Raw genomic sequence first — 242656 nt, 5'->3', positions numbered from 1 at the left:
CTCTGCAGGAACAATGAAGATCTCCATTTTTTTTTCTCTTTCCCGCATTTGCAGTGGGGAGGTGCAATCTGTCAGCCTATCAGCAGCGCACACACGGAGCGAAGTGCTTTTTTTCACACAAGCAAGGGCATGTGTGATTGGCAGTGTATGTCACATGTCCTTGCCCTATAAGACCAAGCCATTTTCCCCGTCGCCACCATTTTCTCACTGCTGCAGCTGCGTGTTAGACGGCACCGCTGTTGCTGTGTGCGCTATACCTTGTTAATTTCAAGCCAATTTTCGCACAAATATACAGATAGCTTGGGAGTAGGGAATAGTTGTGATTGCAGTCCTTTTAAGGACTAGGTTACAGCATTTCCTACGACTTTTATCAGGCAGGTCTGTGCTCTTAAATAGATAGATTGTGGGAGTAAAGACTAATTGTAATTGGAGTCCTTTTCAGGACTAGGTTACATCAGTTCCTATCAGTTTTTGCCAGGCAGGTCTGTGCCAGTGCTGTGCAAGTTTTTTTCACAGCATTTGGCTGAATCTAGCAAAGCTAATCCTTTTTGGCCTATGGCAGAGTGTGTTAGTCAGTGGAGTAGCCTATCTGTGTTGCAAGATATACCACCTGTGTATAGAATACCAATTTTTTTACTGCACCTAGTGAAGTAAAATCTTTTGGGCATAGCATCATTCTATTAGTCCATCTATACTGACCTCCATCAGGTTGCAAACTGAATATAATTTTTTTCTGCATCTAGCTCTGAAAAAATATTTGGGCTTCTAGCGGTGTGTGGGACTTGGTCTATTAGTCCATCTATACTGACCTCCATCAGGTTGCAAATTAAAAATAATTTTTTTCTGCATCTAGCTCTGAAAAAATATTTGGGCTTCTAGCAGTGTGTGGGACTTGGTCTATTAGTCCATCTATACTGACCTCCATCAGGTTGCAAATTAAAAATAATTTTTTTCTTCATTTATCTCTGAAAAAATATTTGGGCTTCTAGCAGCATGTGGGACTTGTTCTATTAGTCCATCTATACTGACCTCCATCAGGTTGCAAATTAAAAATAATTTTTTTCTGCATCTAGCTCTGAAAAAATATTTGGGCTTCTAGCAGTGTGTGGGACTTGGTCTATTAGTCCATCTATACTGACCTCCATCAGGTTGCAAATTAAAAATAATTTTTTTCTGCATCTAGCTCTGAAAAAATATTTGGGCTTCTAGCAGTGTGTGGGACTTGGTCTATTAGTCCATCTATACTGACCTCCATCAGGTTGCAAATTAAAAATAATTTTTTTCTTCATTTATCTCTGAAAAAATATTTGGGCTTCTAGCAGCGTGTGGGACTTGTTCTATTAGTCCATCTATACTGACCTCCATCAGGTTGCAAATTAAAAATAATTTTTTTCTGCATGTAGCTCTGAAAAAATATTTGGGCTTCTAGCAGTGTGTGGGACTTGGTCTATTAGTCCATCTATACTGACCTCCATCAGGTTGCAAATTAAAAATAATTTTTTTCTGCATCTAGCTCTGAAAAAATATTTGGGCTTCTAGCAGTGTGTGGGACTTGGTCTATTAGTCCATCTATACTGACCTCCATCAGGTTGCAAATTGAATAAAAAAATTTTCTGCATCTAGCTCTGAAAAAATATTTGGACTTCTAGCAATGTGTGGGACTTGGTCTATTAGTCCATCTATACTGACCTCCATCAGGTTGCAAATTGAATAAAAAAAATTTCTGCATCTAGCTCTGAAAAAATATTTGGGCTTCTAGCGGTGTGTGGGACTTGGTCTATTAGTCCATCTATACTGACCTCCATCAGGTTGCAAATTAAAAATAATTTTTTTCTGCATCTAGCTCTGAAAAAATATTTGGGCTTCTAGCAGTGTGTGGGACTTGGTCTATTAGTCCATCTATACTGACCTCCATCAGGTTGCAAATTAAAAATAATTTTTTTCTGCATCTAGCTCTGAAAAAATATTTGGGCTTCTAGCAGTGTGTGGGACTTGGTCTATTAGTCCATCTATACTGACCTCCATCAGGTTGCAAATTAAAAATAATTTTTTTCTTCATTTATCTCTGAAAAAATATTTGGGCTTCTAGCAGCGTGTGGGACTTGTTCTATTAGTCCATCTATACTGACCTCCATCAGGTTGCAAATTAAAAATAATTTTTTTCTGCATCTAGCTCTGAAAAAATATTTGGGCTTCTAGCAGTGTGTGGGACTTGGTCTATTAGTCCACCTATACTGACCTCCATCAGGTTGCAAATTAAAAATAATTTTTTTCTGCATCTAGCTCTGAAAAAATATTTGGGCTTCTAGCGGTGTGTGGGACTTGGTCTATTAGTCCATCTATACTGACCTCCATCAGGTTGCAAATTAAAAATAATTTTTTTCTGCATCTAGCTCTGAAAAAATATTTGGGCTTCTAGCAGTGTGTGGGACTTGGTCTATTAGTCCATCTATACTGACCTCCATCAGGTTGCAAATTAAAAATAATTTTTTTCTGCATCTAGCTCTGAAAAAATATTTGGGCTTCTAGCAGTGTGTGGGACTTGGTCTATTAGTCCATCTATACTGACCTCCATCAGGTTGCAAATTAAAAATAATTTTTTTCTTCATTTATCTCTGAAAAAATATTTGGGCTTCTAGCAGCGTGTGGGACTTGTTCTATTAGTCCATCTATACTGACCTCCATCAGGTTGCAAATTAAAAATAATTTTTTTCTGCATCTAGCCCAGCCAATAGTTTTGGCCTAATACCACAGTTTGGCCACTCAGCTCTGCTCGGTTACCATCCATTGTTTTTTTGTGCAAACAACTCCAGAGTTGTGAATTAGTTAACCACCAAAATGAGTGGAAAAAGGCCTGCTGCTGGTGGAAAGGGGAATAGGCCTGTTGGGAAGGGGAAAAAAGGTTGTGTCCGTGGGGTAGGTGCAGAAGAAAGACCATCTTCCAGCCAAACTAAAATGTCTACTTCTTTTAGCGGACAATGTGATAAGATCCCTTTCTTACGGCCACGCCAATCGCTACAAATTCCAGATGAGGCACAAAAACAGCAGGTGCTTCAACGGATATCAAGTGCTCCTTTAAGTGGGCTCTCCTCCACATCAACTTCAACATCACAAATACTCCAGTCCTCAAAGGTGTCACCCAAATCGCACTTGCTTCCTCACAGCTCCCAAATCTCCAGCTGCCCGTCTGAGTATGAGGTAGAACAGATGGTTGAGTCTGCAGAGCTGTTTACTCATACTATAGCCTGGGAATCAGAGGTCGACTCCAGCGCTTCTGTGAATCCAGACGAGGAAATGATCTGCATTGATGCCCAGAATCTTTATGAGTCGGATCCAGGACCAGACGCAGAAGGTTCTGACCATAATGTAGACCCTCATTCCCAAACTGTAACTCCTGTTGGTGGAGACAATGAGGAAGACGATGATAAGACTCAAATACCTGATTGGAGCGACAACTTTAGTTTTTTGTCAGGGCAGGAACAGGTTGGCTCTGAGGACGACGGGTGTGATAACGCACAGGGTGATGATGATGAGGTCGGAGATCCCACTTACTGTCAACCCACAGTCAGCCAAGAGATGAGGTCAGCAGAGGAGGTGGAGGAAGATGCTAGTGACGACGAGGTCAGGTTGCGCCTTCCTGGACAGAGACGTAGTACTGGAAGCACGTCAACAACTGCATCCTCAAACACAACTCTGCCTCTCACCACAAGTCGTGGTGGCTCTTCAGGTCGCATGGGTGCTAAGCCTTGCATAGCCTGGGCATTTTTTCAGATCGATAAAGATGACCCAACTCGTGTTATCTGTAACATTTGTCAGCAAAAGCTAAGTAGAGGCCAAAAAATACATAGTTTGAGTACTTCATGCATGAACCGGCACATGGACATGAAGCATAAGTTGCAGTGGGAAGCTCAGTGTGCTACAATGCGGCCTAGCCGGCCGGGCCAATCACCGTCTGCCATATCTTGTGCATCCGCGGCCTCTTCATCCTCTGTGACTGGGGGGACAGCAGTCACACCTGTTTTGGGGCGCAGACCTGCCACCTCTTTACCCGCAACAGCCAGCGTGATTGGCAGGTCATCATTTTCTTTGGAGGTGGTAACACCAGCTGGTGTTGAGCGCTGTCCGACATCAATAGCACCACCTTTGGATCAAGGCAACCTAACATGTCCGCCTGCATCTTCCTCACAGACCGGCAGTTTGCCGGGGACACCCTTATCAACCCCGTCTAAGCACAATAGCCAGCCCTCGGTCCCTCAGATGTGGACAAGTAAAAGACCATTTCCTCCTAGCCATGAGAAAGCTAAGAGGTTGAATTTCACCATCTGCAAGTTCTTGGCTACAGAAATGCTGCCTTTCCGCCTGGTGGACACAGAGGATTTTCGAGACCTTATGTCCGTCGCAGTGCCCCAGTACCAGATGCCCAGTCGGCACTACTTCTCAAAGAAAGGTGTGCCTGCGCTCCACCAACATGTCGCACACAACATCACCGCTTCTTTGAGAAACTCTGTGTGTGACAGGGTGCATTTCACCACAGACACTTGGACGAGTAGGCATGGACAGGGGCGTTACATGTCGCTGACTGGGCACTGGGTAACTATGGTGACAGCAGGACAAGGGGCTGCTGTCCAAGTCTTGCCGTCCCCACGAGTTGTGCGTCAATCCTCTTTATGTCAAAGTTCCTCCACTGCTTCTGCCTCCTCAGCCTCCTCTCGGTCTTCCACCTGCACCCAAAGCCTGTCTGGTCATGCCACAAGCTTTCTAACTGCGCAGAAGGGATCCTGCACACCTCCTTACTATGCTGGCAGTAGGGCTCAACGTCATCAGGCGGTTTTTACATTGAAATGTCTGGGAAATGTGAGTCACACAGCTGAGGAGTTGTGGTCAGCTCTGGAGAACCAATTTCATGAATGGTTGTCTCCACTGGACCTGAAACCAGGGAAGGCCGTGTGCGACAATGCTGCAAACCTGGGTGCGGCCCTTCGCCGGGGCAATGTCACACACGTGCCTTGTATGGCTCACGTGTTGAACCTGGTTGTCCAGCAATTTTTAGCCCACTATCCCAGACTAGATGGCCTTCTGCAGAGGGCACGGTCGCTGTGTGCTCACTTCCGCCGTTCGCATCCCGCAGCTCAGCGACTTACATCTCTACAGAAGTCGTTGTTCCTGCCACTTCACCGGCTAAAATGCGATGTGCCTACCCGGTGGAATTCAACTCTGCACATGTTGCAGCGACTGTGGCAGCACCGACAAGCCCTGGTGCAATACGTTCTGACGTATAGCCTGGGCCAACGAGATTCAGAGGTGGGGCAAATCACGCTGGAGGAGTGGTCTCAGATCAGGAACCTATGCACCCTTCTGCACAGTTTTGAAATGGCGACGAAGATGTTTAGTGCTGACGATGCCATTATCAGCATGACTATTCCGGTGATTTACATGCTGGAGCACATGTTAAACAGAATTCGGAGTCAGGTGGTGGCACAAGAGGAGGTGGAGGAAGTAGAGGAGGAGGAGTTGTATGCGGAAGGGCTAACATCTGCAAGGTCCAGACGGTCGGCAGCACCAAGGCGGCAGGCATGTGAGGGTGGGGGAGATGGTTTTACCAGGGCGCATGGTAGCAGCCAAACTAGTGAGGAAGGTGCAGGAGCCCAGGAAGAAGTGGAGGACGAACTGATGGAAGACTCATCAGATGAGGGAGACCTTGATCACATTTCTGTTTTGCGAGGTTGGGGGGAGAGGACAGAGGAAGGAAGCATGATTGTTACCTCGCCACCAACGCAACAGGGACTTGGTGCTCCTGGATGCGCAACACACATGAGTGCCTTCTTGCTGCACTACCTGCAACATGACCCTCGAATTGTGAGAATTAGAAATAATCCTGACTACTGGGTTGCCACACTGTTAGATCCCCGGTACAAAAGTAAATTTGCAGAAATTATTCCTGCCATAGAAAGGGATGCACGCATGCAGGAGTATCAGCAGAGACTGTTGCAGAATCTTACATGTGCTTTTCCACAAAATACCAGTGGTGCACGTAGTGAATCTCACAGTTCCAACTTGCCAACCGTGGGACCGTCAAGTGTTCAGCACTCAAACCGTAACAGAACCACAGTATCTGCTGGTAACATCAATTTTGCGGAATCATTTCACCACTTTTTTAGCCCATCCTTTGCAAGGCCACAGGAGACAAGAAGTCTGACACATAGTCAACGCCTAGAGACGATGGTACAGGAGTATCTCCAAGTAAACATTGAAGCCACGACTGTGTCACTGGACCCTTGCTCTTTTTGGGCTTCTAATCTGGATAAATGGCCGGAGCTAGCCACTTACGCCTTGGAGATCTTGTCATGCCCCGCAGCCAGCGTTCTGTCTGAACGTGTGTTCAGCGCTGCTGGTGGTGTGCGGACAGATAAGCGCACGCGTCTCTTCACTGATAATGTAGACAGACTCACGTTCATAAAGATGAACAAATCATGGATCCGAAACGACTTTTCTACCCCTGTGTCATCCTGGGGAGAGTAAAAGCTTGATGATTGGTTAAAATCACCCTACCAACCGTTTTAAGCTTTCAAATTACTAATCATGTTTATCTGTATCTTGACTGGAAAATAATTTGGGCTTTGTAGCAGTGTGCAGCACTGATCCTATTAGGCCATCTATAATAAGCTTCACCAGATTTAAAATTAAAGTAATTTTTTGCTGCATCTAGCCCGGAAAATAATTTTGGGGCTCCGAGATGCGCAAGACACATAAGTGCCTTCTTGCTGCACTACCTGCAGCATGACCCTCATATTGTCAGAATTCGAAGTAATCATGACTACTGGGTTGCCACACTCTTAGATCCCCCAAACTTTTCGATCAACCTTTTCATTTTAATAAAGACCAAAAAAATGGTCATTTTTGAAATTATAAGCATTAGCAGGTTGTTAGAAACTGAAATCAAACAGTTTTCAACTCAAAACTTTATTCTAGGTGATGTTACATTTTCACATAGGACCCCTTGTTCGAAAGGAGCTTCTGAACTCTCTCGTCCATTGAATTTGTCAGGTTTTGGATGGTTTCTGCTTCAATTGTTTTGCATGAGGACAGAATACCCTCCCAGAGCTGTTGCTTAGATGTGAACTGCCTCCCGCCATCATAGACACTCCTTTTAATGATGCTCCAAAGGTTCTGAATGGGGTAGAGGTCAGGGGAGCATGGGGGTCACACCATAAGTTTGTCCCCTTTTATGCCCATATCAGCCAGAGATGCAGATGTTTTATGTGCAGCATGAGATGGTGCATTATCATGCAGAAAAATGATCTTGCTGTGAAATACACGGTTCTTCTTCTTGAACCATGGCAGGAAGTGCTGTTTGAGAAAATTCACATACATTATGGAGTTCATCTTTAGCGCCTTCAGGGATCCTAAAGGGGCCGACAATCTCTCTCCCCATGATTCCAGCCCAAAACATTACTCCACCTCCTCCTTGTTGGCGCTGTAGCCGTGTTTGCGTGGGGTGTCCATCAACCAGCCATCCTCCACTCCATTCATCTGGACCATCGAGCGCTGCACGGCACTCATCCGTGAACAAAACAGTTTTGAAATCAGTCTTCATGTAATGTTTGGCCCACTGGAGCCGTTTCTGCTTGTGTGAAGTGGATAGAGGAGGTCGACAGGATGGCATATGCACAGCTGCAAACCTCTGAAGGACCCTGCATCTTGTTGTTCGGGGGACGTTGGAGGCACAAGCAGCTTCAAAAACTTGTCTGCTGCTATGACAAGGCTTTTTTGCCGCTGCTGTTTCAACCTGACGTAATTGCCTGTAGGAAAGAGTCCTCAATTTGCCCTTATCAGCACGCACACGTGTGTACTGTGAATCAGCTACATACTTCTTGATTGCCAAGACACTTCATCCTGATCATCGCACAATGTTGATTGTAGTCATGCCTTGACCTAAACACTCCACAATTTGTTGCTTCTCAGCAGCCGACACATCCTTTTTCTTTCCCATTTTGGCAGAAAATGTAGGCTGCTTAATAATGTGAGAGAGCCTTCTTAAGTAGTCTTGCCTTTCATTGGACACACCTGCCAAACTAATTAGCACAGGTGTCTGCAATTGCTTACAGTGATATAAAGAGCCCTGACACACATCACCATCAATGAGTTTAACTGACAAACAAACAAATTCTTCCCTTATCACTCCTAAACACTTTTTGCATAATAATTTGGAACGCGGTGTACATGTGCTTTTCCACAAAACACCAGTGGTTCACGTAGTGAATCTTACAGTTCTAACTTGCCAACCGTGGTCTGTATGGAATTGTTCAATAAAGGGCCCAAAATTAAGATAACATAGATGGGAGAGGTCTCTATGAATAGGAATTCCTAAGTATTTGATACCCTGTGAGGGCCAGGCAAAGGGAAAGTTGGACTGGATGGAATCCTATATGGATTTAGGGAGGGAGACATCGAGGGCCTCAGACTTCGCTGCATTGATTTTAAAATTTTACCATGTAACAAAGTGATCTATTTCAGCCATAACAGCAGGGATGGATATATGTGATTGAGTGATATATACTAGGACATCATCAGCAAATAGAGAGCACTTGTACTCGGTGCCTCCCACCTCAATCCACCTAATATTGGGGTTATGGCGAATTGATGAGAGCAGGTGCTCCGTCACTAGGATGTATAAGAGAGGGGACAGAGGACATCCCTGCCTTGTCCCATTGGTGGTTGTGAAAGGTGATGAAAATGTTCTGACGCACCCCCTGGGCCTTGGGACACCCGGAGCCGGACACTTTTTGGTGGATGCTGGTGGTTGTAATCTTCGTGGCGGCGATCCGGTTCCGTGGCTCAGGGCGGTCAAACCAGTGGCGGAACTATTTATGTGGTTTTGATGTTTAAGTGTCCGACTACGCCACCCGTGGATTGCGGTCAGAGTGAACCGCCGCTACAGGGCAGACCGCTAAGGCTGGTGTTGTGGGTGCAGCAGAGCGTAGCATAACTCCCCACGGGAGGAGTATAGCCTCAGGGCAGTGTATGCGGAGGATGGGGGTGATGGTGCAGGGCAGCAGCAGTAACGACACGGAGTCAGTGATGCAGTTCAGGGCCTTTACTCACAGTTCTTATTATCCAGACCACGTCTGCAGGTAACGGCTGCCCACGTCGTACTGTGCTCACCAGGTGAGGGGCTCAGACAACTCCCAGATAACTTTGGAGCGCTTCACAGGACCCCCTTTGTGTGTCCTTTGTCTGGCCTTTCTTACCAACACTTCTGTCCGGCTGCCTCGGGCCTCCTCTTGGTAAACTTGGCGCCAGTTTCCCTGACCCTATGTGGTGCCTTCCTAGCGGGTGGAGCAAGGGGCTGCGCCACATAAAATGTCAGAGCCTCCGGTTTCTAGCTGAGGGTCGTTTCCTGCCTCCACTAGTTCGGGGACCGGTCTCCCCCTTTGGCCTGACCCCTCCACGCAGGTGGATTCGGGCGTGCGGTGGCGACTCGCCCGTCCGCACCCCTGGGATCCCTTCATTCCTCGTTCCTGGAGCCTTCTCCGCTCCTCTTCCTTCCTTCTCCCTCTTGCAGGCCTGGGCCTCTGTTACTAGGCCCGCCTCCGGAGCAGAGCTCATGCAGAGCCCCTGCTCCCTGCCACTTCTGCTCAGACTTCTCTGCACTGAACTAAGATGGTGCCCACCTTTTATACTCCCTTCTCAATGCACCCAGGAACTGCTTCCTCCCTGCTCCTGCACTGCAGGGTTCCCCTTCCTCAGTGTTCCCTCCCCCCACTCCAGCCAGGGTCAGGGACTGTCGTGCCCATCTCAGGGGCATATTGGTCGCCCTGCCCCACGGCAATGTGGTGTAATGCATGCAGGTGTCGGGTCCTGATCCACACTCCATCCTTATCTGAGAGTGAGATATCACACCTCTGGGTGAGGTGCAATACGTCTGTAGCAACCGAGCCCTCGGTGCTACAGTTCCATTTATCTTCAGCCTAGGTGACGTATTGTGATACAGGGCCGTGATTTTGGCTATAAAAGGGTCCCCTAGACCCCTACCCCAAGCTTTTTAAGAGAATCATATATGGCGTGCCAGGAGACTCTATGGAATGCTTTCTCAGCATCCAACGAGAGTATCTACTTACAAATTTTTAACTGCATCTAGCCCAGGAAATACTTTGTGCCTAGTAGCAGTGTCTGCTAGTCAGCGGATTATCCCGGCTGTTAAGCAAGCTACACCACCTGTAGTTTGGACACTTAATTTTTTCAAAGGAAATGCTTCGGGACCACGGGATACTTAGTGAAGAGCATCAGGAGGCACCCCAAGGCATAGGGGCTGGGACTGGCACTAGGATGCCTTGCGGTGGACAGCCGAGCTCGATCCTTATAAAAGCTTTTTAACTGCAGCAGCTTTAGTGGACGCTACTGGAGCTGGAATTACGCGGCTGCTGGCATGAGACTTGCCCTCCAATAGATCCTTGTAAATGGATTTAAAGTGTATTCATTCAAATTAGAGGGACAATTTAAATTAAAAAGCTTAGAGCTGCCTCCACCACAGGGGGGCTCTCTCGACCCACCAGCGGACAGGCACCAGTATTGGGAGAGGGGGCTGGCCGTCAGGGTTCACCGCGGCTCTGGCACAAACCCGGTGACACGGAGGTGGCACGGGCAGGAGCGGACTGGCCGTCTCGGCTTCTCACTTTTTGGATTTTAGAAGGGCATGACATGCCTATATCTGTGTCTCCCCCTCCTTTTACTCCTCCACCTCTTTTCTTTTCGCATGACTATATGTACTTGTCACTTTTCCATGTGTTAGTTGTGTCTTCTGAGCAGTTTGTCAGCTTTTGGACACCTTTGAAGGTGTTTTCTATGTGTTTCTATGTGTTTTTGTTTGCCTGCCATTGGTTTTAACGGTGTTCGAAGGTGTTCGACGAACAGTTCGACGAACAGTTCGGCGAACACACGGGTGTTCGACGAACCGAACCGAACTCGAACACTACGGGGGTGGCTCAACACTAGTTATATAATGATGTGAATTCATGTTATGGTAAGCCGTGACTAATATTCATTTAATATGTATAATTATACTTCCCTATATCTAAATTGAAGCAATCGCGGGTTCAATCGTCATCATCTGATGTCATCGGGTCGTCGTCTCGTCTTCTTCTTGGTTCTTTTATAACAGTCTTTAGATGAAAACTCCTTTGAAATAAATTACAGCATGTAGATATTGTACAGTCCATAATTGTGTTCATTATTGTTCAGTCCATAAACTGTACTCTTTATTAGAAAGATCACGAGTGTCAGTTGATAAGAAAACAAAGTCCATGGATGAAATGTAGCTTTAATATCTGTGCAGTGTCACCTGGACTTACGTTGGATCGTCTTTGGAAACTTCCGTGTGTCCGCACCGGTCTCGTGTCACTTTTGGAACAGATGTGACGTCTTTGGTCAGTAAAGCAAGGGTTAACTTGCCACTTTCCTGCTTTATATAGCACCATAACCAGTACTCAGTCCTTTATATACAGGACACATATGCCAGGTATTACCTGTTCACCAGCTTTCATTGAAGCGTTGCAGGTGATAAGAAACCACTGGAACGTGATGAAACTTAAACACAACACAGTACATATAGGATTATCGTCCTCTGCCGTCCTGGTGATCAGTGGTGTGAATTGTATTGTATGTAATGGACACAGTCTATTATAACACTCAGCATTCACACCTGTTACCTTCTGAGACGTCCGGATATCAGTTGCTTCTTCTTGTAACTTTTGAGAATCTCTTTGATTTATAAAAATTAAAAGTCTTTATTAAGATAGAATTCATAATTGCGATGTCTTGATTGAAGTCTTCATTCCCTAATCTGATACCAAATCTGGCAGTTTTTCCTAACCTATAATATGACAGCGTACCATAGCAATCAGTAATATCCATGTAATTATTATCAAAATATTAAAATAAATTATGTTTGGAATAATAAACAATAATAGATAATAATTCATTATCAATCAAGTTCTCCATATGATAGAACATTTTTATGTCATAGGTGTAATTACCTTTTCCAACCCATAGGTGTCAGTGTATTTTTAAAAAACAAGTTTTTATATCTTTATTAAACCAATAATATCAAAGAATGTATACTCCTGAACCAAAATGAATAAATATATGAATGTATGAATGAATGAATGAATGAATGAATAAATGAATGAATGAATTGTTGTGTTTACTCAGAAAATGTAAACATTTTTTTCCTTAGCAATATATATTTAATGAAGCAATACTCTTGTATTAGACATTACTTTATTAAATATTAATGTGTTTTCTCAATTGAGATATTGAACTCAAATAAAATCAAATGAGAATTAAAAAATGAAAAAATAGAAAAATAAGAAGTATAAAGTAAGAATAAAATTTTAAAAATGAAAAATAAAATTAAGAGTAAAAATAAGAATAAAAATAAAAATAAGGCCTTTAAATTTTAATGACAAATGCAGAGTAATTATATTCTCCATAAAAAATACCCTTATATCTCCATTATCTGGATGATTTCATATTTGTCATAACCTTGTACCACCAAAAAATATTAAATTATGCAACTTTGCATGTAATACCCTTCTTAATTATACCATAGTACCTTATTATTATTTCTTCTTTATTAAAATGTGTGGAAAATAAGTATTGATCAAAAGTGATTATGTAATCAGGATCAAAAACACATTTTCCCCCTTAATACCAAAAATATTATTTTATAAAATTTATGTATATATCAGAACCAAATTAAAAATAATTATTCTTCTAGAAATATTGTGCATAAATTTCATATCAATGATTAGCATAGATTTGACTAAAGAGAGGTGTGTACCTATTTAGGTAACCATTAAAAAAAATATTATAGTTATTCAAGAATATTATCATGTGGAAAATTATTCTAAATATAAATTTGCTTTGTAAACCATTTTGATGTGTGGTTACCCTTATCCACTATTAGTTAAATCAAGAAATAATAATTATTAAAGAAATATAGAAATATATATATGTAGATACAGTAATACCTAATCATGTATTATAATTTCCTCAGAATTAAATATATTTTTGTACCTTCACATAAAGAAACATTTTTTTTTCAAACATACAAACATACGAGGCCTCTGTCACATCAATCACACTTAGCAGCTGCTGATTTACTCATCTGTCACCTTCACTCTGACATTCACAGATCTGTTCAACTCAAACATTCCACATATGAAGTTTTATATATATATATATATATATATATATATATATATATATATATTTAACCCAAAATTGTTGTATCCCAATTTATTAATGCGCATTGCCATATCAATTGAATATCTTTATATTTCTTTGAATATTCCCCAAGTACATATTATATAATATGAGAGTAAGTCACTGGAATTTCAGACACTTGAAAAAACTCTTGTCTTAGATTCTTTTATCACTGGCTGCCCGGTCTTAAGTTACATCAGTTGAAAATAGAATGAATGGGATCCTATACTATTAGCTCAAAGTTCAAAGGCCGCAGCTGTCACACATCATGCTGTAAAGCTACTTTAATTTGCACGAACACTTCATGCACAGAAAATATTAGCAACACAAAAGAATTAATAAGTATTACATATATATTATAGTTCAACTAGATATATTGTTATTATTTTAAAATGTTATACACATAAAATCATGCAATTTTTTCTCTTCCTGTGTGAATAAAGAAATAAATCCATTTTAGAGTTCTTTGATCAAATCCTGCTTTGGAATGAAAACTCTAAGGAAATATAAGAAAATAAAATTAAATATCAAATTCATACAGAAACAGAATTATTTAAATATCTTATACATATATTGGTTGGTTCTAATGTAATTCAAAATATTGCTACTTAAATTTATATATATGAAGTTCTAATTTATTAATTAATATATATATATATATTTTATAAACGTATATATAAATACAATTATATGCAATCTCTACTTAGACAAGTGTATATATATATATATATATATATATATTTATATATACATATATATATATATATATATATGAACTATTAGAAACTATGTAACTACAATTTTACTGTATAAGATTATATATAAATATTGAGACATTGTATTACATTTTGATACAACATTATAATTGCAGTTTTTCCTTAGCCACTCCCTAAACCAAATCTTCTGTCTCTCTCAAATATCCCCAGGAACGCCCTATTTAGGAAAGACATTTTTCTATCCTTCAAAACCTCAGAGAACTGCCTGTTCTTCTGTCCACATTCCATGACGTCACTGTGAGTTGGTCGTCTCACCTGTCTCTGTCCATCAGTTTCAGCCATTTTCCTTTTTAGAGAATCACAGTTCTGACTGAGAATTAACTCATTCTGTGGAGAGATGGATCTTTGCACTGGCTGATATGGCTTATAACATATATGAAATCTTCTGCGTATTTGATAGAGTTCACTATGGGGATGACTCAGTCTAGGAGAGTTTGATATTGGCTTTTGGTAAGATTTTACCTTTCCTGGTTTTATAAATTTAGCTTGATTTATTTTCTTTTCACGATTCTCATGTTTTCTAACAAAATCCAGCATCTGCGCACATTCAAATAATGAATTTTTTTGTGATGCCATAACTTGGGAAACTGAATTTAGGAATTTGAATTTTTGTACAAAAGTTGTTATCATATGTTGTACTTTTCCATTTTTGATGAGAGCTTTGTACAACCGTTCAAATATGGACATGAATGTATATGTACATTCCTTCCTACCAATCCTTAGTTTCTGCAGATCTTCTATGTTGGGAAAATCCTTTGTGACACAATAAATCAAATATCTTAATCTGTCCGAATCATTTTCCCATGCATTAGGAGAGTCATTTTCACAGGGCATTAAATGTAAACGTCTGGACAATGTCACAGGAATCCATATTTTAAATAATTGATTCCTCTCCTCATTGGATAAATCAAACTTATCAGAGAAGCTCTCAAATGTCTCTGAATTTCTACAGGCATGGATTTTGACATCATATTTTGGCATGATTTTGTATAATTTCAGCAAATTTTTCCTCATTTTAATTTGGAGTTGAGCCTGGGTAATTCCAGAATTCTCTGATATTTTTAGTGGCTCTTGTACGTCCGTTCCTCCTACGTCACTCACGTCTCCTCCCACATCACCTAGTATGTCGGTTTCTCGTATGTCAGTCATGTCTCCTCCCATGTCAGGTTTCTGTATGTCCGTCTCTTGGTCAGACCCAAGGTCACCTTCAGTTACAGACACGTGTCTTACTTCTTGTTCATTTTCCACATTACAGTCAGAATCAGTATCACCGTCTGACACTTCTACACTATTTTCCTGCTTAGAAATCTCTAACACAAGACTATGAAAAAAATCTACCAAATGTAGAATATTTCTCAATTTCTGTTTGTCTCTATTTACCAATTTAGAAGTTAACTGTAAATTCTGCAATTCACATTCTTTGTATAAACTGAGCCACAAAACTTCTATGTCATCTTCTACATTAACTTTGAAATTAATATTACTTTGTTTAGCAAAAGAAGAAATTATATCCATATTTTGCTTACCTTAAGATTCCTTGGCTTCTCTTTATCAGCACGTCCTGTCTTCAGTTCGTCTGATTCTTTTCCTGTGTGATTCTGTTCCTTGTTAGTACCTCTGCTTCCTGTCTTTCCTCAGTCTGTAGGTCCTTTCTGCTTCTCGTGACAAACTAGTGAATTTACTGACACGTGAACAACAGCTGTTCAGCTCGTCAGGACTCCCCCCTTGTTCACGGAAGAAATTCACTTACTTAATTTAAAAAACAAAAAAACAGGACTGGCTGGCTCACCATTGTAAAATAATACTCTTCCTGTATTATTTTTTTCTACTGAGGACTTCTCAAAGTATCAATATCACGATATTTTTATAAAAAATGTATCTATTTATTCTTGGATTGTCCATTAAAAAGAATCAGATTGCAGCAGGTACATACAATAATTAGTTATAAAGTAATTGTCCATTTGTCCATAATTTGCTTAATTGTTGAGATTCACCCATCTTTCCTTGGATCCTGGCTGGTAAATCATGTCTTTGTCCAGCATGTGTCCAGGCCTACATGTCATCTGCTTCTCAGCATGAAGATTCTGTGTCTTGTGGGGTGGGCAGAGTAAGAGAGCCCCCCCTTTCTGTACCATGGGCTTTTATAGCCAGTCATATGGACACCTGTTCTACATATGGTAGTGAACCAAAAATACACACACAAATAGCGCATGTCAACTAGATACGATGGCTGAGGCATAGAACTCAGAAAAATGATTATCGATTAACATTCCAAATGAATTTCCATAATTAACCATTTAACATTTCCCCCTTTTTTGAGAATAAAAGGACTTTAACTGAAAATTCTCAAAAGAAGATACATTCATCAATCATTTTTTCTTTCCTTCTACCTTGGCAATATCATTAAATTTCCATAATAATAATAATAATAGTAATAATAGTATCAATATCGGATTATTGTTATATAATGATGTGAATTCATGTTATGGTAAGCCGTGACTAATATTCATTTAATATGTATAATTATACTTCCCTATATCTAAATTGAAGCAATCGCGGGTTCAATCGTCATCATCTGATGTCATCGGGTCGTCGTCTCGTCTTCTTCTTGGTTCTTTTATAACACAGTCTTTAGGTGAAAACTCCTTTGAAATAAATTACAGCATGTAGATATTGTACAGTCCATAATTGTGTTCATTATTGTTCAGTCCATAAACTGTACTCTTTATTAGAAAGATCATGTGTGTCAGTTGATAAGAAAACAAAGTCCATGGATCAAATGAAGCTTTAATATCTGTGCAGTGTCACCTGGACTTACGTTGGATCGTCTTTGGAATCTTCCGTGTGTCCGCACTGGTCTCGTGTCACTTTTGGAACAGATGTGACGTCTTTGGTCAGTAAAGCAAGGGTTAACTTGACACTTTCCTGCTTTATATAGCACCATAACCAGTACTCAGTCCTTTATATACAGGACACATATGCCAGGTATTACCTGTTCACCAGCTTTCATTGAAGCGTTGCAGGTGATAAGAAACCACTGGTACGTGATGAAACTTAAACACAACACAGTACATATAGGATCATCGTCCTCTGCCGTCCTGGTGATCAGTGGTGTGAATTGTATTGTATGTAATGGACACAGTCTATTATAACACTCAGCATTCACACCTGTTACCTTCTGAGACGTCCGGATATCAGTTGCTTCTTCTTGTAACTTTTGAGAATCTCTTTGATTTATAAAAATTAAAAGTCTTTTTTAAGATAGAATTCATAATTGCGATGTCTTGATTGAAGTCTTCATTCCCTAATCTGATACCAAATCTGGCAGTTTTTCCTAACCTATAATATGACAGCGTACCATAGCAATCAGTAATACCATCTAATTATTATCAAAATATTAAAATAAATTATGTTTGGAATAATAAACAATTATAGATAATAATTCATTATCAATCAAGTTCTCCATATGATAGAACATTTTTATGTCATAGGTGTAATTACCTTTTCCAACCAATAGGTGTCAGTGTATTTTAAAAAAACAAGTTTTTATATCTTTATTAAACCAATAATATCAAAGAATGTATACTCCTGAACCAAAATGAATAAATATATGAATGTATGAATGAATGAATGAATAAATGAATGAATGAATTGTTGTGTTTACTCAGAAAATGTAAACATTTTTTTCCTTAGCAATATATATTTAATGAAGCAATACTCTTGTATTAGACATTACTTTATTAAATATTAATGTGTTTTCTCAATTGAGATATTGAACTCAAATAAAATCAAATGAGAATTAAAAAATGAAAAAATAGAAAAATAAGAAGTATAAAGTAAGAATAAAATTTTAAAAATGGAAAATAAAATTAAGAGTAAAAATAAGAATAAAAATAAAAATAAGGCCTTTAAATTTTAATGACAAATGCAGAGTAATTATATTCTCCATAAAAAATACCCTTATATCTCCATTATCTGGATGATTTCATATTTGTCCTAACCTTGTACCACCAAAAAATATTAAATTATGCAACTTTGCATGTAATACCCTTCTTAATTATACCATAGTACCTTATTATTATTTCTTCTTTATTAAAATGTGTGGAAAATAAGTATTGATCAAAAGTGATTATGTAATCAGGATCAAAAACACATTTTCCCCCTTAATACCAAAAATATTATTTTATAAAATTTATGTATATATCAGAACCAAATTAAAAATAATTATTCTTCTAGAAATATTGTGCATAAATTTCATATCGATGAGTAGCATAGATTTGACTAAAGAGAGGTGTGTACCTATTTAGGTAACCATTAAAAATAATATTATAGTTATTCAAGAATATTATCATGTGGAAAATTATTCTAAATATAAATTTGCTTTGTAAACCATTTTGATGTGTGGTTGCCCTTATCCACTATTAGTTAAATCAAGAAATAATAATTATTAAAGAAATATAGAAATATATATATATGTAGATACTGTAATATCTAATTATCTATTATAATTTCCTCAGAATTAAATATATTTTTGTACCTTCATATAAAGAAACATTTTTTTTTTTCAAACATACAAACATACGAGGCTTCTGTCACATCAATCACACTTAGCAGCTGCTGATTTACTCATCTGTCACCTTCACTCTGACATTCACAGATCTGTTCAACTCAATCATTCCACATATGAAGTTTTATATACATATATATATATATATATATATTTAACCCAAAATTGTTGTATCCCAATTTATTAATGCGCATTGCCATATCAATTGAATATCTTTATATTTCTTTGAATATTCCCCAAGTACATATTATATAATATGAGAGTAAGTCACTGGAATTTCAGACACTTGAAAAAACTCTTGTCTTAGATTCTTTTTTCACTGGCTGCCCGGTCTTAAGTTACATCAGTTGAAAATAGAATGAATGGGATCCTATACTATTAGCTCAAAGTTCAAAGGCCGCAGCTGTCACACTGTAAGCTGTCATGCTGTAAAGCTACTTTAATTTGCACGAACACTTCATGCACAGAAAATATTAGCAACACAAAAGAATTAATAAGTATTACATATATATTATAGTTCAACTAGATATATTGTTATTATTTTAAAATGTTATACACATAAAATCATGCAATTTTTTCACTTCCTGTGTGAATAAAGAAATAAATCCATTTTTAGAGTTCTTTGATCAAATCCTGCTTTGGAATGAAAACTCTAAGGAAATATAAGAAAATAAAATTAAATATCAAATTCATACAGAAACAGAATTATTTAAATATCTTATACATATATTGGTTGGTTCTAATGTAATTAAAAATATTGCTACTTAAATTTATATATATGAAGTTCTAATTTATTAATTAATATATATATATATATTATAAACGTATATATAAATACAATTATACGCAATCTCTACTTAGACAAGTGTATATATATATATATATATATATATATATGAACTATTAGAAACTATGTAACTACAATTTTACTGTATAAGATTATAAATAAATATTGAGACATTGTATTACATTTTGATACAACATTATAATTACAGTTTTTCCTTAGCCACTCCCTAAACCAAATCTTCTGTCTCTCTCAAATATCTCCAGGAACGCCCTATTTAGGAAAGACATTTTTCTATCCTTCAAAACCTCAGAGAACTGCCTGTTCTTCTGTCCACATTCCATGACGTCACTGTGAGTTGGTCGTCTCACCTGTCTCTGTCCATCAGTTTCAGCCATTTTCCTTTTTAGAGAATCACAGTTCTGACTGAGAATTAACTCATTCTGTGGAGAGATGGATCTTTGCACTGGCTGATATGGCTTATAACATATATGAAATCTTCTGCGTATTTGATAGAGTTCACTATGGGGATGACTCAGTCTAGGAGAGTTTGATATTGGCTTTTGGTAAGATTTTACCTTTCCTGGTTTTATAAATTTAGCTTGATTTATTTTCTTTTCACGATTCTCATGTTTTCTAACAAAATCCAGCATCTGCGGACATTCAAATAATGAATTTTTTTGTGATGCCATAACTTGGGAAACTGAATTTAGGAATTTGAATTTTTGTACAAAAGTTGTTATCATATGTTGTACTTTTCCATTTTTGATGAGAGCTTTGTACAATCGTTCAAATATGGAAATGAATGTATATGTACATTCCTTCCTACCAATCCTTAGTTTCTGAAGATCTTCTATGTTAGGAAAATCCTTTGTGACACAATAAATCAAATATCTTAATCTGTCCGAATCATTTTCCCATCCATTAGGAGAGTCATTTTCACAGGGCATTAAATGTAAACGTCTGGACATTGTCACAGGAATCCATATTTTAAATAATTGATTCCTCTCCTCATTGGATAAATCAAACTTATCAGAGAAGCTCTCAAATGTCTCTGAATTTCTACAGGCATGGATTTTGACATCATATTTTGGCATGATTTTGTATAATTTCAGCAAATTTTTCCTCATTTTAATTTGGAGTTGAGCCTGGGTAATTCCAGAATTCTCTGATATTTTTAGTGGCTCTTGTACGTCCGTTCCTCCTACGTCACTCACGTCTCCTCCCACATCACCTAGTATGTCGGTTTCTCGTATGTCAGTCATGTCTCCTCCCATGTCAGGTTTCTGTATGTCCGTCTCTTGGTCAGACCCAAGGTCACCTTCAGTTACAGACACGTGTCTTACTTCTTGTTCATTTTCCACATTACAGTCAGAATCAGTATCACCGTCTGACACTTCTACACTATTTTCCTGCTTAGAAATCTCTAACACAAGACTATGAAAAAAATCTACCAAATGTAGAATATTTCTCAATTTCTGTTTGTCTCTTTTTACCAATTTAGAAGTTAACTGTAAATTCTGCAATTCACATTCTTTGTATAAACTGAGCCACAAAACTTCTATGTCATCTCCTACATTAACTTTGAAATTAATATTACTTTGTTTAGCAAAAGAAGAAATTATATCCATATTTTGCTTACCTTAAGATTCCTTGGCTTCTCTTTATCAGCACGTCCTGTCTTCAGTTCGTCTGATTCTTTTCCTGTGTGATTCTGTTCCTTGTTAGTACCTCTGCTTCCTGTCTTTCCTCAGTCTGTAGGTCCTTTCTGCTTCTCGTGACAAACTAGTGAATTTACTGACACGTGAACAACAGCTGTTCAGCTCGTCAGGACTCCCCCCTTGTTCACGGAAGAAATTCACTTACTTAATTTAAAAAACAAAAAAACAGGACTGGCTGGCTCACCATTGTAAAATAATACTCTTCCTGTATTATTTTTTTCTACTGAGGACTTCTCAAAGTATCAATATCACGATATTCTTATAAAAAAATGTATCTGTTTATTCTTGGATTGTCCATTAAAAAGAATCAGATTGCAGCAGGTACATACAATAATTAGTTATAAAGTAATTGTCCATTTGTCCATAATTAGCTTAATTGTTGAGATTCACCCATCTTTCCTTGTATCCTGGCTGGTAAATCATGTCTTTGTCCAGCATGTGTCCAGGCCTACATGTCATCTGCTTCTCAGCATGAAGATTCTGTGTCTTGTGGGGTGGGCAGAGCAAGAGAGCCCCCCCTTTCTGTACCATGGGCTTTTATAGCCAGTCGTATGGACACCTGTTCTACATATGGTAGTGAACCAAAAATACACACACAAATAGCGCATGTCAACTAGACACGATGGCTGAGGCATAGAACTCAGAAAAATGATTATCGATTAACATTCCAAATAAATTTCCATAATTAACCATTTAACAGAGACCGCCTGGGAATGCCAGGTGCTGTAGGCTTTTGCTTTTTCCTTCCTTCCACCAGCAGGGGGCACTCTCTTCTATGCCTTTTTTCCATTCCTTTTCACAAGTGCACACATTCATTCTCTTTTCTTTTTTTCATTTGCTTTCTCTCTTGCGCTATTTCATCTCTGCAAAATACCAGCATCCTTCTGATCACCGTGGGCCTCCAGCATTGTTGCTTCTTTACTTTTAATACTAGGCTCCTTTTCACCAGGACCAGCGTCTCTCGCGTGGCTGGAGGCAACCACCGGTAACCCCAAGCAGAAGACCTTTGCAGGCAACACGACCCTCCCCCTGAAGAGCAGCTCCAAGTCATTGGCAACCATCTCACCCTCTTCCTTCATTCACCCCTGGACGTCTCGCTCCGTCCCCAAGTTACAAGTCCAGCTTGCTCTTTCTGTCACATTACCGCGATGAAGGGTTTAGCCTGCAGGAGACCCTGCGCCGAGCCATTTTTGAAGACACCTGATGCGCGCGGGTGAATCACTGCTAAACAAACCACACCTGTAGGGATGGCACAGACTTTGCATGGACCCTTCGGAAACCGCCCCATCACGGCCAGATTGCTCGCCACCAAGAGATCCTGAGAAAGGCTGGCCGGGCGATGGATCGAGCAGCATCTACTGGCCATACCAGCTTGGATATGCCCGATCTCGTCTGATCTCGGAAGAAAAGCAGGGCTGGGCTCAGACAGTACTTGGATTGGAGACCTCCTGGGAACACCGGGTGCTGTAGACCATTTTGATGACGTTTTGCCCTACTGCCCAGCTCGGCTAGCATGGAACGGCGCCTTGCTTGACACCGACCTTAAGTAACTTAGATAATGGAAGCCACAAGGCCTCTGAGCCAGTTGGCAGCTAAGTACGCTACCACGCACGCCTGACAACGAGCTCCTTGCCACGGCTAGGAGTGCTTATTGACTCCGCAGCTCGCAGTGTGGAAATGATGGTGTTAAAAGCGCCCGGGGCTGTGAAGGGGCCAGGCTTTCAGCAGGTGCCAAGGGAAGGTTTTGGATGCCGGCCGCCTAGCGAGGACCTGCAGAAGTAACATGTTTCTCTGCAAAGAAGCTTGTGCAACCAAGCCAGACGGCTGACAAAGAGCTAACCTCAGTGCAAGGAAGGTGCGGAAGGAATTGGGGAGGGGGGGGTGATTGCTGCTAGGGCCCTGAAATCATAAAACAGGCAGGAGAGTCTGACGCATGGTGACGGAGAGGTTGTAGGGGCAGATAGGGGGTGTTGTCACGTGTGAGCACGTGTGCATGCTGGCTTGTGTGTGAGAGTGCGCTTCCTAGGTGTGGCACGCTGCAGACAGTCAAAGGGATTGTTCCCTTTCATTAAAAGTTAATCCCCGGCTGCAGGCTATTAGAAAGTAACTAACCACGCTCTACTCACCCTACCCGGGTCTACTGGTGAGTCTCGCCTCTGCTCCCGGCCTGTGGCATTGGCCGTGAAGCTGACGTTCCGTCGACAGTGCTGCAGCCGATCAGTGAACTCAGGGGCTCTGAGTGGGGCGTGCTGTCTACAAGACCTTTTAAGGAAGCCAGCAAAAAAATTGAAGAGAAGGGAAAGCACAAAATTACCTGGTCTTGCTGAGCAGTGGAAAGGGCAGCCGGCAGCCAGACTTCAAAGTAGAAAAGCAGCAAGTGAGAGGCTTGTCTCTGCCTACGGCCACACCACCCTCAACATGCCTGATCTTGTCTGATCTTGGCAGCTAAGCAGTGTCAGGTCTGGTTAGTACTTGGATGGGAGACTGCCTGGGACTACCAGGTGCTGAAGGCTTTTGCTTTTTCTTTCCTTCCACCAGTAGGGGGCACTCTCTTCTGTGCCTTTTCTCTATTCCTTTTCACAAGTGCACACATTCATTCTCTTTTCTTTTTTTCATTTGCTTTCTCTCTTGCGCTATTTCATCTCTGCAAAATACCAGCATCCTTCTGATCACCGTGGGTCTCCAGCATTGTTGCTTCTTTACTTTTAATACTAGGCTCCTTTTCACCAGGACCAGCGTCTCCCACGTGGCTGGAGGCAACCACCGGTAACCCCAAGCAGAAGACCTTTGCAGGCAACACGACCCTCCCCCCTGAAGAGCAGCTCAAAGTCACTGGCAACCATCTCACCCTCTTCCTTCATTCACCCCTGGACATCTCGCTCCGCCCCCAAGTTACGGGTCCAGCTTGCTCTTTCTGTCACATTACCGCGATGAAGGGTTTAGCCTGCAGGAGACCCTGCGCCGAGACATTTTTGAAGACACCTGATGCGGCGGGTGAATCACTGCTAAACAAACCACACCTGTAGGGACGGCACAGCCTTTGCATGGACCCTTCGGAGCCCGCCCCGTCACGGCCAGATTGCTCGCCACCAAGCGATCCTGAGAAAGGCTGGCCGGGCGATGGATCGAGCAGCGTCTACTGGCCATACCACCTTGGATACGCCCGATCTCGTCTGATCTTGGAAGCAAAGCAGGGCTGGGCTCGGTCAGTACATGGATGGGAGACTGCCTGGGAACACCGGGTGCTGTAGACCATTTTGATGACGTTTTGCCCCACTGCCCAGCTCGGCTAGCATGGAACGGCGCCTTGCCGGACACCGACCTTAAGTAACTTAGATGATGGAAGCCCCAAGGCCTCTGAGCCAGTTGGCAGCTAAGTACGCTACCCCGCTGCCTTCACGCAGGTCTGACACCGAGATCCTTGCCACGGCTAGGAGTGCTTATTGACTCCGCAGCTCGCCGTGTGGAAATGATGGCGTTAAAAGCACTCTGGGCCGTGAAGAGGCCAGGCTTTCAGCAGGTGCCTAGGGAAGGTTTTGGATGCCGGCCGCCTAGCGAGGGCCAGCAGAAGTAACATGTTTCTCTGCAAAGAAGCTTGTGTAACCAAGCCAGACGGCTGCCAAAGAGCTAACCTCAGTGCAAGGAAGGCAAGGAAGGTGCGGAAGGAATTGGGGAGGGGGGGGTGATTCCTGCTAGGGCCCTGAAATCATAAAACAGGCAGGAGAGTTTGACGCATGGTGACGGAGAGGTTGTAGGGGCAGATAGGGGGTGTTGTCACGTGTGAGCACGTGTGCATGCTGGCTTGTGTGTGAGAGTGCGCTTCCTAGGTGTGGCGCGCTGCAGACAGTCAAAGGGATTGTTCCCTTTCATTAAAAGTTAATCCCCGGCTGCAGGCTATTAGAAAGCAACTAACCGCGCTCTACTCACCCTACCCGGGTCTATCGGTGAGTCTCGCCTCTGCTCCCGGCCTGTGGCATTGGCCGTGAAGCTGACGTTCCGTCGACAGCGCTGCAGCCGATCAGTGAGCTCAGCGGCTCTGAGTGGGGCATTGTGTCTACAAGACCTTTTAAGGAAGCCAGCAAAAAAATTGAAGAGAAGGGAAAGCACAAAAGGACCTGGTCTTGCTGAACACTGGAAAGGGCAGCTGGCAGCCAGACGTCAAAGTAGAAAAGCAGCAAGTGAGAGACCTGTCTCAGGCTGCGCCCACACCACCCTGAACATGCCCGATCTCGTCTGATATCAGAAGCTAAGCAGGGCTGGGCCTGGTTAGTACTTGGTTGGGAGACTGCCTGGGAATACCAGGTGCTATAGGCTTTTGCTTTTTCCTTCCTTCTACCAGCAGGGGGCACTCTCTTCTATGCCTTTTTTCCATTCCCTTTCACAAGTGCACACATTCATTCTCTTTTCTTTTTTTCATTTGCTATCTCTCTTGCGCTATTTCATCTCTGCAAAATACCAGCATCCTTCTGATCACCGTGGGCCTCCAGCATTGTTGCTTCTTTACTTTTAATACTAGGACCAGCGTCTCCCGCATGGCTGGAGGCAACCACCGGTAACCCCAAGCAGAAGACCTTTGCAGGCAACACGACCCTCCCCCCTGAAGAGCAGCTCAAAGTCACTGGCAACCATCTCACCCTCTTCCTTCATTCACCCCTGGACGTCTTGCTCCGCCCCCAAGTTACGGGTCCAGCTTGCTCTTTCTGTCACATTACCGCGATGAAGGGTTTAGCCTGCAGGAGACCCTGCGCCGAGACATTTTTGAAGACACCTGATGCGGTGGGTGAATCACTGCTAAACAAACCACACCTGTAGGGACGGCACAGCCTTTGCATGGACCCTTCGGAGCCCGCCCCGTCACGGCCAGATTGCTCGCCACCAAGCGATCCTGAGAAAGGATGGCCGGGCGATGGATTGAGCAGCGTTTACTGGTCATACCACCTTGGATACGCCCGATCTCGTTTGATCTCGGAAGCAAAGCAGGGCTGGGCTCAGACAGTACTTGGATGGGAGACCTCCTGGGAACACCAGATGCTGTAGACCATTTTGATGACGTTTTGCCTAGTGCCCAGCTCGGCTAGCATGGAACGGCACCTTGCCGGACACAGACCTTAAGTAACTTAGATGATGGAAGCCCCAAGGCCTCTGAGCCAGTTGGCAGCTAAGTACGCTACTACGCAGGCCTGACACCGAGCTCCTTGCCACGGCTAGGAGTGCCCATTGACACCGCAGCTCGCCGTGTGGAAATGATGGCGTTAAAAGCACCCAGGGCCGTGAAGGGGTCAGGCTTGCAGCAGGTGCCCAAGGAAGGTTTTGGATGCCGGCCGCCTAGGGAGGGCCAGCAGAAGTAACATGTTTCTCTGCAAAGAAGCTTGTGTAAGCAAGCCAGACGGCTGACAAAGAGCTAACCTCAGTGCAAGGAAGGCAAGGAAGGTGTGGAAGGAATTGGGGAGGGGGGGTGATTCCTGCTAGGGCCCTGAAATCATAAAACAGGCAGGAGAGTCTGACGCATGGTGACGGAGAGGTTGTAGGGGCAGATAGGGGGTGTTGTCACGTGCGAGCACGTGTGCATGCTGGCTTGTGTGTGAGAGTGCGCTTCCTAGGTGTGGCGTGCTGCAGACAGTCAAAGGGATTGTTCCCTTTCATTAAAAGTTAATCCCCGGCTGCAGCCTATTATAAAGCAACTAACCGTGCTCTACTCACCCTACCCGGGTCTACCGGTGAGTCTCGCCTCTGCTCCCGGCCTGTGGCATTGGCCGTGAAGCTGACGTTCCGTCGACAGCGCTGCAGCCGATCAGTGAGCTCAGCGGCTCTGAGTGGGGCGTTGAGTCTACAAGACCTTTTAAGGAAGCCAGCAAAAAAATTGAAGAAAAGGGAAAGCACAAAAGGACCTGGTCTTGCTGAGCACTGGAAAGGGCAGCCGGCAGCCAGACGTCAAAGTAGAAAAGCAGCAAGTGAGAGGCTTGTTTCTGCCTACGGCCACACCACCCTGAACACGACCGATCTTGTCTGATCTTGGAAGCTAAGCTTGGTTGGGCCTGGTTAGTACTTGGATGGGAGATATCCTGGGAATACCAGGTGCTGTAGGCTTTTGCTTTTTCCTTCCTTCCACTAGCAGGGGGCACTCTCTTCTATGCCTTTTTTCCATTCCCTTTCACAAGTGCACAAATCCATTCTCTTTTCTTTTTTTCATTTGCTTTCTCTCTTGCGCTATTTCATCTCTGCAAAATACCAGCATCCTTCTGATCACAGTGGGTCTCCAGCATTGTTGCTTCTTTACTTTTAATACTAGGCTCCTTTTCACCAGGACAAGCGTCTCCCGGGTGGCTGGAGGCAACCACCGGTAACCCCAAGCAGAAGACCTTTGCAGGCAACACGACCCTCCCCCCTGAAGAGCAGCTCAAAGTCACTGGCAACCATCTCACCCTCTTCCTTCATTCACCCCTGGACGTCTCGCTCCGCCCCCAAGTTACGGGTCCAGCTTGCTCTTTCTGTCACATTACCGTGATGAAGGGTTTAGCCTGCAGGAGACCCTGCGCCGAGACATTTTTGAAGACACCTGATGCGGCAGGTGAATCACTGCTAAACAAACCACACCTGTAGGGACGGCACAGACTTTGCATGGACCCTTCGGAGCCCGCCCCGTCACGGCCAGATTGCTCGCCACCAAGCGATCCTGAGAAAGGCTGGCCGGGCGATGGATCGAGCAGCGTCTACTGGCCATACCACCTTGGATACGCCCGATCTCGTCTGATCTCGGGAGCAAAGCAGGGCTGGGCTCAGACAGTACTTGGATGGCAGACCTCCTGGGAACACCGGGTGCTGTAGACCATTTTGATGACGTTTTGCCCTATGCCCAGCTCGGCTAGCATGGAACGCCGCCTTGCCGGACACCGACCTTAAGTAACTTAGATGATGGAAGCCCCAAGGCCTCTGAGCCAGTTGGCAGCTAAGTATGCTACCCCGCCGCCTTCACGCAGGCCTGACACCGAGCTCCTTGTCACGGCTAGGAGTGCTTATTGACTCCGCAGCTCGCCGTGTTGAAATGATGGCGTTAAAAGCACCCGGGGCCGTGAAGGGGCCAGGCTTTCAGCAGGTGCCCAGGGAAGGTTTTGGATGCCGGCCGCCTAGCGAGGGCCCGCAGAAGTAACATGTATCTCTGCAAAGAAGCTTGTGTAACCAAGCCAGACGGCTGCCAAAGAGCTAACCTCAGTGCAAGGAAGGCAAGGAAGGTGCAGAAGGAATTGGGGAGGGGGGGGGGTGATTCCTGATAGGGCCCTGAAATCATAAAACAGGCAGGAGAGTCTGATGCATATGACTCGCCCCCTGGGCCGTGGGGCACTCGGATCCGGGCAATAGGGAGAAGATGGGGGTAGTAGTGGCGACCCGGTTCCGTGGCTCAGGGTGGTCAGGCCAATGGTAGTCTGCTACGTTCTGCTGATAATGTCCGACTACGCCACCCGTGGATTGCGGTTATTAGGAACCGCTGCTGCATGCAGACCGCTGGGGCTGATGAGGTGTGCAGCTAGGGTAGTGTGACTCCCCACGGGAAGAGTGCGGCCCCAGGGCAGTATAATGGATGGTGGGAGTGATGGTAGTGAGAATCCCAGTGCTGATAGTGCGGGAGGAGCAAGGAGCACACAGACAACAAGTTGCAGTCCAGGGTCTTTACTACAACAGGTAAACTGACCCATAAACAGTCCCGGCTAGGAGGGGACCTGGACGTCTGAGAGCAACGGGGAAATTGGCCCTGGTCAGGGTGAGGGTGTAGGCCTACTGTGCTTTCTGCGCTCCTTCTGGCTATCTCCTCCTGATAGGGTAACAGCCCACGTTTCCGAGCTTTCCGTGTATTCTCGCCTTTATGGCCTGCGACGTGGGTTCCTTTCTGCTCCCAGCCTTGTACGGCTTTACTGGTCCCTTCGGTTGTGGCAGGGCCTCCAGGCTTCTTAGGCCAAGGAATGTACAGTCCCTTGCGGACTGGTTCTCTGCTGGGGGATGTGGAATTCTTCCAGCCTCAGACACCAAAGTCTGGTAAAATTAAGTCTTTTCTCTGCCAAGACAGGCTCTCTTTGCCTCTTGTCTCTGGCTTGTGGCTCTCCTCCTGCCACACTTCCTCTTAGGTGCAATCAACTTTCTGTCCCTGCTCCACTCTGGGACACGTCTCAGAGCTGAGACAGGCAATCCAGTTCTCTCTAACCCTGCCCCCAGCACCAGCTTTTATAGGGGCAGCCTGCTCCCCCTACTGGCCTGAGACAGGAAGCATTGCATGCTAATATTCCCCTGACCAGAGAACCTACCCCTTGCTCTCAGACACAGCTTTAATACATTTTGTGGCATCCAGGCCAGGGTGACACACATGGTGACGGAGAGGTTGTAGGGGCAGCGTGTGCATGCTGGCTTGTGTGTGAGAGTGCGCTTCCTAGGTGTGGCGCGCTGCAGACAGTCAAAGGGATTGTTCCCTTTCATTAAAAGTTAATCCCCGGCTGCAGCCTATTAGAAAGCAACTAACCGCGCTCTACTCACCCTACCCGGGTCTACCGGTGAGTCTCACCTCTGCTCCCGGCCTGTGGCATTGGCCGTGAAGCTGACGTTCCGTCGACAGCGCTGCAGCCGATCAGTGAGCTCAGCGGCTCTGAGTGGGGCCTTCTGTCTACAAGACCTTTTAAGGAAGCCAGCAAAAAAATTGAAGAGAAGGGAAAGCACAAAAAGACCTGGTCTTGCTGAGCACTGGAAAGGGCAGCCGGCAGCCAGACTTCAAAGTAGAAAAGCAGCAAGTGAGAGGCTTGTCTGTGCCTACAAAGTAGAAAAGCAGCAAGTGAGAGGCTTGTCTGCGCCTTCAAAGTAGAAAAGCAGCAAGTGAGAGGCTTGTCTGTGCCTACGGCCAAACCACTCTGTACACGCCTGACCTTGTCTAATCTTGGAAGCCAAGCAGGGTTGGGCCTGGTTAGTACTTGGATGGGAGACCGCCTGGGAATACCAGGTGCTCTAGGCTTTTGCTTTTTCTTTCCTTCCACCAGCAGGGGGCACTCTCTTCTATGCCTTTTTTCCATTCCCTTTCACAAGTGCACACATTCATTCTCTTTTCTTTTTTTCATTTGCTTTCTCTCTTGCGCTATTTCATCTCTGCAAAATACCAGCATCCTTCTGATCACTGTGGGCCTCCAGCATTGTTGCTTATTTACTTTTAATACTAGGCTCCTTTTCACCAGGACCAGCGTCTCCCGCGTGGCTGGAGGCAATCACCGGTATCCCCAAGCAGAAGACCTTAGCAGGCAACACGACCCTCCCCCCTGAAGAGCAGCTCAAAGTCACTGGCAACCATCTCACCCTCTTCCTTCATTCACCTCTGGACGTCTCGCTCAGCCCCCAAGTTACGGGTCCAGCTTGCTCTTTCTGTCACATTACCGCGATGAAGGGTTTAGCCTGCAGGAGACCCTGCGCCGAGACATTTTTGAAGACACCTGATGCGGCGGGTGAATCACTGCAAAACAAACCACACCTGTAGGGACGGCACAGCCTTTGCATGGACCCTTCGGAGCCCGCCCCGTCACGACCAGATTGCTCGCCACCAAGCGTGTTACAACTCTCCTGTTAGTTTTTTTTTAGTTTGCTGGTCACATGACCATTTTGCCTATTTAATCCGGCTCTGCCCTCCTGGCTTTGCTGGACTTCATTTGTATTTACTACTGTTGAGCTAGCTTGTTGCTCTGTTGCCGTTCTCTGTTAGTTTTGCTAGGTCTTCTGACCCCTATGCCTTTTTGTTGTGTGTTTGTCTTTGACTGCTACTATTTCTGCTAGGAGGTGTCCAACTTTTCCCAGTCCCTAGATCTTGTAGGGATCCCTCCCTCACATCTATAGGTCTGCGTTCAGACTAGCCGAGGACTTTAGCGGGTCTGATCGCAGGATCAGGTTCCCCGTTACGTCGTAGGGATCTAGTTTAGTTCTATTGTAGGGATAGATCTCCTTTCTTTCCTTAGTCTCTGTAGCAGATCATAACAGTAATTCCAGCCATAAAAAAAAAAAAAAAAAAAAAATTTCTCTAAGAAAAGACCTCCAGTTTTCCATCATGGTCTCGGTGCAAGATTTGGCTCAACGCTTGCAGGGACTCTCTCTGGAGGTGACCAAGCTCCAACAACACGTGAGTAGCTGTTCTGGAGCGCATTTTGTGGAACCTAAGGTACGTCTGCCTGATCTATTTTTTGGCAAACAACAAGATTTTTTTTCTTTTAAAAATGCTTGTCTATTATATTTTCGTTTGAGACCCGGATCCTCTGGTGATGAATCACAGCGCATAGGGATCATAATGTCACTTTTGCGCAAAGATCTTCAGGGATGGGCCTTCTCTCTCCAACCTAGTGATCCGTGCTTTAGATCAGTGGATAGTTTTTTTTCTGCTTTGGGTTTGTTGTTTGATGATCCTGATCGTGTCTCATCTGCTGAGTCTGAATTAAGACGTTTGAGGCAGGGATCGGGTAATGTGGAAAAATAATAATAATAATAATAATAATAATAGTTTATTTTTATAGCGCCAACATATTCCGCAGCACTTTACAAATTTTAGGGGGGACTTATACAGACAATACAGAATAAGCATATCTCATATCGAACGGAGTGAGGGCCCTGCTCGCGAGCTTACAGTCTATGAGGAAGTGGGGGAGACACAAAAGGTAAAAAGTACATATATTGTATAATGCAGCCTTGATATACTGAATAGGATAAATAATACATGGACTGGTCGCCAGCCAGTATGTGTGCAGTCCTGACAGAGGCTTTTATGTGCATGGTTGGTTTGAACCCGAAGTTGAAGAAGATTTTAATATGGGGGAAAGCTGGGACGGACAGAGTGTGTTTAGGTGATACGCCAGTCTAAAGAAATGTGTTTTTAGGGTTCGCTTGAAACTGTGGGTATTGGGAATTAATCGAACTGTCCTGGGTAGTGCATTCCAGAGAATTGGCGCAGCACGCGAGAAATCTTGGAGACGGGAGTGGGAAGTTCGGATTATGGAGGATTTTAGTTTCAAGTCATTTGCAGAACGGAGGGCACGTGTAGGGTGGTAGACTGAGACAAGGGAGGAGATGTAGGGGGGTACTGAAGCATGGAGCGCTTTGTGGGTAAGCGTGATAAGTTTAAAACGAACTCTATATTGGATGGGCAACCAATGCAATGACTGGCACAGGGAAGAGGCATCTGAGTAGCGGTTGGCGAGGAATATGATCCTGGCTGCTGCGTGCAGGACGGATTGGAGAGGGGAGAGTTTAGTAAGAGGGAGACCGATTAGTAGAGCGTTGCAATAGTCAAGACGAGAATGAATAAGAGCGACAGTAAGAGTTTTTGCCGAGTCAAAGGTGAGAAAAGTCCTGATTCTTGAGATGTTTTTGAGGTGTAGATGACATGAACGAGCGAGTGATTTGATGTGAGGAGTGAAAGAAAGATCTGAATCAAAAATGACCCCAAGACAGCGGGCTTGTAGCTGGGGAGTAATGGTTGAGCCACAAACGGAGATGGCAATATCGGGCACAGGTAGATTAATGGAGGGAGGAAAGACGAGTAGTTCAGTTTTTGACAGATTCAGTTTTAGGTAGAGGGAGGACATAATGTTAGACAGCAGAAAGACAATCACTGGTCTTTTGTAGTAATGCAGGGGTGATGTCCGGAGCAGAGGTGTATAATTGGGTGTCATCAGCATAGAGATGGTACTATTGTTCTCAATTCCGTCGGTGGTCTGCCCAGGTGGGGTGGAACGATTCTGCTTTGAAAAGCTTGTTTCTTGCAGGGCTATGTGAAAGGGTAAAGGATTTACTGATTGCTTATCCCACACCTGGAAACTTGCAGGAGGCAATGCAATTAGCTATACGGGTGGACAGGAGACTGCGTGAAAGGGTTAATGAGAGCAAATCCTCTGCTATGTCAGCTTCGAGTCCTGAGAGGTTCTGTGCTGACAATGGAGAGCCGATGGCACCCCGCTCTCAGGAAAAGACCGCCGACTTTCTGAAGGCTTGTGTTTCTATTGCGGAAATTCTGGTCATTTTATTAAGAGCTGTGTGCTTCGTAAGAAGAAAGAAAAAAAATGGTCAGTCATGCTCGTATTGCCTGTTTAAATTCTAAGGGAGTATTCCTATCTGCCACTACTGCTGCTCAGGATGAATTAATTGAATTTCGGGTATTTGTGGATTGTGGATCTACTCTGAATGTGATTGATGGGGGATTCTTGGAAAAACTTAGATTAGAACCTAAAACTTTGTCATCCTCTATTGCTGTGGTTTCTGTCGATGGCTCTCCCTTGAAGAGTGTTACTCACAAGGTCTGTGAATTTCCCCTCACTATTAATGGTATTCATCAAGAGAATTTGGATTTGGTGGTATTGGATAATTTGCCTTCTCCAGTAATATTGGGGCTACCCTGGTTAAAATTGCACAATCCTGTACTGGATTGGTCTACCAATGAAATTAAGTCCTGGAGCCCTAAGTGTCATGACAAGTGTTGTAACGGGCGCATTGCTGCTGTGGATAGAGGGGAATTGCCTGTACCTATTCAGGATTTTTGGAGAGTTTTTTCTGAGGAGGAGTCGCAGGTTTTGCCTCCCCATAGAGACTATGATTGTACCATTGAATTTGTCCCTGGTGCGACTCTTCCTAAGAGTCGTTTATTTAATCTTACTATTCCTGAAAGAAAGGCTTTGGAAGAATACATACAGACAAGCTTGGCCGCCGGTCACATTAGGCCTTCCAAGTCTCCTGTGGCTGTTGGATTTTTTTTTGTAAAAAAAAAAGATGGCGGTTTACGTCCTTGTCTGGACTTTCGTGAGATTAATAAAATTACTGTATGCAATCCTTACCCACTGCCATTGATTCCTGATTTATTTAACCAGTTAGTGGGGGCCAAGTGGTTCTCTAAAATTGATCTCCGGGTGGCATACAATTTGTTGCGCATGAAGGAGGGTGATGAATGGAAGACTGCTTTTAACACTCCTGTGGGTCATTTTGAGAATCTGGTTATGCCTTTTGGTCTCACCAATGCTCCAGCATTTTTTCAGAATCTTATTAATGATATCCTTAGACCTTTAATCGGCAAAAATGTGGTTGTGTATTTGGATGACATTTTGATTTATTCGCCGGATCTGGAGTCTCATTGGCGAAGCGTACGTGAGGTATTACAGTTATTAATGGACAATTCGCTTTTTGCTAAGCTGGAGAAATGTGAGTTCACTGTACAGAGAAATAGTTTTTTGGGCTACATTATCTCCAGTGAAGGTTTTGAGATGGACCCGGTTAAAGTTCAAGCTGTGCAGGAATGGCCTAGGCCTATTGGTTTGAAATCGATACAGAGGTTTTTGGGTTTCGCCAATTATTACAGAAAATTCATAAAAAAGTTTTCTATTATTGTCAAACCGCTGACCGATCTCACCAGGAAAGGTGCTAATGCGGTTCAGTGGACTTCTGAGGCCATTGAAGCTTTTGTGTTTCTAAAGGAGAGGTTCACCTCTGCTCCCATCCTTATGCAGCCTGATGTGACTAAGCCGTTTTTGGTTGAGGTTGATGCTTCTTCGGTGGGGGTTGGTGCGGTGTTGTCTCAGGAAAACAAGGATGGAGTACATCCCTGTGCCTTTTTTTCAAAAAATTTTTCCGAGACTGAACTTAATTACGATATTGATAATCGGGAATTGCTGGCGATTAAACTCGCATTTGAACACTGGCGTCATCTCTTGGAAGGTGCTGAATTTCCCATTCAGGTTTTCACTGATCATAAAAATCTGATCTATCTTGATGCTGCCAAGCGCTTGAATGCCCGTCAGGCTAGGTGGGCACTTTTTTTCTCGCGGTTTAATTTTTCCGTTACTTACATCCCGGGTACCAAGAATGTTAAAGCGGATGCTTTGTCTCGCAGCTTTTCTCCCATGGTCAGTGTTGAGGAGGAAGAGGAGACCATTTTACAAGAAGGTGTTGTGATTGCTGCTTTGGACTCCATTTTGGAGGATGAGATTCTTAAAGCACAGGAGAATGCCCGATCTAACACTCCCCATGGGAGGTTGTTTGTGCCTAGGACCTTTAGGAGAGATTTGTTTGTTGAGTGTCATGAATCTTGGTTGGCAGGTCATCCAGGAATTTCTGAGACCAAGAGACTTGTGGGTCGCAGTTTTTGGTGGCCTGGATGGCAGAAGGAAGTCATTAAGTGGGTGCGCCAATGTACTGTGTGTGCAAGATCCAAGTCTTCGCATGCTCCTGCTGCGGGGTTGCTTTGCCCTCTGGAGGTTCCTAGTGCACCTTGGACACATCTGGCTATGGACTTTATTACTGACCTTCCTCCCTCTGAAGGTTTCACGGTCATCTGGGTGGTCGTGGACCGTTTTAGCAAGATGTGTCACTTGGTTCCCTTCATCAAACTGCCTTGCGCTAAGACACTCGCTAAGGCCTTTGTCAAGGAGATTATCAGACTACATGGTGTTCCTACTGACATTATTTTTGATAGGGGACCTCAGTTCGTGGCTCGTTTTTGGCGTGCCTTTTGTGACAGGTTGGGAGTTCATTTGTCGTTTTCATCCGGATATCATCCTGAGTCTAATGGCCAGACAGAAAGGAAGAACCAGGATGTTGAGCAGTTCTTGCGTTGTTTTGGGGCAGACAATCAAGAGGGGTGGTCTGAGTTTCTGCCACTTGCTGAATTTGCTCTTAACAACCATACATCCTCTTCTGCTGGGTGTTCGCCTTTTTTTTGTTGTTCTGGGAGACATCCGTCTTTTGTGTCATTTTCCAAATTGGTTTCGGCTGTGCCTGAGGAGGAGAGTTTTTCCGGTGATTTGGAGAGAGTTTGGACGGATGTGCGTGGTAATCTTCAGGAGGCTAACAAAAAATCTAAGAGGTACTTTGATAGGAAACGGCAAGAGATTTTGTTTGCGGTTGGTGACATGGTTTGGTTGTCCTCTAAGAATCTGCGATTGAGGATTCCTTCTAAAAAACTGGGTCCCAAGTTCGTAGGGCCCTTTAAGGTACTTCAGATAGTTAACCAATCTGCTGTTAGGCTGAAGGTTCCTACGTCCTGGAGGATTAATCCGGTGTCTCATGTTTCTCTGTTGAAAAAAGCTGATGTGTCGGATGGTGACGCCTCTGCCACTGTTCCTCCGGTGGTGGAGGACGGGGAATATGAAATTTCCCGCATCCTAAATTCTAGACGGTATAGAGGGAGTTTGCAGTATCTCGTCGCTTGGAAGGGTTTCGGACCTGAGGATAACTCATGGGTGAGAGCGGATTATGTTTCTGCCCCCAGACTTGTCCGAGCGTTTCACAGGAGGTTTCCTGGTAAGCCTGGGCCTAGGGGATCCGGAGGATCCTCTTAGAAGAGGGGGTACTGTTACAACTCTCCTGTTAGGTATTTTTAGTTTGCTGGTCACATGACCATTTTGCCTATTTAATCCCGCTCCGCCCACCTGGCTTTGCTGGACTTCATTTGTATTTACTACTGTTGAGCTAGCTTGTTGCTCTGTTGCCGTTCTCTGTTAGTTTTGCTAGGTCTTCTGACCCCTATGCCTTTTTGTTGTGTGTTTGTCTTTGACTTCTACTATTTCTGCTAGGAGGTGTCCAACTTTTCCCAGTCCCTAGATCTTGTAGGGATCCCTCCCTCACATCTATAGGTCTGCGTTCAGACTAGCCGAGGACTTTAGCGGGTCTGATCGCAGGATCAGGTTCCCCGTTACATCGTAGGGATCTAGCTTAGTTCTATTGTAGGGATAGATCTCCTTTCTTTCCTTAGTCTCTGTAGCAGATCATAACAAAGCGATCCTGAGAAAGGCTGGCCGGGCGATGGATCGAGCAGCGTCTACTGGCCATACCACCATGGATGCGCCTGATCTCGTCTGATCTCGGAAGCAAAGCAGGGCTGGGCTCGAACAGTACTTGGATGGGATACCTCCTGGAAACACCGGGTGCTGTAGAACCCTGGACGTCTCGCTCCGCCCCCAAGTTAAGGGTCCAGCTTGCTCTTTCTGTCACATTACCGCGATGAAGGGTTTAGCCTGCAGGAGACCCTGCGCCGAGACATTTTTGAAGACACCTGATGCGGCGGGTGAATCACTGCTAAACAAACCACACCTGTAGGGACGGCACAGCCTTTGCATGGACCCTTTGGAGCCCGCCCCGTCACGACCAGATTGCTCGCCACCAAGCGATCCTGAGAAAGGCTGGCTGGGCGATGAATTGAGCAGCATCTACTGTCCATACCACCTTGGATACGCCTGATCTCGTCTGATCTCGGAAGCAAAGCAGGGCTGGGCTCGGACAGTACTTGGATGGGATACCTCCTGGGAACACCGGGTTCTGTAGACTATTTTGATGACGTTTTGCCCTACTGCCCAGCTCGGCTAGCATGGAACGGCGCCTTGCCGGACACCGACCTTCCTAGGTGTGGCGCGCTGCAGACAGTCAAAGGGATTGTTCCCTTTCATTAAAAGTTAATCCCCGGCTGCAGGCTATTAGAAAGCAACTAACCGCGCTCTACTCACCCTACCCGGGTCTAACGGTGAGTCTCGCCTCTGCTCCCGGCCTGTGGCATTGGCCGCGAAGCTGACGTTCCGTCGACAGCGCTGCAGCCGATCAGTGAGCTCAGCGGCTCTGAGTGGGGCCTTCTGTCTACAAGACCTTTTAAGGAAGCCAGCAAAAAATTGAAGAGAAGGGAAAGCACAAGGGTCCAGCTTGCTCTTTCTGTCACATTACCGCGATGAAGGGTTTAGCCTGCAGGAGACCCTGCGCCGAGACATTTTTGAAGACACCTGATGCGGCGGGTGAATCACTGCTAAACAAACCACACCTGTAGGGACGGCACAGCCTTTGCATGGACCCTTTGGAGCCCGCCCCGTCACGGCCAGATTGCTCGCCACCAAGCGATCCTGAGAAAGGCTGGCTGGGCGATGAATTGAGCAGCATCTACTGTCCATACCACCTTGGATACGCCTGATCTCGTCTGATCTCGGAAGCAAAGCAGGGCTGGGCTCGGACAGTACTTGGATGGGATACCTCCTGGGAACACCGGGTTCTGTAGACTATTTTGATGACGTTTTGCCCTACTGCCCAGCTCGGCTAGCATGGAACGGCGCCTTGCCGGACACCGACCTTAAGTAACTTAGATGATGGAAGCCCCAAGGCCTCTGAGCCAGTTGGCAGCTAAGTACGCTAGCCCGCCGCCTTCACGCAGGCCTGACACCGAGCTCCTTGCCACGGCTAGGAGTGCTTATTGACTCCGCAGCTCGCCGTGTGGAAATGATGGCGTTAAACGCACCCGGGGCTGTGAAGGGGCCAGGCTTTCAGCAGGTGCCCAGGGAAGGTTTTGGATGCCGGCCTCCTAGCGAGGGCCAGCAGAAGTAACATGTTTCTCTGCAAAGAAGCTTGTGTAACCAAGTCAGACGGCTGACAAAGAGCTAATCTCAATGCAAGGAAGGCAAGGAAGGTGCGGAAGGAATTGGGGAGGGGGGGGGGGTGATTCCTGCTAGGGCCCTGAAATCATAAAACAGGCAGGAGAGTCTGACGCATGGTGACGGAGAGGTTGTAGGGGCAGATAGGGGGTGTTGTCACGTGCGAGCACGTGTGCATGCTGGCTTGTGTGTGAGAGTGCGCTTCCTAGGTGTGGCGCGCTGCAGACAGTCAAAGGGATTGTTCCCTTTCATTAAAATTTAATCCCCGGCTGCAGGCTATTAGAAAGCAACTAACCGCGCTCTACTCACCCTACCCGGGTCTACCGGTGAGTCTCGCCTCTGCTCCCGGCCTGTGGCATTGGTCGTGAAGCCGACGTTCCGTCGACAGCGCTGCAGCCGATCAGTGAGCTCAGCGGCTCTGAGTGGGGTCTTCTGTCTACAAGACCTTTTAAGGAAGCCAGCAAAAAAATTGAAGAGAAGGGAAAGCACAAAAGGACCTGGTCTTGCTGAGCACTGGAAAGGGCAGCCGGCAGCCAGACTTTAAAGTAGAAAAGCAGCAAGTGAGAGGCTTGTCTTTGCCTATGGCCACACCAACCTGAACATGCCCCTGAACATGCCCAATCTGGTCTGATCTCGGAAGCTAAGCAGATTTGGGCCTGGTTAGTACTTGGATGGGAGACCTTCTGGGAACACCGGGTGCTGTAGACCATTTTGATGACGTTTTGCCCTACTGCCCAGCTCGGCTAGCATGGAACGGCGCCTTGCCGGACACCGACCTTAATTAACACTAGAACTACTGATGGAGTCATTTTGACTCCTTTCGTTTTTTATTTCTCTTCTGTGACTACATTTTTCAGAATTCCGGCTTGAAACTCGGTGACTTTTCCTCAAATATGATGTGAAGCAAGATTTTGTGAGAATAAATAATTTTCGTGAAAAATTTGCGCGTTTTTTTCAAAATTTACCAAGAACTACTGAAGGGAGTCATTTTGACTCCCTACTATATTTTGAGGTCCTTTTGTCACTAAATGTTGCTATAAAGTTTTGTGCATAATTTTTTCACTCTGTCTTATTTACCCTGATGTTCATATAGATGTAGTTCAATTTACATGTCAACTTTTCACATTTTCCTTGTGTTTTACCTGCTTGTATTACTGTGTAATGCTGAACAAAATAGCTTGTTTACTCTAGGCTCTTATCTTATGCTAATGAAGGGTGGTGTTTTTCTAAGGTCCTAGCAGGAGACAGTATTCTGGATAGTAACTTTACTTTCAGTTCAGCTGAAGAGACAAAGAGAACAGACGCAGACATACGAGCTCTGAAGACTCATACAGGTATGAATTGTTATGAAATAGTTTAGCTGTCTGTCAACTGATTCAGCCCACCTACTTTTGAAGGTGGCAGAACAGTTATTATTTCTTTTAGTTTTCATTTCATTTCTATTTTTCAGCAGGGAACTATATAGAATTATGGAATTTGTGAGGAATATGGAGAGAAGACGTTTGATAAAGCCTCAGGATATTCTGGCTACTTTGCAATCCATACCGGAGGATGAATCGGAATCCGAATTGCAGGAACATGTATTTGATTCTGACAGTGATGAAGATTTCATTCCTCAGAACATATCAAGTGAATCTGAAGACTCAGAAGGAACAAATCCAGAAGGTAAGTAGTTATGTGTATTTATTTGTTCTTCCACACACTGAGTTAGGGCCTGTGCACACTAGCAGAATTCTGGCTGAATAGCCATCTGGATATTCTTGCCGCAATACAGGCCCTACCTGCCCTCTCATGCCTGAAGCTCCGCTCCGAACCCCGGGCTGGAGCCGCTGTCAGGGACAGAGCAGCGCTTGCTTACGCGCGAGCACGGCTCCGTCCCAGACAGCGGCTCCAGCCCGGGGTTCGGAGCGGAGCTTCAGGTATGAAACTCCGCTCTGTACCTGAGCGGGCAGGTACGGGCCGGATTGTGGTGAGAATATCCGGTCGGATATTCCGCCGCTAATCCAGCCAGTGTGCACGGACCCTTACAATACAAAAATTCTAAATATTCATCAACTTTTTCACAGATATTCCAAGCACATCAACTGGGGATCGGGCTCATGCAGTTATGTTGCCTCGTGACCATCCTCCTGGTCGTGGACAGAAAAAATCAGCAAAACGTCCCAGAAATGAAAGAACAACAGATAACGATGGCGGCGAAGGTAATGCAACAACAAACACCAGAGAAGGCGAATCTGAAGGAATACTAGTTTCAGCGGATGGTATTCAATGGAAACCTGTTGAAATTGGAGAACACTTGCCTGGTAGGCGTGACAGCCAAAATATTCTTCGAGAAGCACCTGGCCCTACAGGATACGCCAGAAGAAATATCATTATCGATAGTCCTTTGAGCGCATGGCATTTATTTTTTGATTCATATATATTGACACATATAAAGAACTGTACGCTTGCAGAAGCATGCAGGAACAATAATTTACAGTTTACTCTATCTGATGAGGAGCTAGATGCATTCATTGCGATATTCTATGCTCGTGGAATATCTGGCACGAACCGTCACTCGATTAGCAGTATTTGGTGTAATGACTGGGGAATACCGTTTTGCAAAGCGACAATGTCTAGGGACCGCTTTGTTGAAATTATGAGGTTTCTCAGATTTGATGAGAAATCTACTCGATCGGAGAGACTGCAAACGGACAAGTTTGCTCTATTTTCTACTGTGTGGGACAGGTTTATTGAAAATTGTATTGCGTGTTACAAACCTGGCCCATACATAACGGTGGATGAGCAACTTTTCCAAAGCAAAACTAGGTGTCCATTCACGCAGTACATGCCTTCCAAACCAGATAAATATGGCCACAAATATTGGTCAGCTGTTGATAAGAGGAGCAAATATCTGGCAAATGGCTTCCCTTATCTAGGCAAAGATGACACACGCCGTGCTGAGGACCGTTTAGCTGACCATGTGGTAATGAAGTTATTGGACCCGTTTTTGAAAAAAGGTCGCAATGTTACAACCGATAATTATTTTACTTCAGTAAAATTAGCTAAACAGCTAAAAAGCAAAGGAACAACCATCGTGGGAACACTGAACAAGATAAGGCGAGAAGTGCCTAAAGAAATAAAATCCGTGAAAGAGGAATTGTACAACACTAAAATGTTTAGAAATGAAGACAATTTTACACTTACAGTAGATCAAGGAAAGCCCAACAAAAATGTTGTCATTTTGAGTTCCATCCATCCAGATGTTGTTGTTGCGTCTGATTCCGCTAAAAAAACTCCAGAAACGGTAAAGTTTTACAATGAAACAAAATATGGAGTAGATGTAGTGGATCAGATGGCACGAAAATATACCACACGAACATGCACAAGGAGATGGCCTGTTCATGCATTTGAAAATGCCTTAGACTTTGCGGGTATAAATGCATGGATAATATTCAAGGAGATTACCCACCAAAAAATGTCACGCAAGGCATTTTTGCAAACGCTTGTGAGAGAGTTGAGTGGTCCTTATGTCACAGATAGGGAAAAGGGTTCCACGTCCCAAGTTTCTACATGCTCAGAAGTGATGGTTCAAACAAAATTTTGCCAGATCAAAGAAAAGTGCAAGAAAAATAGATCTGTCGGAAATTGTAAGACTTGTGGTAAGTCTTTGTGTGGGCAATGTACTGCCATAAATCAAAGGCAATGCCTAAAATGCGAAACACCAAATGTTTAGAAGGTGAATTCTGCGCCATATTTTCATTTTTATGCTCCTCCACCTACATTTTCTCTGCTTTTTGTTCTTCAGTTGTTGTTTATATGTGTGCACTTGAATAAAAAAAAATGTTTGAAAAACGTCTATTATAATTATTGTTATTTTCTGTAGAAAAATAAGAAAAGCAGAAAAAAAACAATCAATTGGATCTCACAATAATAATACATTACAAAAAATATAATTATTAATAAATAACCACAAATGAAACTCTAAAAATAAACGAAAACAAGCAAGGAGTCAAAATGACTACTTTCAGTAGTTCTAGGCGGGGTCACGAGTCAAGTAGTCCTAGTGTTAAGTAACTTAGATGATGGAAGCCCCAAGGCCTCTGAGCCAGTTGGCAGCTAAGTACGCTACCCCGACGCCCTTCACGCAGGCCTGACACAGAACTCCTTGCCACGGCTAGGAGTGCTTATTGACTCCGCAGCTCGCCGTGTGGAAATGATGGCGTTAAAAGCACCCGGGGCCGTGAAGGGGTCAGGCTTTCAGCAGGTGCCCAGGGAAGGTTTTGGATGCCGGCCGCCTAGCGAGGGCCAGCAGAAGTAACATGTTTCTCTGCAAAGAAGCTTGTGTAACCAAGCCAGACGGCTGACAAAGAGCTAACCTCAGTGCAAGGAAGGCAAGGAAGGCAAGGAAGGAATTGGGGAGGGGGGGGGGATTCCTGCTAGGGCCCTGAAATCATAAAACAGGCAGGAGAGTCTGACGCATGGTGACGGAGAGGTTGTAGGGGCAGATAGGGGGTGTTGTCACGTGCGAACACGTGTGCATGCTGGCTTGTGTGTGAGAGTGCGCTTCCTAGGTGTGGCGCGCTGCAGACAGTCAAAGAGATTGTTCCCTTTCATTAAAAGTTAATACCCGGCTGCAGGCTATTAGAAAGCAAATAACCGCGCTCTACTCAACCTACCCGGGTCTACAGGTGAGTCTCGCCTCTGCTCCCGGCCTGTGGCATTGGCCGTGAAGCTGACGTTCCGTTGACAGCGCTGCAGCCGATCAGTGAGCTCAGTGGCTCTGAGTGGGGCATCCTGTCTACAAGACCTTTTAAGGAAGCCAGCAAAAAAATTGAAGAGAAGGGAAAGCACAAAAGGACCTGGTCTTGCTGAACAATGGAAAGGGCATCTGGCAGCCAGACTTCAAAGTAGAAAAGCAGCAAGTGAGAGGCTCATCTGCGCCTACGGCCACACCACCCTGAACACGCCTGATCTCGTCTGATCTCAGAAGCTAAGCAGGGTTGGGCCTGGTTAGTACTTGGATGGGAGACCACCTGGGAATCCCAGGTGCTGTAGGCTTTTTCTTTTTCCTTCCTTCCACCAGCAGGGGGCACTCTCTTCTATGCCTTTTTTCCATTCCCTTTCACAAGTGCACACATTCATTCTCTTTTCTTTTTTTCATTTGCTTTCTCTCTTGCGCTATTTCATCTCTGCAAAATACCAGCATCCTTCTGATCACCGTGGGCCTCCAGCATTGTTGCTTCTTTACTTTTAATACTAGGCTCCTTTTCACCAGGACCAGCATCTCCTGTGTGGCTGGAGGCAACAAACGGTAACCCCAAGCAGAAGACCTTTGCAGGCAACACGACCCTTCCCCCTGAAGAGCAGCTCAAAGTCACTGGCAACCATCTCACCCTCTTCCTTCATTCACCCCTGGACGTCTCGCTCCGCCCCCAAGTTACGGGTCCAGCTTGCTCTTTCTGTCACATTACCGCGATGAAGGGTTTAGCCTGCAGGAGACCCTGCGCCGAGACATTTTTGAAGACACCTGATGCGGCGGGTGAATCACTACTAAACAAACCACACCTGTAGGGACGGCACAGCCTTTGCATGGACCCTTCGGAGCCCGCCCCGTCACGGCCAGATTGCTCGCCATCAAGCGATCCTGAGAAAGGCTGGCCGGGCGATGGATCGAGCAGCGTCCACTGGCCATACCACCTTGGATACGCGCGATCTCGTCTGATCTCGGAAGCAAAGCAGGGCTGGGCTCGGACAGTACTTGGATGGGAGACCACCTGGGAGCACCAGGTGCTGTAGACCATTTTGATGACGTTTTGCCCTACTGCCAGCTCGGCTAGCATGGAACGGCGCCTTGCCGGACACCGACCCTAAGTAACTTAGATGATGGAAGCCCCAAGGCCTCTGAGCCAGTTGGCAGCTAAGTACGCTACCACGCAGGCCTGACACCGAGCTCCTTGCCACGGCTAGGAGTGCTTATTGACACCGCAGCTCGCCGTGTGGAAATGATGGCGTTAAAAGCACCCGGGGCCGTGAAGGGGCCAGGCTTGCAGCAGGTGCCCAGGGAAGGTTTTGGATGCCGGCCGCCTAGCAAGGGCCAGCACAAGTAAGATGTTTCTCTGCAAAGAAGCTTGTGTAACCAAGGCAGACGGCTGACAAATAGCTAACCTCAGTGCAAGGAAGGTGCGGAAGGAATTGGGGTGGGTGGGGGTGATTCCTGCTAGGGCCCTGAAATCATAAAACAGGCAGGAGGGTCTGACGCATGGTGACGTAGAGGTTGTAGGGGCAGATAGGGGGTGTTGTCACGTGCGAGCACGTGTGCATGCTGACTTGTGTGTGAGAGTGCGCTTCCTAGGTGTGGCGCGCTGCAGACAGTCAAAGTGATTGTTCCCGTTCATTAAAAGTTAATCCCCGGCTGCAGGCTATTAGAAAGCAACTAACCGCGCTCTACTCACCCTACCCGGGTCTACCGGTGAGTCTCGCCTCTGCTCCCGGCCTGTGGCATTTTCCGTGAAGCTGACGTTCCGTCGACAGCGCTGCAGCCGATCAGTGAGGTCAGCGGCTCTGAGTGGGGCCTTCTGTCTACAAGACCTTTTAAGGAAGCCAGCAAAAAAATTGAAGAGAAGGGAAAGCACAAAAAGACCTGGTCTTGCTGAGCACTGGAAAGGGCAGCCGGCAGCCAGACTTCAAAGTAGAAAAGCAGCAAGTGAGAGGCTTGTCTTTGCCTATGGCCACACCTCCCTGAGCACGCCCAATTTCATCTGATCTTGGAAGCTAAGCAAGGTTGGCCCTGGTTACTACTTGGATGGGAGACCGCCTGGGAATACCACATGCTGTAGGATTTTGCTTTTTCCTTCCTTCCACCAGCAGGGGGCACTCTCTTCTATGCCTTTTTTCCATTCCCTTTCACAAGTGCACACATTCATTCTCTTTTCTTTTTTTCATTTGCTTTCTCTCTTGCACTATTTCATCTCTGCAAAATACCAGCATACTTCTGATCACCGTGGGCCTCCAGCATTGTTGCTTCTTTACTTTTAATACTAGGCTCCTTTTCACCAGGACCAGCGTCTCCCGCGTGTCTGGAGGCAACCACCGGTAACCCCAAGCAGAAGACCTTTGCAGGCAACACGACCGTCCCCCCTGAAGAGCAGCTAAAAGTCACTGGCAACCATCTCACCCTCTTCCTTCATTCACCCCTGGACGTCTCGCTCCGCCCCCAAGTTACGGGTCCAGCTTGCTCTTTCTGTCACATTACCGCGATGAAGGGTTTAGCCTGCAGCAGACCCTGCGCCGAGACATTTTTGAAGACACCTGATGTGGCGGGTGAATCACTGCTAAACAAACCACACCTGTAGGGACGGCACAGACTTTGCATGGACCCTTCGGAGCCCGCCCCGTCACGGCCAGATTGCTCGCTTTTATGTACACGCCCGGACTGACTGGCGTGTGCGGGAGTAGTGGTTCCACTGGACCATGAACCGGACAGTGCCTGGAGGGGAGTGACTAAGTATCTGGCCGATCCGACCAAGGTGGCACGACGGCATACGACGCCAGTGCACCAAGGAGAAACCGGGCAGAGGGACCAGGTGCTACTCCAGGTCAAACTCCGGACACGGGGGTTGACCCACACAGGGATTACTGGAACAGGCAGGTTAGGCTGGCACAGACTGGTGGATATAAGCGAACACGGCAGGTATGCAGACGGGTGGATACAGGCGAGTATGCAGGCGGCGAGGTACTGGCCGAAAGGACGGGCTGGATTACAGAGAGGAAAAGACCCAGTACAGACTGGGTCACAGAAACAGAACCGCAGATGCGGTAGCCAAACACAGCAGAGAGGGAATGCCCGAAGCGGTGGGCAAGAGCAGAGCAGGACGGGACTGCCGGAGCAGCGAGCGCAAGCAGAGCAGGACAGGACTGCCGGAGCAGCGAGCAGATGCAGAGCAGGACGGGACTGCCGGAGCAGCGAGCAGAAGCAGAGCAGGACAGGACTGCCGGAGCAGCGAGCAGATGCAGAGCAGAAACCGCAGGAGCGGCAAGCAAGGCAAGAGCAGAGTGGAAACCGCAAGAGCGGCAAGCTAAGCAGGAACAGAGCGGAAACCGCAGAGCGGTAAACAAGGCAGGAGCAGAGCGGAAACCGCAGAGCGGTAAACAAGGCAGGAGCAGAGCGGAAACCGCAGAGCGGCTAAGTAGGCAGGAGCAGAGCGGAAACCGCAGAGCGGCAAAAAAGGCAGGAGCAGAGCAGAAACCGCAGAGCGGCAAACAAGTCAGGAGCAGAGCAGAAACCGCAGGAGCGGCAAGCAAGGCAAGAGCAGGGCAGAAGCCGCAAGAGAGGCAAGCTAAGCAGGAGCAGAGCGGAAACCGCAGAGCGGTAAACAAGGCAGGAGCAGAGCGGAAACCGCAGAGCGGTAAACAAGGCAGGAGCAGAGCGGAAACCGCAGAGCGGTAAACAAGGCAGGAGCAGAGCGGAAACTGCAGAGCGGTAAACAAGGCAGGAGCAGAGCGGAAACCGCAGAGCGGCAAACAAAGCAGAGCAGGGGGGACAGGGCTCTGTTCACACGGAACAGACAGGAAGAGAAAGGCAGAGCCATATATCCACAGGGTACTTGCAGTGAAGTAGCGAGTGGACCACAAACTCACAAACGGGAGTCCAGAGACAACAAGCAGGAGTTAGGTACGAGTTCAGACTCTGCAGAAAAAGGAAGGGAACGGACATAGAGGCAAAACAGGTAAAGGATAGGAGAGAGTTCAGACTGGAACTGAGTGTACGGAGGAGACCGACACTGCAGCGGGATACAGGAGCGGGTCTGGGAATACGGCCCCCAGAGAGGCGGGACGAACAGGCAAGGAGCGTGTTCAGACAGGACAGACAAGATACAGGAGCGGGTCTAGGTAATCGGCCCCTAGAAGGCGGGAGGAACAGGCTAGGAGAGTGTACAGACAGGACTGGAAATACAGCCTCCAGGAGAGGCAGCAGGCAAGAGTACACAGACAGGACTCAGTTCAGACACAGGAACTGACACCGCAAGGCAGGAGACATAGACAGGACTCAGTTCAGACACGGGAACTGATACCGCAAGGCAGGAGACAAAGACAGGACTCAGTTCAGACACGGGAACTGACACCGCAAGGCAGGAGACATAGACAGGACTCAGTTCAGACACGGGAACTGATACCGCAAGGCAGGAGACAAAGAACGGGACCTGGCACCTTCAGAGTGCAAGCACACACTGAATGAAACACTATGCTCAGGCAGGGATAGATGGGAGCAGCTGAGCTATATACCAGGTGACAGACAGCAATAGGCTGAGGACGCACAAGGGGTGTGACCCACAGCAGGTACAAAAAGCAGGAAGTGATCGGGCACCGCCCTTAAGCAGCAGTAACAGACACAAACAGACAGCATGGAGGGAAGCCAGAGAGACATTCTGGACAGGAGATCAAGTGCGCGCTCTTGCACAGTGGGAGATGGACCACTATGCAAGGACGCCGCCAGTTATGTTACAGTACCCCCCCCCCTTACGACCCCTCTTCTTCAGGCCTGCCAGAATCTCCCGCAGGGAATTTGAGGGCCAATTCTTCCCTTCGAAGAGATCACTTCCACTGTCCACCGGAAAAACTGGTCTCCTCTGGGTAGCTAGGATGCTACCTCCCATCCAGCCACCCTTAGCAACAGACGAAATGGGTGGAGTACCAGGAACAGCACACAAGGAAGTCTCACTCCACATACTTTCAGGTGGCATCCCAGAGGGTAATGGAGACAACTGGAAGTCCTCCACCGGTTTGGAGGGGGACAGAGACTTGGGGGTAATCTCTGCTTCGAGGTACATCTTGTCAAGCTCACAGGAAGAAATAGACGGGTTATCAGGTACAGGATGAGGAAAAGTCACTGCCTCTTTGTTATCCGGTGGTACCCCGGAGGATTCAGGAAGCAACTGGAGGTCCTCCGCCGGGTCAGAAGAGTGCAGAGGCTCAGAGAAAACATCTGCTTCAGAGTACACAAGGTCGGACTCTCTGGACGAAGCAGGCGAGGTATCGGGTACCGAGTATAGGAAAGTCTCTGTCCATTCACCACCAGGTGGCACCCCGAAGGGTTCTGGAGACAACTGGCGGTCCTCCGCCTGGTCAGAGGGGTGTAGAGACTCACGGGTAACCTCTGCTTCAGAGTACACTAGGTCGGACTCACTGGACGAAGCAAGCGAGGTATCAGATCCAGGATATAGGAAAGTCTCTGTCCATTCACCACCAGGTGGCACCCCGAATGGTTCTGGAGACAACTGGAGGTCCTCTGCCTGGTCAGAGGGGTGTAGAGACTCATGGTTAACCTCTGCTTCGGAGTACACTAGGTTGGACTCACTGGACGAAGCGAGCGAGGCATCAGGTACAGAGTATAGGAGAGTCTCTGTCCTTTCGCTACCAGGTAGCACCCCGAAGGGTTCAGGAGACAACTGGAGGTCCTCCGCCTAGTCGGAGGGGTGTAGAGACTCGGGGGTAACTACCACTTTGGGGTACCCATTGTCAGGCTCACAGGACGAAGCGTACAAAGTATCGAGTACCGGGTGTAGAGAAGTCTCTCTCCATTTGTCATCGAGTGGTATCCCGGAGGATTCAGGAGGCAACAGGGGGTCCTCCACCAGGTAGTAGAGGTGCACAGACTCTGAGGTAACCACAGCTTTGGAGCATCCTTGGACATGCACACCGGTTAAAGTGGGTGAAGCATCTGATGGAGGGTGCAGGAAGTTCTCCTGTGTGGAGTCTGGATGGGCAGAAGTCTCTTCGGGCAGGAGAACTGGTGCACTACCCACGCACATTACCCGTTGGGGCTTCTCCGGGATACAGGGAGATGAAGCTTCAGTAGGGACTTCAAGGTTGGGGTCAGGAGGTCTCAGGGAGGACAGACCCTGGCGTGACGGCTTGCCTCTACGTCTAGCACGTCTGGACTGCCTCTTGAGGTTGGGAGAAGTATTCCGGAAAGCGTAGTCACCCTGTGAGGATTCTGGGTGGGCAGTAGTCTCATTGGGCTGGAGGACTATTGCGCTACCCACACACATTACCCGTCGGGGCTGCTCCGGGATATTGGGAAGTGACGCTTCAGCAGGGGCTTCAGGGTTAGGGTCCTCGAAGACCACACGAAAGGCCACCAGGAAGGCCTGCAGGTCAAGGACGAGAGGATCCCATGCTTCCCATAGGGGGGTGACCCATTTCAAGGCATCACCCGCTAGGTAGTCAATCATAAAGGCCACTTTAGCCCAATCGGAAGGAAAATAGAGAGGGTAGGCCTTAAAGTGTAGCATGCATTGCTCCACAAATGCACGACACTGTCTTGGATCCCCATAGTAACGTGGCGGATCCGCAGGAACGAAAGCTGATAGATCCATCTGGACGGTGCGTAATTCGCCTGGAACTCAGCTAAGGGAAAAAAAAATGTATCTATTTATCTTTAATGCATGTATTCACTAGAAAACGTCTCAGAGAGCGAAGGCCGTGGGGCTCAACGAGAACCATGGCCTGAGCATGCTGTTATGCACACGCCCGGACTGACTGGCGTGTGCGGGAGTAGTGGTTCCACTGGACCATGAACCGGAGAGTGCCTGGAGGGGCATGACTAAGTATCTGGCCGATCCGACCAAGGTGGCACGACGGCATACGACGCCAGTGCACCAAGGAGAAACCGGGCAGAGGGACCAGGTGCTACTCCAGGTCAAGCTCCGGACACGGAGGTTGACCCACACAGGGATTACTGGAACAGGCAGGTTAGGCTGGCACAGACTGGTGGATATAAGCGAACACGGCAGGTATGCAGACGGGTGGATACAGGCGAGTATGCAGGCGGGGAGGTACTGGCCGAAAGGACGGGCTGGAGCACAGAGAGGACAAGACCCAGTACAGACTGGGTCACAGAAACAGAACCGCAGATGCGGTAGCCAAACACAGCAGAGAGGGAATGCCCGAAGCGGTGGGCAAGAGCAGAGCAGGACGGGACTGCCGGAGCAGCGAGCGCAAGCAGAGCAGGACAGGACTGCCGGAGCAGCGAGCAGATGCAGAGCAGGACGGGACTGCCTGAGCAGCGAGCAGAAGCAGAGCAGGACAGGACTGTCGGAGCAGTGAGCAGATGCAGAGCAGAAACCGCAGGAGCGGCAAGCAAGGCAAGAGCAGAGTGGAAACCGCAAGAGCGGCAAGCTAAGCAGGAGCAGAGCAGAAACCGCAGAGCGGTAAACAAGGCAGGAGCAGAGCGGAAACCGCAGAGCGGTAAACAAGGCAGGAGCAGAGCGGAAACCGCAGAGCGGTAAACAAGGCAGGAGCAGAGCGGAAACCGCAGAGCGGCTAGGTAGGCAGGAGCAGAGCGAAAACCGCAGAGCGGAAAACAAGGCAGGAGCAGAGCGGAAACCGCAGAGCGGTAAACAAGGCAGGAGCGGAGCGGAAACCGCAGAGCGGCTAAGTAGGCAGGAGCAGAGCGGAAACCGCAGAGCGGCTAAGTATTCAGGAGCAGAGCGGAAACCGCAGAGCGGCAAACAAGGCAGGAGCAGAGCAGAAACCGCAGGAGCGGCAAGCAAGGCAAGAGCAGGGCAGAAACCGCAAGAGCGGCAAGCTAAGCAGGAGCAGAGCGGAAACCGCAGAGCGGTAAACAAGGCAGGAGCAGAGCGGAAACCGCAGAGCGGTAAACAAGGAATTAGCAGAGCGGAAACCGCAGAGCGGTAAACAAGGCAGGAGCAGAGCGGAAACCGCAGAGCAGCAAACAAAGCAGAGCAGGGGGGACAGGGCTCTGTTCACACGGAACAGACAGGAAGAGAAAGGCAGAGCCAGATACCCACAGGGTACTTGCAGTGAAGTAGCGAGTGGACCACAAACTCACAAACGGGAGTACAGAGACAACAAGCAGGAGTTAGGTACGAGTTCAGACTCTGCAGAAAAAGGAAGGGAACGGACATAGAGGCAAAACAGGTAAAGGATAGGAGAGAGTTCAGACTGGAACTGAGTGTACGGAGGAGACCGACACTGCAGCGGGATACAGGAGCAGGTCTGGGAATACGGCCCCCAGAGAGGCGGGACGAACAGGCAAGGAGCGTGTTCAGACAGGACAGACAAGATACAGGAGCGGGTCTAGGTAATCGGTCCCTAGAAGGCGGGAGGAACAGGCTAGGAGCGTGTTCAGACAGGACTGGAAATACAGCCTCCAGGAGAGGCAGCAGGCAAGAGTACACAGACAGGACTCAGTTCAGACACGGGAACTGATACCGCAAGGCAGGAGACATAGACAGGACTCAGTTCAGACACGGGAACTGATACCGCAAGGCAGGAGACAAAGACAGGACTCAGTTCAGACACGGGAACTGATACCGCAAGGCAGGAGACAAAGACAGGACTCAGTTCAGACACGGGAACTGATACCGCAAGGCAGGAGACAAAGAACGGGACCTGGCACTTTCAGAGTGCAAGCACACACTGAATGAAACACTATGCTCAGGCAGGGATAGATGGGAGCAGCTGAGATATATACCAGGTGACAGACAGCAATAGGCTGAGGACGCACAAGGGGTGTGACCCACAGCAGGTACAAAAAGCAGGAAGTGATCGGGCGCCGCCCTTAAGCAGCAGAAACAGACACAAACAGACAACATGGAGGGAAGCCAGAGAGACATTCTGGACAGGAGATCAAGTGCGCGCTCTTGCACAGTGGGAGATGGACCACTATGCAAGGACGCCGCCAGGTATGTTACACTCGCCACCAAGCGATCCTGAGAAAGGCTGGCCGGGCGATGGATCAAGCAGCGTCTACTGGCAATACCACCTTGGATACGCCCATTCTCGTCTGATCTCGGAAGCAAAGCAGGGCTGGGCTCAGACAGTACTTGGATGGGAGACCTCCTGGGAACACCGGGTGCTGTAGACCATTTTGATAACGTTTTGCCCTACTGCCCAGCTCGGCTAGCATGGAACGGCGCCTTGCCGGACACCGACCTTAAGTAACTTAGATGATGGAAGCCCCAAGGCCTCTGAGCCAGTTGGCAGCTAAGTACGCTACCCCGCCGCCTTCACGCAGGCCTGACACCGAGCTCCTTGTCACGGCTAGGAGTGCTTATTGACTCCGCAGCTCGCCGTGTGGAAATGATGGCATTAAAAGCACCCGGGGCCGTGAAGGGGCCAGGCTTTCAGCAGGTGCCCAGGGAAGGTTTTGGATGCCGGCCGCCTAGCGAGGGCCAGCAGAAGTAACATGTATCTCTGCAAAGAAGCTTGTGTAACCAAGCCAGACGGCTGACAAAGAGCTAACCTCAGTGCAAGGAAGGTGCAGAAGGTGCGGAAGGAATTGGGGAGGGGGGGGTGATTCCTGATAGGGCCCTGAAATCATAAAACAGGCAGGAGTGTCTGACGCATGGTGACGGAGAGGTTGTAGGGGTAGATAGGGGGTGTTGTCACGTGCGAGCACGTGTGCATGCTGGCTTGTGTGTGAGCGTGCGCTTCCTAGGTGTGGCGCGCTGCAGACAGTCAAAGGGATTGTTCCCTTTCATTAAAAGTGAATCCCCGGCTGCAGGCTATTAGAAAGCAAGTAAGCGCGCTCTACTCACCCTACCCGAGTCTACCGTTGAGTCTCGCCTCTGTTCCCGGCCTGTGGCATTGGCCGTGAAGCTGACGTTCCGTCGACAGCGCTGCAGCCGATCAGTGAGCTCAGCGGCTCTGAGTGGGGCGTTCTGTCTACAAGACCTTTTAAGGAAGCCAGCAAAAAAATTGAAGAGAAGGGAAAGCACAAATGGACCTGGTCTTGCTGAGCACTGGAAAGGGCAGCCGGCAGACAGACGTCAAAGTAGAAAAGCAGCAAGTGTGAGTCCTGTCTCTGCCTGCGTCCGCACTGCCCTGAACACGCCTGATCTCATCTGATCTTGGAAGCTAAAAAGGGTTGGGCCTGGTTAGTACTTGGATGGGAGACCGCCTGGGAATACCAGGTGCTGTAGGCTTTTGCTTTTTCCTTCCTTCCACCAGTAGGGGGCACTCTCTTCTATGCCTTTTTTCCATTCCCTTTCACAAGTGCACACATTCATTCTCTTTTCTTTTTTTCATTTGCTTTCTCTCTTGCGCTATTTCATCTCTGCAAAATACCAGCATCCTTCTGATCACCTTGGGCCTCCAGCATTGTTGCTTATTTACTTTTAATACTAGGCTCCTTTTCACCAGGACCAGCGTCTCCCGGGTGGCCGGAGGCAACAACCGGTAACCCCAAGCAGAAGACTTTTGCAGGCAACACGACCCTCCCCCATGAAGAGCAGCTCAAAATCACTGGCAACCATCTCACCCTCTTCCTTCATTCACCCTGGACGTCTCGCTCCGCCACCAAGTTACGGGTCCAGCTTGCTCTTTCTGTCACATTACCGCGATGAAGGGTTTAGCCTGCAGGAGACCCTGCGCTGGGACATTTTTGAAGACACCTGATGCGGCGGGTGAATCACTGCTAAACAAACCACACCTGTCGGGACGGCACAGACTTTGCATGGACCCTTCGGAGCCCACACCGTCACGGCCAGATTGCTCGCCATCAAGCGATCCTGAGAAAGGCTGGCCGGGCAATGGATCGAGCAGCGTCTCCTGGCCATACCACCTTGGATATGCCTGATCTTGGAAGCAAAGCAGGGCTGGGCTTGGACAGTACTTTGATGGGAGACCTCCTGGGTACACCGGGTGCTGTAGACTATTTTGATGACATTTTGCCCTACTGCCCAGCTCGGCTAGCATGGAACGGCGCCTTGCCGGACACTGACCTTAAGCAACTTAGATGATGGAAGCCCCAAGGCCTCTGAGCCAGTTGGCAGCTAAGTACGCCACCACGCAGGCTTGACACCGAGCTCCTTGTCACGGCTAGGAGTGCTTATTGACTCCGCAACTCGCCGGGTGGAAATGATGGCGTTAAAAGCACTCGGGGCCGTGAAGGGGCCAGGCATTCAGCAGGTGCCCAGGGAAGGTTTTGGATGCCGGTCGCCTAGCGAGGGCCAGCAGAAGTAACATGTTTCTCTGCAAAGAAGCTTGTGTTACCAAGCCAGACGGCTGACAAAGAGCTAACCTCAGTGCAAGGAAGGCAAGGAAGGCAAGGAAGGAATTGGGGAGAGGGGGTGTGATTCCTGCTAGGGCCCTGAAATCATAAAACAGGCAGGAGAGTCTGATGCATGGTGACGGAGAGGTTGTAGGGGCAGATAGGGGGTGTTGTCACGTGCGAACACGTGTGCATGCTGGCTTGTGTGTGAGATTGCACTTCCTAGGTGTGGCGCGCTGCAGACAGTCAAAGGGATTGTTCCCTTTCATTAAAAGTTAATCCCCGGCTGCAGCCTATTAGAAAGCAACTAAACGCGCTCTACTCACCCTACCCGGGTCTACCGGTGAGTCTCGCCTCTGCTCCCAGCCTGTGGCATTGGCCGTGAAGCTGACGTTCCGTCGACAGCGCTGCAGCCGATCAGTGAGCTCAGCGGCTCTGAGTGGGGCGTTGTGTCTACAAGACCTTTTAAGGAAGCCAGCAAAAAAATTGAAGAGAAGGGAAAGCACAAAAGGACCTGGTCTTGCTGAGCACTGGAAAGGGCAGCCGGCAGCCAGACTTCAAAGTAGAAAAGCAACAAGTGAGAGGCTTGTCTCTGCCTATGGCCACACCACCCTGAACACGCCCGATCTCATCTGATCTTGGAAGCTAAGCAGGGTCGGGCCTGGTTAGTACTTGGATGGGAGACTGTAAAATAATACTCTTCCTGTATTATTTTTTTCTACTGAGGACTTCTCAAAGTATCAATATCACGATATTCTTATAAAAAAATGTATCTATTTATTCTTGGATTGTCCATTAAAAAGAATCAGATTGCAGCAGGTACATACAATAATTAGTTATAAAGTAATTGTTCATTTGTCTATAATTAGCTTAATTGTTGAGATTCACCCATCTTTCCTTGGATCCTGGCTGGTAAATCATGTTTTTGTCCAGCATGTGTCCAGGCCGACATGTCATCTGCTTCTCAGCATGAAGATTCTGTGTCTTGTGGGGTGGGCAGAGCAAGAGAGCCCCCCCTTTCTGTACCATGGGCTTTTATAGCCAGTCGTATGGACACCTGTTCTACATATGGTAGTGAACCAAAAATACACACACAAATAGCGCATGTCAACTAGACACGATGGCTGAGGCATAGAACTCAGAAAAATGATTATCGATTAACATTCCAAATGAATTTCCATAATTAACCATTTAACATTTCCCCCTTTTTTGAGAATAAAAGGACTTTAACTGAAAATTCTCAAAAGAAGATACATTCATCAATCATTTCTTCTTTCCTTCTTCCATGGCAATATCATTAAATTTCCATAATAATAATAATAGTAATAATAGTATTAATATCGGATTATTGTTATATAATGATGTGAATTCATGTTATGGTAAGCCGTGACTAATATTCATTTAATATGTATAATTATACTTCCCTATATCTAAATTGAAGCAATCGCGGGTTCAATCGTCATCATCTGATGTCATCGGGTCGTCGTCTCGTCTTCTTCTTGGTTCTTTTATAACACAGTCTTTAGATGAAAACTTCTTTGAAATAAATTACAGCATGTAGATATTGTACAGTCCATAATTGTGTTCATTATTGTTTAGTCCATAAGCTGTACTCTTTATTAGAAAGATCATGTGTGTCAGTTGATAAGAAAACAAAGTCCATGGATGAAATGTAGCTTTAATATCTGTGCAGTGTCACCTGGACTTACGTTGGATCGTCTTTGGAATCTTCCGTGTGTCCGCACTGGTCTCGTGTCACTTTTGGAACAGATGTGACGTCTTTGGTCAGTAAAGCAAGGGTTAACTTGACACTTTCCTGCTTTATGTAGCACCATAACCAGTACTCAGTCCTTTATATACAGGACACATATGCCAGGTATTACCTGTTCACCAGCTTTCATTGAAGCGTTGCAGGTGATAAGAAACCAGTGGAACGTGATGAAACTTAAACGCAAAACAGTACATATAGGATCATCGTCCTCTGCCGTCCTGGTGATCAGTGGTGTGAATTGTATTGTATGTAATGGACACAGTCTATTATAACACTCAGCATTCACACCTGTTACCTTCTGAGACGTCCGGATATCAGTTGCTTCTTCTTGTAACTTTTGAGAATCTCTTTGATTTATAAAAATTAAAAGTCTTTATTAAGATAGAATTCATAATTGCGATGTCTTGATTGAAGTCTTCATTCCCTAATCTGATACCAAATCTGGCAGTTATTCCTAACCTATAATATCACAGCGTACCATAGCAATCAGTAATATCCATCTAATTATTATCAAAATATTAAAATAAATTATGTTTGGAATAATAAACAATAATAGATAATAATTCATTATCAATCAAGTTCTCCATATGATAGAACATTTTTATGTCATAGGTGTAATTACCTTTTCCAACCCATAGGTGTCAGTGTATTTTGAAAAAACAAGTTTTTATATCTTTATTAAACCAATAATATCAAAGAATGTATACTCCTGAACCAAAATGAATAAATATATGAATGTATGAATGAATGAATGAATGAATGAATGAATGAATGAATTGTTGTGTTTACTCAGAAAATGTAAACATTTTTTTCCTTAGCAATATATATTTAATGAAGCAATACTCTTGTATTAGACATTACTTTATTAAATATTAATGTGTTTTTCAATTGAGATATTGAACTGAAATAAAATCAAATGAGAATTAAAAAATGAAAAAATAGAAAAATAAGAAGTATAAAGTAAGAATAAAATTTTAAAAATGAAAAATAAAATTAAGAATAAAAATAAGAATAAAAATAAAAATAAGACCTTTAAATTTTAATGACAAATGCAGAGTAATTATATTCTCCATAAAAAATACCCTTATATCTCCATTATCTGGATGATTTCATATTTGTCATAACCTTGTACCACCAAAAAATATTAAATTTTGCAACTTTGCATGTAATACCCTTCTTAATTATACCATAGTACCTTATTATTATTTCTTCTTTATTAAAATGTGTGGAAAATAAGTATTGATCAAAAGTGATTATGTAATCGGGATCAAAAACACATTTTCCCCCTTAATACCAAAAATATTATTTTATAAAATTTATGTATATATCAGAACCAAATTAAAAATAATTATTCTTCTAGAAATATTGTGCATAAATTTCATATCGATGAGTAGCATAGATTTGACTAAAGAGAGGTGTGTACCTATTTAGGTAACCATTAAAAATAATATTATAGTTATTCAAGAATATTATCATGTGGAAAATTATTCTAAATATAAATTTGCTTTGTAAACCATTTTGATGTGTGGTTGCCCTTATCCACTATTAGTTAAATCAAGAAATAATAATTATTAAAGAAATATAGAAATATATATATGTAGATACAGTTCCTACAAGTAGTATTTAACCCCCTGCAGATTTAGCTGGTTTGATAAGATGCAAATAAGTTAGAGCCTTCAAACTGCAAACGAGAGTAGGTTTTATGAACAGAAGCATAAATCTTACAAACCAAAAAGTTATGTTGCTCAGTTGAATTTTATTAAATTTTAAACATAAAAGTGTGTGTCAATTATTATTCAACCCCTATGTTTAATATTTTGTGGAATAACCCTTGTTTGCAATTACAGCTAATAATCGTCTTTTATAAAACCTGATCAGGCCGGCACAGGTCTGTGGAGTTATCTTGGCCCACTCCTCCATGCAGATCTTCTCCAAGTTATCTAGGTTCTTTGGGTGTCTCATGTGGACTTTATTCTTGAGCTCCTTCCACAAGTTTTCAATTGGGTTAAGGCCAAAATCTCCAGGTAGGCCGTGCTATCCATCTTCCCATGGATGCGGACCAGATGGCCAGGCCCCTTGGCAGAGAAACAGCCCCACAGCATGATGCTGCCACCACCATGCTTGACTGTAGGGATGGTATTCTTGGGGTCGTATGCAGTGCCATCCAGTCTCCAAACGTCACGTGTGTGGTTGGCACCAAAGATCTCGATCTTGGTCTCATCAGACCATAGAACCTTGATCCAGTCTGTCTCAGAGTCCTCCAAGTGATCATGAGCAAACTGTAGACGAGCCTTGACATGACGCTTTGAAAGTAAAGGTACCTTACGGGCTCGTCTGGAAAGGAGACCATTGCGGTGGAGTACGTTACTTATGGTATTGACTGAAACCAATGTCCCCACTGCCATGAGATCTTCCCGGAGCTCCTTCCTTGTTGTCCTTGGGTTAGCCTTTGTAACGGGTCTGGGAGGCGGAACCTCTGAGCTACTATACAAGGGGGCGGTCCTTGTAAGGGAGCGGGTGGCGACCAGGCAGGCAGTCACAGCAGGTGACCGGGACAGTCTCTAGAAGAACGGGCAGGAGGTCACGGCAAGTGACCGGGGCAGTCTCTGGATGAACGGGCAGATGGTCACGGCAAGTGACCAGGGCAGTCTCTGGGTGAACGGGCAGATGGTCACGGCAAGTGACCGGGGCAGTCTCTGGGTGAACGGGCAGATGGTCATGGCAAGTGACCAGGGCAGTCTCTGGGTAAAGGGTTGGTACGACCTGTGGCGGCTGATGGTAGACGTGAGCTCCCAGGTGAGCAGGCGAGAGTCTCTGGATAAACGGGTGGTCACAGCATGTGACGGCGGAGCCTCCAGGAAGACCAACAGACAGGCGGCAGATGAGCGCTCCCAGGTGAGCGGGCAGAAGTCTCTGGACAGGCGGGTGGTCACAGCACGTGACGGCGGAGCCTCCAGGTAGGCTAGCAGACAGGCAGCAGATGAGCGCTCCCAGGTGAGCGGGCAGGAGTCACTGGACAGGCAGGTGGTCACAGCACGTGACGGCAGAGCCTCCAGGTAGGCTAGCAGGCAGGTAGCAGATGTGCGCTCCCAGGTGAGCGGGCAAGCTGGTCCATAGACAGACTGACAAGAGTTGGAAGGCAGACCGTCGGACCTCAGGCAAGCAGGCAGGTAGTTGATGTGCGCTCCCAGGTGAGCGGGAAAGCTGGTCCTTAGACAGCCTGACAGGAGTAGTAAGGCAGACCGTCGGACCTCAGGCTAGCAGGCAGGTAGCAGATTATCAGGCAGGAATAAGACAGCAAGCTGGCAGGAATCTGGCAGGTATCTGGCAGGTAACTGGCAACGGGACCTGAGGGCTGAAGCAGAGTAGTGAACAGTGCAACAACATTGCTCGGGCACCTCCATTTTGGAGGAGGTGCCTTATATATGGTGAAGTCCTCCGGCCATTGGCCAGGGACTCCTTAGGACGGCGCGCGCGGCCTCTTTAAGAGGGAGGGAGAGCGCGCGCGCCCTAAGCACAGTGGCCGGGAAGGAGCGCGCGCTGCCAGCAGAGCGGGAGGAGGACGCCGGGCACGGAGCAGAGAGGTGAGGGGAACAGCGTCCCTGCCTAGCAGAGGGCAGGGACGCCGGTGCTACAGTACCCCCCCTTTAGGCCCCCCTTTTTTAGGCCAGACAGAAATTTAGCAAGGATGAGCGGGGCATGGATGTTCTCCCGGGGCTCCCACGTTCTCTCCTCAGGACCAAACCCCTTCCAATCTACTAGAAAAAAGGTCTTTCCTCTTACCCTTTTGGTGGCAAGAATGTTCTCTACCTCAAACTCGTCCTCAGCAGAAACCGGAGCAGGAGGCGTACCTGTAGACTTGGAAAAAGAGTTAAGTACCACAGGTTTGAGGAGAGATACATGGAAGGAGTTAGGGATCCGTAAGTTGGCCGGGAGTTTCAATTTATAGGCCACTGGGTTGATCTGACTGATGACCTCCAGAGGACCGATGAACCGAGGCCCTAACTTGTAAGAAGGTATCTTGAGTCGGACATATTTAGATGAGAGCCAGACTTTATCTAAAGGACGAAATTGTGGAGGATCCAGGCGTTTTTTGTCAGCGTGTCTTTTCATCCGTTCGGACGACTGAAGGAGTGCGGATCGGGTACTCTCCCAAATGGAGGAAAATTTGCTAACGAGAGATTCCGCAGCCGGGTTGTCCACAGAGGTGGAGACAGGAAAAGGAATCCGAGGATGCTGACCGAAGACTACAAAAAACGGGGATTTGGAGGAGGATTCGCTCTCGTGATTGTTATAAGAGAACTCGGCCCATGGTAGGAGATCCACCCAGTCTGAATGATGGGCATTAACGAAGTGCCGGAGGTAACTGGTCAGGTTCTGATTGATCCGCTCCACTTGACCATTGGACTGTGGGTGGTAAGCGGAAGAGAAGTCCAGGGTGACGTCTAGCAGTTTACAAGTGGCTCTCCAGAAGCGTGAGGTGAACTGTACCCCACGATCCGACACGATGTGGAGGGGCAGGCCATGAAGACGAAAGATGTGACGAATAAAGTCTTTAGCTAGCTCGGGTGCAGACGGGAGGCCTGGCAGGGGAACGAAATGAGCCATCTTGGAGAAGCGGTCAGCGACCACCCAAATGACCGTACAACCGGCAGAGACTGGGAGGTCAGTTATAAAGTCCATTGCTATATGCTGCCAGGGGGCAGCAGGTACAGAAAGCGGAAGGAGGCGACCGGCTGGCAGATGTCTCGGAACCTTGTTGCGGGCGCAGGACACACAGGCAGAAACAAAGTCTATTACGTCCTTGTGCAGGCTAGGCCACCAGTGGTGCCGGGTAATAAGCTGGAGGGTCTTTTTCTGACCGGCGTGGCCAGCCAGTTTAGACGAGTGACCCCAGTGAAGGATCTTCTCCCGATCAGGTACTGATACGAACGTCTTTCCGGGAGGGAGACGATTTAGACTCACGGGAGCCACCTGCATTACTCTGGCGGGATCGATGATGTGTTTCGGATCTTCCTCGAGATCAGACACCAGAAACGATCGAGACAAGGCGTCCGCCTTGACGTTTTTGTCAGCCGGGCGAAAATGAAGAACAAAATCAAAGCGAGCAAAAAACAAGAACCACCGGGCTTGGCGCGGGTTAAGTCTCTGGGCATGCTGGAGGTAAGCCAAGTTCTTGTGGTCAGTGTAAATTATTACTGGGTGAAGAGCCCCCTCGAGCAGGTAACGCCACCCCTCCAATGCCAGTTTGATGGCCAATAACTCTCGGTCTCCTATGGAATAATTGCACTCTGAGGAGGAGAAGAGTTTAGAGAAGAAGCCGCAAGTTACCATCCTCCCGGAAGATGATTTTTGAGTAAGTACCGCTCCGGCTCCAGAGGAGGAGGCGTCAACTTCCAGGAAGAACTGCTTGTTGCCGTCCGGGCGATGCAGCACCGGGGCGGAAGAGAAGGCCTGTTTTAAGGAAAGAAAGGCCTCCTCTGCTTCGGGCGGCCACTCTTTGGGATTAGTACCCTTACGGGTGAGCGCGGAAATTGGGGCAGTCCGGGAAGAGAAGTGCGGTATGAAGAGGCGGTAGTAGTTGGCGAAGCCCAGGAACCGCTGAATGGCCTTCAACCCCTCCGGTCGAGGCCATTTCTCGATGGCAGACAGTTTCTCTGGATCCATTCGTAGGCTGGTCTGAGAAATAATGTAGCCCAAAAACGGAAGCGAGGTCTGCTCAAAGAGGCACTTCTCGTATTTAGCGAAGAGGTGATTCTGCCTGAGCCTGAGCAGGACCTGACGAACGTCCCTCCGGTGAGTCTGGAGATCCGGAGAGAAGACCAAGATGTCGTCCAGGTACACCACTACGCAGGAGTAGAGAAGGTCCCGGAAGATGTCATTGACCAACTGTTGAAAGACGGCAGGAGCGTTACAGAGACCAAAGGGCATTACCAGATATTCATAGTGGCCGTCCCGGGTGTTGAATGCCGTCTTCCATTCATCCCCCTGAAGGATACGGACCAGGTTGTACGCCCCACGGAGGTCCAGTTTGGTGAAGATTCTAGCCCCCCTCAGACGATCAAATAACTCCGGAATGAGCGGAAGGGGGTACTTATTCTTCACCGTGATCTGGTTAAGGCCTCTATAGTCTATACAGGGACGGAGAGAGCCGTCCTTCTTTTTGACGAAAAAGAAGCCTGCTCCCGCCGGGGAGGTAGATTTCCGGATGAATCCCCTGGCCAGATTCTCCTCAATATATTCGGACATCGACCGGGTCTCAGCAGCGGATAATGGATAAATACGCCCACAGGGAGGAGTAGTACCAGGTAACAGGTCGATAGGGCAGTCGTATGGTCTATGAGGGGGTAGTGTCTCTGCCTCCTTTTTATTAAAGACATCAGCATAAGACCAATAAGGAATCGGAAGTCCAGGTAGATTAGCTGGGGTAGGAGAAGGACGGACGGGATGGACGGGAACCAGACAGGTCTTATGGCAGTCCTGTCCCCAGCGAAGGACTTCTCCGGTCTGCCAGTCAACCACGGGTGCATGTCTCTGGAGCCAAGGTAGACCTAGCAAGAGGGCGTGAGAGAGTCCAGGCAGAACATGAAAGGAGATACTCTCAGAATGCAGCATTCCCACCTGCAGAGTAATGGATTCGGTGATGAGTTGGATGGGGCGTGGTAAGAGACCCCCATCCACGGCAGCAACAGACAAGGGTACAGCCAGAGGTTTGGTGGGGATGCGGAATTTCTCTACCAGGGACTGTGAAATAAGATTCCCGGCTGCTCCAGAGTCAAGTTGGGCTAGTTCGAAATAACGGTTCTCCCCGCAGACGATTGAGACTGACAGCAGCAGAGATGGAGAGGATTTATTCTTGTCTAGGTCGACCTCTCTGAGCGAACCTAGACACAGGCGTTTCCCGACCTCTCCGGGCAGGCACGGATCCGGTGCTCCTTACTGCCACAGTAGAAGCAGCTCCCCTCGGCACGGCGTAAGTCCTGACTGGTTTTGACCATCTTGGTCTGGTCGACCTGCATAGGCTCAGGAGAGTGTAACTGGGGAGAGACGGATTTTTGAAAAGTAGGAGCTAGACGTGGAAACCTCCTCTCACGGGTGACCTCTTTGGCACGCTCCTGGAACCGTAGGTCAATCCGGGTGGCAAGAGTTATTAGGTCATCGAGAGTGGTAGGAATGTCCCGACCGGCAAGTTCATCTTTAATACGGCCGGACAGACCCTCCCAGAAGACGGATACCAGAGCGTCGTTATCCCAGGCCAGCTCCGAGGCAAGGGTACGGAACCGTATGGCATATTGGCCCACGGTGAGACTTCCCTGACGGAGGCGTAGCAGTGATGATGCGGATGAGGTCTTCCGTCCGGGTTCGTCGAAGACTTTCCGGAAAGCCATGAGAAAGGCAGGCAAGTCGGACACCAGGGGGTCTCCTCTCTCCCATAGAGGATTTAGCCAGGCCAGGGCCTCCTCGGTGAGATGGGACATGATGAAGGCAATTTTGGCCCGGTCGGAGTTAAACTGGTGGGACAGGAGTTCAAAGTGCATGGTGCACTGATTTATGAAGCCCCGAGCCTGGGCGGAGTCGCCTCCGAAGCGAGGAGGTGCAGAAAGCCGGGGTCCGGGGTAGGATACCATGGTATTAGTGGACAGCGGAGCTGCCGGATTCCAAGTCATGGCACTGGCGGAGGTTGCTGGCGGAGCAGTCAGAGTGTCCAGGCGAGAATTGACATTCCGCAGGTGACTCAGGATGGACTCCTATTGGGACCTCTGACGGGACAGTTCATGACACAGGACCGAGAGCGAGGGAGCTTGGGTGCCACCGGGTTCCATGGCCCGAGCAAACTGTAACGGGTCTGGGAGGCGGAACCTCTGAGCTACTATACAAGGGGGCGGTCCTTGTAAGGGAGCGGGTGGCGACCAGGCAGGCAGTTACAGCAGGTGACCGGGACAGTCTCTAGAAGAATGGGCAGGAGGTCACGGCAAGTGACGGGGAAGTCTCTGGATGAACGGGCAGATGGTCACGGCAAGTGACCGGGGCAGTCTCTGGGTGAACGGGCAGATGGTCACGGCAAGTGACCGGGGCAGTCTTTGGGTGAACGGGCAGATGGTCACGGCAAGTGACCGGGGCAGTCTCTGGGTAAAGGGTAGGTACGACCTGTGGCGGCTGATGGTAGATGTGAGCTCCCAGGTGAGCAGGCGAGAGTCTCTGGATAAACAGGTGGTCACAGCATGTGACGGCGGAGCCTCCAGGAAGACCAACAGACAGGCGGCAGATGAGCGCTCCCAGGTGAGCGGGCAGAAGTCTCTGGACAGGCGGGTGGTCACAGCACGTGACGGCAGAGCCTCCAGGTAGGCTAGCAGACAGGCAGCAGATGAGCGCTCCCAGGTGAGCGGGCAGGAGTCACTGGACAGGCAGGTGGTCACAGCACGTGACGGCAGAGCCTCCAGGTAGGCTAGCAGGCAGGTAGCAGATGTGCGCTCCCAGGTGAGCGGGCAAGCTGGTCCATAGACAGACTGACAAGAGTTGGAAGGCAGACCGTCGGACCTCAGGCAAGCAGGCAGGTAGTTGATGTGCGCTCCCAGGTGAGCGGGCAAGCTGGTCCTTAGACAGCCTGACAGGAGTAGTAAGGCAGACCGTCGGACCTCAGGCTAGCAGGCAGGTAGCAGAATGTCAGGCAGGAATAAGACAGCAAGCTGGCAGGAATCTGGCAGGTATCTGGCAGGTAACTGGCAACGGGACCTGAGGGCTGAAGCAGAGTAGTGAACAGTGCAACAACATTGCTCGGGCACCTCCATTTTGGAGGAGGTGCCTTATATATGGTGAAGTCCTCCGGCCATTGGCCGGGGACTCCTTAGGACGGCGCGCGCGGCCCCTTTAAGAGGGAGGGAGAGCGCGCGCGCCCTAAGCACAGTGGCCGGGAAGGAGCGCGCGCTGCCAGCAGAGCGGGAGGAGGACGCCGGGCACGGAGCAGAGAGGTGAGGGGAACAGCGTCCCTGCCTAGCAGAGGGCAGGGACGCCGGCGCTACAGCCTTGACTCTTCGGACAAGCCTGGCCTCGGCACGGGAGGACACTTTCAAAGGCTGTCCAGGCCGTGGAAGGCTAACAGTAGTTCCATAAGCCTTCCACTTACGGATGATGCTCCCAACAGTGGAGACAGGTAGGCCCAACTCCTTGGAAAGGGTTTTGTACCCCTTGCCAGCCTTGTGACCCTCCACGATCTTGTCTCTGATGGCCTTGGCATGCTCTTTTGTCTTTCCCATGTTGACCATGTCTGAGTGCTGTTCACAAGTTTGGGGAGGTTCTTAAATAGTCAGAAAAGGCTGGCAAAAGAGATCTTTAATCCACACATGTGAAGCTCATTATTCTTGGAGCCTGAACTACTTCTTAATACTTTAGGGGGACCAAACAGAATTCTAGTGGTTTGAGGGGTTGAATAATAAATGACACTCTGAATTAACTTTTAACGTTTTAAAAAAACAAAAAAACAAAAAAAAAGTTGCTGCAGTGCATTTCCCACTTCCAGGCTGATCTACAGTACAAATGTCACAATGCCAAGTTAATTCCGCATGTGTCAACCACCTAAATCTGCAGGGGGTTGAATACTACTTGTAGGCACTGTAATACCTAATTATGTATTATAATTTCCTCAGAATTAAATATATTTTTGTACCTTCACATAAAGAAACATTTTTTTTTTTCAAACATACAAACATACGAGGCCTCTGTCACATCAATCACACTTAGCAGCTGCTGATTTACTCATCTGTCACCTTCACTCTGACATTCACAGATCTGTTCAACTCAAACATTCCACATATGAAGTTTTAGATATATATATATATATTTAACCCAAAATTGTTGTATCCCAATTTATTAACGCGCATTGCCATATCAATTGAATATCTTTATATTTCTTTGAATATTCCCCAAGTACATATTATATAATATGAGAGTAAGTCACTGGAATTTCAGACACTTGAAAAAACTCTTGTCTTAGATTCTTTTTTCACTGGCTGCCCGGTCTTAAGTTACATCAGTTGAAAATAGAATGAATGGGATCCTATACTATTAGCTCAAAGTTCAAAGGCCGCAGCTGTCACACGTCATGCTGTAAAGCTACTTTAATTTGCACGAACACTTCATGCACAGAAAATATTAGCAACACAAAAGAATTAATAAGTATTACATATATATTATAGTTCAACTAGATATATTGTTATTATTTTAAAATGTTATACACATAAAATCATGCAGTTTTTTCACTTCCTGTGTGAATAAAGAAATAAATCCATTTTAGAGTTCTTTGATCAAATCCTGCTTTGGAATGAAAACTCTAAGGAAATATAATAAAATAAAATTAAATATCAAATTCATACAGAAACAGAATTATTTAAATATCTTATACATATATTGGTTGGTTCTAATGTAATTCAAAATATTGCTACTTAAATTTATATATATGAAGTTCTAATTTATTAATTAATATATATATATATATTTTATAAACGTATATATAAATACAATTATACGCAATCTCTACTTAGACAATTGTATATATATATATATATATATATATATATATATGAACTATTAGAAACTATGTAACTACAATTTACTGTATGAGATTATAAATAAATATTGAGACATTGTATTACATTTTGATACAACATTATAATTACAGTTTTTCCTTAGCCACTCCCTAAACCAAATCTTCTGTCTCTCTCAAATATCTCCAGGAACGCCCTCTTTAGGAAAGACATTTTTCTATCCTTCAAAACCTCAGAGAACTGCCTGTTCTTCTGTACACATTCCATGACGTCACTGTGAGTTGGTCGTCTCACCTGTCTCTGTCTATCAGTTTCAGCCATTTTCCTTTTTAGAGAATCACAGTTCTGACTGAGAATTAACTCATTCTGTGGAGAGATGGATCTTTGCACTGGCTGATATGGGGACTATGAGGATGACTCAGTCTAGGAGAGTTTGATTTTGGCTTTTGGTAAGATATTACCTTTCCTGGTTTTATAAATTTAGCTTGATTTATTTTCTTTTCACGATTCTCATGTTTTCTAACAGAATCCAGCATCTGCGCACATTCAAATAATTAATTTTTTTGTGATGCCATAACTTGGGAAACTGAATTTAGGAATTTGAATTTTTGTGCAAAAGTTGTTATCATATGTTGTACTTTTCCATTTTTGATGAGAGCTTTGTACAACCGTTCAAATATGGACATGAATGTATATGTACATTCCTTCCTACCAATCCTTAGTTTCTGCAGATCTTCTATGTTGGGAAAATCCTTTGTGACACAATAAATCAAATATCTTAATCTGTCCGAATCATTTTCCCATCCATTAGGAGAGTCATTTTCACAGGGCATTAAATGTAAACGTCTGGACAATGTCACAGGAATCCATATTTAAAATAATTGATTCCTCTCCTCATTGGATAAATCAAACTTATCAGAGAAGCTCTCAAATGTCTCTGAATTTCTACAGGCATGGATTTTGACATCATATTTTGGCATGATTTTGTATAATTTCAGCAAATTTTTCCTCATTTTAATTTGGAGTTGAGCCTGGGTAATTCCAGAATTCTCTGATATTTTTAGTGGCTCTTGTACGTCCGTTCCTCCTACGTCACTCACGTCTCCTCCCACATCACCTAGTATGTCGGTTTCTCGTATGTCAGTCATGTCTCCTCCCATGTCAGGTTTCTGTATGTCCGTCTCCAAGGTCACCTTCAGTTATAGACACGTGTCTTACTTCTTGTTCATTTTCCACATTACAGTCAGAATCAGTATCACCGTCTGACACTTCTACACTATTTTCCTGCTTAGAAATCTCTAACACAAGACTATGAAAAAAATCTACCAAATGTAGAATATTTCTCAATTTCTGTTTGTCTCTATTTACCAATTTAGAAGTTAACTGTAAATTCTGCAATTCACATTCTTTGTATAAACTGAGCCACAAAACTTCTATGTCATCTCCTACATTAACTTTGAAATTAATATTACTTTGTTTAGCAAAAGAAAAAATTATATCCATATTTTGCTTACCTTAAGATTCCTTGGCTTCTCTTTATCAGCACGTCCTGTCTTCAGTTCGTCTGATTCTTTTCCTGTGTGATTCTGTTCCTTGTTAGTACCTCTGCTTCCTGTCTTTCCTCAGTCTGTAGGTCCTTTCTGCTTCTCGTGAAAAACTAGTGAATTTACTGACAAGTGAACAACAGCTGTTCAGCTCATCAGGACTCCCCCCTTGTTCACGGAAGAAATTCACTTACTTAATTTAAAAAGCAAAAAAACAGGACTGGCTGGCTCACCATTGTAAAATAATACTCTTCCTATATTATTTTTTTCTACTGAGGACTTCTCAAAGTATCAATATCACGATATTCTTATAAAAAAATGTATCTATTTATTCTTGGATTGTCCATTAAAAAGAGACAGATTGCAGCAGGTACATACAATAATTAGTTATAAAGTAATTGTCCATTTGTCCATAATTAGCTTAATTGTTGAGATTCACCCATCTTTCCTTGGATCCTGGCTGGTAAATCATGTCTTTGTCCAGCATGTGTCCAGGCCTACATGTCATCTGCTTCTCAGCATGAAGATTCTGTGTCTTGTGGGGTGGGCAGAGCAAGAGAGCCCACCCATTCTGTACCATGGGCTTTTATAGCCAGTCGTATGGACACCTGTTCTACATATGGTAGTGAACCAAAAATACACACACAAATAGCGCATGTCAACTAGACACGATGGCTGAGGCATAGAACTCAGAAAAATGATTATCGATTAACATTCCAAATGAATTTCCATAACTAACCATTTAACAGAGACCGCCTGGGAATGCCAGGTGCTGTAGGCTTTTGCTTTTTCCTTCCTTCCACCAGCAGGGGGCACTCTCTTCTATGCCTTTTTTCCATTCCCTTTCACAAGTGCACACATTCATTCTCTTTTCTTTTTTTCATTTGCTTTCTCTCTTGCGCTATTTCATCTCTGCAAAATACAAGCATCCTTCTGATCACCGTGGGCCTCCAACATTGTTGCTTATTTACTTTTAATACTAGGCTCCTTTTCACCAGGACCAGCATCTCCCGGGTGGCTGGAGGCAACCACCGGTAACCCCAAGCAGAAGAACTTTGCAGGCAACACGACCCTCCCCCCTGAAGAGCAGCTCAAACTCACTGGCAACCATCTCACCCTCTTCCTTCATTCACCCCTGGACGTCTCGCTCCGCCCCCAAGTTACAGGTCCAGCTTGCTCTTTCTGTCACATTACCGCGATGAAGGGTTTAGCCTGCAGGAGACCCTGCGCCGAGCCATTTTTGAAGACACCTGATGCGGCGGGTGAATCACTGCTAAACAAGCCACACCTGTAGGGACGGCACAGAATTTGCATGGACCCTTCGGAGCCCGCCCCGTCACGGCCAGATTGCTCGCCATCAAGCGATCCTGAGAAAGGCTGGCCGGGCGATGGATCCAGCAGCGTCTACTGGCCATACCACCTTGGATACGCCCGATCTCGTCTGATCTCGGAAGCAAAGCAGGGCTGGGCTCGGACAGTACTTGAATGGGAGACCTCCTGGGAACACTGGGTGCTGTAGACCATTTTGATGACGTTTTGCCCTACTGCCCAGCTTGGCTAGCATGGAACGGCGCATTGCCGGACACCAACCTTTAGTAACTTAGATGATGGAAGCCCCAAGGCCTCTGAGCCAGTTGGCAGCTAAGTACGCTAGCCCGCCGCCCTTCACGCAGGCCTGACACAGAGCTCCTTGCCACGGCTAGGAGTGCTTATTGACTCCGCAGCTCGCCGTGTGGAAATGATGGCGTTAAAAGCACCCGGGGCCGTGAAGGGGCTAGGCTTTCAGCAGGTGCCCAGGGAAGGTTTTGGATGCCGGCCGCCTAGCGAGGGCCAGCAGAAGTAACATGTTTCTCTGCAAAGAAGCTTGTGTAACCAAGCCAGACGGCTGCCAAAGAGCTAACCTCAGTGCAAGGAAGGCAAGGAAGGTAAGGAAGGTGCGGAAGGAATTGGGGAGGGGAGGGTGATTCCTGCTAGGGCCCTGAAATCATAAAACAGGCAGGAGAGTCTGACGCATGGTGACGGAGAGGTTGTAGGGGCAGATAGGGGGTGTTGTCACTTGCGAGCACGTGTGCATGCTGGTTTGTGTGTGAGAGTGCGCTTCCTAGGTGTGGCGCGCTGCAGACAGTCAAAGGGATTGTTCCCTTTCATTAAAAGTTAATCCCCGGCTGCAGGCTATTAGAAAGCAACTAACCGTGCTCTACTCACCCTACCCGGGTCTACCGGTGAGTCTAGCCTCTGCTACCGGCCTGTGGCATTGGCCGTGAAGCTGACGTTCCGTCGACAGTGCTGCAGCCGATCAGTGAACTCAGCGGCTCTGAGTGGGGCGTTCTGTCTACAAGACCTTTTAAGGAAGTCAGCAAAAAAATTGAAGAGAAGGGAAAGCACAAAAGGACCTGGTCTTGCTGAGCACTGAAAAGGGCAGCCGGCAGCCAGACTTCAAAGTAGAAAAGCAGCAAGTGAGAGGCTTGTCTCTGCCTACAGCCACACCACCCTGAACACGCCCGATCTTGTCTGATCTTGGAAGCTAAGCAGTGTCAGGCCTGGTTAGTATTTGGATGGGAGACCACCTGGGACTACCAGGTGCTGTAGTCTTTTGCTTTTTCTTTCCTTTCACCAGCAGGGGGCACTCTCTTCTGTGCCTTTTTTCTATTCCCTTTCACAAGTGCACACATTCATTCTCTTTTCTTTTTTTCATTTGCTTTCTCTCTTGCGCTATTTCATCTCTGCAAAATACCAGCATCCTTCTGATCACCGTGGGTCTCCAGCATTGTTGCTTCTTTACTTTTAATACTAGGCTCCTTTTCACCAGGACCAGCGTCTCCCGCGTGGCTGGAGGCAACCACCGGTAACCCCAAGCAGAGGACCTTTGCAGGCAACACGACCCTCCCCCCTGAAGAGCAGCTCAAAGTCACTGGCAACCATCTCACCCTCTTCCTTCATTCACCCCTGGACGTCTCGCTCTGTCCCCAAGTTACGGGTCCAGCTTGCTCTTTCTGTCACATTACCGCGATGAAGGGTTTACCCTGCAGGAGACCCTGTGCCGAGCCATTTTTGAAGACACCTGATGCGGCGGGTGAATCACTGCTAAACAAACCACACCTGTAGGGACGGCACAGCCTTTGCATGGACCCTTCGGAGCCCGCCCCGTCACGGCCAGATTGCTCGCCACCAAGCGATCCTGAGAAAGGCTGGCCGGGCGATGGATTGAGCAGCGTCTACTGGCCATACCACCTTGGATATGCCTGATCTTGTCTGATCTCGGAAGCAAAGCAGGGCTGGGCCTGGACAGTACTTGGATGGGAGACCTCCTGGGAACTTCGTGTGTTGTAGATCATTTTGATGACATTTTGCCCTACTGCCCAGCTCGGCTAGCATGGAACGGCGCCTTGCCGGACACCGACCTTAAGTAACTTAGATGATCGAAGCCCCAAGGCCTCTGAGCCAGTTGGCAGCTAAGTACGCTACCCCGCCGCCTTCACGCAGGCCTGACACCGAGATCCTTGCTACGGCTAGGAGTGCTTTTTGACTCCGCAGCTCGCCGTGTGGAAATGATGGCGTTAAAAGCACCCGGGGCCGTGAAGGGGCCAGGCTTTCAGCAGGTACCCAGGGAAGGTTTTGGATGCCGGCCGCCTAGCGAGGGCCAGCAGAAGTAACATGTTTCTCTGCAAAGAAGCTTGTGTAACCAAGCCAGACGGCTGACAAAGAGCTAACCTCAGTGCAAGGAAGGCAAGGAAGGTGCGGAAGGAATTGGGGAGGGGAGGGGGGTGATTCCTGCTAGGGCCCTAAAATCATAAAACAGACAGGAGAGTCTGACGCATGGTGACGGAGAGGTTGTAGGGGCAGATAGGGGGTGTTGTCACGTGCGAGCACGTGTGCATGCTGGCTTGTGTGTGAGAGTGCGCTTCCTAGGTGTGTCGCGCTGCAGACAGTCAAAGGGATTGTTCCCTTTCATTAAAAGTTAATCCCCGGCTGCAGGCTATTAGAAAGCAACTAACCGCGCTCTGCTCACCCTACCCGGGTCTACCGGTGAGTGGCGCCTCTGCTCCCGGCCTGTGGTATTGGCCGTGAAGCTGACGTTCCGTCGACAGCGCTGCAGCCGATCAGTGAGCTCAGCGGCTCTGAGTGGGGCGTTGTGTCTACAAGACCTTTTAAGGAAGCCAGCAAAAAAATTGAAGAGAAGGGAAAGCACAAAAGGACCTGGTCTTGCTGAGCACTGGAAAGGGCAGCCGGCAGCCAGACGTCAAAGTAGAAAAGCAGCAAATGAGAAGCTTGTCTCTGCCAATGGCCACACCACTCTGAACACGCCTGATCTCAGAAGCTAAGCAGGGTCGGGCCTGGTTAGTACTTGGATAGGAGACCGCCTGGGAATACCAGGTGCTGTAGGCTTTTGCTTTTTCCTTCCTTCCACCAGCAGGGGGCACTCTCTTCTATGCCTTTTTTCCATTCCCTTTCACAAGTGCACACAATTATTTTCTTTTCTTTTTTTCATTTGCTTTCTCTCTTGCTCTATTTCATCTCTGCAAAATTCCAGCATCCTTCTGATTACAGTGGGCCTCCAGCATTGTTGCTTCTTTACTTTTAATACTAGGACCAGCGTCTCCCGCGTGGCTGGAGGCAACCACCAGTAACCCCAAGCAGAAGACCTTTGCAGGCAACACGACCCTCCCCCCTGAAGAGCAGCTCAAAGTCACTGGCAACCATCTCACCCTCTTCCTTCATTCACCCCTGGACGTCTCGCTCTGCCCCCAAGTTACGGGTCCAGCTTGCTCTTTCTGTCACATTACCGCGATGAAGGGTTTAGCCTGCAGGAGACCCTGCGCCGAGACATTTTTGAAGACACCTGATGCGGCGGGTGAATCACTGCTAAACAAACCACACCTGTAGGAACGGCACAGCCTTTGCATGGACCCTTCGGAGCCCGCCCCGTCACGGCCAGATTGCTCGCCACCAAGCGTGTTACAACTCTCCTGTTAGTTTTTTTTTAGTTTGCTGGTCACATGACCATTTTGCCTATTTAATCCGGCTCCGCCCTCCTGGCTTTGCTGGACTTCATTTGTATTTACTACTGTTGAGCTAGCTTGTTGCTCTGTTGCCGTTCTCTGTTAGTTTTGCTAGGTCTTCTGACCCCTATGCCTTTTTGTTGTGTGTTTGTCTTTGACTGCTACTATTTCTGCTAGGAGGTGTCCAACTTTTCCCAGTCCCTAGATCTTGTAGGGATCCCTACCTCACATCTATAGGTCTGCGTTCAGACTAGCCGAGGACTTTAGCGGGTCTGATCGCAGGATCAGGTTCCCCGTTACATCGTAGGGATCTAGTTTAGTTCTATTTTAGGGATAGATCGCCTTTCTTTCCTTAGTCTCTGTAGCAGATCATAACAGTAATTCCAGCCATAAAAAAAAAAAAAAAAAAATATTTCTCTAAGGAAAGACCTCCAGTTTTCCATCATGGTCTCGGTGCAAGATTTGGCTCAACGCTTGCAGGGACTCTCTCTGGAGGTGACCAAGCTCCAACAACACGTGAGTAGCTGTTCTGGACCGCATTTTGTGGAACCTAAGGTACGTCTGCCTGATCTATTTTTTGGCGAACAACAAGATTTTTTTTCTTTTAAAAATGCTTGTCTATTATATTTTCGTTTGAGACCCGGATCCTCTGGTGATGAATCACAGCGCATAGGGATCATAATGTCACTTTTGCGCAAAGATCCTCAGGGATGGGCCTTCTCTCTCCAACCTAGTGATCCGTGCTTTAGATCAGTGGATAGTTTTTTTTCTGCTTTGGGTTTGTTGTACGCTGATCCTGATCGTGTCTCATCTGCTGAGTCTGAATTAAGACGTTTGAGGCAGGGATCAGGTAATCTGGAAAAATATTGTTCTCACTTCCGTCGGTGGTCTGCCCAGGTGGGGTGGAACGATTCTGCTTTGAAAAGCTTGTTTCTTGCAGGGCTATGTGAAAGGCTAAAGGATTTACTGATTGCTTATCCCACACCTGGAAACTTGCAGGAGGCAATGCAATTAGCTATACGGGTGGACAGGAGACTGCGTGAAAGGGTTAATGAGAGCAAATCCTCTGCTATGTCAGCTTCGAGTCCTGAGAGGTTCTGTGCTGACAATGGAGAGCCGATGGAAATTGGGGCGATGGCACCCCGCTCTCAGTAAAAAGACCGCCGACTTTCTGAAGGCTTGTGTTTCTATTGCGGAAATTCTGGTCATTTTATTAAGAGCTGTGTGCTTCGCAAGAAGAAAGAAAAAAAAATGGTCAGTCATGCTTGTATTGACTGTTTAAATTCTAAGGGAGTATTCCTATCTGCCACTACTGCTGCTCAGGATGAATTAATTGAATTTCGGGTATTTGTGGATTGTGGATCTACTCTGAATGTGATTGATGGGGGATTCTTGGAAAAACTTAGATTAGAACCTAAAACTTTGTCATCCCCTATTGCTGTGGTTTCTGTCGATGGCTCTCCCTTGAAGAGTGTTACTCACAAGGTCTGTGAATTTCCCCTCACTATTAATGGTATTCATCAAGAGAATTTGGATTTGGTGGTATTGGATAATTTGCCTTCTCCAGTAATATTGGGGTTACCCTGGTTAAAATTGCACAATCCTGTACTGGATTGGTCTACCAATGAAATTAAGTCCTGGAGCCCTAAGTGTTATGACAAGTGTTGTAACGGGCGCATTGCTGCTGTGGATAGAGGGGAATTTCCTGTACCTATTCAGGATTTTTGGAGAGTTTTTTCTGAGGAGGAGTCGCAGGTTTTGCCTCCCCATAGAGTCTATGATTGTACCATTGAATTTGTCCCTGGCGCGACTCTTCCTAAGAGTCGTTTATTTAATCTTACTATTCCTGAAAGAAAGGCTTTGAAAGAATACATACAGACAAACTTGGCCGCCGGTCACATTAGGCCTTCCAAGTCTCCTGTGGCTGTTGGATTTTTTTTTGTAAAAAAAAAAGATGGCGGTTTACGTCCTTGTCTGGACTTTCGTGAGATTAATAAAATTACTGTACGCAATCCTTACCCACTGCCATTGATTCCTGATTTATTTAACCAGTTAGTGGGGGCCAAGTGGTTCTCTAAAATTGATCTCCGGGGGGCATACAATTTGTTGCGCATGAAGGAGGGTGATGAATGGAAGACTGCTTTTAACACTCCTGTGGGTCATTTTGAGAATCTGGTTATGCCTTTTGGTCTCACCAATGCTCCAGCATTTTTTCAGAATCTTATTAATGATATCCTTAGACCTTTAATCGGCAAAAATGTGGTTGTGTATTTGGATGACATTTTGATTTATTCGCCGGATCTGGAGTCTCATTGGCGGAGCGTACGTGAGGTATTACAGTTATTAATGGACAATTCGCTTTTTGCTAAGCTGGAGAAATGTGAGTTCGCTGTACAGAGAATTAGTTTTTTGGGCTACATTATCTCCAGTGAAGGTTTTGAGATGGACCCGGTTAAAGTTCAAGCTGTGCAGGAATGGCCTAGGCCTATTGGTTTGAAATCGATACAGAGGTTTTTGGGTTTCGCCAATTATTACAGAAAATTCATAAAAAAGTTTTCTATTATTGTCAAACCGCTGACCGATCTCACCAGGAAAGGTGCTAATGCGGTTCAGTGGACTTCTGAGGCCATTGAAGCTTTTGTGTTTCTAAAGGAGAGGTTCACCTCTGCTCCCATCCTTATGCAGCCTGATGTGACTAAGCCGTTTTTGGTTGAGGTTGATGCTTCTTCGGTGGGGGTTGGTGCGGTGTTGTCTCAGGAAAACAAGGATGGAATACATCCCTGTGCCTTTTTTTCAAAAAAATTTTCCGAGACTGAACTTAATTACGATATTGGTAATCGGGAATTGCTGGCGATTAAACTCGCATTTGAACACTGGCGTCATATCTTGGAAGGTGCTGAATTTCCCATTCAGGTTTTCACTGATCATAAAAATCTGATCTATCTTGATGCTGCCAAGCGCTTGAATGCCCGTCAGGCTAGGTGGGCACTTTTTTTCTCGCGGTTTAATTTTTCCGTTACTTACATCCTGGGTACCAAGAATGTTAAAGCGGATGCTTTGTCTCGCAGCTTTTCTCCCATGGTCGGTGTTGAGGAGGAAGAGGAGACCATTTTACAAGAAGGTGTTGTGATTGCTGCTTTGGACTCCGTTTTGGAGGATGAGATTCTTAAAGCACAGGAGAATGACACTCCCCATGGGAGGTTGTTTGTGCCTAGGACCTTTAGGAGAGATTTGGTTGTTGAGTGTCATGAGTCTCGGTTGGCAGGTCATCCAGGAATTTCTGAGACCAAGAGACTTGTGGGTCGCAGTTTTTGGTGGCCTGGATGGCAGAAGGAAGTCATTAAGTGGGTGCGCCAATGTACTGTGTGTGCAAGATCCAAGTCTTCGCATGCTCCTGCTGCGGGGTTGCTTTGCCCTCTGGAGGTTCCTAGTGCACCTTGGACACATCTGGCTATGGACTTTATTACTGACCTTCCTCCCTCTGAAGGTTTCACGGTCATCTGGGTGGTCGTGGACCGTTTTAGCAAGATGTGTCACTTGGTTCCCTTCATCAAACTGCCTTGCGCTAAGACACTCGCTAAGGCCTTTGTCAAGGAGATTGTCAGACTACATGGTGTTCCTACTGACATTGTTTCTGATAGGAGACCTCAGTTCGTGGCTCGTTTTTGGCGTGCCTTTTGTGACAGGTTGGGAGTTCATTTGTCGTTTTCATCCGGATATCATCCTGAGTCTAATGGCCAGACAGAAAGGAAGAACCAGGATGTTGAGCAGTTCTTGCGTTGTTTTGTGGCAGACAATCAAGAGGGGTGGTCTGAGTTTCTGCCACTTGCTGAATTTGCTCTTAACAACCATACATCCTCTTCTGCTGGGTGTTCGCCTTTTTTTTGTTGTTCTGGGAGACATCCGCCTTTTGGGTCATTTTCCAAATTGGTTTCGGCTGTGCCTGAGGAGGAGAGTTTTTCCGGTGATTTGGAGAGAGTTTGGACGGATGTGCGTGGTAATCTTCAGGAGGCTAACAAAAAATCTAAGAGGTACTTTGATAGGAAACGGCAAGAGGTTTTGTTTGCGGTTGGTGACATGGTTTGGTTGTCCTCTAAGAATCTGCGATTGAGGATTCCTTCTAAAAAATTGGGTCCCAAGTTCGTAGGGCCCTTTAAGGTACTTCAGATAGTTAACCAATCTGCTGTTAGGCTGGAGGTTCCTACGTCCTGGAGGATTAATCCGGTGTTTCATGTTTCTCTGTTGAAAAAAGCTGATGTGTCGGATGGTGACGCCTCTGCCACTGTTCCTCCGGTGGTGGAGGACGGGGAATATGAAATTTCCCGCATCCTAAATTCTAGACGGTATAGAGGGAGTTTGCAGTATCTCGTCGCTTGGAAGGGTTTCGGACCTGAGGATAACTCATGGGTGAGAGCGGATTATGTTTCTGCCCCCAGACTTGTCCGAGCGTTTCACAGGAGGTTTCCTGGTAAGCCTGGGCCTAGGGGATCCGGAGGATCCTCTTAGAAGAGGGGGTACTGTTACAACTCTCCTGTTAGGTTTTTTTTAGTTTGCTGGTCACATGACCATTTTGCCTATTTAATCCGGCTCCGCCCTCCTGGCTTTGCTGGACTTCATTTGTATTTACTACTGTTGAGCTAGCTTGTTGCTCTGTTGCCGTTCTCTTTTAGTTTTGCTAGGTCTTCTGACCCCTATGCCTTTTTGTTGTGTGTTTGTCTTTGACTGCTACTATTTCTGCTAGGAGGTGTCCAACTTTTCCCAGTCCCTAGATCTTGTAGGGATCCCTACCTCACATCTATAGGTCTGCGTTCAGACTAGCCGAGGACTTTAGCGGGTCTGATCGCAGGATCAGGTTCCCCGTTACATCGTAGGGATCTAGTTTAGTTCTATTGTAGGGATAGATCTCCTTTCTTTCCATACTCTCTGTAGCAGATCATAACAAAGCGATCCTGAGAAAGGCTGGCCGGGCGATGGATCAAGCAGAGTCTACTGGCCATACCACCTTGGATATGCCCGATATCGTCTGATCTCGAAAACAAAGCAGGGCTGGGCTCGGACAGTACTTGGATGGGAGACCTCCTGGGAACACCGGGTGCTGTAGACCATTTTGATGACATTTTGCCCTACTGCCCAGCTCGGCTAGCATGGAACGGCGCCTTGCCGGACACCGACCTTAAGTAACTTAGATGATGGAAGCCCCAAGGACTCTGAGCCAGTTGGCAGCTAAGTACGCTACCCGGGCCGCCTTCACGCAGGCCTGACACCGAGCTCCTTGTCACGGCTAGGAGTGCTTATTGACTCCGCAGCTCGCCGTGTGGAAATGATGGCGTTAAAAGCACCCGGGGCCGTGAAGGGGCCAGGCTTTCAGCAGGTGCCCAGGGAAGGTTTTGGATGCCGACCGCCTAGCGAGGGCCAGCAGAAGTAACATGTTTCTCTGCAAAGAAGCTTGTGTAACCAAGCCAGACGGCTGACAAAGAGCTAACCTCAGTGCAAGGAAGGCAAGGAAGGAATTGGGGAGGGGGGGGTGATTCCTGCTAGGGCCCTGAAATCATAAAACAGGCAGAAGAGTCTGACGCATGGTGACGGAGAGGTTGTAGGGGCAGATAGGGGGTGTTGTCACGTGTGAGCACGTGTGCATGCTGGCTTGTGTGTGAGAGTGCACTTCCTAGGTGTGGCGCGCTGCAGACAGTCAAAGGGATTGTTCCCTTTCATTAAAAGTTAATCCCCGGCTGCAGGCTATTAGAAAGCAACTAACCGCGCTCTGCTCACCCTACCCGGGTCTACCGGTGAGTCTCGCCTCTGCTCCCGGCCTGTGGTATTGGCCGTGAAGCTGACGTTCCGTCGACAGCGCTGCAGCCGATCAGTGAGCTCAGTGGCTCTGAGTGGGGCGTTCTGTCTACAAGATCTTTTAAGGAAGCCAGCAAAAAAATTGAAGAGAAGGGAAAGAACAAAACCAGGGGAGGAGTCCTGAGGAGATAATTTGCATATTCCCACTGCATTTTGGGGTAAGTGAAGAGTCTCCGCGAGCTCAAAGAACACTGGATTTTGGCTGTTGGAGCTGAAAAGAGGACATCGGTAAACCAGGGGTGGAGTCCTGAGGAGATAATTTGCATATTCCCACTGCATTTTGGGGTAAGAGAAGAGTCTCCGCGAGCTCAAAGAACACTGGATTTTGGCTGTTGGAGCTGAAAAGAGGACATCGGTAAACCAGGGGAGGAGTCCTGAGGAGATAATTTGCATATTCCCACTGCATTTTGGGGTAAGTGAAGAGTCTCCGCGAGCTCAAAGAAAACTGGATTTTGGCTGTTGGAGCTGAAAAGAGGACATCGGTAAACCAGGGGAGGAGTCCTGAGGAGATAATTTGCATATTCCCACTGCATTTTGGGGTAAGTGAAGAGTCTCCGCGAGCTCAAAGAACACTGGATTTTGGCTGTTGGAGCTGAAAAGAGGACATCGGTAAACCGTGCGCCTACTGGCGCGCGCATTTTGAAGCTTTTTTTAAGCTTTTTTCACTGTTTTCAGAACATTAACAATAAGAACATGGAAGAGTCCAGGAGCCATTTGGTGAGCTGCATATCCTGCTACATGTTCACAGACTTGCCAGTGGAAAAGCCAAACTTCACATGCCAGAAATGCAAGCTTGTGTCCCTGTTGGAGGAAAAGTTGCGAAATCTAGAAGAGAGGTTAACTACCTTGAAAATCATTAAGGAAGGTGAAGAGTTCTTAGACAGAGCAGAATTATCTCTTCATGATTCAGAAAGAGAAGAAATTCGAACTGCACCTCACGAAACAGAGGAATGGAAGCATGTGACCCACAGAAGCAGGAGGATCGAGAGGCAGTCAGCACCCATACTGCTCAGGAACCAGTACCAGGCTCTCACGCAGGAGAACCATGAAGAAATACAGCAAAATAAGACTTTGCCAGCAATGAATAACCTTGTAAGCCCTCAGAATCCTCCTGGATGGAGAAAGAAGAATGTTGTGAAGAAAAAACGGAGAGTGGTGGTCATGGGGGATTCCCTGTTAAGAGGAACAGAGGCCGCTATCTGCAGACCAGACATAACCTCAAGAGAAATGTGCTGTCTTCCAGGAGCAAAAATTAAAGATGTGTCTGACAGGATATCAAGACTCTTCAGACCTACAGATCACTACCCATTCCTGCTAATACATGTGGGGACAAATGACACCGCAAGAAAGGACCTGGAAACCATCTGCAGTGACTTTGAAGACTTAGGCAAGAAAGTGAAAGAATTGGGAGCGCAGGTGGTCTTCTCATCCATCCTCCCAGTGGATGGCCATGGAACAATGAGGTGGAATAAGATTCTACAGGTGAACAACTGGCTACGTCGATGGTGCCGTCAACAAGGATTTGGATTTCTGGATCACGGAATGAATTACCTATACGATGGACTACTTGCTAGAGATGGGGTGCACCTTACGAAGACTGGAAAACATGTATTTGGAAGTCGCCTTGCTACACTCATCAGAAGAGCTTTAAACTAGAACAATGTGGGAAGGGAAGCAATAGGCCAGAAAAAGCCATACAGCTGACAAATACTATTGAGATCTCTGCTACTGGAAGTGGAAAGGAAGAACAAAGACAAAACAATTTAAATAATAAAAATATGGGAGGAAGAGAAACCAATCACAAACTAAAATGTTTTTATACAAATGCACAAAGCATGGGCAACAAACAAGGAGAATTGGAACTACTAATGCAGGAAAAGGAATATGATGTCATTGGAATCACTGAAACTTGGTGGGACGATACACATGATTGGAATAAAAGGCTAAAAGGATACAACTTATTTGCAAGAAACAGACTTGATAAATGAGGAGGAGGTGTTGCATTGTATGTTAGAAAAGTGTATATCTGCACAGAGATTGAAGCTTCAGAGAATGGGAGTTCTGTGGAAACTGTTTGGGTAAGAATACAAGGAGAGAACAACGGAAAGGACACCATTGTGGGCATTTACTACAGGCCACCTGGGCAAGCTGAAGATATGGATGAACTCTTTATGTATCAAATGACCAAGTTCTCCAAAAATATGACGTAGTGGTCATGGGAGATTTCAACTATCCAGACATTTGTTGGGAATCTCTCTCAAGTAAAACTAACAGGTCAAGCAAATTCTTATCCTCTCTTGCTGACTACTTTATCTTCCAAAAGGTAGGGGAGAAAACAAGGGGATCTGCTACTTTGGATCTAATCCTTATAAACAGGGAGGAAATGGTTGAGGAGGTAAAGGTGGCTGGGACGCTAGGAGGCAGCGATCATGCTATTATAGAATTTTGGATAACTAGAGGAGGAAGACATGTGAAGACTCAAACTTCAAGGTTAGATTTTAGAAAGGCAGATTTTAAGAGACTCAGAAAGAGAATAGGAGGGATCCAATGGCTGGATGTCCTTAAGGACAAAAATGTCCAGGAAGGATGGGAAATTTTTAAAAATGAGATTCTCAAAGCACAATCGTTAACAATCCCAAAAAGTAGGAAGAATGGGAAGCATTTAAGGAAACCAGGATGGATGAACACAGAACTTAAACACATGCTAAAAAGAAAGAAAGAAATGTTTATTAAATGGAAAGAGGGATGCATATCTAAAGAAGATTATAATGCAGTCTGCAGATCCTGCAGGGCACGTATCAGGTTAGCTAAAGCTGACAATGAATTAAGGCTTGCAAGAGATGTCAAAAGCAATAAAAAAGGATTTTGGGGGTATGTCAAAAGTAAAAGAAAAGTCAAAGATGCTATAGGATTTTTACAGGATGAAAATGGAGAAATGGTAAGAGAGGATGTTGAGAAGGCCGAACTTTTTAATTCCTATTTTGCATCTGTTTTCTCTCAGAAAGAAAATGTAACATTAACTGATCTTCACTGTCCTTTTAAAGGAATAGAGGAATCCAAGTTATCTGTAAACAGAAAGATTGTGAGGGAATATTTAGCTAACATAAATGAGTTCAAGTCTCCAGGTCCAGATGAATTACACCCCAGAGTACTGAAGGAGATCGTAGAAGAAATTTTAGAACCACTCTCCATAATCTTTGAAAATTCTTGGAGAACAGGAGAAGTCCCAGAAGACTGGAGAAGAGCAAATGTTGTTCCTATCTTCAAAAAGGGGAAGAAGGTGGACACAGGGAACTATAGGCCGGTGAGTCTGACTTCCATACCAGGAAAGATCTTTGAACAAATTATTAAACAACATGTATGTAAGTACATGGATAAGAATGAAGTGATTAACCAGAGTCAGCATGGGTTTGTAACTAACAAGTCATGTCAGACTAACTTAATTTCCTTCTATGACAGAATCACTGACTGGGTGGATCAGGGAAATGCTGTAGATATAGTATATCTTGACTTCAGCAAAGCATTTGACAAAGTATCTCACACCATCCTTATTGAAAAAATGACCAAGTATGCAATGGACCAGGCAACTGTTAGGTGGATTCATAACTGGCTTAGTGATCGGACTCAAAGGGTGGTTGTAAATGGCTTCACATCCAGCTGGATGAATGTCGCAAGTGGGGTACCACAGGGCTCCGTCCTGGGACCTGTATTGTTCAACATCTTTATCAATGATTTAGATGAAGGAATTGAGGGTAAACTGATTAAATTTGCTGATGACACAAAGCTAGGAGGGATAGCTAATACTAGAGAAGAGAGAGAGAGGATTCAAAAAGACCTAAATAAACTGGAGCAGTGGGCAGCAACCAACAGAATGGTTTTTAACAGGGAAAAATGCAAAGTACTACATCTGGGCAATAAAAATGAAAAAAGCATATACAGAATGGGAGGAATAGAGCTAAGCAACAGTACATGTGAAAAAAACTTAGGTATACTAATAGATCATAGACTGAACATGAGTCAACAGTGTGATGCAGCAGCAAAAAAGGCAAATACAATTCTGGGATGTATTAACAGAAGCATACAGTCTAGATCACGTGCAGTCATTATCGGTCTTTACTCCTCTTTGGTCAGACCTCATCTGGAATACTGTGTACAGTTTTGGGCACCACATTTTAAAAAAGACATAGACAAACTGGAGCAAGTTCAGAGAAGAGCGACCAGAATGGTGACTGGTCTGCAAACCATGTCCTATGAGGAACGGTTGCAGGATTTGGGAATGTTTAGCTTGCAAAAAAGAAGACTGAGAGGAGACTTAATAGCTGTCTACAAATATGTCAAGGGCTGTCACATTGTAGAAGGATCATCTTTATTCTCATTTGCACAAGGAAAGACTAGAAGCAATGGGATGAAACTAAATGGGAGGAGACACAGATTAGATATTAGAAAAAACTTTTTGACAGTTAGGGTGATTAATGAGTGGAACAGGCTGCCACGAGAGGTGGTGAGTTCCCCTTCAATGGACGTCTTCAAACAGAGGCTGGACAGACATCTGTCTGAGATGATCTAGTGAATCCTGCTTTGAGCAGGGGGTTGGACCAGATGACCCAGGAGGTCCCTTCCAACTTTACCATCCTATGATTCTATGAAAAGGACCTGGTCTTGCTGAGCACTGGAAAGGGCAGCCGGCAGCCAGACGTCAAAGTAGAAAAGCAGCAAGTGAGAGACTTGTCTCTGCCTACGGCCACACCACCCTGAACACACCCGATCTTGTCTGATCTTGGAAGCTAAACAGGGTCAGGCCTGGTTAGTACTTGGATGGGAGACCACCTGGGATTACCAGGTGCTGTAGGCTTTTGCTTTTTCCTTCCTTCCACCAGCAGGGGGCACTCTCTTCTATGCCTTTTTTCCATTCCCTTTCACAAGTGCACACATTCATTCTCTTTTCTTTTTTTCATTTGCTTTCTCTCTTGCGCTATTTCATCTCTGCAAAATACCAGCATCCTTCTGATCACCGTGGGCCTCCAGCATTGTTGCTTCTTTACTTTTAATACTAGGCTCCTTTTCACCAGGACCAGCGTCTCCCGCGTGGCTGGAGGCAACCACCGGTAACCCCAAGCAGAAGACCTTTACAGGCAACACGACCCTCCCCCTTGAAGAACAGCTCAAAGTCACTGGCAACCATCTCACCCTCTTCCTTCATTCACCCCTGGACGTCTCGCTCCGCCCCCAAGTTACGGGTCCAGCTTGCTCTTTCTGTCACATTACCGAGATGAAGGGTTTAGCCTGCAGGAGACCCTGCGCCGAGACATTTTTGAAGACACCTGATGCGGCGGGTGAATCACTGCTAAACAAACCACACCTGTAGGGACGGCATAGCCTTTGCATGGACCCTTCGGAGCCCGCCCGGTCACGGCCAGATTACTCGCCACCAAGCGATCCTGAGAAAGGCTGGCTGGGCGATGGATCGAGCAGCGTCTACTGGCCATACCACCTTGGATATGCCCGATCTTGTCTGATCTCGAAAGCAAAGCAGGGCTGGGCTCGGACAGTACTTGGATGGGAGACCTCCTGGGAACACCAGGTGCTGTAGACCATTTTGATGACGTTTTGCCCTACTGCCCAGCTCGGCTAGCATGGAACGGCGCATTGCCGGACACCGACCTTAAGTAACTTAGATGATGGAAGCCCCAAAGCCTCTGAGCCAGTTGGCAGCTAAGTACGCTACCCCGCCGCCTTCACGCAGGCCTGACACCGAGCTCCTTGCCACGGCTAGGAGTGCTTATTGACTCCGCAGCTCGCCGTGTGGAAATGATGGCATTCAAAGCACCCGGGGCCGTGAAGGGGCCAGGCTTTCAGCAGGTGCCCAGGGAAGGTTTTAGATGACGGCCGCCTAGCAAGGGCCAGCAGAAGTTACATTTTCTCTGCAAAGAAGCTTGTGTAACCAAGCCAGATGGCTGACAAAGAGGTAACCTCAGTGCAAGGAAGGCAAGGAAGGAATTGGGGAGGGGGGGGAGTGATTCCTGCTAGGGCCCTGAAATCATAAAACAGGCAGGAGAGTCTGACGCATGGTGACGGAGAGGTTGTAGGGGCAGATAGGGGGTGTTGTCACGTGCGAGCACGTGTGCATGCTGGCTTGTGTGTGAGAGTGCGCTTCCTAGGTGTGGCGCGCTGCAGACAGTCAAAGGGATTGTTCCCTTTCATTAAAAGTTAATCCCCAGCTGCAGGCTATTAGAAAGCAACTAACCGCGCTCTACTCACCCTACCCGGTTCTACCGGTGAGTCTCGCCTCTGCTCCCGGCCTGTGGCATTGGCCGAGAAGCCGACGTTCCGTCGAAAGCGCTGCAGCCGATCAGTGAGCTCAGCGGCTCTGAGTGGGGCGTTGTGTCTACAAGACCTTTTAAGGAAGCCAGCAAAAAAATTGAAGAGAAGGGAAAGCACAAAAGGACCTGGTCTTGCTGAGCACTGGAAAGGGCAGCCGGCAGCCAGACTTCAAAGTAGAAAAGCAGCAAGTGAGAGGCTTGTCTCTGCCTAAGGCCACACCACGCTGAACATGCCGGATCTTGGAAGCTAAGCAGAGTCAGGCCTGTTTAGTACTTGGATGGGAGACCGCCTGGGAATACAAGGTGCTGTAGGCTTTTGCTTTTTCCTTCCTTCCACCAGCAGGGGGCACTCTCTTCTATGCCTTTTTTCCATTCCCTTTCACAAGTGAACACATTCATTCTCTTTTCTTTTTTTCATTTGCTTTCTCTCTTGCGCTATTTCATCTCTGCAAAATACCAGCATCCTTCTGATCACCGTGGGCCTCCAGCATTGTTGCTTCTTTTCTTTTAATACTAGGCTCCTTTTCACCAGGACCAACGTCTCCCGCGTGACTGGAGGCAACCACCGGTAACCCCAAGCAGAAGACCTTTGCAGGCAACACGACCCTCCCCCCTGAAGAGCAGCTCAAAGTCACTGGCAACCATCTCACCCTCTTCCTTCATTCACCCCTGGACGTCTCGCTCCATCCCCAAGTTTCGGGTCCAGCTTGCTCTTTCTGTCACATTACCGCGATGAAGGGTTTAGCCTGCAGGAGACCCTGCGCCGAGACATTTTTGAAGACACCTGATGCGGCGGGTGAATCACTGCTAAACAAACCACACCTGTAGGGACGGCACAGCCTTTGCATGGACCCTTCGGAGCCCGCCGCGTCACGGCCAGATTGCTCACCACCAAGCGATCCTGAGAAAGGCTGGCCGGGCGATAGATCAAACAGCATCTACTGGCCATACCACCTTGGATATGCCCAATCTCGTCTGATCTCGGAAGCAAAGCAGGGCTGGGCTCGGACAGTACTTGTATGGGAGACCTCCTGGGAACACCGGGTGCTGTAGACCATTTTGATGACGTTTTGCCCTACTGCCCAGCTCGGCTAGCATGTAACGGCGCCTTGCCGGACACCGACCTTAAGTAACTTAGATGATGGAAGCCCCAAGGCCTCTGAGCCAGTTGGCAGCTAAGTACGCTACCCTGCCGCCTTCACGCAGGCCTGACACCGAGCTCCTTGCCACGGCTAGGAGTGCTTATTGACTCCGCAGCTCGCCGTGTGGAAATGATGGCGTTAAAAGCACCCGGGGCCGTGAAGGGGCCAGGCTTTCAGCAGGTGACCAGGGAAGGTTTTGGATGCCGGCCGCCTAGCGAGGGCCAGCAGAAGTAACATGGTTCTCTGCAAAGAAGCTTGTGTAACCAAGCCAGACGGCTGACAAAGAGCTAACCTCAGTGCATATATTACATAGACATAGTTTATAAGGCCGAAAAAAGACAAGCGTCCATCGAGTTCAGCCTATTTCTTGTGCACTGCAGGTATTCCGCAGCGTTGATCCAGGGGAAGGCAAAAAAAAACCCATGCGGTATAGGCCAATTTACATCATTGAGGAAAAATTCACTTCCCGACTCCAATCTGGCAGTCAGATTAAATCCCTGGATTAATTAACTATCACTAAGCATAAGATGTACTTTTATTGTTCTCATGAAAGGCGTCCAGGCCTCTCTTGAACTCATTAAGTGAGTTGGACATCACCACTTCCTCTCCCAGAGAGTTCCAGAGTCTCACGGCTCTGACCGTAAAGAATCCCCTTCTATGCTGGTGCAGGAACCTCCTTTCCTCCAGGCGCATAGTGTGCCCCCTCGTCTTTGTCACCATCCTTGGTATAAACAGGTCATGGGAGAGATCTCTGTACTGCCCCCTGATGTATTTATACATGTTTATGAGGTCTCCCCTAAGCCTTCTCTTTTCCAACGTAAATAGGCCTAATTTTGACAACCTCTCTGGGTATTCTAGTCCCTCCATTCCCTTTATTACCTTAGTCGCCCTCCTTTGTACCCTCTCTAGCTCCAATATGTATTTCCTGAGCACCGGAGCCCAGAACTGTGCACAATTTTCTAAGTGCGGCCTTACCAGCGCTTTATACAGAGGAAGAACAATGTTCTCATCCTATGCCCCTATTCCTCTTCTGATGCATGCCATGACTCTATTTGCCTTCGCAGCTGCTGCCTGACACTGGGCACTCCAATTTAATTTGCTATTAACCAAGACGCCCAGGTCCTTCTCCATGTCAGATTTCCCCAACGGTTTCCCATTTAATATGTATGGGTGACTGCTGTTTTTCTTTCCCATGTGCATGACCTTACATTTATCGGCATTGAACCCCATTTGCCATTTTTTGGCCCAACTCCCCAATTTATCTAAATCCTCCTGTAGCTGTGCCCTATCCTCATCTGTATTAACTACTTTACAAAGTTTAGTATCATCTGCAAATATTGCTATTTTACTATGCAACCCTTCCACTAGATCATTAATAAATATATTAAATAATATAGGGCCCAAGACAGACCCTTGAGGCACCCCGCTAGTAACCCTGACACACCCTGAGCTTACACCATTGATAACCACCCTCTGCTTTCTATCACTCAGCCAGCTATTTACCCACATGCACACATTATCCCCCAGACCAAGCATTCTCATTTTATATACCAACCTTTTGTGTGGCACGGTATCAAACGCTTTGGAGAAGTCAAGGTATACAACATCCACTGACTCTCCCCGGTCCAGCTGTAAGCTCACCTCCTCGTAGAAGGCCATCAGGTTTGTTTGGCAGGAGCGATCCCTCATGAGTCCATGTTGATATGGAGTTAGACAGTTATTATCATTAAGATATTCTACAATAGCATCTCTAAGAAATCCTTCAAACAATTTACCCACAACAGACGTTAAGCTGACTGGTCTATAGTTCCCAGGGTCACTTTTAGACCCCTTTTTGAATATTGGTACCACATTTGCTTGGCGCCAGTCAAGTGGGACAGTCCCTGTCCATAAAGAGTGCTTGAGTGCAAGGAAGGCAAGGAAGGAATTGGGGAGGGGGGGGTGATTCCTGCTAGGGCCCTGAAATCATAAAACAGGCAGGAGAGTCTGACGCATGGTGACGGAGAGGTTGTAGGGGCAGATAGGGGGTGTTGTCACGTGCGAGCACGTGTGCATGCTGGCTTGTGTGTGAGAGTGCGCTTCCTAGGTGTGGCGCGCTGCAGACAGTCAAAGGGATTGTTCCCTTTCATTAAAAGTTAATCCCCGGCTGCAGGCTATTAGAAAGCAAGTAACCGCGCTCTACTCACCCTACCCGGGTCTACTGGTGAGTCTCGCCTCTGCTCCCGGCCTGTGGCATTGGCCGTGAAGCTGACGTTCCGTCGACAGCGCTGCAGCCGATTAGTGAGCTCAGCGGCTCTGAGTGGGGTGTTGTGTCTACAAGACCTTTTAAGGAAGCCAGCAAAAAAATTGAAGAGAAGGGAAAGCACAAAAGGACCTGGTCTTGCTGAACACTGGAAAGGGCAGCCGGCAGCCAGACGTCAAAGTAGAAGAGCAGCAAGTGAGAGGCTTGTCTCTGCCTACGGCCACACCACCCTGAACGCGCCTGATCTCATCTGATCTTGGAAGCTAAGCAGGGTCAGGCCTGGTTAGTACTTGGATGGGAGACTGCCTGGGAATACCATGTGCTGTAGGCTTTTGCTTTTTCTTTCCTTCCAACAGCAGGGGGCACTCTCTTATGTGCCTTTTTTCCATTCCCTTTCAGAGGCCGTTAGTCAGGGCAGGAGTCAGGTAACCAACACTCTCTACTAACTATGTTTCTGTTAGCTCTCACTTTTTCCTCTATAGTCCTCCACTTTCTAATAACCCCTCAAATCCCTACACCAAGTAAGAAACTCTTCATCTCTCCCTCTATTCTCCCCATTCATCTCACCTCCTCCTCCAAATTATTCCTCAACATTCAATCCTGGATCTCCAAACACAGACAGCCACCTCATGCTCTCTCTTCCTCCCACCTGCTAACACTTTCTCTGCTCCTCCTCACTGCTGGAGATATCTCTCCAAATCCTGGTCCTCCTCACCATATCCCCACAGTCACTTCTACCTCCTATCCACGACCTTCCTCAAACTGTCGCAACCCTTCTAACCTCATACCCATCCAACTAATACCCACCTCCTCAGCTATACTAACAGGAGCTCTCTGGAACGCTCGCTCTGTCTGCAACAAACTTTCCTTCATCCACGATCTTTTCATTACAAACAAACTCTCCTTCCTCGCCATCACCGAAACCTGGCTCACCCCCTCTGACACAGCCTCCCCAGCTGCCCTTTCATATGGCGGATTCCACCTTTCCCACACCCCCCGCCCCAATGGCAAACATGGTGGAGGCGTAGGTTTCCTCCTATCAGAACTCTGCGCTTTCACCAAAATCCCACTGCCACCCTCCGTTACACTCCCCTCTTTTGAGGTGCACTGTGTGCGCATCTATTCCCCCTCCAACCACCAACTGGCCGTCGTTTACCGACCTCCAGGGCAAGCCACCACCTTCTTAGACCATTTCACTACCTGGCTGCTTCACTTCCTTTCCACTGACATCCCCACTATCATAATGGGTGATTTCAACATCCCCATTGACACTCCCCACTCGTCTGTCTCTAAGCTCCTATCCCTCACTTCCTCCTTTGGACTCACTCAATGGTCTTCCACACCCACCCACAAAGATGGCCACACACTGGACCTCATCTTCACCCACCTCTGTTCCCTATCTAACCTCTCTAACTCACCACTCCCTCTCTCTGACCATAACCTCCTCACATTCTCTACCCTCTCCTCTCCGGGTGCACAATCCCCACTCCACAAACTCACACACCCTCGCAGAAATCTCAAACACCTTGACCTACACTCTCTCTCTGAATCCCTCCTTCCTCTCACAGACATAAATTCCTTGCACGATGCAGACGTTGCTGCTGCTTCATATAACACCACAATAGCTGCAGCTCTAGACTCGATCGCCCCTCTCACACACACCACACCTCGCACATTCAACAGGCAACCCTGGCACACTAAACTTACCAAAGAACTGCGCCGGGCCTCCAGGGTTGCGGAGCGGAGATGGAAAAGGTCTCACTCCATCGAGCACTTCATCGCATTCAAGCAATCCCTCACTAATTTCAAGTCCGCACTTACTACAGCAAAACAAACCTACTTCTCATCTCTCATATCCTACCTATCTCACAACCCTAAACAGCTATTTAACACTTTCAACTCTCTCCTTTGTCCCCCAGCACCTCCTCCCTCTTCTCTCATCTCAGCCGACGACTTTGCCTCATTCTTCAAACAGAAGATTGACACCATCAGACAAAACTTTGGCCTAAAGTCCACGCAACCCCTCCTCATATCTACTCAACCCTCCTCCTCCAAACCCCACTTCTCCACCATTACAGAAGGTCAAGTCTCCTCTTTACTCTCCAAATCACACCTCACCACCTGCGAACTTGACCCAATCCCATCCCACCTCATCACTAACCTCACCACAGTCTTCATCCCAACCCTAACCCACCTCTTCAATCTATCACTAACAACCGGAGTCTTCCCCTCATGTTTCAAACATGCCGCAATCACACCCATCCTCAAAAAGCCCTCCCTTGACCCTTCCTCTCTGACCAGCTACCGCCCCATATCACTCCTCCCCTTTGCCTCAAAACTTCTAGAACAACATGTCCACCTTGAACTGTCCTCCCACCTCTCCTCCTGCTCCCTCTTCGACCGTCTACAATCTGGCTTCCGACCGCATCACTCGACTGAAACTGCCCTGACCAAAGTCACCAATGACCTACTAAATGCCAAATCCAAGCAACACTACTCCATCCTCCTCCTTCTGGACCTGTCATCTGCCTTTGACACAGTGGACCATTCCCTCTTACTCCAGATTCTCTCATCTCTTGGCATCACGGACTTGGCTCTATCTTGGATCTCCTCATACTTAACAGACAGGACATTCAGCATCTCCCACTCACGCACCACCTCCTCATCTCGCCCCCTATCTGTCGGTGTCCCCCAAGGTTCAGTTCTAGGACCTCTGCTCTTCTCCATCTACACCTTCGGCCTGGGACAGCTCATAGAGTCTCACGGCTTTCAGTATCACCTCTATGCTGACGACACACAGATCTACCTCTCTGGACCCGATATCTCCTCCCTACTAACCAGAATCCCACAATGTCTGTCCGCCATCTCATCCTTCTTCTCCGACAGGTTTCTAAAACTCAACATGGATAAAACAGAGTTCATCATCTTTCCACCCTCTCATTCACATCCCCCATCCGACCTATCCATCAACGTCAATGGCTGTTCACTCTCCCCAGTCCCACAAGCTCGCTGCCTTGGGGTAACCCTGGACTCTGATCTCTCCTTCAAGCCACATATCCAAGCCCTTTCCACCTCCTGCCGACTCCAACTCAAAAACATCTCCCGGATCCGTGCATTCCTCAGCAAAGACTCTGCAAAAACACTAGTGCATGCCCTCATCATATCCCGCCTCGACTACTGCAACCTCCTGCTCCGTGGCATCCCTTCCAACACTCTTGCACCTCTCCAATCTATCCTAAACTCTGCTGCTCGACTAATCCACCTGTCCCCCCGCTATTCAATGGCCTCTCCTCTCTGTCAATCCCTTCACTGGCTCCCCATTGCCCAGAGAATTCAGTTCAAAATTCTAACCATGGCATACAAAGCCATCCACAACCTGTCTCCCCCATACATCTGTGACCTAGTCTCCCGGTACTTACCTGCACGCAACCTCCGATCCTCACAAGATCTCCTGCTCTACTCCCCTCTTATCTCCTCCTCCCACAATCGTATACAAGATTTCTCCCGTGCTTCCCCCCTACTCTGGAACTCTCTACCCCAACATATCAGACTCTCGCCGACCGTGGAAACCTTCAAAAGGAAATTGCAGACCCACCTATTCCGACAAGCCTACAACCTGCAATAAACACCACTGCACGACCAGCTCTACCCTCACCTACTGTATCCTCACCCATTCCTTGTAGACTGTGAGCCCTCACGGGCAGGGTCCTCGCTCCTCCTGTACCAGTCGCTGACTCATTTTGTTAAGATTATGTAAATGCTTTTGTTATGTATATCCCTATCACATGCAAAGCGACATGGAATAAATGGCGCTATAATAATAAATAATAATAATAATAATAAGTGCACACATTCATTCTCTTTTCTTTTTTTCATTTGCTTTCTCTCTTGCGCTATTTCATCTCTGCAAAATACCAGCATCCTTCTGATCACCGTGGGCCTCCAGCATTGTTGCTTCTTTACTTTTAATACTAGGCTCCTTTTCACCAGGACCAGCGTCTCCCGCGTGGCTGGAGGCAACCACCGGTAACCCCAAGCAGAAGACCTTTGCAGGCAACACGACCCTCCCCCCTGAAGAGCAGCTCAAAGTCTCTGGCAACCATCTCACCCTCTTCCTTCATTCACCCCTGGACGTCTCGCTCCGCCCCCAAGTTACGGGTCCAGCTTGCTCTTTCTGTCACATTACCGCGATGAAGGGTTTAGCCTGCAGGAGAACCTGCGCCGAGCCATTTTTAAAGACACCTGATGCGGCGGGTGAATCACTGCTAAAGAAACCACACCTGTAGGGACGGCACAGACTTTGCATGGACCCTTCGGAGCCCGCACCGTCACGGCCAGATTGCTCGCCACCAAGCGATCCTGAGAAAGGCTGGCCGGGCGAAGAATCGAGCAACTTCTACTGGCCATACCACCTTGGATACGCCCGATTTCATCTGATCTTGGAAGCAAAGCAGGGCTGGACTCGGACAGTACTTGGATGGGAGACCTCCTGGGAACACCAGGTGCTGTAGACCATTTTGATAACGTTTTTACCTACTGCACAGCTCGGCTAGAATGGAACGGCGCCTTGCCGGACACCGACCTTAAGTAACTTAGATGATGGAAGCCCCAAGGCCTCTGAGCCAGTTGGCAGCTAAGTACGCTACCCCGCCGCCTTCACGCAGGCCTGACACCGAGCTCCTTGCGACGGCTAGGAGTGCTTATTGACTCCGCAGCTCGCCGTGTTGAAATGATGGCATTAAAAGCACCCAGGGCCGTGAAGGGGCCAGGCTTTCAGCAGGTGCCCAGGGAAGGTTTTGGATGCCGGCCGCCTAGCGAGGGCCAGTAGAAGTAACATGTTTCTCTGCAAAGAAGCTTGTGTAACCAAGCCAGATGGCTGACAAAGAGCTAACCTCAGTGCAAGGAAGGCAAGGAAGGTGCGGAAGGAATTGGGGAGGGGGGGGTGATTCCTGCTAGGGCCCTGAAATCATAAAACAGGCAGGAGAGTCTGACGCATGGTGACGGAGAGGTTGTAGGGGCAGATAGGGGGTGTTGTCACGTGCGAGCACGTGTGCATGCTGGCTTGTGTGTGACAGTGCACTTCCTTGGTGTGGCGCGCTGCAGACAGTCAAAGGGATTGTTCACTTTCATTAAAAGTTAATCCCTGGCTGCAGGCTATTAGAAAGCAACTAACCGCGCTCTACTCACCCTACCCGGGTCTACCGGTGAGTCTCGCCTCTGCTCCCGGCCTGTGGCATTGGCCGTGAAGCTGACGTTCCATCGACAGCGCTGCAGCCGATCAGTGAGCTCAGCGGCTCTGAGTGGGGCGTTGTGTCTACAAGACCTTTTAAGGAAGCCAGCAAAAAAATTGAAGAGAAGGGAAAGCACAAAAGGACCTGGTCTTGCTGAGCACTGGAAAGGGCAGCCGGCAGCCAGACTTCATAGTAGAAAAGCAGCAAGTGAGAGGCTTGTCTCGGCCTACGGCCACACCACCCTGAATACGCCCGATCTCATCTGATCTCGGAAGCTAAGCAGGGTTGGGCCTGGCAAGTACTTGGATGGTAGACTGTAAAACAATACTCTTCCTGTATTATTTTTTTTCTACTGAGGACTTCTCAAAATATCAATATCACGATATTCTTATAAAAAAATGTATCTATTTATTCTTGGATTGTCCATTGAAAAGAATCAGATTGCAGCAGGTGCATACAATAATTAGTTATAAAGTAATTGTCCATTTGTCCATAATTAGCTTAATTGTTGAGATTCACCCATCTTTCCTTGGATACTGGCTGGTAAATCATGTGTTTGTCCAGCATGTGTCCAGGCCTACATGTCATCTGCTTCTCAGCATGAAGATTCTGTGTCTTGTGGGATGGGCAGAGCAAGAGAGCCCCCCCTTTCTGTACCATGGGCTTTTATAGCCAGTCGTATGGACACCTGTTCTACATATGGTAGTGAACCAAAAATACACACACAAATAGCGCATGTCAACTAGACACGATGGCTGAGGCATAGAACTCAGAAAAATGATTATCGATTAACATTCCAAATGAATTTCCATAATTAACCATTTAACATTTCCCCCTTTTTTGAGAATAAAAGGACTTTAACTGAAATTTCTCAAAAGAAGATACATTCATCAATCATTTTTTCTTTCCTTCTTCCTTGGCAATATCATTAAATTTCCATAATAATAATAATAGTAATAATAGTATCAATATCGGATTATTGCTATATAATGATGTGAATTCATGTTATGGTAAGCCGTGACTAATATTCATTTAATATGTATAATTATACTTCCCTATATCTAAATTGAAGCAATCGCGGGTTCAATCGTCATCATCTGTTGTCATCGGGTCGTCGTCTCGTCTTCTTCTTGGTTCTTTTATAACACAGTCTTTAGATGAAAACTCCTTTGAAATAAATTACAGCATGTAGATATTGTACAGTCCATAATTGTGTTCATTATTGTTCAGTCCATAAACTGTACTCTTTATTAGAAAGATCATGTGTGTCAGTTGATAAGAAAACAAAGTCCATGGATGAAATGTAGCTTTAATATCTGTGCAGTGTCACCTGGACTTACGTTGGATCGTCTTTGGAATCTTCCGTGTGTCCGCACTGGTCTCGTGTCACTTTTGGAACAGATGTGACGTCTTTGGTCAGTAAAGCAAGGGTTAACTTGACACTTTCCTGCTTTATATAGCACCATAACCAGTACTCAGTCCTTTATATACAGGACACATATGCCAGGTATTACCTGTTCACCAGCTTTCATTGAAGCGTTGCAGGTGATAAGAAACCACTGGAACGTGATGAAACTTGAACACAACACAGTACATATAGGATCATCGTCCTCTGCTGTCCTGGTGATCAGTGGTGTGAATTGTATTGTATGTAATGGACACAGTCTATTATAACACTCAGCATTCACACCTGTTACCTTCTGAGACGTCGGATATCAGTTGCTTCTTCTTGTAACTTTTGAGAATCTCTTTGATTTATAAAAATTAAAAGTCTTTATTAAGATAGAATTCATAATTGCGATGTCTTGATTGAAGTCTTCATTCCCTAATCTGATACCAAATCTGGCAGTTTTTCCTAACCTATAATATCACAGCGTACCATAGCAATCAGTAATATCCATCTAATTATTATCAAAATATTAAAATAAATTATGTTTGGAATAATAAACAATAATAGATAATAATTCATTATCAATCAAGTTCTCCATATGATAGAACATTTTTATGTCATAGGTGTAATTACCTTTTCCAACCCATAGGTGTCAGTGTATTTTGAAAAAACAAGTTTTTATATCTTTATTAAACCAATAATATCAAAGAATGTATACTCCTGAACCAAAATGAATAAATATATGAATGTATGAATGAATGAATGAATGAATAAATGAATGAATGAATTGTTGTGTTTACTCAGAAAATGTAAACATTTTTTTCCTTAGCAATATATATTTAATGAATCAATACTCTTGTATTAGACATTACTTTATTAAATATTAATGTGTTTTCTCAATTGAGATATTGAACTCAAATAAAATCAAATGAGAATTAAAAAATGAAAAAATAGAAAAATAAGAAGTATAAAGTAAGAATAAAATTTTAAAAATGAAAAATAAAATTAAGAGTCTAAATAAGTATAAAAATAAAAATAAGGCCTTTAAATTTTAATGACAAATGCAGAGTAATTATATTCTCCATAAAAAATACCCTTATATCTCCATTATCTGGATGATTTCATATTTGTCATAACCTTGTACCACCAAAAAATATTAAATTATGCAGCTTTGCATGTAAAACTCTTCTTAATTATACCATAGTACCTTATTATTATTTCTTCTTTATTAAAATGTGTGGAAAATAAGTATTGATCAAAAGTGATTATGTAATCAGGATCAAAAACACATTTTCCCCCTTAATACCAAAAATATTATTTTATAAAATTTATGTATATATCAGAACCAAATTAAAAATAATTATTCTTCTAGAAATATTGTGCATAAATTTCATATCGATGAGTAGCATAGATTTGACTAAAGAGAGGTGTGTACCTATTTAGGTAACCATTAAAGTAATATTATAGTTATTCAAGAATATTATCATGTGGAAAATTATTCTAAATATAAATTTGCTTTGTAAACCATTTTGATGTGTGGTTGCCCTTATCCACTATTAGTTAAATCAAGAAATAATAATTATTAAAGAAATATAGAAATATATATGTAGATAATACCTAATTATGTATTATAATTTCCTCAGAATTAAATATATTTTTGTACCTTCACATAAAGAAACATTTTTTTTTTCAAACATACAAACATACGAGGCCTCTGTCACATCAATCACACTTAGCAGCTGCTGATTTACTCATCTGTCACCTTCACTCTGACATTCACAGATCTGTTCAACTCAAACATTCCACATATGAAGTTTTATATATATATATATATATATATATATATATATATATATATATATATTTATATATTTAACCCAAAATTGTTGTATCCCAATTTATTAATGCGCATTGCCATATCAATTGAATATCTTTATATTTCTTTGAATATTCCCCAAGTACATATTATATAATATGAGAGTAAGTCACTGGAATTTCAGACACTTGAAAAAACTCTTGTCTAAGATTCTTTTTTCACTGGCTGCCCAGTCTTAAGTTACATCAGTTGAAAATAGAATGAATGGGATCCTATACTATTAGCTCAAAGTTCAAAGGCCGCAGCTGTCACACGTCATGTGTGAATAAAGAAATAAATCAATTTTAGAGTTCTTTGATCAAATCCTGCTTTGGAATGAAAACTCCAAGGAAATATAAGAAAATAAAATTAAATATCAAATTCATACAGAAACAGAATTATTTAAATATCTTATACATATATTGTTTGGTTCTAATGTAATTCAAAATATTGCTACTTAAATTTATATATATGAAGTTCTAATTTATTAATTAATATATATATATATATATATATTTTATAAACGTATATATAAATACAATTATGCGCAATCTCTACTTAGACAAGTGTATATATATATATATATATATATATATATATATATATATATATGAACTATTAGAAACTATGTAACTACAATTTTACTGTATAAGATTATAAATAAATATTGAGACATTGTATTACATTTTGATACAACATTATAATTACAGTTTTTCCTTAGCCACTCCCTAAATCAAATCTTCTGTCTCTCTCAAATATCTCCAGGAACGCCCTATTTAGGAAAGACATTTTTCTATCCTACAAAACCTCAGAGAACTGCCTGTTCTTCTGTCCACATTCCATGACGTCACTGTGAGTTGGTCGTCTCACCTGTGTCTGTCCATCAGTTTCAGCCATTTTCCTTTTTAGAGAATCACAGTTCTGACTGAGAATTAACTCATTCTTTGGAGAGATGGATCTTTGCACTGGCTAATATGGCTTATAACATATATGCAATCTTCGGCGTATTTGATAGAGTTCACTATGGGGATGACTCAGTCTAGGAGAGTTTGATATTGGCTTTTGGTAAGATTTTACCTTTCCTGGTTTTATAAATTTAGCTTGATTTATTTTCTTTTCACGATTCTCATGTTTTCTAACAAAATCCAGCATCTGCGCACATTCAAATAATGAATTTTTTTGTGATGCCATAACTTGGGAAACTGAATTTAGGAATTTGAATTTTTGTACAAACGTTGTTATCATATGTTGTACTTTTCCATTTTTGATGAGAGCTTTGTACAACCGCTCAAATATGGACATGAATGTATATGTACATTCCTTCCTACCAATCCTTAGTTTCTGCAGATCTTCTATGTTGGGAAAATCCTTTGTGACACAATAAATCAAATATCTTAATCTGTCCGAATCATTTTCCCATCCATTAGGAGAGTCATTTTCACAGATCATTAAATGTAAACGTCTGGACAATGTCACAGGAATCCATATTTTAAATAATTGATTCCTCTCCTCATTGGTTAAATCAAACTTATCAGAGAAGCTCTCAAATGTCTCTGAATTTCTACAGGCATGGATTTTGACATCATATTTTGGCATGATTTTGTATAATTTCAGCAAATTTTTCCTCATTTTAATTTGGAGTTGAGCCTGGGTAATTCCAGAATTCTCTGATATTTTTAGTGGCTCTTGTACGTCCGTTCCTCCTACGTCACTCACGTCTCCTCCCACATCACCTAGTATGTCGGTTTCTCGTATGTCAGTCATGTCTCCTCCCATGTCAGGTTTCTGTATGTCCGTCTCTTGGTCAGACCCAAGGTCAACTTCAGTTACATACACGTGTCTTACTTTTTGTTCATTTTCCACATTACTGTCAGAATCAGTATCACCGTCTGACACTTCTACACTATTTTCCTGCTTAGAAATCTCTAACACAAGACTATGAAAAAAATCTACCAAATGTAGAATATTTCTCAATTTCTGTTTGTCTCTATTTACCAATTTAGAAGTTAACTGTAAATTCTGCAATTCACATTGTTTGTATGAACTAAGCCACAAAACTTCTATGTCATCTCCTACATTAACTTTGAAATTAATATTACTTTGTTTAACAAAAGAAGAAATTATATCCATATTTTGCTTACCTTAAGATTCCTTGGCTTCTCTTTATCAGCACGTTCTGTCTTCAGTTTGTCTGATTCTTTTCCTGTGTGATTCTGTTCCTTGTTAGTACCTCTGCTTCCTGACTTTCCTCAGTCTGTAGGTCCTTTCTGCTTCTCGTGACAAACTAGTGAATTTACTGACACGTGAACAACAGCTGTTCAGCTCGTCAGGACTCCCCCCTTGTTCACGGAAGAAATTCACTTACTTAATTTAAAAAGCAAAAAAACAGGACTGGCTGGCTCATCATTGTAAAATAATACTCTTCCTGTATTATTTTTTTCTACTGAGGACTTCTCAAAGTATCAATATCACGATATTCTTATAAAAAAATGTATCTATTTATTCTTGGATTGTCCATTAAAAAGAATCAGATTGCAGCAGGCACATACAATAATTAGTTATAAAGTAATTGTCCATTTGTCCATAATTAGCTTAATTGTTGAGATTCACCCATCTTTCCTTGGATCCTGGCTGGTAAATCATGTCTTTTTCCAGCATGTGCCCAGGCCTACATGTCATCTGCTTCTCAGCATGAAGATTCTGTGTCTTGTGGGGTGAGCAGAGCAAGAGAGCACCCCCTTTCTGTAACATGGGCTTTTATAGCCAGTCGTATGGACACCTGTTCTACATATGGTAGTGAACCAAAAAAAACCACACAAATAGCGCATGTCAACTAGACACGATGGCTGAGGCATAGATCTCAGAAAAATGATTATCGATTAACATTCCAAATGAATTTCCATAATTAACCATTTAACAGAGACCGCCTGGGAATGCCAGGTGCTGTAGGCTTTTGCTTTTTCCTTCCTTCCACCAGCAGGGGGCACTCTCTTCTATGCCTTTTTTCCATTCCCTTTCACAAGTGCACACATTCATTCTCTTTTCTTTTTTTCATTTGCTTTCTCTCTTGCGCTATTTCATCTCTGCAAAATACCAGCATCCTTCTGATCACCGTGGGCCTCCAGCATTGTTGCTTATTTGCTTTTAATGCTAGGCTCCTTTTCACCAGGACCAGCGTCTCCCGCGTGGCTGGAGGCAACCACCGGTAAACCCAAGCAGAAGACCTTTGCAGGCAACACGACCCTCCCCCCTGAAGAGCAGCTCAAAGTCACTGGCAACCATCTCACCCTCTTCCTTCATTCACCCCTGGACGTCTCGCTCCGCCCCCAAGTTACGGGTCCAGCTTGCTCTTTCTGTCACATTACCACGATGAAGGGTTTAGCCTGCAGGAGACCCTGCGCCGAGCCATTTTTGAAGACACCTGATGTGGCGGGTGAATCACTGCTAAACAAACCACACCTGTAGGGACGGCACAGACTTTGCATGGACCCTTCGGAGATCGCCCCGTCACGGCCAGATTGCTCGCCACCAAGCGATCCTGAGAAAGGCTGGCCGGGCGATGAGTCAAGCAGCGTCTACTGGCCATACCACCTTGGATACGCCCGATCTCATATGATCTCGGAAGCAAAGCAGGGCTGGGCTCGGACAGTACTTGGATGGGAGACCTCCTGGGAACACCGGGTGCTGTAGACCATTTTGATGACGTTTTTACCTACTGCCCAGCTCGGCTAGCATGGAACGGCGTCTTGCCGGACACCGACCTTAAGTAACTTAGATGATGGAAGCCCCAAGGCCTCTGAGCCAGTTGGCAGCTAAGTACGCTACCCCGCCGCCTTCACGCAGGCCTGACACCGAGCTCCTTGTCACGGCTAGGAGTGCTTATTGACTCCGCAGCTCGCCGTGTGGAAATGATGGCGTTAAAAGCACCCGGGGCCGTGAAGGGGCCAGGCTTTCAGAAGGTGCCCAGGGAAGGTTTTGGATGCCGGCCGCCTAGCGAGGGCCAGCAGAAGTAACATGTTTCTCTGCAAGGAAGCTTTTGTAACCAAGCCAGACGGCTGACAAAGAGCTAACCTCAGTGCAAGGAAGGTGAGGAAGGAATTGGGGAGGGGTGATTCCTGCTAGGGCCCTGAAATCATAAAACAGGCAGGAGAGTCTGACGCATGGTGACGGAGAGGTTGTAGGCGCAGATAGGGGGTGTTGTCACGTGCGAGCACGTGTGCATGCTGGCTTGTGTGTGAGAGTGCGCTTCCTAGGTGTGGCGCGCTGCAGACAGTCAAAGGGATTGTTCCCTTTCATTAAAAGTTAATCCCCGGCTGCAGGCTATTAGAAAGCAACTAACCGCGCTCTACTCACCCTACCCGGGTCTACCGGTGAGTCTCGCCTCTGCTCCCGGCCTGTGGCATTGGCCGTGAAGCTGACGTTTCATCGACAGCGCTGCAGCCGATCAGTGAGCTCAGCGGCTCTGAGTGGGGCGTTGTGTCTACAAGACCTTTTAAGGAAGCCAGCAAAAAAATTGAAGAGAAGGGAAAGCACAAAAGGACCTGGTCTTGCTGAGCACTGGAAAGGGCAGCCGGCAGCCAGACGTCAAAGTAGAAAAGCAGCAAGTGAAAGGCATGTCTCTGCCTACGGCCACACCACCCTGAACACCCCCGATTTCATCTGAACTCGGAAGCTAAGCAGGGTCGGGCCTGGTTAGTACTTGGATGGGAGACTGTAAAATCATACTCTTCCTGTGTTATTTTTTTCTACTGAGGACTTCTCAAAGTATCAATATCACGATATTCTTATAAAAAAATGTATCTATTTATTCTTGGATTCTCCATTAAAAAGAATCAGATTGCAGCAGGTACATACAATAATTAGTTATAAAGTAATTGTCCATTTGTCAATAATTAGCTTAATTGTTTAATTGTTGAGATTCACCCATCTTTCCTTGGATCCTGGCTGGTAAATCATGTCTTTGTCCAGCATGTGTCCAGGCCTACATGTCATCTGCTTCTCAGCATGAAGATTCTGTGTCTTTTGGGGTGGGCAGAGCAAGAGAGACCCCCCTTTCTGTACCATGGGCTTTTATAGCCAGTCGTATGGACACCTGTTCTACATATGGTAGTGAACCAAAAATACACACACAAATAGCGCATGTCAACTAGACACGATGGCTGAGGCATAGAACTCAGAAAAATGATTATCGATTAACATTCCAAATGAATTTCCATAATTAACCATTTAACATTTCCCACTTTTTGAGAATAAAAGGACTTTAACTGAAAATTCTCAAAAGAAGATACATTCATCAATCATTTTTTCTTTCCTTCTTCCTTGGCAATATCATTAAATTTCCATAATAATAATAATAGTAATAATAGTATCAATATCGGATTATTGTTATATAATGATGTGAATTCATGTTATGGTAAGCCGTGACTAATATTCATTTAATATGTATAATTATACTTCCCTATATCTAAATTGAAGCAATCGCGGGTTCAATCGTCATCATCTGATGTCATCGGGTCGTCGTCTCGTCTTCTTCTTGGTTCTTTTATAACACAGTCTTTAGATGAAAACTCCTTTGAAATAAATTACAGCATGTAGATATTGTACAGTCCATAATTGTGCTCATTATTGTTCAGTCCATAAACTGTACTCTTTATTAGAAAGATCATGTGTGTCAGTTGATAAGAAAACAAAGTCCATGGAAGAAATGTAGCTTTAATATCTGTGCAGTGTCACCTGGACTTACGTTGGATCGTCTTTGGAATCTTCCGTGTGTCCGCACTGGTCTCGTGTCACTTTTGGAACAGATGTGACGTCTTTGGTCAGTAAAGCAAGGGTTAACTTGACACTTTCCTGCTTTATATAGCACCATAACCAGTACTCAGTCCTTTATATACAGGACACATATGCCAGGTATTACCTGTTCACCAGCTTTCATTGAAGCGTTGCAGGTGATAAGAAATAGTGTTGAGCCACCCCCGTAGTGTTCGGGTTCGGTTCGGTTCGTCGAACACCGGGATGTTCGAGGAACTGTTCGTCGAACTGTTCGTCGAACACCTTAGAACACCGTCGAACACCGTTAAAACCAATGGCAGGCAAACAAAAACACATAGAAACACATAGAAAACACCTGCAAAGGTGTCCAAAAGCTGACAAACTGCTCAGAAGACACTCTCTTTAAAAAAGCCGGCCGGCAAATTCCGCAGCGGCATACACCGGTACCCGACAATTTAGACAAGAAGGAATAGAGCATCACACATAGATTAGATAGATAGAAACATGTCAGTCACATATATATGAAGTACAGTGACAGTGTTGGTTACTGCACTTGTCATTTAGTGTAAAGGATTTATTAAAAAAAATATTAGTGTTTTCATGCACCGTCTCTTTAAAAAAGCCGGCCGGCAATTCAGCATCTGTACCCGACAATTTAGAACAGAAAGAATAGAGCTTCACATATAGATTAGATAGATAGAAACATGTCAGTCACATATATAATAAGTACAGTGACAGTGTTGCTTACTGTACTTGTCATTTAGTGTAAAGGATTTATTTAAAAAAATAATAGTGTTTTCATGCACTGTCTCTTTAAAAAAGCCGGCCGGCAATTCAGCAGCGGTACCCGACAATTTAGAACAGAAAGATAGAGCATCACACATAGATTAGATAGATAGAAACATGTCAGTCACATTTATAATAAGTACAGTGACAGTGTTGGTTACTGTACTTGTTATTTAGTGTTAAAATAAAGGATTTATTAAAATAAAAATTGGCGTGGGATCCCCCATAATTTTAGGCTCTAGCGGAGGTTAAGCAGACGGCTGGGGCAGATGTTTGAAGCCTCGGAAGGGGGTAATACCCACGGAGCTTACCAGGCTACTAATATCAGCCCCCAGCTGAATACTTAGCCTTTACTAGCTATTAAAATGGGGGACCCCCCCAAAAAAATGACGTGGGGTCCCCCCTATTTTAATAGCTAGCAAAGGCTAGGCAGACAGCTGGGGGCTGATATTAATAGCTCAGGAAGGGTGCCATGAATATTGGCCCCCTCCCAGGCTAGAAACACCAGCCGTCAGCCGCCGCAGAAATGGCGCATCCATAGGATGCGCCAATTCTGGCACTTAGCCTCGCTCTTCCCACTGCCCTGTAGCGGTGGCAGTGGGGTAATAGGGCTGGGGTTGATGTCAGCTTATAATGCCAGCTGACATCAAGGCCAGGTTAGTAATGGAGAGGCGTCTATAAGACACCTCCATTACTAACCCCATAGTCAAAGTTAAAAAAAACACAAACACCCAGAATAAAGTCCTTTAATTGAAATAAACACACAATTCTTTATTGTTCTAAATTAAACCATACTTACCGTCACGCCCATTCCAGCTGAAGCCAACGATCTCCTGTAATAAAAATAAAATAATAAACCAACATCATCCTTACCTTTCCATGGTTCCCAGGACAGCTCCAGCTCTGCTACATCGAGATGACTGGCTGGACCACAGCAGAACGCTGCCATCCAGCCTGTCATCCCGCGGACACTGAGAAGCGCAGGCATGCTTGCGCTCCTCACTGTCTCGCTGTGACGGCATCCAGATGAGCCGAGGTCATGTCCAATGAACTCGGCTCACCTCATGCACGTCACTGACAGCGTGGGAAAATTCTCACGCTGAAGCGCTGAGTGCAGGAGAATTTTCCCACGCTGTCAGTGAGGTGCATGAGGTGAGTTGAGTTCATTGGACATGAGCTCACCTCATGCACATCACTGACAGCGTGGGAGAATTCTCCTGCACTCAGCACTTCAGCGTGAGAATTTTACCACGCTGTCAGTGACGTGCATGAGGTGAGCCGAGTTCATAGGACATGACCTCGGCTCATCTGGATGCCGTCACAGCGAGACAGTGAGGAGCGCAAGCATGCCTGCGCTTCTCAGTGTCCGCGGGATGACAGGCTGGATGGCAGCGTTCTGCTGCGGTCCAGCCAGTCATCTCGATGTAGCAGAGCTGAAGCTGTCGTGGGAACCATGGAAAGGTAAGGATGAGGTTGGTTTATTATTTTTCTTTTATTGCAGGAGATCGTTGGCTTCAGCTGCAATGGGTGTGATGGTAAGTATGGTTTAATTTAGAACAATAAAGAATTGTGTGTTTATTTCAATTAAAGGACTTTATTCTGGGTGTTGTGTTTTTTTTAAATACTTTACTAGAAATTCATGGTGGTCATGTCTAATACTGGCGTGACCCCATGAATTTTGGGCTTGGGGCCAGCTGATAATACCAAGCTGGCCCTAACCCCTTTATTACCCAGTGAGCCACCGGACCAGGGCCCTGGATGAGTTGGGTACAGCGCCAGAAGATGGCGCTTCTATGAACGCGACATTTTCCGGGGTGGCTGCGGACTGCAATTTGCAGCGGGGGGGGCCCAGAAAGCTTGGGCCTCCCTGCGCTGCAGATTGCAGCCCCCAGCTGCCTAGTTGTACCTGGCTGGACACAAAAATAGGGCGAAGCCCCACGTATTTTTTTTTTAATTATTTCATGAAATTCATGAAATAATTAAGAAAAAAAGGCCTTCCCTATATCATAGAATCATAGAATGGTAGAGTTGGAAGGGACCTCCTGGGTCATCTGGTCCAACCCCCTGCTCAAAGCAGGATTCACTAGATCATCTCAGACAGATGTCTGTTCAGCCTCTGTTTGAAGACGTCCATTGAAGGGGAACTCACCACCTCTCGTGGCAGCCTGTTCCACTCATTAATCACCCTAACTGTCAAAAAGTTTTTTCTAATATCTAATCTGTGTCTCCTCCCATTTAGTTTCATCCCATTGCTTCTAGTCTTTCCTTGTGCAAATGAGAATAAAGATGATCCTTCTACAATGTGACAGCCCTTGACATATTTGTAGACAGCTATTAAGTCTCCTCTCAGTCTCCTTTTTTGCAAGCTAAACATTCCCAAATCCTGCAACCGTTCCTCATAGGACATGGTTTGCAGACCAGTCACCATTCTGGTCGCTCTTCTCTGAACTTGCTCCAGTTTGTCGATGTCTTTTTTAAAATGTGGTGCCCAAAACTGTACACAGTATTCCAGATGAGGTCTGACCAAAGAGGAGTAAAGACCGATAATGACTTCACGTGATCTAGACTGTATGCTTCTGTTAATACATCCCAGAAATGTATTTGCCTTTTTTGCTGCTGCATCACACTGTTGACTCATGTTCAGTCTATGATCTATTAGTATACCTAAGTCTTTTTCACATGTACTGTTGCTCAGCTCTATTCCTCCCGTTCTGTATATGCTTTTTTCATTTTTATTGCCCAGATGTAGTACTTTGCATTTTTTCCCTGTTAAAAACCATTCTGTTGGTTGCTGCCCACTGCTCCAGTTTATTTAGGTCTTTTTGAATCCTCTCTCTCTCTTCTCTAGTATTAGCTATCCCTCCTAGCTTTGTGTCATCAGCAAATTTAATCAGTTTACCCTCAATTCCTTCATCTAAATCATTGATAAAGATGTTGAACAATACAGGTCCCAGGACGGAGCCCTGTGGTACCCCACTTGAGACATTCATCCAGCTGGATGTGAAGCCATTTACAACCACCCTTTGAGTCCGATCACTAAGCCAGTTATGAATCCACCTAACAGTTGCCTGGTCCATTGCATACTTGGTCATTTTTTCAATAAGGATGATGTGAGATACTTTGTCAAATGCTTTGCTGAAGTCAAGATATACTATATCTACAGCATTTCCCTGATCCACCCAGTCAGTGATTCTGTCATAGAAGGAAATTAAGTTAGTCTGACATGACTTGTTAGCTACAAACCCATGCTGACTCTGGTTAATCACTTCATTCTTATCCATGTACTTACATACATGTTGTTTAATAATTTGTTCAAAGATCTTTCCTGGTATAGAAGTCAGACTCACCGGCCTATAGTTCCCTGGGTCCACCTTCTTCCCCTTTTTGAAGATAGGAACAACATTTGCTCTTCTCCAGTCTTCTGGGACTTCTCCTGTTCTCCAAGAATTTTCAAAGATTATGGAGAGTGGTTCTAAAATTTCTTCTACAATCTCCTTCAGTACTCTAGGGTGTAATTCATCTGGACCTGGAGACTTGAACTCATTTAAGTTAGCTAAATATTCCCTCACAATCTTTCTGTTTACTGATAACTTGGATTCCTCTATTCCTTTAAAAGGACAGTGAAGATCAGTTGATGTTACATTTTCTTTCTGAGAGAAAACAGATGTAAAATAGGAATTAAAAAGTTCGGCCTTCTCAACATCCTCTCTTACCATTTCTCCATTTTCATCCTGTAAAAATCCTATAGCATCTTTGACTTTTCTTTTACTTTTGACATACCCCCAAAATCCTTTTTTATTGCTTTTGACATCTCTTGCAAGCCTTAATTCATTGTCAGCTGTAGCTAACCTGATACGTGCCCTGCAGGATCTGCAGACTGCATTATAATCTTCTTTAGATATGCCTCCCTCTTTCCATTTAATAAACATTTCTTTCTTTCTTTTTAGCATGTGTTTAAGTTCTGTGTTCATCCATCCTGGTTTCCTTAAATGCTTCCCATTCTTCCTACTTTTCGGGATTGTTAACGATTGTGCTTTGAGAATCTCATTTTTAAAAATTTCCCATCCTTCCTGGACATTTTTGTCCTTAAGGACATCCAGCCATTGGATCCCTCCTATTCTCTTTCTGAGTCTCTTAAAATCTGCCTTTCTAAAATCTAACCTTGAAGTTTGAGTCTTCACATGTCTTCCTTTTGCTCCTGGAAGACAGCACATTTCTCTTGAGGTTATGTCTGGTCTGCAGATAGCGGCCTCTGTTCCTCTTAACAGGGAATCCCCCATGACCACCACTCTCCGTTTTTTCTTCACAACATTCTTCTTTCTCCATCCAGGAGGATTCTGAGGGCTTACAAGGTTATTCATTGCTGGCAAAGTCTTATCTTGCTGTATTTCTTCATGGTTCTCCTGTGTGAGAGCCTGGTACTGGTTCCTGAGCAGTATGGGTGCCGACTGCCTCTCGATCCTCCTGCTTCTGTGGGTCACATGCTTCCATTCCTCTGTTTCGTCAGGTGCAGTTCGAATTTCTTCTCTTTCTGAATCATGAAGAGATAATTCTGCTCTGTCTAAGAACTCTTCACCTTCCTTAATGATTTTCAAGGTAGTTAACCTCTCTTCTAGATTTCGCAACTTTTCCTCCAACAGGGACACAAGCTTGCATTTCTGGCATGTGAAGTCTGGCTTTTCCACTGGCAAGTCTGTGAACATGTAGCAGGATATGCAGCTCACCAAATGGCTCCTGGACTCTTCCATGTTCTTATTGTTAATGTTCTGAAAACAGTGAAAAAAGCTTAAAAAAAAAGCTTCAAAATGCGGCGCGCTGTTTACCGATGTCCTCTTTTCAGCTCCAACAGCCAAAATCCAGTGTTCTTTGAGCTTGCGGAGACTCTTCACTTACCCCAAAATGCAGTGGGAATATGCAAATTATCTCCTCAGGACTCCTCCCCTGGTTTACCGATGTCCTCTTTTCAGCTCCAACAGCCAAAATCCAGTGTTCTTTGAGCTCGCGGAGACTCTTCACTAACCCCAAAATGCAGTGGGAATATGCAAATTATCTCCTCAGTACTCCTCCCCTGGTTGTGTCCGGCCAGGTACAAATAGTCAGCTGGTGGTTGGGGGCAGCCCGTTCCTGCCTGCTGTACCTGGCTGGACACAAATATAGTGCGAAGCCCCACTTCAATTTTTTTTAATTATTTCATGAAATTCATGAAATAATTAAGAAAAAAAGGCCTTCCCTATATTGTTGTGTCCGGCCAGGTACAAATAGGCAGCTGGTGGTTGGGGGCAGCCCGTTCCTGCCTGCTGTACCCGGCTGGACACAAATATAGTGCGAAGCCCCACTTCAATTTTTTTTAATTATTTCATGAAATTCATGAAATAATTAAGAAAAAAAGGCCTTCTCTATATTGTTGTGTCCGGCCAGGTACAAATAGGCAGCTGGTGGTTGGGGGCAGCCCGTTCCTGCCTGCTGTACCTGGCTGGACACAAATATAGTGCGAAGCCCCACTTCAATTTTTTTAAATTATTTCAGGAAATTCATGAAATAATTTAAAAAAAATTGACGTGGGGCTTCGCACTATATTTGTGTCCAGTCAGGTGCAGCAGGCAGGAACGGGCTGCCCCCAACCACCAGCTGCCTATTTGTACCTGGCCGGACACAACAATATAGGGAAGCCCTTTTTTTCTTAATTATTTCATGAAATAATTTAAAGAAAATTGACGTGGGGCTTCGCCCTGTTTTTGTGTCCAGCCAGGTACAACTAGGCAGCTGGGGGCTGGAATCCGCAGCGCAGGGAGGCCCAAGCTTTCTGGGCCACCCCCGCTGCAAATTGCAGTCCGCAGCCACCCCAGAAAATGGCGCGTTCATAGAAGCGCCATCTTCTGGCGCTGTACCCAACTCATCCAGGGCCCTGATGCGGTGGCTCACTGGGTAATAAAGGGGTTAGGGCCAGCTTGGCATTATCAGCTGGCCCTAAGCCCGAAATTCATGGGGTCACGCCAATATTAGACATGACCACCATGAATTTCTAGTAAAGTATTTTAAAAAACACAACATCCAGAAAAAAGTCCTTTAATTGAAATAAACACACAATTCTTTATTGTTCTAAATTAAACCATACTTACCATCACGCCCATTCCAGCTGAAGCCAACGATCTCCTGAAATAAAAGAAAAATAATAAAGCAACATCATCCTTACCTTTCCATGGTTCCCATGACAGCTTCAGCTCTGCTACATCGAGATGACAGGCTGGACCACAGCAGAACGCTGCCATCCAGCCTGTCATCCCGCAGACACTGAGAAGCGCAGGCTTGCTTGCGCTCCACAGTGTCTCTCTGTGAGGGCATCCAGATGAGCCGAGTTAATGTACAATGAACTCGGCTCACCTCATGCACGTCACTGACAGCGTGGGAAAATTCTCATGCACTCAGCGCTTCAGCGTGGGAGAATTCTCACACTGAAGCGCTGAGTGCAGGAGAATTCTCCCACGCTGTCAGTGACGTGCAGGAGGTGAGCTGAGTTCATTGGACATGAGCTCACCTTATGAACGTCACTGACAGCGTGGGAAAATTCTCCTGCACTCAGCGCTTCAGCGTGGGAGAATTCTCACGCTGAAGCGCTGAGTGCAGGAGAATTCTCCCACGCTGTCAGTGACGTGCAGGAGGTGAGCTGAGTTCATTGGACATGAGCTCACCTTATGCACGTCACTGACAGCGTGGGAGAATTCTCCTGCACTCACCGCTTCAGCGTGAGAATGTTCCCACGCTGTCAGTGACGTGCATGAGGTGATCCGAGTTCATTGGACATGAACTCGGCTCATCTGGATGCCGTCACAGAGAGACGCTGAGCAGCGCAAGCAAGCCTGCGCTTCTCAGTGTCTGCAGGATGACAGGCTGGATGGCAGCTTTCTGCTGCGGTCCAGCCTGTCATCTCGATGTAGCAGAGCTGAAGCTGTCGTGGGAACTATGGGAAGGTAAGGATTATGTTGCTTTATTATTTTTCTTTTATTGCAGGGGATCGTTGGCTTCAGCTGGAATGGGCGTGATTGTAAGTATGGTTTAATTTAGAACAATAAAGAATTGTGTCTTTATTTCAATTAAAGGACTTTATTCTGGGTGTTTGTGTTTTTTTTTAACTTTGACTATGGGGTTAGTAATGGGGGTGTCTTATAGACGCCTCTCCATTACTAACCTGGGCTTGATGTCAGCTGGCATTATAAGCTGACATCAACCCCAGCCCTATTACCCCACTGCCACCGCTACAGGGCAGTGGGAAGAGCGAGGCTAAGTGCCAGAATTGGCGCATCCTATGGATGTGCCATTTCTGGGGCGGCTGACGGCTGGTGTTTCTAGCCTGGGAGGGGGCCAATATTCATGGCACCCTTCCTGGGCTATTAATATCAGCCCCCAGCTGTCTGCCTAGCCTTTGCTAGCTATTAAAATAGGGGGGACCCCACGTCAATTTTTTGGGGGGTCCCCCATTTTAATAGCTAGTAAAGGCTAGGCATTCAGCTGGGGGCTGATATTAGTAGCCTGGGAAGCTCCGTGGGTATTACCCCTTCCCAGGCTTCAAACATCTGCCCCAGCCATCTGCTTAACCTCCGCTAGAGACTAAAATTATGGGGGATCCCACGCCAATTTTTTTTTAAATAAATCCTTTATTTTAACACTAAATGACAAGTACAGTAATCAACACTGTCACTGTACTTCATATATATGTGACTGACATGTTTCTATCTATCTAATCTATGTGTGATGCTCTATTGCTTCCATTCTAAATTGTCGGGTACAGATGCTGAATTGCCGGCCGGCTTTTTTAAAGAGACGGTGCATGAAAACACTATTATTTTTTTTAATAAATCCTTTACACTAAATGGCAAGTACAGTAATCAACACTGTCACTGTACTTCTTATATATGTGACTGACATGTTTCTATCTATCTAATCTATGTGTGATTCTCTATTCCTTTTATTCTAAATTGTCGGGTACCGCTGCTGAATTGCCGGCCGGCTTTTTTAAAGAGACGGTGCATGAAAACACTAATATTTTTTTTTATAAATCCTTTACACTAAATGACAAGTACAGTAAGCAACACTGTCACTGTACTTCTTATATATGTGACTGACATGTTTCTATCTATCTAATCTATGTGTGATGCTCTATTCTTTCGGTTCTAAATTGTCGGGTACCGGTGTACCGCTGCTGAATTGCCGGCTTTTCATGTTTCACTGTGAGCACAGTTCCCATCAATTTGGGTAATCACTCTAATGCCACAACCACCATGGCTGTGGCATTACAGTGAGTGGCAAACAATCCCTGCATGATTGGTGCTCTAAATAGCGCCAGACATGCAGGACACGCTTTTGGTGCACGAACAGTTATCGAACATAACCTCGAACAGCCGAATTTTTTGCAAATCGTTCGGGTTCGTCGAACAACTCGAACAACGCCCAAAACAGCTAGAATTTGAGAATGGCGAACAGTTCTAGTCGAACACCGCTCATCTCTAATAAGAAACCACTGGAACGTGATGAAACTTGAACACAACACAGTACATATAGGATCATCGTCCTCTGCCGTCCTGGTGATCAGTGGTGTGAAGTGTATTGTATGTAATGGACACAGTCTATTATAACACTCAGCATTCACACCTGTTACCTTCTGAGACGTCCGGATATCAGTTGCTTCTTCTTGTAACTTTTGAGAATCTCTTTGATTTATAAAAATTAAAAGTCTTTATTAAGATAGAATTCATAATTGCGATGTCTTGATTGAAGTCTTCATTCCCTAATCTGATACCAAATCTGGCAGTTTTTCCTAACCTATAATATCACAGCGTACCATAGCAATCAGTAATATCCATCTAATTATTATCAAAATATTAAATTAAATTATGTTTGGAATAATAAACAATAATAGATAATAATTCATTATCAATCAAGTTCTCCATATGATAGAACATTTTTATGTCATAGGTGTAATTACCTTTTCCAACCCATAGGTGTCAGTGTATTTTGAAAAAACAAGTTTTTATATCTTTATTAAACCAATAATATCAAAGAATGTATACTCCTGAACCAAAATGAATAAATATATGAATGTATGAATGAATGAATGAATGAATGAATGAATAAATGAATGAATGAATTGTTGTGTTTACTCAGAAAATGTAAACATGTTTTTCCTTAGCAATATATATTTAATGAAGCAATACTCTTGTATTAGACATTACTTTATTAAATATTAATGTGTTTTCTCAATTGAGATATTGAACTCAAATAAAATCAAATGAGAATTAAAAAATGAAAAAATAGAAAAATAAGAAGTATAAAGTAAGAATAAAATTTTAAAAATGAAAAATAAAATTAAGAGTAAAAATAAGAATAAAAATAAAAATAAGGCCTTTAAATTTTAATGACAAATGCAGAGTAATTATATTCTCCATAAAAAATACCCTTATATCTCCATTAACTGGATGATTTCATATTTGTCATAACCTTGTACCACCAAAAAATATTAAATTATGCAACTTTGCATGTAATACCCTTCTTAATTATACCATAGTACCTTATTATTATTTCTTCTTTATTAAAATGTGTGGAAAATAAGTATTGATCAAAAGTGATTATGTAATCAGGATCAAAAACACATTTTCCCCCTTAATACCAAAAATATTATTTTATAAAATTTATGTATATATCAGAACCAAATTAAAAATAATTATTCTTCTAGAAATATTGTGCATAAATTTCATATCGATGAGTAGCATAGATTTGACTAAAGAGAGGTGTGTACCTATTTAGGTAACCATTAAAAATAATATTATAGTTATTCAAGAATATTATCATGTGGAAAATTATTCTAAATATAAATTTGCTTTGTAAACCATTTTGATGTGTGGTTGCCCTTATCCACTATTAGTTAAATCAAGAAATAATAATTCTTAAAGAAATATAGAAATATATATATGTAGATAATACCTAATTATGTATTATAATTTCCTCAGAATTAAATATATTTTTGTACCTTCATATAAAGAAACATTTTTATTTTTTCAAACATACAAACATACGAGGCCTCTGTCACATCAATCACACTTAACAGCTGCTGATTTACTCATCTGTCACCTTCACTCTGACATTCACAGATCTGTTCAACTCAAACATTCCACATATGAAGTTTTAGATATATATATATATATATTTAACCCAAAATTGTTGTATCCCAATTTATTAATGCGCATTGCCATATCATTTGAATATCTTTATATTTCTTTGAATATTCCCCAAGTACATATTATATAATATGAGAGTAAGTCACTGGAATTTCAGACACTTGAAAAAACTCTTGTCTTAGATTCTTTTTTCACTGGCTGCCCGGTCTTAAGTTACATCAGTTGAAAATAGAATGAATGGGATCCTATACTATTAGCTCAAAGTTCAAATGCCGCAGCTGTCACACGTCATGCTGTAAAGCTACTTTAATTTGCACGAACACTTCATGCACAGAAAATATTAGCAACACAAAAGAATTAATAAGTATTACATATATATTATAGTTCAACTAGATATATTGTTATTATTTTAAAATGTTATACACATGAAATCATGCAATTTTTTCACTTCCTGTGTGAATAAAGAAATAAATCCATTTTAGAGTTCTTTGATCAAATCCTGCTTTGGAATGAAAACTCTAAGAAAATATAAGAAAATAAAATTAAATATCAAATTCATACAGAAACAGAATTATTTAAATATCTTATACATATATTGGTTGGTTCTAATGTAATTCAAAATATTGCTACTTAAATTTATATATATGAAGTTCTAATTTAATAATTAATATATATATATACAGTACAGACCAAAAGTTTGGACATATCTTCTCATTTAAAGATTTTTCTGTATTTTCATGACTATGATAATTGTACATTCACACTGAAGGCATCAAAACTATGAATTACCACATGTGGAATTATATACTTAACAGAAAAGTGTGAAACAACTGAAAATATGTCTTATATTCTAGGTTCTTCACAGTAGCCACCTTTTGCTTTGATGACTGCTTTGCACACTCTTGGCATTCTCTTGATGAGCTTCAAGAGGTAGTCACCGGAAAAGGTTTTCACTTCACAGGTGTGCCCTGTCGGGTTTAATAAGTGGGATTTCTTGCCTTATAAATGGGGTTGGGACCATCAGTTTTGTTGTGCAGAAGTCTGGTGGATACACAGCTGATAGTCCTACTGAATAGACTGTTAGAATTTGTATTATGGCAAGAAAAAAGCAGCTAAGTATAGAAAAACGAGTGGCCATCATTACTTTAAGAAATGAAGGTCAGTCAGTGCGAAAAATTGGGAAAACTTTGAATGTGTCCCCAAGTGCAGTTGCAAAAACCATCAAGCGCTACAAAGAAACTGGCTCACATGAGGACAGCCCCAGGAAAGGAAGACCAAGAGTCACCTCTGCTTCTGAGGATAAGTTTATCCGAGTCACCAGCCTCAGAAATCGCAGGTTAACAGCAGCTCAGATTAGAGACCAGGTCAATGCCACACAGAGTTCTAGCAGCAGACACATCTCTACAACAACTGTTGAGAGGAGACTTTGTGCAGCAGGCCTTCATGGTAAAATAGCTGCTAGGAAACCACTGCTAAGGACAGGCAACAAGCAGAAGAGACTTGTTTGGGCTAAAGAACACAAGGAATGGACATTAGACCAGTGGAAATCTGTGCTTTGGTCTGATGAGTCCAAATTTGAGATCTTTGGTTCCAACCACCGTGTCTTTGTGCGATGCAGAAAAGGTGAACGGATGGACGCTACATGCCTGGTTCCCACCATGAAGCATGGAGGAGGAGGTGTGATGGTGTGGGGGGCTTTGCTGGTGACACCGTTGGGGATTTATTCAAAATTGAAGGCATACTGAACCAGCATGGCTACCACAGCATCTTGCAGCGGCATGCTATTCCATCCGGTTTGCGTTTAGTTGGACCATCATTTATTTTTCAACAGGACAATGACCCCAAACACACCTCCAGGCTGTGTAAGGGCTATTTGACCAAGAAGGAGAGTGATGGGGGGCTACGCCAGATGACCTTGCCTCCACAGTCACCAGACCTGAACCCAATCGAGATGGTTTGGGGTGAGCTGGACCGCAGAGTGAAGGCAAAAGGGCCAACAAGTGCTAAGCATCTCTGGGAACTCCTTCAAGATTGTTGGAAGACCATTTCTGGTGACTACCTCTTGAAGCTCATCAAGAGAATGCCAAGAGTGTGCAAAGCAGTCATCAAAGCAAAAGGTGGCTACTTTGAAGAACCTAGAATATAAGACATATTTTCAGTTGTTTCACACTTTTTTGTTAAGTATATAATTCCACATGTGGTAATTCATAGTTTTGATGCCTTCAGTGTGAATGTACAATTTTCATAGTCAAGAAAATACAGAAAAATCTTTAAATGAGAAGATGTGTCCAAACTTTTGGTCTGTACTGTATATATATATGTTATAAACGTATATATAAATACAATTATACGCAATCTCTACTTAGACAAGTGTATATATATATATATATATATATGAACTATTAGAAACTATGTAACTACAATTTTACTGTATAAGATTATAAATAAATATTGAGACATTGTATTACATTTTGATACAACATTATAATTACAGTTTTTCCTTAGCCACTCCCTAAACCAAATCTTCTGTCTCTCTCAAATATCTCCAGGAACGCCCTATTTAGGAAAGACATTTTTCTATCCTTCAAAACCTCAGAGAACTGCCTGTTCTTCTGTCCACATTCCATGACATCACTGTGAGTTGGTCGTCTCACCTGTCTCTGTCCATCAGTTTCAGCCATTTTCCTTTTTAGAGAATCACAGTTCTGACTGAGAATTAACTCATTCTGTGGAGAGATGGATCTTTGCACTGGCTGATATGGCTTATAACATATATGAAATCTTCTGCGTATTTGATAGAGTTCACTATGGGGATGACTCAGTCTAGGAGAGTTTGATATTGGCTTTTGATAAGATTTTACCTTTCCTGGTTTTATAAATTTAGCTTGATTTATTTTCTTTTCACGATTCTCATGTTTTCTAACAAAATCCAGCATCTGCGCACATTCAAATAATGAATTTTTTTGTGATGCCATAACTTGGGAAACTGAATTTAGAAATTTGAATTTTTGTACAAAAATTGTTATCATATGTTGTACTTTTCCATTTTTGATGAGAGCTTTGTACAACCGTTCAAATATGGACATGAATGTATATGTACATTCCTTCCTACCAATCCTTAGTTTCTGCAGATCTTCTATGTTGGGAAAATCCTTTGTGACACAATAAATCAAATATCTTAATCTGTCCGAATCATTTTCCCATCCATTAGGAGAGTCATTTTCACAGGGCATTAAATGTAAACGTCTGGACAATGTCACAGGAATCCATATTTTAAATAATTGATTCCTCTCCTCATTGGATAAATCAAACTTATCAGAGAAGCTCTCAAATGTCTCTGAATTTCTACAGGCATGGATTTTGACATCATATTTTGGCATGATTTTGTATAATTTCAGCAAATTTTTCCTCATTTTAATTTGGAGTTGAGCCTGGGTAATTCCAGAATTCTCTGATATTTTTAGTGGCTCTTGTACGTCCGTTCCTCCTACGTCACTCACGTCTCCTCCCACATCACCTAGTATGTCGGTTTCTCGTATGTCAGTCATGTCTCCTCCCATGTCAGGTTTCTGTATGTCCGTCTTGTAATGGGTCTGGGAGGCGGAACCTCTGAGCTACTATACAAGGGGGCAGTCCTTGTAAGGGAGCGGGTGGCGACCAGGGAAGACGGGCAGGAGGTCACAGCAGGTGACCGGGACAGTCTCTGAGTGAACAGGCTGGAGGTCACGGCAAGTGACCGGGGCAGTCTCTGGATGAACGGGCTGATGGTCACGGCAAGTGATCGGGGCAGTCTCTGAATGAACGGGCAGATGGTCGCGGCAAGTGACCGGGGCAGTCTCTGGATGAACGGGCAGATGGTCACGGCAAGTGACCGGGGCAGTCTCTGGATGAACGGGCAGATGGTCACGGCAAGTGACCGGGGCAGTCTCTAGGTAAAGGGTTGGTACGACCTGTGGCGGCTGATGATAGACGTGAGCTCCCAGGTGAGCAGGCGAGAGTCTCTGGATGAACGGGTGGTCACAGCATGTGACGGCGGAGCCTCCAGGAAGACCAACTGACAGGCGGCAGATGAGCGCTCCCAGGTGAGCGGGCAGAAGTCTCTGGACAGGCGGGTGGTCACAGCACGTGACGGCAGAGCCTCCAGGTAGGCTAGCAGACAGGCAGCAGATGAGCGCTCCCAGGTGAGCGAGCAGGAGTCACTGGACAGGCAGGTGGTCACAGCACGTGACGGCGGAGCCTCCAGGTAGACTAGCAGGCAGGTAGCTGGTGTGTGCTCCCAGGTGAGCGGGCAAGCTGGTCCATAGACAGACTGACAGGAGTTAGAAGGCAGACCGTCGGACCTCAGGCAAGCAGGCAGGTGGCTGATGTGCGCTCCCAGGTGAGCGGGCAGGCTGGTCCTTAGACAGACTGACAGGAGTAGTAAGGCAGACCGTCGGACCTCAGACTAGCAGGCAGGTAGCAGATAATCAGGCAGGAATCTGGCAGGTAACTGGCAGGTAACTGGCAACGGGACCTGAGGGCTGAAGCAGAGTAGTGAACAGTGCAACAACATTGCTCGGGCACCTCCATTTTGGAGGAGGTGCCTTATATATGGTGAAGTCCTCCGGCCATTGGCCGGGGACTCCTTAGGACGGCGCGCGCGGCCCCTTTAAGAGGGAGGGAGAGCGCGGGCGCGCGCCCTAAGCACAGTGGCCGGGAAGGAGCGCGCGCTGCCAGCAGAGCGGGAGGAGGACGCCGGGCACGGAGCAGAGAGGTGAGGGGAACAGCGTCCCTGCCTAGCAGAGGGCAAGGACGCCGGCACTACAGTACCCCCCACTTTAGGCCCCCCCTTTTTTAGGCCAGACAGAAATTTAGCTAGGATAAGGGGGGCATGGATGTTCTCCCGGGGCTCCCACGTTCTCTCCTCAGGACCAAACCCCCTCCAATCTACTAGAAAAAAGGTCTTTCCTCTTACCCTTTTGGTGGCAAGAATGTTCTCTACCTCAAACTCGTCCTCAGCAGAAACCGGAGCAGGAGGCGTACCTGTAGACTTGGAAAAAGAGTTAAGTACCACAGGTTTGAGGAGAGATACATCCAAGGAGTTAGGGATCCGTAAGTTGGCCGGGAGTTTTAATTTATAGGCCACTGGGTTGATCTGACTGATGACCTCCAGAGGACCGATGAACCGAGGCCCTAACTTGTAAGAAGGTATCTTGAGTCGGACATATTTAGATGAGAGCCAGACTTTATCTCCAGGACGAAATTGTGGAGGATCCAGGCGTTTTTTGTCAGCGTGTCTTTTCATCCGTTCGGACGACTGAAGGAGTGCGGATCGGGTACTCTCCCAAATGGAGGAAAATTTGCTAACGAGAGATTCCGCAGCCGGGTTGTCCACAGAGGTGGAGACAGGAAAAGGAATCCGAGGATGCTGACCGAAGACTACAAAAAACGGGGATTTGGAGGAGGATTCGCTCTCGTGATTGTTATAGGAGAACTCGGCCCAAGGTAGGAGATCCACCCAGTCAGAATGATGGGCATTAACGAAGTGCCGGAGGTAACTGGTCAGGTTCTGATTGATCCGCTCCACTTGACCATTGGACTGTGGGTGGTAAGGGGAAGAGAAGTCCAGGGTGACGTCTAGCAGTTTACAAGTGGCTCTCCAGAAACGTGAGGTGAACTGTACCCCACCATCCGACACGATGTGGAGGGGCAGGCCATGAAGACGGAAGATGTGGCGGATAAAGTCTTTAGCCAGCTCGGGTGCAGACGGGAGACCAGGCAGGGGAATAAAGTGAGCCATCTTGGAAAAGCGGTCAGCGACCACCCAAATGACCGAACAACCGGCAGAGACGGGGAGATCAGTTATGAAGTCCATAGCAATATGCTGCCAGGGGCCAGCAGGCACAGGAAGCGGAAGAAGGCGACCGGCTGGCAGGTGTCTCGGGACTTTGTTGCGGGCGCAGGACACACAGGCAGAAACAAAGTCTATTACGTCCTTGTGCAGGGTAGGCCACCAGTAGTGCCGGGCAATAAGCTGGAGGGTCTTTTTCTGACCGGCGTGGCCAGCTAGTTTAGACGAGTGACCCCAGTGTAGGATCTTCTCCCGATCAGGTACTGATACGAACGTCTTACCGGGAGGGAGACGATTTAGACTCACGGGAGCCACCTGCATTACTCTGGCGGGATCGATGATATGTTTAGGTTCTTCCTCGAGATCGGACACCAGAAAGGATCGGGACAAGGCATCTGTTTTGACGTTTTTGTCAGCCGGGCGAAAATGAAGAACAAAATCAAAGCGAGCAAAAAACAAGGACCACCGGGCTTGGCGCGGGTTAAGTCTCTGGGCATGCTGGAGGTAAGCCAAGTTCTTGTGGTCAGTGTAAATTATTACCGGGTGAAGAGCCCCCTCGAGTAGGTAACGCCACTCCTCCAATGCCAGTTTGATGACCAATAACTCTCGGTCTCCTATGGAATAGTTGCGCTCAGAAGAGGAGAAGAGTTTGGAGAAGAAGCCACAAGTTACCATTTTCCCGGAAGATGATTTTTGAGTAAGTACCGCTCCGGCTCCAGAGGAGGAGGCGTCAACTTCCAGGAAGAACTGCTTGTTGCCGTCCGGGCGATGCAGCACCGGGGCGGAAGAGAAGGCCTGTTTTAGGGAAAGAAAGGCCTCCTCTGCTTCGGGCGGCCACTCTTTGGGATTAGTACCCTTACGGGTGAGCACGGAAATTGGGGCAGTCCGGGAAGAGAAGTGTGGTATGAAGAGGCGGTAGTAGTTGGCGAAGCCCAGGAATCGCTGAATGGCCTTCAACCCCTCCGGTCGAGGCCATTTCTCGATGGCAGACAGTTTCTCTGGATCCATTCGTAGGCCGGTCTGAGAAATAATGTAGCCCAAAAACGGAAGCGAGGTCTGCTCAAAGAGGCACTTCTCGTATTTAGCGAAGAGGTGATTCTGCCTGAGCCTGAGCAGGACCTGACGAACGTCTCTCCGGTGAGTCTGGAGATCCGGAGAGAAGACCAAGATATCGTCCAGGTACACCACTACGCAGGAGTAGAGAAGGTCCCGGAAGATGTCATTGACCAACTGTTGAAAGACGGCAGGAGCGTTACAGAGACCAAAGGGCATTACCAGATATTCATAGTGGCCGTCCCGGGTGTTGAATGCCGTCTTCCATTCATCCCCCTGACGGATACGAACCAGGTTGTACGCCCCACGGAGGTCCAGTTTGGTGAAGATTTTAGCCCCCCTCAGACGATCAAATAACTCCGGAATGAGCGGAAGGGGGTACTTATTCTTCACCGTGATCTGGTTAAGGCCTCTATAGTCTATACAGGGACGGAGAGAGCCATCCTTCTTTTTGACGAAAAAGATGCCTGCTCCCGCCGGGGAGGTAGATTTCCAGATGAATCCCCTGGCCAGATTCTCCTCAATATATTCGGACATCGACCGGGTCTCAGCAGCGGATAAAGGATAAATACGCCCATGGGGAGGAGTAGTACCAGGTAACAGGTCGATAGGGCAGTCGTATGGTCTATGAGGAGGTAGTGTCTCTGCTTCCTTTTTATTAAAGACATCAGCATAAGACCAATAAGGAATCGGAAGTCCAGGTAGATTAGCTGGGGTAGGAGAAGGACGGACGGGATGGACGGGAACCAGACAGGTCTTATGGCAGTCCTGTCCCCAGCGAAGGACTTCTCCGGTCTGCCAGTCAAGCACGGGTGCATGTCTCTGGAGCCAAGGTAGGCCTAGCAAGAGGGCGTGAGAGAGTCCAGGCAGAACATGAAAGGAGATACTCTCAGAATGCAGCATTCCCACCTGCAGAGTAATGGATTCGGTGATGAGTTGGATGGGGCGTGGTAAGAGGCCCCCATCCACGGCAGCAACAGACAACGGTACAGCCAGAGGTTTGGTGGGGATGCGGTATTTCTCTACCAGGGACTGTGAAATAAGATTCCCGGCTGCTCCAGAGTCAAGTTGGGCTAGTTCGAAATAACGGTTCTCCCCGCAGACGATTGAGACTGACAGCAGCAGAGATGGAGAGGATTTATTCTTGTCTAGGTCGACCTCTCTGAGCGAACCTAGACACAGGCGTTTCCCGACCTCTCCGGGCAGGCAAGGATCCGGTGCTCCTTACTGCCACAGTAGAAGCAGCTCCCCTCGGCACGGCGTAAGTCCTGACGGGTTTTGACCATCTTGGTCTGGTCGACCTGCATAGACTCAGGAGAGTGTACCTGGGTAGAGACGGAGGGAGTGACGGGTTTCTGAAAAGTAGGAGCTAGATGTGGTAACCTCCTCTCACGGGTGACCTCTTTGGCACGCTCCTGGAAACATAGGTCAATCCGGGTGGCAAGAGTTATTAGGTCATCGAGAGTGGTAGGAATGTCCCGACCGGCAAGTTCATCTTTAATACGGCCGGACAGACCCTCCCAGAAGACGGATACCAGAGCATCATTATCCCAGGCCAGCTTCGAGGCAAGGGTATGGAACCGTATGGCATATTGGCCCACGGTGAGACTTCCCTGACGGAGGCGTAGCAGTGATGATGCGGATGAGGTCTTCCGTCCGGGTTCGTCGAAGACTTTCTGGAAAGCCGTGAGAAAAGCAGGCAAGTTGGACACCAGGGGGTCTCCTCTCTCCCATAGAGGATTTAGCCAGGCCAGGGCCTCCCCGGTGAGATGGGACATGATGAATTCAATTTTGGCCCGGTCGGAGTTAAACTGGTGGGACAATAGTTCAAAGTGCAGGGTGCACTGATTTATGAAGCCCTGAGCCTGGGCGGAGTCGCCTCCGAAGCGAGGAGGTGCAGAAAGCCGGGGTTCGGGGTAGGATACCATGGTATTAGTGGGCAGTGGAGCTGCCGGATTGCGAGACATGGCACTGGCGGAGGTTGCTGGTGGAGCAGTCAGAGTGTCCAGGCGAGTATTGACATTCCGCAGGTGACCCAGGATGGACTCCTGTTGGGACCTTTGACGGGACAGTTCATGACACAGGTCCGAGAGCGAGGGAGCTTGGGTGCCACCGGGTTCCATGGCCCGAGCAAACTGTAACGGGTCTGGGAGGCGGAACCTCTGAGCTACTATACAAGGGGGCAGTCCTTGTAAGGGAGCGGGTGGCGACCAGGGAAGACGGGCAGGAGGTCACAGCAGGTGACCGGGACAGTCTCTGAGTGAACATGCTGGAGGTCACGGCAAGTGACCGGGGCAGTCTCTGGATGAACGGGCTGATGGTCACGGCAAGTGACCGGGGCAGTCTCTGAATGAACGGGCAGATGGTCACAGCAAGTGACCGGGGCAGTCTCTGGATGAACGGGCAGATGGTCACGGCAAGTGACCGGGGCAGTCTCTGGATGAACGGGCAGATGGTCACGGCAAGTGACCGGGGCAGTCTCTGGATGAACGGGCAGATGGTCACGGCAAGTGACCGGGGCAGTCTCTAGGTAAAGGGTTGGTACGACCTGTGGTGGCTGATGATAGACGTGAGCTCCCAGGTGAGCAGGCGAGAGTCTCTGGATGAACGGGTGGTCACAGCATGTGACGGCGGAGCCTCCAGGAAGACCAACTGACAGGCGGCAGATGAGCGCTCCCAGGTGAGCGGGCAGAAGTCTCTGGACAGGCGGGTGGTCACAGCACGTGACGGCAGAGCCTCCAGGTAGTCTAGCAGACAGGCAGCAGATGAGCGCTCCCAGGTGAGCGAGCAGGAGTCACTGGACAGGCAGGTGGTCACAGCACGTGACGGCGGAGCCTCCAGGTAGACTAGCAGGCAGGTAGCTGGTGTGTGCTCCTAGGTGAGCGGGCAAGCTGGTCCATAGACAGACTGACAGGAGTTGGAAGGCAGACCGTCGGACCTCAGGCAAGCAGGCAGGTGGCTGATGTGCGCTCCCAGGTGAGCGGGCAGGCTGGTCCTTAGACAGACTGACAGAAGTAGTAAGGCAGACCGTCGGACCTCAGACTAGCAGGCAGGTAGCAGATAATCAGGCAGGAATCTGGCAGGTAACTGGCAGGTAACTGGCAACGGGACCTGAGGGCTGAAGCAGAGTAGTGAACAGTGCAACAACATTGCTCGGGCACCTCCATTTTGGAGGAGGTGCCTTATATATGGTGAAGTCCTCCGGCCATTGGCCGGGGACTCCTTAGGACGGCGCGTGCCGCCCCTTTAAGAGGGAGGGAGAGCGCGCGCGCGCGCCCTAAGCACAGTGGCCGGGAAGGAGCGCGCGCTGCCAGCAGAGCGGGAGGAGGACGCCGGGCACGGAGCAGAGAGGTGAGGGGAACAGCGTCCCTGCCTAGCAGAGGGCAGGGACGCCGGCGCTACACGTCTCTTGGTCAGACCCAAGGTCACCTTCAGTTACAGACACGTGTTTTACTTCTTGTTCATTTTCCACATTACAGTCAGAATCAGTATCACCGTCTGACACTTCTACACTATTTTCCTGCTTAGAAATCTCTAACACAAGACTATGAAAAAAATCTACCAAATGTAGAATATTTCTCAATTTCTGTTTGTCTCTATTTACCAATTTAGAAGTTAACTGTAAATTCTGCAATTCACATTCTTTGTATAAACTGAGCCACAAAACTTCTATGTCATCTCCTACATTAACTTTGCAATTAATATTACTTTGTTTAGCAAAAGAAGAAATTATATCCATATTTTGCTTACCTTAAGATTCCTTGGCTTCTCTTTATCAGCACGTCCTGTCTTCAGTTCATCTGATTCTTTTCCTGTGTGATTCTGTTCCTTGTTAGTACCTCTGCTTCCTGTCTTTCCTCAGTGTGTAGGTCCTTTCTGCTTCTCGTGACAAACTAGTGAATTTACAGACACATGAACAACAGCTGTTCAGCTCGTCAGGACTCGCCCCTTGTTCACGGAAGAAATTCACTTACTTAATTTAAAAAAACAAAAAAACAAGACTGGCTGGCTCACCATTGTAAAATAATACTCTTCCTGTATTATTTTTTTCTACTGAGGACTTCTCAAAGTATCAATATCACGATATTCTTATAAAAAATGTATCTATTTATTCTTGGATTGTCCATTAAAAAGAATCAGATTGCAGCAGGTACATACAATAATTAGTTATAAAGTAATTGTCCATTTGTCCATAATTAGCTTAATTGTTGAGATTCACCCATCTTTCCTTGGATCCTGGCTGATAAATCATGTCTTTGTCCAGCATGTGTCCAGGCCTACATGTCATCTGCTTCTCAGCATGAAGATTCTGTGTCTTGTGGGGTGGGCAGAGCAAGAGAGCCCCCCCTTTCTGTACCATGGGCTTTTATAGCCAGTCGTATGGACACCTGTTCTACATATGGTGGTGAACCAAAAATACACACACAAATAGCGCATGTCAACTAGACACGATGGCTGAGGCATAGAACTCAGAAAAATGATTATCGATTAACATTCCAAATGAATTTCCATAATTAACCATTTAACAGAGACCGCCTGGGAATGCCAGGTGCTGTAGGCTTTTGCTTTTTCCTTCCTTCCACCAGCAGGGGGCACCCTCTTCTATGCCTTTTTTCCATTCCCTTTCACAAGTGCACACATTCATTCTCTTTTCTTTTTTTCATTTGCTTTCTCTCTTGCCCTATTTCATCTCTGCAAAATACCAGCATCCTTCTGATTACCGTGGGCCTCCAGCATTGTTGCTTATTTACTTTTAATACAAGGCTCCTTTTCACCAGTACCAGCGTCTCCCGCGTGGCTGGAGGCAACAACCGGTAACCCCAAGCAGAAGACCTTTGCAGGCAACACGACCCTCCCCCCTGAAGAGCAGCTCAAAGTCACTGGCAACCATCTCACCCTCTTCCTTCATTCACCCCTGGACGTCTCGCTCTGCCCCCAAGTTACGGGTCCAGCTTGCTCTTTCTGTCACATTAACGCGATGAAGGGTTTAGCCTGCAGGAGACCCTGCGCCGAGCCGTTTTTGAAGACAACTGATGCGGCGGGTGAATCACTGCTAAACAAACCACACCTGTAGGGACGGCACAGGTTTTGCATGGACCCTTCGGAGCCCGCCCCGTCACGGCCAGATTGCTCGCCACCAAGCGATCCTGAGAAAGGCTGGCCGGGCGATGGATCAAGCAGCGTCTACTGGCCATATCACCTTGGATGCGCTTGATCTCGTCTGATCTCGTAAGCAAAGCAGGGCTGGGCTCGGAGAGTACTTGGATGTCATACCTCCTGGGAACACCGGGTGCTGTAGACCATTTTGATGATGTTTTGCCCTACTGACCAGCTCGGCTAGCATGGAACGTCGCCTTGCCGGACACCGACCTTAAGTAACTTAGATGATGGAAGCCCCAAGGCCTCTGAGCCAGTTGGCAGATAAGCACGCTACCCCGCTTCCTTCACGCAGGCCTGACACCGAGCTCCTTGCCACGGCTAGGAGTGCTTATTGACTCCGCAGCTCGCCGTGTGGAAATGATGGCGTTAAAAGCACCCGGGGCCGTGAAGGGGCCAGGCTTTCAGCAGGTGCCCAGGGAAGGTTTTGGATGCCGGCCGCCTAGCGAGGGCCAGCAGAAGTAACATGTTTCTCTGCAAAGAAGCTTGTGTAACCAAGCCAGACGGCTGACAAAGAGCTAACCTCAGTGCAAGGAAGACAAGGAAGGTGCGGAAGGAATTGGGGAGGGGGGGGTGATTCCTGCTAGGGCCCTGAAATCATAAAACAGTTAGGAGAGTCTGACGCATGGTGACGGAGAGGTTGTAGGGGCAGATAGGGGGTGTTGTCACGTGCGAGCACGTGTGTATGCTGGCTTGTGTGTGAGAGTGCACTTCCAAGGTGTGGCGCGCTGCAGACAGTCAAAGGGATTGTTCCCTTTCATTAAAAGTTAATCCCCGGCTGCAGGCTATTAGAAAGCAACTAACTGCGCTCTACTCACCCTACCCGGGTCTACCGGTGAGTCTCGCCTCTGCTCCCGGCCTGTGGCATTGGCCGTGAAGCTGACGTTCCGTCGACAGCGCTGCAGCCGATCAGTGAGCTCAGCGGCTCTGAGTGGGGCGTTATGTCTACAAGACCTTTTAAGGAAGCCAGCAAAAAAATTGAAGAGAAGGTAAAGCACAAAAGGACCTGGTCTTGCTGAGCACGGGAAAGGGCAGCCGGCAGCCAGACGTCAAAGTAGAAAAGCAGCAAGTGAGAGGCTTGCCTCTGCCTACGGCCACAACACCCTGAACACACCCGATCTTGTCTGATATTGGAAGCTAAGCAGGGTCAGGCCTGGTTAGTACTTGGATGGGAGACTGCCTGGGAGTACCAGGTGCTGTAGGCTTTTGCTTTTTCATTCCTTCCACCAGCAGGGGGCACTCTCTTCTATGCTTTTTTCCATTCCCTTTCACAAGTGCACACATTCATTCTCTTTTCTTTTTTTCATTTGCTTTCTCTCTTGCGCTATTTCATCTCTGCAAAATACCAGCATCCTTCTGATCACCGTGGACCTCCAGCATTGTTGCTTCTTTACTTTTAATACTAGGCTCCTTTTCACCAGGACCAGCGTCTCCCGCGTGGCTGGAGGCAACCACCGGTAACCCCAAGCAGAAGACCTTTGCAGGCAACACGACCCTCCCCCCTGAAGAACAGCTCAAAGTCACTGGCAACCATCTCACCCTCTTCCTTCATTCACCTCTGGACGTCTCGCTCCGCCCCCAAGTTACGGGTCCAGCTTGCTCTTTCTGTCACATTACCGCGATGAAGGGTTTAACCTGCAGGAGACCCTGCGCCGAGACATTTTTGAAGACACCTGATGCGGCGGGTGAATCACTGCTAAACAAACCACACCTGTAGGGACGGCACAGCCTTTGCATGGACCCTTCGGAGCCCGCCCCGTCACGGCCAGATTGCTCGCCACCAAGCGATCCTCAGAAAGGCTGGCCGGGCCATAGATCGAGCAGCGTCTACTGGCCATACCACCTTGGATACGCCCGATCTTGTCTGATCTCGAAAGCAAAGCAGGGGTGGGCTCAGACAGTACTTGGATGGGAGATCTCCTGGGAACACCTGGTGCTGTAGACCATTTTGATGACGTTTTGCCCTACTGCCCAGCTCGGCTAGCATGGAACGGCGCCTTGCCGTACACCGACCTTAAGTAACTTAGATGATGGAAGCCCCAAGGCCTCTGAGCCAGTTGGCAGCTAAGTACACTACCCCGCCGCCTTCACGCAGGCCTGACACCGAGCTCCTTGCCACGGCTAGGAGGGCTTATTGACTCCGCAGCTCGCTGTGTGGAAATGATGGCGTTAAAATCACCCGGTGCCGTGAAGGGGCCAGGCTTTCAACAGGTGCCCAGGGAAGCTTTTGGATGCCTGCCGCCTAGCGAGGGCCAGCAGAAGTTACATGTTTCTCTGCAAAGAAGCTTGTGTAACCAAGCCAGACAGCTGACAAAGAGATAACCTCAGTGCAAGGAAGGCAAGGAAGGAATTGGGGAGGGGGCGGGGTGATTCCTGCTAGGGCCCTGAAATCATAAAACAGGCAGGAGAGTCTGACGCATGGTGACGGAGAGGTTGTAGGGGCAGATAGGGGGTGTTGTCACGTGCGAGCACGTGTGCATGCTGGCTTGTGTGTGAGAGTGCGCTTCCTAGGTGTGGCGTGCTGCAGACAGTCAAAGGGATTGTTCCATTTCATTAAAAGTTAATCCCCGGTTGCAGGCTATTAGAAAGCAACTAAGCGCGCTCTACTCACCCTACCCTGGTCTACCGGTGAGTCTCGCCTCTGCTCCCGGCCTGTGGCATTGGCCGTGAAGCTGACGTTCCGTCTACAGTGCTGCAGCTAATCAGTGAGCTCAGCGGCTCTGAGTGGGGCGTTGAGTCTACAAGACCTTTTAAGGAAGCCAGCAAAAAAATTGAAGAAAAGGGAAAGCACAAAAGGACCTGGTCTTGCTGAGCACTGGAAAGGGCAGCCGGCAGCCAGACGTCAAAGTAGAAAAGCAGCAAGTGAGAGGCTTGTTTCTGCCTACGGCCACACCACCCTGAACACGCCCGATCTTGTCTGATCTTGGAAGTTAAGCATGGTTGGGCCTGGTTAGTACTTAGATGGGAGATAACCTGGGAATACCAGGTGCTGTAGGCTTTTGCTTTTTCCTTCCTTCCACCAGCAGGGGGCACTCTCTTCTATGCCTTTTTTCCATTCCCTTTCACAAGTGCACACATTCATTCTCTTTTCTTTTTTTCATTTGCTTTCTCTCTTGCGCTATTTCATCTCTGCAAAATACCAGCATCCTTCTGATCATCGTGGGCCTCCAGCATTGTTGCTTCTTTACTTTTAATAGTAGGCTCCTTTCCACCAGGACAAGCGTCTCCCGCGTGGCTGGAGGCAACCACCGGTAACCCCAAGCAGAAGACCTTTGCAGGCAACACGACCCTCCCCCCTGAAGAGCAACTCAAAGTCACTGGCAACCATCTCACCCTCTTCCTTCATTCACCCCTGGACGTCTCGCTCCGCCCCCAAGTTACGGGTCCAGCTTGCTCTTTCTGTCACATTACCGTGATGAAGGGTTTAGCCTGCAGGAGCCCCTGCGCCGAGACATTTTTGAAGACACCTGATGCGGCGGGTGAATCACTGCTAAACAAACCACACCTGTAGGGACGGCACAGACTTTGCATGGAGCCTTCGGAGCCCGCCCCGTTACGGCCAGATTGCTCGCCACCAAGCGATCCTGAGAAAGGCTGGCCGGGCGATGGATCGAGCAGCGTCTACTGGCCATACCACCTTGGATACGCCCGATCTCGTCTGATCTCGGGAGCAAAGCAGGGCTGGGCTCAGACAGTACTTGGATGGGAGACCTCCTGGGAACACCGGGTGCTGTAGACCATTTTGATGACGTTTTGCCCTACTGCCCAGCTCGGCTAGCATGGAACGGCGCCTTGCCGGACACCGACCTTAAGTAACTTAGATGATGGAAGCCCCAAGGCCTCTGAGCCAGTTGGCAGCTAAGTACGCTACCCCGCCGCCTTCACGCAGGCCTGACACCGAGCTCCTTGTCACGGCTAGGAGTGCTTATTGACTCCGCAGCTCGCCGTCTGGAAATGATGGCGTTAAAAGCACCCGGGGCCGTAAAGGGGCCAGGCTTTCAGCAGGTGCCCAGGGAAGGTTTCGGATGCCGGACGCCTAGCGAGGGCCAGCAGAAGTAACATGTATCTCTGCAAAGAAGCTTGTGTAACCAAGCCAGACGGCTGCCAAAGAGCTAACCTCAGTGCAAGGAAGGCAAGGAAGGTGCGGAAGGAATTGGGGAGGGGGAGGGGTGATTCCTGATAGGGCCCTGAAATCAAAAAACAGGCAGGAGAGTCTGATGCATGTGACTCGCTCCCTGGGCCGTGGGGCACTCGGATCCGGGCAATAGGGAGACGATGGGGGTACTAGTGGCGACCCGGTTCCGTGGCTCAAGGTGGTCAGGCCAATGGTAGTCTGCTATGTTCTGCTAATAATGTCCGACTACGCCACCCGTGGATTGCGGTTATTAGGAACCGCTGCTGCATGCAGACCGCTGGGGCTGATGAGGTGTGCAGCTAGGATAGTATGACTCCCCACGGGAAGAGTGCGGCCCCAGGGCAGTATAATGGATGGTGGGAGTGATGGTAGTGAGAATCCCAGTGCTGATAGTGCGGGAGGAGCAAGGAGCACACAGACAACAAGTTGCAGTCCAGGGTCTTTACTACAACAGGTAAACTGACCCATAAACAGTCCCGGCTAGGAGGGGACCTGGACGTCTGAGACCAATGGGGAAATTGGCCCTAGTCAGGGTGAGGGTGTAGGCCTACCGTGCTTTCTGCGCTCCTTCTGGCTATCTCCTCCTGATAGGGTAACAGCCCACGTTTCCGAGCTTTCCGTGTATTCTCGCCTGTATGGCCTGCGACGTGGGTTCCTTTCTGCTCCCAGCCTTGTACGGCTTTACTGGTCCCTTCAGTTGTGGCAGGGCCTCCAGGCTTCTTAGGCCAAGGAATGTACAGTCCCTTGCGGACTGGTTCTCTGCTGGGGGATGTGGAATCCTTCCAGCCTCAGACACCAAAGTCTGGTAAAATTAAGTCTTTTCTCTGCCAAGACAGGCTCTCTTTGCCTCTTGTCTCTGGCTTGTGGCTCTCCTCCTGCCACACTTCCTCTTAGGTGCAATCAACTTTCTGTCCCTGCTCCACTCTGGGACACGTCTCAGAGCTGAGACAGGCAATCCAGTTCTCTCTAACCCTGCCCCCAGCACCAGCTTTTATAGGGGCAGCCTGCTCCCCCTACTGGCCTGAGACAGGAGGCATTGCATGCTAATGTTCCCCTGACCAGAGAACCCCCCCCCTTGCTCTCAGACACAGCTTTAATACATTTTGTGGCATCCAGGCCAGGGTGACACATTTTCCCCTAGTGAAATTTAGTACTCCGGGACTAAACAATAAACAAAGACAATATGCATAACAATAAAACATTAATAGACAGACGACGCACAAATTGAGTTCTTAAGGTCACAGTGTGGCCTGTGACCGGGTGTCCATATCACCAATACAACGGGAGCCTTAACCAGGTGGGGTTCTGTCCTACCCCAAATCCTTCACAGTCTTAGTTCATTCCTGGGTTAGGCTCAGAATGCAGTCCATACAAGGTCCCGGTTATAAAAAGTCCATAACCTGTGAGTCCTTACGGTAGCTGCAAGAAACTGAAACACACTATTAATAAACATGTATTTAACTTGGCAAACATTTCAACATTTGGCAACAGGGTTATTTACAATCTTAGTACACTCTATATTCTCCAGCGAGCGGGTATCTGCCCCTTTGTGCTCCTGGTTGACCTCCTTAACCCACTGTCTGGTGGTGGACCAACCTGGCTTTCCCCACTAGCGTTAGGGGTACAGCTACCAGCTGGGTGTACAGGTAGGGCAGGCAGCTGTCTGCGGGTTCTTTGGCTTACCGCAGGCATGGCAGGCTCACTGTCAGCAGAGGGTTGACTCTCCTGGGCTGCTGGTACAGGCTCTTCTGCCTCTGGAACTGCTGGCTCCTCTTCACCTTCCGGCTCTGGTGTTGGTTGTTGCTGGGCCGGTTGCAGGAAATGCAGGACGGGTACCACTATGGCATCATTTATGCGAGTCCAGGACTGAGGGAACTCTCCGAGAATGGTGCTGATCATTTCTTCCTTGTCCTCTGCGGGTTCAAGGTCACTCTGATCCTCTTCTGCACTACGGAGTTGCTCGGGGCACCTTTTGAGGTGGTCTCTGGAGACGACACTAGTGGTTTCTCCTCCGTCCTTGGTGATTACGCACACCTTTGGGTTGTCGTGGTCAGACTGCAGTACGGTGTAGGGTTCCCTTTCCCACTGGTCGTCCAACTTATGTAGCCTTCTTTTTCACTTTAGGACTTGCTCACCAGGTTCTAGGGGACCAGCAGGGGCGTGTTGATTGAAGAGTCTTTCTTGCTTCTCTCTCACCTGGGCCAGGCTCTTCTCCACACTCTCCTGTACCTTCTTGTACTGCAGTTGCCTTTCCGTATCCCAGTCCGCATCCGGGGAGGTGTCCTCAGGTATTAGGACTCCCATCTCCAGGTCTACGGGCAGCTTACCCAGTCTGGCTCGCATCAGGTAAGCCGGGGTGCAGTTGGTAGCATTCACCGGGATATTGTTGTATAGGTCTATCAGGTCCGGCAGTTTTTCTGGCCACAGGCTGCGTTCCTCCAGGGGCAACGTCTTCAGGAGATCAATGACTATATTGTTTATCTTCTCACACATCCCGTTGGTTTGTGGATGGTAAGGCGTTGTCCGAATTTTCTTACAGCCATAGAGGTTGCAGAACTCCTGGAAGATTTCAGCCTCGAATGCTGGACCCTGGTCTGTCAGGACCTGTTCCGGATACCCGTGTGGACGGCAGAAGTATTGCTGGAAGGCTCTGGCCGCTGTTTGGGCTGTCAAGTCCTTTACCGGGACCACCACTAGAAAACGGGAATAGTGGTCCATGATTGTCAGGGCATAGATGTATCCTGACCGGCTGGGAGCCAATTTGACATGGTCCAGAGCTACCAGCTCAAGAGGCTGCGTGGTGACGATGGGCCTCAAGGGTGTCTTCTGGCTGGTGCGGTCCTTCCTCCTCAGGTGACAAGGGCCACAGTCTCTGCACCATTTTTCTACAGCTCCTCTCATGCCGACCCAAAAGAACCTTCCTCTTTGTAGGAACTCCAGTTTCTTCCAACCGAAGTGTCCCGCTCTGTGATGGAAAGCCCCCATGACCATAGCTGCATCTCGCCTTGGGACCACGACTTGCCAGGTCAGCTCGTGTGTCCGGTGGTTGACAATCCTTTTGCACAACTTGCCTTCGTAGAGGAACAGCTTGCTCTTCTCCTTCCATAGCTGCTTAGCTTCCTCTGGGGCATCTGGATCTAGGCGGGCGTCTTCCCGGGTCAGCAGATCTTTCACCAGGCGGACTGCAGGGTCACTATCTTGGGTCTCGGCCCAGCTGTGGTGAGGTAGGGGATTCATCATCACAGTTGTTAGATCCTCCTCCTTCACGCGGTGAGAGTGTTGAGCGGCTCCATACCGGTGAAACGCGGGGAGTTCTACCTCCTCCAGCTCTTCTGGGTCTTCGTCACCTTCAGGTAAGTGAGGCATTCTTGATAGGGCGTCCGCGTTGGCGTTGGTTTTGCCTGGCCGGTACTTGATCACGAAGTCATAGTTGGAGAGACGGGCCATCCACCGCTGTTTCAGGGCACCCAGTCTTGCATTGTCCAGGTGTGTCAACGGGTTGTTGTCCGTGTACACGGTGAACTTTGCGGAGGCCAGGTAATGCTTGAAGCGTTCCGTCATGGCCCACACCACCGCCAAGAATTCTAGCTTGAAGGAGCTGTAATTCTCCGGGTTCCTCTCGGTGGGCCTCAGCTTCCGACTGGCGTATGCGATCACCCGTTCTCTGCCCTGTTGGTTTTGGGAAAGTACGGCTCCCAGTCCCACATTACTGGCATCTGTGTGGAGAATGAAAGGCTGGCCGTAATCAGGGTAAGCCAGGATCTCATCCCCCATGAGGGCCATCTTTAGCTGGCGGAAGGACTCCTCTTCCGGTTTATCCCACTTGAAGGGTGGCTTTTGACTTCGGGACTTAGACTGTCCGATCAGGAGGTCCTGCATAGGAGGTGCCATCTTAGTGAACCCGGGGATGAACCTTCGGTAGTAGCCTACCAACCCGAGAAACTGTCTCACCTCTTTGATGTTCGAGGGGCTTGGCCAGCTCTTGATTGCCGTGACTTTGTCAGGGTCGGGGGCCACTCCTTCCGCTCTTACCACGTGCCCTAGGTACTGGACCTTTGGTTTCAGCAGGTGACACTTCCATGGTTTCACCTTCAGGCCATAGCCTGCCAGGGCTTCGAACACCTCGGCCAGGTGCTTTAGATGGTCCTCGTAGGTCTTCGAATAGACGATCACGTCGTCCAGGTAAAGGGGGACCGTCTCGAAGTTTCCGTGCCCTAGACAGCATTCCATCAGCCGCTGGAAGGTCCCTGGTGCGTTGCAGAGCCCGAAAGGCATACAGTTGAACTCGCTCAGTCCCATCGGGGTGGTGAAGGCGGTCTTCTCCTTGTCAGCCTCTGCCTCAGGAACCTGCCAGTACCCGCTAGTAAGGTCCAAAGTAGAAAAGAAGTTAGCAGATTTTAGTGCGGCTAAAGACTCCTCTATTCTAGGCAGCGGGTATGCGTCTTTGTGGGTGATACGGTTGATTTGTCTATAGTCCACGCACATTCTCATGGTGCCGTCTTTCTTTTTCACCAGAACCAAGGGGGCTGCCCAGGGGCTACAGCTATCTCTAATGACCCCAGCTTCCTTCATCTCTCTTAGCATGCCCTTGGCGTTCTGATAATGTGCAGGGGGTACAGGCCTGTGTCTCTCTTTTATTGGTGGGTGGCTCCCTGTCGGGATGTGGTGTTCTATCCCCTTTACTCTGCCGAAGTCCAGCGGGTGCTTACTAAAGACTCTCTCGTACTCCTGTACCACCCGGTAGACTCCTTGTTTTTGGTGCAGGGGAGTGGAGCCAGCACCCACATGGAGTTTCTGGCACCAGTCCTCCTTTTGTTTCTGGGAGCCATTACCCTCCGCCTGAGGAGATGGAGGCAAGGGTTCCACGGCCCTGATAGCTTGGTGTTCGACAACAAACAGTTTGGCGAGTGTAGCGTACCTGGGTAAGTGTACTTCCCTCTCCCCAATGTTGAGGATGCGGACGGGCACCCTCCCATGACGGACATCAACCACCCCCCGGGCTGTCAAAATGGTGGGCCTGCTGTCTGAGTACACGGGTTCTACCATGGCTTGGTAGTCTCTACCTCTCAACCCGATTGCAGTCCGACACCAGATCATCATTTCACTTTTGGGAGGCATGGAAATGGGGAATGGGTCACTCAGTCTTACGCTACCGATCTCACCACCAGACAGTTCTACCTGCTGCCGTCTCATCAGGGCTTTTATCTCCTTGTTAAGGACCCTCTGTTGGCTGGAACTAGCATTCACCGCCACCTGTTGTAGAATTACAATTACCTCTGAAAGACAATTTTCAATTATGTTAGTACCCACAGTTATTTTAGGGTGACTTTCATGACGGTCAATGTCCACAATAATCACTCCCTGTGACGGCAGTTCAACTTTACCAATTTTAATGGTCATCTCCTTGAACCCCATCTGCGGCACGGGTAAGCCATTACTGGCGATGATGCTCAAGTTACTGTCTGGATACCGTGTGATATCAGCATCAGTCCAATACTGCTTAAAAAGTACATAAGGGATTGTGGTTACTTGCGACCCAGTATCCAGCAAGGCGCTCATGGGGATACCGTCCAGCACCACGGGTAAAACCGGGTGCCCCCCAACGTACTTATCACGCCAATTATAAGGGCCTGGTGATCTTATGCCTGGGGGTCGGCCCTCTGCCCCAGGTTGGACCCGTTTAAATTACAGTACCTGGAAATGTGTCCGGGCTGGTTGCATCGAAGGCAAATGGGCTGTCCATCCTCTGCGTAGCGGTCTGTGGGCCTCCCTCGGAACGACTGGATCCTCCTCTGTCGACGCCACGGGACATCCTCCGGACTTGAAGCCAGCTCGATGGGTCTTGACGGGTCCACTTGCAACGCCTGGATGGTTCTGGTCAACGCCGCGACGCTCCTGGTTAGCTCCTGGACTTGGTGGTGCAGGCCTTTCGACGGGGCTTGGTTCAGGGCCTGTGCATCAGCCTCCACGGAGTCCATAGAGGAGGGCGCCGCCTCCTGGTGGTAGGTGATAGCAGGGCGCCGGGGGTTTATAGCGCCACTGGTTGCAGATTCACGGAGCACCCTTATGGCCCTGTCCATAAATTGGGCAAAGGTCAGGTCGGGGTTCTGAAAGAACATGAGGCGCAGTTGGGCCCTGTGGGCGCTAGACAGCAGACCTTCTATGAATTATTCTGTTAGCAGCTTATCGGTTTCCTGCACACTGCCAGGGTCAGTTTGTTGAATAGCCCTCAAGGCTTCCTGCAGATTTAGGGCATAGTATCTGATGCTGTCCTGTGCCCGCTGCCTACATCCATAGAACCTCATTTTAATCTCAGCGGAGGTACGTGTATCAAAGCTACCCCGCAGCGGGGCCAGGATACCCTTCACAGTCCTTTTCTCCTCAGTGGGCCATGATTTTACCTCCCTTTGGGCTGCGCCTGTTAACTGCCCTGTCAATATGCTGACCTTCTGCTCCTCTGTCAGGGGGTAAACCTGGAACAAACTGTATAGCCTTTCCTTAAAGTCAGTTAGGGCATGGGGCTCCCCTGAGTATTTGAGCAGCCAGGCCGCTCCAGGGATGTAGGGCAGGGAAAAGGGCATCACTGCTGCTTCAGCTGCGTTGGTGGTAGTGGGCGCCTCTGTGTCTGACATCTTCCTCCCCCCTAGTTAAGCGTGGCCTACCTTCCGGCGATCCTCTTCTGTAGGCCGCGGCTCCGCTGCTGCTGCTATGGACGAGGACCTGGCGTCGCGTCCTGATGACGTCAGCGTCGCTCTCTCTCCCTTCCAGGACCTTGCGCAGCGTCGGAGCGTGGGGCGGAGCTTCGGATCTCGCGCGGTTTTGACGTCCACGCCCCTCTTCTTCCCGCGCGGCGTCCTGAAGATGGCGTCCGATGGCGGGAAGCAGCTGCGGATGGCGGGAAGAAGGCAGAAGACGGCGGGAAACGGTCCAAGATGGCGTCCGATGGCGGGAATCGGCTCCAGATGGCGGGAAACTTCGCCACAGGTAAGTTTACAAAAGTCTTTTTCAGGCACGCAGTACCCGGTGGTTGAGGGCACGAAATCCTGCCGACTACGCCAAAGCTGACTCGCCCCCTGGGCCGTGGGGCACTCGGATCCGGGCAATAGGGAGACGATAGGGGTACTAGTGGCGACCCGGTTCCGTGGCTCAGGGCGGTCAGGCCAATGGTAGTCTGCTACGTTGTCAAGCTGTCTCTGTATACTGGAGGTAGGGGGCCTAAGCTGACCCTAAGCTGGGGCCCTGACTAATCCCTCAACCTGGAGGTACTGCTAAAGGTACAGAGGTCCAGGCCGCCAGCGTAACCCCTACCTCCTGAGGATCCCTGCACCTAAGTAATCTAGTCCTGAGAAGGACCCCGATCACAACAAAAGAGGACAAGTAATAATATGCCCACACACAGTACTTAGACGAACGAGACAGTACAAGGGAAAAACCAAAACCACCTTGCATACAAAAACTACACAACTACAACAGAGGGAACACCAACGGGAAAGGAGATAAATGATAAAGCGAGGAAGGGAAAAAACACTCCAAATACACTTATCTCAGAAACTCCAAATACCACGATCCGCTCTGTAAGTCTGTATGAAATGCTTTCACCGACACTTCCCAAACAGACCAGCAGGCATTTGAAGGAGACTCACTACAGCAGCATTGATTGCAGCTGGGCGAGGCTGGACCTCGTCTAGCACAGAGAGAGAGAGAATTAACTCCCTCACTGCCGAAAACACAAAGCACCAAAAAGTCAGCTGCGAGAAGTCAGGCTGTGTAATCGTGACGATCTTCGTGGCGACACACCCGTGACAGTACCCCCCCTTCTACGAGGGGCCTCCGGACCCTCAGGGCCAGGTTTATCCGGGTGAGTCGTGTGGAAGGCCCGAACTAATCGGTCTGCGTTAATATCCGACGCAGGAACCCACATCCTCTCCTCAGGACCATACCCTTTCCAATGAACCAGGTACTGAAGGGACCGGCGATTAAAACGTGAATCGATGACCCTTGATACCTGGAACTCCAAGTTACCATTGACCACCACTGGAGGGGGAGGTAAAGGTGACTGTACCACCGGCGCCACATACCTCTTAAGCAACGATCTGTGGAACACGTTGTGAATTTTAAACGTAGGGGGGAGGTCAAGACGGAATGCCACCGGATTAATAATAGAACTGATTCTGTACGGCCCGATGAACCTGGGACCCAGTTTCCAGGAGGGAACCTTAAGTTTAATATTCCTGGTAGACAACCATACCCGATCGTTCACACTTAGGTCCGGACCAGACACTCTCCTCCTATCAGCCATACGTTTGTATCGGTTCCCCATAGTATTCAGATTCTTCAGCACCCCTCTCCATACTGAAGTGAGTGATGAGGAAAATCGTTCCTCCTCAGGAACCCCCGAAGAGCCCCCCCTACTGAAAGTACAAAACTGGGGGTGAAAACCATATGCCCCAAAAAACGGGGACTTACCAGTGGACTCGCTCCGCCTATTATTAAGAGCAAACTCTGCCAGAGGTAAGAAAGAAGCCCAGTCCTCCCGGTTCTCTGACACAAAACACCGGAGATATGTCTCCAAGCTCTGGTTCATACGTTCCGTCTGACCATTGGTCTGAGGGTGAAAAGCCGATGAGAATGACAAATGCATCCCCCGCCGTGCACAAAACGCCTTCCAGAACTTGGACACAAACTGAGACCCCCGATCAGACACCACATCGGAGGGTACCCCGTGAAGCCTCACAATCTCCCCAATGAACACCTGCGCAAGAGTTTTAGCATTAGGGAGAGCCGGAATAGCGATAAAATGTGCCATCTTGCTGAACCTGTCCACTACAACGAGTATGACCGTTTTACCCGAAGACGGAGGGAGGTCCGTAATAAAGTCCATAGATAGATGAGTCCAAGGACGCTCCGGGATCTTCAAAGGTAAGAGGGCCCCAGACGGACGGGTATGTGAGGTCTTAGAGCGCGCACAAACCCCACAGGACGCGACAAAAGTTACCACCTCCTTATGTAAGTTAGGCCACCAAAACCGACGCGAGAGGAGATCCACAGTTGCTTTACTCCCCGGGTGTCCTGCCAAAACTGAGTTATGGTGTGCCTCGATCACCTTTTGTCGCAACTGATCTGGAACAAACAGTCTCCCCGGAGGTCCAACAGGGGCGTCCCCCTGAGCCTCCAATACCTCCTCCTCCAGCTCAGAGCATACTGCCGAAACCACCACCCCCTCCTGAAGGATAGAAATCGGGTCGTCCGTATTCCCGGCCCCAGGGAAACTGTGAGATAAGGCATCCGCCTTTACATTTTTTGACCCAGGACGATATGTAACGACAAAATTAAACCTGGTAAAAAACAATGACCACCTAGCTTGTCTGGGATTCAGACGTTTCGCGGACTCCAGATATAGCAGGTTCTTGTGATCGGTGATGACGGTGACCGGATGGACTGCCCCCTCCAAAAAATGGCGCCACTCCTCAAAAGCTAACTTAATGGCCAAGAGTTCCCTATTGCCGACATCGTAATTCCTCTCAGCGGACGACAATTTTTTAGAGAAAAAGGCGCACGGATGCCACTTACCAGGGGACGAACCTTGTGACAATACTGCTCCCACCCCTACCTCGGAAGCGTCTACCTCTACAATGAATGGCTGTGACGCATCAGGTTGAATGAGTATGGGTGCCGAGGCAAAACATTTTTTCAAGCAGGAGAATGCTTGACAAGCCTTGTCAGACCACGTAGAAAAATCCGTCCCCTTTTTAGTCATGTCTGTGAGAGGCTTAACCATGGACGAGAAATTACGAATGAACTTCCGGTAATAATTAGCAAACCCCAGGAAACGTTGTAGTGCCTTAAGATTCACTGGCCGATCCCACTCAAGAACTGCCCGCACTTTCCCAGGGTCCATACGAAAACCGGACGCTGAAACCAGGAAGCCTAAAAACTGGAGTTCCTGTACGGCGAACACACACTTTTCCCATTTGGCATACAGTTTATTATCCCGCAAGATCTGTAACACCTGCCTAACGTGCTCCTGATGAGACACCAGATCCGGCGAGTAAATTAAGATATCATCCAGATATATGACAACAAACTGTCCCACCAGGCGGCGAAAAATGTCATTAACAAAGTGTTGGAACACCGCCGGGGCATTAGTCAGACCGAATGGCATGACAAGGTTCTCATAATGCCCCTCCGGAGTGTTAAACGCCGTCTTCCACTCATCCCCCTCCTTCATCCTAATCAGATTGTACGTCCCCTGAGATCCAACTTAGAGAACCATTTGGCGCCCACGATCTGATTAAAGAGATCGGGAATAAGTGGGATTGGATACGGATCTCGGACCGTAATCCGATTAAGTTCACGGAAATCCAGGCAAGGGCGTAGGCCTCCATCTTTCTTCTTAACAAAGAAGAACCCCGCAGCCACCGGTGAAGATGAAGGTCTAATATGCCCCTTAGCCAGACTTTCTGAAATATAATCCTTCATGGCCTGCCTCTCAGGACCAGAAAGGTTATACAACCTAGCTTTAGGTAACTTGGCCTCAGGGAGCAGTTTTACAGAACAGTCATACTCGCGATGAGGAGGTAGTTCCTGACACCCTTTCTCCGAGAATACATCCTCAAAGTCTGCCAGAAATGGAGGTAAGACCCAAGGAGTAACCGCACCGATGACCGTGTTCATGCAGTTTTTATTACAGAATTTACTCCATTGGCTTATCTCTCTGGTTTGCCAATTAATAACCGGGTTATGCTTAGTTAACCAAGGAAGGCCCAACACTATAGGAGTGGGAAGACCCTCCAACACGTAGCAAGACAACAGTTCTTTATGTATCGCCCCCACTTGAAGTTTTACGTCATGCACAGTTTGCAAAAAACTTCCCTGACTGAGAGGCCTGGCATCGATTGAGAATATGGGGATGGGTTTAGCCAACTCACTCAATCGCATACCTTGAACCCGGGCAAACCGAGCATCAACCAGATTAGCCCCGGCCCCACTATTAAGAAGAACAGATATCCTCTCAGTTCTCGTACCCACCACCACCTCCGCCGGTACGAGAAACTGAGACGAACCTAGGGACGAAATACCTACTCCCAGATTGCCGTCCACCACACAACCTGGGATCAACAGTTTTCCGACGACTCTTCACTCTGCAAGGGACGGGATGGACACCCCCCAATAAAATGTCCCTTTCTCCCGCAGAAGAAACACCTTCCTGTCTTATGGCGCACCACCGGTCCCCTCCCCCGAAATGATGTCCCTCCTAATTGCATAGGCTCCTCTGGACTGACCAGGGGAACCACCATATGAGGGGACCTTGTAGGAGGTGGAGTCATCACAGGGGGTCGAGTTATCCCGCACCTCTCCCGAAGCCGTCTGTCAACGCGAATAGCCAGGGCCATAGCGGCTTCCAGTGACGCGGGAGAGTCATACTGTGCCAACACATCCTGTAATTTGTCGGATAAACCTTGACAAAACTGGCTCCTAAGAGCCGGGTCATTCCACTGGGTGTCCGTGGCCCATCTACGGAACTCCGATCAGAATTCCTCCGCCGGACGATCTCCCTGCTGGATCCTACGTAACTTAGACTCAGCAAGGGAGATCCGATCTGGGTCATCATATACGAGTCCCAGAGCAGCGAAAAACCTATCCACTGACTGGAGAGCCGGGGAGCCCGGGGGAAGAGAGAACGCCCAAGATTGTGGGTCCCCTTGTAGGAGCGAGATGACAATTCCCACCCTTTGTTCTTCACTCCCCGATGACCGAGGCCGCAGCCGAAAGTACAATTTGCATGCCTCCCGGAAAACAAAAAACTTGTCCCGCCCCCCAGTGAACCTGTCAGGGAGAGCTACTTTAGGTTCTGGTCCGGCTTGCTCCTGAGGATGCAAAACCTTGGACCTAACGTCCGCCAGCTCCATGGACAAATTCTGCAACTGCCGAGCTAGACCGGCTACTGGATCCATGGTAGCTGGAGAAAAACTAAGTGGGTCGGTGAAAATGTCAAGCTGTCTCTGTATACTGGAGGTAGGGGGCCTAAGCTGACCCTAAGCTGGGGCCCTGACTAATCCCTCAACCTGGAGGTACTGTTAAAGGTACAGAGGTCCAGGCCGCCAGCGTAACCCCTACCTCCTGAGGATCCCTGCACCTAAGTAATCTAGTCCTGAGAAGGACCCCGATCACAACAAAAGAGGACAAGTAATAATATGCCCACACACAGTACTTAGACGAACGAGACAGTACAAGGGAAAAACCAAAACCACCTTGCATACAAAAACTACACAACTACAACAGAGGGAACACCAACGGGAAAGGAGATAAATGATAAAGCGAGGAAGGGAAAAAACACTCCAAATACACTTATCTCAGAAACTCCAAATACCACGATCCGCTCTGTAAGTCTGTATGAAATGCTTTCACCGACACTTCCCAAACAGACCAGCAGGCATTTGAAGGAGACTCACTACAGCAGCATTGATTGCAGCTGGGCGAGGCTGGACCTCGTCTAGCACAGAGAGAGAGAGAATTAACTCCCTCACTGCCGAAAACACAAAGCACCAAAAAGTCAGCTGCGAGAAGTCAGGCTGTGTAATCGTGACGATCTTCGTGGCGACACACCCGTGACATACGTTCTGCTGAAAATGTCCGACTACGCCACCCGTGGATTGCGGTTATTAGGAACCGCCACTGCATGCAGACCGCTGGGGCTGATGAGGTGTGCAGCTAGGGTAGTGTGACTCCCCACGGGAAGAGTGCGGCCCCAGGGCAGTATAATGGATGGTGGGAGTGATGGTAGTGAGAATCCCAGTGCTGATAGTGCGGGAGGAGCAAGGAGCACACAGACAACAAGTTGCAGTCCAGGGTCTTTACTACAACAGGTAAACTGACCCATAAACAGTCCCGGCTAGGAGGGGACCTGGACGTCTGAGAGCAACGGGGAAATTGGCCCTGGTCAGGGTGAGGGTGTAGGCCTACCGTGCTTTCTGCGCTCCTTCTGGCTATCTCCTCCTGATAGGGTAACAGCCCACGTTTCCGAGCTTTCCGTGTATTCTCGCCTGTATGGCCTGCGACGTGGGTTCCTTTCTGCTCCCAGCCTTGTACGGCTTTACTGGTCCCTTCGGTTGTGGCAGGGCCTCCAGGCTTCTTAGGCCAAGGAATGTACAGTCCCTTGCGGACTGGTTCTCTGCTGGGGGATGTGGAATCCTTCCAGCCTCAGACACCAAAGTCTGGTAAAATTAAGTCTTTTCTCTGCCAAGACAGGCTCTCTTCGCCTCTTGTCTCTGGCTTGTGGCTCTCCTCCTGACACACTTCCTCTTAGGTGCAATCAACTTTCTGTCCCTGCTCCACTCTGGGACACGTCTCAGAGCTGAGACAGGCAATCCAGTTCTCTCAAACCCTGCCCCCAGCACCAGCTTTTATAGGGGCAGCCTGCTCCCCCTACTGGCCTGAGACAGGAGGCATTGCATGCTAATGTTCCCCTGACAAGAGAACCTCCCCCTTGCTCTCAGACACAGCTTTAATACATTTTGTGGCATCCAGGCCAGGGTGACACACATGGTGACGGAGAGGTTGTAGGGGCAGATAGGGGGTGTTGTCACGTGCGAGCACGTGTGCATGCTGGATTGTGTGTTAGAGTGCGCTTCCTGGGTGTGGCGCGCTGCAGACAGTCAAAGGGATTGTTCCCTTTCATTAAAAGTTAATCCCCGGCTGCAGCCCATTAGACAGAAACTAACCGCGCTCTACTCACCCTACCCGGGTCTACCGGTGAGTCTCGCCTCTGCTCCCAGCCTGTGGCATTGGCCGTGAAGCTGACGTTCCGTCGACAGCGCTGCAGCCGATCAGTGAGCTCAGCGGCTCTGAGTGGGGCGTTGTGTCTACAAGACCTTTTAAGGAAACCAGCAAAAAAATTGAAGAGAAGGGAAAGCACAAAAGGACCTGGTCTTGCTGAGCACTGGAAAGGGCAGCCGGCAGCCAGACTTCAAAGTAGAAAAGCAGCAAGTGAGAGGCTTGTCTCTGTCTACGGCCACACCACCCTGAACACACCTGATCTCGGAAGCTAAGCAGGGTCGGGCCTGGTTAGTAAATGGATAGGAGACCGCCTGGGAATACCAGGTGCTGTAGGCTTTTGCTTTTTCCTTCCTTCCACCAGCAGGGGGCACTCTCTTCTATGCCTTTTTTCCATTCCCTTTCCCAAGTGCACACATTCATTCTCTTTTCTTTTTTTCATTTGCTTTCTCTCTTGCGCTATTTCATTTCTGCAAAATACCAGCATCCTTCTGATCACCGTGGGCCTCCAGCATTGTTGCTTCTTTAATTTTAATACTAGGACCAGCGTCTCCCGCGTGGCTGGAGGCAACCACCGGTAACCCCAAGCAGAAGACCTTTACAGGCAACATGACCCTCCACCCTGAAGAGCAGCTCAAAGTCACTGGCAACCATCTCACCCTCTTCCTTCATTCACCCCTGGACGTCTCGCTCCGCCCCCAAGTTACGGGTCCAGCTTGCTCTTTCTGTCACATTACCGCGATGAAGGGTTTAGCCTGCAGGAGACCCTGCGCCGAGACATTTTTGAAGACACCTGATGCGGCGGGTGAATCACTGCTAAACAAACCACACCTGTAGGGACGGCACAGCCTTTGCATGGACCCTTCGGAGCCCGCCCCGTCACGGCCAGATTGCTCGCCACCAAGCGATCCTGAGAAAGGCTGGCCGGGCAATGGATCAAGCAGCGTCTACTGGCCATACCACCTTGGATACGCCCAATCTCATCTGATCTCGGAAGCAAAACAGGGCTGGGCTCAGACAGTACTTGGATGGGAGACCTCCTGGGAACACCGGGTGCTGTAGACCATTTTGATGACGTTTTGCCCTCATGCCCAGCTCGGCTAGCATGGAACGGCGCCTTGCCGGACACTGACCTTAAGTAACTTAGATGATGGAAGCCCCAAGGCCTCTGAGCCAGTTGTCAGCTAAGTACGCTACCCCGCCGCCCTTCACGCAGGCCTGACACCAAGCTCCTTACCACGGCTAGGAGTGCTTATTGACTCCGCAGCTCGCCGTGTGGAAATGATGGCGTTAAAAGCACCCGGGGCCGTGAAGGGGCCAGGCTTTCAGCAGGTGCCCAGGGAAGGTTTTGGATGCCGGCCACCTAGCGAGGGCCAGCAGAAGTAACATGTTTCTCTGCAAAGAAGCTTGTGTAACCAAGCCAGACGGCTGCCAAAGAGCTAACCTCAGTGCAAGGAAGGCAAGGAAGGTGCGGAAGGAATTGGGGAGGGGGGGGTGATTCCTGCTAGGGCCCTGAAATCATAAAACAGGCAGGAGAGTCTGACGCATGGTGACGTAGAGGTTGTAGGGGCAGTTAGGGGGTGTTGTCATGTGCGAGCACGTGTGCATGCTGGCTTGTGTGTGAGAGTGCGCTTCCTAGGTGTGGCGCGCTGCAGACAGTCAAAGGGATTGTTCCCTTTCATTAAAAGTTAATCCCCGGCTGCAGGCTATTAGAAAGCAACTAACCATGCTCTACTCACCCTACCCGGGTCTACCGGTGAGTCTCGTCTCTGCTCCCGGCCTGTGGCATTGGCCGTGAAGCTGACGCTCCGTCGACAGCGCTGCAGCCGATCAGTGAGCTCAGCGGCTCTGAGTGGGGCCTTCTGTCTACAAGACCTTTTAAGGAAGCCAGCAAAAAAATTGAAGAGAAGGGAAAGCACAAAAGGACCTGGTCTTGCTGAGCACTGGAAAGGGCAGCCGGCAGCCACACGTCAAAGTAGAAAAGCAGCAAGTGAGAGGCTTGTCTCTGTCTATGGCCACACCACCCTGAACACGCCTGATCTCATCTGATCTTGGAAGCTAAGCAGGGTTGGGCCTGGTTAGTACTTGAATGGGAGACTGCCTGGGAATACCATGTGCTGTAGGCTTTTGCTTCTTCTTACTTCCTTCCACCAGCAGGGGGCACTCTCTTCTATGCCTTTTTTCCATTCCCTTTCACAAGTGCACACATTCATTCTCTTTTCTTTTTTTCATTTGCTTTCTCTCTTGCGCTATTTCATCTCTGCAAAATACCAGCATCCTTCTGATCACCGTGGGCCTCCAGCATTGTTGCTTCTTTACTTTTAATACTAGGCTCCTTTTCACCAGGACAAGCGTCTCCCGGGTGGCTGGAGGAAACCATCGGTAACCCCAAGCAGAAGACCTTTGCAGGCAACACGACCCTCCCCCATGAAGAGCAGCTTAAAGTCGCTGGCAACCATCTCACCCTCTTGCTTCATTCACCCCTGGACGTCTCGCTCCGCCCCCAAGTTACGGGTCCAGCTTGCTCTTTCTGTCACATTACCGCGATGAAGGGTTTAGCCTGCAGGAGACCCTGCACCGAGCCATTTTTGAAGACACCTGATGCGGCGGGTGAATCACAGCTAAACAAACCACACCTGTAGGGACGGCACAGACTTTGCATGGACCCTTCGGAGCCCACCCCGTCACGGCCAGATTGCTCGCCACCAAGCGGTCCTGAGAAAGGCTGGCCGGGCGATGAATCGAGCAGCTTCTAGTGGCCATACCACCTTGGATACTCCCGATTTCATCTGATCTCGGAAGCAAAGCAGGGCTGGGCTTGGACAGTACTTGTATGGGAGACCTCCTGGGAACACCGGGTGCAGTAGACCATTTTGATAACGTTTTTACCTACTGCCCAGCTCGGCTAGCATGGAACGGCGCCTTGCCGGACACCAACCTTAAGTAACTTAGATGATGGTAGCTCCAAGGCCTCTGAGCCAGTTGGCATCTAAGTACGCTACCCCGCCGCCTTCACGCAGGCTTGACACCGAGCTCCTTGCCACGGCTAGGAGTGCTTATTGACTCCGCAGCTCGCCGTGTGAAAATGATGGCGTTAAAAGCACCCGGGGCCGTGAAGCTGACGTTCTGTCTACAGCGCTGCAGCCGGCAGCCAGACGTCAAAGTAGAAAAGCAGCAAGTGAGAGGCTTGTCTCTGCCTACGGCCACACCACCCTGAACACGCCCGATCTCATCTGATTTTGGAAGCTAAGCAGGGTCGGGCCTGGTTAGTACTTGGATGGGAGACTGTAAAATTATACTCTTCCTATATTATTTTTTTCTACTGAGGACTTCTCAAAGTATCAATATCACGATATTCTTATAAAAAAATGTATCTATTTATTCTTGGATTGTCCATTAAAAAGAATCAGATTGCAGCAGGTACATACAATAATTAGTTATAAAGTAATTGTCCATTTGTCCATAATTAGCTTAATTGTTGAGATTCACCCATCTTTCCTTGGATCCTGGCTGGTAAATCATGTCTTTGTCCAGCATGTGTCCAGGCCTACATGTCATCTGCTACTCAGCATGAAGATTCTGTGTCTTGTGGGGTGGGCAGAGCAAGAGAGCCCCCCCTTTCTGTACCATGGGCTTTTATAGCCAGTCGTATGGACACCTGTTCTACATATGGTAGTGAACCAAAAATACACACACAAATAGCGCATGTCAACTAGACACGATGGCTGAGGCATAGAACTCAGAAAAATGATTATCGATTAACATTCCAAATGAATTTCCATAATTAACCATTTAACATTTCCTTCTTTTTTGAGAATAAAAGGACTTTAACTGAAAATTCTCAAAAGAAGATACATTCATCAATCATTTTTTCTTTCCTTCTTCCTTGGCAATATCATTAAATTTCCATAATAATAATAATAGTAATAATAGTATCAATATCGGATTATTGTTATATAATGATGTGAATTCATGTTATGGTAAGCCGTGACTAATATTCATTTAATATGTATAATTATACTTCCCTATATCTAAATTGAAGCAATCGCGGGTTCAATCGTCATCATCTGATGTCATCGGGTCGTCGTCTCGTCTTCTTCTTGGTTCTTTTATAACAGAGTCTTTAGATGAAAACTCCTTTGAAATAAATTACAGCATGTAGATATTGTACAGTCCATAATTGTGTTCATTATTGTTCAGTCCATAAACTGTACTCTTTATTAGAAAGATCATGTGTGTCAGTTGATAAGAAAACAAAGTCCATGGATGAAATGTAGCTTTAATATCTGTGCAGTGTCACCTGGACTTACGTTGGATCATCTTTGGAATCTTCCGTGTGTCCGCACTGGTCTCGTGTCACTTTTGGAACAGATGTGACGTCTTTGGTCAGTAAAGCAAGGGTTAACTTGACACTTTCCTGCTTTATATAGCACCATAACCAGTACTCAGTCCTTTATATACAGGACACATATGCCAGGTATTACCTGTTCACCAGCTTTCATTGAAGCGTTGCAGGTGATAAGAAACCAGTGGAACGTGATGAAACTTGAACACAACACAGTACATATAGGATCATCGTCCTCTGCCGTCCTGGTGATCAGTGGTGTGAATTGTATTGTATGTAATGGACACAGTCTATTATAACATTCAGCATTCACACCTGTTACCTTCTGAGACGTCCGGATATCAGTTGCTTCTTCTTGTAACTTTTGAGAATCTCTTTGATTTATAAAAATTAAAAGTCTTTATTAAGATAGAATTCATAATTGCGATGTCTTGATTGAAGTCTTCATTCCCTAATCTGATACCAAATCTGGCAGGTTTTCCTAACCTATAATATCACAGCGTACCATAGCAATCAGTAATATCCATCTAATTATTATCAAAATATTAAAATAAATTATGTTTGGAATAATAAACAATAATAGATAATAATTCATTATCAATCAAGTTCTCCATATGATAGAACATTTTTATGTCATAGGTGTAATTACCTTTTCCAACCCATAGGTGTCAGTGTATTTTGAAAAAACAAGTTTTTATATCTTTATTAAACCAATAATATCAAAGAATGTATACTCCTGAACCAAAATGAATAAATATATGAATGTATGAATGAATGAATGAATGAATGAATAAATGAATGAATGAATTGTTGTGTTTACTCAGAAAATGTAAACATTTTTTTCCTTAGCAATATATATTTAATGAAGCAATACTCTTGTATTAGACATTACTTTATTAAATATTAATGTGTTTTCTCAATTGAGATATTGAACTCAAATAAAATCAAATGAGAATTAAAAAATGAAAAAATAGAAAAATAAGAAGTATAAAGTAAGAATAAAATTTTAAAAATGAAAAATAAAATTAAGAGTAAAAATAAGAATAAAAATAAAAATAAGGCCTTTAAATTTTAATGACAAATGCAGAGTAATTATATTCTCCATAAAAAATACCCTTATATCTCCATTATCTGGATGATTTCATATTTGTCATAACCTTGTACCACCAAAAAATATTAAATTATGCAACTTTGCATGTAATACCCTTCTTAATTATACCATAGTACCTTATTATTATTTCTTCTTTATTAAAATGTGTGGAAAATAAGTATTGATCAAAAGTGATTATGTAATCAGGATCAAAAACACATTTTCCCCCTTAATACCAAAAATATTATTTTATAAAATTTATGTATATATCAGAACCAAATTAAAAATAATTATTCTTCTAGAAATATTGTGCATAAATTTCATATCGATGAGTAGCATAGATTTGACTAAAGAGAGGTGTGTACCTATTTAGGTAACCATTAAAAATAATATTGTAGTAATTCAAGAATATTATCATGTGGAAAATTATTCTAAATATAAATTTGCTTTGTAAACCATTTTAGTGTGTGGTTGCCCTTATCCACTATTAGTTAAATCAAGAAATAATAATTATTAAAGAAATATAGAAATATATATATGTAGATAATACCTAATTATGTATTATAATTTCCTCAGAATTAAATATATTTTTGTACCTTCACATAAAGAAACATTTTTTTTTTTCAAACATACAAACATACGAGGCCTCTGTCACATCAATCACACTTAGCAGCTGCTGATTTACTCATCTGTCACCTTCACTCTGACATTCACAGATCTGTTCAACTCAAACATTCCACATATGAAGTTTTATATATATATATATTTATTTAACCCCAAATTGTTGTATCCCAATTTATTAATGCGCATTGCCATATCAATTGAATATCTTTATATTTCTTTGAATATTCCCCAAGTACATATTATATAATATGAGAGTAAGTCACTGGAATTTCAGACACTTGAAAAAACTCTTGTCTTAGATTCTTTTTTCACTGGCTGCCCGGTCTTAAGTTACATCAGTTGAAAATAGAATGAATGGGATCCTATACTATTAGCTCAAAGTTCAAAGGCCGCAGCTGTCACACGTCATGCTGTAAAGCTACTTTAATTTGCACGAACACTTCATGCACAGAAAATATTAGCAACACAAAAGAATTAATAAGTATTACATATATATTATAGTTCAACCAGATATATTGTTATTATTTTAAAATGTTATACACATAAAATCATGCAATTTTTTCACTTCCTGTGTGAATAAAGAAATAAATCCATTTTAGAGTTCTTTGATCAAATCCTGCTTTGGAAAGAAAACTCTAAGGAAATATAAGAAAATAAAATTAAATATCAAATTCATACAGAAACAGATTTATTTTAATATCTTATACATATATTGGTTGGTTCTAATGTAATTCAAAATATTGCTACTTAAATTTATATATATGAAGTTCTAATTTATTAATTAATATATATATATATATTTTATAAACGTATATATAAATACAATTATACGCAATCTCTACTTAGACAAGTGTATATATATATATATATATATGTATATATATATATATATATATATATGAACTATTAGAAACTATGTAACTACAATTTTACTGTATAAGATTATAAATAAATATTGAGACATTGTATTACATTTTGATACAACATTATAATTACAGTTTTTCCTTAGCCACTCCCTAAACCAAATCTATTGTCTCTCTCAAATATCTCCAGGAACGCCCTATTTAGGAAAGACATTTTTCTATCCTTCAAAACCTCAGAGAACTGCCTGTTCTTCTGTCCACATTCCATGACGTCACTGTGAGTTGGTCGTCTCACCTGTCTCTGTCCATCAGTTTCAGCCATTTTCCTTTTTAGAGAATCACAGTTCTGACTGAGAATTAACTCATTCTGTGGAGAGATGGATCTTTGCACTGGCTGATATGGCTTATAACATATATGAAATCTTCTGCGTATTTGATAGAGTTCACTATGGGGATGACTCAGTCTAGGAGAGTTTGATATTGGCTTTTGGTAAGATTTTACCTTTCCTGGTTTTATAAATTTAGCTTGATTTATTTTCTTTTCACGATTCTCATGTTTTCTAACAAAATCCAGCATCTGCGCACATTCAAATAATGAATTTTTTTGTGATGCCATAACTTGGGAAACTGAATTTAGGAATTTGAATTTTTGTACAAAAGTTGTTATCATATGTTGTACTTTTCCATTTTTGATGAGAGCTTTGTACAACCGTTCAAATATGGACATGAATGTATATGTACATTCCTTCCTACCAATCCTTAGTTTCTGCAGATCTTCTATGTTGGGAAAATCCTTTGTGACACAATAAATCAAATATCTTAATCTGTCCGAATCATTTTCCCATCCATTAGGAGAGTCATTTTCACAGGGCATTAAATGTAAACGTCTGGACAATGTCACAGGAATCCATATTTTAAATAATTGATTCCTCTCCTCATTGGATAAATCAAACTTATCAGAGAAGCTCTCAAATGTCTCTGAATTTCTACAGGCATGGATTTTGACATCATATTTTGGCATGATTTTGTATAATTTCAGCAAATTTTTCCTCATTTTAATTTGGAGTTGAGCCTGGGTAATTCCAGAATTCTCTGATATTTTTAGTGGCTCTTGTACGTCCGTTCCTCCTACGTCACTCACGTCTCCTCCCACATCACCTAGTATATCGGTTTCTCGTATGTCAGTCATGTCTCCTCCCATGTCATGTTTCTGTATGTCCCTCTCTTGGTCAGACCCAAGGTCACCTTCAGTTACAGACACGTGTCTTACTTCTTGTTCATTTTCCACATTACAGTCAGAATCAGTATCACCGTCTGACACTTCTACACTATTTTCCTGCTTAGAAATCTCTAACACAAGACTATGAAAAAAATCTACCAAATGTAGAATATTTCTCAATTTCTGTTTGTCTCTATTTACCAATTTAGAAGTTAACTGTACATTCTGCAATTCACATTCTTTGTATAAACTGAGCCACAAAACTTCTATGTCATCTCCTACATTAACTTTGAAATTAATATTACTTTGTTTAGCAAAAGAAGAAATTATATCCATATTTTGCTTACCTTAAGATTCCTTGGCTTCTCTTTATCAGCACGTCCTGTCTTCAGTTCATCTGATTCTTTTCCTGTGTGATTCTGTTCCTTGTTAGTACCTCTGCTTCCTGTCTTTCCTCAGTCTGAAGGTCCTTTCTGCTTCTCGTGACAAACTAGTGAATTTACTGACACGTGAACAACAGCTGTTCAGCTCGTCAGGACTCCCCCCTTGTTCACGGAAGAAATTCACTAACTTAATTTAAAAAACAAAAAAACAGGACTGGCTGGCTCACCATTGTAAAATAATACTCTTCCTGTATTATTTTTTTCTACTGAGGACTTCTCAAAGTATCAATATCACGATATTCTTATAAAAAATGTATCTATTTATTCTTGGAATGTCCATTAAAAAGAATCAGATTGCAGCAGGTACATACAATAATTAGTTATAAAGTAATTGTCCATTTGTCCATAATTAACTTAATTGTTGAGATTCACCCATCTTTCCTTGGATCCTGGCTGGTAAATCATGTCTTTGTCCAGCATGTGTCCAGGCCTACATGTCATCTGCTTCTCAGCATGAAGATTCTGTGTCTTGTGGGGTGGGCAGAGCAAGAGAGCCCCCCCTTTCTGTACCATGGGCTTTTATAGCCAGTCGTATGGACACCTGTTCTACATATGGTAGTGAACCAAAAATACACACACAAATAGCGCATGTCAACTAGACACAATGACTGAGGCATAGAACTCAGAAAAATGATTATCGATTAACACTCCAAATGAATTTCCATAATTAACCATTTAACAGAGACCGCCTGGGAATGCCAGGTGCTGTAGGCTTTTGCTTTTTCCTTCCTTCCACCAGCAGGGGGCACTCTCTTCTATGCCTTTTTTCCATTCCCTTTCCCAAGTGCACACATTCATTCTCTTTTCTTTTTTTCATTTGCTTTCTCTCTTGCGCTATTTCATCTCTGCAAAATTCTAGCATCCTTCTGATCACCGTGGGCCTCCAGCATTGTTGCTTATTTACTTTTAATACTAGGCTCCTTTTCACCAGGAACAGCGTCTCCCAGGTGGCTGGAGGCAACCACCGGTAACCCCAAGCAGAAGACCTTTGCAGGCAACACGACCCTCCCCCCTGAAGAGCATCTCAAAGTCACTGGTAACCATCTCACCCTCTTCCTTCATTCACCCCTGGACGTCTCGCTCCGCCCCCAAGTTACGGGTCCAGCTTGCTCTTTCTGTCACATTACCGCGAAGAAAGGTTTAGCCTGCAGGAGACCCTGCGCCGAGCCATTTTTGAAGACACCTGATGCGGCGGGTGAATCACTGCTAAACAAACCACACCTCTAGGTACGGCACAGCCTTTGCATGGACCCTTCGGAGCCCGCCCCGTCACGGCCAGATTGTTCGCCATCAAGCGATCCTGAGAAAGGCTGGCCGGGCGATGGATCGAGCAACGTCTACTGGCCATACCACCTTGGATATTCCCAATCTCGTCTGATCTTGGAAGCAAAGCAGGGCTGGGCTTGGACAGTACTTGAATGGGAGACCTCCTGGGAACACCAGGTGCTGTAGACCATTTTGATGACGTTTTGCCCTACTGCCCAGCTTGGCTAGCATGGATCGGCGCCTTGGCGGACACCGACCTTAAGTAACTTAGATGATGGAAGCCCCAAGGCCTCTGAGCCAGTTGGCAGCTAAGTACGCTACCCCGCCGCACTTAACGCAGGTCTGACACCGAGCTCCTTACCACGGCTAGGAGTGCTTATTGACTCCGCAGCTCGCCATGTGGAAATGATGGCGTTAAAAGCACCCGGGGCCGTGAAGGGGCCAGGCTTTCAGCAGGTGCCCAGGGAAGGTTTTGGATGCCTGCCGCCTAGCGAGGGCCAGCAGAAGTAACATGTTTCACTGCAAAGAAGCTTGTGTAACCAAGCCAGACGGCTGCCAAAGAGCTAACCTCAGTGCAAGGAAGGTGCGGAAGGTGCGGAAGGAATTGGGGAGGGGGGGGTGATTCCTGCTAGGGCCCTGAAATCATAAAACAGGCAGGAGAGTATGACGCATGGTGACGTAGAGGTTGTTGGGGCAGATAGGGGGTGTTGTCACGTGCGAGCACGTGTGCATGCTGGCTTGTGTGTGAGAGTGCGCTTCCTAGGTGTGGCGCGCTGCAGACAGTCAAAGGGATTGTTCCCTTTCATTAAAAGTTAATCCCCGGCTGCAGGCTATTAGAAAGCAACTAACCACACTCTACTCACAATACCCGGGTCTACCGGTGAGTCTCGCCTCTGCTCCCAGCCTGTGGTATTGGCCGTGAAGCTGACGTTCCGTCGACAGCGCTACAGCCGATCAGTGAGCTCAGCGGCTCTGAGTGGGGCCTTCTGTCTAAAAGACCTTTTAAGGAAGCCAGCAAAAAAAATTGAAGAGAAGGGAAAGCACAAAAAGACCTGGTCTTGCTGAGCACTGGAAAGGAAAGCCGGCAGCCAGACTTCAAAGTAGAAAAGCAGCAAGTGAGAGGCTTGTCTCTGCCTACGGCCACACCACTCTGAACACGCTCGATCTTGTCTGATCTTGGAAGCTAAGCAGGGTCAGGCCTGGTTAGTACTTGGATGGGAGACTGCCTGGGAATACCAGGTGCTGTAGGCTTTTGCTTTTTCCTTCCTTCCACCAGCAGGAGGCACTCTCTTCTATGCCTTTTTTCCATTCCCTTTCACAAGTGCACACATTCATTCTCTTTTCTTTTTTTCATTTGCTTTCTCTCTTGCGCTATTTCATCTCTGCAAAATACCAGCATCCTTCTGATCACCGTGGGCCTCCAGCATTGTTGCTTCTTTACTTTTAATACTAGGCTCCTTTTCACCAGGACCAGCGTCTCCCGCGTGGCTGGAGGCAACCACCGGTAACCCCAAGCAGAAGACCTTTGCAGGCAACATGACCCTCCCCCCTGAAGAGCAGCTCAAAGTCACTGGCAACCATCTCACCCTCTTCCTTCATTCACCCCTGGACGTCTCGCTCCGCCCCCAAGTTACGGGTCCAGCTTGCTCTTTCTGTCACATTACCGCGATGAAGGGTTTAGCCTGCAGGAGACCCTGCGCCGAGACATTTTTGAAGACACCTGATGCGGCGGGTGAATCACTGCTAAAGAAACCACACCTGTAGGGACGGCACAGCCTTTGCATGGACCCTTTGGAGCCCTCCCCGTCACGGCCAGATTGCTCGCCACCAAGCGATCCTGAGAAAGGCTGGCCGGGCGATGGATCGAGCAGCTTCTACTGGCCATACCACCTTGGATACGCCTGATCTCATCTGATCTCGGAAGCAAAGCAGGGCTGGGCTCAGACAGTACTTGGATGGGAGACCTCCTGGGAACACCGGGTGCTGTAGACCATTTTGATGACGTTTTTACCTACTGCCCAGCTCGGCTAGCATGGAACAGCGCCTTGCCGGACACCGACCTTAAGTAACTTAGATGATGGAAGCCCCAAGGCCTCTGAGCCAGTTGGCAGCTAAGTACGCTACCCCGCCGCCTTCACGCAGGCCTGACACCGAGCTCCTTGCCACGGCTAGGAGTGCTTATTGACTCCGCAGCTCGCCGTGTGGAAATGATGGCGTTAAAAGCACCCGGGGCCGTGAAGGGGCCAGGCTTTCAGCAGGTGCCCAGTATTGTTGAGCCGCCCCCGTAGTGTTCGAGTTCAGTTCGGTTCGTCGAACACCCGTGTGTTCGCCGAACTGTTCGTCGAACACCTTCGAACACCGTTAAAACCAATGGCAGGCAAACAAAAACACATAGAAACACATAGTAAACACCTTCAAAGGTGTCCAAAAGCTGACAAACTGCTCAGAAGACACAACTAACACATGGAAAAGTGACAAGTACATATAGTCATGCGAAAAGAAAAGAGGTGGAGGAGTAAAAGGAGGGGAGACACAGATATAGGCATGTCATGCCCTTCTAAAATCCAAAAAGTGAGAAGCCGACACGTTCAGTCCGCTCCTGCCCGTGCCACCTCCGTGTCGCCGGGTTTGTGCCAGAGCCGCGGTGAACCCTGACGGCCAGCCCCCCTCTCCCAATACTGGTGCCTGTCCGCTGGTGGGTCGAGCGAGCCCCCCTGTGGTGGAGGCAGCTCTAAGCTTTTTAATTTAAATTGTCTCTCTAATTTGAATAAATACACTTTAAATCCATTTACAAGGATCTATTGGAGGGCAAGTCTCATGCCAGCAGCCGCGTAATTCCAGCTCCAGTAGCGTCCACTAAAGCTGCTGCAGTTAAAAAGCTTTTATAAGGATTGAGCTCGGCTGTCCACCGCAAGGCATCCTACTGCCAGTCCGAGCCCCTATGCCTTGGGGTGCCTCCTGATGCTCTTCACTGAGTATCCCGTGGTCCCGAAGCATTTCCTTTGAAAAAATGAAGTGTCCAAACTACAGGTGGTGTAGCTTGCTTAACAGCCGGGATAATCCGCTGACTAGCAGACCCTGCTACTAGGCACAAAGTATTTCCTGGGCTAGATGCAGTTAAAAATTTGTAATTAGATACTCTCGTTGGATGCTGAGAAAGCATTCCATAGAATCTCCTGGCACGCCATATATGATTCTCTTAAAAAGCTTGGGGTAGGGGTCTAGGGGACCCTTTTATAGCCAAAATCACGGCCCTGTATCGCAATACGTCACCTAGGCTGAAGATAAATGGAACTGTAGCACCCTGAGGGCTCGGTTGCTACAGAGGTATTGCACCTCACCCAGAGGTGTGATATCTCACTCTCAGGTAAGGATGTAGTGTGGATCAGGACCCGACACCTGCATGCATTACACCACATTGCCGTGGGGCAGGGCGACCAATATGCCCCTGAGATGGGCACGACAGTCCCTGTCCCTGGCTGGAGTGGGGGGAGGGAACACTGAGGAAGGGGAACCCTGTAGTGCAGGAGCAGGGAGGAAGCAGTTCCTGGGTGCATTGAGAAGGGAGTATAAAAGGTGGGCACCATCTTAGTTCAGTGCAGAGAAGTCTGAGCAGAAGTGGCAGGGAGCAGGGGCTCTGCATGAGCTCTGCTCCGGAGGTGGGCCTAGTAACAGAGGCCCAGGCCTGGAAGAGGGAGAAGGAAGGAAGAGGAGCGGAGAAGGCTCCATGAACGAGGAATGAAGGGATCTCAGGGGTGCGGACGGGCGAATCGCCACCGCACGCCCAAATCCACCTGCGTGGAGGGGTCAGGCCAAAGGGGGAGACCGGTCCCCGAAACTAGTGGAGGCAGGAAACGACCCTCAGCTAGAAACAGGAGGCTGTGACATTTTATGTGGCGCAGCCCCTCGCTACACCCGCTAGGAAGGCACCACATAGGGTCAGGGAAACTGGCGCCAAGTTTACCAAGAGGAGGCCCGAGGCAGCCGGACAGAAGGGTTGGTAAGAAAGGCCAGACAAAGGACACACAAAGGGGGTCCTGTGAAGCACTCCAAAGTTATCTGGGAGTTGTCTGAGCCCCTCACCTGGTGAGCACAGTACGACGTGGGCAGCCGTTACCTGCAGACGTGGTCTGGATAATAAGAACTGTGAGTAAAGGCCCTGGACTGCATCACTGACTCCGTGTCATTACTGCTGCTGCCCTGCACCATCACCCCCATCCTCCGCATACACTGCCCTGAGGCTATACTCCTCCCGTGGGGAGTTATGCTACGCTCTGCTGCACCCACAACACCAGCCTCAGCGGTCTGCCCTGGAGCGGCGGTTCACTCTGACCGCAATCCACGGGTGGCGTAGTCGGACATTTAAACATCAAAACCACATAAATAGTTCCGCCACTGGTTTGACCGCCCTGAGCCACGGAACCGGGTTGCCGCCACGGAGACTACAACCACCCGCATCCACCAAAAAGGGTCCGGCTCCGGGTGTCCCAAGGCCCAGGGGGCGCGTCAGAACATTTTCATCACCTTTCACAATCACCAATGTGACAAGGCAGGGATGTGCTCTGTCCCCTCTCTTATTCATCCTAGTGACGGAGCACCTGCTCTCATCAATTCGCCATAACCCCAATATTAGGTGGATTGAGGTGGGAGGCACCGAGTACAAGTGCTCTCTATTTGCTGATGATGTCCTAGTATATATCACTCAATCACATATATCCATCCATGCTGTTATGGCTGAAATAGATCACTTTGTTACATGGTCAAATTTTAAAATCAATGCAGTGAAGTCTGAGGCCCTCGATGTCTCCCTCCCCAAATCCATATAGGATTCCATCCAGTCCAACTTTCCCTTTGCCTGGCCCTCACAGGGTATCAAATACTTAGGAATTCCTATTCATAGAGACCTCTCCCATCTATGTTATCTTAATTTTGGGCCCTTTATTGAACAACTCCATACAGACCACGGTTGGCAAGTTAGAACTGTAAGATTCACTACGTGAACCACTGGTGTTTTGTGGAAAAGCACATGTACACTGTGTTCCAAATTATTATGCAAAAAGTGTTTAGGATTGATAAGGGAAGTATTTGTTTGTTTGTCAGTTAAACTCATTGATGGTGATGTGTGTCAGGGCTCTTTATATCACTGTAAGCAATTGCAGACACCTGTGCTAATTAGTTTGGCAGGTGTGTCCAATGAAAGGCAAGACTACTTAAGAATGCTGTCTCACATTATTAAGCAGCCTACATTTTCTGCCAAAATGGGAAAGAAAAAGGATGTGTCGGCTGCTGAGAAGCAACAAATTGTGGAGTGTTTAGGTCAAGGCATGACTACAATCAACATTGTGCGATGATCAGGATGAAGTGTCTTGGCAATCAAGAAGTATGTAGCTGATTCACAGAACACACGTGTGCGTGCTGATAAGAGCAAATTGAGGACTCTTTCCTACAGGCAATTACGTCAGGTTGAAAGAGCAGCGGCAAAAAAGCCTTGTCATAGCAGCAGACAAGTTTTTGAAGCTGCTTGTGCCTCCAACGTCCCCCGAACAACAAGATGCAGGGTCCTTCAGAGGTTTGCAGCTGTGCATACGCCATCCTGTCGACCTCCTCTATCCACTTCACACAAGCAGAAACGGCTCCAGTGGGCCAAACATTACATGAAGACTGATTTCAAAACTGTTTTGTTTACGGATGAGTGCCGTGCAGCGCTCAATGGTCCAGATGGATGGAGTGGAGGATGGCTGTTTGATGGACACCCCACGCAAACACGGCTAAAGCGCCAACAAGGAGGAGGTGGAGTAATGTTTTGGGCTGGAATCATGGGGAGAGAGATTGTCGGCCCCTTTAGGATCCCTGAAGGCGCTAAAGATGAACTCCATAATGTATGTGGATTTTCTCAAACAGCACTTCCTGCCATGGTTCAAGAAGAAGAACCGTGTATTTCACAGCAAGATCATTTTTCTGCATGATAATGCACCATCTCATGCTGCACATAAAACATCTGCATCTCTGGCTGATATGGGCATAAAAGGGGACAAACTTATGGTGTGACCCCCATGCTCCCCTGACCTCTACCCCATTCAGAACCTTTGGAGCATCATTAAAAGGAGTGTCTATGATGGCGGGAGGCAGTTCACATCTAAGCAACAGCTCTGGGAGGGTATTCTGTCCTCATGCAAAACAATTGAAGCAGAAACCATCCAAAACCTGACAAATTCAATGGACGAGAGAGTTCAGAAGCTCCTTTCGAACAAGGGGTCCTATGTGAAAATGTAACATCACCTAGAATAAAGTTTTGAGTTGAAAACTGTTTGATTTCAGTTTCTAACAACCTGCTAATGCTTATAATTTCAAAAATGACCATTTTTTTGGTCTTTATTAAAATGAAAAGGTTGATCGAAAAGTTTGGGGGATCTAAGAGTGTGGCAACCCAGTAGTCATGATTACTTCGAATTCTGACAATATGAGGGTCATGCTGCAGGTAGTGCAGCAAGAAGGCACTTATGTGTCTTGCGCATCTCGGAGCCCCAAAATTATTTTCCGGGCTAGATGCAGTTAAAATTATTATTAATTTTAAATCTGGTGAAGCTTTAGTATAGATGGCCTAATAGGATCAGTGCTGCACACTGCTACAAAGCCCAAATTATTTTCCAGTCAAGATACAGATATACATGATTAGTAATTTTAAATCTGGTGGAGCTTATTATAGATGGCCTAATAGAATCAGTGCTGCACACTGCTACAAAGCCCAAATTATTTTCCAGCCAAGATACAGATAAACATGATTAGTAATTTGAAAGCTTAAAACGGTTGGTAGGGTGATTTTAACCAATCATCAAGCTTTTACTCTCCCCAGGATGACACAGGGGTAGAAAAGTCGTTTCGGATCCATGATTTGTTCATCTTTATGAACGTGAGTCTGTCTACATTATCAGTGGAGAGCCGCGTGCGCTTATCTGTCAGCACACCACCAGCAGCGCTGAACACACGTTCAGACAGAACGCTGGCTGCGGGGCATGACAAGATCTCCAAGGCGTAAGTGGCTAGCTCCGGCCATTTATCCAGATTGGAAGCCCAAAAAAGAGCAAGGGTCCAGTGACACAGTCGTGGCTTCAATGTTTACTTGGAGATACTCCTGTACCATCGTCTCTAAGCGTCGACTATGTGTCAGACTTCTTGTCTCCTGTGGCCTTGCAAAGGATGGGCTAAAAAAGTGGTGAAATGATTCCGCAAAATTGATGTTACCAGCAGATACTGTGGTTCTGTTACGGTTTGAGTGCTGAACACTTGACGGTCCCACGGTTGGCAAGTTGGAACTGTGAGATTCACTACGTGCACCACTGGTATTTTGTGGAAAAGCACATGTAAGATTCTGCAACAGTCTCTGCTGATACTCCTGCATGCGTGCATCCCTTTCCATGGCAGGAATAATTTCTGCAAATTTACTTTTGTACCGGGGATCTAACAGTGTGGCAACCCAGTAGTCAGGATTATTTCTAATTCTCACAATTCGAGGATCATGTTGCAGGTAGTGCAGCAAGAAGGCACTCATGTGTGTTGCGCATCCAGGAGCACCAAGTCCCTGTTGTGTTGGTGGCGAGGTAACAATCATGCTTCCTTATTCTGTCCTCTCCCTCCAACCTCGCACAACAGAAATGTGATCAAGGTCTCCCTCATCTGATGAGTCTTCCATCAGTTCGTCCTCCACTTCTTCCTGGGCTCCTGCACCTTCCTCACTAGTTTGGCTGCTACCATGCGCCCTGGTAAAACCATCTCCCCCACCCTCACATGCCTGCCGCCTTGGTGCTGCCGACCGTCTGGACCTTGCAGATGTTAGCCCTTCCGCATACAACTCCTCCTCCTCTACTTCCTCCACCTCCTCTTGTGCCACCACCTGACTCCGAATTCTGTTTAACATGTGCTCCAGCATGTAAATCACCGGAATAGTCATGCTGATAATGGCATCGTCAGCACTAAACATCTTCGTCGCCATTTCAAAACTGTGCAGAAGGGTGCATAGGTCCCTGATCTGAGACCACTCCTCCAGCGTGATTTGCCCCACCTCTGGATCTCGTTGGCCCAGGCTATATGTCAGAACGTATTGCACCAGGGCTTGTCGGTGCTGCCACAGTCGCTGCAACATGTGCAGAGTTGAATTCCACCGGGTAGGCACATCGCATTTTAGCCGGTGAAGTGGCAGGCCCAACGACTTCTGTAGAGATGTAAGTCGCTGAGCTGCGGGATGCGAATGGCGAAAGTGAGCACACAGCGACCGTGCCCTCTGCAGAAGGCCATCTAGTCTGGGATAGTGGGCTAAAAATTGCTGGACAACCAGGTTCAACACGTGAGCCATACAAGGCACGTGTGTGACATTGCCCCGGCGAAGGGCCGCACCCAGGTTTGCAGCATTGTCGCACACGGTCTTCCCTGGTTTCAGGTCCAGTGGAGACAACCATTCATTAAATTTGTTCTCCAGAGCTGACCACACCTCCTCAGCTGTGTGACTCACATTTCCCAGACATTTCAATGTAAAAACCGCCTGATGACGTTGAGCCCTACTGCCAGCATAGTAAGGAGGTGTGCAGGATCCCTTCTGCGCAGTTAGAAAGCTTGTGGCATGACCAGACAGGCTTTGGGTGCAGGTGGAAGACCGAGAATAGGTTGAGGAGGCAGAAGCAGTGGAGGAACTTTGACATAAAGAGGATTGAAGCACAACTCGTGGGGACGGCAAGACTTGGACAGCAGCCCCTTGTCCTGCTGTCACCATAGTTACCCAGTGCCCAGTCAGCGACATGTAACGCCCCTGTCCATGCCTACTCGTCCAAGTGTCTGTGGTGAAATGCACCCTGTCACACACAGAGTTTCTCAAAGAAGCGGTGATGTTGTGTGCGACATGCTGGTGGAGCGCAGGCACACCTTTCTTTGAGAAGTAGTGCCGACTGGGCATCTGGTACTGGGGCACTGCGACGGACTTAAGGTCTCGAAAATCCTCTGTGTCCACCAGGCGGAAAGGCAGCATTTCTGTAGCCAAGAACTTGCAGATGGTGAAATTCAACCTCTTAGCTTTCTCATGGCTAGGAGGAAATGGTCTTTTACTTGTCCACATCTGAGGGACCGAGGGCTGGCTATTGTGCTTAGACGGGGTTGATAAGGGTGTCCCCGGCAAACTGCCGGTCTGTGAGGAAGATGCAGGCGGACATGTTAGGTTGCCTTGATCCAAAGGTGGTGCTATCGATGTCGGACAGCGCTCAACACCAGCTGGTGTTACCACCTCCAAAGAAAATGATGACCTGCCAATCACGCTGGCTGTTGCGGGTAAAGAGGTGGCAGGTCTGCGCCCCAAAACAGGTGTGACTGCTGTCCCCCCAGTCACAGAGGATGAAGAGGCCGCGGATGCACAAGATATGGCAGACGGTGGTTGGCCCGGCCGGCTAGGCCGCATTGTAGCACACTGAGCTTCCCACTGCAACTTATGCTTCATGTCCATGTGCCGGTTCATGCATGAAGTACTTAAACTATGTATTTTTTGGCCTCTACTTAGCTTTTGCTGACAAATGTTACAGATAACACGAGTTGAGTCATCTTTATCGATCTGAAAAAATGCCCAGGCTATGCAAGGCTTAGCACCCATGCGACCTGAAGAGCCACCACGACTTGTGGTGAGAGGCAGAGTTGTGTTTGAGGATGCAGTTGTTGACGTGCTTCCAGTACTACGTCTCTGTCCAGGAAGGCGCAACCTGACCTCGTCGTCACTAGCATCTTCCTCCACCTCCTCTGCTGACCTCATCTCTTGGCTGACTGTGGGTTGACAGTAAGTGGGATCTCCAACCTCATCATCGTCACCCTGTGCGTTATCACACCCGTCGTCCTCAGAGCCAACCTGTTCCTGCCCTGACAAAAAACTAAAGTTGTCGCTCCAATCAGGTATTTGAGTCTTATCATCGTCTTCCTCATTGTCTCCACCAACAGGAGTTACAGTTTGGGAATGAGGGTCTACATTATGGTCAGAACCTTCTGCGTCTGGTCCTGGATCCGACTCATAAAGATTCTGGGCATCAGTGCAGATCATTTCCTCGTCTGGATTCACAGAAGCGCTGGAGTCGACCTCTGATTCCCAGGCTATAGTATGAGTAAACAGCTCTGCAGACTCAACCATCTGTTCTACCTCATACTCAGACGGGCAGCTGGAGATTTGGGAGCTGTGAGGAAGCAAGTGCGATTGGGGTGACACCTTTGAGGACTGGAGTATTTGTGATGTTGAAGTTGATGTGGAGGAGAGCCCACTTAAAGGAGCACTTGATATCCGTTGAAGCACCTGCTGTTTTTGTGCCTCATCTGGAATTTGTAGCGATTGGCGTGGCCGTAAGAAAGGGATCTTATCACATTGTCCGCTAAAAGAAGTAGACATTTTAGTTTGGCTGGAAGATGGTCTTTCTTCTGCAGATGTTACTGTTGCTTTAACACCTACCCCACGGGCACAACCGTTTTCCCCTTCCCAACACGCCTATTCCCCTTTCCACCAGCAGCAGGCCTTTTTCCACTCATTTTGGTGGTTAACTAATTAACAACTCTGGAGTTGTTTGCACAAAAAAACAATGGATGGCAACCGAGCAGAGCTGAGTGGCCAAACTGTGGTATTAGGCCAAAACTATTGGCTGGGTTAGATGCAGAAAAAAATTATATTCAATTTGCAACCTGATGGAGGTCAGTATAGATGGACTAATAGAGAAAGTCCCACACACTGCTAGAAGGCCAAATATTTTTTCAGAGCTAGATGCAGATGAAAATTATTTTTAATTTGCAACCTGATGGAGGTCAGTATAGATGGACTAATAGAGAAAGTCCCACACACAGCTAGAAGCCCAATATTTTTTCAGAGGTAGATGCAGAAAAAAATATATTCAGTTTGCAACCTGATGGAGGTCAGTATAGATGGACTAATACAACAAGTCCCACACACAGCAAGAAGCCCAATATTTTTTCAGAGGTAGATGCAGAAAAAAATATATTCAGTTTGCAACCTGATGGAGGTCTGTATAGATGGATTAATAGAACAAGTCCCACACACAGCTAGAAGCCCAATATTTTTTCAGAGGTAGATGCAGAAAAAAATATATTCAGTTTGCAACCTGATGGAGGTCAGTATAGATGGACTAATACAACAAGTCCCACACACAGCTAGAAGCCCAATATTTTTTCAGAGGTAGATGCAGAAAAAAATATATTCAGTTTGCAACCTGATGGAGTTCTGTATAGATGGATTAATAGAACAAGTCCCACACACAGCTAGAAGCCCAATATTTTTTCAGGGGTAGATGCAGAAAAAAATATATTCAGTTTGCAACCTGATGGAGGTCAGTATAGATGGACTAATACAACAAGTCCCACACACAGCTAGAAGCCCAATATTTTTTTAGAGGTAGATGCAGAAAAAAATATATTCAGTTTGCAACCTGATGGAGGTCTGTATAGATGGATTAATAGAACAAGTCCCACACACAGCTAGAAGCCCAATATTTTTTCAGAGGTAGATGCAGAAAAAAATATATTCAGTTTGCAACCTGATGGAGGTCAGTATAGATGGACTAATACAACAAGTCCCACACACAGCTAGAAGCCCAATATTTTTTCAGAGGTAGATGCAGAAAAAAATATATTCAGTTTGCAACCTGATGGAGGTCTGTATAGATGGACTAATACAACAAGTCCCACACACAGCTAGAACCCAATATTTTTTCAGAGGTAGATGCAGAAAAAAATATATTCAGTTTGCAACCTGATGGAGGTCAGTGTAGATGGACTAATACAACAAGTCCCACACACAGCTAGAAGCCCAATATTTTTTCAGAGGTAGATGCAGAAAAAAATATATTCAGTTTGCAACCTGATGGAGGTCTGTATAGATGGATTAATAGAACAAGTCCCACACACAGCTAGAAGCCCAATATTTTTTCAGAGGTAGATGCAGAAAAAAATATATTCAGTTTGCAACCTGATGGAGGTCTGTATAGATGGATTAATAGAACAAGTCCCACACACAGCTAGAAGCCCAATATTTTTTCAGAGGTAGATGCAGAAAAAAATATATTCAGTTTGCAACCTGATGGAGGTCAGTATAGATGGACTAATACAACAAGTCCCACACACAGCTAGAAGCCCAATATTTTTTCAGAGGTAGATGCAGAAAAAAATATATTCAGTTTGCAACCTGATGGAGGTCTGTATAGATGGATTAATAGAACAAGTCCCACACACAGCTAGAAGCCCAATATTTTTTCAGGGGTAGATGCAGAAAAAAATATATTCAGTTTGCAACCTGATGGAGGTCAGTATAGATGGACTAATACAACAAGTCCCACACACAGCTAGAAGCCCAATATTTTTTCAGAGGTAGATGCAGAAAAAAATATATTCAGTTTGCAACCTGATGGAGGTCTGTATAGATGGATTAATAGAACAAGTCCCACACACAGCTAGAAGCCCAATATTTTTTCAGAGGTAGATGCAGAAAAAAATATATTCAGTTTGCAACCTGATGGAGGTCAGTATAGATGGACTAATACAACAAGTCCCACACACAGCTAGAAGCCCAATATTTTTTCAGAGGTAGATGCAGAAAAAAATATATTCAGTTTGCAACCTGATGGAGGTCTGTATAGATGGACTAATACAACAAGTCCCACACACAGCTAGAACCCAATATTTTTTCAGAGGTAGATGCAGAAAAAAATATATTCAATTTGCAACCTGATGGAGGTCAGTATAGATGGACTAATAGAATGATGCTATGCCCATAAGATTTTACTTCACTAGGTGCAGTAAAAAAATTGGTATTCTATACACAGGTGGTATATCTTGCAACACAGATAGGCTACTCCACTGACTAACACACTCTGCAATAGGCCAAAAAGGATTAGCTTTGCTAGATTCAGCCAAATGCTGTGAAAAAAACTTGCACAGCACTGGCACAGACCTGCCTGGCAAAAACTGATAGGAACTGATGTAACCTAGTCCTGAAAAGGACTCCAATTACAATTAGTCTTTACTCCCACAATCTATCTATTTAAGAGCACAGACCTGCCTGATAAAAGTCATAGGAAATGCTGTAACCTAGTCCTTAAAAGGACTGCAATCACAACTATTCCCTACTCCCAAGCTATCTGTAGATTTGTGCGAAAATTGGCTTGAAATTAACAAGGTATAGCGCACACAGCAACAGCGGTGCCGTCTAACACGCAGCTACAGCAGTGAGAAAATGGTGGCGACGGGGAAAATGGCTTGGTCTTATAGGGCAAGGACATGTGACATACACTGCCAATGACACATGCCCTTGCTTGTGTGAAAAAAAGCACTTCGCTCCGTGTGTGCGCTGCTGATAGGCTGACAGATTGCAACTCCCCACTGTAAATGCGGGAAAGAGAAAAAAAAAATGGAGATCTTCATTGTTCCTGCAGAGATCCATCCCCTGCCCCTCCCCCCACCCCGCTGTACACTCAAACTGCGTATTAACATTAATTTTCATCATTACTGAGAAAAAATCCAGTTATGATTTTGGTGCACGAACAGTTATCGAACATAACCTCGAACAGCCGAATTTTTCTCAAATTGTTCGTGTTCGCCGAACGGCTCGAACACCGCCCAAAACAGCTTGAATTTGAGATTGGCGAACAGTTCGATTAGAACAACGCTCATCTCTAGTGCCCAGGGAAGGTTTTGGATGCCGGCCGTCTAGCGAGGGCCAGCAGAAGTGACATGTTTCTCTGCAAAGAAGCTTGTGTAACCAAGCCAGACGGCTGACAAAGAGCTAACCTCAGTGCAAGGAAGGTGCGGAAGGAATTGGGGAGGGGGGGGTGATTCCTGCTAGGGCCCTGAAATCATAAAACAGGTAGGAGAGTCTGACGCATGGTGACGGAGAGGTTGTAGGGGCAGATAGGGGGTGTTGTCACGTGCGAACACGTGTGCATGCTGGCTTGTGTGTGAGAGTGCGCTTCCTAGGTGTGGCGCGCTGCAGACAGTCAAAGGGATTGTTCCCTTTCATTAAAAGTTAATCCCCGGCTGCAGCCTATTAGAAAGCAACTAACTGCGCTCTACTCACCCTACCCGGGTCTACCGGTGAGTTTCGCCTCTGCTCCCGGCCTGTGGCATTGGCTGTGAAGCTGACGTTCCGTCGACAGCACTGCAGCCGATCAGTGAGCGCAGCGGCTCTGAGTGGGGCGTTGTGTCTACACGACCTTTTAAGGAAGCCAGCAAAAAAATTGAAGAGAAGGGAAAGCACAAAAGGACCTGGTCTTGCTGAGCACTGGAAAGGGCAGCCGGCAGCCACACGTCAAAGTAGAAAAGCAGCAAGTGAGAAGCTTGTCTCTGCCTATGGCCACACCACCCTGAACATGCCTGATCTCATCTGATCTCAGAAGCTAAGCAGGGTTGGGCCTGGTTAGTACTTGGATGGGCGACTGCCTGGGAATACCAGGTGCTGTAGGCTTTTGCTTCTTCTTTCCTTCCACCAGCAGGGGGCACTCTCTTCTATGCCTTTTTTCCATTCCCTTTCACAAGTGCACACATTCATTCTCTTTTCTTTTTTTCATTTGCTTTCTCTCTTGCGCTATTTCATCTCTGCAAAATACCAGCATCTTTCTGATCACTGTGGGCCTCCAGCATTGTTGCTTCTTTACTTTTAATACTAGGCTCCATTTCACCAGGACCAGCGTCTCCCGCGTGGCTGGAGGCAACCACCGGTAACCCCAAGCAGAAGACCTTTGCAGGCAACACGACCCTCCCCCCTGAAGAGCAGCTCAAAGTCACTGGCAACCATCTCACCCTCTTCCTTCATTCACCACTGGACTTCTCTCTCCGCCCCCAAGTTACGGGTCCAGCTTGCTCTTTCTGTCACATTACCGCGATGAAGGGTTTAGCCTGCAGTAGACCCTGCGCCGAGCCATTTTTGAAGACACCTGATGCGGCGGGTGAATCACTGCTAAACAAACCACACCTGTAGGGACGGCACAGCCTTTGCATGGACCCTTCGGAGCCCGCCCCATCACGGCCAGATTGCTCGCCACCAAGCGATCCTGAGAAAGGCTGGCCGGTCGATGGATCGAGCAGCGTCTACTGGCCATACCACCTTGGATACGCCTGATCTCATCTGATCTCGGAAGCAAAGCAGGGCTGGGCTCGGACAGTACTTGGATGGGATACCTCCTGGTAACACCGAGTGCTGTAGACCATTTTGATGATGTTTTGCCCTACTGCCCAGCTCGGCTAGCATGGAACGGCGCCTTTCCGGACACCGACCTTAAGTAACTTAGATGATTGAAGCCCAAAGGCCTCTGAGCCAGTTGGCAGCAAAGTACGCTACCCCGCCGCCTTCACGCAGGCCTGACACCGAGCTCCTTGCCATGGCAAAAAGTGCTTATTGACTCCGCAGCTCGCCGTGTGGAAATGATGGCGTTAAAAGCACCCGGGGCCGTGAAGGGGCCAGGCTTTCAGCAGGTGCCCAGGGAAGGTTTTGGATGCCGGCCGCCTAGCGATGGCCAGCAGAAGTAACATGTTTCTCTGCAAAGAAGCTTGTGTAACCAAGCCAGACGGCTGACAAAGAGCTAACCTCAGTGCAAGGAAGGTTATCCTTATCCTCTCTTGCTGACAACTTTATCTTCCAAAAGGTAGGGGAGAAAACAAGGGGATCTGCTACTTTGGATCTAATCCTTATAAACAGGGAGGAAATGGTTGAGGAGGTAAAGGTGGCTGGGACCCTAGGAGGCAGCGATCATGCTATTATAGAATTTTGGATAACTAGAGGAGGAAGACATGTGAAGACTCAAACTTCAAGGTTAGATTTTAGAAAGGCAGATTTTAAGAGACTCAGAAAGATAATAGGAAGGATCCAATGGCTGGATGTCCTTAAGGACAAAAATGTCCAGGAAGGATGGGAAATTTTTAAAAATGAGATTCTCAAAGCACAATCGTTAACAATCCCGAAAAGTAGGAAGAATGGGAAGCATTTAAGGAAACCAGGATGGATGAACACAGAACTTAAACACATGCTAAAAAGAAAGAAAGAAATGTTTATTAAATGGAAAGAGGGAGGCTGTAACATACCTGGCGGCGTCCTTGCATAGTGGTCCATCTCCCACTGTGCAAGAGCGCGCACTTGATCTCCTGTCCAGAATGTCTCTCTGGCTTCCCTCCATGCTGTCTGTTTGTGTCTGTTTCTGCTGCTTAAGGGCGGCGCCCGATCACTTCCTGCTTTTTGTACCTGCTGTGGGTCACACCCCTTGTGCGTCCTCAGCCCATTGATGTCTGTCAACTGGTATATAACCCAGCTGCGGCAATCAACCCCTGCCTGAGCATAGTGTTTCATTCAGTGTGTGCTTGCACTCTGAAGGTGCCAGGTCCCGTTCTTTGTCTCCTGCCTTGCGGTATCAGTTCCCGTGTCTGAACTGAGTCCTGTCTATGTCTCCTGCCTTGCGGTATCAGTTTCCGTGTCTGAACTGAGTCCTGTCTTTGTCTCCTGCCTTGCGGTATCAGTTCCCGTGTCTGAACTGAGTCCTGTCTATGTCTCCTGCCTTGCGGTATCAGTTCCCGTGTCTGTACTGTGTCCTATCTGTGTACCTTAACCTGCAGTCTGTACTCGCTCCTTGCCTGTTCGTTCCGCCTTCCTGGAGGCTGTATTTCCAGGCCAGTCTGAACACGCTCCTTGCCTGTTCGTCCTGCCTCTCTGGGGGCCGTATTCCCAGACCCGCTCCTGTATCCCGCTGCAGTGTCGGTCTCTTCCGTACACTCAGTTCCAGTCTGAACTCTCTCCTATCTTTGACCTGTTTTTTCTCTATGTCCGTTCCATTCCTTTTTCTGCAGAGTCTGAACTCGTACCTAACTCCTGCTCGTTGTCACTGTACTTCCGTTTGTGAGTTTGTGGTCCACTCGCTACTTCTCTGCAAGTACCCTGTGGGTATCTGGTTCTGCCTTTCCCTTCTAGTCTGTTCCGTGTGAACAGAGCCCTGTTCCAACCGCGTCTGCGGTTTTCGCTTTGCTCAGCTCTGTCCGCCGCGTCTGCGGTTTTCGCTTTGCTCAGCTCTGTCCGCCGCGTCTGCGGTTTTCGCTTTGCTCAGCTCTGTCCACCGCGTCTGCGGTTTTCGCTTTGCTCAGCTCTGTCCGCCGCGTCTGCGGTTTTCGCTTTGCTCAGCTCTGTCCGCCGCGTCTGCGGTTTTCGCTTTGCTCAGCTCTGTCCGCCGCGTCTGCGGTTTTCGCTTTGCTCAGCTCTGTCCACCGCGTCTGCGGTTTTCGCTTTGCTCAGCTCTGTCCGCCGCGTCTGCGGTTTTCGCTTTGCTCAGCTCTGTCCGCCCCGCGTCTGCGGTTTTCGCTTTGCTCAGCTCTGTCCGCCGCGTCTGCGGTTTTCGCTTTGCTCAGCTCTGTCCGCCGCGTCTGCGGTTTTCGCTTTGCTCTGCTCTGTCCGCCGCGTCTGCAGTTTTTGCTTTGCTCTGCTCTGTCCGCCCCGCGTCTGCGGTTTTCGCTTTGCTCAGCTCTGTCCGCCGCGTCTGCGGTTTTCGCTTTGCTCAGCTCTGTCCGCCGTTTCTGCGGTTTTCGCTTTGCTCAGCTCTGTCCGCCGCGTCTGCGGTTTTCGCTTTGCTCAGCTCTGTCCGCCGCGTCTGCGGTTTTCGCTTTGCTCAGCTCTGTCCGCCGCGTCTGCGGTTTTCGCTTTGCTCAGCTCTGTCCGCCGCGTCTGCGGTTTTCGCTTTGCTCTGCTCTGTCCGCCGCGTCTGCGGTTTTCGCTTTGCTCTGCTCTGTCCGCCCCGCGTCTGCGGTTTTCGCTTTGCTCAGCTCTGACCGCCGCGTCTGCGGTTTTCGCTTTGCTCAGCTCTGTCCGCCGCGTCTGCGGTTTTCGCTTTGCTCACCTCTGTCCGCCGCGTCTGCGGTTTTCGCTTTGCTCAGCTCTGTCCGCCGCGTCTGCGGTTTTCGCTTTGCTAAGCTCTGTCCGACGCGTCTGCGGTTTTCGCTGTGCTCAGCTTTGTCCGCCGCGTCTGCGGTTTTCGCTTTGCTCAGCTCTGTCCGCCGCGTCTGCGGTTTTCGCTTTGCTCAGCTCTGTCCGCCGCGTCTGCGGTTTTCGCTTTGCTCAGCTCTGTCCACCGCGTCTGCGGTTTTCGCTTTGCTCAGCTCTGTCCGCCGCGTCTGCGGTTTTCGCTTTGCTCAGCTCTGTCCGCCGCGTCTGCGGTTTTCGCTTTGCTCTGCTCTGTCCGCCGCGTCTGCGGTTTTCGCTTTGCTCTGCTCTGTCCGCCCCGCGTCTGCGGTTTTCGCTTTGCTCAGCTCTGTCCGCCCCGCGTCTGCGGTTTTCGCTTTGCTCAGCTCTGTCCGCCGCGTCTGCGGATTTCGCTTTGCTCAGCTCTGTCCGCCGCGTCTGCGGTTTTCGCTTTGCTCAGCTCTGTCCGCCGCGTCTGCGGTTTTCGCTTTGCTCAGCTCTGTCCTCCGCGTCTGCGGTTTTCGCTTTGCTCAGCTCTGTCCGCCGCGTCTGCGGTTTTCGCTTTGCTCAGCTCTGTCCGCCGCGTCTGCGGTTTTCGCTTTGCTCAGCTCTGTCCGCCGCGTCTGCGGTTTTCGCTTTGCTCAGCTCTGTCCGCCGCGTCTGCGGTTTTCGCTTTGCTCTGCTCTGTCTGCCCCGCGCCTGCGGTTTTCGCTTTGCTCAGCTCTGTCCGCCGCGTCTGCGGTTTTCGCTTTGCTCAGCTCTGTCCGCCGCGTCTGCGGTTTTCGCTTTGCTCTGCTCTGTCCGCCGCGTCTGCGGTTTTCGCTTTGCTCTGCTCTGTCCGCCGCGTCTGCGGTTTTCGCTTTGCTCTGCTCTGTCCGCCCCGCGCCTGCGGTTTTCGCTTTGCTCAGCTCTGTCCGCCGCGTCTGCGTTTTTCGCTTTGCTCAGCTCTGTCCGCCGCGTCTGCGGTTTTCGCTTTGCTCAGCTCTGTCCGCCGCGTCTGCGGTTTTCGCTTTGCTCAGCTCTGTCTGCCGCGTCTGCGGTTTTCGCTTTGCTCAGCTCTGTCCGCCGCGTCTGCGGTTTTCGCTTTGCTCTGCTCTGTCCGCCGCGTCTGCGGTTTTCGCTTTGCTCTGCTCTGTCCGCCCCGCGTCTGCGGTTTTCGCTTTGCTCAGCTCTGTCCGCCGCGTCTGCGGTTTTTGCTTTGCTCAGCTCTGTCCGCCGCGTCTGCGGTTTTCGCTTTGCTCAGCTCTGTCCGTCGCGTCTGCGGTTTTCGCTTTGCTCAGCTCTGTCCGTCGCGTCTGCGGTTTTCGCTTTGCTCAGCTCTGTCCGCCGCGTCTGCGGTTTTCGCTTTGCTCTGCTCTGTCCGCCGCGTCTGCGGTTTTCGCTTTGCTCTGCTCTGTCCGCCGCGTCTGCGTTTTTCCCTTTGCTCAGCTCTGTCCGCCGCGTCTGCGGTTTTCGCTTTGCTCAGCTCTGTCCGCCGCGTCTGCGGTTTTCGCTTTGCTCAGCTCTGTCCGCCGCGTCTGCGGTTTTCGCTTTGCTCTGCTCTGTCCGCCGCGTCTGCGGTTTTCGCTTTGCTCTGCTCTGTCCGCCCCGCGCCTGCGGTTTTCGCTTTGCTCAGCTCTGTCCGCCGCGTCTGCGTTTTTCGCTTTGCTCAGCTCTGTCCGCCGCGTCTGCGGTTTTCGCTTTGCTCAGCTCTGTGCGCCGCGTCTGCGGTTTTCGCTTTGCTCAGCTCTTTCCGCCGCGTCTGCGGTTTTCGCTTTGCTCAGGTCTGTCCGTCGCGTCTGCGGTTTTCGCTTTGCTCAGCTCTGTCCGTCGCATCTGCGGTTTTCGCTTTGCTCAGCTCTGTCCGCCGCGTCTGCGGTTTTCGCTTTGCTCAGCTCTGTCCGCCGCGTCTGCGGTTTTCGCTTTGCTCTGCTCTGTCCGCCGCGTCTGCGGTTTTCGCTTTGCTCTGCTCTGTCCGCCCCGCGTCTGCTGTTTTCGCTTTGCTCAGCTCTGTCCGCCGCGTCTGCGGTTTTCGCTTTGCTCAGCTCTGTCCGCCGTGTCTGCGGTTTTCGCTTTGCTCAGCTCTGTCCGCCGCGTCTGCGGTTTTCGCTGTGCTCAGCTCTGTCCGCCTCGTCTGCGGTTTTCGCTTTGCTCAGCTCTGTCCGCCGCGTCTGCGGTTTTCGCTTTGCTCAGCCCTGTCTGCCGCCTCTGCGGTTTTCGCTTTGCTCAGCTCTGTCCGCCGCGTCTGCGGTTTTCGCTTTGCTCAGCTTTGTCCGCCGCATCTGCGGTTTTCGCTTTGCTCAGCTCTGAACGCCGCGTCTGCGGTTTTCGCTTTGCTCAGCTGTGTCCGCCGCGTCTGCGGTTTTCGCTTTGCTCAGCTCTGTCCGCCGCGTCTGCGGTTTTCGCTTTGCTCAGCTCTGTCCGCCGCGTCTGCGGTTTTCACTTTGCTCAGCTCTGTCCGCCGCGTCTGCGGTTTTCGCTTTGCTCAGCTCTGTCCGCCGTGTCTGCGGTTTTCGCTTTGCTCAGCTCTGTCCGCCGCGTCTGCGGTTTTCGCTTTGCTCAGCTCTGTCCGCCGTGTCTGCGGTTTTCGCTTTGCTCTGCTCTGTCCGCCGCGTCTGCGGTTTTCGCTTTGCTCTGCTCTGTACGACCCGCGTCTGCGGTTTTCGCTTTGCTCAGCTCTGTCCGCCGCGTCTGCGGTTTTCGCTTTGCTCAGCTCTGTCCGCCGCGTCTGCGGTTTTTGCTTTGCTCTGCTCTGTCCGCCGCGTCTGCGGTTTTCGCTTTGCTCTGCTCTGTCCGCCCCGCGTCTGCGGTTTTCGCTTTGCTCAGCTCTGTCCGCCGCGTCTGCGGTTTTCGCTTTGCTCAGCTCTGTCCTCCGTGTCTGCGGTTTTCGCTTTGCTCAGCTCTGTCCGCCGCGTCTGCGGTTTTCGCTGTGCTCAGCTCTGTCCGCCTCGTCTGCGGTTTTCGCTTTGCTCAGCTCTGTCCGCCGCGTCTGCGGTTTTCGCTTTGCTCAGCCCTGTCTGCCGCCTCTGCGGTTTTCGCTTTGCTCAGCTCTGTCCGCCGCGTCTGCGGTTTTCGCTTTGCTCAGCTTTGTCCGCCGCATCTGCGGTTTTCGCTTTGCTCAGCTCTGAACGCCGCGTCTGCGGTTTTCGCTTTGCTCAGCTGTGTCCGCCGCGTCTGCGGTTTTCGCTTTGCTCAGCTCTGTCCGCCGCGTCTGCGGTTTTCGCTTTGCTCAGCTCTGTCCGCCGCGTCTGCGGTTTTCACTTTGCTCAGCTCTGTCCGCCGCGTCTGCGGTTTTCGCTTTGCTCAGCTCTGTCCGCCGTGTCTGCGGTTTTCGCTTTGCTCAGCTCTGTCCGCCGCGTCTGCGGTTTTCGCTTTGCTCAGCTCTGTCCGCCGTGTCTGCGGTTTTCGCTTTGCTCTGCTCTGTCCGCCGCGTCTGCGGTTTTCGCTTTGCTCAGCTCTGTACGACCGGCGTCTGCGGTTTTCGCTTTGCTCAGCTCTGTCCGCCGCGTCTGCGGTTTTCGCTTTGCTCAGCTCTGTCCGCCGCGTCTGCGGTTTTTGCTTTGCTCTGCTCTGTCCGCCGCGTCTGCGGTTTTCGCTGTGCTCAGCTCTGTCCGCCTCGTCTGCGGTTTTCGCTTTGCTCAGCTCTGTCCGCCGCGTCTGCGGTTTTCGCTTTGCTCAGCTGTGTCCGCCGCGTCTGCGGTTTTCGCTTTGCTCAGCTCTGTCCGCCGCGTCTGCGGTTTTCGCTTTGCTCAGCTCTGTCCGCCGCGTCTGCGGTTTTCACTTTGCTCAGCTCTGTCCGCCGCGTCTGCGGTTTTCGCTTTGCTCAGCTCTGTCCGCCGTGTCTGCGGTTTTTGCTTTGCTCAGCTCTGTCCGCCGCGTCTGCGGTTTTCGCTTTGCTCAGCTCTGTCCGCCGTGTCTGCGGTTTTCGCTTTGCTCTGCTCTGTCCGCCGCGTCTGCGGTTTTCGCTTTGCTCAGCTCTGTCCGCCGCGTCTGCGGTTTTCGCTTTGCTCTGCTCTGTCCGCCGCGTCTGCGGTTTTCGCTTTGCTCTGCTCTGTCCGCCCCGCGCCTGCGGTTTTCGCTTTGCTCAGCTCTGTCCGCCGCGTCTGCGTTTTTCGCTTTGCTCAGCTCTGTCCGCCGCGTCTGCGGTTTTCGCTTTGCTCAGCTCTGTGCGCCGCGTCTGCGGTTTTCGCTTTGCTCAGCTCTTTCCGCCGCGTCTGCGGTTTTCGCTTTGCTCAGGTCTGTCCGTCGCGTCTGCGGTTTTCGCTTTGCTCAGCTCTGTCCGTCGCATCTGCGGTTTTCGCTTTGCTCAGCTCTGTCCGCCGCGTCTGCGGTTTTCGCTTTGCTCAGGTCTGTCCGCCGCGTCTGCGGTTTTCGCTTTGCTCTGCTCTGTCCGCCGCGTCTGCGGTTTTCGCTTTGCTCTGCTCTGTCCGCCCCGCGTCTGCTGTTTTCGCTTTGCTCAGCTCTGTCCGCCGCGTCTGCGGTTTTCGCTTTGCTCAGCTCTGTCCGCCGTGTCTGCGGTTTTCGCTTTGCTCAGCTCTGTCCGCCGCGTCTGCGGTTTTCGCTGTGCTCAGCTCTGTCCGCCTCGTCTGCGGTTTTCGCTTTGCTCAGCTCTGTCCGCCGCGTCTGCGGTTTTCGCTTTGCTCAGCCCTGTCTGCCGCCTCTGCGGTTTTCGCTTTGCTCAGCTCTGTCCGCCGCGTCTGCGGTTTTCGCTTTGCTCAGCTTTGTCCGCCGCATCTGCGGTTTTCGCTTTGCTCAGCTCTGAACGCCGCGTCTGCGGTTTTCGCTTTGCTCAGCTGTGTCCGCCGCGTCTGCGGTTTTCGCTTTGCTCAGCTCTGTCCGCCTCGTCTGCGGTTTTCGCTTTGCTCAGCTCTGTCCGCCGCGTCTGCGGTTTTCACTTTGCTCAGCTCTGTCCGCCGCGTCTGCGGTTTTCGCTTTGCTCAGCTCTGTCCGCCGTGTCTGCGGTTTTCGCTTTGCTCAGCTCTGTCCGCCGCGTCTGCGGTTTTCGCTTTGCTCAGCTCTGTCCGCCGTGTCTGCGGTTTTCGCTTTGCTCTGCTCTGTCCGCCGCGTCTGCGGTTTTCGCTTTGCTCTGCTCTGTACGACCCGCGTCTGCGGTTTTCGCTTTGCTCAGCTCTGTCCGCCGCGTCTGCGGTTTTCGCTTTGCTCAGCTCTGTCCGCCGCGTCTGCGGTTTTTGCTTTGCTCTGCTCTGTCCGCCGCGTCTGCGGTTTTCGCTTTGCTCTGCTCTGTCCGCCCCGCGTCTGCGGTTTTCGCTTTGCTCAGCTCTGTCCGCCGCGTCTGCGGTTTTCGCTTTGCTCAGCTCTGTCCTCCGTGTCTGCGGTTTTCGCTTTGCTCAGCTCTGTCCGCCGCGTCTGCGGTTTTCGCTGTGCTCAGCTCTGTCCGCCTCGTCTGCGGTTTTCGCTTTGCTCAGCTCTGTCCGCCGCGTCTGCGTTTTTCGCTTTGCTCAGCCCTGTCTGCCGCCTCTGCGGTTTTCGCTTTGCTCAGCTCTGTCCGCCGCGTCTGCGGTTTTCGCTTTGCTCAGCTTTGTCCGCCGCATCTGCGGTTTTCGCTTTGCTCAGCTCTGAACGCCGCGTCTGCGGTTTTCGCTTTGCTCAGCTGTGTCCGCCGCGTCTGCGGTTTTCGCTTTGCTCAGCTCTGTCCGCCGCGTCTGCGGTTTTCGCTTTGCTCAGCTCTGTCCGCCGCGTCTGCGGTTTTCACTTTGCTCAGCTCTGTCCGCCGCGTCTGCGGTTTTCGCTTTGCTCAGCTCTGTCCGCCGTGTCTGCGGTTTTCGCTTTGCTCAGCTCTGTCCGCCGCGTCTGCGGTTTTCGCTTTGCTCAGCTCTGTCCGCCGTGTCTGCGGTTTTCGCTTTGCTCTGCTCTGTCCGCCGCGTCTGCGGTTTTCGCTTTGCTCTGCTCTGTACGACCCGCGTCTGCGGTTTTCGCTTTGCTCAGCTCTGTCCGCCGCGTCTGCGGTTTTCGCTTTGCTCAGCTCTGTCCGCCGCGTCTGCGGTTTTTGCTTTGCTCTGCTCTGTCCGCCGCGTCTGCGGTTTTCGCTTTGCTCTGCTCTGTCCGCCCCGCGTCTGCGGTTTTCGCTTTGCTCAGCTCTGTCCGCCGCGTCTGCGGTTTTCGCTTTGCTCAGCTCTGTCCGCCGCGTCTGCGGTTTTCGCTTTGCTCACCTCTGTCCGCCGCGTCTGCGGTTTTCGCTTTGCTCACCTCTGTCCGCCGCGTCTGCGGTTTTCGCTGTGCTCAGCTCTGTCCGCCTCGTCTGCGGTTTTCGCTTTGCTCAGCTCTGTCCGCCGCGTCTGCGGTTTTCGCTTTGCTCAGCCCTGTCTGCCGCCTCTGCGGTTTTCGCTTTGCTCAGCTCTGTCCGCCGCGTCTGCGGTTTTCGCTTTGCTCAGCTTTGTCCGCCGCGTCTGCGGTTTTCGCTTTGCTCAGCTCTGTCCGCCGCGTCTGCGGTTTTCGCTTTGCTCAGCTGTGTCCGCCGCGTCTGCGGTTTTCGCTTTGCTCAGCTCTGTCCGCCGCGTCTGCGGTTTTCGCTTTGCTCAGCTCTGTCCGCCGCGTCTGCGGTTTTCACTTTGCTCAGCTCTGTCCGCCGCGTCTGCGGTTTTCGCTTTGCTCAGCTCTGTCCGCCGTGTCTGCGGTTTTCGCTTTGCTCAGCTCTGTCCGCCGCGTCTGCGGTTTTCGCTTTGCTCAGCTCTGTCCGCCGTGTCTGCGGTTTTCGCTTTGCTCTGCTCTGTCCGCCGCGTCTGCGGTTTTCGCTTTGCTCTGCTCTGTACGACCCGCGTCTGCGGTTTTCGCTTTGCTCAGCTCTGTCCGCCGCGTCTGCGGTTTTCGCTTTGCTCTGCTCTGTACGACCCGCGTCTGCGGTTTTCGCTTTGCTCAGCTCTGTCCGCCGCGTCTGCGGTTTTCGCTTTGCTCAGCTCTGTCCGCCGCGTCTGCGGTTTTTGCTTTGCTCTGCTCTGTCCGCCGCGTCTGCGGTTTTCGCTTTGCTCTGCTCTGTCCGCCCCGCGTCTGCGGTTTTCGCTTTGCTCAGCTCTGTCCGCCGCGTCTGCGGTTTTCGCTTTGCTCAGCTCTGTCCGCCGTGTCTGCGGTTTTCGCTTTGCTCAGCTCTGTCCGCCGCGTCTGCGGTTTTCGCTGTGCTCAGCTCTGTCCGCCTCGTCTGCGGTTTTCGCTTTGCTCAGCTATGTCCGCCGCGTCTGCGGTTTTCGCTTTGCTCAGCCCTGTCTGCCGCCTCTGCGGTTTTCGCTTTGCTCAGCTCTGTCCGCCGCGTCTGCGGTTTTCGCTTTGCTCAGCTTTGTCCGCCGCATCTGCGGTTTTCGCTTTGCTCAGCTCTGAACGCCGCGTCTGCGGTTTTCGCTTTGCTCAGCTGTGTCCGCCGCGTCTGCGGTTTTCGCTTTGCTCTGCTCTGTACGACCCGCGTCTGCGGTTTTCGCTTTGCTCAGCTCTGTCCGCCGCGTCTGCGGTTTTCGCTTTGCTCTGCTCTGTACGACCCGCGTCTGCGGTTTTCGCTTTGCTCAGCTCTGTCCGCCGCGTCTGCGGTTTTCGCTTTGCTCAGCTCTGTCCGCCGCGTCTGCGGTTTTCACTTTGCTCAGCTCTGTCCGCCGCGTCTGCGGTTTTCGCTTTGCTCAGCTCTGTCCGCCGTGTCTGCGGTTTTCGCTTTGCTCAGCTCTGTCCGCCGCGTCTGCGGTTTTCGCTTTGCTCAGCTCTGTCCGCCGCGTCTGCGGTTTTTGCTTTGCTCTGCTCTGTCCGCCGCGTCTGCGGTTTTCGCTTTGCTCTGCTCTGTCCGCCCCGCGTCTGCGGTTTTCGCTTTGCTCAGCTCTGTCCGCCGCGTCTGCGGTTTTCGCTTTGCTCAGCTCTGTCCGCCGCGTCTGCGGTTTTCGCTTTGCTCACCTCTGTCCGCCGCGTCTGCGGTTTTCGCTTTGCTCACCTCTGTCCGCCGCGTCTGCGGTTTTCGCTGTGCTCAGCTCTGTCCGCCTCGTCTGCGGTTTTCGCTTTGCTCAGCTCTGTCCGCCGTGTCTGCGGTTTTCGCTTTGCTCAGCTCTGTCCGCCGCGTCTGCGGTTTTCGCTTTGCTCAGCTCTGTCCGCCGTGTCTGCGGTTTTCGCTTTGCTCTGCTCTGTCCGCCGCGTCTGCGGTTTTCGCTTTGCTCTGCTCTGTACGACCCGCGTCTGCGGTTTTCGCTTTGCTCAGCTCTGTCCGCCGCGTCTGCGGTTTTCGCTTTGCTCAGCTCTGTCCGCCGCGTCTGCGGTTTTTGCTTTGCTCTGCTCTGTCCGCCGCGTCTGCGGTTTTCGCTTTGCTCTGCTCTGTCCGCCCCGCGTCTGCGGTTTTCGCTTTGCTCAGCTCTGTCCGCCGCGTCTGCGGTTTTCGCTTTGCTCAGCTCTGTCCGCCGTGTCTGCGGTTTTCGCTTTGCTCAGCTCTGTCCGCCGCGTCTGCGGTTTTCGCTGTGCTCAGCTCTGTCCGCCTCGTCTGCGGTTTTCGCTTTGCTCAGCTCTGTCCGCCGCGTCTGCGGTTTTCGCTTTGCTCAGCCCTGTCTGCCGCCTCTGCGGTTTTCGCTTTGCTCAGCTCTGTCCGCCGCGTCTGCGGTTTTCGCTTTGCTCAGCTTTGTCCGCCGCATCTGCGGTTTTCGCTTTGCTCAGCTCTGAACGCCGCGTCTGCGGTTTTCGCTTTGCTCAGCTGTGTCCGCCGCGTCTGCGGTTTTCGCTTTGCTCAGCTCTGTCCGCCGCGTCTGCGGTTTTCGCTTTGCTCAGCTCTGTCCGCCGCGTCTGCGGTTTTCACTTTGCTCAGCTCTGTCCGCCGCGTCTGCGGTTTTCGCTTTGCTCAGCTCTGTCCGCCGTGTCTGCGGTTTTCGCTTTGCTCAGCTCTGTCCGCCGCGTCTGCGGTTTTCGCTTTGCTCAGCTCTGTCCGCCGTGTCTGCGGTTTTCGCTTTGCTCTGCTCTGTCCGCCGCGTCTGCGGTTTTCGCTTTGCTCTGCTCTGTACGACCCGCGTCTGCGGTTTTCGCTTTGCTCAGCTCTGTCCGCCGCGTCTGCGGTTTTCGCTTTGCTCAGCTCTGTCCGCCGCGTCTGCGGTTTTTGCTTTGCTCTGCTCTGTCCGCCGCGTCTGCGGTTTTCGCTTTGCTCTGCTCTGTCCGCCCCGCGTCTGCGGTTTTCGCTTTGCTCAGCTCTGTCCGCCGCGTCTGCGGTTTTCGCTTTGCTCAGCTCTGTCCGCCGCGTCTGCGGTTTTCGCTTTGCTCACCTCTGTCCGCCGCGTCTGCGGTTTTCGCTTTGCTCACCTCTGTCCGCCGCGTCTGCGGTTTTCGCTGTGCTCAGCTCTGTCCGCCTCGTCTGCGGTTTTCGCTTTTCTCAGCTCTGTCCGCCGCGTCTGCGGTTTTCGCTTTGCTCAGCCCTGTCTGCCGCCTCTGCGGTTTTCGCTTTGCTCAGCTCTGTCCGCCGCGTCTGCGGTTTTCGCTTTGCTCAGCTTTGTCCGCCGCGTCTGCGGTTTTCGCTTTGCTCAGCTCTGTCCGCCGCGTCTGCGGTTTTCGCTTTGCTCAGCTGTGTCCGCCGCGTCTGCGGTTTTCGCTTTGCTCAGCTCTGTCCGCCGCGTCTGCGGTTTTCGCTTTGCTCAGCTCTGTCCGCCGCGTCTGCGGTTTTCACTTTGCTCAGCTCTGTCCGCCGCGTCTGCGGTTTTCGCTTTGCTCAGCTCTGTCCGCCGTGTCTGCGGTTTTCGCTTTGCTCAGCTCTGTCCGCCGCGTCTGCGGTTTTCGCTGTGCTCAGCTCTGTCCGCCTCGTCTGCGGTTTTCGCTTTGCTCAGCTCTGTCCGCCGCGTCTGCGGTTTTCGCTTTGCTCAGCCCTGTCTGCCGCCTCTGCGGTTTTCGCTTTGCTCAGCTCTGTCCGCCGCGTCTGCGGTTTTCGCTTTGCTCAGCTTTGTCCGCCGCATCTGCGGTTTTCGCTTTGCTCAGCTCTGAACGCCGCGTCTGCGGTTTTCGCTTTGCTCAGCTGTGTCCGCCGCGTCTGCGGTTTTCGCTTTGCTCAGCTCTGTCCGCCTCGTCTGCGGTTTTCGCTTTGCTCAGCTCTGTCCGCCGCGTCTGCGGTTTTCACTTTGCTCAGCTCTGTCCGCCGCGTCTGCGGTTTTCGCTTTGCTCAGCTCTGTCCGCCGTGTCTGCGGTTTTCGCTTTGCTCAGCTCTGTCCGCCGCGTCTGCGGTTTTCGCTTTGCTCAGCTCTGTCCGCCGCGTCTGCGGTTTTCGCTTTGCTCTGCTCTGTACGCCCCGCGTCTGCGGTTTTCGCTTTGCTCAGCTCTGTCCGCCGCGTCTGCGGTTTTCGCTTTGCTCAGCTCTGTCCGCCGCGTCTGCGGTTTTTGCTTTGCTCTGCTCTGTCCGCCGCGTCTGCGGTTTTCGCTTTGCTCTGCTCTGTCCGCCCCGCGTCTGCGGTTTTTGCTTTGCTCAGCTCTGTCCGCCGCGTCTGCGGTTTTCGCTTTGCTCAGCTCTGTCCGCCGCGTCTGCGGTTTTCGCTTTGCTCAGCTCTGTCCGCCGCGTCTGCGGTTTTCGCTTTGCTCAGCTCTGTCCGCCGCGTCTGCGGTTTTCGCTTTGCTCAGCTCTGTCCGTCGCGTCTGCGGTTTTCGCTTTGCTCAGCTCTGTCCGTCGCGTCTGCGGTTTTCGCTTTGCTCAGCTCTGTCCGCCGCGTCTGCGGTTTTCGCTTTGCTCAGCTGTGTCCGCCGCGTCTGCGGTTTTCGCTTTGCTCAGCTCTGTCCGCCGCGTCTGCGGTTTTCGCTTTGCTCTGCTCTGTCCGCCGCGTCTGCGGTTTTCGCTTTGCTCTGCTCTGTCCGCCCCGCGTCTGCGGTTTTCGCTTTGCTCAGCTCTGTCCGCCGCGTCTGCGGTTTTCGCTTTGCTCAGCTCTGTCCGCCGCGTCTGCGGTTTTCGCTTTGCTCAGCTCTGTCCGTCGCGTCTGCGGTTTTCGCTTTGCTCAGCTCTGTCCGTCGCGTCTGCGGTTTTCGCTTTGCTCAGCTCTGTCCGCCGCGTCTGCGGTTTTCGCTTTGCTCTGCTCTGTCCGCCGCGTCTGCGGTTTTCGCTTTGCTCTGCTCTGTCCGCCCCGCGCCTGCGGTTTTCGCTTTGCTCAGCTCTGTCCGCCGCGTCTGCGTTTTTCCCTTTGCTCAGCTCTGTCCGCCGCGTCTGCGGTTTTCGCTTTGCTCAGCTCTGTCCGCCGCGTCTGCGGTTTTCGCTTTGCTCAGCTCTGTCCGCCGCGTCTGCGGTTTTCGCTTTGCTCTGCTCTGTCCGCCGCGTCTGCGGTTTTCGCTTTGCTCTGCTCTGTCCGCCCCGCGCCTGCGGTTTTCGCTTTGCTCAGCTCTGTCCGCCGCGTCTGCGTTTTTCGCTTTGCTCAGCTCTGTCCTCCGCGTCTGCGGTTTTCGCTTTGCTCAGCTCTGTCCGCCGCGTCTGCGGTTTTCGCTTTGCTCAGCTCTGTCCGCCGCGTCTGCGGTTTTCGCTTTGCTCAGCTCTGTCCGCCGCGTCTGCGGTTTTCGCTTTGCTCAGCTCTGTCCGCCGCGTCTGCGGTTTTCGCTTTGCTCAGCTCTGTCCGCCGCGTCTGCGGTTTTCGCTTTGCTCAGCCCTGTCTGCCGCCTCTGCGGTTTTCGCTTTGCTCAGCTCTGTCCGCCGCGTCTGCGGTTTTCGCTTTGCTCAGCTGTGTCCGCCGCGTCTGCGGTTTTCGCTTTGCTCAGCTCTGTCCGCCGCGTCTGCGGTTTTCGCTTTGCTCAGCTGTGTCCGCCGCGTCTGCGGTTTTCGCTTTGCTCAGCTGTGTCCGCCGCGTCTGCGGTTTTCGCTTTGCTCAGCTCTGTCCGCCGCGTCTGCGGTTTTCGCTTTGCTCAGCTCTGTCCGCCGCGTCTGCGGTTTTCACTTTGCTCAGCTCTGTCCGCCGCGTCTGCGGTTTTCGCTTTGCTCAGCTCTGTCCGCCGTGTCTGCGGTTTTCGCTTTGCTCAGCTCTGTCCGCCGCGTCTGCGGTTTTCGCTTTGCTCAGCTCTGTCCGCCGTGTCTGCGGTTTTCGCTTTGCTCAGCTCTGTCCTCCGCGTCTGCGGTTTTCGCTTTGCTCAGCTCTGTCCGCCGCGTCTGCGGTTTTCGCTTTGCTCAGCTCTGTCCGCCGCGTCTGCGGTTTTCGCTTTGCTCAGCTCTGTCCGCCGCGTCTGCGGTTTTCGCTTTGCTCAGCTCTGTCCGCCGCGTCTGCGGTTTTCGCTTTGCTCAGCTCTGTCCGCCGCGTCTGCGGTTTTCGCTTTGCTCAGCTGTGTCCGCCGCGTCTGCGGTTTTCGCTTTGCTCAGCTCTGTCCGCCGCGTCTGCGGTTTTCGCTTTGCTCAGCTCTGTCCGCCGCGTCTGCGGTTTTCGCTTTGCTCAGCCCTGTCTGCCGCCTCTGCGGTTTTCGCTTTGCTCAGCTTTGTCCGCCGCGTCTGCGGTTTTCGCTTTGCTCAGCTCTGTCCGCCGCGTCTGCGGTTTTCGCTTTGCTCAGCTGTGTCCACCGCGTCTGCGGTTTTCGCTTTGCTCAGCTGTGTCCGCCGCTTCTGCGGTTTTCGCTTTGCTCAGCTCTGTCCGCCGCGTCTGCGGTTTTCACTTTGCTCAGCTCTGTCCGCCGCGTCTGCGGTTTTCGCTTTGCTCAGCTCTGTCCGCCGTGTCTGCAGTTTTCGCTTTGCTCAGCTCTGTCCGCCGCGTCTGCGGTTTTCGTTTTGCTCAGCTCTGTCCGCCGTGTCTGCGGTTTTCGTTTTGCTCTGCTCTGTCCGCCGCGTCTGCGGTTTTCGCTTTACTCTGCTCTGTCCGCCCCGCGTCTGCGGTTTTCGCTTTGCTCAGCTCTGTCCGCCGCGTCTGCGGTTTTCGCTTTGCTCAGCTCTGTCCGCCGCGTCTGCGGTTTTTGCTTTGCTCTGCTCTGTCCGCCGCGTCTGCGGTTTTCGCTTTGCTCTGCTCTGTCCGCCCCGCGTCTGCGGTTTTCGCTTTGCTCAGCTCTGTCCGCCGCGTCTGCGGTTTTCGCTTTGCTCAGCTCTGTCCGCCGCGTCTGCGGTTTTCGCTTTGCTCAGCTCTGTCCGCCGCGTCTGCGGTTTTCGCTTTGCTCAGCTCTGTCCGCCGCGTCTGCCGTTTTCGCTTTGCTCAGCTGTGTCCGCCGCGTCTGCGGTTTTCGCTTTGCTCAGCTCTGTCCGCCTCGTCTGCGGTTTTCGCTTTGCTCAGCTCTGTCCGCCGCGTCTGCGGTTTTCACTTTGCTCAGCTCTGTCCGCCGCGTCTGCGGTTTTCGCTTTGCTCAGCTCTGTCCGCCGTGTCTGCGGTTTTCGCTTTGCTCAGCTCTGTCCGCCGCGTCTGCGGTTTTCGCTTTGCTCAGCTCTGTCCGCCGCGTCTGCGGTTTTCGCTTTGCTCTGCTCTGTACGCCCCGCGTCTGCGGTTTTCGCTTTGCTCAGCTCTGTCCGCCGCGTCTGCGGTTTTCCCTTTGCTCAGCTCTGTCCGCCGCGTCTGCGGTTTTTGCTTTGCTCTGCTCTGTCCGCCGCGTCTGCGGTTTTCGCTTTGCTCTGCTCTGTCCGCCCCGCGTCTGCGGTTTTTGCTTTGCTCAGCTCTGTCCGCCGCGTCTGCGGTTTTCGCTTTGCTCAGCTCTGTCCGCCGCGTCTGCGGTTTTCGCTTTGCTCAGCTCTGTCCGCCGCGTCTGCGGTTTTCGCTTTGCTCAGCTCTGTCCGCCGCGTCTGCGGTTTTCGCTTTGCTCTGCTCTGTCTGCCGCGTCTGCGGTTTTCGCTTTGCTCTGCTCTGTCCGACCCGCATCTGCGGTTTTTGCTTTGCTCAGCTCTGTCCGCCGCGTCTGCGGTTTTCGCTTTGCTCAGCTCTGTCCGCCGCGTCTGCGGTTTTCGCTTTGCTCAGCTCTGTCCGTCGCGTCTGCGGTTTTCGCTTTGCTCAGCTCTGTCCGTCGCGTCTGCGGTTTTCGCTTTGCTCAGCTCTGTCCGCCGCGTCTGCCGTTTTCGCTTTGCTCAGCTGTGTCCGCCGCGTCTGCGGTTTTCGCTTTGCTCAGCTCTGTCCGCCTCGTCTGCGGTTTTCGCTTTGCTCAGCTCTGTCCGCCGCGTCTGCGGTTTTCACTTTGCTCAGCTCTGTCCGCCGCGTCTGCGGTTTTCGCTTTGCTCAGCTCTGTCCGCCGTGTCTGCGGTTTTCGCTTTGCTCAGCTCTGTCCGCCGCGTCTGCGGTTTTCGCTTTGCTCAGCTCTGTCCGCCGCGTCTGCGGTTTTCGCTTTGCTCTGCTCTGTACGCCCCGCGTCTGCGGTTTTCGCTTTGCTCAGCTCTGTCCGCCGCGTCTGCGGTTTTCGCTTTGCTCAGCTCTGTCCGCCGCGTCTGCGGTTTTTGCTTTGCTCTGCTCTGTCCGCCGCGTCTGCGGTTTTCGCTTTGCTCTGCTCTGTCCGCCCCGCGTCTGCGGTTTTTGCTTTGCTCAGCTCTGTCCGCCGCGTCTGCGGTTTTCGCTTTGCTCAGCTCTGTCCGCCGCGTCTGCGGTTTTCGCTTTGCTCAGCTCTGTCCGCCGCGTCTGCGGTTTTCGCTTTGCTCAGCTCTGTCCGCCGCGTCTGCGGTTTTCGCTTTGCTCTGCTCTGTCTGCCGCGTCTGCGGTTTTCGCTTTGCTCTGCTCTGTCCGACCCGCATCTGCGGTTTTTGCTTTGCTCAGCTCTGTCCGCCGCGTCTGCGGTTTTCGCTTTGCTCAGCTCTGTCCGCCGTGTCTGCGGTTTTCGCTTTGCTCAGCTCTGTCCGCCGCGTCTGCGGTTTTCGCTTTGCTCAGCTCTGTCCGCCGCGTCTGCGGTTTTCGCTTTGCTCTGCTCTGTACGCCCCGCGTCTGCGGTTTTCGCTTTGCTCAGCTCTGTCCGCCGCGTCTGCGGTTTTCGCTTTGCTCAGCTCTGTCCGCCGCGTCTGCGGTTTTTGCTTTGCTCTGCTCTGTCCGCCGCGTCTGCGGTTTTCGCTTTGCTCTGCTCTGTCCGCCCCGCGTCTGCGGTTTTTGCTTTGCTCAGCTCTGTCCGCCGCGTCTGCGGTTTTCGCTTTGCTCTGCTCTGTCTGCCGCGTCTGCGGTTTTCGCTTTGCTCTGCTCTGTCCGACCCGCATCTGCGGTTTTTGCTTTGCTCAGCTCTGTCCGCCGCGTCTGCGGTTTTCGCTTTGCTCAGCTCTGTCCGCCGCGTCTGCGGTTTTCGCTTTGCTCAGCTCTGTCCGCCGCGTCTGCGGTTTTCGCTTTGCTCAGCTCTGTCCGTCGCGTGTGCGGTTTTCGCTTTGCTCAGCTCTGTCCGTCGCGTCTGCGGTTTTCGCTTTGCTCAGCTCTGTCCGCCGCGTCTGTGGTTTTCGCTTTGCTCTGCTCTGTCCGCCGCGTCTGCGGTTTTCGCTTTGCTCTGCTCTGTCCGCCCCGCGCCTGCGGTTTTCGCTTTGCTCAGCTCTGTCCGCCGCGTCTGCGTTTTTCCCTTTGCTCAGCTCTGTCCGCCGCGTCTGCGGTTTTCGCTTTGCTCAGCTCTGTCCGCCGCGTCTGCGGTTTTCGCTTTGCTCAGCTCTGTCCGCCGCGTCTGCGGTTTTCGCTTTGCTCTGCTCTGTCCGCCGCGTCTGCGGTTTTCGCTTTGCTCAGCTCTGTCCGCCGCGTCTGCGGTTTTCGCTTTGCTCAGCCCTGTCTGCCGCCTCTGCGGTTTTCGCTTTGCTCAGCTCTGTCCGCCGCGTCTGCGGTTTTCGCTTTGCTCAGCTGTGTCCGCCGCGTCTGCGGTTTTCGCTTTGCTCAGCTGTGTCCGCCGCGTCTGCGGTTTTCGCTTTGCTCAGCTCTGTCCGCCGCGTCTGCGGTTTTCGCTTTGCTCAGCTCTGTCCGCCGCGTCTGCGGTTTTCACTTTGCTCAGCTCTGTCCGCCGCGTCTGCGGTTTTCGCTTTGCTCAGCTCTGTCCGCCGTGTCTGCGGTTTTCGCTTTGCTCAGCTCTGTCCGCCGCGTCTGCGGTTTTCGCTTTGCTCAGCTCTGTCCGCCGTGTCTGCGGTTTTCGCTTTGCTCTGCTCTGTCCGCCGCGTCTGCGGTTTTCGCTTTGCTCTGCTCTGTATGACCCGCGTCTGCGGTTTTCGCTTTGCTCAGCTCTGTCCGCCGCGTCTGCGGTTTTCGCTTTGCTCAGCTCTGTCCGCCGCGTCTGCGGTTTTTGCTTTGCTCTGCTCTGTCCGCCGCGTCTGCGGTTTTCGCTTTGCTCTGCTCTGTCCGCCCCGCGTCTGCGGTTTTTGCTTTGCTCAGCTCTGTCCGCCGCGTCTGCGGTTTTCGCTTTGCTCAGCTCTGTCCGCCGTGTCTGCGGTTTTCGCTTTGCTCACCTCTGTCCGCCGCGTCTGCGGTTTTCGCTTTGCTCAGCTCTGTCCGCCGCGTCTGCGGTTTTCGCTGTGCTCAGCTCTGTCCGCCTCGTCTGCGGTTTTCGCTTTGCTCAGCTCTGTCCGCCGCGTCTGCGGTTTTCGCTTTGCTCAGCCCTGTCTGCCGCCTCTGCGGTTTTCGCTTTGCTCAGCTCTGTCCGCCGCGTCTGCGGTTTTCGCTTTGCTCAGCTTTGTCCGCCGCGTCTGCGGTTTTCGCTTTGCTCAGCTCTGTCCGCCGCGTCTGCGGTTTTCGCTTTGCTCAGCTGTGTCCGCCGCGTCTGCGGTTTTCGCTTTGCTCAGCTCTGTCCGCCGCGTCTGCGGTTTTCGCTTTGCTCAGCTCTGTCCGCCGCGTCTGCGGTTTTCACTTTGCTCAGCTCTGTCCGCCGCGTCTGCGGTTTTCGCTTTGCTCAGCTCTGTCCGCCGTGTCTGCGGTTTTCGCTTTGCTCAGCTCTGTCCGCCGCGTCTGCGGTTTTCGCTGTGCTCAGCTATGTCCGCCTCGTCTGCGGTTTTCGCTTTGCTCAGCTCTGTCCGCCGCGTCCTAGGTTTTCGCTTTGCTCAGCCCTGTCTGCCGCCTCTGCGGTTTTCGCTTTGCTCAGCTCTGTCCGCCGCGTCTGCGGTTTTCGCTTTGCTCAGCTTTGTCCGCCGCATCTGCGGTTTTCGCTTTGCTCAGCTCTGAACGCCGCGTCTGCGGTTTTCGCTTTGCTCAGCTGTGTCCGCCGCGTCTGCGGTTTTCGCTTTGCTCAGCTCTGTCCGCCTCGTCTGCGGTTTTCGCTTTGCTCAGCTCTGTCCGCCGCGTCTGCGGTTTTCACTTTGCTCAGCTCTGTCCGCCGCGTCTGCGGTTTTCGCTTTGCTCAGCTCTGTCCGCCGTGTCTGCGGTTTTCGCTTTGCTCAGCTCTGTCCGCCGCGTCTGCGGTTTTCGCTTTGCTCAGCTCTGTCCGCCGTGTCTGCGGTTTTCGCTTTGCTCTGCTCTGTCCGCCGCGTCTGCGGTTTTCGCTTTGCTCTGCTCTGTACGCCCCGCGTCTGCGGTTTTCGCTTTGCACAGCTCTGTCCGCCGCGTCTGCGGTTTTCGCTTTGCTCAGCTCTGTCCGCCGCGTCTGCGGTTTTTGCTTTGCTCTGCTCTGTCCGCCGCGTCTGCGGTTTTCGCTTTGCTCTGCTCTGTCCGCCCCGCGTCTGCGGTTTTCGCTTTGCTCAGCTCTGTCCGTCGCGTCTGCGGTTTTCGCTTTGCTCAGCTCTGTCCGTCGCGTCTGCGGTTTTCGCTTTGCTCAGCTCTGTCCGCCGCGTCTGCGGTTTTCGCTTTGCTCAGCTGTGTCCGCCGCGTCTGCGGTTTTCGCTTTGCTCAGCTCTGTCCGCCGCGTCTGCGGTTTTCGCTTTGCTCTGCTCTGTCCGCCGCGTCTGCGGTTTTCGCTTTGCTCTGCTCTGTCCGCCCCGCGTCTGCGGTTTTCGCTTTGCTCAGCTCTGTCCGCCGCGTCTGCGGTTTTCGCTTTGCTCAGCTCTGTCCGCCGCGTCTGCGGTTTTCGCTTTGCTCAGCTCTGTCCGTCGCGTCTGCGGTTTTCGCTTTGCTCAGCTCTGTCCGTCGCGTCTGCGGTTTTCGCTTTGCTCAGCTCTGTCCGCCGCGTCTGCGGTTTTCGCTTTGCTCTGCTCTGTCCGCCGCGTCTGCGGTTTTCGCTTTGCTCTGCTCTGTCCGCCCCGCGCCTGCGGTTTTCGCTTTGCTCAGCTCTGTCCGCCGCGTCTGCGTTTTTCCCTTTGCTCAGCTCTGTCCGCCGCGTCTGCGGTTTTCGCTTTGCTCAGCTCTGTCCGCCGCGTCTGCGGTTTTCGCTTTGCTCAGCTCTGTCCGCCGCGTCTGCGGTTTTCGCTTTGCTCTGCACTGTCCGCCGCGTCTGCGGTTTTCGCTTTGCTCTGCTCTGTCCGCCCCGCGCCTGCGGTTTTCGCTTTGCTCAGCTCTGTCCGCCGCGTCTGCGTTTTTCGCTTTGCTCAGCTCTGTCCTCCGCGTCTGCGGTTTTCGCTTTGCTCCGCTCTGTCCGCCGCGTCTGCGGTTTTCGCTTTGCTCAGCTCTGTCCGCCGCGTCTGCGGTTTTCGCTTTGCTCAGCTGTGTCCGCCGCGTCTGCGGTTTTCGCTTTGCTCAGCTCTGTCCGCCGCGTCTGCGGTTTTCGCTTTGCTCAGCTCTGTCCGCCGCGTCTGCGGTTTTCGCTTTGCTCAGCCCTGTCTGCCGCCTCTGCGGTTTTCGCTTTGCTCAGCTTTGTCCGCCGCGTCTGCGGTTTTCGCTTTGCTCAGCTCTGTCCGCCGCGTCTGCGGTTTTCGCTTTGCTCAGCTGTGTCCACCGCGTCTGCGGTTTTCGCTTTGCTCAGCTGTGTCCGCCGCGTCTGCGGTTTTCGCTTTGCTCAGCTCTGTCCGCCGCGTCTGCGGTTTTCACTTTGCTCAGCTCTGTCCGCCGCGTCTGCGGTTTTCGCTTTGCTCAGCTCTGTCCGCCGTGTCTGCAGTTTTCGCTTTGCTCAGCTCTGTCCGCCGCGTCTGCGGTTTTCGTTTTGCTCAGCTCTGTCCGCCGTGTCTGCGGTTTTCGCTTTGCTCTGCTCTGTCCGCCGCGTCTGCGGTTTTCGCTTTACTCTGCTCTGTCCGCCCCGCGTCTGCGGTTTTCGCTTTGCTCAGCTCTGTCCGCCGCGTCTGCGGTTTTCGCTTTGCTCAGCTCTGTCCGCCGCGTCTGCGGTTTTTGCTTTGCTCTGCTCTGTCCGCCGCGTCTGCGGTTTTCGCTTTGCTCTGCTCTGTCCGCCCCGCGTCTGCGGCTTTCGCTTTGCTCAGCTCTGTCCGCCGCGTCTGCGGTTTTCGCTTTGCTCAGCTCTGTCCGCCGCGTCTGCGGTTTTCGCTTTGCTCAGCTCTGTCCGCCGCGTCTGCGGTTTTCGCTTTGCTCAGCTCTGTCCGCCGCGTCTGCGGTTTTCGCTTTGCTCAGCTCTGTCCGCCGCGTCTGCGGTTTTCGCTTTGCTCAGCTCTGTCCGCCGCGTCTGCGGTTTTCGCTTTGCTCAGCTCTGTCCGCCGCGTCTGCGGTTTTCGCTTTGCTCTGCTCTGTCCGCCGCGTCTGCGGTTTTCGCTTTGCTCAGCTCTGTCCGCCGCGTCCGCGGTTTTCGCTTTGCTCAGCCCTGTCTGCCGCCTCTGCGGTTTTCGCTTTGCTCAGCTCTGTCCGCCGCGTCTGCGGTTTTTGCTTTGCTCAGCTTTGTCCGCCCCGCGTCTGCGGTTTTCGCTTTGCTCAGCTCTGTACACCGCGTCTGCGGTTTTCGCTTTGCTCAGCTCTGTCCGCCGCGTCTGCGGTTTTCGCTTTGCTCAGCTCTGTCCGCCGCGTCTGCGGTTTTCGCTTTGCTCAGCTCTGTCCGCCGCGTCTGCGGTTTTCGCTTTGCTCAGCTCTGTCCGCCGCGTCTGCGGTTTTCGCTTTGCTCAGCTCTGTCCGCCGCGTCTGCGGTTTTCGCTTTGCTCTGCTCTGTCCGCCCCGCATCTGCGGTTTTTGCTTTGCTCAGCTCTGTCCGCCGCGTCTGCGGTTTTCGCTTTGCTCAGCCCTGTCTGCCGCCTCTGCGGTTTTCGCTTTGCTCAGCTCTGTCCGCCGCGTCTGCGGTTTTCGCTTTGCTCTGCTCTGTCCGCCCCGCATCTGCGGTTTTTGCTTTGCTCAGCTCTGTCCGCCGCGTCCGCGGTTTTCGCTTTGCTCAGCCCTGTCTGCCGCCTCTGCGGTTTTCGCTTTGCTCAGCTCTGTCCGCCGCGTCTGCGGTTTTTGCTTTGCTCAGCTTTGTCCGCCCCGCGTCTGCGGTTTTCGCTTTGCTCAGCTCTGTCCACCGCGTCTGCGGTTTTCGCTTTGCTCAGCTCTGTCCGCCGCGTCTGCGGTTTTCGCTTTGCTCAGCTCTGTCCGCCGCGTCTGCGGTTTTCGCTTTGCTCAGCTCTGTCCGCCGCGTCTGCGGTTTTCGCTTTGCTCAGCTCTGTCCGCCGCGTCTGCGGTTTTCGCTTTGCTCAGCTCTGTCCGCCGCGTCTGCGGTTTTCGCTTTGCTCAGCTCTGTCCGCCGCGTCTGCGGTTTTCGCTTTGCTCAGCTCTGTCCGCCGCGTCTGCGGTTTTCGCTTTGCTCACCTCTGTCCGCCGCGTCTGCGGTTTTCGCTTTGCTCACCTCTGTCCGCCGCGTCTGCGGTTTTCGCTTCGCTCAGCTCTGTCCGCCGCGTCCGCGGTTTTCGCTGTGCTCAGCTATGTCCGCCGCGTCTGCGGTTTTCGCTTTGCTCAGCTCTGTCCGCCGCGTCCGCGGTTTTCGCTTTGCTCAGCCCTGTCTGCCGCCTCTGCGGTTTTCGCTTTGCTCAGCTCTGTCCGCCGCGTCTGCGGTTTTTGCTTTGCTCAGCTTTGTCCGCCCCGCGTCTGCGGTTTTCGCTTTGCTCAGCTCTGTCCACCGCGTCTGCGGTTTTCGCTTTGCTCAGCTCTGTCCGCCGCGTCTGCGGTTTTCGCTTTGCTCAGCTCTGTCCGCCGCGTCTGCGGTTTTCGCTTTGCTCAGCTCTGTCCGCCGCGTCTGCGGTTTTCGCTTTGCTCAGCTCTGTCCGCCGCGTCTGCGGTTTTCGCTTTGCTCAGCTCTGTCCGCCGCGTCTGCGGTTTTCGCTTTGCTCTGCTCTGTCCGCCCCGCATCTGCGGTTTTTGCTTTGCTCAGCTCTGTCCGCCGCGTCTGCGGTTTTCGCTTTGCTCAGCCCTGTCTGCCGCCTCTGCGGTTTTCGCTTTGCTCAGCTCTGTCCGCCGCGTCTGCGGTTTTCGCTTTGCTCTGCTCTGTCCGCCCCGCATCTGCGGTTTTTGCTTTGCTCAGCTCTGTCCGCCGCGTCCGCGGTTTTCGCTTTGCTCAGCCCTGTCTGCCGCCTCTGCGGTTTTCGCTTTGCTCAGCTCTGTCCGCCGCGTCTGCGGTTTTTGCTTTGCTCAGCTTTGTCCGCCCCGCGTCTGCGGTTTTCGCTTTGCTCAGCTCTGTCCACCGCGTCTGCGGTTTTCGCTTTGCTCAGCTCTGTCCGCCGCGTCTGCGGTTTTCGCTTTGCTCAGCTCTGTCCGCCGCGTCTGCGGTTTTCGCTTTGCTCAGCTCTGTCCGCCGCGTCTGCGGTTTTCGCTTTGCTCACCTCTGTCCGCCGCGTCTGCGGTTTTCGCTTCGCTCAGCTCTGTCCGCCGCGTCTGCGGTTTTCGCTGTGCTCAGCTCTGTCCGCCGCGTCTGCGGTTTTCGCTTTGCTCAGCTCTGTCCGCCGCGTCCGCGGTTTTCGCTTTGCTCAGCCCTGTCTGCCGCCTCTGCGGTTTTCGCTTTGCTCAGCTCTGTCCGCCGCGTCTGCGGTTTTTGCTTTGCTCAGCTTTGTCCGCCCCGCGTCTGCGGTTTTCGCTTTGCTCAGCTCTGTCCACCGCGTCTGCGGTTTTCGCTTTGCTCAGCTCTGTCCGCCGCGTCTGCGTTTTTCGCTTTGCTCAGCTCTGTCCGCCGCGTCTGCGGTTTTCGCTTTGCTCAGCTTTGTCCGCCGCGTCTGCGGTTTTCGCTTTGCTCAGCTCTGTCCGCCGCGTCTGCGGTTTTCGCTTTGCTCAGCTCTGTCCGCCGCGTCTGCGGTTTTCGCTTTGCTCTGCTCTGTCCGCCGCGTCTGCGGTTTTCGCTTTGCTCGGCTCTGTCCGCCCCGCGTATGCGGTTTTCGCTTTGCTCAGCTCTGTCCGCCGCGTCTGCGGTTTTTGCTTTGCTCAGCTTTGTCCGCCCCGCGTCTGCGGTTTTCGCTTTGCTCAGCTCTGTCCACCGCGTCTGCGGTTTTCGCTTTGCTCAGCTCTGTCCACCGCGTCTGCGGTTTTCGCTTTGCTCAGCTCTGTCCGCCGCGTCTGCGGTTTTCGCTTTGCTCAGCTCTGTCCGCCGCGTCTGCGGTTTTCGCTTTGCTCAGCTCTGTCCGCCGCGTCTGCGGTTTTCGCTTTGCTCAGCTCTGTCCGCCGCGTCTGCGGTTTTCGCTTTGCTCAGCTCTGTCCGCCGCGTCTGCGGTTTTCGCTTTGCTCAGCTCTGTCCGCCGCGTCTGCGGTTTTCGCTTTGCTCAGCCCTGTCTGCCGCCTCTGCGGTTTTTGCTTTGCTCAGCTCTGTCCGCCGCGTCTGCGGTTTTCGCTTTGCTCAGCTTTGTCCGCCGCGTCTGCGGTTTTCGCTTTGCTCAGCTCTGTCCGCCGCGTCTGCGGTTTTCGCTTTGCTCAGCTGTGTCCGCCGCGTCTGCGGTTTTCGCTTTGCTCAGCTCTGTCCGCCGCGTCTGCGGTTTTCGCTTTGCTCAGCCCTGTCTGCCGCCTCTGCGGTTTTCGCTTTGCTCAGCTCTGTCCGCCGCGTCTGCGGTTTTCGCTTTGCTCAGCTTTGTCCGCCGCGTCTGCGGTTTTCGCTTTGCTCAGCTCTGTCCGCCGCGTCTGCGGTTTTCGCTTTGCTCAGCTCTGTCCGCCGCGTCTGCGGTTTTCGCTTTGCTCAGCTCTGTCCGCCGCGTCTGCGGTTTTCGCTTTGCTCAGCTCTGTCCGCCGCGTCTGCGGTTTTCGCTTTGCTCTGCTCTGTCCGCCCCGCATCTGCGGTTTTCGCTTTGCTCAGCTCTGTCCGCCGCGTCTGCGGTTTTCGCTTTGCTCTGCTCTGTCCGCCCCGCATCTGCGGTTTTTGCTTTGCTCAGCTCTGTCCGCCGCGTCCGCGGTTTTCGCTTTGCTCAGCCCTGTCTGCCGCCTCTGCGGTTTTCGCTTTGCTCAGCTCTGTCCGCCGCGTCTGCGGTTTTTGCTTTGCTCAGCTTTGTCCGCCCCGCGTCTGCGGTTTTCGCTTTGCTCAGCTCTGTCCACCGCGTCTGCGGTTTTCGCTTTGCTCAGCTCTGTCCGCCGCGTCTGCGGTTTTCGCTTTGCTCAGCTCTGTCCGCCGCGTCTGCGGTTTTCGCTTTGCTCAGCTCTGTCCGCCGCGTCTGCGGTTTTCGCTTTGCTCACCTCTGTCCGCCGCGTCTGCGGTTTTCGCTTCGCTCAGCTCTGTCCGCCGCGTCTGCGGTTTTCGCTGTGCTCAGCTCTGTCCGCCGCGTCTGCGGTTTTCGCTTTGCTCAGCTCTGTCCGCCGCGTCCGCGGTTTTCGCTTTGCTCAGCCCTGTCTGCCGCCTCTGCGGTTTTCGCTTTGCTCAGCTCTGTCCGCCGCGTCTGCGGTTTTTGCTTTGCTCAGCTTTGTCCGCCCCGCGTCTGCGGTTTTCGCTTTGCTCAGCTCTGTCCACCGCGTCTGCGGTTTTCGCTTTGCTCAGCTCTGTCCGCCGCGTCTGCGTTTTTCGCTTTGCTCAGCTCTGTCCGCCGCGTCTGCGGTTTTCGCTTTGCTCAGCTTTGTCCGCCGCGTCTGCGGTTTTCGCTTTGCTCAGCTCTGTCCGCCGCGTCTGCGGTTTTCGCTTTGCTCAGCTCTGTCCGCCGCGTCTGCGGTTTTCGCTTTGCTCTGCTCTGTCCGCCGCGTCTGCGGTTTTCGCTTTGCTCGGCTCTGTCCGCCCCGCGTATGCGGTTTTCGCTTTGCTCAGCTCTGTCCGCCGCGTCTGCGGTTTTTGCTTTGCTCAGCTTTGTCCGCCCCGCGTCTGCGGTTTTCGCTTTGCTCAGCTCTGTCCACCGCGTCTGCGGTTTTCGCTTTGCTCAGCTCTGTCCGCCGCGTCTGCATTTTTCGCTTTGCTCAGCTCTGTCCGCCGCGTCTGCGGTTTTCGCTTTGCTCAGCTTTGTCCGCCGCGTCTGCGGTTTTCGCTTTGCTCAGCTCTGTCCGCCGCGTCTGCGGTTTTCGCTTTGCTCAGCTCTGTCCGCCGCGTCTGCGGTTTTCGCTTTGCTCTGCTCTGTCCGCCGCGTCTGCGGTTTTCGCTTTGCTCGGCTCTGTCCGCCCCGCGTATGCGGTTTTCGCTTTGCTCAGCTCTGTCCGCCGCGTCTGCGGTTTTCGCTTTGCTCAGCTCTGTCCGCCGCGTCTGCGGTTTTCGCTTTGCTCAGCTCTGTCCGCCGCGTCTGCGGTTTTCGCTTTGCTCAGCTCTGTCCGCCGCGTCTGCGGTTTTCGCTTTGCTCAGCTCTGTCCGCCGCGTCTGCGGTTTTCGCTTTGCTCAGCTCTGTCCGCCGCGTCTGCGGTTTTCGCTTTGCTCAGCCCTGTCTGCCGCCTCTGCGGTTTTTGCTTTGCTCAGCTCTGTCCGCCGCGTCTGCGGTTTTCGCTTTGCTCAGCTTTGTCCGCCGCGTCTGCGGTTTTCGCTTTGCTCAGCTCTGTCCGCCGCGTCTGCGGTTTTCGCTTTGCTCAGCTGTGTCCGCCGCGTCTGCGGTTTTCGCTTTGCTCAGCTCTGTCCGCCGCGTCTGCGGTTTTCGCTTTGCTCAGCCCTGTCTGCCGCCTCTGCGGTTTTCGCTTTGCTCAGCTCTGTCCGCCGCGTCTGCGGTTTTCGCTTTGCTCAGCTTTGTCCGCCGCGTCTGCGGTTTTCGCTTTGCTCAGCTCTGTCCGCCGCGTCTGCGGTTTTCGCTTTGCTCAGCTCTGTCCGCCGCGTCTGCGTTTTTCGCTTTGCTCAGCTCTGTCCGCCGCGTCTGCGGTTTTCGCTTTGCTCAGCTTTGTCCGCCGCGTCTGCGGTTTTCGCTTTGCTCAGCTCTGTCCGCCGCGTCTGCGGTTTTCGCTTTGCTCAGCTCTGTCCGCCGCGTCTGCGGTTTTCGCTTTGCTCTGCTCTGTCCGCCGCGTCTGCGGTTTTCGCTTTGCTCGGCTCTGTCCGCCCCGCGTATGCGGTTTTCGCTTTGCTCAGCTCTGTCCGCCGCGTCTGCGGTTTTCGCTTTGCTCAGCTCTGTCCGCCGCGTCTGCGGTTTTCGCTTTGCTCAGCTCTGTCCGCCGCGTCTGCGGTTTTCGCTTTGCTCAGCTCTGTCCGCCGCGTCTGCGGTTTTCGCTTTGCTCAGCTCTGTCCGCCGCGTCTGCGGTTTTCGCTTTGCTCAGCTCTGTCCGCCGCGTCTGCGGTTTTCGCTTTGCTCAGCCCTGTCTGCCGCCTCTGCGGTTTTTGCTTTGCTCAGCTCTGTCCGCCGCGTCTGCGGTTTTCGCTTTGCTCAGCTTTGTCCGCCGCGTCTGCGGTTTTCGCTTTGCTCAGCTCTGTCCGCCGCGTCTGCGGTTTTCGCTTTGCTCAGCTGTGTCCGCCGCGTCTGCGGTTTTCGCTTTGCTCAGCTCTGTCCGCCGCGTCTGCGGTTTTCGCTTTGCTCAGCCCTGTCTGCCGCCTCTGCGGTTTTCGCTTTGCTCAGCTCTGTCCGCCGCGTCTGCGGTTTTCGCTTTGCTCAGCTTTGTCCGCCGCGTCTGCGGTTTTCGCTTTGCTCAGCTCTGTCCGCCGCGTCTGCGGTTTTCGCTTTGCTCAGCTCTGTCCGCCGCGTCTGCGGTTTTCGTTTTGCTCAGCTCTGTCCGCCGTGTCTGCGGTTTTCGCTTTGCTCTGCTCTGTCCGCCGCGTCTGCGGTTTTCGCTTTGCTCAGCTTTGTCCGCCGCGTCTGCGGTTTTCGCTTTGCTCAGCTCTGTCGGCCGTGTCTGCGGTTTTCGCTTTGCTCAGCTCTGTCCGCCGCGTCTGCGGTTTTCGTTTTGCTCAGCTCTGTCCGCCGTGTCTGCGGTTTTCGCTTTGCTCTGCTCTGTCCGCCGCGTCTGCGGTTTTCGCTTTGCTCTGCTCTGTCCGCCCCGCGTCTGCGGTTTTCGCTTTGCTCAGCTCTGTCCGCCGCGTCTGCGGTTTTCGCTTTGCTCAGCTCTGTCCGCCGCGTCTGCGGTTTTTGCTTTGCTCTGCTCTGTCCGCCGCGTCTGCGGTTTTCGCTTTGCTCTGCTCTGTCCGCCCCGCGTCTGCGGTTTTCGCTTTGCTCAGCTCTGTCCGCCGCGTCTGCGGTTTTCGCTTTGCTCAGCTCTGTCCGCCGCGTCTGCGGTTTTCGCTTTGCTCAGCTCTGTCCGCCGCGTCTGCGGTTTTCGCTTTGCTAAGCTCTGTCCGCCGCGTCTGCGGTTTTCGCTTTGCTCAGCTCTGTCCGCCGCGTCTGCGGTTTTCGCTTTGCTCAGCTCTGTCCGCCGCGTCTGCGGTTTTCGCTTTGCTCTGCTCTGTCCGCCCCGCATCTGCGGTTTTTGCTTTGCTCAGCTCTGTCCGCCGCGTCTGCGGTTTTCGCTTTGCTCAGCTCTGTCCGCCGCGTCTGCGGTTTTCGCTTTGCTCAGCTCTGTCCGTCGCGTCTGCGGTTTTCGCTTTGCTCAGCTCTGTCCGTCGCGTCTGCGGTTTTCGCTTTGCTCTGCTCTGTCCGCCCCGCATCTGCGGTTTTTGCTTTGCTCAGCTCTGTCCGCCGCGTCTGCGGTTTTCTCTTTGCTCAGCTCTGTCCGCCGCGTCTGCGGTTTTCGCTTTGCTCAGCTCTGTCCGCCGTGTCCGCGGTTTTCGCTTTGCTCAGCCCTGTCTGCCGCCTCTGCGGTTTTCGCTTTACTCAGCTCTGTCCGCCGCGTCTGCGGTTTTTGCTTTGCTCAGCTTTGTCCGCCCCGCGTCTGCGGTTTTCGCTTTGCTCAGCTCTGTCCACCGCGTCTGCGGTTTTCGCTTTGCTCAGCTCTGTCCGCCGCGTCTGCGGTTTTCGCTTTGCTCAGCTCTGTCCGCCGCGTCTGCGGTTTTCGCTTTGCTCAGCTCTGTCCGCCGCGTCTGCGGTTTTCGCTTTGCTCAGCTCTGTCCGCCGCGTCTGCGGTTTTCGCTTTGCTCAGCTCTGTCCGCCGCGTCTGCGGTTTTCGCTTTGCTCTGCTCTGTCCGCCGCGTCTGCGGTTTTCGCTTTGCTCGGCTCTGTCCGCCCCGCGTATGCGGTTTTCGCTTTGCTCAGCTCTGTCCGCCGCGTCTGCGGTTTTCGCTTTGCTCAGCTCTGTCCGCCGCGTCTGCGGTTTTTGCTTTGCTCTGCTCTGTCCGCCGCGTCTGCGGTTTTCGCTTTGCTCTGCTCTGTCCGCCCCGCGTCTGCGGTTTTCGCTTTGCTCAGCTCTGTCCGCCGCGTCTGCGGTTTTCGCTTTGCTCAGCTCTGTCCGCCGCGTCTGCGGTTTTCGCTTTGCTCAGCTCTGTCCGCCGCGTCTGCGGTTTTCGCTTTGCTCAGCTCTGTTCGCCGCGTCTGCGGTTTTCGCTTTGCTCAGCTCTGTCCGCCGCGTCTGCGGTTTTCGCTTTGCTCAGCTCTGTCCGCCGCGTCTGCGGTTTTCGCTTTGCTCTGCTCTGTCCGCCCCGCATCTGCGGTTTTTGCTTTGCTCAGCTCTGTCCGCCGCGTCTGCGGTTTTCGCTTTGCTCAGCTCTGTCCGCCGCGTCTGCGGTTTTCGCTTTGCTCAGCTCTGTCCGTCGCGTCTGCGGTTTTCGCTTTGCTCTGCTCTGTCCGCCCCGCATCTGCGGTTTTTGCTTTGCTCAGCTCTGTCCGCCGCGTCTGCGGTTTTCGCTTTGCTCAGCTCTGTCCGCCGCGTCTGCGGTTTTCGCTTTGCTCAGCTCTGTCCGTCGCGTCTGCGGTTTTCGCTTTGCTCAGCTCTGTCCGCCGCGTCTGCGGTTTTCGCTTTGCTCAGCTCTGTCCGCCGCGTCCGCGGTTTTCGCTTTGCTCAGCCCTGTCTGCCGCCTCTGCGGTTTTCGCTTTGCTCAGCTCTGTCCGCCGCGTCTGCGGTTTTTGCTTTGCTCAGCTTTGTCCGCCCCGCGTCTGCGGTTTTCGCTTTGCTCAGCTCTGTCCACCGCGTCTGCGGTTTTCGCTTTGCTCAGCTCTGTCCGCCGCGTCTGCGGTTTTCGCTTTGCTCAGCTCTGTCCGCCGCGTCTGCGGTTTTCGCTTTGCTCAGCTCTGTCCGCCGCGTCTGCGGTTTTCGCTTTGCTCAGCTCTGTCCGCCGCGTCTGCGGTTTTTGCTTTGCTCAGCTCTGTCCGCCGCGTCTGCGGTTTTCGCTTTGCTCAGCTCTGTCCGCCGCGTCTGCGGTTTTCGCTTTGCTCAGCTCTGTCCGTCGCGTCTGCGGTTTTCGCTTTGCTCAGCTCTGTCCGTCGCGTCTGCGGTTTTCGCTTTGCTCTGCTCTGTCCGCCCCGCATCTGCGGTTTTTGCTTTGCTCAGCTCTGTCCGCCGCGTCTGCGGTTTTCGCTTTGCTCAGCTCTGTCCGCCGCGTCTGCGGTTTTCGCTTTGCTCAGCTCGGTCCGCCACGTCCGCGGTTTTCGCTTTGCTCAGCCCTGTCTGCCGCCTCTGCGGTTTTCGCTTTGCTCAGCTCTGTCCGCCGCGTCTGCGGTTTTTGCTTTGCTCAGCTTTGTCCGCCCCGCGTCTGCGGTTTTCGCTTTTCGTCTGCGGTTTTCGCTTTGCTCAGCTCTGTCCACCGCGTCTGCGGTTTTCGCTTTGCTCAGCTCTGTCCGCCGCGTCTGCGGTTTTCGCTTTGCTCAGCTCTGTCCGCCGCGTCTGCGGTTTTCGCTTTGCTCAGCTCTGTCCGCCGCGTCTGCGGTTTTCGCTTTGCTCAGCTCTGTCCGCCGCGTCTGCGGTTTTCGCTTTGCTCAGCTCTGTCCGCCGCGTCTGCGGTTTTCGCTTTGCTCTGCTCTGTCCGCCGCGTCTGCGGTTTTCGCTTTGCTCGGCTCTGTCCGCCCCGCGTATGCGGTTTTCGCTTTGCTCAGCTCTGTCCGCCGCGTCTGCGGTTTTCGCTTTGCTCAGCTCTGTTCGCCGCGTCTGCGGTTTTCGCTTTGCTCAGCTCTGTCCGCCGCGTCTGCGGTTTTCGCTTTGCTCAGCTCTGTCCGCCGCGTCTGCGGTTTTCGCTTTGCTCTGCTCTGTCCGCCCCGCATCTGCGGTTTTTGCTTTGCTCAGCTCTGTCCGCCGCGTCTGCGGTTTTCGCTTTGCTCAGCTCTGTCCGCCGCGTCTGCGGTTTTCGCTTTGCTCAGCTCTGTCCGTCGCGTCTGCGGTTTTCGCTTTGCTCAGCTCTGTCCGTCGCGTCTGCGGTTTTCGCTTTGCTCTGCTCTGTCCGCCCCGCATCTGCGGTTTTTGCTTTGCTCAGCTCTGTCCGCCGCGTCTGCGGTTTTCGCTTTGCTCAGCTCTGTCCGCCGCGTCTGCGGTTTTCGCTTTGCTCAGCTCTGTCCGCCGCGTCCGCGGTTTTCGCTTTGCTCAGCCCTGTCTGCCGCCTCTGCGGTTTTCGCTTTGCTCAGCTCTGTCCGCCGCGTCTGCGGTTTTTGCTTTGCTCAGCTTTGTCCGCCCCGCGTCTGCGGTTTTCGCTTTGCTCAGCTCTGTCCACCGCGTCTGCGGTTTTCGCTTTGCTCAGCTCTGTCCGCCGCGTCTGCGGTTTTCGCTTTGCTCAGCTCTGTCCGCCGCGTCTGCGGTTTTCGCTTTGCTCAGCTCTGTCCGCCGCGTCTGCGGTTTTCGCTTTGCTCAGCTCTGTCCGCCGCGTCTGCAGTTTTCGCTTTGCTCAGCTCTGTCCGCCGCGTCTGCGGTTTTCGCTTTGCTCTGCTCTGTCCGCCGCGTCTGCGGTTTTCGCTTTGCTCGGCTCTGTCCGCCCCGCGTATGCGGTTTTCGCTTTGCTCAGCTCTGTCCGCCGCGTCTGCGGTTTTCGCTTTGCTCAGCTCTGTCCGCCGCGTCTGCGGTTTTCGCTTTGCTCAGCTCTGTCCGCCGCGTCTGCGGTTTTCGCTTTGCTCAGCTCTGTCCGCCGCGTCTGCGGTTTTCGCTTTGCTCAGCTGTGTCCGCCGCGTCTGCGGTTTTCGCTTTGCTCAGCTCTGTCCGCCGCGTCTGCGGTTTTCGCTTTGCTCAGCTCTGTCCGCCGCGTCTGCGGTTTTCGCTTTGCTCAGCCCTGTCTGCCGCCTCTGCGGTTTTCGCTTTGCTCAGCTCTGTCCGCCGCGTCTGCGGTTTTCGCTTTGCTCAGCTTTGTCCGCCGCGTCTGCGGTTTTCGCTTTGCTCAGCTCTGTCCGCCGCGTCTGCGGTTTTCGCTTTGCTCAGCTCTGTCCGCCGCGTCTGCGGTTTTCGCTTTGCTCAGCTCTGTCCGCCGCGTCTGCGGTTTTCACTTTGCTCAGCTCTGTCCGCCGCGTCTGCGGTTTTCGCTTTGCTCTGCTCTGTCCGCCCCGCGTCTGCGGTTTTCGCTTTGCTCAGCTCTGTCCGCCGCGTCTGCGGTTTTCGCTTTGCTCAGCTCTGTCCGCCGCGTCTGCGGTTTTTGCTTTGCTCTGCTCTGTCCGCCGCGTCTGCGGTTTTCGCTTTGCTCTGCTCTGTCCGCCCCGCGTCTGCGGTTTTCGCTTTGCTCAGCTCTGTCCGCCGCGTCTGCGGTTTTCGCTTTGCTCAGCTCTGTCCGCCGCGTCTGCGGTTTTCGCTTTGCTCAGCTCTGTCCGCCGCGTCTGCGGTTTTCGCTTTGCTCAGCTCTGTCCGCCGCGTCTGCGGTTTTCGCTTTGCTCAGCTCTGTCCGCCGCGTCTGCGGTTTTCGCTTTGCTCAGCTCTGTCCGCCGCGTCTGCGGTTTTCGCTTTGCTCTGCTCTGTCCGCCCCGCATCTGCGGTTTTTGCTTTGCTCAGCTCTGTCCGCCGCGTCTGCGGTTTTCGCTTTGCTCGGCTCTGTCCGCCGCGTCTGCGGTTTTCGCTTTGCTCAGCTCTGTCCGTCGCGTCTGCGGTTTTCGCTTTGCTCAGCTCTGTCCGTCGCGTCTGCGGTTTTCGCTTTGCTCAGCTCTGTCCGCCGCGTCTGCGGTTTTCGCTTTGCTCAGCTGTGTCCGCCGCGTCTGCGGTTTTTGCTTTGCTCTGCTCTGTCTGCCGCGTCTGCGGTTTTCGCTTTGCTCTGCTCTGTCCGCCCCGCGTCTGCGGTTTTCGCTGTGCTCAGCTCTGTCCGCCGCGTCTGCGGTTTTCGCTTTGCTCAGCTCTGTCCGCCGCGTCCGCGGTTTTCGCTTTGCTCAGCCCTGTCTGCCGCCTCTGCGGTTTTCGCTTTGCTCAGCTCTGTCCGCCGCGTCTGCGGTTTTCGCTTTGCTCACCTTTGTCCGCCCCGCGTCTGCGGTTTTCGCTTTGCTCAGCTCTGTCCACCGCGTCTGCGGTTTTCGCTTTGCTCAGCTCTGTCCGCCGCGTCTGCGGTTTTCGCTTTGCTCAGCTCTGTCCGCCGCGTCTGCGGTTTTCGCTTTGCTCAGCTCTGTCCGCCGCGTCTGCGGTTTTCACTTTGCTCAGCTCTGTCCGCCGCGTCTGCGGTTTTCGCTTTGCTCAGCTCTGTCCGCCGCGTCTGCGGTTTTCGCTTTGCTCAGCTCTGTCCGCCGCGTCTGCGGTTTTCGCTTTGCTCAGCTCTGTCCGCCGCGTCTGCGGTTTTCGCTTTGCTCAGCTCTGTCCGCCGCGTCTGCGGTTTTCGCTTTGCTCTGCTCTGTCCGCCCCGCATCTGCGGTTTTTGCTTTGCTCAGCTCTGTCCGCCGCGTCTGCGGTTTTCGCTTTGCTCGGCTCTGTCCGCCGCGTCTGCGGTTTTCGCTTTGCTCAGCTCTGTCCGTCGCGTCTGCGGTTTTCGCTTTGCTCAGCTCTGTCCGTCGCGTCTGCGGTTTTCGCTTTGCTCAGCTCTGTCCGCCGCGTCTGCGGTTTTCGCTTTGCTCAGCTGTGTCCGCCGCGTCTGCGGTTTTCGCTTTGCTCAGCTCTGTCCGCCGCGTCTGCGGTTTTCGCTTTGCTCAGCTCTGTCCGCCGCGTCTGCGGTTTTCGCTTTGCTCAGCTCTGTCCGCCGCGTCTGCGGTTTTCGCTTTGCTCTGCTCTGTCCGCCGCGTCTGCGGTTTTCGCTTTGCTCGGCTCTGTCCGCCCCGCGTATGCGGTTTTCGCTTTGCTCAGCTCTGTCCGCCGCGTCTGCGGTTTTCGCTTTGCTCAGCTCTGTCCGCCGCGTCTGCGGTTTTCGCTTTGCTCAGCTCTGTCCGCCGCGTCTGCGGTTTTCGCTTTGCTCAGCTCTGTCCGCCGCGTCTGCGGTTTTCGCTTTGCTCAGCCCTGTCTGCCGCCTCTGCGGTTTTCGCTTTGCTCAGCTCTGTCCGCCGCGTCTGCGGTTTTCGCTTTGCTCAGCTTTGTCCGCCGCGTCTGCGGTTTTCGCTTTGCTCAGCTCTGTCCGCCGCGTCTGCGGTTTTCGCTTTGCTCAGCTGTGTCCGCCGCGTCTGCGGTTTTCGCTTTGCTCAGCTCTGTCCGCCGCGTCTGCGGTTTTCGCTTTGCTCAGCTCTGTCCGCCGCGTCTGCGGTTTTCACTTTGCTCAGCTCTGTCCGCCGCGTCTGCGGTTTTCGCTTTGCTCAGCTCTGTCCGGCGCGTCTGCGGTTTTCACTTTGCTCAGCTCTGTCCGCCGCGTCTGCGGTTTTCGCTTTGCTCAGCTCTGTCCGCCGTGTCTGCGGTTTTCGCTTTGCTCAGCTCTGTCCGCCGCATCTGCGGTTTTCGTTTTGCTCAGCTCTGTCCGCCGTGTCTGCGGTTTTCGCTTTGCTCTGCTCTGTCCGCCGCGTCTGCGGTTTTCGCTTTGCTCTGCTCTGTCCGCCCCGCGTCTGCGGTTTTCGCTTCGCTCAGCTCTGTCCGCCGCGTCTGCGGTTTTCGCTTTGCTCAGCTCTGTCCGCCGCGTCTGCGGTTTTTGCTTTGCTCTGCTCTGTCCGCCGCGTCTGCGGTTTTCGCTTTGCTCTGCTCTGTCCGCCCCGCGTCTGCGGTTTTCGCTTTGCTCAGCTCTGTCCGCCGCGTCTGCGGTTTTCGCTTTGCTCAGCTCTGTCCGCCGTGTCTGCGGTTTTCGCTTTGCTCAGCTCTGTCCGCCGCGTCTGCGGTTTTCGCTTTGCTCAGCTCTGTCCGCCGCGTCTGCGGTTTTCGCTTTGCTCAGCTCTGTCCGCCGCGTCTGCGGTTTTCGCTTTGCTCAGCTCTGTCCGCCGCGTCTGCGGTTTTCGCTTTGCTCTGCTCTGTCCGCCCCGCATCTGCGGTTTTTGCTTTGCTCAGCTCTGTCCGCCGCGTCTGCGGTTTTCGCTTTGCTCAGCTCTGTCCGCCGCGTCTGCGGTTTTCGCTTTGCTCAGCTCTGTCCGTCGCGTCTGCGGTTTTCGCTTTGCTCAGCTCTGTCCGTCGCGTCTGCGGTTTTCGCTTTGCTCAGCTCTGTCCGCTGCGTCTGCGGTTTTCGCTTTGCTCAGCTGTGTCCGCCGCGTCTGCGGTTTTCGCTTTGCTCTGCTCTGTCCGCCGCGTCTGCGGTTTTCGCTTTGCTCTGCTCTGTCCGCCCCGCGTCTGCGGTTTTCGCTTTGCTCAGCTCTGTCCGCCGCGTCTGCGTTTTTTGCTTTGCTCAGCTCTGTCCGCCGCGTCTGCGGTTTTCGCTTTGCTCACCTCTGTCCGCCGCGTCTGCGGTTTTCGCTTCGCTCAGCTCTGTCCGCCGCGTCTGCGGTTTTCGCTGTGCTCAGCTCTGTCCGCCGCGTCTGCGGTTTTCGCTTTGCTCAGCTCTGTCCGCCGCGTCCGCGGTTTTCGCTTTGCTCAGCCCTGTCTGCCGCCTCTGCGGTTTTCGCTTTGCTCAGCTCTGTCCGCCGCGTCTGCGGTTTTCGCTTTGCTCAGCTTTGTCCGCCCCGCATCTGCGGTTTTCGCTTTGCTCAGCTCTGTCCGCCGCGTCTGCGGTTTTCGCTTTGCTCAGCTCTGTCCGCCGCGTCTGCGGTTTTCGCTTTGCTCAGCTCTGTCCGCCGCGTCTGCGGTTTTCGCTTTGCTCAGCTTTGTCCGCCCCGCGTCTGCGGTTTTCGCTTTGCTCAGCTCTGTCCGCCGCGTCTGCGGTTTTCGCTTTGCTCAGCTTTGTCCGCCCCGCGTCTGCGGTTTTCGCTTTGCTCAGCTCTGTCCGCCGCGTCTGCGGTTTTCGCTTTCCTCAGCTCTGTCCGCCGCGTCTGCGGTTTTCGCTTTGCTCAGCCCTGTCTGCCGCCTCTGCGGTTTTCGCTTTGCTCAGCTCTGTCCGCTGCGTCTGCGGTTTTCGCTTTGCTCAGCTTTGTCCGCCGCGTCTGCGGTTTTCGCCTTGCTCAGCTCTGTCCGCCGCGTCTGCGGTTTTCGCTTTGCTCAGCTGTGTCCGCCGCGTCTGCGGTTTTCGCTTTGCTCAGCTCTGTCCGCCGCGTCTGCGGTTTTCGCTTTGCTCAGCTCTGTCCGCCGCGTCTGCGGTTTTCGCTTTGCTCAGCTCTGTCCGCCGCGTCTGCGGTTTTCGCTTTGCTCAGCTCTGTCCGCCGCGTCTGCGGTTTTCGCTTTGCTCAGCTGTGTCCGCCGCGTCTGCGGTTTTCGCTTTGCTCAGCTCTGTCCGCCGCGTCTGCGGTTTTCGCTTTGCTCAGCTCTGTCCGCCGCGTCTGCGGTTTTCACTTTGCTCAGCTCTGTCCGCCGCGTCTGCGGTTTTCGCTTTGCTCAGCTCTGTCCGGCGCGTCTGCGGTTTTCACTTTGCTCAGCTCTGTCCGCCGCGTCTGCGGTTTTCGCTTTGCTCAGCTCTGTCCGCCGTGTCTGCGGTTTTCGCTTTGCTCAGCTCTGTCCGCCGCATCTGCGGTTTTCGTTTTGCTCAGCTCTGTCCGCCGTGTCTGCGGTTTTCGCTTTGCTCTGCTCTGTCCGCCGCGTCTGCGGTTTTCGCTTTGCTCTGCTCTGTCCGCCCCGCGTCTGCGGTTTTCGCTTCGCTCAGCTCTGTCCGCCGCGTCTGCGGTTTTCGCTTTGCTCAGCTCTGTCCGCCGCGTCTGCGGTTTTTGCTTTGCTCTGCTCTGTCCGCCGCGTCTGCGGTTTTCGCTTTGCTCTGCTCTGTCCGCCCCGCGTCTGCGGTTTTCGCTTTGCTCAGCTCTGTCCGCCGCGTCTGCGGTTTTCGCTTTGCTCAGCTCTGTCCGCCGTGTCTGCGGTTTTCGCTTTGCTCAGCTCTGTCCGCCGCGTCTGCGGTTTTCGCTTTGCTCAGCTCTGTCCGCCGCGTCTGCGGTTTTCGCTTTGCTCAGCTCTGTCCGCCGCGTCTGTGGTTTTCGCTTTGCTCAGCTCTGTCCGCCGCGTCTGCGGTTTTCGCTTTGCTCTGCTCTGTCCGCCCCGCATCTGCGGTTTTTGCTTTGCTCAGCTCTGTCCGCCGCGTCTGCGGTTTTCGCTTTGCTCAGCTCTGTCCGCCGCGTCTGCGGTTTTCGCTTTGCTCAGCTCTGTCCGTCGCGTCTGCGGTTTTCGCTTTGCTCAGCTCTGTCCGTCGCGTCTGCGGTTTTCGCTTTGCTCAGCTCTGTCCGCTGCGTCTGCGGTTTTCGCTTTGCTCAGCTGTGTCCGCCGCGTCTGCGGTTTTCGCTTTGCTCTGCTCTGTCCGCCGCGTCTGCGGTTTTCGCTTTGCTCTGCTCTGTCCGCCCCGCGTCTGCGGTTTTCGCTTTGCTCAGCTCTGTCCGCCGCGTCTGCGGTTTTTGCTTTGCTCAGCTCTGTCCGCCGCGTCTGCGGTTTTCGCTTTGCTCACCTCTGTCCGCCGCGTCTGCGGTTTTCGCTTCGCTCAGCTCTGTCCGCCGCGTCTGCGGTTTTCGCTGTGCTCAGCTCTGTCCGCCGCGTCTGCGGTTTTCGCTTTGCTCAGCTCTGTCCGCCGCGTCCGCGGTTTTCGCTTTGCTCAGCCCTGTCTGCCGCCTCTGCGGTTTTCGCTTTGCACAGCTCTGTCCGCCGCGTCTGCGGTTTTCGCTTTGCTCAGCTTTGTCCGCCCCGCATCTGCGGTTTTCGCTTTGCTCAGCTCTGTCCGCCGCATCTGCGGTTTTCGCTTTGCTCAGCTCTGTCCGCCGCGTCTGCGGTTTTCGCTTTGCTCAGCTCTGTCCGCCGCGTCTGCGGTTTTCGCTTTGCTCAGCTTTGTCCGCCCCGCGTCTGCGGTTTTCGCTTTGCTCAGCTCTGTCCGCCGCGTCTGCGGTTTTCGCTTTGCTCAGCTTTGTCCGCCCCGCGTCTGCGGTTTTCGCTTTGCTCAGCTCTGTCCGCCGCGTCTGCGGTTTTCGCTTTGCTCAGCTCTGTCCGCCGCGTCTGCGGTTTTCGCTTTGCTCAGCCCTGTCTGCCGCCTCTGCGGTTTTCGCTTTGCTCAGCTCTGTCCGCTGCGTCTGCGGTTTTCGCTTTGCTCAGCTTTGTCCGCCGCGTCTGCGGTTTTCGCCTTGCTCAGCTCTGTCCGCCGCGTCTGCGGTTTTCGCTTTGCTCAGCTGTGTCCGCCGCGTCTGCGGTTTTCGCTTTGCTCAGCTCTGTCCGCCGCGTCTGCGGTTTTCGCTTTGCTCAGCTCTGTCCGCCGCGTCTGCGGTTTTCGCTTTACTCAGCTCTGTCCGCCGCGTCTGCGGTTTTCGCTTTGCTCAGCTCTGTCCGCCGCGTCTGCGGTTTTCGCTTTGCTCTACTCTGTCCGCCCCGCATCTGCGGTTTTTGCTTTGCTCAGCTCTGTCCGCCGCGTCTGCGGATTTCGCTTTGCTCAGCTCTGTCCGCCGCGTCTGCGGTTTTCGCTTTGCTCAGCTCTGTCCGTCACGTCTGCGGTTTTCGCTTTGCTCAGCTCTGTCCGTCGCATCTGCGGTTTTCGCTTTGCTCAGCTCTGTCCGCCGCGTCTGCGGTTTTCGCTTTGCTCAGCTGTGTCCGCCGCGTCTGCGGTTTTCGCTTTGCTCTGCTCTGTCCGCCGCGTCTGCGGTTTTCGCTGTGCTCAGCTCTGTCCGCCGCGTCTGCGGTTTTCGCTTTGCTCAGCTCTGTCCGCCGCGTCCGCGGTTTTCGCTTTGCTCAGCCCTGTCTGCCGCCTCTGCGGTTTTCGCTTTGCTCAGCTCTGTCCGCCGCGTCTGCGGTTTTCGCTTTGCTCAGCTCTGTCCGCCGCGTCTGCGGTTTTCGCTTTGCTCTGCTCTGTCCGCCGCGTCTGCGGTTTTCGCTTTGCTCGGCTCTGTCCGCCCCGCGTCTGCGGTTTTCGCTTTGCTCAGCTCTGTCCGCCGCGTCTGCGGTTTTCGCTTTGCTCAGCTCTGTCCGCCGCGTCTGCGGTTTTCGCTTTGCTCAGCCCTGTCTGCCGCCTCTGCGGTTTTCGCTTTGCTCAGCTCTGTCCGCCGCGTCTGCGGTTTTCGCTTTGCTCAGCTTTGTCCGCCGCGTCTGCGGTTTTTCGCTTTGCTCAGCTCTGTCCGCCGCGTCTGCGTTTTTCGCTTCGCTCAGCTCTGTCCGCCGCGTCTGCGGTTTTCGCTGTGCTCAGCTCTGTCCGCCGCGTCTGCGGTTTTCGCTTTGCTCAGCTCTGTCCGCCGCGTCCGCGGTTTTCGATTTGCTCAGCCCTGTCTGCCGCCTCTGCGGTTTTCGCTTTGCTCAGCTCTGTCCGCCGCGTCTGCGGTTTTCGCTTTGCTCAGCTTTGTCCGCCCCGAATCTGCGGTTTTCGCTTTGCTCAGCTCTGTCCGCCGCGTCTGCGGTTTTCGCTTTGCTCAGCTCTGTCCACCGCGTCTGCGGTTTTCGCTTTGCTCAGCTCTGTCCGCCGCGTCTGCGGTTTTCGCTTTGCTCAGCTGTGTCCGCCCCGCATCTGCGGTTTTCGCTTTGCTCAGCTCTGTCCGCCGCGTCTGCGGTTTTCGCTTTGCTCAGCTTTGTCCGCCCCGCATCTGCGGTTTTCGCTTTGCTCAGCTCTGTCCGCCGCGTCTGCGGTTTTCGCTTTGCTCAGCTCTGTCCGCCGCGTCTGCGGTTTTCGCTTTGCTCTGCTCTGTCCGCCCCGCGTCTGCGGTTTTCGCTTTGCTCAGCTCTGTCCGCCGGGTCTGCGGTTTTTGCTTTGCTCAGCTCTGTCCGCCGCGTCTGCGGTTTTCGCTTTGCTCACCTCTGTCCGCCGCGTCTGCGGTTTTCGCTTCGCTAAGCTCTGTCCGCCGCGTCTGCGGTTTTCGCTGTGCTCAGCTCTGTCCGCCGCGTCTGCGGTTTTCGCTTTGCTCAGCTCTGTCCGCCGCGTCCGCGGTTTTCGCTTTGCTCAGCCCTGTCTGCCGCCTCTGCGGTTTTCGCTTTGCTCAGCTCTGTCCGCCGCGTCTGCGGTTTTCGCTTTGCTCAGCTTTGTCCGCCCCGCGTCTGCGGTTTTCGCTTTGCTCAGCTCTGTCCGCCGCGTCTGCGGTTTTCGCTTTGCTCAGCTTTGTCCGCCCCGCGTCTGCGGTTTTCGCTTTGCTCAGCTCTGTCCGCCGCGTCTGCGGTTTTCGCTTTGCTCAGCTCTGTCCGCCGCGTCTGCGGTTTTCGCTTTGCTCAGCTCTGTCCGCCGCGTCTGCGGTTTTCGCTTTGCTCAGCTCTGTCCGCCGCGTCTGCGGTTTTCGCTTTGCTCAGCTCTGTCCGCCGCGTCTGCGGTTTTCGCTTTGCTCAGCCCTGTCTGCCGCCTCTGCGGTTTTCGCTTTGCTCAGCTTTGTCCGCCGCGTCTGCGGTTTTCGCCTTGCTCAGCTCTGTCCGCCGCGTCTGCGGTTTTCGCTTTGCTCAGCTGTGTCCGCCGCGTCTGCGGTTTTCGCTTTGCTCAGCTCTGTCCGCCGCGTCTGCGGTTTTCGCTTTGCTCAGCTCTGTCCGCCGCGTCTGCGGTTTTCGCTTTGCTCAGCTCTGTCCGCCGCGTCTGCGGTTTTCGCTTTGCTCAGCTCTGTCCGCCGCGTCTGCGGTTTTCGCTTTGCTCTGCTCTGTCCGCCCCGCATCTGCGGTTTTTGCTTTGCTCAGCTCTGTCCGCCGCGTCTGCGGATTTCGCTTTGCTCAGCTCTGTCCGCCGCGTCTGCGGTTTTCGCTTTGCTCAGCTCTGTCCGTCGCGTCTGCGGTTTTCGCTTTGCTCAGCTCTGTCCGTCGCATCTGCGGTTTTCGCTTTGCTCAGCTCTGTCCGCCGCGTCTGCGGTTTTCGCTTTGCTCAGCTGTGTCCGCCGCGTCTGCGGTTTTCGCTTTGCTCTGCTCTGTCCGCCGCGTCTGCGGTTTTCGCTGTGCTCAGCTCTGTCCGCCGCGTCTGCGGTTTTCGCTTTGCTCAGCTCTGTCCGCCGCGTCCGCGGTTTTCGCTTTGCTCAGCCCTGTCTGCCGCCTCTGCGGTTTTCGCTTTGCTCAGCTCTGTCCGCCGCGTCTGCGGTTTTCGCTTTGCTCAGCTCTGTCCGCCGCGTCTGCGGTTTTCGCTTTGCTCTGCTCTGTCTGCCGCGTCTGCGGTTTTCGCTTTGCTCGGCTCTGTCCGCCCCGCGTCTGCGGTTTTCGCTTTGCTCAGCTCTGTCCGCCGCGTCTGCGGTTTTCGCTTTGCTCAGCTCTGTCCGCCGCGTCTGCGGTTTTCGCTTTGCTCAGCCCTGTCTGCCGCCTCTGCGGTTTTCGCTTTGCTCAGCTCTGTCCGCCGCGTCTGCGGTTTTCGCTTTGCTCAGCTTTGTCCGCCGCGTCTGCGGTTTTCGCTTTGCTCAGCTCTGTCCGCCGCGTCTGCGGTTTTCGCTTTGCTCTGCTCTGTCCGCCCCGCATCTGCGGTTTTTGCTTTGCTCAGCTCTGTCCGCCGCGTCTGCGGTTTTCGCTTTGCTCAGCTCTGTCCGCCGCGTCTGCGGTTTTCGCTTTGCTCAGCTCTGTCCGTCGCGTCTGCGGTTTTCGCTTTGCTCAGCTCTGTCCGTCGCGTCTGCGGTTTTCGCTTTGCTCAGCTCTGTCCGCCGCGTCTGCGGTTTTTGCTTTGCTCAGCTGTGTCCGCCGCGTCTGCGGTTTTCGCTTTGCTCTGCTCTGTCCGCCGCGTCTGCGGTTTTCGCTTTGCTCTGCTCTGTCCGCCCCGCGTCTGCGGTTTTCGCTTTGCTCAGCTTTGTCCACCCCGCGTCTGCGGTTTTCGCTTTGCTCAGCTCTGTCCGCCGCGTCTGCGGTTTTCGCTTTGCTCAGCTCTGTCCGCCGCGTCTGCGGTTTTCGCTTTGCTCAGCTCTGTCCGCCGCGTCTGCGGTTTTCGCTTTGCTCAGCTCTGTCCGCCGCGTCTGCGGTTTTCGCTTTGCTCAGCTCTGTCCGCCGCGTCTGCGGTTTTCGCTTTGCTCTGCTCTGTCCGCCGCGTCTGCGGTTTTCGCTTTGCTCTGCTCTATCCGCCCCGCGTCTTCGGTTTTCGCTTTGCTCTGCTCTGTTCGCCGCGTCTGCGGTTTTCGCTTTGCTCAGCTCTGTCCGCCGCTTCTGCGGTTTTCGCTTTGCTCTGCTCTGTCCGCCCCGCGTCTGCGGTTTTCGCTTTGCTCAGCTCTGTCCGCCGCGTCTGCGGTTTTCGCTTTGCTCAGCTCTGTCTGCCGCGTCTGCGGTTTTCGCTTTGCTCTGCTCTGTCCGCCGCGTCTGCGGTTTTCGCTTTGCTCGGCTCTGTCCGCCCCGCGTATGCGGTTTTCGCTTTGCTCAGCTCTGTCCGCCGCGTCTGCGGTTATCGCTTTGCTCAGCTCTGTCCGCCGCGTCTGCGGTTTTCGCTTTGCTCCCCTCTGTCCGCCGCGTCTGCGGTTTTCGCTTTGCTCTGCTCTGTCCGCCGCGTCTGCGGTTTTCGCTTTGCTCAGCTCTGTTCGCCGCGTCTGCGGTTTTCGCTTTGCTCAGCTCTGTCCGCCGCGTCTGCTGTTTTCGCTTTGCTCAGCTCTGTCCGCCGCGTCTGCGGTTTTCGCTTTGCTCACCTCTGTCCGCCGCGTCTGCGGTTTTCGCTTTGCTCAGCTCTGTCCGCCGCGTCTGCGGTTTTCGCTGTGCTCAGCTCTGTCCGCCGCGTCTGCTGTTTTCGCTTTGCTCAGCTCTGTCCGCCGCGTCTGCGGTTTTCGCTTTGCTCAGCCCTGTCTGCCGCGTCTGCGGTTTTCGCTTTGCTCAGCTTTGTCCGCCGCGTCTGCGGTTTTCGCTTTGCTCAGCTCTGTCCGCCGCGTCTGCGGTTTTCGCTTTGCTCAGCTCTGTCCGCCGCGTCTGCGGTTTTCGCTTTGCTCAGCTCTGTCCGCCGCGTCTGCGGTTTTCGCTTTGCTCAGCTCTGTCCGCCGCGTCTGCGGTTTTCACTTTGCTCAGCTCTGTCCGCCGCGTCTGCGGTTTTCGCTTTGCTCTGCTCTGTCCGCCGCGTCTGCGGTTTTCGCTTTGCTCTGCTCTGTCCGCCCCGCGTCTGCGGTTTTCGCTTTGCTCAGCTCTGTCCGCCGCGTCTGCGGTTTTCGCTTTGCTCTGCTCTGTCCGCCGCGTCTGCGGTTTTCGCTTTGCTCTGCTCTGTCCGCCCCGCGTCTGCGGTTTTCGCTTTGCTCAGCTCTGTCCGCCGCGTCTGCGGTTTTCGCTTTGCTCAGCTCTGTCCGCCGCGTCTGCGGTTTTCGCTTTGCTCAGCTCTGTCCGTCGCGTCTGCGGTTTTCGCTTTGCTCAGCTCTGTCCGTCGCGTCTGCGGTTTTCGCTTTGCTCAGCTCTGTCCGCCGTGTCTGCGGTTTTCGCTTTGCTCAGCTGTGTCCGCCGCGTCTGCGGTTTTCGCTTTCCTCTGCTCTGTCCGCCGCGTCTGCAGTTTTCGCTTTGCTCTGCTCTGTCCGCCCCGCGTCTGCGGTTTTCGCTTTGCTCAGCTCTGACCGCCGCGTCTGCGGTTTTCGCTTTGCTCAGCTCTGTCCGCCGCGTCTGCGGTTTTCGCTTTGCTCAGCTCTGTCCGCCGCGTATGCGGTTTTCGCTTTGCTCACCTCTGTCCGCCGCGTCTGCGGTTTTCGCTTTGCTCAGCTCTGTCCGCCGCGTCTGCGGTTTTCGCTGTGCTCAGCTCTGTCCGCCGCGTCTGCGGTTTTCGTTTTGCTCAGCTCTGTCCGCCGCGTCTGCGGTTTTCGCTTTGCTCAGCCCTGTCTGCCGCCTCTGCGGTTTTCGCTTTGCTCAGCTCTGTCCGCCGCATCTGCGGTTTTCGCTTTGCTCAGCTTTGTCCGCTGCGTCTGCGGTTTTCGCATTGCTCAGCTCTGTCCGCCGCGTCTGCGGTTTTCGCTTTGCTCAGCTCTGTCCGCCGCGTCTGCGGTTTTCGCTTTGCTCAGCTCTGTCCGCCGCGTCTGCGGTTTTCGCTTTGCTCAGCTCTGTCCGCCGCCTCTGCGGTTTTCCCTTTGCTCAGCTCTGTCCGCCGCGTCTGCGGTTTTCGCTTTGCTCAGCTCTGTCCGCCGCGTCTGCGGTTTTCGCTTTGCTCAGCTCTGTCCGCCGCGTCTGCGGTTTTCGCTTTGCTCAGCTCTGTCCGCCGCGTCTGCGGTTTTTGCTTTGCTCACCTCTGTCCGCCGCGTCAGCGGTTTTCGCTTTGCTCAGCTCTGTCCGCCGCGTCTGCGGTTTTCGCTTTGCTCAGCTCTGTCCGCCGCGTCTGCGGTTTTCGCTTTGCTCTGCTCTGTCCGCCGCGTCTGCGGTTTTCGCTTTGCTCTGCTCTGTCCGCCCCGCGTATGCGGTTTTCGTTTTGCTCAGCTCTGTCCGCCGCGTCTGCGGTTTTCGCTTTGCTCAGCTCTGTCCGCCGCGTCTGCGGTTTTCGCTTTTCTCAGCTCTGTCCGCCTCGTCTGCGGTTTTCGCTTTGCTCTGCTCTGTCCGCCGCGTCTGCGGTTTTCGCTTTGCTCTGCTCTGTCCGCCCCGCGTCTGCGGTTTTCGCTTTGCTCTGCTCTGTCCGCCCCGCGTCTGCGGTTTTCGCTTTGCTCAGCTCTGTCCGCCGCGTCTGCGGTTTTCGCTTTGCTCAGCTCTGTCCGCCGCGTCTGCGGTTTTCGCTTTGCTCAGCTCTGTCCGCCGCGTCTGCGGTTTTCGCTTTGCTCAGCTCTGTCCGCCGCGTCTGCGGTTTTCGCTTTGCTCAGCTCTGTCCGCCGCGTCTGCGGTTTTCGCTTTGCCCTGCTCTGTCCGCCGCGTTTGCGGTTTTCGCTTTGCTCTGCTCTGTCCGCCCCGCGTATGCGGTTTTCGCTTTGCTCAGCTCTGTCCGCCGCGTCTGCGGTTTTCGCTTTGCTCTGCTCTGTCCGCCGCGTCTGCGGTTTTCGCTTTGCTCTGCTCTGTCCGCCCCGCGTCTGCGGTTTTCTCTTTGCTCAGCTCTGTCCTCCGCGTCTGCGGTTTTCGCTTTGCTCAGCTCTGTCCGCCGCGTCTGCGGTTTTCGCTTTGCTCAGCTCTGTCCGCCGCGTCTGCGGTTTTCGCTTTGCTCAGCTCTGTCCGCCGCGTCTGCGGTTTTCGCTTTGCTCAGCTCTGTCCGCCGCGTCTGCGGTTTTCGCTTTGCTCAGCTCTGTCCGCCGCGTCTGCGGTTTTTGCTTTGCTCACCTCTGTCCGCCGCGTCAGCGGTTTTCGCTTTGCTCAGCTCTGTCCGCCGCGTCTGCGGTTTTCGCTTTGCTCAGCTCTGTCCGCCGCGTCTGCGGTTTTCGCTTTGCTCTGCTCTGTCCGCCGCGTCTGCGGTTTTCGCTTTGCTCTGCTCTGTCCGCCCCGCGTATGCGGTTTTCGTTTTGCTCAGCTCTGTCCGCCGCGTCTGCGGTTTTCGCTTTGCTCAGCTCTGTCCGCCGCGTCTGCGGTTTTCGCTTTTCTCAGCTCTGTCCGCCTCGTCTGCGGTTTTCGCTTTGCTCTGCTCTGTCCGCCGCGTCTGCGGTTTTCGCTTTGCTCTGCTCTGTCCGCCCCGCGTATGCGGTTTTCGTTTTGCTCAGCTCTGTCCGCCGCGTCTGCGGTTTTCGCTTTGCTCAGCTCTGTCCGCCGCGTCTGCGGTTTTCGCTTTTCTCAGCTCTGTCCGCCTCGTCTGCGGTTTTTGCTTTGCTCTGCTCTGTCCGCCGCGTCTGCGGTTTTCGCTTTGCTCTGCTCTGTCCGCCCCGCGTCTGCGGTTTTCGCTTTGCTCTGCTCTGTCCGCCCCGCGTCTGCGGTTTTCGCTTTGCTCAGCTCTGTCCGCCGCGTCTGCGGTTTTCGCTTTGCTCAGCTCTGTCCGCCGCGTCTGCGGTTTTCGCTTTGCTCAGCTCTGTCCGCCGCGTCTGCGGTTTTCGCTTTGCTCAGCTCTGTCCGCCGCGTCTGCGGTTTTCGCTTTGCTCAGCTCTGTCCGCCGCGTCTGCGGTTTTCGCTTTGCCCTGCTCTGTCCGCCGCGTTTGCGGTTTTCGCTTTGCTCTGCTCTGTCCGCCCCGCGTATGCGGTTTTCGCTTTGCTCAGCTCTGTCCGCCGCGTCTGCGGTTTTCGCTTTGCTCTGCTCTGTCCGCCGCGTCTGCGGTTTTCGCTTTGCTCTGCTCTGTCCGCCCCGCGTCTGCGGTTTTCTCTTTGCTCAGCTCTGTCCTCCGCGTCTGCGGTTTTCGCTTTGCTCAGCTCTGTCCGCCGCGTCTGCGGTTTTCGCTTTGCTCAGCTCTGTCCGCCGCGTCTGCGGTTTTCGCTTTGCTCAGCTCTGTCCGCCGCGTCTGCGGTTTTCGCTTTGCTCAGCTCTGTCCGCCGCGTCTGCGGTTTTCGCTTTGCTCAGCTCTGTCCGCCGCGTCTGCGGTTTTCGCTTTGCTCAGCTCTGTCCGCCGCGTCTGCGGTTTTCGCTTTGCTCAGCTCTGTCCGCCGTGTCTGCGGTTTTCGCTTTGCTCTGCTCTGTCCGCCGCGTCTGCGGTTTTCGCTTTGCTCAGCTCTGTCCGCCGCGTCTGCGGTTTTTTTTTTGCTCACCTCTGTCCGCCGCGTCTGCGGTTTTCGCTTTGCTCAGCTCTGTCCGCCGCGTCTGCGGTTTTCGCTTTGCTCAGCTCTGTCCGCCGCGTCTGCGGTTTTCGCTTTGCTCTGCTCTGTCCACCCCGCGTATGCGGTTTTCGCTTTGCTCAGCTCTGTCCGCCGCGTCTGCGGTTTTCGCTTTGCTCAGCTCTGTCCGCCGCGTCTGCGGTTTTCGCTTTTCTCAGCTCTGTCCGCCTCGTCTGCGGTTTTCGCTTTGCTCTGCTCTGTCCGCCGCGTCTGCGGTTTTCGCTTTGCTCTGCTCTGTCCGCCCCGCGTCTGCGGTTTTCGCTTTGCTCTGCTCTGTCCGCCCCGCGTCTGCGGTTTTCGCTTTGCTCAGCTCTGTCCGCCGCGTCTGCGGTTTTCGCTTTGCTCAGCTCTGTCCGCCGCGTCTGCGGTTTTCGCTTTGCTCAGCTCTGTCCGCCGCGTCTGCGGTTTTCGCTTTGCTCAGCTCTGTCCGCCGCGTCTGCGGTTTTCGCTTTGCTCAGCTCTGTCCGCCGCGTCTGCGGTTTTCGCTTTGCCCTGCTCTGTCCGCCGCGTTTGCGGTTTTCGCTTTGCTCTGCTCTGTCCGCCCCGCGTCTGCGGTTTTCGCTTTGCTCAGCTCTGTCCGCCGCGTCTGCGGTTTTCGCTTTGCTCAGCTCTGTCCGCCGCGTCTGCGGTTTTCGCTTTGCTCAGCTCAGTCCGCCGCGTCTGCGGTTTTCGCTTTGCTCAGCTCTGTCCGCCGCGTCTGCGGTTTTCGCTTTGCTCAGCTCAGTCCGCCGCGTCTGCGGTTTTCGCTTTGCTCAGCTCAGTCCGCCGCGTCTGCGGTTTTCGCTTTGCCCTGCTCTGTCCGCCGCGTTTGCGGTTTTCGCTTTGCTCAGCTCTGTCCGCCGCGTCTGCGGTTTTCGCTTTGCTCAGCTCAGTCCGCCGCGTCTGCGGTTTTTGCTTTGCTCAGCTCTGTCCGCCGCGTCTGCGGTTTTCGCTTTGCTCTGCTCTGTCCGCTGCGTCTGCGGTTTTCGCTTTGCTCTGCTCTGTCCGCCCCGCGTCTGCGGTTTTCGCTTTGCTCAGCTCTGTCCGCTGCGTCTGCGGTTTTCGCTTTGCTCTGCTCTGTCCGCCCCGCGTCTGCGGTTTTCGCTTTGCTCAGCTCTGTCCGCCCCGCGTCTGCGGTTTTCGCTTTGCTCTGCTCTGTCCGCCGCGTCTGCGGTTTTCGCTTTGCTCTGCTCTGTCCGCCCCGCGTCTGCGGTTTTCGCTTTGCTCAGCTCTGTCCGCCGCGTCTGCGGTTTTCGATTTGCTCAGCTCTGTCCGCCGCGTCTGCGGTTTTCGCTTTGCTCAGCTCTGTCCGCCGCGTCTGCGGTTTTCGCTTTGCTCAGCTCTGTCCGCCGCGTCTGCGGTTTTCGCTTTGCTCAGCTCTGTCCGCCGCATCTGCGGTTTTCCCTTTGCTCAGCTCTGTCCGCCGCGTCTGCGGTTTTCGCTTTGCTCAGCTCTGTCCGCCGCGTCTGCGGTTTTCGCTTTGCTCAGCTCTGTCCGCCGCGTCTGCGGTTTTCGCTTTGCTCTGCTCTGTCCGCCGCGTCTGCGGTTTTCGCTTTGCTCTGCTCTGTCCGCCCCGCGTCTGCGGTTTTCGCTTTGCTCAGCTCTGTCCGCCGCGTCTGCGGTTTTCGCTTTGCTCAGCTCTGTCCGCCGCATCTGCGGTTTTCGCTTTGCTCAGCTCTGTCCGCCGCGTCTGCGGTTTTCGCTTTGCTCAGCTCTGTCCGCCGCGTCTGCGGTTTTCGCTTTGCTCAGCTCTGTCCGCCGCGTCTGCGGTTTTCGCTTTGCCCTGCTCTGTCCGCCGCGTTTGCGGTTTTCGCTTTGCTCTGCTCTGTCCGCCCCGCGTATGCGGTTTTCGCTTTGCTCAGCTCTGTCCGCCGCGTCTGCGGTTTTCGCTTTGCTCAGCTCTGTCCGCCGCGTCTGCGGTTTTCGCTTTGCTCAGCTCTGTCCGCCACGTCTGCGGTTTTCGCTTTGCCCTGCTCTGTCCGCCGCGTCTGCGGTTGTCGCTTTGCTCAGCTCTGTCCGCCGCGTCTGCGGTTTTCGCTTTGCTCAGCTCTGTCCGCCGCGTCTGCGGTTTTCGCTTTGCTCAGCTCTGTCCGCCGCGTCTGCGGTTTTCGCTTTGCTCGGCTCTGTCCGCCGCGTCTGCGGTTTTCGCTTTGCTCTGCTCTGTCCGCCGCGTCTGCGGTTTTCGCTTTGCTCTGCTCTGTCCGCCCCGCGTCTGCGGTTTTCGCTTTGCTCAGCTCTGTCCGCCGCGTCTGCGGTTTTCGATTTGCTCAGCTCTGTCCGCCGCGTCTGCGGTTTTCGCTATGCTCAGCTCTGTCCGCCGCGTCTGCGGTTTTCGCTTTGCTCAGCTCTGTCCGCCGCGTCTGCGGTTTTCGCTTTGCTCAGCTCTGTCCGCCGCATCTGCGGTTTTCCCTTTGCTCAGCTCTGTCCGCCGCGTCTGCGGTTTTCGCTTTGCTCAGCTCTGTCCGCCGCGTCTGCGGTTTTCGCTTTGCTCAGCTCTGTCCGCCGCGTCTGCGGTTTTCGCTTTGCTCTGCTCTGTCCGCCGCGTCTGCGGTTTTCGCTTTGCTCTGCTCTGTCCGCCCCGCGTATGCGGTTTTCGCTTTGCTCAGCTCTGTCCGCCGCGTCTGCGGTTTTCGCTTTGCTCAGCTCTGTCTGCCGCGTCTGCGGTTTTCGCTTTGCTCAGCTCTGTCCGCCTCGTCTGCGGTTTTCGCTTTGCTCTGCTCTGTCCGCCGCGTCTGCGGTTTTCGCTTTGCTCTGCTCTGTCCGCCCCGCGTCAGCGGTTTTCGCTTTGCTCTGCTCTGTCCGCCCCGCGTCTGCGGTTTTCGCTTTGCTCAGCTCTGTCCGCCGCATCTGCGGTTTTCGCTTTGCTCAGCTCTGTCCGCCGCGTCTGCGGTTTTCGCTTTGCTCAGCTCTGTCCGCCGTGTCTGCGGTTTTCGCTTTGCTCAGCTCTGTCCGCCGCGTCTGCGGTTTTCGCTTTGCCCTGCTCTGTCCGCCACGTTTGCGGTTTTCGCTTTGCTCTGCTCTGTCCGCCCCGCGTATGCGGTTTTCGCTTTGCTCAGCTCTGTCCGCCGCTTCTGCGGTTTTCGCTTTGCTCAGCTCTGTCCGCCGCGTCTGCGGTTTTCGCTTTGCTCAGCTCTGTCCGCCGCGTCTGCGGTTTTCGCTTTGCTCTGCTCTGTCCGCCGCGTCTGCGGTTTTCGCTTTGCTCTGCTCTGTCCGCCCCGCGTCTGCAGTTTTCTCTTTGCTCAGCTCTGTCCTCCGCGTCTGCGGTTTTCGCTTTGCTCAGCTCTGTCCGCCGCGTCTGCGGTTTTCGCTTTGCTCAGCTCTGTCCGCCGCGTCTGCGGTTTTCGCTTTGCTCAGCTCTGTCCGCCGCGTCTGCGGTTTTCGCTTTGCTCAGCTCTGTCCGCCGCGTCTGCGGTTTTCGCTTTGCTCAGCTCAGTCCGCCGCGTCTGCGGTTTTTGCTTTGCTCAGCTCTGTCCGCCGCGTCTGCGGTTTTCGCTTTGCTCTGCTCTGTCCGCTGCGTCTGCGGTTTTCGCTTTGCTCTGCTCTGTCCGCCCCGCGTCTGCGGTTTTCGCTTTGCTCAGCTCTGTCCGCCGCGTCTGCGGTTTTCGCTTTGCTCAGCTCTGTCCGCTGCGTCTGCGGTTTTCGCTTTGCTCAGCTCTGTCCGCCGCGTCTGCGGTTTTAGCTTTGCTCAGCTCTGTCCGCCGCGTCTGCGGTTTTCGCTTTGCTCAGCTCTGTCCGCCGCGTCTGCGGTTTTCGCTTTGCTCAGCTCTGTCCGCCGCGTCTGCGGTTTTCGCTTTGCTCAGCTCTGTCCGCCGCGTCTGCGGTTTTCGCTTTGCTCAGCTCTGTCTACCGCATCTGCGGTTTCGAATTTGTCTCCCAGTCTGTACTGGACCCTACCCAGCCTGTGCTCTAGTCTGCCTGTTCCTGTATTCCCCGGTGTGGGTCAACAGCCGTGTCCGGAGTCTGACCTGGAGTAGACCCTGGTTCCTCTGCTCGGTTCCTCCCTGGTGCACTGGCGTCGTATGCCGTCGTGCGACTTTTGTCGGATCGGGCAGATACTTGGTTACGCCCCTCCAGGCACTCTCCGGTTCATGGCACAGTGGAATCACTACATAAACACGCACACGCCAGTCAGTCCGGGCGTGTGCATTACAGAGGCATATCTAAAGAAGATTATAATGCAGTCTGCAGATCCTGTAGGGCACGTATCAGGCTAGCTAAAGCTGACAATGAATTAAGGCTTGCAAGAGATGTCAAAAGCAATAAAAAAGGATTTTGGGGGTATGTCAAAAGTAAAAGAAAAGTCAAAGATGCTATAGGATTTTTACAGGATGAAAATGGAGAAATGGTAAGAGAGGATGTTGAGAAGGCCGAACTTTTTAATTCCTATTTTGCATCTGTTTTCTCTCAGAAAGAAAATGTAACATCAACTGATCTTCACTGTTCTTTTAAAGGAATAGAGGAATCCAAGTTATCTGTAAACAGAAAGATTGTGAGGGAATATTTAGCTAACATAAATGAGTTCAAGTCTCTAGGTCCAGATGAATTACACCCCAGAGTACTGAAGGAGATCGTAGAAGAAATTTTAGAACCATTCTCCATAATCTTTGAAAATTCTTGGAGAACAGGAGAAGTCCCAGAAGACTGGAGAAGAGCAAATGTTGTTCCTATCTTCAAAAAGGGGAAGAAGGTGGACCCAGGGAACTATAGGCCGGTGAGTCTGACTTCTATACCAGGAAAGATCTTTGAACAAATTATTAAACAACATGTATGTAAGTACATGGATAAGAATGAAGTGATTAACCAGAGTCAGCATGGGTTTGTAACTAACAAGTCATGTCAGACTAACTTAATTTCCTTCTATGACAGAATCACTGACTGGGTGGATCAGGGAAATGCTGTAGATATAGTATATCTTGACTTCAGCAAAGCATTTGACAAAGTATCTCACACCATCCTTATTGAAAAAATGACCAAGTATGCAATGGACCAGGCAACTGTTAGGTGGATTCATAACTGGCTTAGTGATCGGACTCAAAGGGTGGTTGTAAATGGCTTCACATCCAGATGGATGAATGTCTCAAGTGGGGTACCACAGGGCTCCGTTCTGGGACCTGTATTGTTCAACATCTTTATCAATGATTTAGATGAAGGAATTGAGGATAAACTGATTAAATTTGCTGATGACAAAGCTAGGAGGGATAGCTAATACTAGAGAAGAGAGAGAGAGGATTCAAAAAGACCTAAATAAACTGGAGCAGTGGGCAGCAACCAACAGAATGGTTTTTAACAGGGAAAAATGCAAAGTACTACATCTGGGCAATAAAAATGAAAAAAGCGTATACAGAATGGAAGGAATAGAGCTAAGCAACAGTACATGTGAAAAAGACTTAGGTATACTAATAGATCATAGGCTGAACATGATTCAACAGTGTGATGCAGCAGCAAAAAAGGCAAATACAATTCTGGGATGTATTAACAGAAGCATACAGTCTAGATCACGTGAAGTCATTATCGGTCTTTACTCCTCTTTGGTCAGACCTCATCTGGAATACTGTGTACAGTTTTGGGCACCACATTTTAAAAAAGACATAGACAAACTGAAGCAAGTTCAGAGAAGAGCGACCAGAATGGTGACTGGTCTGCAAACCATGTCCTATGAGGAACGGTTGCAGGATTTGGGAATGTTTAGCTTGCAAAAAAGAAGACTGAGAGGAGACTTAATAGCTGTCTACAAATATGTCAAGGGCTGTCACATTGTAGAAGGTTCATCCTTATTCTCATTTGCACAAGGAAAGACTAGAAGCAATGGGATGAAACTAAATGGGAGGAGACACAGATTAGATATTAGAAAAAACTTTTTGACAGTTAGGGTGATTAATGAGTGGAACAGGCTGCCACGAGAGGTGGTGAGTTCCCCTTCAATGGACGTCTTCAAACAGAGGCTGGACAGACATCTGTCTGAGATGATCTAGTGAATCCTGCTTTGAGCAGGGGGTTGGACCAGATGACCCAGGAGGTCCCTTCCAACTCTACCATTCTATGATTCTATGATTCTATGATTCTATGAAGGCAAGGAAGGAATTGGGGAGGGGGGGGGTGATTCCTGCTAGGGCCCTGAAATCATAAAACAGGCAGGAGAGTCTGACACATGGTGACGGAGAGGTTGTAGGGGCAGATAGGGGGTGTTGTCACGTGCGAGCACGTGTGCATGCTGGCTTGTGTGTGAGAGTGCGCTACCTAGGTGTGGCGCGCTGCAGACAGTCAAAGGGATTGTTCCCTTTCATTAAAAGTTAATCCCCGGCTGCAGGCTATTAGAAAGCAACTAACCGCGCTCTACTCACCCTACCCGGGTCTACCAGTGAGTCTCGCCTCTGCTCCCGGCCTGTGGCAATGGCCGTGAAGCTGACGTTCCGTCGACAGCGCTGCAGCCGATCAGTGAGCTCAGCGGCTCTGAGTTGGGCGTTGTGTCTACAAGACCTTTTAAGGAAGTCAGCAAAAAAATTGAAGAGAAGGGAAAGCACAATAGGACCTGGTCTTGCTGAACACTGGAAAGGGCATCCGGCAGCCAGACTTCAAAGTAGAAAAGCAGCAAGTGAGAGGCTTGTCTCTGCCCATGGCCACACAACCATAAACACGCCCGATCTTGTCTGATCTCGGAAGCTAAGCAGGGTTGGGCCTGGTTAGTACTTGGATGGGAGACTGTAAAATAATACTCTTCCTGTATTATTTTTTTCTACTGAGGACTTCTCAAAGTATCAATATCACGATATTCTTATAAAAAAATGTATCTATTTATTCTTGGATTGTCCATTAAAAAGAATCAGATTGCAGCAGGTACATACAATAATTAGTTATAAAGTAATTGTCCATTTGTCCATAATTAGCTTAATTGTTGAGATTCACCCATCTTTCCTTGGATCCTGGCTGGTAAATCATGTCTTTGTCCAGCATGTGTCCAGGACTACATGTCATCTGCTTCTCAGCATGAAGATTCTGTGTCTTGTGGGGTGGGCAGAGCAAGAGAGCCCCCCCTTTCTGTACCATGGGCTTTTATAGCCAGTCGTATGGCACACCTGTTCTACATATGGTAGTTGATATGGAATAACGTCTCAGTCTCCCAAAGGATGAGTGCACACACTATCTCTGCAGATTAGAGAAAGTTTTATTGTAGCCACAAGAGCTCTCATCAATATTAGAACAGAACTGCCTCCATTGTATTGGGGCACAATTCTTATAGTATAAATTGTGGGTTGTACATAGTAGGTGGGACATAGGAAGATTATAACATAACCAATCATCTTACAATATAAACAACTAGCATCCAATCATTAGTAATCAGGCGATTACATAAAATGCTTACCTATGTACTTATATAATTACTTGATGCAATGTACCTGTTTTGTTGGTCAATGTGCTTTCCCTAGATCAACCTGACCTCAAAAGGGCATTTTGACTAAGATAAGCAACCCCTGCAAATTCCACAGTGGCTTGGGTAAACTTTACATCTTTGCTTAGAGATTATTGATTAATCTTATTATAATTTAGTTGTTTAAGCAGCATATTTTACTACATTGGTTTATAGGAGAGTTAAAGGGTTATATTAAAAGGGATTAATTGATATGGTATACTAATTTTCCTATCATTTTCCTCTCTCTGATAATAATATTATCACTTGTCACTTACACCTCTACATCAAAGTAATAGTATCTTCTGCCCTCTCTCCGAAAAGGAGGGGGAGGAGCAAGGAGAGGTATTTCAGAATTTTCATTTGCCGGAAGGAGATGAACGTTTAAGACGTTCTTGGGTCTTCGGATTTTGTTTATGGCCCACTTACATAATTTTATGAGCAATATGATGATGAAAGCAAACAGACAAATTTGTAGGAACATGTGACCTACACCGACAATCCATCCTCCTATACCTTTAAACCAGTTAGCAGGGTTCAACCATTGTAACCAACTGCTAAAAATGGTTTCATCATCATGGGAATGTTCTTCTCTGAATCTTTCTTTTAATTCCATGGCTTTGGCGATGTGTTTATCTACTCTGACTGAAAAATTGGCATCTACATAGTTGCAACAGGCAGGACCGATTATCTGACACATACCTCCTTGACTGGCCGTTAAATAGTCCAATACTATAGTATGTTGATTTAGTACTTTTGCATGAAACCGAGTTTGATTGTTTAGTATTAGGATGGCATCGAATACTTCATCTGTGACATTATCAAGCAATTCTGCTAATTGTTCAATGTTATGAGAATTGTGGATAGCCAATCCTGTAATTGTGAGAGTGAGTCCAAACTTTGTGTACCATGGAGTGTGTATCAAAGGCTGGGTTTTAGCTCTTCTCTTCTGCATCATATGTCTTGGTATCTGATCAAGGTCTATCTCATCATGGGCGATGGTCCATGTAGCTAGGGTCAATCTTGCTAGGGTACATGTACCAACGCCATCATAAGGTAGAAATTTGTAAGCAAAAGTTCCACAAACATAATACATATTTTCTGGAAGAATGATATGTTCTCCACCTAAATGGGATAGTAACCTATAAGAAATTTCAGATGCATACCATATGAGGGGTTGTAACCTCGGGGACGGGCACCAGGGGTGTCTTAGTATTCCTCTTACTGTTTGATTGCATGTATTCGTATCTTCATTATATCCTGAACTATTTATTAAATCATGCAACAAACCTGATGTTCCTTCGGTTAATTCGTATACTAGGCCCCCGAATATAGTAGATCCTTCATTATTTTCTGATGTATAGGGGACATGACTTGGTAGAAATATAACCTGCAATGATTCTAGATTAACAGGTATGGATCCCAACTCATTATTTGTAATATTAATTCTATTACATCGTATGCTGGTAGATCCTGGACCACATACAGCTATGCTGTGGGGTGTAATGAGGGATAGATCTCGAATCGCTACCCACCATGGTGGAGCTGTCCATCCTGCTATTGGAAGGGACACACGAGTGTTGTTATATCGTGAAGCACTTAGATTTGTGGGGAATGTGAAAGTTTCTTCCAATGACAGGATAAGTTCCTCCATTGGTACAGGAGTAGCTAAGAAAGGCATAGATTTTGAGGATATTGGTGAATGAGTGTGTAACGGGTCTGGGAGGCGGAACCTCTGAGCTACTATACAAGGGGGCGGTCCTTGTAAGGGAGCGGGTGGCGACCAGGGTAGACGGGCAGGCAGTCACAGCAGGTGACTGGGACAGTCTCTGAATGAACGGACAGGAGGTCACGGCAAGTGACCAGGGCAGTCTCTGGATGAACGGGCAGGAGGTCACGGCAAGTGACCGGGGCAGTCTCTGGATGAACGGGCAGGAGGTCACAGCAAGTGACCGGGGCAGTCTCTGGATGAACGGGCAGGAGGTCACGGCAAGTGACCGGGGCAGTCTCTGGGTAAAGGATTGGTACGACCTGTGGCGGCAGATGATAGACGTGAGCTCCCAGGTGAGCAGGCGAGAGCCTCTGGATAATCGGGTGGTCACAGCATGTGACGGCGGAGCCTCCAGGAAGACCAACAGACAGGTAGCAGATGAGCGCTCCCAGGTGAGCGGGCAGGAGTCTCTGGACAGGCGGGTGGTCACAGCATGTGACGGCAGAGCCTCCTGGTAGGCTAGCAGACAGGCAGCAGATGAGCGCTCCCAGGTGAGCGGGCAAGCTGGTCCTTAGACAGACTGACAGGAGTTGGAAGGCAGACCTTCGGACCTCAGGCTAGCAGGCAGGTAGCAGGATAACAGGCAGGAATTAGACAGCAGACTGGCAGGAATCTGGCAGGTATCTGGCAGGTAACTGGAAACGGGACCTGAGGGCTGAAGCAGAGTATTGAACAGTGCTACAACATTGCTTGGGCACCTCCATTTTGGAGGAGGTGTCTTTTATATGGGAGGTCCTCCGGCAATTGGCCGGGGACTCCTTAGGACGGCGCGCGCGGTCCCTTTAAGAGAGGGGGAGCGCGCGCGCGCCCTAAGCACACTGCCGGGGAAGGAGCGCGTGCCGGAAGCAGCGGGGAGAGAAGCGCTGGAGGAGGCCGCGCCAGGAGCGGGGAGGTGAGAGGGACGGCGTCTCTGCCTAGAACGGGGCAGAGACGCCGATGCTACAGTACCCCCCCCCCTTTAGGCCCCCTCTTTTTTTGGTCAGGAAGAAATTTCTCAAGGAGAAGCGGGGCGTTGATGTTCTCCCTGGGTTCCCAAGTTCTCTCCTCAGGACCAAACCCCTTCCAATCTACCAGAAAAAAGGTTTTTCCTCTTACCCTCTTGGAGGCCAGAATACTCTCTACCTCAAAGATGTCATCAGCGGAAACCGGAGCAGGAGGGGCACCTGGATTTTTGGAAAAAAAGTTAAAGACAACGGGTTTGAGGAGAGATACGTGGAAGGAGTTGGGGATCAGTAGGGTGGCCGGGAGTTTTAATTTGTAGGCCACAGGGTTAATTTGCCTGAGGACTTCGAAGGGGCCGATGAATCGAGGACCCAACTTGTAGGAGGGTACTTTGAGCCGCACATGTTTGGATGAGAGCCAAACCTTGTCTCCCGGACGGAATTGGGGCGGATCCAGACATCTCTTATCAGCATATCTCTTCATCCGCTCAGAGGAGAGAAGAAGAGCGGACCTGGTGCTCTCCCAAATAGTAGAAAATTCGCTGACAAGAGACTCCGCAGCAGGGTTGTCCACAGAAACGGAGACAGGAAGTGGAATCCGGGGATGTTGGCCACCGACTATAAAGAACGGGGATTTGGAAGAGGACTCGCTCTCATGGTTGTTATAAGAGAACTCGGCCCATGGTAGGAGATCCACCCAGTCCGAGTGGTGAGCATCAACGAAGTGCCGGAGGTAGCTGGACAAGATCTGATTGATCCGCTCCACTTGACCATTGGACTGAGGTTGGTAAGCGGAGGAGAAATCCAGGGTAATGTCCAGCAGCTTACATGTGGCTCTCCAGAAGCGAGAGGTGAACTGAACCCCACGATCCGACACGATGTGGAGGGGCAGACCATGGAGACGGAAGATGTGGCGGATAAAGTCTTTAGCCAGCTCGGGTGCAGACGGAAGACCAGGCAGGGGAATGAAGTGGGCCATCTTAGAAAAACGGTCAGCGACAACCCAAATGACAGTACAACCGGCAGAAACTGGAAGGTCGGTGATAAAGTCCATAGCGATGTGTTGCCAAGGAGCAGCAGGTACGGGAAGGGGCAGGAGATGGCCGGCAGGTAGATGTCGGGGAACTTTGTTACGGGCACAGGATGAACAGGCCACGACGAAGTCTACCACGTCCTTACGCAGGGTAGGCCACCAGTAATGCCGGGTAATAAGTTGGAAGGTCTTCTTTTGGCCAGCATGGCCAGCTAGTTTAGAAGAATGTCCCCAGCGAAGAACCCTCTCCCGATATGGCACAGCTACGAACGTCTTACCGGGTGGAAGACGAGTCAGATCCAAGGGGGCCACATTCATCACCTTGGAGGAGTCGATGATGTGCGTAGGTTCCTCCTCTTGATCGGAGGACAGGAAGGACCGGGACAAGGCATCAGCTTTGACGTTCTTGTCCGCAGGACGGAAATGAAGAATGAAGTCGAAGCGGGCAAAAAACAACGACCACCGGGCCTGGCGAGGATTGAGTCTCTGGGCATTTTGGAGATATGCCAGGTTTTTGTGATCCGTGTAGATAATTACCGGGTAGAGAGCCCCTTCATCAGATAGCGCCACTCTCCCAGTGCCAATTTGATGGCTAGCAATTCCCGGTCTCCAATGGAGTAGTTGCGCTCCGACGAGGAGAAGATTTTGGAGAAGAAGCCGCACGTTACCATTCTCCCGGTAGAAGACTTCTGGGTGAGCACCGCTCCGGCTCCGGAGGAGGAGGCATCAACCTCCAGGTAGAATTGTTTATTACAGTCCGGACGGTGCAGGACGGGAGCAGAGGCAAAGGCTTTCTTTAGGGAAAGGAAGGCCTCCTCGGCTTCAGGCGACCATGTCCTGGGGTTAGCCCCCTTACGGGTAAGTGCAGATATGGGAGCAGTCCGAGACGAGAAGTGTGGGATGAAAAGACGATAATAATTAGCGAAGCCCAGGAATCGCTGTATCGCCTTCAAACCTTCAGGACGAGGCCATTTTAGAACGGAAGAGAGCTTCTCGGGATCCATTTGCAGACCTGTTTGGGAGATGACATAGCCCAAGAACGGAAGGGAGGTCTGATCGAAGAGGCACTTCTCGTATTTGGCGTAAAGGTGGTTCTGCCGAAGCCTAAGCAGGACCTGACGAACATCCCTCCGGTGTGTGGGGAGATCCGGTGAGAAGACCAAGATATCGTCCAGGTATACCACTACGCAGGAGTACAGGAGGTCACGGAAGATGTCGTTGACTAGTTCCTGAAAGACCGCGGGAGCATTACAGAGACCGAAGGGCATCACAAGGTACTCGTAGTGACCGTCCCGGGTATTGAATGCCGTCTTCCACTCGTCTCCTTGACGGATACGGACCAGATTATACGCTCCTCGTAGATCCAGCTTGGAGAAGATCCTGGCGCCCTTGAGACGGTCAAACAATTTGGAGATGAGTGGCAGGGGATATTTGTTTTTTACCGTGATGAGATTGCGTCCTCTGTAGTCAATACAGGGACGTAGCGAGCCGTCTTTCTTTTTGACAAAGAAGAATCCGGCTCCAGCCGGGGAGGTAGATTTTTGGATAAATCCCCTAGCCAGATTCTCTTCAATGTACTCAGACATGGCTCGGGTCTCGGCTGCAGACAACGGGTAGATACGCCCACGGGGAGGAGTGGTGCCAGGTACCAGGTCGATCGGGCAATCGTATGGCCTATGGGGTGGCAACGTCTCAGCTTCCTTCTTACCAAAGACGTCCGCATAGGGCCAGTAGGGAGCCGGGAGACCAGGTAAGTTAGCTGGAGTAGGCTGAGGGCGAAGTGGACGGACCGGGACCAGGCAGGTCCTATGGCAGTCAGGACCCCATCAGAGTACTTCACCGGACCGCCAGTTCAATACGGTTTCATATGTCTGGAGCCAAGGTAGACCTAGCAACAGGGAGTGAGAAAGTCCGGACAGCACATGGAATGAGATCTCCTCAGAGTGCAGCATTCCCACCTGCAGGGTTATGGGTTCGGTGACGAGCAGGATGGTCTCCGAGAGAAGTCTTCCATCCACGGAGGCGACTGACAATGGTTCAGCCAGGGACTTGGTGGGAATATGGTATCTCTCTACCAGAGACTGGGAGATGAGGTTTCCAGCAGCTCCAGAATCCAGATGGGCGAGTTCAAAGAGACAGTTTTCTCCCCAAGCAATAGAGACCGGTAAGGTCAGAGACGGAGAGGGCTTACTTTTGTCTAGGACGACCTCTCCGAGTGGTCCTAGACACTGGCGTTTCCCGGCTTTTCCGGGCAGGAACGGATGAAGTGCTTCATACTGCCACAATAGAAACAGCTTCCCTCGGCTCGGCGAGATTCTTGGCGAGAACCGACCATCTTGGTCTGGTCGACCTGCATAGGCTCAGGAGAGTGTAGCTGAGTAGAGACGGAGGGAGTGACGGGTTTCTGAAAAGTAGGAGCTAGACGTGGAAACCTCCTCTCACGGGTGACCTCTTTGGCACGCTCCTGGAACCGCAGGTCAATCCGGATGGCAAGAGTTATTAGGTCATCGAGAGTGGTAGGAATGTCCCGACCGGCAAGTTCATCTTTAATACGGCCGGACAGACCCTCCCAGAAGACGGAAACCAGAGCGTCATTATCCCAGGCCAGCTCCGAGGCAAGGGTACGGAACCGTATGGCATATTGGCCCACGGTGAGACTTCCCTGACGGAAGCGTAGCAGAGATGATGCAGATGAGGTCTTCCGTCCGGGTTCGTCGAAGACTTTCCGGAAAGCCGTGAGAAAGGCAGGCAAGTCGGACACCAGGGGGTCTCCTCTCTCCCATAGAGGATTTAGCCAGGCCAGGGCCTCTCCGGTGAGATGGGACATGATGAAGGCAATTTTGGCCCGGTCGGAGTTAAACTGGTGAGACAGGAGTTCAAAGTGCAGGGTGAAATGATTTATGAAGCCCCGAGCCTGGGCGGAGTCGCCTCCGAAACGAGGAGGTGCAGAAAGCCGGGGTCTGGGGTAGGATACCATGTTATTAGTGGGCAGTGGAGCTGCCGGATTGCGAGTAATGGCACTGGCGGTGGTTGCAGGCAGAGCAGTCAGAGTGTCCAGGCGAGAATTGACATTCCGCAGGTGACCCAGGATGGACTCCTGTTGGGACCTCTGACGGGACAGTTCATGACACAGGTCCGAGAGAGAGGGAGCTTGGGTGCCACCGGGTTCCGGTGCCCGAGCAAACTGTAACGGGTCTGGGAGGCGGAACTTCTGAGCTACTATACAAGGGGGCGGTCCTTGTAAGGGAGCGGGTGGCGACCAGGGTAGACGGGCAGGCAGTCACAGCAGGTGACTGGGAAAGTCTCTGAATGAACGGACAGGAGGTCACGGCAAGTGACCGGGGCAGTCTCTGGATGAACGGGCAGGAGGTCACGGCAAGTGACCGGGGCAGTCTCTGGGTAAAGGATTGGTACGACCTGTGGCGGCAGATGATAGACGTGAGCTCCCAGGTGAGCAGGCGAGAGTCTCTGGATAATCGGGTGGTCACAGCATGTGACGGCGGAGCCTCCAGGAAGACCAACAGACAGGTAGCAGATGAGCGCTCCCAGGTGAGCGGGCAGGAGTCTCTGGACAGGCGGGTGGTCACAGCACGTGACGGCAGAGCCTCCTGGTAGGCTAGCAGACAGGCAGCAGATGAGCGCTCCCAGGTGAGCGGGCAAGCTGGTCCTTAGACAGACTGACAGGAGTTGGAAGGCAGACCTTCGGACCTCAGGCTAGCAGGCAGGTAGCAGGATAACAGGCAGGAATTAGACAGCAGACTGGCAGGAATCTGGCAGGTATCTGGCAGGTAACTGGAAACGGGACCTGAGGGCTGAAGCAGAGTAGTGAACAGTGCTACAACATTGCTCGGGCACCTCCATTTTGGAGGAGGTGCCTTTTATATGGGAGGTCCTCCAGCAATTGGCCGGGGACTCCTTAGGACGGCGCGCGCGGTCCCTTTAAGAGAGGGGGAGCGCGCGCGCGCGCGCCCTAAGCACACTGCCGGGGAAGGAGCGCGTGCCGGAAGCAGCGGGGAGAGAAGCGCTGGAGGACGCCGCGCCAGGAGAGGGGAGGTGAGAGGGACGGCATCTCTGCCTAGAACGGGGCAGAGACGCCGATGCTACAGAGTGCATATCCAACAATCTTTAGTTCCTGTGCGCTTGGCTATAGTGTCATGCATATTTAACAATTTATTGTCCCAGGGCTCTTGTAGGTGTTCATGTAACTCCCGTTTACCTCGAAGGAATTCTCTATCATCAAAACACCAAACTATGCACCGGGCTTCATAACCATTAGGTTTACAATAGTACTCTATACAGTCATGAACATCTGGGATACCTCTTTTCTTCCTCCCTCCCAAGAATGGATCTAGTGGTATTATTGGATTATCAGTATCTGTGGACGTAGAACATTCACTTAAACTGTGTAAACACACCATTATCACCAAAAGACTACATAGGCCTATCACCGCTCCCCAGAGTCTTTTGCTCGCACGTGGTCCATATAACTGCTCATAGAGTGACATCTTCTTCTTTGTTTTATCCTCTTCACGCGATGGAAGAACAGCGCTGGAATAATCTTCAGCTGTTACAGCAGCGACTTAGGTGGCAGCCTGAGAGAAGCGTATTTCTGCTTTGTCTCAGACCACAAAAACTTACTTAGGGGTGCAGCTCAGGGTGTGTGGTACAGATGATGTCAGCTGGATCTTCTTTATCTGGCGCAGATGAAGATGTCGTCTCGGCAGTGGGTTGCACTCTTTTGCAGTGAGATGCGTGGATCCACGTCCCTCTTCCTTCTACCTTAACGCTGGTAGGGGTTGTCAACAGGACTTGGTATGGACCTTCCCACCGTTCTGTAAGGGAACCAGATCTCAAGAATTTACGTACCAACACGTAGTCTCCTGGCTGCACCTCGTGACAGGACAAAGTGACTTGTGGTTGCTGTAGATGTACACTCTGGGCAATGTCTTTTAGTTGTTTTTGCAAGCGTAAGACGTAGTCCACATTCAAGGTATTCTGAGCAGCCTGGGCAGTTTCTGGGGGTGAAAGTGGGTGATTAGGTATCTTGCCATACAGAATCTCAAAAGGTGATAACTGTAAAAGACCTCGTGGTGTTATTCTGATATCCATTAATACCAAAGGTAGGGCATCTGGCCACTTCATACCTGTTTCTTTACAACATTTTGCTAGTTTCTCTTTTATGGTTCGGTTATACCTTTCCACTTTCCCACTAGCTTGTCGGTGATAAGGAGTATGCAATTGTTGTTTTACTCCTATCATTGAACATACTTTTTGGAACACTCTACCTGTAAATGCAGGACTTTGATCACTAGATATTATCTGTGGAATACCATATCTACACACAAATTCCTTACATATCTTTGAAGCAGTTATTTCTGCTGTCTGTGAGGCTGTTGGATAAGCCTCTACCCACCCTGAGAATTGATCAACACATACCAAGACATATTGCAATCTACCAACTTTAGGTAGTTGAATGTAATCAATCTGCAGAATTTGGAAAGGACCCGTGGTTGATGGGAGGTGAGAAGGTGGGACTTTCACAGCTCCTCCAGCATTTTGCTGGAGACATGTTTGACAAGACAAACATTTTCTTTTTGCAATAACTGTGAAACCTGGTACACACCAGTACGTATATACCAAATTTCGCATCGCGGTTTTACCTCCATGGGTTAAACCATGTGCAGCCTCTGCTAACGCTGTCAGCAGAGATTTTGCGGCCACTGGTTTACCTTCACCGTTTCTCCAGAGGCCTTCTGAATCCTGGGTGCATCCTATGTCCTTCCATTGGGCCTTTTCCTGAGGAGAACAATTATTTTGCATTGTTTGCAGTTTTTCCCAATTTGGGATTTCAATCAGATTCATCATATGGGTGTTTAAAACTTTGCTTGCTGCCGTTTTTGCAGCTGCATCAGCTCTGTTGTTTCCTTTTGCTACTGGATCTTGTCCAGTGGTATGAGCCTGACACTTGATGACAGCAATCTCCTTTGGGAGATTCACTGCATCAAGTAACTGAGCAATTTCTCCTGAGTGGCTTATTGGAGAACCACTAGCAGTGAGAAAATTTCTCATTTTCCATATAGTACCAAAATCATGTATTACACCAAATGCGTACCTTGAGTCTGAATAAATGTTAACACGTTGTCCTTCTGCTAGCTGGCATGCTTTTGTGAGTGCAATTAGTTCTGCTCTTTGTGCTGAGTGTGGTGTTCCTAATGCTTCAGCATGGACCACATTGTGGTCATCCACTACTGCAAACCCAGAATTCAATTCTCCTGTGTCTGTTTGCCTGTGGCAACTTCCATCAACGTAAAACACCAGATCTGGGTTTTGCAGCGGTTCTTCTTGTAAATCTGCCCTAGGCAGTGTCAATGTTTGTGAGTGAAGTACACAATCATGTTCATCAGGGCATGCCATTCTGTCAAACTCACTGTCTGTGTCAAATTCACCAGTCTCACCATTCACTCCCTCTCTCTGAGACAAGAGTGTCTCATATGGTAGTAAAGTAGCAGGGTTCAACTGGGAACATCTGCGTAAAGTGATGTGACTTGGCTGTACGAGTGTCACTTCCCATCTGGTAAGTCTGGCCTGGGTGACATGCTTGGTCCTCTGGCAGTTGAGCAGTGCATACACAGAGTGGGGGACCCATACAATCAAGGAGTGCATGAGAACCAGGTCTGCAGATTTCTCCACAGAAAATGCTGCTGCTGCAACGGCCTTAAGACAAGCATGCATTCCTCATGCAACCGGGTCTAGTTCTGAGCTGTAGTAGGCAATTGGTCTGTTAGCATAATTATGACGTTGAGTCAATACAGCTTGAGCATGCCCTTGTACTTCATGGCAAAAAAGATGAAAAGGGAGAGCATAATTGGGTAAACCAAGAGCAGGGGCAGAGATCAAGGCTTCCTTCAGTTCTACAAAAGCAGTTTGAACTTCCTCTGTATGCTCAAAAGGTTCTGGGACAGTATCTTTGGTAAGGGCATACAGTGGTGTGGAATATAAAGAAAAACAAGGAATCCACTGTCTACTGTATCCAACCATCCCTAAAAACTGTCTCATCTGTTTCTTGTTATAGGGAATGGTCATATGTTTAATGGCCATTACTCTTTCTGTCAAGAGATGTCTTAGTCCTTTTGTCAAACAGTGTCCAATGTATACTACCTTAGTCTGGCACAGTTGCAACTTGGCAAGTGCTGCTTTGTGTCCGTTTTCTGCTAGAAAGCACAGAAGGGCTTCTGTATCTTCCAGACTCTCATCTATTGAAACAGAACACAGCAACAGGTCATCCACATACTGAATCAAGATGGATCCGCATGGGAGCACTAGATCTGCCAGGTTGTTACTGAGTGCTTGACTGAAGATGGTAGGTGAGTTTAGAAAACCTTGTGGCAACCGAGTCCATGTATACTGCTGTCCTCTGTAAGTAAAGGCAAAAAGGTACTGGGAGTCAGGGTGAATGGGGATGGAGAAGAAAGCGGAACACAGATCTATGACAGAAAAATAAGAACTATTTGCTGGGATCTGCATTAAGATAGTAGCTGGATTTGGAACGACTGGGTGTAATGGTACAACCACTTCATTTATGGTCCTTAGATCTTGAACCATCCTCCACTGTCCCTTACTACCAGGTTTCTTGATGGGGAAAATAGGACTGTTACATGGACTCTGAATTTTCTTCAACACACCTTGTATCAAGAGTGATTTAATAGTTGGGGCTATGCCAACTTCAGCTTCTGGTTTTAATGGGTATTGAGGTTTACAGGGGAGGATACAGTGAGGTTTTAAGTCAATTTGTACAGGTTGGACATGATTCATGTTACCAACCTCAGTAGAATCAGTATTCCACAATTTAGGTGGGACCTTTGTCAACATTGATTCTACCGCCGGATCCAATATTTTGGAGACCAATATGGTATCTGGACTCATGTACAATAAATTCACTGCATCCTCCGTATGACCCTTGGGTACCTGTAAATGTACTCCATCCGGGGTACAAAATATGGTACAATTCAGTTTACATAGCAGGTCCCATCCCAGGAGGCTTATCGGGGCATCTGCTGACAACAGAAAAGAATGTTCAGTTGTAATGGGACCTATAGTAACCCTAGTTGGATCTGAAATAGAAAGAAAATTAGGTTTTCCTGTGACTCCAACCGTTTTCAATTTTTCTCCTGTTTTGGGAAGGAATGAGTTATCATTAATTAGAGACACTGAAGCACCTGTGTCAATGAGAAAAGGTACAGTTTCTCCTGCCACTTCACAGTGTAAAACTGGTTCTCTAGAGGAAAAGGAAGAAGTGTTTAAAGGCATTAAAGGGTTAACCATATATTGCACAGTTTCACTATCATCTAGTCAACTCTGTTTATCTTCTTCCTGCTTTTGTTGTTTCTTTGGTTTCTTGCAATACCTGGCAATGTGACCCTTCCCATTGCAATTGAAACACCTAAAATCCTTCCCTTTTGAGTTGTCATCCTTGTTAGCAGTACCTGTGGTTTTCAGAGTTCTCTCTGTAGCAGATATTTGTAACTCCATTAATCTTTCTTCCTTTTTCTTTTGTGCCCCCTCTAGATTTTTCTCGTGATGATATAAATCAGCTAACACACTATCCATAGTTAAAGTTTTCCAATGAGGCATCTGAGTGGTTAATCTGCTTTTTAACACCTTAGTTAACCCATCAACAAATGTTTGGATAAGAATTATAGCTACTTCAGGAACTTCAAATAGACTTTTTTCACCACTCTGATCTTTCACCAACTGACTGAATCTGTGATAATACTCTCTTACTGATTCAGTTGACCCTTGTTGTATATTGCTTATAGTATTCCAATCAGGGGTTTGCTTAAACATTTCCTTATAATTGTGACGAATTTTATCCCACTGATTTTGTACCTCATCAATTTTGAACTCTGGATTAGGTCCAGTATATTGAGTATTCTTAAGTAATTCTACAACCTCTGCAGGTGTAAATTCAGTATGCAAGATTTGTAGAATATCTTGACCATATAGTTGATGTGTATGAAAGATCTTATCTAACATTTCCCAAGATCTTCTGGGATTTTTCCTATATTCACCCACTTGCTTATTTATCTCAAACAAATCAGTGCAAGTGTAAGGTTTTCTCATCTTCCATGACTGGTTACCTGGGCCTGTGATTTCTTGCATGGGGTACATTTGAGCAGGGGGATTGTTTTGTAGGCGCCTTCTACCTTCAGTTATAATGTTATCTGTGCTTACATTGGTATAATTTTTATCTATTATTGGTGTTTTGTCAGAATATTCTTCCAATTCCCTATTTGGGTATAATTCTTCTCTTACTACAGTGGTCCTAGCAAGTGTTCCTTCATGCACCTTCTCATCTATACTAGCACCAGATGATGATGGGCTTGTTTTTATAAAACCAGTATCTGTGATCATGGATAAAGGTGCATCGGGACCTATTGGGGCAGAAGCTTGCAATGGGGAAGGTGTGGTTACGGATGCATAAGGCTGAGCTGCTTGTGCAACTCTGGCAGCCCGGGCTTGGTCTATCAGGCTCTGGGCCATGCAGGCTATCATTTGTTCATCATCACAATCCATCATATTTAATAATTTTGGTTTACTAGAATAATATGATGGTGGGGCACGAGGCATAAGAAGAGTCACGGATACTGGATTAGTGGTAGATGCAGCTACTTCTAACCAAGAACAGTACATTTTCTGTTCTTCCTCACTGATACAGCAAGGTGATATAGTCTTTAATAGAGTAATATCTAATGTGCCTTCGATTGGTAGATCAGGCAAAACAGATCTCCATCTAGTCCATATATTGAATGCTGGTTGCCCATATGTATCAATCATATAAATCATCGGACTCCCTTCTGAGTATTGTACACATTTAATTTCCTTCTGTGGGGTTTTGCCGGGTTTAGCACAATTGCTATGGACATTCCCCATTTCCTCTTTGGAGTTATTTTATTACAGGAAATAAATGTGGGTCTCGTCAGACCAACTTATGAGTTAACAATATTCAGTGTAAATATATATATATATATGAATGATACTAAGTTTCTTATCACTTTTCAAACTTATTTTTCTAAACTAAGTTATTAGTTCAAACAATTAATGACAATAACCGTATGTCTATTTGTAATTTTTATCTGGTTATTCCAATATGTTTGCTCAGAGTGCTGTGCAATATTAATACCACTGTCCCGTCTCATTAGCTTGTGCTTGTGAAACGTTCACTGAACAGGAGAAACTGGCAGTGAGTGTGAGTGATATATTGATTAGGTAAACAATAGTAACAATAGTATATTACACAGCTCTCTCAGGAAACAGACCAGAAATATCAGCAATATTTACATGACAGTAAAACTTTATAACATTGAAATAAACTCTAATACCTTACGTACATTTACTATATACCCTTTGGGAGAGTGGATAAAATAAAGGCTAAAATAAATACCTCAGACGCTACTGGACAGGAACAAGAAGTTACTGACAGGCCAAAGTGGATGACCACCCAAACAACAGGGAATTCTCACCTGCAGCGCGCTTTTGTAGTAGTGATCCACCTGTCCAGCCAGCATACAGCTTGCAATTCTCCCGTCCAAAGTAGCGGCGTGAGGTCCCGGGTTTCGGCACCAACTGATATGGAATAACGTCTCAGTCTCCCAAAGGATGAGTGCACACACTATCTCTGCAGATTAAAGAAAGTTTTATTGTAGCCACAAGAGCTCTGATCAATATTAGAACAGAACTGCCTCCATTGTATTGGGGCACAATTCTTATAGTATAAATTGTGGGTTGTACATAGTAGGTGGGACATAGGAAGATTATAACATAACCAATCATCTTACAATATAAACAACTAGCATCGAATCATTAGTAATCAGGCGATTACATAAAATACTTACCTATGTACTTATATAATTACTTGATGCAATGTACCTGTTTTGTTGGTCAATGTGCTTTCCCTAGATCAACCTGACCTCAAAAGGGCATTTTGACTAAGATAAGCAACCCCTGCAAATTCCACAGTGGCTTGGGTAAACTTTACATCTTTGCTTAGAGATTATTGATTAATCTTATTATAATTTAGTTGTTTAAGCAGCATATTTTACTACATTGGTTTATAGGAGTGTTAAAGGGTTATATTAAAAGGGATTAATTGATATGGTATACTAATTTTCCTATCAGTAGTGAACCAAAAATACACACACAACTAGCGCATGTCAACTAGACACGATGGCTGAGGCATAGAACTCAGAAAAATGATTATCGATTAACATTCCAAATGAATTTCCATAATTAACCATTTAACATTTCCCCCTTTTTTGAGTATAAAAGGACTTTAACTGAAAAATCTCAAAAGAAGATACATTCATCAATCATTTTTTCTTTCCTTCTTCCTTGGCAATATCATTAAATTTCCATAAAAATAATAATAGTAATAATAGTATCAATATCGGATTATTGTTATATAATGATGTGAATTGATGTTATGGTAAGCCGCGACTAATATTCATTTAATATGTATAATTATACTTCCCTATATCTAAATTGAAGCAATCGCGGGTTCAATCGTCATCATCTGATGTCATCGGGTCGTCGTCTCGTCTTCTTCTTGGTTCTTTTATAACACAGTCTTTAGATGAAAACTCCTTTGAAATAAATTACAGCATGTAGATATTGTACAGTCCATAATTGTGTTCATTATTGTTCAGTCCATAAACTGTACTCTTTATTAGAAAGATCATGTGTGTCAGTTGATAAGAAAACAAAGTCCATGGATGAAATGTAGCTTTAATATCTGTGCAGTGTCACCTGGACTTACGTTGGATCGTCTTTGGAATCTTCCGTGTGTCCGCACTGGTCTCGTGTCACTTTTGGAACAGATGTGAAGTCTTTGGTCAGTAAAGCAAGGGTTAACTTGACACTTTCCTGCTTTATATAGCACCATAACCAGTACTCAGTCCTTTATATACAGGACACATATGCCAGGTATTACCTGTTCACCAGCTTTCATTGAAGCGTTGCAGATGATAAGAAACCAGTGGAACGTGATGAAACTTGAACACAACACAGTACATATAGGATCATCGTCCTCTGCCGTCCTGGTGATCAGTGGTGTGAATTGTATTGTATGTAATGGACACAGTCTATTATAACACTCAGCATTCACACCTGTTACCTTCTGAGACGTCCGGATATCAGTTGCTTCTTCTTGTAACTTTTGAGAATCTCTTTGATTTATAAAAATTAAAAGTCTTTATTAAGATAGAATTCATAATTGCGATGTCTTGATTGAAGTCTTCATTCCCTAATCTGATACCAAATCTGGCAGTTTTTCCTAACCTATAATATCACAGCGTACCATAGCAATCAGTAATATCCATCTAATTATTATCAAAATATTAAAATAAATTATGTTTGGAATAATAAACAATAATAGATAATAATTCATTATCAATCAAGTTCTCCATATGATAGAACATTTTTATGTCATAGGTGTAATTACCTTTTCCAACCCATAGGTGTCAGTGTATTTTGAAAAAACAAGTTTTTATATCTTTATTAAACCAATAAAATCAAAGAATGTATACTCCTGAACCAAAATGAATAAATATATGAATGTATGAATGAATGAATGAATGAATAAATGAATGAATGAATTGTTGTGTTTACTCAGAAAATGTAAACATTTTTTTCCTTAGCAATATATATTTAATGAAGCAATACTCTTGTATTAGACATTACTTTATTAAATATTAATGTGTTTTCTCAATTGAGATATAGAACTCAAATAAAATCAAATGAGAATTAAAAAATGAAAAAATAGAAAAATAAGAAGTATAAAGTAAGAATAAAATTTTAAAAATGAAAAATAAAATTAAGAGTAAAAATAAGAATAAAAATAAAAATAAGGCTTTTAAATTTTAATGACAAATGCAGAGTAATTATATTCTCCATAAAAAAATACCCTTATATCTCCATTATCTGGATGATTTCATATTTGTCATAACCTTGTACCACCAAAAAATATTAAATTATGCAACTTTGCATGTAATACCCTTCTTAATTATACCATAGTACCTTATTATTATTTCTTCTTTATTAAAATGTGTGGAAAATAAGTATTGATCAAAAGTGATTATGTAATCAGGATCAAAAACACATTTTCCCCCTTAATACCAAAAAATATTATTTTATAAAATTTATGTATATATCAGAACCAAATTAAAAATAATTATTCTTCTAGAAATATTGTGCATAAATTTCATATCGATGAGTAGCATAGATTTGACTAAAGAGAGGTGTGTGCCTATTTAGGTAACCATTAAAAATAATATTATAGTTATTCAAGAATATTATCATGTGGAAAATTATTCTAAATATAAATTTGCTTTGTAAACCATTTTGATGTGTGGTTGCCCTTATCCACTATTAGTTAAATCAAGAAATAATAATTATTAAAGAAATATAGAAATATACATATGTAGATAATACCTAATTATGTATTATAATTTCCTCAGAATTAAATATATTTTTGTACCTTCACATAAAGAAACATTTTTTTTTTCAAACATACAAACATACGAGGCCTCTGTCACATCAATCACACTTAGCAGCTGCTGATTTACTCATCTGTCACCTTCACTCTGACATTCACAGATCTGTTCAACTCAAACATTCCACATATGAAGTTTTAGATATATATATATATATTTAACCCAAAATTGTTGTATCCCAATTTATTAATGCGCATTGCCATATCAATTGAATATCTTTATATTTCTTTGAATATTCCCCAAGTACATATTATATAATATGAGAGTAAGTCACTGGAATTTCAGACACTTGAAAAAACTCTTGTCTTAGATTCTTTTTTCACTGGCTGCCCGGTCTTAAGTTACATCAGTTGAAAATAGAATGAATGGGATCCTATACTATTAGCTCAAAGTTCAAAGGCCGCAGCTGTCACACGTCATGATGTAAAGCTACTTTAATTTGCACGAACACTTCATGCACAGAAAATATTAGCAACACAAAAGAATTAATAAGTATTACATATATATTATAGTTCAACTAGATATATTGTTATTATTTTAAAATGTTATACACATAAAATCATGCAATTTTTTCACTTCCTGTGTGAATAAAGAAATAAATCAATTTTAGAGTTCTTTGATCAAATCCTGCTTTGGAATGAAAACTCTAAGGAAATATAAGAAAATAAAATTAAATATCAAATTCATACAGAAACAGAATTATTTAAATATCTTATACATATATTGGTTGGTTCTAATGTAATTCAAAATATTGCTACTTAAATTTATATATATGAAGTTCTAATTTATTAATTAATATATACAGTGCCTACAAGTAGTATTCAACCCCCTGCAGATTTAGGTGGTTGACACATGCGGAATTAACTTGGCATTGTGACATTTGTACGGTAGATAAGCCTGGAAGTGGGAAATGCACTGCAGCAACTTTTTTTTTGTTTTTTTGTTTTTTTAAAACATTAAAAGTCAATTCAGAGTGTCATTTATTATTCAACCCCTCAAACCACAAGAATTCTGTTTGGTCCCCCTAAAGTATTAAGAAGTAGTTCAGGCACCAAGAATAATGAGCTTCACATGTGTGGATTAAAGATCTCTTTTGCCAGCCTTTTCTGACTATTTAAGACCCTCCCCAAACTTGTGAACAGCACTCAGACATGGTCAACATGGGAAAGACAAAAGAGCATTCCAAGGCCATCAGAGACAAGATCGTGGAGGGTCACAAGGCTGGCAAGGGGTGCAAAACCCTTTCCAAGGAGTTGGGCCTACCTGTCTCCACTGTTGGGAGCATCATCCGTAAGTGGAAGGCTTATGGAACTACTGTTAGCCTTCCACGGCCTGGACAGCCTTTGAAAGTGTCCTCCCGTGCCGAGGCCAGGCTTGTCCGAAGAGTCAAGGCTAACCCAAGGACAACAAGGAAGGAGCTCCGGGAAGATCTCATGGCAGTGGGGACATTGGTTTCAGTCAATACCATAAGTAACGTACTCCACCGCAATGGTCTCCGTTCCAGACGAGCCCGTAAGGTACCTTTACTTTCAAAGCATCATGTCAAGGCTCGTCTACAGTTTGCTC

The 242656-nt window shown here is 49.4% G+C and overlaps 1 protein-coding gene, 6 non-coding genes and 35 pseudogenes across 7 annotated transcripts; all 42 read left to right on the top strand.

Moving 5' to 3' along the window:
* The first annotated feature begins 22464 nt into the window (after positions 1-22464).
* On the top strand, positions 22465-22584 carry LOC141270012 (5S ribosomal RNA; annotated as a pseudogene).
* A 1661-nt stretch (positions 22585-24245) lies between these two features.
* On the top strand, positions 24246-24365 carry LOC141268408 (5S ribosomal RNA; annotated as a pseudogene).
* Positions 24366-25306: 941 nt separating this feature from the next.
* LOC141269459 (5S ribosomal RNA) lies at positions 25307-25425 on the top strand (annotated as a pseudogene).
* A 606-nt stretch (positions 25426-26031) lies between these two features.
* LOC141268394 (5S ribosomal RNA) lies at positions 26032-26151 on the top strand (annotated as a pseudogene).
* A 928-nt stretch (positions 26152-27079) lies between these two features.
* On the top strand, positions 27080-27198 carry LOC141268893 (5S ribosomal RNA; annotated as a pseudogene).
* A 621-nt stretch (positions 27199-27819) lies between these two features.
* LOC141268427 (5S ribosomal RNA) lies at positions 27820-27939 on the top strand (annotated as a pseudogene).
* A 2042-nt stretch (positions 27940-29981) lies between these two features.
* LOC141269401 (5S ribosomal RNA) lies at positions 29982-30100 on the top strand (annotated as a pseudogene).
* A 6817-nt stretch (positions 30101-36917) lies between these two features.
* On the top strand, positions 36918-37037 carry LOC141269114 (5S ribosomal RNA; annotated as a pseudogene).
* A 268-nt stretch (positions 37038-37305) lies between these two features.
* On the top strand, positions 37306-37425 carry LOC141269200 (5S ribosomal RNA; annotated as a pseudogene).
* Positions 37426-38020: 595 nt separating this feature from the next.
* On the top strand, positions 38021-38140 carry LOC141269199 (5S ribosomal RNA; annotated as a pseudogene).
* A 944-nt stretch (positions 38141-39084) lies between these two features.
* LOC141269678 (5S ribosomal RNA) lies at positions 39085-39215 on the top strand (annotated as a pseudogene).
* Positions 39216-39737: 522 nt separating this feature from the next.
* On the top strand, positions 39738-224007 carry LOC141264708 (uncharacterized). Its single transcript, XM_073676973.1, has 4 exons — positions 39738-39841; positions 39958-40172; positions 40574-41403; positions 223939-224007. Exons 2-4 carry the CDS (start codon positions 39977-39979, stop codon positions 224005-224007), a joined length of 1095 nt encoding a protein of 364 aa, XP_073533074.1. The 5' UTR covers positions 39738-39841; positions 39958-39976.
* Positions 43429-43547, top strand: LOC141266666 (5S ribosomal RNA). The gene has a single exon (XR_012320695.1). It is a non-coding gene; the product is annotated as a 5S ribosomal RNA (ribosomal RNA).
* Positions 44169-44288, top strand: LOC141267981 (5S ribosomal RNA; annotated as a pseudogene).
* LOC141270022 (5S ribosomal RNA) lies at positions 45210-45328 on the top strand (annotated as a pseudogene).
* Positions 52258-52377, top strand: LOC141269441 (5S ribosomal RNA; annotated as a pseudogene).
* Positions 53319-53437, top strand: LOC141268030 (5S ribosomal RNA; annotated as a pseudogene).
* Positions 69763-69882, top strand: LOC141267411 (5S ribosomal RNA; annotated as a pseudogene).
* On the top strand, positions 70834-70952 carry LOC141269088 (5S ribosomal RNA; annotated as a pseudogene).
* Positions 71574-71693, top strand: LOC141269519 (5S ribosomal RNA; annotated as a pseudogene).
* Positions 72638-72746, top strand: LOC141268841 (5S ribosomal RNA; annotated as a pseudogene).
* Positions 78345-78464, top strand: LOC141268543 (5S ribosomal RNA; annotated as a pseudogene).
* Positions 83941-84059, top strand: LOC141267264 (5S ribosomal RNA). Its single transcript, XR_012321273.1, has one exon. It is a non-coding gene; the product is annotated as a 5S ribosomal RNA (ribosomal RNA).
* On the top strand, positions 84681-84800 carry LOC141267990 (5S ribosomal RNA; annotated as a pseudogene).
* Positions 86464-86583, top strand: LOC141268836 (5S ribosomal RNA; annotated as a pseudogene).
* On the top strand, positions 89124-89242 carry LOC141267193 (5S ribosomal RNA). Its single transcript, XR_012321206.1, has one exon. It is a non-coding gene; the product is annotated as a 5S ribosomal RNA (ribosomal RNA).
* LOC141268100 (5S ribosomal RNA) lies at positions 93306-93425 on the top strand (annotated as a pseudogene).
* On the top strand, positions 100961-101080 carry LOC141266907 (5S ribosomal RNA). Its single transcript, XR_012320926.1, has one exon. It is a non-coding gene; the product is annotated as a 5S ribosomal RNA (ribosomal RNA).
* On the top strand, positions 126180-126299 carry LOC141270037 (5S ribosomal RNA; annotated as a pseudogene).
* Positions 127241-127359, top strand: LOC141268535 (5S ribosomal RNA; annotated as a pseudogene).
* On the top strand, positions 127980-128099 carry LOC141269188 (5S ribosomal RNA; annotated as a pseudogene).
* On the top strand, positions 129034-129152 carry LOC141267611 (5S ribosomal RNA; annotated as a pseudogene).
* On the top strand, positions 129774-129893 carry LOC141267771 (5S ribosomal RNA; annotated as a pseudogene).
* On the top strand, positions 144293-144401 carry LOC141269641 (5S ribosomal RNA; annotated as a pseudogene).
* LOC141268242 (5S ribosomal RNA) lies at positions 145008-145127 on the top strand (annotated as a pseudogene).
* LOC141267204 (5S ribosomal RNA) lies at positions 146070-146188 on the top strand. The gene has a single exon (XR_012321216.1). It is a non-coding gene; the product is annotated as a 5S ribosomal RNA (ribosomal RNA).
* Positions 146814-146931, top strand: LOC141268888 (5S ribosomal RNA; annotated as a pseudogene).
* Positions 153982-154101, top strand: LOC141267398 (5S ribosomal RNA; annotated as a pseudogene).
* Positions 155045-155163, top strand: LOC141267582 (5S ribosomal RNA; annotated as a pseudogene).
* On the top strand, positions 155785-155904 carry LOC141267933 (5S ribosomal RNA; annotated as a pseudogene).
* Positions 168273-168391, top strand: LOC141269742 (5S ribosomal RNA). The gene has a single exon (XR_012321536.1). It is a non-coding gene; the product is annotated as a 5S ribosomal RNA (ribosomal RNA).
* LOC141267906 (5S ribosomal RNA) lies at positions 169013-169132 on the top strand (annotated as a pseudogene).
* Positions 224008-242656: the final 18649 nt, after the last annotated feature.

This window comes from Phyllobates terribilis, unplaced genomic scaffold (assembly GCF_046119375.1).
Source record: "Phyllobates terribilis strain yellow unplaced genomic scaffold, ASM4611937v1 Scaffold_4__5_contigs__length_816908805, whole genome shotgun sequence".
Lineage (NCBI taxonomy): Eukaryota > Metazoa > Chordata > Amphibia > Anura > Dendrobatidae > Phyllobates > Phyllobates terribilis.
Note: the sequence above shows the minus strand (reverse complement) of the source record. Positions and strands in the feature narration are given on the sequence as shown.

Bases quoted from the DNA above. Each gene is read 5' to 3' on its own strand.
- LOC141264708 (XM_073676973.1), top strand. From the start codon at position 39,977: ATGGAATTTGTGAGGAATATGGAGAGAAGACGTTTGATAAAGCCTCAG. The intron at 40,173-40,573 runs GTAAGTAGTTAT...ACTTTTTCACAG, and splicing joins AGAAGGAACAAATCCAGAAG to ATATTCCAAGCACATCAACT. The intron at 41,404-223,938 runs GCAAATGGCTTC...ATTATAATTTAG, and splicing joins ATAAGAGGAGCAAATATCTG to TTGTTTAAGCAGCATATTTT.